Below are 288358 nucleotides of genomic sequence, written 5' to 3'. Positions count from 1 at the left end.
CAATAATAATAATAATCCACACTCAAACAAAACGGGTTTAATAAAATGTCTTGAGACTAAAATCTTGTGATCTCATAATTTTTAGCCATGTGAATAAATGTCTATAAATACAAATATAACATTTGAATCCCCCATAAAAGAAACGAAATACGCAGATTTAGCTCATACATAATGCATCTAAAAAATTCTTTATTTTTTGACCTACACAATTAATATGTTTAGCCCCTTTAAGGTGTACGTGTACAGTTGCGGTTATTTTCTTATTCGAGTACTAAGCCAAGTGCAGCGTGGGCCTATTCAATAAAGCAAACGCTATGTCCTGCAAGGTCACAATATTGTTATATTATAATTCTATTGAAATAGCTAATAAATGTTTCACTTGAAAGCAGGAGTGCAATAATTCAGATATAACATTATCCTATAATGTTACGTGCCTCAAGGTCCCCCATTGTATTATTAATACAAAAACCCGTTCCAATATAGAACATGATGACATAAAAGTCAAATGCCATTTCCTGGAGATTAAATTACTGCGAAAACAGGATTGACTAAGGTATGCAATATTAATAGGTACTATGTATATGAACCACCCGGAATTCTCCATGAATTCGATAACTTCTGTGTTAATTATTGATAGGTTTACATGTATACTATTACTAATCTATCAGTGGCCATGTTCTTAAAGGGACATACTCATTCTAAAAAAGAAAATAAACGTTATTAATTTTTGAAATATACTATATTAAAAAACCCGCAAAAAACACTACGAATCACCAAAGCACTAACCTATTTAAACATACATTATGCCAGAGCTAAATCTGCCTATTGCAAGTCTTTATTTAGGCTTCAGATGTTATACAAATTATTAATTAGACCTTTATTTAAATGACAAGCTCAAAATCAACTCTGTAGACCCTCGGGTGGCTTGGATACAGCTTGGATTTATTTAGTCGTCCATTTAACATTAAATCGAGAAATGGCCGACCAAGCTAACGTTTACCGTTAGTCACTGACGTCACTGCCGGAAACTGGGGTACCATAGCCATTGAGAATGTTACTTGATAATGGAGAATATGTGGGTGGGGTGGAGTTATCTTCTGTAAATCAAACGATCGGCAATTCTCGTAGACGGTGCAGACACAGTTGATGCCTATTTCTAGTCCAAACATCCAACAGTGACAACTGCGTTTAGAATAAAGTAATTTGACTGAAATTTTCAATATTTTCCTTTTTTATCATCTATTTTTGAATTAATATAGCAAGAATGGCCAACTCTTTATTAAACTCTTAAAAATACATTATGCAAGAGCTAAATCTGCCTATTGCAGGTCTTTCTTTAGGCCTGAAATGTTATCTAAATTATTAATTAGACATTAATTAACTTATCCAGACCATAATAAACTCTCGATGGCATCGCTAGCCTGCGATGTTTATTGGATTAGGTTCCGATATGCTGACGAACGCCAGTCAGTTATATAAAGGCATTACTCGTGTTTTCCTTTGGCGTTCGTCACTTCCGATTCAGGAAACCTGTATTACTCAGCTATCGTAGCAATGATCTCTGTGTTAAAATTATATTTGGAATGTGTTCAACCAGCTCTATCACGTATGTGATAATGACCGGCACCAATATTGTCCTTTAACGGTTGTGTTTAAAATTTGGTGTGAAACATTGAGGTCACAATTTTCAGAGCTCCGGGACCTTTAATCCCAGAGTTACCCCCACCCCTCATTTCTGAAAAAGTCTATAATGGATTTTCTTCAAATTTGGCCAGAAACATTGGGTTCATAAGGTTGAACCCTATTGATATTCAGCGCCCAACCTTTTGGTCCAAAAGTTACCCCATCCTTTCTGAAAACTTGTTAACGCGATAGTAGCTACAGTTTTCAATGTATTTATTTTCTAATTTGGTGTGAAACATTGGGATCAATAGAGGACAAGCCCTATCTCAGTATAAATGGGCCTTTAATATCGCCTGTTAAGGGCCGTTTATGTGCGAACGACTTCAGAGAGAGAGAGAGAGAAATGGGGTTTAACGTCCACTCGACACAAACTAGGTCATTTCGGGACTAACATGGTTTAATTTTATTTACATAATTCGCTTGCGCGTAGGGGTCTTTAGCAGTGGGAGGAAACCGGAGGACCCGGAGAAAACCCACGAGGTTGGACAGGCGACCCTACTCCTTGCCACGTACAACCGGGGATTCGAAACGCGAACGACTTCAACACGTATGTCTTCTGCACCTGGTTGGCTAATGAAATTCGTTACTTTTCTCTAGACGCAATCTCCGCTGTTTTCCGAGCGAACACAAATTACACCGCGCTGGCACATTGGTATAAATAGTAGTTAATCAAAATCGATCACCGCGTTTGTTCTCGGTATAAACGGTCTTTTACTTCTGAAAACCTATGCATACCAAAAGTCAAGATTTTTTGGACGTCAACTGGTTTGCATTACTTGTTTACCGATTGCTATGACACGCACATTCTACTTTCAGAAAGGACATATTTACGTCCTAATAATAGAACTTGACTTTGTTCAGACGAAGGCCAAACCACAATACGATTGATAATAATCTACTAATTTAATCGGGGTTTCCCCGAGAAAGCGAGAGAGGAGAGAAATAGGGTTTAACGTAACTTATGGAGAAAAGATAATATTTCCTAAGCATTGCCTTCGATATAAGATATATTCACATTATATTATTAACAATGAAATGAACAGTGTATATTATACAATTTGATCATGTTCAGGATAATTTCCTGGTTATTTAAAATGTCGAAGGATAAGTTTGACAAATTGGTATAAATTTAAGATTTCCTCCTCATTATTAAAGATACATTAGTTAAGAGTTTAATAAAGAGTTGCCCATTCTTGCTATAATAATTCAAAAATAGATGATAAAAAAAGAAAATATTGAAATTTCAGTCCAATTACTTTATTCTGAACGGAGTTTTCACTGTTGGAAGTATGGACTAGAAATAGGCATCAACTGTGTCCGCACCGTCTACGAGAATTACCGATCGTTTGATTGACAGACGATAACTCCTCCCAAATATTCTCGATTATCAAGTAACATTCTCAGTGGCTATATTGCCCTCGCTTGGTAGGCCTTTCAAAACTATTTTCCGATGGCGATGTCAGTGACTAACGGTAAACGTTAGCTTTGTCGGCCATTTCTTGATTTAATTTTAAATGGACGACTGTTTAAATCCAAGCTGTATCCAAGCCATCTGAGGGTCTACATGGTTGCTTTTGAGCTTGGCATGTTAAAAAGGTCTAATTAATAATTTGTATAACATCTGAAGCCTAAATAAAGACTTGCAATAGGCAGATTTAGCTCTTACATAATGTATGTTTAAATAAGTTCCACATTTTAACTTATGTTTAAATAAGTTGATGGTCTATTTACATATTTTGCAGCAGAGTATTTACTTTTTTAAAACATTTTTTTATATAATAACCTTTATTCAATGATACAAGCAGGACGGAGGGCCTGACAAGGACAGCTGTCTAGTCCTTCGGATGAGACGAAAAACGGAGGTCCCGCGTATACATTGGAATGCACGTAAAAGATCCCTTGACAGTTGGAATTCGATATAAGAGTAGGCGATAGTGTCGCTGCCCGGGCAAAATTTCCCTCATAGCACATTTCATTTCAATGATACAAAATCAACCACGGCATAATTTCGACGGTAAATCCCACAACTGCGTAATGGTACAACTCATACTTTGGTATAACTTGTGCGTATACAAACTGAATTAATCTGAAATATGTTCTTCTTTAAACACAGGTATCAATATCGTTTACTCACAAATATATGTCCGAGATAATACCGAGTTTACACAGTCATGCAATCCATAATATACGTCATGAAGGGGAAAACTCAGAGAATAGCGAATGAATGAAATGGGGTTTAGCTTCCTAGTTTTCTACATCAACCGGGCTCATGACGATTATCCAGGGAATAAGAGATAAATATTACCCTAATCGAGGGTTGATGTGAAATAAATGAAATGAAATGGGGTTTAACGTCCTATTTGCTCCGAACTGGGCTAATGAAGACGGGCATCCGCCATAACCCATGGCCGGAGGCCGTGGGTTATTTCACATATCGACCGAGGGTATTATGGTAATATTTGTCTTACACACCGACATCAATGTTAAATCTATCCTAATTGTTTTCACCTATAAGACAATGGTTTAGCCCATATCGGCCCTGTGAATGATATGACAAAATTAAGAAAACCTGTCGTCAGTTGCACGTGCATTACATTTTAGTAACCACGTGTTCACAAACGGGCATTCATTTTGTGCAGTGTTGTCAAACGATTCCGACGACGAACTCATCCGCGAAAGTCAGTTTGTAGAAAATATGGTTGAAAAAGATAACGTAGCTTCTGACAAAGAATTATTTAAAGCTAGTCAAAGTGAAGAATTTATGCAGAAAATATTTAACAAGGATTTAATGTATTCGGATATTTCGGATTGTGAGATACAAATGACGCTTTTCAATTTCGAGTGACAAGACGTCAGTGAATGTGCCAACAATGCCGTGCCCCTTACGCAGAAATCAGTGGGCTGTGAACTTTTTTAACAGTTGGTCAGTGTGGCGGAATAAAAAAACACGATAGTGAGCGAAAAATCCTGTGTTCGCTGGAAGGTATGAGTATAATAAGATTATTGCAAATAAAACTGATGTGAATATGCTACACAATCCAGAATTTGAGAGTTTTAGACAAGTTCTTGATGGTCAGATGAACAAACTTATTAACATGGGCCTGGTCAAGTTCGTCGTCCGAATCGTTTGACATCATTGTACAAAAAAGTGAATAAAATGTTAAAAAAAAAAAAAATTTGTGTCCTTTTTCATTGCAGAGTCCGTAAACCTGTTGTGGCGTCATCAGAGTGTTATATCGGATCACGTGGCTATGTGGGTAAGACGCTGGCTCGCTAGCCTGGAGGTCGTTTGTTCGATCCCTGCATTGGCCGAGAAAGTTCATCCAGACTTTCCGGCGTGGTTCCCCCATGTCAGGGATGCCAAATCACGATTTCAGCATGTGGACACTCTAGAGGTCACTATTTTTTTTTCAATTTTTACGAAATGCATCTTTATAACCCAAAGAAATTGGTTCCTTTCGATATTCGCGCATATCGGATCGTAACTTCCTGAATTATGGCCCCCGATTGTACGAAAAAACACGTTTTAGCTTGTGGTCCCTCTAGAGGTCATAATTATTATCTGATTAAAAAAAAACTTTCGAATATATCACCATTACACCGTAATGTCGGTGGAGTTCGATTTTTGTGGAATTCGGACCAAAACTGCCGGACAAAATGGTCGCTCCTTGTAAGCAAATAGTGTAAAAATATAGTATATCAAGGTTGTGGACCCTCTGGAGGTCATAATTTTGATCCGATTTTGATGAAACTTGAAATACATGTTTATAACCCAAAGATCTTGGTTCTTGCAATATTCGCACATATCGGATCGTAACTTCCTGAAATATGGTCCTTGATGGTACGAAAAATCACGTTTTTGGCTTGTGGTTCCCAATTTCTATCCAATTTAAAAGAAAAAAAAACCAAATGTTTAAATATATCACCGTTACACATCGATGAAGGTTGAGTTCGAATTTCGTAAAAATCTGACCGAAATGAAATTTAAAATATATCTTTGTATCCCAAATCTCAGTCCCTTTCGATATTCGCGCATTTCAGATCATAACTTCCTGGATTATTGCCCCTGATTGTACGAAAAATTGCTTGTTTCTTAGCTTATTTTCTGTCCATTTCTTGCAAAATGTGGGTGTATCTTGCCTGGCAACCACTAGTTATCATTTCTTGTTGTAACTGCTCAATATTTTGACACAAGACTTTATTTTTTGGACTGCATCTTCCCCTTTAATACAACCTATATAATGAGCACTTATTTTGGTTTTGTCAATTTGGATATTTATGTATGTTCTATTTTAAATATTTTAGAATTTGATACCCAAGGTTTTTAGTTTTCAGCTTGTGTCTATATAAATTGATCCATATACTGATTTTAATATATAGGATCAACACAGTTTGTACTTTCTCATATTTTATTAAATACAGATGAAAATCAAACAATCAATTGTCACTTAATAATTTTTACACGATTTAATTGAATTCTTATTTCTTTTATAATGTCTTTGTCTTCTTTGTCAAATCTTAAACACAAAACAGCTATGTAGCACTTTCATATACATAAATAAAGCACAATATTGCTAAATAATGATGGATGACATATATCACAGATTCTATGTATAACAATGAAATAATGAGTCTATCAAATTTAAAGTAGATGAGAAAACAATTACAGCTGTTTTCAAGAAAACTCTAATCACCAGGCAGCGGTTTCTTCAAACAGTTTATCAGCTTCTTTCACATCTTCTATAAAATATATAACAAGCAGTTAAAATCAAGTTTTGTAGTCAATATCAATATATCTAAAATTCTTGTTAAAGCTATATTATACACCAGCTTTTTTTCTAAAAGGAGCCAGTGGCTCAGTGAGTAATGTGTTGGCTAGCTGTAGGACCAGGGCCTGATCCCGGTGTTGGCTGATGAAAGATTCTCAGGATTTTCTGGCATGGTTTCTGCTTGTCATTGGAGCCAGACAGAGGGCCTGCCAAGGAATAAAATCTAGTGGTTCAGATGGTACGAAAAAGTAAAGTCCTGTGTATACATTGGATTGGAAGTGAAAGAGCTCTTGACAGTGAAATTCGAAATAGAAATAGGCTGTAGAGTCACTAATGGGCAAAATTTCCCTTATAGCATAATATATGGCAGATGCCTGTCTTTATTAACCTGAATGGAGCTGAAAAGTAGGATGATAAACCTCATTTCATTTCATTGCCTAATACTGTTCATTCACAATTTATCTAAAAATTAAAATAAGCTGATGCTTTATCGTTTAAAGTTTGAAATAAAATGAAATGGGGTTTAACGTCCTACTTTTCTGCTCCTATGCTGGGATAATGAAGATGGGCATACGCCATACAGTGTGCTATGAGGGAATTTTTGCCCGGGCAGCGGCACTATCGCCTACTCTTATATTGAATTCCAACTGTCAGGGGATCTTTTAGGTGCACGCCAATGTGAACACCAGACCTCAGTTTTTTGTCCCATCCAAATGACTAGACAGATGTCCTTGTCAGGCCCTCCGTCCTGCATCACTGACAAGGGGGAACCACGCCGGAAAATCTGGATGAACTTTCTCGGCCAATGCAGGCACTGAACACCCAACCTCCAGGCTAGGGAGCCAGCGTTTAAAGTTTACATATATAGAAAAAATATATATACTAAGCAGCAAAAGAAACGTCAGGTTGGTATGTTACTCTGAATAGACGCATTGCATAAAACTTGCCAAATGTTTTTATTGTATATTTGTGACCACTTCTCTAACTTTACCTGAGCAATAAGGCTCCTTCTCAAAGTATTTTTCGGATATGTGTGTGTGTGAAATAGCTTTATTTAACGCTCTCTTCCACCGAAGTGATATCGCAGACGAATTATAATGACTGTCTATATTGATCTGGGCGTTATCACTTAATTGCCTAATCAATCCAGCGTATTATCGACGATAATCTGGTTGAGTGGTAGTTATACACTCAGTAAACTATATCAATTTCGGAATTTTGAATATATTTTTCACCATGTCTTGATGTCCAATTGGGCATAATCCCGGTCGGACAATTTTGGGCGTTTGGAATAAAGATTCGGACAAGTCCGGAATATACGGGCAAAATCCCATCACTGAATTGAACCCAGGTAATGTTCTCAAAAACGCAACCTGACTTCTGAGATGGTAATGTGTTCTCCATGATTTTCATGTAACTTATGCTGCACATGCTCTTCACTGGGACCGGCCATATAAAATGCACCCCCATACCTGGTTGAATTATTCATATTACAACGTCAGCAGCATGCCATGACTCACGACAGCTCAGAGGAACCAGGGCCAAATTCCTAGAAAATTCTTAAGCACGTTCTGGTGCTTAGATTTAAGTAGACTTTGCATTTAAGTAAACTTACCTTATTTTGTGTTCCCGGAGAATTCTTAAGAACATTCTTGTGCTTAGATTTTAAGTAGACTTCATTGTAAGCACAAGAATATAATGTTATTATGCGTTCCAAGAAAAAAACTTAAACACAACTTCGTTCTTAAACATAGTCAATCTAAGCACATGTCCCAAGCAAGGTATACGGCTTGCTTACCAACTTTAAGTCTGTTTCCATTGCAAAAAGATTACTGACCGTAGAGTTATTCGACGGCATTTTATTTATTTGCCAATTAGTAAACAATAGGCTAGAAGTACAAACACACAGGCTACTTAAGATCAGGCGCTCTCACAATTATTCAGTTAGTTTGTATGTGTCTGGGGTTTTTTATCTTGTGGCACATTTTATATGTGTATAGGGGACATGTCAAATGCATCTAAATCCACCATATATAAATGACGTCAATGAAGCAGACCACAAATTTATGACGTAATTCGCATACCAAAGTTGTTTTTGTGACGTTAAAGAGCATCGTAGTCTCAGTTTATGGTAAACTTTACGAGTCAAAATGTGCTTAGACTTATACTTGTCTTGTGCTTACGTAAGAATGGTCTTGATAATTTTCTAGGGACGGTATTTTTATAAGTTTCTTACGTAAGAAAAAGTGAAGCATGACTTTGTGCTTACTTTAAGAATTTTCTAGGAACCGGGCCCCAGGCGCTTGGAAGACTCGACCCTGGCCAAACTGCACAAGCCGTTGCCAATCACTTCCAGGTCAATGTTCGAACCATCTACAGGCTTCAGCATCGCTTTCAGGCCACCAACACCACGGATGATCGAACTGGTAGACCAAGGGTTACCACAATGCGATAAGACCGCCATGTTGTGCGACAGCATGTGCAGAGTCCCTTCACACAGGCATCTAAGGCGGCATGTCAGACAGTGGGAACACACAGAGGACCCATCAGTACCTATACAGTGCACCGACATCTCACCAGAGAGAACATCCATTGCCGTAGACCTTACTGTGGATCGATCCTCACCCCTCACCATCGACGTGAACATCTACAGTTTGCCCAACAACACCAGAACTGGCGACACAGGCAATGGAGAACTGTTCTGTTCACAGATGAGAGTCAGTATTGCGTATCAACTGCAGATGGCAGGACCAGAATATGGCTGGAACGAGGCTCATGGGGAGTTCCAAGCATAATGGTTTGGGGTTGACTTTGCTTAAACCAGATCCCAAGCCATACCACATTTCGCACGTCATTGAAACGTTTTCCAGCATGACAACGCTCATGCACACCGCCAGAGTTACTTGGGACTTCCTACAGCAGAACGGTGTCAACATTATGCACTAGCCGGCCCTCAGTCCGGATTTAAACCCGTTTGAACATCATTGGGATAAAATTCAGAGGAGACTTAATAACGTCGTACCGAGACCAAACACAGCCAATGGATTGCGCCAGGCTTTTCTGAGAGTATGGTTCCAGGTGCCAGTGGCGTTCATCAATCGTCTGGTCCACTCCATGTATAGATTCTGCGCTGCTGTTATTGACACTTACGGTGCACACACCAGATACTGATGTATAGACTGTGTACAGACTCTAATCCTTCTCGTAATGTCTTGGAATTGTGATCAATTAATCACTAATGTGTCAACATATTGTTCACAAAAAATTGCTGCTTTGATCCATTTAGTAAGTAGTTTTCTAGAATGATTTGATTAAAGTGCCTCTCTGATTTTGAAATCGTATTGACGTTTATTTTGCTGTTTAGTATACTTTGTACCAGTATTTTATATAAATTGTTCAAAATATTCTCACCCTTTACATCAATTTGTGTATTGTGTGTAGAATCAACCATGGTAACATCTGTAGTACTAGTATTAGATGTATTAGAACTATCATCACCTTCTGATATAACATCAGGTTGTTTATACACGAAGGGTTGAGCTCTGAAATACATAGAAAACTACTTGCTCAATTCAAATGTGTAGCAAAGACTTGGTTTGTACACTCTGCAGGCACTAACTCTGAAAAACAGGAACTAATTTCTAGCATTTAGCATGTGGCTGCAATGTGTCAATGTACCACAGATGATACCAATTTTGTAAAAGTTGTGCTGGTCATGGTCCCATAAGTTGGTAAAATAGGGAAATTTGTTAACAACCGAAACACATAAATAATTCAACTGAGAAATTTCTTATTAGCAAAGGGCACAAGTAAAACAATGTGTGTTGATGTGTGTAACAAGTTTGATAAAGATATCTTGAGTGATTCTTGAGATATTCTCCAGAAATCAAATCTGGACAGAGCCTATTTCCATATCCCTCCCTTCATCTATGTTAGGCGTGGGATAGTAAGTTAGTTCATGACAACAGCAATGATATGCATATGAATGAGTTTTGTAGATAATAGCCTTTTCTATTGCCACAAAAAGTCCTGTGTGGTGGTAGTAGGCCTATATAATAATCACAATACAGTAGTAATATCACACGGTATAAATCTTAGTTAAATCAACAACAAGAGCATCGTTATAGCTGCAATATACGTCCACATTCCTGCTTTGATTCACATGGTACTTTTTAAAATAAAGAAGGCTAGGCATTGGGTTTGTTTTGCCAAATTTACAGACTAAATTTAACAAAACATGGGTGACATCGCCCCTGGGGGGCGGGACATGCACAAAAAAAATGGTTGCTATTCTTACGGTATAAGGAATAAATATGCCAAGTTCCAAGATGATCCATTCAGATTCAGAATTCCAGCCTGTAGACAAAAAGACAAAAATTGGGCTTGGCTCTGCGCCTGTGGGTTGGACATGGACCAACATAAACAGGTAAACCCTTTGATGGATCGTATTGAATTGGATTCAGATATGTTAATAATTGCAACCTGTAGATTATTTACAGACAAAATATTAACAAAAAGTGGTTGTGGCACCGCCCAAGGGGAGCGGACCATGTACCAAAATCAATAGTTGCTGTCCTTTGGCCAAGGAGGGTGGACCATGTACCAAAATCAATAGTTGCTGCCCTTGGGGTAAAAGGAATAAGTCTACAAAGTTCCAAGAAAATCCATTCAGAATTGTAGCCTTCAGATACTAAACACAAAACAATGGGGGTGGCTCTGCCCCGGGTTCGGGACATGCACCAAAATCAATAGTTGCCGCTCTTAGGCTATAAGGAATACAAATACCAAGTTTGAAGATGTTGAAGATGATACATTCAGATTTGCGGCCAGTATACCATAAACACAAAAATTGGGTGTGGCTCTGCCCGCTAAAAGTCAATAGTTGCCGTCCTTAATACTGTAGGTGACACAAAGACAAATTGTGCGTGGCTCTGTCCCAGGGGGTCGGGCATGCATATGAATGTGGACGTATAAAAAATATAAATTAATATCTTACGCAACATTCAGTGTTTTTTTCTTTTTAGAAGGAACATCATTATCTGTCTCATTATGTGAACGTTTTCTAACAGTAGATTTACTATGACTATTTTTGTTGTGCTTTTCTCCATCGGAAAAACTCAAGAAGTCTTTATATTTTTGAATGGTAAAATTAGACTTTTGTACATGTAAATCATCATATGCTGAAAACATAAAATATCAATTAATTAATTGATCAATATTTAAACCAACACATTTCTTAAAGGGGCATTAGCAGGGGCAGATCCAGGAATTTTTGCAGGGGGGGGGGGGCATGTTCCTGAGACAATGTATCCCCCCCCCTCCCGCTTGGTCTCTATCGTCATTTTGGGGTATATACATACACATTGATCTTTTTAAACAGAGAAATTCAACACCTCGTTTGACGTCAATTTTTGTTATGAATAAATACAATGACTTTGTGATTCAATTTCATGGATGCAAAGCATTAATTGTGATATCACATTATGTCTATATCATTATCTCGTGCTTTGAGTGCCCATCCTGTCCCAAATCTGACGATAAAGGTTAAAGCACACGGCCAAGAAATCTTTCTCATAAAAAGGTGTTGATTTACAAAAAAATTTATGTAGCTGAGCAGGGGGGGTTTGACCCCCAAACCCCCCTCTGGATCCGCCCCTGATTACGTAAGATCAGATAAAGAACTGACAGTTCTTGCTATAATAGTTAAAAAAATAGATAATAAAAACAAAATGCTGCAAATTTCAGCCAAATTGCTTCACTCTAAACCAAGATATTAACGATTCAATTTTTGGCTAGCCTTGATCATCATTACAAACGTTGGTTCTATAATTAACAAAGTCTCGATTATCAAAGTTATATTATCCATCACAAAATGTATTCAAATCCACTAAAGGTCACAGGCTAAAGAAAATCCAAGATGGCAACCAACAAAAATGGTCTGAGAGAGAGAGAAATAGAGTTTAACGTCCACTCGACACAAACTACGTCATTTCGGGACTAACAGATGGTTCAATTTTATTTCAATAAATCGCTTGCGCGTAGGGGTCTTTAGCAGTGGGAGGAAACCAGAGGTCCCAGGGGAAACCCACGAGGTTGGACAGGCAACCCTACTCCTTGTCACGTACAACCGGGGAATTGAAACCCCGCCAGTTGACTCAATGACAGGCCTTTATGGTACAGTGCGCACATGCTAACCATTCGGCCATCCACCCCCCAAAAATGGTCTGAAATTGACCTTAACAAACACTGTTGGCAAAATGATCCGTGTAATATATCACCGTTTAGGTTTTGTTGGTCAACCGACTCATTATGGACCTTTTCTGATTCATTTCACAAATGGTTGATCCAATATGGCCACCAAAATCCAAAATAGAAATTGGCAGGAAAAGCATTCTTTCAAGTTTCAATACCAATAGCAACATAGAAGTGTGATATGTCGTTTTAGGGGTTGACAAACCTGATTATGCCATTTCCAAGCTGGTAGAACTAATTTGAAAGGAGATAGCATACAAAAACTTCACGACTACAGACCTAAATGTGTAGTAATAACAACCATAAATTGTTCCAGACATCCATGAATCTTATCTTGCATATATTTAAGCTATCATAATACATTACAATGCACAATAAAATAATAATATATTCCGCAGTATGACTCCTAAATCTCAGAAAACATGTGCAAAGAGTCTGAATATTTTAGTCATCTATCGAACTATCAGATTAAGAATTATTGTTATTTTAAGAGATATCAACTGAGTTGTTTTAAACACTTAGACTTTGAGGCAAGAGTGGATTCTGGAGTCTAATGCAACATAATGTAGGTTTGATAGTTAGCTCTTTTGACCTAGTGGCATATGTGTGTGGTACACACTACAAATTGCATGCTTCCAAGTCACTGAATTATTTTGTTTTTCTAATAATAGTGAGCACATCAGAATTGGGGCATTCATAGTCTTTTAAAAGGGTATAGGCACTCAAGTCCCAACACATTTAAGGGTCAAATAGATTTTACTAATGCTTACCTGATTTTGAGTTTTCTTTTTTATAAAGTGCAACTAGAGCCGTGGTATCATCTAACCAGAAGATCTGTACATTACCTGTTATATATAGTGTAATATAAATAACATGCTTCAAATACTAAAGATGGGGGCTTGTCTGGCACCCTATACACCCACTAATACCAATGTCATTCATGCTAAATTTAAATCATTGTCAACAATTAAACAGAGCAAGTTTGAATAAATCTGTTCTAAGATTTTAAATTAAAAATGTGGATTAAAAAATAACTCTGCAATAGTACAAATGCTTTGGAAATTTATGATCCTAAATTTTGAAATTCAATACAATTCTTCTTGATACCCAAATGAACAATCATGTTCACAAGATTAACAGAAAAGATAACTCTGCACTAAGCGATTGAACTTTCAGATATGAAAATTTAATAGTGTTATTGCTTATGCCTAGTTATAAAATATTCCATCAAGAACTTTTTCCTGTATCATGTTCACAAACTTTTGCGACTTTGAACGTAAATAGGGAGACTGAAAATTGAGCTTGAGAAATTTTGATTTTCAATAAGGTTCTTTTCTACCACAAAATGAACAATCCTTTGAAATTTGAAAAAAAATAAGAAAAGAACATTCACAAGAAAAGTTGGATAGACTGACAGTTACTAAACACTCTTACATAATTGGCTCATAAAAAAAAAAGAAGTATAGTTATACTCATATAACTATATACGCATTGCCCGTCTTCATTAGTCCAGTTGGAGCAGGACAGTAGAACTTAAAACCCTATTTCATTTAAATCAGTGTTGGATTTCAGGTGCTCTATAAAGGCAATAAATGATATTAAATATTAATTACTGTACATACCATGAGCAGAAAAGAGATTTGAGATGTCATTAGATTTCCAGTCTTTAGGAAAGGTCATATGGAATACATGATCTCTATTGGCAGTTACTGAAAAAAACAAAACACTAGACTAGAAATTCACTGTAATTTTCATCTGATCGAACAAATTTATTGAAGAGTGAGACTGTTATTAAATATATTTCATATGTACAAAGTCTTCATGTAGCCTCTGCAGATCAGTAATTTGTTATATTAACTTACAATCTGCTCCATTAAGATTCATATAAGGTACTTCAAAATTCCTCATCAGAAATAATCTATAACATAAATAGATACAGAATGCAAAATATTTTATACAAACTTTAACTTATTGCTATTTATTTTTTAACTGTAAGGTTTAGGTTAGATAATCAAATCTAAAAAAAAACTAAGCTTTGTTGGCTTAACAGTATTAAATTAGACCCTGCTCAAACCCAATATGCATATTCCCAAAGTAATGGTAATGCAATTATCACACTTCTTAATAAATATGGTTGATTATTTTTATTGGTCTACCAGTTTGTTGGCCAACTGATCAAAATATTTAATTCAACTATTTCTGTTTTTACTTCAATCTGTAACCGTTAATACATGCATTGATTAAGTTTTACGGAAATGAATAGACTTAAACACAACTAACCACAAACACAACTTTACCACGGTAAATGTAACAATGATTAATGAGCCGATAAAGCTTGTTAGTGTTACCACTGCTTTAATTGAATGTTTAACAGTATTACATTTTAGGATACAGACATGTAAAACTTTTTAAGATGTATAATTAAGACGATGAAAAAAACTTACTTATTCATAAATGGTTCTACTAAAGGTGAAGAAGGTGAAACAAAATCTTTGGGTGGTTTCTGGAAACTACCTGTAATAATTAACAAATCATTTCGTGATATATCAATAACTTCATTCAATATCTCAAATACTGATCATTTATGGGGTATTTATTTATCCATTTAGGAGAATTATAAAGGGAAGTTAATAACTACAGCTATTAATAAGTTTATATTTTCTCATTTACCTAAGAAATTTTTCATACTAGCAAAACACAATCCTGTTACAAAGGCATCATAACCAGCTTCATGATATTTACTATTATCATTATAGTTGGTGTAACCTTTAGGAAACTCTAAAATATACATAAAATATCAGCATAAATCAACATCGTATAATTTATAAAAATAATTTCTGCATAATATTGGAAATAGACTTTAATATAATAACTAATATATATCATTCATTGTTTAATACACTTGAGGAATGGATTTTAATATTTACTCAATACTGTACTTTAGTTATTCTGAAATGCAAGACATAAATAATTTTTATGCCAAAGTAAAAATTACACTATTACAAATTCAAAAACAAATCTAAAATTGGGCACCCCAACCCATTTCTACCTTGTTATACAACTCCCTACCTCTGAGTATTCCAACTTTGAATTTATATGTAGCTCTATAACACTCTTACAGGTGTAACCTCGATAACTTTGCTAATATACTATCTCTTGTGGCAAGTATCCTAGTTATCTCAGAAATGAATACTAGCCTAACCCAATCAGTTTGAAGAGTTCAATACGAACAAAAATAGTCACAGATACTCAGGGATAACTTGGTCTTGATAGCCCTTTTTATTTCTTACATAATTTTTATGGTTACGATTACATGTTCAAGAATTTGCCCTATCAACACCATCCAACTGTCAAGGGATTTATTATGCACACTGTGTATCATTATTATACACTACCAGAGACAAGTTAAAATCTATAAAAAGATGAATAGAAAATATAATACATACCAACCTCTGCTAACTCAAATGGTTTAAAGGACAATGTTTTATGTAAATCACCCAGAACAGAAACTGGAATATGATCCTGAAAATAATTTAATATGCTAAACATTTCTTTACAACAATCTAGTATTATATTAACTTTAATTATAATGTGACTATAACAAAAGTGTAAAATAATTTCATTTTGAAATAGATATCAAGTGTTTTATTCATACCTTAAAAGGATGAGTTTGAGCCATTAACTTGGTATCAACTAATCTAAAAAAAAAATACAACAGAAAACAATAAATGACGCTAATTCTCAATAAAACAAACCAATAGTGAGGCTGACATCATGTGCTTCGATATTTTATAAAACGTTTTATAATTTGTTTATAAAACATATCAAACACCACTACTTACTTGGGAAAGATACATTTAGTCATAGACTTAAAATCTTCATATTCCTACAACAGAAAATACAAAGTTCACTATTTATCTGGTAAAATGATTATAGATGACAAGAGGTTTATGGTTCACACAGCACAAACTAGGTTATTTGGGACTTACATATGGTACATCTTTATTTGCATGGGTCTAAGGAGGAAACAGAAGAATTTGATCAAAATCACAATGTTATGCAGGTGTCCCCTAGTCCAGGGATGGAAACCATTGACTTATCTCGATGACAGACCATATGACCAAAAGTATATAGTATATATGCGACCACGAATCCCTCAAATTAAGTAAAGCTTCATTTGACCACAAATTGTTTGTGAACGGAATCTTTAGCAGCTGTAGTTAACTTGAGCAAACCCAGGGAGTTAGTCAGACAACCTACCCCATGTCAAAGCCTGAGATCGAAAATCCAGACTATTCAAATTGATGACAGCCTGTATGATCTCAAGTGAACACTACACCACTCAGCCACCAAAGTTAAAGGAGCAGTTGTATGGTGCTATACTCTTAATCGTAAAATGACAAACAGTATTATTTTGGTACGTAGAGATACCAATGTTTGATAAAATAGATCTTTAAGAATTCAGCAAATCAATGGTTTTCACAATTTCCTGATACCATTGAGTCAACTTAACATAGTCCAGTATGATTTAAGATTGTCGGTAACATTTATCTGAGGTGTGCACTTTATAATTTTGTGTGGATATCAAGGGTCAATATGGGCATGGAAAATTCAGTCTTCACTGGCTACTAAATGCTAAAAATTTACTAGCCAGAACCAAAATTTTAGTAGCCAGAAATTACAATGCTATTAACTGTAGTCTGTAACGTAAATCACTACTAGATATTACGCGTTGTTTTTTTTAATCTGTGTCTGAGAGGAATCTTCCTTTTTTTTAAAGAAAGAGCTTAAAAGATTTTGTTTTATTCATTTTATTAACATATAGGGAATAACTTTAATGTATGGGTTAGAAAAATGGGTCAACAACATGCGTAGTTGGACATTTTGTATACATTGCCGTAAGTTAGAACGATTTTCGGCACATGGTAAGAAAATATATGAATGTCGTAAATATTGTCGTTAAATTGGAGTTATTTCCCCTAGTAAGTTCCGGTTTTACGAAGCGCTGAATAAACAAATTCAATTTTGTAAAAAAAAACTTTGTAATTATTTTAAAACGAGAAAAAAATCTTACAGTCGCCAGCTGGCGACTCAAGAGAAAATTTTAACTAGCCAGAAAATATATTTGGTCGCCATGGCGAGTGATTTAGTCGCCATGTAGAGCCTTGGTGGATATGAAAAGTAAGATGTTAAATCCCATTTCATTTCCTACTTGACATTTCTAAATTCAATCGAAATATTTAATAGTTACTTGTCCTACAATATGAGAGAGAGAGAGAGAGAGAGAAATGGGGTTTAACATCCACTCGACACAAACTAGGTCATTTCAGGACTAACACATGGTTCAATTCCATTTCAATAATTTGCTTGTGCATGGGGGTCTTTAGCAGTGGGAGGAAACCGGAGGACCTGGAGAAAACTCACGAGGTTTGACAGGAGACCCTACTCCTTGTCACGTACATCCGGGGATTTGAAACCACACCAGTTGACTCAATGACAGACCTTATGATACAGCAAGCACGTGCTAACCATTCGGCCATCCACCCCCCCCCCTCCTACAATAGGGAAATATTTCATTTTTTACTCTTTAAAATAAACACAGATCATGTGGTCCGTTTTGCGTGTCATGGCAGTATCTGAGAACCAGAAAAAATTTCTTTCATATGACCTAACACTTGGAAAATTATATTCTTTCAGTTACTCATACATAATAAGCCAAAAAGACATATTGCAGTGACTCTATAAGTCCTTATGGCTTCTTTATAATAGAATATCTTACCTCGGGTAATGGAAAATGAAACTGATTTATAGTATGCATTACATCTAATAACATGTTATGTCCAACTAACAACTTTCCCTACAATAGGAGAAACTTTAGACATTATTTGTACAGTTTTATACAGAACAAGCACAAAATTTATCCAGGCAGGCTACAGAACATAAAATAAAGAAATCACTTCTGTTTTAGGTTTGCAATAGGCTCAGAGCCACCAAACTAAAATATTTTACAATATGTACATCAGTAAAAATCAAACAGTGTTCAGAACTTACTGATTGTGATATCATTCTTACTACTTTGGAAAACCCAACAGCATCATCTATTTCTGCCTATTAAAAATAAACAAAAAAACATCCATTTAACACAGACTAGTTTTTAAAAATATATAATCATGTGGAAAGCAAAGAAGGTAAGGTTAGTCTAGCCCTACTCCTTGTCATGTACAAGCAAGGAATTGAAGCCATAAAGGAAGCATTGATGGCAGAACTTGTGATCTAAAGTGCAGACATTACACATCTCAACTGCCCAACCACCTTCACATGCCTGATGGTCAAAAGGTTATAAAACAAAATATTTAATAGTTACCCTTTCTGCTGCCTGTTTAGCACCTTCTCTCATCTTCATTTCTTCTTCACCACTTATTTTTGTGACACATATATATCTATCTTTCTTCTCTCCTTTCTTAGCTTCTAGATGTACGGAACTAAACCTGTAAAAAATAAAATTAGTGGAAACCATGGGTTTTAAATCCTGTTATTACAATACATATCTTGTCCTCTTAAAATTACTCAAATTAGCTGATCCAAGATTATAAAGGCCTTAATGGATTTCATATTAATGATTTCCATAGTTATTATGTTAGTTTTAGGTGTTTAAACTTTAGGCCGCAGTTAATTGTCTGTTTCTCATGACCTGTGTTTGTGAAATATACATGCTACATGAGGTAATTATTAATTATTGAGCTGGAATCTAAAATTTTTGAGTTTAATCTTGTTTCTATTTCAGTAATAACTAATGTCGGTTACTTGGTCATCCATGATTTATTCACATTTTATCGATAAATAGGGATTTTAATGCGTCAATTAATCGTTTATATTTAAAGGCAAACAAATTATAGTTTTACAATCTTTACAGGACGAATTTGGGTCCTCACTAAATTTAACCCAATATTTATGGAAATGTGTAATTATTACGGATGAAAACGGACATGCAGGCGCGCCATGAGAAACAGACAATTAATTAACTGCGGCCTTAAACAGAGTTCTACCATAGTTCTAGATAGTAAATAAATCACCTACTTGTTTCTTACTGTTTGATAAATAAGTTTACGCTGAAAACCATTACATACAGGCAGATTTAATGATTCCTCTTCTGATTTCTCCATAAATATACTGATCTGATCTCTAAAAATGATAACAACTATATAATAGTACTAATTTTATCTGTAAAAACAAAAACAATTATATCTTATCTCAAAACAACCACATCTTACCTCTAAAAACAAGAACAACTATATATTATCTCTATAGACAAAAACAACTATTATATACAAATCTAATTTCTCAAAAAAAAAACAACTCTATAATAAAATTCTCATTGGAAATAAAAATGCAATAAATCTGAAAAATGCAAAAAATCCTCTAACAGTTTATAAAATGTATGTAGACCATTATACATGCTTATGTTCTGCAGGAAATAGGCTGATCATAAGAACTGTGACTAAACAATTAAGTGAGAGTCATTAACGTTAATTGCTTATGGTCAATGATAAGCATCATTTTCTATTTTAAAAGAGCATTGGCTTCATTTATTGATGTTAATTGCCATTAACAAAATTAGTTTATATTCTAAATCTTAAATGGTAATAGTTGAAAAATTAACCTGATGCAGTAATTACTTACACTATTCCATTAATGAAAGATTTCTGGTCATCAGGTATAGCAATCGGTCCTTTATTAGGGCCAATATCTTGACCATGTGGACTAGTAAATGCTGGCGATGAAAACTGAGCGTGTAGGAGATGTTTTTGTTCAATTGTTTCTTTTAATGCATTTTCTTGTGTTGGTGTTAAGTATGGTATGCCTGAAATATATCAATTAACTTTTTTGATAATTAAACTATAAGAAATTAGAATATGCACTACTAGTGTCTAAGGTATAATATTCATTAATACAACTTTATGGATGTACTATTTCTTATTCTATTACATGCAGTTTTCAATACTTTTATGGGTTATCTTTATCAAGCAATGTAAAAGTATTGAAACATTTCATGCAGTAAAATAAGAAGTAATAATTCCATGAAGTTGTGTTATTATGAATGACATACGAGTTCTTAAAATAAAAAGAAAAGAAGTTATTACCTTCGCAAAATACTTTATTAAAATCAAAACCTTGTGATACTAAAAAATCTATACTGGAACTCTGAAAGAAAATTAATAACTTTTGAAGCCTATGGTAAAAATCACAAAACAAAAATTGCATCAAATTCTGATAATTAATGAATCCTTAGATACAAGCACTTCCTTTCGTTTTAGTCATATTTACTAACCAACAATGAAATCAATGTGAAAACTGACTAGTAAGTCATATTAACTAACCAACAGTGAAATCATTGTGAAAACTGACCAGTAAGTCATATTTACTAACCAACAGTGAAATCAATGTGAAAACTGACCAGTAAGTCAATTTACTTGCCCAGAATTTTAAAGAATTTAACCATAATTAAAAACACAGTAAAGTAAGATTTGTAGTTTCTACGTGTAAAAGATATAAAATTGGGAATAATGCTAAATAATGTCACATTCTTGGGAAATAATATTTAGTAAATCCGAAAAAAACAAAATGCATCAAAAATTGATGATATGGAAAGATTTTGAAGTGTAACCGCTGGATACAAGGATATTGTTCTAAAGTTTTGGAATTTCATCTTCAATAATGTTTTAAATTTCAGCAAAAAATATATCATGACAATATTCCAAATTTAGAATGATAAATGTTTTAATAGACATAAAGTCTAATTCAACTCACTTGACACATAAATCTTCTGTCTGGAGCCTGGCGTGAATATGGTTTCGGGAATACATAAAAATTAAAGGGTTGGGCAATATGTCTTTGAAATAGAAAATATAATAAAGCATCAGTCAGTGTGAAGAATTCCTATTAGGTACTAGTACAAATGTAAACAAAGAGGGTGTTCCAATCTCCAACGACTATAGGGAAACAGCCGCACAGTTTCACTTAAGCCTGAAGATTTTGCAGAAGAAAAAAACTAGTAGCTATTAAACTAGTACTATTAAAGATACATTATGGGAGATAAGATAAAGAGATGGCATTTCTCGCTATAATGGTTAAAAACCAGATAGTGTAAAGGTAATTTGCTGAAAATTTCAGTCAAATTGATCCACTATGAGCCGAGAAAGAAGCAGGTAAAATTTTTGCATAGTCTCGGTCATCATTACTAAAATCATTAATATAAACAGCATAGTCTCGATTATCCACTTTTTCTGATTTAATTATCAACGGCCATTAGCGGCATATAGGAATCTAATCCAGTCAACATCGAAGGCTAGCCTTGAAATCAAGAGTTTATTATGGTCTGGATAAGTTAACTCATGTTTTATTGATAATTTAGATAACATTTCAGGCCTAAAGAAAGACTTGTAATAAGCAGATTTTGCTCTTGCATAATGCATGTTTAAGCATTTTTTTTTGAAAGTGTCAACAACACACATAACTCACTATTAAGTATTTTTTTTCAAATTGTTAATAACTCACATGCCACTGCCCAATTATTTGAACAGACCTGAATAACTCTTACCTAAGGAACCTCCATATTAATAATTGTCAAGCTCTTTCCGAGAATGAATTAATTATGTCTAGTCATTTGTACTTTTTTTAGCACGTTTTAATCCACTCCATTTGATTGATTAACATATAAGAAAAATAAAATAAATATCAACAGTAGATAATCACCTGACTCAGATTGTTAATACAATAACAGACTTCACTTATTGAAAATATAGTATACATGTACATTTATTTGATATTGGTTTTTAGGGGGGAGTGAACATTAAAATGAAAGTTATTATATCAATTTTTGTACTAGCTCACCTTTTCTTCTTATTGTCATATTTAAAAGTGCAGAGCCCAAACTGTAAAACGAGGAAATCTAAGGATCCCTTGAAATATAAATATATGTAAACTTTAAACTTAGAAAAGTATATATACAGTTAATTGAATTTTGTTATCCTGACCTCGATAATAAACTCAATGATCTGAGAAATAATATGTTAATCCTGTGGAATGTCTTCTATAATATACTATTCAAAAAAAGTAGGGGATATTTGATTTTTAAGTGTTATTAAAGTCACCTAATGAAACTGACGAAGAAACAAATGACAAAATGAAATGAAGTTCACATTCATCGATTTATTCCAAATGATCGTTAGACTAAGTAAGGCACAGACTGACCATTATAAGGGTAAAATGATACCCGGGGTCAAACAGCAAAGTTACCACAGCATCACAACCAAGTCAGTAACGGGTAAATCCTCCTCTGTTTGCCAAACAAGCATTGATCCGACGTGGCATACTCCTAATGCGACGTCTAAGGTCATTTTGATCCAGATTGTCCCATTCTTGTTGCAACGCAGCAGCAAGTTCTTGGACATTGGCAGGACGTTGTTGACGTTGACGTAACCTCTGTCCAAGCATGTCCCAGACATGCTCGATGGGGGAGAGGTCGGGACTCAGTGCTGGCCAAGGTAATGTGGTGATGTTCTGTTGTTGGAGGTAACCTGTAACGATCCTGGCCCTGTGACATCTTGCGTTGTCATCCTGGAAGATGAAACGGCGGCCATGACGTCGTGCGAACGGCACAACATGGACTGCCAAGATGTTGTCCCGGTAGTACTGGCCTGTAACACGCCCTGCAACAACATGTAAAGCCGTTCTTCCAGCAACAGTGATGCCTCCCCACACCATAACAGAACCACCCCCAAATCGATCATGTCTGATGACGTTAACGTCTTGGAAGCGCTCGTTTCGACGACGCCACACCCTCCTACGTCTGTCCAAAAAATCAACAGTGAACCTTGACTCATCTGAAAACATCACATTGCTCCAGCGTCGATTATCCCAGTGTTGACGATCCCTACACCAACGACGTCTTGCCTGAATGTGATGATCTCTCAAACAAGGGATCACGCGAGGACGTCGGGCGCGAAGGTGACCCCTATGCAGTCGATTCCGAATCGTCTGGCCACTCACTCTCACACCAGTGTCTGTTTGAAGACGAGCGCTGATCTGATTTGCTGTGATGACACGATTTCTCAAGGCCAAGGTACGGATAAATCGATCCTGGGCTTGAGTTGTCGCCCTTGGTCGACCTGAGCGTGGTCTGTCCTGTACAGATTGTGTATCACGGTATCTGGACCATAGCCTGCTTATGACAGACTGAGAAACATTCATCGTCCGCGCCACAACCGCCTGTGTTGTGCCGATCTGTAGCATGCCAAGGGCACGTAACCTTTCATTTTGGGTAAGCCGACGCATATCAAAATTTGTTTTCTGGTCACTAAAACAATTAAACTGATGTTTCCACCCTGGAATTCAATGCCACAGTGACTGTAACATTCAAAGTCAGAGTCGTGCAAATCTTGGGTTGGACCCCCATGATGATCCCAAGCATCACCTGCATTCCATGCGGTAGCTATTGGTGCGTTTGGGCGTCACATGTAACTGGAAATGTTTCTTCTGTTAGGTTCTATAGTGACTTTTTTCGTAGTCATTTGCATATTTTAGTATTATGCCCCCAAAATCAAATATCCCCTACTTTTTTTGAATAGTATACAATCAAAACTATCTGTTTTTGTGATTAACTTGATCACCAAGCTTTGTATGACTGTTGTTTAAAGATATATTATGGGAGATTTGATAAAGAGCTGGCAGTTCTCACTATGATAGTTAAGAACTAGATAATATAAAGGGAATTTGCTGAAAATTTCAGTCAAATTGATCCACTCTGAACCAAGAATTTAGCAATTTAATTTTAGGTCTAGCCTCGATCATCATTACTAAATAAAGTCGGTACGATAAAAAACAGTCTCGATTGTCCATTTTTTTATTTAATCATGAATGAGCATTGAGTAGCCGATCAGATTCTAATCCAGTAAATATCGTAGGCTAGCAATAAAATTGAGAGTTAATTATAGTCCGGATAAGTGAATTAATGTCTAATTAATAATTTTAGATAACAATTCAGGCCTAAAGAAAGACCTGCAATAGGCAGATTTAGCTCTTGCGTAATGTATGCTTAAATAAAGATAACATAGCCCTTTTTCAGCAATTGTGTCCGGATTGATAACAAACAACTAAATTTTCTGAATATCAAATATGATATAAGCTTAAAATATACATGTACAGTACATACTTCCAACATCTTAAAACTGCTGAAAGTGTTGTAAAACATGTAATTTTTGCAGTCAAGACTAAATTTTCAGTACTATTTTTATATACGATAAGTTTGACCAGGGGTCACTTTAAAGACCCCGTCTTTGGTAAAACAATATAGAATATAAACATATACCTTTCGTAGCTTGGTGTATCTCTCTTCAGGTGTGTCAAATGGAAGGGCATGACCATGCTTAGTGTCTTCTAATCCTACAATCACAAAATAATATAAATAATAATATTCTATTCACAAATTAAAACAATCAGAACAAAGTAAAAAATAATCAAAAGACACAAAATTAACGCGTATCCATTAACTGGTCTGACAAAAGAATTTAGGCCTAATGGGAATCTTTTTTAAACATAAATTAAATTACTAAACTAGCAAAATTACACAATATCATGTTAACATTGCTAAAAATATTCTATGCACATTCTCCTATGAACTGTTTATGTACGAAATATAATGTATACTCTTTAAAACTGTAATCAAACTAAGCATTACTGGAAGTATAACCTCCATTAAAAGCAATAATAACTGCCGCCACCTGTGTAAATAGCCATATTAACCCTTTAACAGCTACATATGTTTGTTTTATCAAAATTTCAAAAAACTGCCCTTAAAGTTAATTACAAATTTTTAGTATCGACTGTTCGTAGTATGCTACAATGTAGGTGTACAGTATAAAGAGTCAAATTAAGCAGTTATGTCAACTTTTATATTAGCGACTAAAAACTTATTTTGCAGAAGTCGGAAATCAGCCATTTCAGAGTTTCTGGGGAGCAATTCAAAGAAAATGACAGAACAATAGTAAATGATCGGTGTACTGTTCCCCATTTACTCCTAAATGTTTGAGAATACACTGGTATAACTACCTGTAAATTCAGCATCAAATGCAATGAAGCTTGCTTGTTTTATGGCATTGTTGATGTCATCCAAAAGCTCATTGAAATCTGAAATATATTCAAATAAACACAAAATCATTTCATAAAAATGTTTTTGGAAAGACCAACAAGCAACTACAGAATATGAATAATTGTTGGATCATTTTATCAATGTTATACGTGTAAAATGATATAGCAATTTTCTTGAGCTCAAAAGAGAAAGTGTCATTAAACATTTCTATTCATTGTCTTTTAACATTGTCATTGGTCCCGAATTAATGGAAGCCACACAAAATTAATGTACATAAAATTATATTAGACAATTTTTATCGCAATATGTGTGTTTTGTTTTGTTTTTGTTAGGGGGGGGGGGGAGGAGACAGGAATTCTCTCTGCTAGATCTAATTTTTAATCATCATTGAGGGTATAAGTGCAGGTACATGTAATGCATTTATTGAAATTAAAAGAAGTAATGTATCCAAGAATGATTTGTATCCCAGCAACTACAGTCAACGGCACATAATTTTAATGTGTTGAAATTGATCGGTGGGTTAATGATAGATAAGAGAACTCATCTCTCGACCCTGCGTGTCTCTAGATCAGAGATAGTACTATATAGTTTCAGATAACCTACTACTTCAAGTCAAACTGCCAATTCTTACTTCAAAACAACGATTGATATTGTTATTCATGACATTTCTGCCACATTCAACTACATGTACAATTAAGCATAAAACCACAAGCAGGGAACCTTTAAGGGTCGCGCTCTCGCGCAAGACAATGACCTATCCCATTTTGTTAACAACACTGCTTGATTAACTTTACTGACAATATTTGCAGATAAACAAAAGTTGTGTCATTAAATAAATTGGGCTGGGTACTGTATGTCCTTAAGGCTAAGCTGGATATGTCCTAATATTATAAAATTAACTTATTTTTAAGATGCTACATGTATTTATAAAGAAATTTAGTTTGCCAGGTGAAACTAAAGGCATCCAATCATAGCTAATACTATTAGTAATAATAAAAACAAACACATCCGTAGGCTACATCTCAACGTTTTTAGCAACGTTCTCCTAGCTAGATTAATGACAATATGGTACTTGCGCACTGGCGAGACGCAGTCGATGTCAGGTCTAATGTAGCTACGAGAACGTAGCTAAAAACGTTGAGATATACTGATGTGCTTGTTTTTAGCTACGATTGGGTGCCTTTAGTTCCAAGTGGCAAACTAAGTTTCTTTATTATGCATGTAACATCTTTAAAATAACAATATTCAATCGTCGTTTTGATGAAAAATATTGTCAATTTTGCTTACTGAGGCCCTATGTGATTTGTGTTGGGCTTTGCAACGTAGAACTATATAAGTATATAGCACCATCTCTTATCTCGAAAACACGGAGGGTCGAGAGATGAGGTTTGTTATCTAGGTCTAATGCACAACAAGAACTAACTATCGGAAACCACAATAAAGCATCGTGTTAGCTACTGATTTTCACTGCCATTGAAATTGGCAATTAATACTGTTTTCACTATTTTCAGTTTCACTTTGATGACTTTCTATCTTATTTTTTAAATTTTCAACCATAATCAGTCCAACTTTTTTCTAGTTTTATCAACTTTCTACTACTTTTTCTGCATCAGAACTTTTACAAGATGCCGAAAGTATATTGAGGTAATGTATTTAATATAAATTAATGAGAATATGTGAACTAAATGCACAAATTTGATATTTATTCTTCCCGCGTTATACTGACTTGTTCGTGTGACTTCCATCTTGGATTTTGTTTATCGCTTACAGCAATTCAAACAGGAAGTCGATTATTTTTTCACAAAATCTGATATAATTTTCAATTCTTATGATATTATGCTCTATAACTGTATATCAACTATTCAACCGGTTCATCTTCTGTGAAATAATAATTTGTAACCTTTCAAATTAATTTCAGTTTGTGATTGACATAAGGGAGCTGAAATGTAACGTAAACAAATTCATGGCCGCTGCAACAGTTTTCAGAATAAGGTTTCTGTTTCATTTTCCTCCCTTTCTCTGCCAAAAAATATTTACAATAACTTGTAATTATTGGTATTAAATGTTTTCAGGATTTAGGATTCCTACTGAGGGCAAATCTATATTTCGGTAACGAAAAGGAATGAATTACTAGTTTTGATAGGCCTACCGTTCTTTTTTTTTTTAGTATTATATTTCTGTCATTCGTCACAGTCAACAATGTCGCTTGACAATACTTGTCAATGACATTGACTGGCTTGTATTACCCACCAACTGTTGTGTGCAGGAAATGGCTTCTATACTCTAGCAATAATAATCTGTATAATTAATCTGAAATGAATGATTCAGTAATTCTTAAAGGAGCTAATTAAATACTAAAATAGCTCATATCTGGGACCTTTAGAAATTGACACAAATGTATACTGATTTACATTCTCAGTCGTTTCTGTTTCTAATCAGTTATGCTTGGCGAAATACATCAGAAGTCTCAATCGAGTGGCAATTTCTAGCATATGGTTGTTCCAGTCTACAACGATAGTATTTATTGTGCATCCTCTCCATCTCCAGATAATAATATGTCGTCACCGTTTGACATGACTTGTGGAATATGTGTCTAGGCCCTCATTCTTCGAGTCCCTTGTAACAAATGGTGCTGAAACTCATTCGTGTACCAATGGTAAAATGTTTATTTTGTCTTAAATATTGGATATCAGAAGACAATCTTTCCCCGGTAAGATCACAACATCAGTGTTGATTTAAATTGACAAATAATTTGTGTTTTCAATGGCGAGGACTTCGGATGATATTGAGTTAGAGACTTAGCTACTTTAAAGGCACAATACCAGTCTTGTTGTAACTGAATAATATGTCCCAATCTTTATTCTGGTCAACAAATTGTACTATTATACAATATTCCAATTAATTGATGATACAAATTTCATCTTAACACAAGCAATTTAAAGAATTGGAAAAATTCAACTAAATGATTTGAAAAGCCTGATGTAAAGCTTTTCAAATGTTACTTGGATTTAAAAATATTTTTGAACCCTCTGGACAAGTAAAATAGGATTTAATGGATAATTTACACAACAGGTAGAACACTAACACATCTAGTACTTAGAATAAGGCTATTTTTTATTTTGTTGAGCTGTCTAGCCAGCAAGAGTGTTATTGTCCCTTTAACAATGGCCTTGGAGTTTTTTAAGGGCTGGCCGATTCCCACCTAGAAACACCTTAAAACATTATGGTGCCTACAGTACATCGAAAACTAAATTACTTACCTTTCCAAAGATGTATTCTAGACACTTCTAATGACTTGTGGAGGGGCCTAATTAGAAGGATGACTATGTCAAACAAATATACCACATTTTGATCAGCTTACATTTCAATACATTTTGAGTAGGCCTATTCAAATTGGGATACAAAGATATATCACAAAAAATATCAATTGAAAAGAGGCATCAAGTGTTTGAAATGCATGGGACGTGATGTACAAATAGCAGACTGGAGCAATAGTTTGGATCTGGATTTCAAAAGTCGAAGCAATTGACTGGACATTTTATCTAGTGTTTTGACACATCGATCTTACTCATTGCACATGTAGCCTACATAACACTCTTCACTACAGATTCATCATTCGAACACCATGTATACTGTTATGTAGCCTAAGACACTGCTGACTGCATACATGTATGTTGAGAATAGCATCTGTATCAGAATTCTCAAAAAGCTTAGGATCTTTGAAGGCTCAGAAAAAACTTACAAAAAACAGGACTAGGGAGAGTGCTTTAACATTTGAGACTACACTCAAATTATTCTGTGTTCTCATATATGATATATACTGACATTAGACAGGATATATAGACAAAGTCTTGTATGTGTTGCAGAATGAATGGTGATGCATGCAGTGGGGCATATTCCTGAAGCAATGGCCTGAGAAATCCCTCTGTGGCCATTGCTGGATTGGCTTCTGATACCTGAGCTTTTGAGGGAGTGTGCCTATTCTTCCTGTTCAATCAAATCTATCCCAAGTACAGCAACATTGACAGCCCTTCTTTTAATCTGGGGTCTTCCCTAAAACTTTGCACAGTGATTTAAGGTATTTTAAATGGTGAAAGTCTTGTTCATCTCCATACAGTATTGTTTACATTGTTTACGTGTTGATAGCCTTGTTTGTCACGCAATTAGTTTTTCTGCAATATTTTGCTATGCACTGGTTAATTGGGCATGATAAAATCGTGAGTCATGACGTAACGTTATGTAAACATATTTTGTCCAATTTAGAGCTTTGTTAAGCGTAATGACATTGTAACGCAGTTAGCTATTGGTTGTTAAACAGAAATTTGCTTCCATTAAAGCAGTGTTTAGTGGGATTAGCTCTAATCAAACGAAACACTGCGGGGAGTATGGCAGTGGGGTTACTACCTCAGTTTTTGGAAACTATTTGGTGTTTTATGCACATGATAATAATATCTGAACTATAATTATCTGTTAAATTAAGATTAGGAAACCCAGATGGCAGGTTCTCAGCTCAACTGTAAGCTATTGATCAGTATATTGACAGATAAGACTACATCATAATCTATTATTCTTTTAAATTTTATAGTCAGTTTGGACTTTGCAGTTTTTATTGAGGATATAATTGTGTTATGTATATAAACTTGTAACTGCTCAAGATTATTGTTGATAATGGTCTTTTACAATACATTTGTCATTTACTGTCTCAATTATCCACACTAAAATAGACAGTCACTTGATTGATTACATATATTCAAATTTTATGTTTCTTTGATTGATTGAATGCAAAAACATTTTCTCAAATCGCATATTTCAGATAAGTGAAAATTGGTTTAGCTGCTGAATAGACCAAGTATTCCACAACAATTTTCAAAATGGAAGACAGTGATGCTTTGGCTGTAGATCAAAATGATGATAACCGTGATGAGTTTCAATGTAGTTGCTGTTTCAATCTTATGACACAACCAACCTCTCTAATGTGTGGTCATAACTTTTGTAGAGGATGCCTAGCAAGATGGTATCTATCATCAAAGAAACGAGAATGCCCTACTTGTCGACAAAAATGGCAGGGACACCCTCGAGTAAATATAACCTTAAGGTAATTTTACTTTTCTTAAATAGCTTAATTTTATTTTGACCCCTTTGAACAGAAGTGGGTCACTTAATAAGTGGATGTATAAAAAAACTAGTTTTATGGACTGAATAAATTTACAACTCTTCCATCTTCATCAGACTGGGTGGTGGAGAATAGTGGGATATTAAACCCTATTTCTTTCCAGTATAACAACTCTTGGTATAGTGGCCCTCCTTGTCTCATTTATTCAGAATCTCTTGCACTATGGATGATCAAGTAGTGGTATATTAAATTGAGTTTCAATCATCTGTTTTCTGTCACATTTTTCCTTAAATTTCTTTTAGTTTGAAACAAACTTTCTATTAAATGCAACTCATCTGATTTTATTTTTTAATCACTAAAGGAATATGATGACTAAAATGTTTAAGAAAGAAGTAGAAGAATTAGAAACCGAGTTAGATACCAATGAAGACACCAAGAGTAAATTAGATGAATTTGATCGTCAGTTAGACAGTAGAGAGGATGAAACTGATCCTAGAGCTTTTTGTACTGGTATTGTCTTGACATTAGCTGCTATTCTAGTAAGTATTAATTGTGGTAAATTTATAATAGTCTCCTCAAAATGGTGTTTTATTGTCATAGAAATAAACAATACTGTTGTGTATTTATAAAGGATTACTGGAGTCTGTGTATGATTAAAAAAAGAATCTTCTGTAAGCAGACATGCCCCACAAATATTGGGGAGAATCGTCAGTCCAATTAAGGAAGTAACGTCAAAAAAGAACTTTCCAAATTGTTTTATCTTGGAATTGATTTGCAGGACTTACATGTAATATATATTGAAGAGTAAAATAAATGTTTTGTAGCAAGTAAAATCTGCTCGGATCTACTTTATTTTTCATAGGATATTTTTGTTTTGAAAATAGAATAGCAAATTGAATATTTCAGTGAAGAATAATCTTTCAAAATTTTATTATTTTCACGGACTAGATATGATCCATGTATTGTACTGTATGTAGTTCTAAATGTAAAAGAAATGTACATGGAAAGTGAAATCTGGTATTAAGTGCACATACATACAATTTAAAGTCAATGTAATAGAATGTGATATATTAGCTTGTCGTTAGACTCTTGATTTGTTGTGTATATTTATTACTAGCTGTAGTTACTTCCCTTTGAACATCATTAATTTCACAAGCTTGTGTATTTCATCAATTCTGTAACATTGAAAATTAAAGAAAGAAAGCACAAAATTAATTTCTTCATGTCAAATTTTTTCTGAGGTTCTTAAATATATAGACCCAAATGAATAAACATAAATAGATGTGAAAAGACATTTGCATAAATTTATTTTGAATTCGAGTTGGACTTTGTGCTATTTTTCCTCTTCAATAGACAAAAGAAATATTAAAATTTGCCAATTTGCTGCATACACAGACTTGCTGGTTCAATCCTTTGAAATTCCAAACTTGGTAGTAGTAAAGTAACCGACATCAGCTTTCACTTGAACTTTAATTCCAATTCCAGGTATTTTGAATGCATTGTACTTGCTTTTATGATGGATGGACTATAGGAACCTTTCAATTTTAATATACAATGTCTCTTTAATATTTAGGTCATATATTTAGCATGGTTCTGGCGTAATAGTGATCAAGACCTTCTCATCAGAAAACCCTTATGGTCGTGGAAACCAAAAGATGTTAGTCAATGGTTAACAGAGTTATCGTGGGCAGACAAATATTCAGAATTTGTTTTAGAAGAAAAAATAGGTAATTGATATAAATTTTATTCTTTTTTATATACCCACAATTCTTGTGAACTCTCTAGCAGCTAAATTTGCATGGACTGTTCATTTGGTCAAATTATTTTCATCTCCAACTTGTCAACCAGTTTATGTATAAAATTTTTTACTGCGTGTGAATCCTATAGAGGACTGTATATGGCAAAACCCTGTTGTATTTCCAACAATTTTTTACTGAATCTCTATCCAGGCACATTTTGACATTATAAACTTGTGATCTCAATGGAATTGTTTAAAGTAGCTAAGTCTCTAACTCAATATCATCGAAAATTTTCCACATCGAAAACACAAATTATTTGTCAATTTAAATCAACATTGATGTTGTGGTCTTACCGGGAAAAGATGGGGTTCTGATATCTAATATTTAAGACAAAATAAACACTCTAGACATATTCCACAAGTCATGTCAAACGGCAACGCCATAATCTTATCTGGAGAGCATGTGCAATAAATATTATCGGTGTAGACTGGAATAACAAGACGCTAGAGATTGCCATTCGATTGAGACTTCTGGCGTATTTCGCCAATTATAACTGATTAGAAATTCTAGTAAAACAACGATTGAATGTAAATCAGTTTATATACATTCATATTACATTATTATATGCATTGCGTCTCATTTGTGTCAAATTCTAGGTCCCAAACATAAGTGATTTACCTCCTTTAATATTTAGTTGGATTGTTCATTTGGGAATTAAAGTGAACTCTTTTGAAATTCTTTATATCCAAATTTATGACAGAGTTTTAAAAAGTCATTGAGGCTTAAGGGGGAAAGATGTCAAATTTTAAAATATTCAGATCGTTAATTTCAAATGTATTTTGTAGTGCCCCTACGACTAGTCGGATAGCCGTAAACGGTTAGAACTGGACGGTTAAACGGTTCGAATTCAACGGTACGGTTATTCGGAGATGTCCCCCATTACATAGAGTTGTGTCTGATTATATTCCTCTTTATAACAAAACTTGCCCGTTGTCATTTTGTATTTGATGTTTGAAAATCTTAGAATGTAACAGTCGTCCTACGATGTCGACTGCTAAAAAATAATACTATTAATAGCACTCGTCGTAGTCATACGGCAAAGTCACGGACCTTGTTCTGACTTTTGCTACTGTTAATCAAATCTAAATACTTGTCGGCATTTCTAACTATATTCTACCTTAATATCCTTGAATTAAAAAATGTTTCAAATTAACCAAGTTAACCAGGTAAGTAAATAACTACGGCCTTAGATAGTTTAAATTTTCATTAAAGAATTGTACATGTCTGAAAAAATTCCTGAAATTTTTGCGCGCGTAGTGCCTTTCAGGCGAGTATAGCGTGCGCACGAGTAATGACTCGCACCTCCTGACAAGCTCTGTTTTATGTTTAAAATTGATACCATACGGTTAACGGTTACTAACCGGTTAATAGCTACGGCTAAGCGAATAACAAAAAGTCCTAACCGTAGGAGCACTAGTATTTTGGTAGAGTTATTTTTACGTTCGTATTTTTACTTTTAAGACTTTAGACTGGGATCATTGTGGATTTTATTTGTTGACATTGAATTTAGAACTAGCATGTGCATACTAATATTGGCCATAATAGCAATCTGATTAAAATACAGATCTATTTTTTTTTTGTATACTTTCGATGGCCTGAACTACATGAAGATCTGACCGCTTGTACTGGAAGGACACATCAGGGGTTGTATGAGCGGCTTTTGACTCTATGATGTCAGACATTAAACGAAATTTTGAACTATAAAAAAACGAAACGAAATAGGATCTGTGTTTTAATGAGATTGGCATAAAAGAATCCTACGTTCTATTGAAAGAAAATGTTATGTAAAAGTACCATGAATTAGTGCAATTTTCGTTCATTAGCCTTATTTGAACATTAATGAATAGCATGTTGAACTGTAAGCCTATACCTTTTTGAAATAGGTAGTTGGTTTCAAACTGAATATATTGTAAGCTACCTTTGAAATTTATTTATGGTTTCTTCGCAGTCAATTCTTCAAAGCAGAACTCATTTGAGGACCAATTCTTCTTTTTATTTTGTAGATGGTATGACGCTCATGGCGTTTGATGAAAAATCATTACAAGAAAAATTACATATAGATAATCCTCTACATTTAAAAGCTCTGTTATTAGCTATACATGGTATGACTGATACAGGCGTTAAATTTCCGACTAATCTATGGGAATATAAGGTTTGTAATGAGTTACACTAGGTACGAATACAGCTTCCTGCCATATATTTCAAATTCAGGGCTTAAAGATGCATTATGCAAGATTTAGAAAAAGAGCTGACCATTCTTGTCTATAATAGTTAAAAAATAGATAATGAAAGATCAATCTATTGAAAATTCCATTCAAATTACTTTATTCTGAGCATAGTAATGACTGTTTAGTTTATTATTGTAGCAATTTTAATTGATAATCAAGGCTATGTCTTGATGACTTGATTATCCATTTTATTGTTAAATTTAAATTTAAAACCTTGCAACTGTTTTAATCTACTTGTATTTAAATCTCAGCCATTCAATTGTCTAAAGTGTTGGTTATTGGCTCGTCATGTGAATAAATGTCTAATTAATATTTTATGTAACACTTGAAGCCAAAATAAAGACCGACAGACTTAGCTATTACATAATGCATCTGTAATTTAGTATGGAATCAGGCTTAATGTATCATTTATACAATACTTTTGAGACTATGGTAAGGCAAATTCTATTTCAGTAATTATGCAAGCAATTTGACAGAAATCATTTTGCTAGGCCACTAATTGTCGAGTTCTACTTCTCTACAAAATCGAACTGACAAGAGTTCTTTTATGTAACTAGATTTTAGATACCATGCTTTTATTGCAGATTTGTTGACAGATTCCAAAATTGACATTTATTTTTAAATCATGCAAAATAAATTATATGCCTTGTAAACATTACAATTCAATAAGAATGGCCATATGTTGCAGAAAGAGAGTCTGGATAAACTTGTTCACAAAAAAGTCATGTCATACTGTTGTGTTACAGTGACATTTATAGGTTTATATTTGGATAATGTTTCTTTTCCCTTAAAACATTTAGATTTTGTTATATGGTATATAAATAAATATTAAATTGGATTATATTTTCAGTCTATTTATCCTGGTAGAAGTTTATTTTTATTATATGGTCTAAAAGATTTTCCTCGTACCACATTATTATATTTATATCTCTATAAATATGAAGAAGTGTTTTTACCGTTTCTACATTACACTATACCTGCTGATGATAGTATATATATTAGTACAGAGGTAGGTTATTTGTTTCGACAGCAAATGTCTAATGTAAATATGCAGAGTTGATATTTCGATTTACATTTTAATGTTAAAAGCGTCTGAACATGATACAGTATAGAATGCTTGATAGAATTTTTTAAAAAACATTTTATATAGACAGATTATAAAACAAAAGACTACTACTCTTTATATGCCCACACATTGTAGTATGAGAGTATAATGCAGTTGCCATCCCGTCCATCGGTCCGACCACATTTGCTTGTCTGCTCTCTGGGGGCCGCAATTTTTTACGAATATTTTTCAATTTTTAGGATAATGGTTCTTATGAGTAGATAGCTGATGGGATTGAATTTGAGCGCAATCGCTATTATCGTTCTGGTGATATGGCCCTTAAATTTCAATTGGTAATTTGTTCTTCAACCAACCACTCATTCTTCTACAAGAATTATTGATGCATATATTTGAAAATTTTTAAAGAGCTTCTGTTTATCATATTTCAGCATAAAGAACCCTACTCATGGCAGCTCATAACCTTTATTATGTATGCTGTTGTTTTACCATATTGGTTAATAGGAAAGTTTTCCTGGGTCTACTGTGATGTTAACAGATGGACATCTTGGTTTGTTATGATGTCATGTTTTTTACTCTCCTATCTAGAAATATCAGTTTTAAAAGATTTTTTACAAGAACAAAATAAGTTAAGGTAAAGAAGCCAGTTATTCTAAAAGCAAAATTCCAATTTGTGTTTAACCCTTTCACAATGAGAAAAGCATATATATCTCACATTGTTTTACTGTTAAAATCATGTGTTCTTTTTGGTATGTTTGCAGTCAAAAGGGCATTTTACAAACACAAATTGTTTAAAATGTTAATATTTTATGTGCAACTTGAATGAATGAATTATTATCTAAACTAATATTTTATAAAAGAAATATTCATTTTTAATTGATAGTGTCTGATCTCAGCTTTTAATATTAAAGTAATGATGCATCGTTTTCATTTTTTGCTGAAATATAAAATTTCTCACAACTCAATTCTCGCTAATGTGTACTCAGATTTGTTATTTAACTTTTAAATAAGAAAACAAACTTAAAATGCTAACACTAAATGATATTCCGGCTTGGATTCAATCAAATATAAAAGAGGCCTAGCAATAAATTTTTGTTGATAACAAAATGTCCCCTCCATGGGCTTATTACATTGCGAACAGCTAGATTGGTGAAATTTCAATCCAACATATCTTTTTGGACTAATATTCCTATTAGAGATTCATCTTTTACAATATTGTAGATCGTAAGTGATTCCTTTAGTGCTAAAATGATGCATCAAGATTTTATTTTATTGGGTGATAAACACTTCCTGTTTTAAATGTTAATCCTGCATGGATTATTAGAATGTGAGATATGCCATGAATATTAAATATTTTCTTTATTTTTCATTTCAGTTCTTTAAGAGATTTATTTAAGAAGCATTTTAAGATGTTGGTATCAATAAGTATCTTTGTAGTTATATGGCCAGTTGTACCAAGACTTATATGTGATTTTTTCTTCTATGCAGCTTTGTATTTTTCACCAATTCAGTTAGCTATTCAAATTAAAAATAATTTTTTGAACTTAAGAGCTCATTAGAAAGGTTTGAATCTCTGAAAATAGTTCTCATTGGCTGTGTAATAACCAAAGAATTAACAATATTCTCATCATGGTTAAATGATCTTACACCCAGTCGGCCTTATGTAAATTATATATTTAATATATCATTTTGTTCACATGTAAACAAACGTCATTAAATATTTTATTTATTATAAGGAAGAAACAGGTTTTTAATATATTTGATTTAAAGGTACAGGTAGGCTTTGTTTTATTTTAAAAGTCAATGATAATACATGTATTGATTGAAACTTAATTTTTTTAAAAATGAAAAATAAATATCTTGGATGTCAATAATTTTATTGAGAGACTTTTTAAAGACATATCCCATTTTTGCATAAACATTCCAAGTCGAATTAACAAGCACAACCATTTATATATAAATATATCAATGTAATTAAATCATAATTATTTTATTTGATATCACCAAACTTTTAACAAAGTTGTTATTGCCTTCATCAGATCAATGTAAATCACTAAACATTTAAAATAATATATGATGAGGTGCTGTTAATCAGAAATATTTGGTATTATTTTTTAAAGAATTTCTCTATGTCTCTTCAGTTTCATTTTACTAAAGGATAGAAAATCCACAATTCAAGACATTTGGTTATATTTTGTGTAATCTTGCATATTAACTACATGTAGTTTGTTTTAATGTTATGGTTTAGATGTGATCACATGTGGAAGATGCTGCTGGTTTGTAAAAAAGAGTTATTTTCAATTGTATATTTTGTATATTTATAAACCTTTAGTATCCTTGATGCAACAGTCAAATTGTAATGCATTTCAGAACTTAGATGGTTGGGACCTCTTTCTAATGAGTTTTTTACAAACATATTTAGGGGTGGGTATGAGGCCGGTAAAATCTGAGATGGACTTTGGCCATTTACCCTTCTCTTCTGTCATGGAAAAGGAGTTTGATTACCTGCCTAACCTCATGAGTTTTCTGCAGGTCCTCCGATTTCGCCCCACTGCTAAAGACCCCAATGTGCAAGTGAATTATTGAAATTGTACCATATGTCATGGGAACTGTTAAGGGCAATGTTAATAAAATAGGTACAGATTATATTAGATTGTTTACAGCTCAACCGGAATATGTATAAAGAAGATAGATTGTTCACTATTTATCATAAATTTTAATTTGTTTTATGATGCTGTTAAAGTAATGAATATTTTATTCAATTTGTTTGTAATTTATGTGTCTTAATAATAAATTTTTTATTTAAAAATTATTAGAGTTTATCACATTTATAAACATTATTTTTACTTTTATACTTTAAAAACCTATATAAACATAATGGAGGGATTTTCATTACCTGGTAATGAAACTGCTTACACCAATTTCCCACATAGAAAGCTGAAAAAGATCACCATTGTTACAAATTTCTGTTATGATTGCTTGAGTATTGGCTTTCTCATTAACCAGGAAGTCTGATGTTCGATCCACGTGTTGACCGGGCAAGGGACAGCGTATAGCTGAAACGCCGCTGTCGGTGATGATCATTTCAATCAATCCGGACGACTATGGATAAACAATGAGTTGAATGCTGTAAAAGGTTAACGGGATTTAGTGTGGCTTGTTGCAGTGGTTGCCGATACTTTTCGGTTCATGAAATTGAAAATATCTTAGCGAAGCCCCCTTGAAATAAGCAACACCGTACTAATAAGATAAACACAAAGAACACCGACGCCATCATTGAAGATGAAATTGAATAAATATGTGATTAAATGTTTTTAGATGGTGAAATTTTTTATTGAATCTATATACCATTTGAGAAATGCTTAATCTAATTGTCCAAAAAACACGACTATATATTAACGGAGTTAATTGAAACAGTGGGTGGCCAATGTTAGAAACAAACACCGTAACCGTGTATGCTTGTTTTAGATTATATTCTGGATACGAGTTAGGGTTGGTAGTTTTTCACTAAATTAATTAAGAAAAAGGTGATAACGAGCTAATCAGAACAGATTAACAGAATTATTTTTTTGCGAAACTTCACCCATTTCTATGATTAATTTACACTATCACTGTGCTTACAACTCAAGAGAGTTTATCGTGAACCATCTTGTGTATGTTGTATAAATAAATCACCATAGGATGTTTTATCAAATAGTTTTAGTTACCTTAGTTATATTAACAAACATATAATACGATGGAATCAGACTAAAAAAAAATTGAGTTTCTGACACGAAAAGATAAGTTTTATTTTAGAAGTAGGTAAGATTGTGTTAAGATTAGAATTTGTAGAAGTTCGCGGGAAGAATTAACCCAATTAAAATGCTTACAGTTCCTTAAAAGAAAATCCCCGATTTCTGGAGAAAACAAATACGGTACCGGTAGAAATGAACGGGTTTATATCTATCAGTATTAGAAAAAATACAAGACCACACTCCTTTCCAGATGGGGGGGGGGGGTGGCCGAATGGTTAGCACGTGCGTGTTGTATCATACGGCCTGTCATTGAGTCAACTGGCGTGGTTTCGAATCCCCTGTTGTACGTGACAAGGAGTAGGGTCGCCTGTCCAAACCTCGTGGGTTTTCTCCGGGTCCTCCGGTTTCCTCCCACTGCTAAAGACCCCTACGCGCAAGCGAATTATTGAAATAAAATTAAACCATATGTTAGTCCCGAAATGAGCTAGTTTGTGTCGAGTGGACGTTAAACCCCATTTCCCTCTCTCTCTCTCTCCTTTTCAGTATCGAAATTGGGTGACTTCTAATAAAATAAATTTCGAGACCGAGTAATTGCACAGTACGGATCCAATGGCGATCATGAAACAGAATACATTCCCTAAAGGAATTAATGTATCAATAAAGAATACAACTCCGATCTGAGGTAATACTAATATTTGCCAATATGAGAAGAACCAGGAATCATTTCCAATTTATTACTGTTTTGTGGTATCATATAGATCGACAGTAGAGAACAAAAATTAAACAAAAGATCCAGAGAAAATATAATAATATGCGTTAAAGACTGTATTTAGGCGAGAAATCCCAACAATTTGACTACATAGTTTAGTACGTTTACAAGATTTCAGTGGCAGGGACACTAATTCTCTCTGAATATCGATACAGTTTCTACTTATGGTTAGGTAATCGATCGCAGCATGTTTAGAAAATCTAAAAAAAAGGGGTTTCGAAGAAAAAAACAATTGCTCCACGAAAAAAATACGCGCTTCGTTGAGATTTCTCCGTATTGATGATGCAAAGAAACCTTACACGAAATTTCAACACCTTCACTTGTCATTTCGATTAATCCGAGCAGATAATGTTCTTCATCGAACTCAGTCATGACATTCACACTAGCATATACACCAAGTGGGAACATTGTACATCAATCAAGAGTAGAGTTATAGCAATAGAATTGCCTATCTCTGCTTACACCAGGATTTCCCCATATGACTAGTCCCCATCAGTTTTGGTAGCTTTAGCAAGTTACAGAGCATTTAAACCAGAGGGTTAATGTTTGTTTCATACCTGTCTTACGTCGTTCGTATATAAGTATAAGATATTAACCTCCAGCACCTTTGATTTCAACCGAATACATGGCCAATTAACGACGTATTTGAACCTTTGCATTATATTTATAAAGATGATAAATATCACATATCTTGTTATTATTCCTGGAAGTAGCGGTGTTCTTTCAAGGTGGTCACCAGACCAGAAAATAACAGGAATATATTTACTCCCCATAGGTTACATATGAATCATATGGAAGACTTTGATGAAATATAAACTTAGCATTACCACCCCTTCTCTGCACTTAATCACCAGAAGAGCCAGGATATAATATTATGATATTGGTCCCAGGGCTGGAGTTATCTTCCTATCTGTTTAACACATTGGATAGATAATTTGTAACAAATGTTGGAAAAAAAGGAGTAATGGAACGGGTGGTGTTTACTTGACTGGTATAATTTTATAGTTTAGCATGGAGGTAATACCCAGTTACCTGTTATTCGAGGATCTTTGATTACCTATATATCCTGTATAGTCTCATTAAAACGTGACATTTACCTGGGCACGACCAGTAATGTTGTACATGTACGCATTTTATAATATAATAAATTAATCATTTCGACCAGAGTGTTTAACTGATCAATGAATCTGGTCTCACTCTTAATGAATGGATCATCTGGTATTTAGCAAGAAATACAAAAATGAAACAAAACGACCATTTTAGATTTTATCAGTCAAATGTTACCTCATTGTGTTACCAAGACTAATTTGAAAAACAGCCTATATCGAGAAAGAAATAATCGATTTAAAAAGCAGGAGATAGATGGCGTGTTGGGTTATTGATACCAAATTCTGACAGAAAATAAAAAAAATTCTAAAATTCAGTTAACATCGACGTTACGTCATTATGTCATTAAGATTTATCGTCCAAAAATGCAGCTGTTTAAAAGAATATACCGCAATATACAACAAAATCGATTAGAAATTTTTTTATTGGAATGCCGACAATATGTATTTGCATTCATTGTTTCCAGAGTTTGTGTGTTCTGTGCAAAATGTACTAATTGTAACAATATTGTAAAAAAGAAACTATATTTTCATCTTTTGACAGGGTAGGGATGGAGTGTGGTGGATTGGGGCGGTCACGTGGTCTAACGCGTGTGCTGTAGATCATAAGGTCTCTTATTGATATCCCATTCTTGTACGTCACAAAAAGTATAGGGTCGCCTTCCCAACCCGGTGTGTTTTTCTCCCACTGCTAAAGACCAAAAAAGAGTTGGGGGCCACGGTGGCTAAGTGGGTACGACGCTGGCTCGCTAGTCTGGAGGTCGCGGGTTCGCTCCCGGTGTTGGCCGAGAAAGTTCATCGAGATTTTCCGGCGTGGTTTCCCCTTGTCAGTGGTGCAGAACGGAGGGTCTGACAGGGACAGCTGTCTAAACATTCGGATGGTATGGAAAACCGAGGTCCTATGTACACATTGGAGTGCAAGTAAAAGATCCCCTGGCAGTTGGAATTCGATGTAAGAGTAGGCCGTAACGCCGCTGTCCGGGCAAAAATGTCCCTCATAGCACACGGTATGGCGTATGTCCGTCTTCATTAGCCAAGTCGAAGCCGAACAGTAGGACGTTAAACCTTATTTCATTTCATTTCATTTCCAAAAACAGTTGCCATTAATAATCTTCGGAGCGATATAAGAATCTGTCCACCAATTTATTTTTACACTATAAGCTTACAGCTTACCCGGGGAACTTTGACGTTCACTGAACCTGCAATACGGTTACAAACGTGTCTAAAACATACACACACGCGCACACACACACACACACGCCCCACCTCCACACACATTCTATTATGTAACAAACTATCTTGTTTACCTAATATAGATTTTTAAAATGATTTCTATAATATGTATTTGTCATGAAAAAATACTTCTTATTCCACAATCTGATTTTAAACCGCCCTGTAAAAGAAATGTTCTTGACATACTCGCCGAAACGCACTTTATTCCGAATTAAAACGAAACGAAAACATTCGGATTAGTGTCGGAATGGAACCACCACAGCTCTACCGTGTATAGATATAGATTACTATAGGTCTGGCTATCAAAATATTAATATGATAGATTATTTATGTTTATGTTTGTCTGTCTTAAACTATAATAAACGTATGTCAAAAGTCGCATGTTTTTTTTAATTGTTTATTGACTGTTTCTGTTTGCTTTGGGTATCAGCGATGCAACATTATCTGTTGAATACGACGTAAACATTCTAGTATAGTTCCAATGCATATTTAGGGTATTCATGCACCCAGTTACCAATATATGCACTCCACATCGAGTTAAAGACCATATTGATGATGTCGCTGGCCTAACAAGAACTAGCAATCTGATATCAATTGTAAACAATAGAAACACGAATAACAGTTAATTAAGAAATTTTACACTTACTGAGTGTTGTTGTGCTTAGTGCTTAACGTCCGATTCCACCGAGTGTGATATCGCAGACAAGTCTTATTTTCATTTTTTATTATCTTAGAGCACGCGAAGGGGTCTCTCCTGTGGGAGGAAACCTGAGTACCCGGAGTAAAACCACGAGGTTGAGAAGGCGCCCCTTTCTCCAAGTCACATACGCTCACACCAGGAATCGAAACCACAACCGCAAGCCACACACTGAAACATTGCCATTTTATACTCGGAACGCCATATTGATAGACCGGGTAGTATTGTTGACGTCAGTAACAAATTCTTTAAGTAAGAGCGCTCAAACGGGTGAACCTGGAATATTTCTAAATGTGGATCCGAGTTGCTGTCATTATTATCTATATTTTGGTCGAATATAAAAATAGGTGGGCCATCTCCTTTAAGGATACACTTTTTAGTTTTCAATATTTCTATGTTAGCTCAAGTCATTTTGCACTGCAAAAAAATGACGAATTTTGTCAGAACGTCCCGATATTTATACTTATTGCTAATGACATCCCCGCTGCATTCCGGCACGTGATATATAAGGAACTCTAATTGCATGCCATTATCGGGTTCCATGCTGTTCGGTGTTTTTGTTCTTCACATATTGGGGTTCCATTAATGTCGTAACAATTCACAGTAATGAGTACAATTACATGCGTCTGCACCAAATTCAATACTAATTATAACAACATGTTTACTAGTTTATTGGCGATATATTTTTACTGTTATATTTTAAAAGTATGAAAGTCGATATGTTTCCCTTCGCTCATTCTTGCCTCCGCGTTAATTAAATGCAAAGGCGAAACCGAGAAGCCACGGCGATTGTTTTTAATCTAGCAAAGTCGCTGCTTCGCTGTGATTTAATAGTGCCATGACAAGAAATAATCACTACGAAGCAAGGACCAAAAGAGGAAGTTAAATCACATCACGAAATCTTGCAATCTCTACTGGCCATTTGTCGCGGCTTCTTGGCAAGAAGGAGCGATGGGTACTTATCGGCTTCCATATCAACGTACAAATTTCATCACTGACTTTAATGATTCTTATGGGTAATAACAAAAGAAAGCAACTCTTACCACTTACCAAAGCATAAGCATTCCGATGTAATTTTAAAGAAAACCTGCGGTCGGTATTCTGGCTTCTTTTGAGTATAAGTGGGATTGTCTTTTTGCGCCAAGAAACTGCACTGAAGAGCTCTGCCAAAAATGTGATTTATCTGTGTATAGAGTGAATGCATATGGTTGCATGGACCTGCATAGCTGTGGTGTGCCACCAAATGAGTTAATTTGGGAGAATTTAATTTTGGAATTTAGCAGTATTTGGACCATTTTGTTTTTTTACTATATCTGTACATTCTGGTTCCACTGCCAGGGTCAAAAGGTCTCCAGTGTTCTATATGAAATTCTAAAATGTGGAAGACGTCCTCAATCAATTTGGCTGGATCTGTTCCGGTTGTAGACGTACTGCTAAGAGACTCCAAGACCAGCTAAATGTTATGCACTCTAGACCAGAGCGTATGGAAACACACATGACCGAACTCCATGACGAAAACATTGACATCTGTGCTCGCCTCGATAAAATCAAATGTAAAGAAACGACGTCTTTCTAGAACTTGAAGAACGTGGCCGCAGAGAAAACTCGTTGGTAATTTTCAATATGGCCGAATCACAGTCCACTGAAGTAAGTGAACGTGTAAAACACGGTGAGGTAGTTTTCTGCAAAGTGTGCACTGACACAACCAGATGTCGACAAGATTTACCGTATCAAGCCAAACAACGGCAAGCGCCCATACCCAAAGAAAGTTTGCCCCTAAGAAAAACAGACTGCCAATATTATTATCCTACAGAAAGGGTCAAAAACGCCAAAAGAGAACCAGACAGTCTCGGTTGCCCCCGACCTGACAATTGCACAAAGAGATCAAAGAACCAAATTAATACGAGAGAGAGACCAAAAGACAAGCCGAACTAGAGGTCGACGGAATAACAGACCAGAAATGGGTAATCTGTCAGAACAAACTAAGAAAAATCAAAACCTAGCATACCAGGAAGTGGTAAGCGGCCTAAATTGTATATACACTAACTTAAATGTTTTAAAAAACAAGAGTGATGAACTGCTTTGCAGAGTAAACTTACTCAACCCTGACAACCCTGGGAATTCACTCAAAAGTAGTCCCACATAGCCAATATACAAAAAGGGCAAAAAGAGTGACCATGGAAATTACCGTCCTGTAAGCCCGATTTCATGTCTTTGTAAATTGTTAGAACGCCCCATAACCAAGTCCTTACTGTCGCACATGGAAGACAACGAGTTGCTATCACCAGATCAGTTTGGTTTCAGAGGAAAAAAGGTTTTATTCGTGGCAACTACTTAACGTTCTCGAATGCTGGGCAGACATGCTTGAAGTAGGGCAACACACAGATTGCGCATTCTTTGACTCCAAGAAGGCTTTCGACATGGTACCACATAGAAGACTACTTGCAAAAATGAAGATGTATGGCATCAGCGGTAATGTCCTCACGTGGGTAAGAAACTATTTATCTAACCGTACACAACAAGTAGCAGTAAATGGTAGGTTTTCCCAACCTGCAACGGTATGCAGTGGTGTCCCTCAAGATAGTGTCATCGGCCCAATACTATTCTTAATATTTATTAACGATCTGCCTGCGTTAGCAGCAAACTTCGTAAAGTTATTCACAGACGACACAAAACTCTTTGGTGACGCAGACGTTCGAAGATTGGGCTATAGAATGGTGCATGAATTTCCACCCCGACAACTGTAAGGTGATGAGATTAGGTAAAGGTCACCACCAGTACGAGTATTCTATGCACAGTGAGGCGGATGTGGTGAAACTCGCTACCGTGAAAGAAGAAAAGGATCTCGGTGTGTTAGTCGATGTTCAACTTGCATTCCATTCACACATTCTTGAAACCACAAAGAAGGCAAACCAAAAAGTGGGAATGATCAAACGAGGGTTCAAGTATCTCGAAAAAAAACCCCACTTACCAAGCTTTTCAAATCCCTGGTCTTCCCCGGTTTAGAGAACTGCCATGCTGTATGGCGCCCCACACTCAATTGCGACCTACGTCGAATAGAGCAGGTTCAAAGACAATGCTCCCATACCCCGCGACGATTGATTGTTTGGGATTCGGGTCAGCCAGGTAGGCTATATTGGACCACATTGAAGTTGCTGTATTCACGGGCTGGAATAGCAGGAAAACGCGTTTGAGGCAGTTAAATTTTCTCCCAACGGTCCCGTCTTCGTGGACTGTAAACGATTGATTGCTTGATTGGAATTCGAGTCAGCCACCTTAATTAGGCCATATTAGACCACTTTGAAGTTGCTTTGTTCACGGGTTGGAATAGCAGGAAAACGCGTTTGCGGTCGTCAAATATTCCAAAATTTTCTTGAGGATTCCATACACCCCGCTCATTCGCCCCTCACAGAAGACTGGCGCCGCTGTCTGTAAACCCGAATTTTTTTCGGGCATTTCGGGTTCTGCCCCCTTAACTGTCAACAAGCCTATACGCCTGTAGGTAAAACAGACCAAGACACAACTCCTCCTGATCTTGATGGATATCAAGCGACAGCAGAGGCTTGCTCAAATTATTTCACCGAGAAGATACATATCATCCGAAGACAACTTGACGGCATGGAGTTTATATCATCAAGTACCCCCCCCCCCCCCGTAGTTGAGTTTTCAACTCTTACTGAGGCTGATATATTGCCTTTTCTAAAATGGTCAAAAACAACAACCTGTAAGCTTGATCCTGTCCCAACAACACTGATTTTTGATCATCTCGACCTTTTTCTGCCCTTTATTACACAATTAGTTAACCTGAGTATAACTGAAGCGAGAATGCCAACAATATTCAAAACAGCTCTCATTAAACCCTTGCTGAAGAAACCAGGTCTTAATACCGAGGAGTTAAAGAACTACCACCCAGTATCAAACCTTCCATTTTTTCCAAAGTTATAGAACGTGCAGTTTGTCTTCGTCTTTCAGAACATCTGTCACTACACAATCTTTTCGAGCCTTATCAGTCTGCTTATCGGCCATTCCATTGTACAGAATCTGCTCTTCTTCGTGTGTCCAATGATATACATACTGGTATTGACGGTGGCAATGCTGCTCTTTTGGTACTACTTGATTGAATGCAGCATTTGATACCATCAATCACAACAATCTAGTTTCGAGGCTAAAGATGACTATGGACTTGCTGGTACTGCATTGGATTGGTTATGGTCATATTTAAAGTATTGCAGTTCACGATTGTTTCTCTACTCACGTTGATTTAACCCGTGGAGTTCCCCAACGATCTGTATTGGGCCCGGTACTGTTCACCATTTACACTAAAGAATTGGGTTCACTTATTAGTGACCATGACCTTCAAATTATGTCCATTCTACGGACAATTGGATGCACCAGGAAGTATCATAATGCTGATTACTGCAATAGTTTATTGGCTGGTGCTCCCACATGTCTTGTTTGGAGACTCCAAAAGATCCAGAACACAGCGTCTAGAATAATATATCTTGCTCCTCGTTACAGTCACATAACATCAATTCCCAAAGAACTCCATTTTCTTCCTGTTGGTTACAGAATCAAATTTAAAATTCTGTGTTATACATTTCGATGTTTAAATGTTACTACCCCAAAATGCCCGAGTGATCTCTTAAAACCATATACTCCTGCAAGGACCTCTAGATAACAAACTCCTTGTAGTTCCTAAGCCTAAAACAGCCCGTTTTGGTCAAAGGACATTTTCCTACCCAGCCCTAACAGAGTGGAATGTTCTGCCACTGGAAAAGAAGAACTCTCCAGATATTGCTGTGTTTAGACCCAGACTTAAAACCGTTTTGGATCGTTTTTGGATTGCGCTTTGTGCATGCTCATGTATGGATATTGCACAATATAAATAGACTATTATTATTATTATTATTATTGAACGGTCATTAGTAACCGGGAAAAGTAAACTGTAGTAACAACAAACGTGGCGAGCTGCATGGCCAAGGCGATATTAATATATTGCATATGATATGTTTCAGAAAATGTACTTTTCCAATGTACACACCATGAGCTCTGAAAGGACCAGAGATATTTAGCATTTTATACCAGCATGACATCCAATCCTGTAAAAGAATATCTCCGCCCTTCTTTATGATTGATAAACTTTCAAGAAAGCTCTTAAAGAATTTAGTGGGGTTGGATGGTTGGATGGCCGAATGGTTAGCGCGTGCGCGTTGTATCATACGATCTGTCATTTCATTGAGTAAACTGGCGTGGTTTCGATTCCCCGGTTGTACAAGCCATGTTGGTCCCGAAATGACCTAGTTTGTGTCGAGTGGACCTCTATCTCTCTCTCTCTCTCTCAGAATTTATAAAAAGTCATTTTATGACAATAAGCAACCTAAAGCCCGAAATAGTTCTGACAATTCAGCACGTTTATCGTCACGATGATCTTATAACTGAAAATCATTATTTATTTGACTTTACCTGTATAAATCAATTCCACATATCAAATAAAATAAAAATTCTCTCGTTGTTTCATTTTTTTCTGAATCATGATTCAAAGAAAACGCCATTATTGTTACTAATAATAGCTGTGTTGGGCTGTCGCCAATCAATAGATAACTTCGTGATATGACAACACAATTTGCGCAATGTTCAGTAGATCTCGTGTTTAATGACGATCTGGAAACAGAGTTAACCTTCTTAACCTTTCATTATAACATTTGATAGAAATCGTGAATAAAAGCCAGGCTATCAGATCAGGATGTCATTATTTGTTGAATTTAGAATTTAACAGTATTAACAAAACATTATAAATCACGAGATTACATAAATCATGTCAAAGAGTGTGTAAATATATTTAACAATATTGTATTAGACTGATAAAAAACGTATTGCTGCCTCCATTGCAAAATTAATTCAGATATTAATCTCTGGAATTATGTTTTGGACATTTGATAAACATATTTCCCCTGTGTTGGTGATTTTCTCTTAATTATTACACCTACACGTTTACATAAAACATCACCAGACTTATGGATGAGTTACCTAGGTATTTTTGCCTATACCGTTTTTTTAGGACTTTGAATTTTGTCTAATGGTTTGGATTGTTCGTACTTGGTTTTATTTTATTTACACTAAATTTATAAATCCAAGATCGATTATATTATATCAAACAATCTCCAGTCGAAGACTCATTTCCTCCTGTTACATAAAAAAATGCATATAAGAGTTGAATAAAACTGAAATAGAAGAACACACCCCTCCCTTACACCCCCAATAAAAATAAAAATATGACCCGATCTCAAAATTAATCATATTTATGATATTGACTTTTAATAGTTTTTTGATTAGTTTTAGCAACATTTTAAACCAGGGATATATGAATTGATACATTCTGTTATCTCTGAAGAAAACTTATTCACTATTCAAAGTTATCACCGACAGATTCTTAATAGCCGATTATAAGAGAGGACAGATCGACCTATCACACAATACATTCAGTCTTTGATGAAATGGAAACATTAACCTTTAGGTTATAGGAATGGATATGGAATTGTCCCAGACATGTAAGTGTTTTCTGTAATAGGTGTCTTCAAGACAAAGATAACAGATCCATTGGAACTATGTCAATCTTTGTTCCATGGTTAAAGATGATATAAGGATTTGTGTTTGAGATGTTGGTGCAAGACAGTCTATAGGGAAATAGAAATAGACGACTGTTAATTGTTTAACCTAGTTGATTCATGGATACTGATTAAAGATAGTGCCTAACCAGTCACTACAGTAGACGACTAATATTAATATCTCGACAAACATAACAAGAGAGAATGTAATGCAGCTAACTTTGGTCAAACGTATCGTCACCACAATTTCTCCGGCAAGGGCATGGTATTTTAGAAGTGGCTACTCCAACGGCTTAAATTTTTGTAGATTATTTAAATGCTTACGCGAAATTCCTTATCCCACAGATAATTAGATTAAAACTCTGTATTTCTTGATTGAAATGAATTATTTAAAATGTTTTCACTATGGACATACCATCAAAATGTTACCTTTAATTAAAGATGCATTATGTTAGAGCTGACCGTTCTTGATATAATAGTTCCAAAATATAGATGATTAATATATTGAAAATTTAATTCGAATTACTTTATTCTAAACGAACTTATCACAATTTCAATCCGATGTTCTAGAGAGTTGATTATAGACTTGATATGTGAATAAATGTGTAAATAATTTATATGAAGCCAAAATAAAAACCTGCAAGGTAGATTTAGCTCTTACATAATGCATCTTTAAGTTTTTGGAAAGTTGCTTGGTGTAATGTAGCATCGTTTGGTAGCAATCTAAATCCAATATACAAAATCTTATTGGCAGCGTTAACTATTTCGGGATTAGAAAATACATTTTATGGATAATATCAGTTTATTTTTAATGGCCTCTGGTACCTTAAATTAGCTTTCTAGTTTGGGTTTCTTCAAGTTAAGAAAAGTACTCTACTAGATCTGTTTACTGATGGGCGAGAAGGGACATTAAGTTAGATTATCGTTGTTAATATTACTTCCTGGTAGAATCGATTATTAGATTGTCCATTATGTCTAATTCTTATTAAATGATAAACCGTTTTGTACTTATGTTATGGTATAACTTCCTTGTTCATCTCTTTTTATAAAAATTGATTTGTTCACTTGAAAAATGATTGGCAAGTAATAAAGTTGAAGTGATAAATATATTATGGAGAAAATAGATATATGTATATTATATGTGAGCTATGCGTATAGTGAAATGAAATGGGATTTAACGTCCTACTGTTCCGCTCCGACTGGGCTAATGATGACTTGTACATGTCTAGGGATTTAACTGTAGTAATATAATGACAGGAAATGCCATTGAGACCTTCTAAAACAACCTTGCTGTCCAGGCAAAATATCCTTCATAGGACACTACATGACGTGTGCCCGTCTCCATTAGCCCAGTACAGTTGGAACAGAAAAGTAGGATATTAAACCGCAATTCATTTCAGTTTATGTTGTATTATAACAATAGTTTTAGTTAGATTTTTCTATTTTCAAGTACATACATATTGCAATATTTATGTGTATGAAAATTCAGATCTACACTATAAACTTCCAAATTAATGAGTACATTGAATCTCGCTAATAGGATAAGAGGGTTATTTTGAATATACATGTATATGAGTGGTGGTTACAATTTTCGCCAAAGATGAAGATACATTATGTAAGATTTAGATAAAAAGCTAGTCGTTCTTGCTATAACAGTTCAAAAATAGATAATGAAAAATGGATATAGTGAAAATTCCAGAGAATTTCTATAGGAAAGATGCAAACCTCGGATTCGTCATTACTAGATTAAAAATCCATACCACCTAATATATACCAGTGTTACAAGAATTCGGTGCATATGTATTGTCTGCCCATTTGACTTTCATTGCACAAAAGTCACGTCTATTGTTTTCATCAAAAATGCTCAGTGATGGCCCTTCAGTCCGTAAACCGTATTAAGCAGAAGTCCTGCTTTTCGCTGCAGATTCTTTATATATTATTCATTATCTACTATTGAACTAGAAGTACACCGAATGCAAGAGGTATAACTAATTAACGTAATTTCTGCTTACCACCGGAGAGAAAGAATACGCGGATTGATTGCACCGATGTAATGACTGTCCTGTAACAATTCCCATTGTAGCCGAAACAATGCTTTTTAATTTTTAAAAATTGAGACAATCTGCCTAAGTGTTTCTCAAAGATTCATTTAACGTGAAGCTAAGTAGAACACGCAATTGACCATTTATCTGTGTGTGTGTGTGTGTGTGTGGGTGTGTGTGCGTGTGTGTGTGTGTGTGTGTGGGGGGGGGGGTGGATGGCTGAATGGTTAGCGTGCGTGCTGTATCATACAGTCTGTCATTGAGTCGACCGGCGTGGTTTCGAATCCCCGGTTATACGTGGCAAGGAGTAGGGTCGCCTGTCCAACCTCCGGTTTCCTCCCACTGCTAAAGACCCCTACGCGCAAGCGAATTATGTAAATAAAATTAAACCATATGTTAGTCCTGAAATGACCTAGTTTGTGTCGAGTGGACGTTAAACCCCATTTCTCTCTCTCTCTCTAACCATTTCTGTGTAGCTAATCTTTTGTTTTTTTTCTATTTCAACTGAGGGCAAGCTACCCAGAACCATTCTAAACCTCATATCCCAACATCTTTCTAGCTCACGGTTGAACGAAGTCGAGTTCCCAGCCTATTCAATAGAAGGTTTGACATAATACTATAATTTTTCGTTACTAACTTCCTCGATAAAAAAAACGCCCCCCCCCCCCAAAAAAAAAAAAAACACCGCCCAAAAAAAACCAAAAACAAACAAACAAAAAAACACCGCGAATACCACGTCTCGGGCTTTCCTCCTGAAATATCTGCAGGTGATAATCGAGTTGCAAAGTTAAAGGTTCGTTCAATGTCAAGGTTGCTGGAACTTTTTTCAGCAAGCCTCAGTTTTTCCGCAATGATTATGATATGAACAATTGCACATCTTAGTCAAAATCTTTATGCAAGTAAGATTGTTTTCTTTAGCTTTTCGAGAGTTTTTCAATTAAAAAAGATGTCAACGGCTGCAAACGTATGTATTCCTTTATGTGTCTGTAAGACAGCTGTTCAAGGGGGTACTCGATTGAACGTTCCGGAATTGAATTCCTTCAATTCCAAAACTAGTGACAATCGAGTGAAAAGGTGGATTTCGGGCTACAGCGCATGCATCGACCGAATAAGTATATATCTCAACCAACCGTGCAGCCGAAACCTTTTAATTACGTCACGATTCTATTCACAGCACCTCCGTTGTTGGGACTGACAGATCTGTGACAGAACTGAATTCTGCGTTACTCGATTGCAATTCTGTCAATTCGGGACGTTCTGGGCTGTGAATCAAGCATCCCCCTAATGTCTGTGGTAAAGGGAGATAACGTAGCAATCAAGCCCGGGGGAGAGTGGTGGCCGCAAGTACGCATTTCTCCAGGTTATTGCACGCAAGTAACAAGTAAAGAGGTCTGATTTTAACATAAAAGTGAGACTTCTAGAAGAAGAAAACCCTGCTAGGCTCTATACTGATCTCTGAGTTAAGAGACCCGCGGTTGTGAGGGTCGAGATTAGATAACCGAGCAGTCGATCTTTATTTCAAGTCCATCTCACGCCCGATGTATCTATGACAGATTAGGTAATTAGAAAAAAACGACAGCATAGAGTTTTATTTATACTCTTTCCTTGTGTCCCTTATCCATCAAATAATTCACTGCTATCAGTAATGACCAGTTCAAACAAGCGGTTGCTATGCAAGAAGGGATCACGTGGCTGAGTGGGTAAGACGCTGGCTTGCTAGTCTGGAGGTCGGGTGTTCGATCCCTGCATTGGCCGAGAAAGTTCATCCATATTTTCCGGCGTGGTTCTCCCTTGTCAGTGATGCAGGACGGAGGGGCTGACAAGGAAAGCTGTCTAGTCGTTCGGATGGGACGAAAAACCGAGGTCCCGTGTACACATTGGCGTGCACGTAAAAAATCCCTTGACAGTTGGAATTCGATATAAGAGTAGGCCGTAGTGCCACTGTCTGGGCAAAATTTCCCTCATAGCACACTGTATAGCGTATGCCCGTCTTCATTAGCCCAGTTCGGAGCAAAACAGTAGGCCGTTAAACCCTATTTCATTTCATTTCATTGCTATGCAAGATACACCCACATTTTGCAAGAAATGGATAGGGAAGAGGTAAAATCAATAGGGTTCATCCTCTCATTCGAGATCCTTTACATATTTGTTAAGTTTCATTAGAATAGGGCAACAATGGTAGCCCATCTGGAGGGCCTACAAGATCCATACATATTTTATAATTTTGCGTGAAAAGCTATAGCTCTAGAATGTAAGGTCTGATGCGTTCCAACGTTGAACTCATCCAATAACTTTTAATCCTTAACACATAGTTTAAGTTTCATCGTGAAAGGTCCATAAACTTCATTCATATTTCACATTTTGTGTAAAAGGCAGGAGCAGATGCGCACGAAAATTGAACTCACCCACAAACTAGTGATACTCGTTTTATGTTTCATCTAAAATTATGACCCCTAGAAGGTCCACAACCTGGCTATTACATGCTTTTTATTTACGTATAGGGGAATGACATTTGACGGGAAGTTTCGGTCTGATTTTCAGGAAATTCGTACTCAACTATAATTATGGTGTAACGGTGATATATTTGAACAGTTTTAAAAAATTGATAAAAATTGTGATCTCTAGAGGGCCCATAGGCTAAACCGTGATATTTCGTACAACCAGGGGTCATAATCCAGAAAGTTACGGTCCAATAGGCGCCAATATCGAAAGGAACCCAGATCTCTGGGATATAAATATATATTTTAAGTTTCATCAAAATTGTATAAAAAATTCGAACCGCTGGATGGTCCACAACCTGGATATTACGTTCAGATCTAAATATTAAGGCCGCAGGCAGATTTCCTCAAGGTCACGAGATGTAAACAAGGTTAGGACACGTTATTGTTGCCGATTATTGTGGGTTAGGGTATGGGCTAAGTTTTGGGTTAGGGTTTGCAAGTTCCATCAAAATCGGATAAAAATTGGGATCTCTAGAATGTCCACAGCCTTGGGATTATTATGCATATATTTATCAAGTTCAGCATCACAGGATTAAACCACCGTCGACTTTGTTTTCATGGAAAGGGAATTAGAAATGAAATAAAATTTCACTTCATTGCTGTATAATTCTGTTAACCAGAAATCGCCCAGAAAACGTGTCCGACGATCTAGACCCCCAAGAGCTTCCCTCCCCTAAAGACCTAAGATGGTACCCCCCCCCCCCCCCCGCCAAATCAAGAATTGCTTCCGCCTGCCCTGGCAATGGCTAGAAAGTTGTAAAACTCGCGGTTGAACGTTAACTACTTACAACAACATCCTCAGGAGGATTTGAAATGTTACCTAAAGTCAAACTTAAACGAAAATGCAAGCTCATAATTCCCTTTTAGTATGTCTCATACAATTATATCAAACTCGTCTTAGCTAAAGGCTAGTGTTCGCTGTGGATAAACCATTATAAAAGCTCGTTTACCGGTGCTAATAGATACAAATCTGCTGTCGGGGTTAAGTATCTGGATTAAATAATGGTTATCTTAATGTATGTAGTTTCCGAATTATAGCTTAGTTTTATATACATTCTAACTAACACACGCTTCATTTCAATGAGATGTGAATGTGATGTGGTCAACAGACAAGTCCAATTGTCGATATGATTCTTTTATTGATTCACTAGATTGCTCTTAGCATGAGTTAAGTTGATGTCTAACTTCTTTTTTCCCTGATTAAGTACTCCTCTAATCTTTTCTTCCGTTTTCTTTAACACCACTTCACATTTCTACGACAATTATCTCCGTCGAAAACATTTGTGTTCAAAATGGTGTAAATATAGAATCATAAGTGTCGGATAAAGACGAGTGGAAAAAGAAAGCGATGGTGTCAATCGTGCGAATACCAAACCGAGATGTCTGGCTTACCAGTTAACCAAATTTGTGTTTTATACGGTGCAGCGAATTTCTTTATGGTTTTGGCGCAAGAAGCTTTAAAGCTTCTTGTTTTGGCGTCATTTATATTTTTTGACTGAGTTAAACCTTGGATGTGAACTGGTACTGGTAGGGATCGGTTATATGATTTTGTTGAACTTTAGTTATTATTTATCTCTGGCTAGAACTTATACCAATTAAACCTTCTAGCCGATACACGCAGTGGCGGCGCCAGGGGGGGGGGGGGGGGTAAGGGGGGGCATTTGCCCCACACCATTAATCTGGTCTGCCCTCTGTTTGCCCCCCCCCCCCCAATAATTTTAGAAAATACGTTGTGATACGTTTCGGTAATCAATAATTTCTACGGTGAATAAATCCCACATCCCCACTCAGTCATAAACTTGCATGTTGTAGAGCATTTCCGACAGTCTATTTTTCAAAATTTTCTTGGCCAGGTCCCCAATGGACTCGCTACTTTGGCGTTCACAAGGGGAATTTGTTGAGGTTCGCATGTCCGTTCGTTTGACATTTTGTTCTCTAGTCGGATAAACTAGTGATCAGGCGACTGACGGTATCTGGTCAGATCTATTTATCTCGACGATCGGTGCCTGGGAATACTGTAAGACAACATTTCCGGGAGTCTATTTTTCAAAATTTTCTGGGGGAGGACTCCCTACTTTGACGCTCGTGAGTGGGCTTCGTCGTGATTCGCAAGTCCGTTCGTTTGACACTTTACCTCATCGATCAGTGCCTGAAATACTGCCAGGCTGCATTTCCGGCAACCTGTTTTTCAAAATTTTCTGGGGGAGACCCCCTTCCCCTAATTGAAGCTTGTGCCTTTGCCCCCTTAACCCTGGATACACGATTCTTTATGGATAAATGTCGTTTAAAAAAAATAACCATATATGATGTTCTTGGACTTTAAATAATATTTATCTCTGATAAGTCATCGCACAACCTGCTCTTTAAGATATATAGGAGATTACCTTTTCCTTGGTATTTATAGTATATAAAATAAAAAGGTTTCTATTATGTGTATTGGAGCTTTTTAGATCAAATTATCCTGAACATTCAATGTCAATAGGAATATTGTAAAATTGATTATGTCAATGCCCTACCACTACCGATTTAGTTTTAAGAAAAAACAAAACTAAAATGAGATGATAACCAGCTCTGGAGGCCCCCGCTATCATGAAGTACTGTTTGTATTACAGCGGATACACTGAAAGTTTTAACACAATTAATATCTATTTAATTCATTTATGGATTCAGGAAATGAAAATGACCAATTGATATTTATTATAGAAAAAATTCTAGTTCATTGCCTGCAAAAATAAATATTACGCAAATTATTATCTGTATCTCTGAAAAAGATACAAATATTTTTAACCTTATTCGCAACATACTTTCTAGTGGTGGTGAACAATCTTAACAGAACACAGGTTTTATGGTTCTGTTAATGTGTTTCCCAGTCGCTAAATGCCACTTCAAGATTGTGAACAATCTGGCAAAATATCACCATTTAACTTCAAGCAGTACTGAAGATACAGAGCAGGCACGGATCATTAACACATACCTTTGTGTTTCAAAGATGACCGTCAAGTTAGAGAATCCAACTTTGTTCGCAACACGCCTGGGTTGGTGAAAAATCATGCAAAGCATCACCGGTTAACTTCAAGAAGTATTCAACATACAGAACGGACAAACTTATCACTTCAGAGCGGCCCGCCAACAATATCAACATAATTAAAATCTTTACTTGCTCAACCTTCTAAACATATTTATTGAAAAATATATTTTCAATGAACAGATCAAATTAAATTGTAGACCCACACGGCTCACGTTAAATTAAACAAGTTATTACTATAGGTATGACTGATACGTTAAATTTAGCAGATTGCCAAAAAAAAAAAAAAAAAAAATCCCATTAAGATATTCTGTTTTTGGCAACAACTAGTGTTGTAGTTTGGACGTGTTTTTCAATCGCGGTTATGTATTTAAGATTGGAACTGTCACTATTTTTTCCCACCCTTGTCTGTTCGTCAACAATTCATGCACACGTTCTACAGGTCAGAGTTTTTTTGTTTCAAATTGACGGGGATTGTTCAACTATGCAACCATTTTTCAGAGTTACTACCCACGTGACAGAAAGCATGTAAAGCTTCTACGGGTCAAGAGTTTTGAATTGAATAGGGTTGTCTGGCTGGTCCTGCTCCTGTCGCCAAAACCTTCTCAACCCCGGACAGGCCAGTCTTTCTATTGAAAAGATGGTTAAATGAGAAATTAAAAATGAAACAAAGTATTAACTATAGACGCAATACTTATGGTGACTTAAACAGAAACGTGTAATCTAAATGACCTGATCCACACCCACTGCATAATACAATAATAAACGGTTGGATTTAATTGAATTCTTCTTCCTTTAAAAGACTATACAGTTGTTAGAACTAAAATTAATGTTTTTTTGAATGATTCTAGGTGAGTTTGGAACTACGTGTTTCCAGAAACACTACAATGTTGGCGCCAATCGTATTAATACCCCATGAAATATATTCAAAACAGCAAAACAATCTGCAAAGATGTTGTTTTTATTGTCAAATATCCATGAAACCTGATTAATCAGAAAACCCGTTTTAAAGCATTGCACGCTTTTATGATCAACTCTTAAACGTCAAAAGATCACACATGCTGACATTTAGAAATTATTCTAAATATTTATTTTCATGTCGATTAACATTAATCTGTAGAATCGAAAGTATAATTAGTTTATACCAGATTTGAAAGACGATTATAATTTGGTGTAGTAAAATGGGGATAAGTTGATTATTAACCTCCTGCCAGCTTTCCTTAATAGACTATCCAGACATATTTCACACATAGTTCTTACATAGACATATAAATTATCAAACATAAAGAACACTTTATTCAATTAAGATCGTATTTCTGGTTTTTTTTGTGCTTGGTCTTTAATATGAATCATACACATAATGCATGTATCATCTTTGTAAATCAATTAATAGACAGCCAAGCTCATTACAGATAACATTAATCTTTCGTTAATAGAAATTGATTACACTGGCTGGTTCAGAAAGAATTAAATGTTTCGAACGATAAACTATATCGGGCAATTTTTGTAACATATCCATATTTGGCTAATTATTTGTGCCAATCAGCTAATTAATAAGAGATATCAGAGGCCATAAATAACCAGATCTAGTCCTGGCAGGTTTGTCTCTCGATATCACTTTTGTGGAAGCAGACGTCAAAGAAGCAAACCACCAGACAGTCATTTCAAGTTTCCAACAGTGTCCACCTTAGTTAAAGCGAGCTGAGTGAATTGAGATAGACTGAACATGATGGCTTTGAGTTCATAAACTTATACTTGTAAACTTTGTATCCTGTTTTATATACAAACATATTGTATATTGGCACCATCTTATATTCTGCACCAACTTCAAATATTCTGAGTCAATAATTACAACAAACGTGAGTGAACTCCATAAATAGAGAGCTGCAACATTATACACACCAGTCATACCTTAACGATTATTGGCCAAAACAAAGAATGTGAGCAGGGCTAGTGTTACATGTCGGTTTAGGTAAGCTTGTGATTTAGCTTCCATAATGACCGACTATACTACAATGTACACTACATTTACTGAGACCCGCTTCTCATAAGTTTTTATATCAATGAAAAATTATATTTAACAAAATTTGTTACGTTTTTCTTCTAGACACCTTGAAAATTTAACTGGTAAAATGTTAGGCGTCAATTTTGATTTTCACCCAAGTCATTCTTTAACAAAATTTGTTTTTTCTAATTTCCATCCGAAACGGTTTACACCGCGGAGAAAACTTTATAGCGCGGAGAAAAGGTTTTTCATGTTTTTTTTTGATTTATCATAGTTTTCGCTGCGATTTCTCATATGAGGTAAATTTTAAGAAAAAGTATAAATCAACGTATGACACTAAAAAGACAGCGTAAGCCTCTAAAGCAACACAACACTATGTTGGCTTTAATTACGAAATAAAAGTAAATGTGTAAAAGTACAATTTATGGATAACTAAATTCCAGGGACCAGTTTCACGAAATTTTAACTAAGATAAAATCTAAATTTTAGTAAAATTTGGATTGTATCTTTAGTTAAGATTTTGAGAAACAGGGCCCTGGTCAATATCTGTAGAATAAATTAAATAGGGTAGTATAAACACAATCCAAGTAAAGAAAAAAAACCCCAACATAATCTCGAAATAAAACAGCATTTTTTTTTCACACTTCTGAATTTTATACACCGGAAGAAGCTATAGCCGTCTAAATCAAACTTTTTTCTTTCAAATTTATGTTTGTATAACTCCACATCACGACACTAGAGATATTTCTAGCAGACAAAGTCTCCTCTGAACCACAGGTTACACACAATAGACAAAGTATTAGCTTATTACAGTTCCCGGCATGGCGGCAAATGACAGTAAATTGGAATAAAGAAAATATTTTTTATGGACCACAATGGCTACCAGTAGAGAACAGTTTGGGGAAGTAATTTATATCATGGTTATTGAGTTATTTTGACGGCATTGTTCAAATATTCGCCAAATGTGAGAAAACGAAACACAAAGTTTATCTAAAATGTATCTAAATATCGCGGACGATAATATTTGTATTATTTAATTCAAGCTGTTACTTTTAGCGACAAATATCTTTTTGTACGCCCACACGCGTATATAATAGTCACCCTCTCCGTCTGTCCGTCAACAATTGGACGCGATAGAGGCTACAGTTAGAGTGAAGCATTGTGGTCATAAAGAAGACGATCCTTACCGATAGTTACTGTTCCGCCGCTTTCCTTCCCAGAGATATGCCCCCTTTTCCGAAAAGTTTGTGAGGCGATAGAGGCTATACATTTTAACTTGATGCAAAGCATTAGGTTCATAAGAGGACGAACTGTTTCGCGGCACTCCATATACCAGGTTTATGCCTCATTTTATGAAAACCTTGTGAACGCAATATAGGCTTTCAAATTCGGTGGGAAGCATTGGGGTCATAAATCGAACTGTTCAGCAACCTCCCGTTCCGAAGATCCGTACGAAAGTTATGCCCCCTTTTCTGAAAACATTCTGAATGCGATAAGGGCTATAGATTTTACCAGAGTTATTTCAAATATGGCGGTAACTTTTGGGGCTATGGGGTGATAAACCCTATTGACAATTTGTTTCGAAAACCATGTGAAATCGATCAAGACTATAGTTTTAACGGGTCTTTTTCAAATTTGAAGTCAAGCATTCGCGTTATAAGAAGACGAACTATTCCGTTCCTGAGTCGCCCCCCCTCCCTCGTTGCCCAAATCCTTGCGAGCGCGTTACAGGCTGCAGTGTTTTAATGGTTTCGTTTCAAATCTGGTGTGAAGCAACCAATGAGATGACAAATCCTATCGATATTCAACCTTACGCTCCTTTTATCTATGTATATATCACGTTTTGCTACTATTTGACTAAGGGGAGGGGCCATTTTTCAAAAAGTTTCTGTCCAATTTGCATGAAATTCGAACTTATATCGATCAGGGTCAATAATCCATGAAGTTACAGCCCGATACGTTCTAAAATTAAGAAAATACAGATAACCAACCACCAGCAAAATCTGCCAATGTTACAAATTTTGCTTGTGAACATCATTTCGGTGATTTATACGGTTCTTCAGCGAAGGTGACCTGGTGCTTCAATACACAATCACATTTTAGTTCCTGGGTTCCCAACCTCTGGGTCTTTTGGATCGCAAAGCACTTTTCGTAGGCTCGGGGTTGTTGCGGACTACTCTGAAACTTTTGAAAAAATACTGTTTTCATGAAAAGCATATAAATCTGATCTATAAACCTCTTGCCACATTGCCAATCACCTTTTTTCAGACTCTCATTACAACATTTTGATCTGGAAAGTGAAACTAGTTTTAGTGGATTTCCACTCTTTCTATATCGGGATGTGGATGATTTAAGGTATTTTGCTCTTCGAGGGGTCGCGATCAGTCCCGTGTTCACAAAGCATTCTCAGATTGAAATTAAGAATTTACTCAACAACAAATGGGCGAATCTAAAGCATTTACAATATTAAACAACTTCCGACAAAGGTTAATTTATAGCTAAACACTATTTAGGGATAGATTCTTTCGTGCATTTATTATCAATTTGAAATCCTCAGCTCTATGTTGAAATCTGAAAAGAAAACATGGAAAGCGAGCCTAACATATCTCAGTTTTGATGATTTTAATGATTTTATTAATGGCGTAAGATAGGTTAGAGTTAAGTGCCTATAAAAGAAAAAAATGTCGGCAACATTTCACTTAAAATATACCTGATTGGACGAAAAGTATAATTAATGTAGGTTACATTCAACGTAGGCCAAGAAAACATAGTTTTAAGCTTTTCCGGAATGCGCCTGTTAAATCATCATTACCACCCTCTATGTGTTCATTGATCTTTGGTATGGTAACTCTTAACCACATGGTTTAATCCCCCTTCATTCATAACGAAAACCTCGCTACGCGCCTACGCACACAAATTCTTGAAATGCGGAAAACAATAAAAGTGTGAAGGCAACTACGCTCTTAGTAAGCGCAAAAATTTGGACCCTTCTAACTTCGTATACACTAAGCCCCATACTCGCCAATGTTCCAGTGCGCTCAACCACGTTATAAGCACGCTCTATAATGCCACCTGACTCTCCTACCACGTGTTTGCTACTGTTAGGCTCTCGCTTTGATCGGCGGATTTTTGATATATAGGGTACAAGGAAGGTACGAAATCCCATCCTTCAGATCCAGCATAGCAGGTAAAAAGGAAGTATCAAGAAAGCTTAAAATAATAAAAATAAAAAAAATAGACCACGACTGCGCTACGAACTAAAAAATCCGTCTGAGAGCGGTCTGGCGAGAGCGAACAGCGTAGTGAACACATACCGAGAGCGTAGAAAGAGCGTAGGGCCTGCGCCAATGAATGTGACTTCTCCAAAAATCTATCACTGGTCTAGAACGCTCCCGCCACAACCTAACCATGCGCTCTCGAAGAAAGTTGTGCGCCACGTTTTGTATAACTATTGCTCATGGTGAGCGCACAGTAAGAGAGGTGCTTTACGAAACATTTAGGAGTGTAGCGCTGTCTGATTCGTCGCAGAAAGAGCGTAGCGAAACGAAACCATGGCGTTCAGCCTGCCCTGGTACGGTACTAATTCGCAGTTAACGCGTAGAGGGGTTGTGACATATCAAGCTATTCTCATTCCCCACGCTCTTACTATGATAACAAAGACCTTGTCACGTCCATGTAGCTCTCAGTTACGATTTGGCTGATTTTTACAATCGCAGCGTGATCGTGGTGTATTTGTGACTGGGTTATTAAGAAGTTTTTCTCGGGTAATTATCAGCTAAAAAGTTAAAATCTGACCTATTGTGGTTCCGTGGGTATTTAAAATGTTACGTATGAAATAATATAAAAAAATGAAATGAAGTGAAATGGGGTTTAACGTCCTACTGTTCGGCTCCTACTGGGCTAATGAAATGAAATGGGGTTTAACGTTCTACTGTTCTGCTCCTACACTGGGCTAATGAAGACGGGCATACGCCATGGAGTGTGCTATGAGGGAAATTTTGCCCGAACAACGGTCCTATGGCCTACTCTTATTTCGAATTATAACTGTTAAGGCTTCATTAACGTGCACGCTAATGTTTACACGGGAATTCGTTTTTTTCGTCCCATCCGTCTCACACCACTAATAAGGGGGAACAACGCCGGAAAATCACAATGAACACGGGACCTGCAGGTTAGCGAGCCAACGGCCTACTCGCTGAGCCACCGTGGCTCCTGCAAATAAATGTAAATGCAGAACGATAATGTCTCTTTCACGCGGGATTATAATATTATAATTATATATATATAATTACTGGCATCTTTGTAAAGCGGCGAATCTCTACTTTACAAATATGACCAAAATATTGCCGATGAATTCATTTTGAACGGATATAATCGAGTTTTAAAACCCCTTGTTGCTATACCTGGTACGAAGACAATAATAACATGACAACTGCAGTTCCTTTGTCTATGATTCTATCCCTTTTAGGCTTAGAACTTTCCAGCCAGCCCTCGTATATTCACCCTTAAGCCCTTAAAACGAATTCCAACACGAATCTGGATCTTTGTTTACCTATTTAAAAGAAAAACTGTCTATATCCTCTAGTTTCACTTTATATTCACAATATTGTAATTAGGTAATGGGTTAGCAAACATGAATATCGCAAGTAAAATACTTTAATGTCAACCCTATAGCACTGCCAGTAAAAAAATATTTGAAAGCGTTATTGTTATGAACGACAAATTAAAAGAACAAAAGTCGAGTATGTGGATATTTGGATAATAAAACAACAATAAAAACCAAAAGATCTCATTGTATTTATAAACAAAAGTACATCACTTGCAACATATTTCTTCCCCCCGGTACATAGATACACGTTGGTATTCAAAGACCAATCGAAATGTTGAGCTATTTTTCAATTTATTAACTAGTGTGTTGTCCTACCATTACAGACAATCCCAGAAGGTGGTCCAAATTGATGAGCAAATATCGAAATTTCCCACGCCAATAAGTGACATTACTTTACCCTTTCCGATATAAATATTAACATACATCTATACCCAGGAAATCTAGTACAGTTTTTAAAATCAAAGAGCGAATATAAACACCTCCTTTGACATCATCCTTTAGTAGCGGACACAATTGAATATGCCATTTCGTCTACAAAATAATCCACATGGAACGGTTACATGCTAAACAAAATTTCCAAACAACACATTTTCCAAATGATATTATGTCCCTACAGTGTAACGTATCAAAGGGTAGAAACAATTTGTAAAGAATCCATTAGATTATTTGAAAATCATCTGTAACAACAAGCATAATAACAGAATGCTCTCTGATCAAATCTTCTGGAAATTAATGAGCTAATGTTTTTTTGTTGCAATTTGTTGCAATTTGTGGCCAATAGGTCAAAAGGCCTGCCATGACACCGAGATTACTATCTACCACATGTGACATATCTACTAAACGTACATGGCGAGTATTTGCAGGGTCAGTTTGTCACTGTTTAAAGCTTATATGTTTAAATGTCAATTGGTCAATTTCAATCAATATTGCTGTGGAGATATGTATGGTTTAATGGTCGATAGCGAGACATTAAGTAATATATTGATACTGCACGAGGCGTAAGCCGAGTGTTGTTTCAATATATTACGCAATGTCTTTAGCTCGAGGCCATTAAACAACTTAAAATGCAAACACTATCCCGCACGCAAGTCCAATATTTCATCTAGTATAGATAATGTACGATTGGCAAGTTGCCCGTACATTATTAGAAATAATGATACGCCAACATCAAAGGATTACGTCACATCTGTATTTCAAAAGATCCTAATTATAATAAATTCCCATATTTAAGATACAGCATTTCATAATCAGTACAGTGTATTCTATGGTTTCGGGTGTCAATTTGTAATGGACAAAAATTATATTATATTAATATGTGCTTTTAGAACCATCTTCGTCTATTTCAAATAGAGCCATACGCCCTTTAAAGCTGTATTCTCCGTTATTTAGTTTCGATCACTGGTGCGGTTAGGGAGATGGGGTTGGGATTTGGGTCATGCCCTTGGGTTGTCAAAGGAATTGTCCCTACAAGATACACATATTAAAGGTGAACTCTTGAGTACAAAACTCCGATATTTGTTTTCAATTTGTAGAACAAACATGGCGACAGGTTTAAGAGGATAGACAGGCCACGCCCACATTAAACAGCAGATTATTTTTCCCACATGATTTTTTCAATCCGGTGCGATGGCATCAAACAGCTGGACCTCCTTCATTATGACAAATTGAGAAGATGACCCCCCCACCCCTTCTTCCCATGACAGCGATTTTAAAACTGTGTTTTAAAGTGACTCTTAGATAAACAAGAACTTTTTATTTTTAGTGTTTTTATCCATCTTCTATAATCCTTCATATGTAAAAAACTTAATTAAATCAACCTGTCCATAATATCATATCTTGTGTATTGGACGTTAAATTTGTAATAAACAACAACAACAGCGCCCACATCCAGTATATGCCTTGTCAAGTGTAAGTGTACGTGGGTTTTGACACGTGAAACATGTAAAAATGGTAGACGTTCAAATAAACTATTTATGGTGTTCCAAACCCCATTCAATTTGTGACACGAAACATGATCAACAGTGGCATGTACTTGTTTCCGGCAAAAAAAACGCTTTGCTGATAAATTGCGATTTGTGCAAATGAACATGTATGTATAATAATATTATGGCCTTGATTTTAGCTATGATATGAGTTTATTTGATGCACAAATTAAATTGTTTATGAAATATTGTAAGAGTAACAGGAAACGGCGCTATAAGGCCAAGGATAAACTCTGTGTCTAAAACACGTGATATGAAAGTTACCATTTCATATTTGGCATGAGTGACCAATGACATGATTAATTACATCATAACTAGCTAATGGCTGTGAATCTGAGAGTATATAATTAATAGAATATGCGTTCTAAGGTAGTCACCAGGAGAGACCGTTGAGGTTCAAGGGACACCGTCTGGTTTTATAATGCCCCCTTAAGTCGTAGAAGAGCCATATGCTGTATTGGGATCTGACAGTAAACTCGCAAAGAGCTGAGCCAAACCGGGTACGAGTCAAAAACCACCACCCGTTGAAGCAGTCCGTAACTACTAGTCACATGTAAATGGAAGATTTAGTTCTTACATAATGCATCTTTAATAGTAACAAATAAAATGGAGTTTTATGGCTATATTAATATTAGACGAAAGACATGACGGTTGTAACGAGACAAACGCAACCCCCACCTCCTCACCCAATACTACCACAAAAAAAACATGGAATCAAAATGATCCATAATTCCCAGATTCTAGTGTGTTTGTTACTGCATATATATTGTTTGATAGACGTCTTAATCTTGGTATTTTGTTCTGGAAGTTCATATATTATTTAGAATTACAAATAATTAGCGGGTGTGTCAAACCCTGCTGATTGCATTAAATTTATTGATTGTAGTTTACCCTGGTGAATTTTCTATTTAAATACAAGTAATTCTCTAGGGAAATAATTGGTAATATACAGTTAAAAACTAATTTTTGATCGAGAATAACCAGTTGCGGTAGGCAGGGAAAACAATGCTTTGTGGCTTCATCAATTTTAGGCCTATATGTATGTCAACGTGTCATTTTTACTTTATAGGGTTATATACTAAGCAGCAAAAGAAACGTCAGGTTGGTATGTTACTCTGAATCGACGCATTGCATAAAACTTGCAAAATGTTTTTATTGTTTATTTGTGACCACATCTCCAACTTTAGCTGAGCAATAAGGCTCCTTCCCTAACACAGAATTGAACCCAGGAAATGTTCTCAAAAACGCAACCTGACTTCTGAGATGGTAACGTGGTCTCCATGATGTGTTCTCCAGGGATTTCTCGGGCTATTTTTTCAGGAATATGACTATCTACAGGCTTCAGCAACGCTTTCGGGCCACCAACACCACGGGTGATCGCCCCCGAACTGGTAGACCAAGAGTTACCACAAGGTGACACGACCACCATGTTGTGCGACAACACGTGCAGAATCCCTTCACACAGGCATCTGAGACGGAACGTCAGACAGTGGGAACGCACGGAAGACCTATTAGTACCAATACAGTGCGCCGACGTCTCACCAGAGAGAACACCCATTGCCATGTACCGATCCTCACCCCTCGCCATCGACATGAACGTCTACAGTTTGCCCAACAACACCAGAAATGGCGACCCAGACAATGGAGAAATGTTCTGTTCACAGATGAGAGTCGGTATAGCGTATCAATTGGCGCGACCAGATGGCGCGACCAGAATATGGCGTCGACGTGGCCAGCGTTATTCTGACCCAATGTGTCATGGAACGAAACTCATGGGGAGGTCCAAGCATAATGGTTTGGGGTGGAATCGGCCTGAACCAGAGAGTAGGTCCTGTGGTGTTCCAAAATCTTGGTCCAGGGAGAGGAGGCGACATCACAACAGTACGCTACACCGATCAAGCTCTCAGACCCCACGTCATACCACATTTCGCACATCATGGAAACAACGTTTTCCAGCATGACAACGCCCGTGCCCATACCGCCAGAGTTACTCGGGACTTTCTACAGTCCTGTTATTGACACTCGCAGTTGACACACCAGATACTGATGTATAGACTGTGTACAGACTCTAAACCTTCTCGTAATGTCTTGGAATTGTGATGAATAAATCACTAATGTGTCAACATACTGTTCACAAAAAATTGCTTTGATCCATTTAGTAAGTCGTTTTCTAGAATGATTTGATTAAAGTTTCTCTCTGATTTTGAAATCGTTCTGACGTTTATTTTGCTGTTTAGTATATATTGACTCTTTCCAGCACTCGTGATGGTTCCTGTTTATTCTGTTTTGTAAAGCAACTCGTATGTCGTGAATTCCCACCTGAATAAAGTGATATGGCGCATTAATCATTATTACATTCTAATTCTATATATATAGATGTCTGCTAATACTGTTGTGCCTGTCGATATATCATCTATAAAACGCTTCCTAAAGTAATTTTATACACCGATGTATCTCAATGGTACCTATATTGTTTCGTTTGGGTTTAAGATTATTTGAATAAATTATTTAAGTAACCTTCGAATTATTTAGTTTTATTTCAAGAAGGAGTCACGTTGGCTAAGTGGGTAAGACGCTGGCCCGCTAGCCTGGAGGTCGGGTGTTCGATCCCTGCATTGGCTGAGAAAGTTCATCAAGATTGTCTGGAAAGTTCATCCCGATTTTCCGGAGTGGTTCAACCTTGTCATTGATGCAGGACGGAGGGCCTGACAAGGACAGCTGTCAAGTCGTTCGCATGGGATGAAAAACCAAGGTCCCGTGTACACATTGACGTGCACGTAGAAGATCCCTTGGCAGTTGGAATTCGATATAAGAGTAGGCCGTAGTGCCGCTGTCCGGGCAAATTTTCCCTCATAGCACACTGTATGGCGTATATAGCCCAATTCGGAGCAGAACAGTAGGACGTTAAACCCCATTTCATTTCATTTATTTCAAGAGGCAACCTTGTTTTGAACATGGTTAAATGTACAATCCTGTATCATCCCGCCTAATGCCCCTATTAGATCATCTATATACATAATATGCGACTGAACTGTTAAATTTTGCGGCTACATTTGCAGTTGGTGTAAACCGAATTCTTGTCCGTTTGATTATAGATTGCCTAGTACTAAACCTAGAATTTCAGTGGAGGGAAAAAGGGTAGGAGGGGCTTTAAAAAGTATCTCAAATAGTTGAAGCCCAATAATTGTCTATATATTGTATGAATGTTTGTACTATTTTAATACTGGATGTCTTAACCTTATTAAGCGCTATGTATTTGATCATTAAAGATACTCAAATATGGTCTTAAGTGGGATCGGTGTTTTGATAATATCATTTTATCTGTTTGGACTGTCAGTTTAGTAATCGCATCATCTAAATATCCCATTGATAGAAAATCTATTAAATAAACTACAATACCACAAATTCTTTATTATTTTTATTATTAATGTGTGCTTTTAAGATGTCCAAACTCTAAGAAGGTATGCGTGGAATACGCGATACACATTCGCATTTGAGGTTTTATTATTGATAGCTGTACTTTTGTCATGAAAGGTCCAGAAGATCGTCCATTCTCCACACAATATTAATCATATATATATTTATTAATTACTGGACTAGTAAAATGGAAATGAGTTATTATATTAGATAAATGGGCTAATTCGCCATGGAAATAAATTAATTCTATTTTGTTTCCTACATGCGGCTATGTGTATCTTTTTTATTCATGAAAGAAAATCGATTAAACAGCGATGTAGAAAATACACGAGTCCGTACATTTCAATAAAGATAGTTTACTTTCAAAAAGATATAGAGAATTGAAAATGCAACCACCGAAGCTTCAATAAATTATAATAATTCTGGATTTTATATGATGTCATAATTGATTTATTGAAGTCAATAGGCGTTTTATTTACTACTACTGAACGTTTTATACCCTGGTATTGGATTCACATAATGAATTCAGAGGTCTCTACTGATTATAAACTAAATATACCAAAAACTATGAATTTTATATATTTCTCTGTTTCTTATTAAACATTTTGTATGGAGCAATGGTCGATCCAAGGGATCTTTGCTTCGTTGACCCGACACGGGATAGGTTCCGTTTGAGTATAGTATAATGGGTTCCGGATAGTGTAAGCACACCCTACTGGGGCTCGAAATCTATTTTTAAAATTAGCACCAAATATATTGCTCCTACTTTGTATTATTTTTTGTACTATGTCCACAGTCACACAATCGTAAACAATGCATCGCTATAGCATGCATGCTATAATTCAGTGCACGTGAATATTATATGGCATATACACAGAGGAATGTCCTAAAATCCATGGTACTTGGGAAATTATTTAAATGTGGATAATTCTTGTAATGGTTGATTAAATTGGCGATTAAAAGAATTGCCTGTAATCGAGTCTGTCAGAAATGTGATTATTTTAAGAATAATTGTGCTATATAAATTGATTTGTATATATTTAAACATCAATAATAATTGATTGTATTATTTGTGTATAGTGCATCTTAGCCGGTCTGGGACTATAACAAGGACCACTTTCATTAATTTCATCACGAACCTTATTTTAAAATGCCCCATTCAAAGCATTTCAGTTTTTAACACCAGGGGTACTATTTGGTTTTCAAATGTCTAAATATATTGAACAGAGAGAGAGAGAGAGGGGGGGGGGAGTTATTTCGGGACTAAGATATGGTTCATTTTTTATTTCTTTAATTCACTTTAGCAGTGGGAGTAAACCGGAGGATATGGAAAAAACTCACGAGGCTGGAAAGGCGACCCTACTCCTTGTCACGTACAAGCGGGAATCGAAACCACGCCACTTGACTCAATGAAGGACTCAATGAAGGCCTTATGATGCAACGCGCACGCGCTAACCATTCGGCCACCCAATCCCCCATGTATTGAACAGGGTAGTGGTGTCCACAAATGGTAGTACAATGAAATCGGACAAAATCAGTTTGCTTAAAATATAATGTTGATAATGTTGCTGGGGCAGGGGCCTTTCCGCCTAGCTCCTTCCGCCTCCTCTTCCTTGAATTCTAACCATCAAGGGTTCTTGTGTGTTATCGACCCCGATTTTTCGTCCAATCCAAACGAATAGACGCGGTTCCTTGCTGATCAATCCCGAGGAACTATCTCGATTACCAAATTTGTGAACCAGTGCCTTACTCACTGAGCACCCTCCCTTTTATTGATACAGAATTGTCACCAAACATAAACAAAACGAATCAGACAACTCTAAATCTCACTGTAATCTGGTGAAATCGGATTGTCTAATTATTATCGTTTATACAACGCAGTTATTGGACTCGAACCTATATCTTATTACATCAAGAGAAATCATTAGCAACATCTTACACAAACGAAAAATTCGCCCAATGGTGGAGTGTATAATCATAAATCCCTACTTGCTTTTTCAATTCCTATACATTAAAGTGACTGAAAGTGACATTATTCAAAGTCAACCCGTTATTACACAGGACGGGAGATCGGTCTTAATAGTTTGCTTCGTGTCGCGTGATGAAGAAACACTCCAACTTATTGCTGCCGTTATTGACCATCAGATGAAAACAGTGTGTTCACCGTCTCATCTTGTTGTTTTGCCTAAAGTTATTGCATGGTTATAATATTCTTAATACATAGACACTTGAGGAAATATCACTTTCATACGATATCATATTATAAATGCCGAACTTGAGTCAGTAACGGCTTGCATCTATACATTGAGTGCAGGATATCTCCCATCTTATACCTTTATGAGGTAAGTTTTAGTTATGTTCATCAAAGACCAATTTGTATTATAAATAAATTATCTTGAGTTTAATGTGAACCCGTTGATTAAATACAGTAATAGTTAAAGTGGTGATACAGTTGTCGTGCCATAAATTCAGCGTGTCCTGGGAAGCCAAGCATTTCACCATTTATTTAAAAGTTAAAATATCCTACTCTTCGGCACCCATCGGACAAATGCATAAGGGCGTTCGCTACACCATGTGTTCTAAGGGAACTTTCCCCCGCGCAGCAATTGAATCCCATCTGTCAAGGGTTATTTTACGTGTAGGCCAATGCGTATACGGAATCTCGTTTTTTTGTTCCGTCCGAACGACTAGATGCTGTTCTTTGTCAGCCATCCTCTACCCATATTCACCACTGAAACCATGTCGGAAATAGATAGGTGTTTTCTTGTTTTCCCATTGTACTATACTAGGAAATTGGAATCATCATGATTTATGACCTTAAAACTTGGTACGTTTTGGCCAGATATAACATGTCAAGCCTACTTTTCTAACTGCTATATAAAAGGTTGGGTGACACTAAAACTCAAAATATAGATGTTTCAGTACACGCGGGTTGTTAATAAGCTGTTTAAAGGAGGAACTTATTAATTAATTTAAAAGCGCGTGATGTTTTGGCAAAACCCGTCGTTATTTTAATTGGACCCATGCACTTGCAAGCGCAAGTCTATCTTTCACGCTTCTTAAAATAACTGTCCTTTTTTCAATATGAGTTTATATATAATTGGATGGGCTCTATTTTATTTTTTAACTTCATTACTTAATTAATATATCTTACGTGTGCAATGTACAATTTAAACATAATGGAAAATAAGATACTGTTGGGCTTATGCTTTAATGCCAGTAGGCGTAGATGAATTCCAAATATTATTTTAGATAGTATAAAAATGATGGGAGTTGAATTTATTTCTAGTCCATGCTGTGCTGTGTTATAGTTGTATAACGTGTCATGTTGTTTTATAGCAGGGAAGAGGGGTGGGGCGGGAGAGGGGTTAGTACGTGCGGGCTGTATCATAAGATATGCCATTGAGTCAACTGTCGGTGTTTCGATTTCCCGGTTGTACGTTATAAGGAGTAGGATCGCCTGTCCAACTTCGTGAGTTTCCTCTCACTGCCAAAGACCCCTACGCGCAAGCGAATTATTGTGTCGAATGGACGTTAAACCCCATTTCTCTCTATCTGTTTTATAGCAAATTTAAATTATGTCATTGGATGACACTTTCGCCGCTGAAAGCACCATCATGGTCGACAACATTCTATCAACCAAATTAAAACCCGAAGTGTTCTCTAGATAGTAGTAATCTAAACGATTAAATAAAACAAACTGTGATAGATACCATCTTGTCCTGGATGTTCGTGGATAGAAACAAGTTAATCTCCAGTATCTAAATGATGTTAAAAAAAAAAAAAAAAAAAAAGATAACGCCATGATATTATTAAAAGCTAAATCTGTCAATAACATGTCTTGGCTTCAAATGTTAAATAAATTATTATTTAGAAATTTATTCGCATGACAAGCTTATAATCAACGCTCTAAATCATTGGATGGCGGAGATTTAAACGGATTTAAACGCGACCGCCATTTAATGATTTAATTTTAAAATTCTGAATCGAGGCTTCGATTAACAAGTACCGTTCCTTCGATAATAAAACATGCAACCCCTTGTCAAAACTTTTTGAACTATTATAGCAAGGACGACAAGCCCTTTATCTAAATCTTACATAATGAACGTTCCATCAGAATTTTTGGACCAATATGCTTTTTGATAAGACTGATCTTTATTGTCTAATGACCGAACGTCCATATTTGCCTTTTAGTCTGTAATATTATGTCTTAATTCAGATACTTGTGCTAAAAATACAGCATAAATAATGACGTTGCATAAATGGACAAATTTAAACAATTGTTGGATCAAGAATGCTTTCTTTACTAGCTAATGTAGTCTTAAAAGTCTGATTGAGAGTGGATTATATTTGGCTTTGATTTTGGCTTGTTGGGGTTGTAAAACTATATAACAGAATGCGAATTGCAGCAAAATTGGTGTTTTTAAGCGAGATTGGATATCTTAAAGTATTTAATAATTATGACAAAAATCGTATTTATACGACACATTAAAGCACGATGCTATGATTACAGTCCACATTATGGACATAATTCCTCAAGAAGAAGCAATAAAAACCGTAAAAAACATTGCACGAATCATAATTATACTTGTTTACAAATGGTGCATTAGACATAAATTTCCTTTTCAGTTTATTTATCAAGGTTATGTCTATAGATTGATCTGCTAAAATTAACAATATCGTACCAGCTGTTTTGGTTCACTCGTACTAGTAGACGTATTTACTGATATCATGGACAGCCAAATTACAGCTTGATGGGATGAGATAACTGGTCATTAATATACCATCAAACATCTGACCTTTGGTCGTGGTCATCTCAAGACCGTTATAGATTTACCAGTTGTTTTTATCTTTTTATCAACTTGTACTTAGCCATATCGCGATGTAGAACGTCATATGTGTGAATTAAATTGAGCTATTTGTAAACCTGTGTAAGTCCATCGCTGTATATAGATTTTGACACGAATGTATGCTTTAACCTTTCAAATAGTTTATCTTACAATATCAAAAACTGAAGGGTCATTGGATAAAATTTCCGAATAGCCTTGAGAAATCTGTTTTCAAATATAAGTATGACTCGGCAATCAGCATCTTGTAAACGAGAACGCAAGAGTGATAAAGGTAATGGACCCCCTATAGTAGTAGCTTATCTTGTGTTTTGTTTTTTTATAAACAATATTATATTCAGGATGTCGGAATGAGATTGGGGAACAAACTTAGCCTATGTAAAACCCCTCTCCCTAGATAATATACATACATAATATTAAAACAAAGGAACAAAATATACACAGTTAAAATGGCAAACACATACATAGATATATGTAAATACATATACGATGAGATGGATGGCAATGTACAATATATATTATAGGTTACATCATCACGTAAATTTAAAACTAATATTGAAAATTAAAAAATTAAAAATGTTAATGAGCAAGAATAAAATCTGTTTGACATGTAAATAAATATTGTTGTTTACATCGGTACAGTGGGTTGTGGACCCGAACAAGAGATAGTTAATGTTTTTATGATCGTATTGTAATTTGTCTATGGTTTCCTTTCGTGCATTTGAGTGTAAGGATCATTGCAAGAGGTAGTGATGAGGATCTTCAAAAATGTGACCACAGAGGCATGCGGGGCTGTCAGCAACGTGTCTGTGGTATTTTTGGCCCTGTAGGTCAGGACATCGGAGTCTAAGTTTACTATGGATTATCTGGAGTTTCCGCTGACCGTTGTAGTAAAAAGATGGAATTTTTATATCTGATTTGGAGAGATGGTCGGAGAATATTTTAAGAGTTCTTGAGTTTCTTGCAGGGGGGCTCTTTCGAATTTTTAAATCAGCAATGTTATTAATTTATATAAAAAAATCCCAACCAACTCCAGCCTTTGCACGTAGTAAAAATGCTATATTAAGATCATCTACAAAATTAATGAATCATACAAACCTCCGCATTTCTCAAGTACAACGTTTGAAAACTCTAATTCTTAAATTAGTAGTCATATATTACGTTCTTTTAAACAACTTTAAACTTAATAATATGAGGCGTGATCATCGAAATCCTAATTTCAAAATAATCAGTTTTGCCCTAATATACCACGTCATACCACATAAGGTGATTATAACGTAAGCTAATGTAATGGATACTCTTAATGAAATAATTTGACAATCTAATGAGATAATCACAAGGAAATTATGTTATTGGGTAATTTTCAACAGCGGAAATGCTAAAAGGTCGTAATTACGTGTGCTTTATGTTAATGTTTAATTAGTTTGTCAGATCAAACACTACAATGATGCTGGAAGTGGGAATAGAACCGTCAATATGGTGTTTCTCGACATTAATAGACTGTCAGAATCACTTTGTCTTAGGGTTTATATGTCTAGTAAAATTAATTAAGACCTAACATGACATTATTTATCTAACCAGTGTCTTAAGATGTTTCTTAACATTACCTATACTTTTATCTTCTTGATTAATTGACACATAATAATGTTATTATCGTATGTGATGACGTTCTTGTGGAGTTATTATGTTTCCCTATCTCTTGTTAAAAAGGGAAAAAGGGAACCACAGCGGCTCGGTTAGTAAGGCGTTGGCTCGCTAACCTGGAGGTCCCGTGTTCGATCCTGTGGTTGACCGAGAAAGTTCATCCGGATTTTCCGACATGGTTCCCCATTGTTAGTGGTGCAGGAACCAGGGCTTGACAATGGAAAACGTATAGTCGTTCGGATGGAACGGAAACTCACTGTCCCGTGTATTGGTGTCTACGTAAAAGAACACTTGACAGTTGGGCGTATTCCTGTCTTCATTAGCCGTAGGACGTTAAACCCTATTTCATTTCATTGCCTGTTAGGAAGCGTGTTGAAAGAAACTCCGATCATATCATCTGCTAACATTGTCGCATATTCTTCACAAACGTCGTTTACTTGTCATACTAAGTGGTCGTACAGAGCGGGAGCCCGGGGGGGGGGGGGGGTCAACCTGGCTGAAAAGTGTACCAATTTTCTCCTATATGGTATCAATTCAAGTATATCTGGTACCATTAGAATGTAAGTCGGCCGGGTTTCTGATGGTGGGTGTGGCTGTGAGGGTTGTGATTCTTGGCGCGAATTCTTGGGCTAGATTAGTTCCAACGTGTACCACACGAAAGTCGCACAACAGTGTACCATACAGGATCACAAAACCACTCTGACAAACATTTCTAGTAATTGCCAGACATTTGTAGTGGTGGAGCATCCCCAAGAAGAGTTATCTAATTTCCAGACCTCAGCTAGGTTAGATTAGCTGAAATCTGTACCACCTAAAACAGCTTTGGAGTTGTTCAGTACCACCACAGGAATCACGAATGACCACTGCCAGAAAGTTTTTGCGGTGGGTTACACTTTTCAGCTAGGTCGACCCCCCCCCCCCGCCACGGGCTCGTGGCTAACTTCAATTACGCCTTCCGGCCTGTGTCACAAATTGGTGGACTAATCGACTATCGGTCTCAAAATACCCTTTCCCCGCCTTTTAAACTTTTAAAAATTAATTTCTCCACAATCCACGGTACAAAAATGAACTTGATGGGTTTGACACATATACAATTGTTGTTTGGTCTTTTGGTCGTTCCAGATAATATTATAATACCAGCGACTAGATTGGATATTCTACGTTATATGGTATTGGAATAATGCTTTGAAAAAAAGAGCCATGATTGAATGAAAAAAGGGATTGGTATTTTGTTATCGTTATTTTCTTTATTGAATTCTAATATTTCAAATATTTGCTAAAATCGAATTGATTTGGATTCGCTTAGATGGTTATAACTATGTTTGTATTGTGCTGTTAGAAGGAATTCTTTTGAAATAAAATAAGGTTCCAAACGTTCGAATACTTTGATAACAAGGGCAGTACAGGCATTAGGAAATTCTTTTATAAAGTGTCGTTGTTTCGATGAATAAATAATCAAGAAAACGATAGATAATGTGTTTTAAATATAGATCGTTAAATCTCAATATTCCCTCGGTACCAACATTCATTCAATCATCGAGAAAGGAGAATGAAGTTGCTGGAGATTAGATATCATATTAAGATTATTTTATAGACGGTTGTTAAATGAAAGATTTACTTTATTATAGTTTGTTTTGTAAATGTTTGAAGGCATTATATGTATGAATAATTTAGATTTATTCATAAAATCAAAGGATCTATAGGACGATAACTGTCTAGCTATAAATTGATAGTTTGAGACTAAAATATGGTTTAAAGTCTCATCAACATTTTGAGACTAACATAAGATATTTTGTACTCGTTGGTTATCGTGCAATAAGAGGGGGTCGGCATTCAGTGACACCTACTTTTCTTTTCTTTGATTTCCAAGGGTCAAATGTTCTTTTACGTGCATTCTAATGTGTAAACAGATGCACATCGGGTTTTCATCTGATCAGATTGGCTAGGAACCGTTTCCTTGTCGTCACGTCTGACAAAAGGAGAGCGAGGTTCTTCAGTGTCCATGTCCACTGCGGGTTTCGAGCCTGGAGCTTCATACTCTTTCAACAATGGTAAAAAAATAATTATTTAAAATTATATATGCAATATTGATCTAAAATGGATGAGGTGCTCTTAGTCAAGAAGCATGATGGCTACCAATCATTTTCCCATTCAGCAAATTACTCAATACGTCATAATTATGTAATAAAAATCTTAATCGCGATTGGTCGGCCCGACTTGTTACAACATGGGGTTAAACATATACTACTAAGGAAATGGTATTTTTGCAATGGGATCTCCCTAAAGCACACCTATTTACCTCCTGACCCCCCACCCCCACCCCGTTATGTCTGCCAATTCTAGACACAAATTGTAAATTAAATCCTTTTCATTCTAGACCAAAAGACGGCATGATAATTACAAGGACTTATAGTCAAATAATAATAATATATTTATTTCGTACTAAATTGAGTACACAATAAACTTCGGGAAATAATCAACGGTCTTATTCCTTCTCTACTATAGATATATTTCCCCATTCCCATCGATGATCGTACTGAAATGACACATGTTTTTAAGTCTGATACAGAACCTAATTTAACTTGTATTGAACGTGTAATATGAAATATATACTTCTCACATGTCCAGGAAACTGGCCTCTGTCTGGACTGTGGGTATTAAGGGGGCGATAATTGCATACCCCTTACTAATACGTGACACTTGTGAGTAGTGGAGCGGATACGTCTCTGTAGGACGTGAATATTTCTTCTCTAAACTCTAATTATTGATAATTACCGTTGTGACCGAACTATTGCTCAATATCCAACCCTATACATCACAATATGGTTGATCTAACATCAAATCAGCTATTACTCACTGTGGTTATTACTTCTGATTTAGAAATTACAGACTTCTACCAACTTTGGAATGAACTTATCGATTATCATTGTATTTATCATTTAGCCAAGCACAGATCCATGATTTTTCTTGAAAGGCAAATTTTATCCTGCGATAGAAATAAAACCATGAAAATGTCCCATTTGCCATACTTACTGAACAGTTTTTAGTGTGAATGTTTTAAGCTATTTTTGTCTTGTTTGTCTTTCGAATTTTCAGATAAGAAGGGCATTTGTATTTTTTGTTTTGGTCATGTGGGTAGGGTGGAGGGAATGGATCCTTTGATGTTCTTCTTAATTTCAAATTTTGTTTGTGATCCGAAAAAGGAATATTGTCAATTCGGTAAAAAAACATTGCTACAATTCCTAATTCTTTAATGGATATTCCCTATCGCACAAAAAAATTCAATATTTGTTTCATCAAATTGTTATGCACACGAACATGGAAACTGTATTAAATTCCTGTTTTCTATTTTATTGCTACGTGTAGGTGAAAAAATCCTCTAATTTAATCTTGCGTTTATAGGCTTAGAATAGAAATGCATTAATTATTATATAATACGATTTTGCAAGACTTTAATGTATTTGTCCAATATTTTGAAAGCAATATTTTATAGTTATAAAATATACACATACTATATGTTAAATTAAATATTAATGGAAATCCTGCAAATGACCAAACACGTTGTTACGCAGTACACAGGACATGCTCTTAGCATCACACTATTTAGGTATCTACAGTTTTTTTTATCGGATGCTAGATGGTACATGCGATTCTGTTACAGGTGGCCAGTGCGTCTTTTTGACGACAACTACAAAACCTGTCCAGATCATTTTATATATTTCTTGGTGTTTGGTTTGTACAATCACGTCGGAAATACCCAAATTAAGGTGTATGAAAAAGCACTACGTCATTTTGGTTATTTTGTAGGATATTATTCAAAATTAGTTACATTTATTTTCTTGGCGAGACCATTTAAACACCATTTCATGACATAGCGCTATACTCTAACATATCTCTCTCTACTTAGAGAAGCCATTAGATTTTGAATAGCAGATTATGGCAACTGGGAACACATAGCATACGAAAGTATCGCGTGACTATATGTCGACATCGCCATATGATACAAATTAATTAATAATTTCTAACATAACTTTGTTGTTCTTTTGTATAACAGTAACAAATACAGGGGTATAACAACCATTGTGTGGCATTAGTAAAGTTGTTCCAGAAAAGGTACACCAAATCTGCATCGAACAATTAAAACGTAAATAAATAAGGTTAATAATTGCTTCTGTGTAACACATTTTTATTTATCGATATATGTGCTCGAGCCATGATAATGTATTCCTTCTGAAATTACCGTCTTCATTAGTCCGGTCGGTGCAGAAAAGTAGGACGTTGAGATTAAAATTTACAGACAGACCTTTAGGTGATTAATTGAATAACTTTGTTACCCTCTTCCTTAACACAATAATTGACCTTTGATTAAAATAACTGCAAGTTAGAATTTAATCTGTGAGACTGGATGTAGAATACCAAACACGTAGCGAACATGACATATTCAAGGTGAACATGACCTTGCTCTTTTCCAAATGTTATCGTGCTCTGCTATGAAATGATGGATTACCAGTGAATATTACGTTTATGATTACAATATCATACTGCTAAATTAAATGTCTACAACCACCATACGCCTAAATTTGTAACCGTTTGTAATCAAATAGTTATTCAAGGATATATTGTCTGTTTTTTGATATGGTCTTTAACTCTTAAAGGAACACTTTCGCGTTGGTGATCACTTGACTTCTTTTGACTAAACAGTTCAATCAGGCATAATAAGGTCAGATATTTTGAAAAAATGTATGACAAATCGGTTTGTCAGTGAAGGAATTAATTTTACGGGCTGAACACAGTTAAAGGATCTAAATCGCTATCCTTTGGCACCTAGAAATGAACACAAAATGGATCACAACGCAGCAAATAATAAAGTAATATGAATGTACATAAACACAGCAAATAATAAAGCAATATGAATGTATATAAACTGATTTACATTCAATCCTTTCTGTTTTGCTGTAATTTCGAATCAGTTCAAATTGAATGGCAGACTTTGCAACTGGTTATTCCATTTTACACCGGTAGTATTCTCCTATGGTATATGTTTAGCCTAGTTCATAGAGTCGCTCGGTTACAAATGGCGTTCGAAAGCGTGTGCCAATTATAAAATTTCCATTTTGTTTTAAATATTGGATATGAGAAGCCCATCTGTTCACGGTAAGACAACACCATCCATGTTGATTTAAATTGACCAATATGTGGTGTTTGCAATGCCGAAGACTACGGATGGTTAAAGACTTGCCCCCCCCCCCCTTAAGCTCATACAAATGCTTAACTCTAAGTAGGCCAGTGCACGGTTAGTCATGACGTATTTTAAATATGGTCATATATAAAATACATGTCAGTTTTACTCTAGACCAAATCGACCATAAAGATGACTTCGTTATGGGGCAAAGAGATAATATCCTTCTAATCCAAAGTTAGATTCGACCATTACCCAAGAAGTGTTCTTTCTTGGTAATTTCGTTGTTTTCAAATGTGCTAATTTTATCTTCAATAACGATACTTAAATAACTAACCAGACTTGCTTTGTACAAACTCTTGACACCTTATTCTCAATTCTTTCTAGATTGATTGTTCCTCGGAGGGATTTATCACACTAATAAACCCCGGGGAGTCCCTTTCTTTTTACAGCATCATGTCTACATGGTCATGGAAAGTAAATATTTGATGAGGATTAAGCTTATTTGACGGCAACTGACATTAAAAATAACATTCGTATTATTCTAGATATATGATAGTTGTAAGGTTCTTCTTAACAAAAATACACAGTCTGATCTCCCATGACAATTTAAAACAGAACCAATTCTGTCTGTTATCACAATTCTTTTTTATAACACGTGTTCACCACAGACAACAATCTTCTTGCCAAAAATACGCCCTGTTCATACAGATATTCAGTGGTAATCTGGTTTATCTGCTAATAGTATCTTTTGAATTGGACATGGACAATGTGAGTGACCTTTGTCACATGAATCTGACACAATTGCGGTAACATGCCAAGTAGTCTCATAGATACTAGATATATGAACTTATTCCGGTATCACATCCCCATTTAGTTAAATTAAATACTAGCTTTCTTTTCAATTCTTGTTTTTATTTTCGGTAGGGTTTTAGCAAGTTGGTGGCCTCCTGTCCTTTAACCCTTTTCACTGATCTTTTATAAAGAAGTTTTTGAATCTTCGGGTAGTGTAGAAAAACACTAATAAAAATCTTATTACATTGACTCCATGACAGATTCCTTCCAGAAAGAACTATTTCGGCACACATACATCTTCGGCAATTTTAGTCAAATATCACTGTCCAACTCATCTTGTTGTTCTTGTTATTCTCCTTCATGGTGACAACGCTCTTCGAAAAAAAAGTCTATAAAGTTCCGCCAATTCAAGTACGATCGACATGAAACTTGGTATGCGTGTTCCTTACGCAACTGCGCACCGACTTTGATTCCAAGATGGCGGCGATGATGTCAAGCTCGGTTCCTGGTCCATAGTACGTCCGTTTAGATGTTTACCTTGCTCCCGCCTATTATTTGCGTCACCAGACTAATTTCTTGATTATGTCGTTGACACGGCATATTTTGCGTCACCATAAGAAAACAGACTGAGAGCATAACACTTTAATATTATGATGCTCTTGTCTGAGACGAACTGGTAACTGACAGACCTATTAGGACCTACTTACATTCTAATACTGCTCTTCACTTGACGAGCAGAATTTTCCCACATTTTCCTGTTGGGGATTATAAAAACAAGACCTTATTCTCACTTTCATATTGTTAACGCAGACTTACGTTTACCCAAATATTCGTTGATAAAAGACAATTAATTGCAGACGTGTTCAAGAAAGAGTATATAAGTATACCCACACAATAATTGTGAAACCTATGTCAGATACGAAACCACCACCATATTATATCAGGTAGGCAGCTTGTTTTTGTCCACCTTCGTTGTTAATTTTAGTAAGTTTAATGTTTCATTTATTTAATCGACTGCTTTAGTTAACAAACAAACAACAGATACTTGAAAAAAATATATAACATCTGAAAGCCTTGAATTCAGATCCGAATAATTAATTCTAGTATTATCAAATCAGTAACCCGTAACTGTTTTATATATCGAGTCACGCATCACAACAAATATTGAAGTTGAGTTCGCAGCAATCTTTCTCGCGTGAGAACTTGTGGGATTGACCCACTAAGCAAACCCGAAATTTATAAAGAGAGCATAATACATGTTTGAATTTTTAGTAATGCTGCATGTATATGTATTAATGCAAACCTAACACATTTTAATGATTTTTGACAGTTATACCACAGGAATATTTTCACATTAGACTATCTACCTTCTAGAAGAAAAGGTCAGGTATATTACTGGCTATATGTAAAGTAAGACTGGTTATTGTTAAGCTTTAAAAAAAGATAAGTGTGAAACTACGGCGTGTGAACAAACACCTTAACATTCCATTATTCATCAAGTCTAATCGACTTGAATACGAAACAACGGTGAAGCTAGCCTTATAATTTGGCATTTGGTATTTAAAGAATCAACAGCTGAAGATTATTTCTTCGATGCTAAAAGTCAACGAGATTATAAAGCAGATCATATCAGTGACTATTGGTATTGAAAAATGAATCGTTATATAATTGCCACAATTACGCATTGACTGAAGAAACGGGTGAGACGTTACCGGCATTCGATTGACACGACATTGGCCTCTCGTGATTTTTTGTGTTCGCCATGTATCTATGTGCCAATTTTCTTTGAATTACCGACATCTACATCAGAGTGAAAGTCTATAGATATAAAGTCCGCCTCGTTTGCATTTGGTAATGAAGACCAGCTACGGTAATTTGAACAGCGTTTTTCACGAAAATAAAGTACTGTCGATACATCATTCATGACTTTCTAGATTGTGTCGTTTTAAATATGTAAATTTGAATATATAATTATGTAGCTACGTGAAGCTTAAAAACATATTCACCACACATATTACCTAAGAGGTATGTTGTAACACGTGTTCTTGAAAGAGTAACCTAACAGTATCTTGCGTCAAAATTGACCAGAGAATTTAATTCTCAGAAATTCTTCTTCGTATCACTAATCTTACCAAAGCAGAACAATGTATCAATATAAATTTGTTACACACCGGGTGTTGACTTTGTTAGTAGAGTTTCCATAGGATCCTACAATAACCCTAATGCCAATAAGGCGTATATATATTTTTAGAAAGTTAGTGCAATCGAATGTCTCTAGAAATAATTGTGGACGATGGTCAGAAGGTACGACAATAAACGACTACATTATAATATAAGAATAAGACAAAATATTTATTTACTAGATGATATGCCTAGATGAATAATAAACTGCACAGAAAACAAACAAAGTTACAGCTACAGTAAACCGAGTAGTTTGCAAAAGCCATTGTGTATTTTAATAGTTCTACTTGTTTGTTCAACATAAATATTTTAATTTGCTGGGAATATTGCAATCTATTCAATGTTGCTTCTTCATGTAAATTTTTTTCTTCTTTCTGCATGTGCTTTGCTGAATGTCAAGAGACTAATTTTCATCCTCTGTCTTGTATTACATACACGATATTTGATATATCTTACTTTTTGCATTCTTAATTTAAATGAGCTTATTCTCGGTCATGTTAGTGATTTATATTTTTTTTTAATAATCCAGGGGATTTTCATAATTTATAATAGTTTTAATATCTGAATATGTGCTTAGCTTAAAAGGCATGTGTGTTGTCTAAAAATATGCAATGATCAAATCTCTGTTCGGTGTTGAAGACCTGGAGATAGAAGTTAGAACTCTTTGAAGAGAGACCAAACAGATCGACACATCATGTTGTTTTTAGATTCAATTTTAGTTCTTTTATTTTTGTTAACTTTTTAAGTAGGCTCACATTCAATGATGTATTACTTGTAGGTCTTCCTGTAATCATTGTGTCAGCAAGGTTGCAGCTTTTTCAAAGGCTAAGGATCAATTTGTGTTTACTTTAGAACAACCCAAGTGATGTATTAGACAACTTTATGCACAATTTGAGTTATTTACATTTTTAAATAGCGATTTAAAAGCACGAATTCCAGCAAGTAATACATCAAATTTTTATCTTGATTAACAAAAAGCTCTAGGTCTAATCAACAATCACGATCTCTCATCCTCCAGTAGAAAAAACATGACAGGCAATGATAGACATGCTGTAGGTTTTTGCTACACGTGTTACTAATAGAAATCATTTTAATTTTAACGCGAGCAAACATTTTTAAAATCATGTCGTGAAAGTACAATAACATAGTTAAGAAATCACAAACAATCGATTTTTTCTGGAAATGTGTCATTGTTCATGTCGAGTGCAGAACCATTCAGTTATTTTTGTTCAAAACATAATTTAAACATACATAATGCAAGAGCTAAAGCTGCCTATGGTAGGTCTTTTTTTAGGCCTTAAATAAACTATTAAATTAGACATTTATTAACATGAAAAGACCATAATCAACTCTCGATGCCATCTGATGGGTACGATATTAAACAGATTTGTATAAGATCTGCGATTCAACGGCTGTTCATGATTAACCGTAAAAATGGATAATCGAGACTTTGTTTATTATTGTAACAACGGTAACAATGGTAATCGAGGCTATGGTGTTTTTGAAATTTGGTTTTCTTGGCTCAGTGTGAAGTAATTTGACTTAAATTTTCAGCATATTCATTTTGATTGTCTATTTTTTTTAACTGTCAGCTCTTTATCTAATCTTCCATAATGCCGCTTTCAACTTTTTTCTATTAGTTAACAACGGTTGCTTTTATTATAGTCATGTTCTAAAGCTTTGTTCCAAAAATACCTTTTCGCACAATGTTTGAACGAAGGATTATCTTTTTTTTCAAAAAGAAAATATATGTTATTTATTTTGAATAATATCAAAATCATTATTAGGAATACAACACCGAGTTGTTAGCTATGTGGAACCCACAAACGAGAAGTGGTGTCACTTAAAGCTAATTGGGGCAATTCTATGTAACCCCAAACATGTATAATTTGAGTAAATCCTGGTATTCGCCCACACAGAGCAAAGCTTTCTGCGCGAGCAAGAACAATGTACGACGCCTAAATTGAATATCAAACCGCTGATATCTCAACAAAGGATTAGCAGATTTGTTTCATATTTTGCACACTATCTGAATCGAACCAATTCGGTGTCACTGTATATAATCATATCAGTTTAAAGTTGAGTTAAAAATAGCAATTGTACAAGCATTGGAATATAACACATTAATTTCATCATTCTCAGCCACTTCATTTCAACACAGATTGTGTTTACTGTATGCGTGAATGCATATCGTTCACTTTGATACTGAAATAATAATTCAATAACACAGCTCTACAATATCAGACAGAATTCCTACTTAACCTAAATACTGGCTTTTAATTACCAACTGACGATAAATTCCGTATTTGTTAAATCATGGAGTTCTTAACTAACCGGGGCCAGTTAATAGGATATATGTGTATTGGTATGCAAAAAACCTTGACCCTAGACTGACCACCAAGCTTAATTCCTGGGTGTATATATCAAACTACACTCACTGATCTCGGGTATCAAAAAGCGGAATGGAATTAGCTTTGGGAACGTCTGTGTGTTTACTTCACAACAGAGAATTGAGACAACTTTTGATATCCTTGATTTCGTTTTGTTGTTGAGATATGATATGAAGCAGGGATAAAGTAGATTATCAGAAACATCGAACAAATGATCAAATTAACTGGAACAATAGAATATGGGGGATTTGTGGTCGATAAGGATTTATAACATTCATAAATCTGTGCAGGATTCCTTTGCAGATAGAACATGAACGTTGCTAATACTATTTCTACAACTGAGATTTTAGCAGATATTATTATTGAATATTTAATATCCGGTAAAGCAGCTAGTAACCAGCGCCCTGGGGTTAACTATTACCAAGCTGCTTCTGAAATCTAAGTCTAGAACCATCACTATAGTTTGATTTTACACACTAAGGGTGTTACAAATTATTCATTGAGGAGTTCAGCCTCATGAGTTACATTATTATATTGGTAAATTCCGACTTACTAAAGCAAACCATGGATTGATTATGTAGATGCTTAAAAGCTATGGTAGACGAGCCGTGCATGGATTGCTGAGTACACGATATGCATCGCATGCTACCATTATATATTGGTTTTACTAATTTTGAACTCTACTGGGTGTTATTGGCTTGTCTGATGGAATCATTACTGTAAACCACTATAAATAATGAAGAGTAATTTAATTACAACCCCTTCGATCAGTGATTAATTGCAGCTACAACTGACCAAAGATGACCCTTGGTCATTAAATGTGACAGAAAGTGTTGCCGGTTGAAGATCCGGAACTATTGAGCGTGTCAAACACTGTTTACGATCTACCATAGTTTGTAGGTAAATATGATTTTTACATGACTAATGATGACTATAGAACATAGTAATGATGTTTGAATGGGGATATAACACACTATATTAATGAGTATTATAATAGAGTAACGCTGTCATAATTCCATACTATATGACAGGCCAACGCGAGTTACTGGAATGAAGACAAGGTATTTATTATAATTATGCAGGTTTATCTCTTATCACATAAACTTTATTGGCGTTGGCATAATTACCTCCCTTAGCTGTTAATATCATTAACCTATTACGCTTCTCACAAAACAAACGATATAGAGAGTTGCAATTAAGCTGGCTAATATTCAGCTTTATTGTGTTTTTTCCATTGGCTATAATAATAATGTTAGGAATTTATTGATCTGAACTGTCCAAAACTTGTTTGAAATCCATAAGTGGAATAACTGTACATACCACTTACACACCCCTTAACATTACTTCCGCCTAAAATTCCTGAATATTCACCTAAATGTTGCAGAAAATGTAAACCGAAACCTGCTTCTCAATAAACAACATAGCAAAAAGAGAGAACGGCTATGAATAACAGGTACAATTGTTTATTGGTCAGCGAACATTCTTTTCTTTCTGACTTCTCTTGCATTCTAGCAATAATATGTTCGTAAAATTAAATAAAATAAAAATAATCGCAATCCTTTAGTTTTAGTTACTGTCTTTAATACAGAGGGGCACCTTAGGTCAGTGGGGTTGTAGTAGTAGATTTCTACTATGTGGAATATTCTTGGTGTTGACATTCTGCGTAGTTTCTTCTGTTTGAATGGGATTTTGTTTTGGCCACATAGTTAATTTATCACTAGCGTATATAAGAATTGTCTTTATTTTTTAGTGTGAAAAATTAAAGCAATAATATTCTATCAAATTGAAGTTATCATAGACGTATTCAGTGTAGCCCCTTCAATCCACTACTTTATATTTAGAGGTTTAAACATTGAAATGTATATATAAATTCAATTCATGTTCAGGAGGTTTAACATGAATATGTATACATTAATTCACTTCATGTTCAGTGGCTTATTAAACATGGAGATGGGTTAAATACAAGACTCCGTCTTCATTAGCCAAGTTTAGGAGCAGAACAGTAGGACGTTAAACCCCATTTCCTTTCATTTTTAAATACAAGACCATGCTCTTTTGATTGATACAGTGGCGCTAATTTTCTATCCGATGTCATGTATTTCCATGTATAGTCCAGACAGTGTCACGAATGGTGATTTCCCTGAATATTGTGATCCAGAAACGACTGTCTATCGTTCAGATCATCATTTGCTACTTAGAAATTTAACAAACGAGGGTATAAACAATTACATGGGGACGTTAAAACTATGAGGAATGTATTAATATGAAACGATTAAATCTATCCATTAACAACGTTATATCTTAACAAATCTTTGCTAAATGTAACGGAGTCTTTTGAAATTAAAGATACATTATGTAAGAGCTAAATCTGTCTATTGCAGATCTTTCTTTTGACCCCAGATAGTTATATAAATTATAAATTAGACAATTATTCACATGCCAAGCCCTTAATCGACTCTCTAGAACACCGAATGGTCGCGACTTTTAATGGATTGAAACACCATAACCATTTAATAATTCAATTTAAGATTGATAATAGTGACTTTAGTTATTATCGTAACAATGGTAGCAATGAAAACGTGAATTCCCTTCGCTCAGAATAATCTAATGTTGTGTACATTTCCTGGTGCATAGCTTACCTTGATCCATATGGACAAGTTAATAGTGAATAAAATCAGTTGATATTCAAATAGCTATAGATTAACAAGTTTTTCACAATGTATGGTAATACTAAAGCTTATCTGAAAACCTTGTCGAATTTATTTCCAGTTTACAATTCCTTGAATAGCTAGTTGTTCAGATAAGACCTTTTCAATTAAATATCACCATCTTGGAAAGTTTCATTTATAATGTAATTAAGAATTAAGTGCCAGGCCCCTACATGTATCTTGGAAAGGTAATGCAACTTACACTAGAGTAAGTTATTTTATTTATAATGTGAATGAGAATTAAGTGCCAGTGCCCCGCGTGTATCTTGGAAAGGTAATGCAATTTACACTATAGTAAGTTATTTAACTTATAATGTGATTAGGAATTAAGTGCCAGGGCCCTACATGTATCTTGGAAAGGTAATGCAACTTACACTATAGTAAGTTATTTAACTTATAATGTGATTGGGAATTAAGTGCCAGGGCTCCACATGTATCTTGGAAAGGTAATGCAACTTACACTATAGTAAGTTATTTAACTTATAATGTGAATGAGAATTAAGTGCCAGGGCCCCACGTGTATCTTGGAAAGGTAATGCAACTTAGACTATAAATATAGTAAGTTATTTAACTTATAATGTGATTGAGAATTAAGTGCCAGGGCACCACATGTATCTTGGAAAGGTAATGCAAATTACACTAAAGTATGTTTTTTGATTTATAATGTGAATGAGAATTAAGTGTCAGGGCCCCACGTGTATCTTGGAAAGGTAATGCATCTTACACAATAGTAAATATGATTACATTATTTGATTCATAATGTGATTGAGAATTAAGTGTCAAGGACGACAGCGTATCTATGTGTTGTTTAGTGCAATTTTAAATTACTGGTTAAGGTAAATCATTAAATCTTTAAATCTTGTTTTAATAGAATATTGATAAAACCCGTGAATATTTACAAATATTTTATTTTAGTTTTGAATCCATCAAAAACTTATTGGAATATATATATTTCAACACTATTTTTGATTTAATTTTGATGTAATTCAATTTAATATTCACATGCAAAAGACAAGCTTAGATAGACTAATATTTCTTTATAGTGTTTACATAGTACACAAATTCTTTGAACCTCGGCTATATGTTTTTAACCGACATGGATAGAAATGTTCAGATAGCCTATTGATATATTTTGTGTTGAGATTATTAGACATATGACTGAACATTAACATGGAATTAGCTTAGACATCATCTTACTTTCTATATCATTAATACCATGCATCGGTAATAGAAAGTCTTCAACCCAACGACAATAACATTAAAGGTAATGGGGAAATCAGGGCCCTTATTCACGAAAACTTAAAGTAAGATACAATCGAAATTTTAAGAAATACTGCAATTCGATTGGCTGACCAGTACAATCAATTTGCATATATCCAATGAAGTTGCAGTATTTCTTAAAATTTCGGTTGTAACTTAGTTTAAGTTTTCGTGAATAAGGGCCCAGTACTGTATGCAGTAAACGCGGGTCACTTTTGCATCAACATATAATATCGCTAATAGTTGTTGAAGATGCCATGTGCAGGACAGGGTATGCTTAATCTTCCCGGAACGCCTTATACGTTTTATCACTGGAGCATTGTCTTTAGTGTTACATGTAACAAACATATTTATTTATCTGACTATAAACTATTATATGGTTTCATAAATTATGACAATAATATTCCATTCAAGTTATCCTAAACTAGTTCTGTTGGGTCAGCCTGCTCCTCCGTTTTCCACCAAGTCTATCTCTTATTACTGTTTTTTTGTCAGTATGTGCTCAGATCTTAGCCGAAAAAGTCAAATATGTATCCAATACATTCCATATTGATGTATCGGTTGTCTGTATAAAGAAATTTCCCTCGAGACTAGTCGGTCACGCAAAAACTCAATCATAATAGGTATAAAAGACAATAACTTTATTTATGACAACACACATAACCCTATATATGATTATCATTAGCCCAGTTTAGGAGCAGAACAGTAGGACGTTAAACCCCATTTCATTTCATTTCCATTTCATTTCATAATACATTATATCCTGTATAGATTATGAGGATTTATTATGTTCCTTATCATGCAAGCAAGTTTAGTTTTCTTGTGCTAGTAGAGCGGTAAATAATATTGAGATATTAGCCACTATTCAAATATGGTACCATTCAGCCAATAAGTTAAAATATTAGTCACTATTCAGATAAGGTACCATTAAGCCAATAACTTAAAATATTAACCGCTATTCAGATATGGTACCATTCAACCAATAACTTAAAATATATCTGATATATAGACCCGTTTAATACAAATATGGTGATTGTATTCCTCAGCAAACTCAGATATAGAATAATTGTGAAATGAACATTAACATACGAGAAAATGTTGATAGTTTATTACGCACATTTCTGTCCAAGGTTATCTCAAATAATTATGTCGTTACCGTTTACCAAAGAGCTATGGTTCTGAAACTGAAGTTCAAATTCGAATTAGCTCAGCGATGAAAGGAATGCACACCTTTTCCAGAACACACATGAGCACCTTCTCATATATTTTGGAGATTGACGTGGCTGTAGATTTCAATTATCCAGTGAAACATAACACAAAACACACACCCTGAAATGTTAAAATAAATATCAGTGTTCTTGAAAATGACATAAAAATATAATACTGAATATTAGGTTGAATACAAGACTGTTAACTACGAATGAATATAAAACTGGTAATTACACAAACCTGTACACATCTCTTACATAGACATACGATATCATTCTCACGACCTCTCCTTATACAATGAAAGTGCATACATCAATTGGCATCATGTTCAGGAGGTTAAACATATAGATATATACATCAAATGTTTGGTTATGTAAATAATAACAATAGGATTCAAGCAAATTCAAGTTATCCATGACAAGGTCAGGTTACCCCTTCTTTCCTCGTCAAGGTTATATTCCCTTGTTACTAAATGTCAGTGTATCCTCCAGCAAATCCTTAAACTGAAACACAAAAAAGCAAAAATTCATTTCCTATTGATGTATCTGGTGCCTGTTTTAAAGCAATTATCCCACTTTTCCTCTAAACTAGCCTGTCACGCAAAAACTCGATCGTGATGTGTTTAAAAGACAATGGCATTATCTATGACAAAAAACATGGCCGTATACATGTTTATACTAGTTTTTAATGATTCATTCTGCTTCTTGCCATATAGGCAAAGTTGAGTTAGTCCAGTCAGTTTATGAAAAAAGGGGTTCAACCCTAAAAAATTGCAAGAAAAGGTTTTTTGGTGGTTTTTGGTAGTTGTCGGTATACCGGAAAGCCACAAATCTTGAGGGTAAAGTTTCGGGTTTTTAATTCATTTTCCCTTAAAAGGTACAACTTCAGACAAACTCAAAGTCGTCAATTTTTAAGAGAAACACATGAAACTGACCCCATGCATTAGGTCAATGATTCTCAACCAGTGTGCCGCTTTGCCGCCGCAAGATCTTCCTAAGTGTGCCGCGGAATTTTGAACGGCACACTAAGAAAAACCACATTATCCCAATTGAGTATTCACTGGTGTCTACTGATAAGTTCATATAGCTGTGTTTTTCTTTATTTAGTTTGAGTCTATGACTAGTCTCTGTCTACGGTTGTATGTCGTCTGACATGCCATGTTTTTATTTTGCAAAATTCAAATATTTTTCATATATATAATTAGCCAGGTATGCCGCCATTTTTTCATGCGTCACAAGGTGTGCCGTTGGCAAAGAAAGGTTGAGAACCACTGCATTAGGTTGTCAGGGTCAAACTTTTATATGCCATGGTTTTCATGCTCTCTTGAACCATTTTCGGGGATTTCTTTACTCCCACTCACAATGAATGCCAATAAGACACTAGTAGTCCGGTCGCCAAACGCAATATTTCTAGTGAACCTGGAAATTGTATACAAAGTTTATTAGCCTAGGATACCCTCTTTTAGAATCTGCCGGGTGAACGTCGGTCACCCTTTAGCGTTTTGAAAAATTCAAGATGGCGTCCAAGACGGCCGCCACATCAAATGATCCCCTATAGCTCCCATAGTATTTATTCTAGGATGACAATTTTGGTGTCTAACCGTATGTTTCTGGGGTCAAGGAATACACTGAAAACATTTATTATGTTGTGGGGGTGATGAGATGATAGTAAAATCAAACATGCCACACAATATGGCCCTTTAACTCGTTAGCGGCGGTTGGGGGCGATTATTTCACCGAACCAAACTATATTTAGAGACAAACTATATATTTATGGACATAGTGATAGGATAACACCACATACATCCCTATCAGGGGCTCCACAGAACAACACAGAATATATCTTCAAATGAAATAAGTCCCCCCAAAACATTAATTTACAGATTCATATACACTTATAGGGTCTTAAACCAAACATTTATCATTTTTGTGTACATTGTTTCGGCGAATATCAGCGATCTTGGATTTTAGGGACCAGTAACACTACTGGCTATATCTTCAAATGAACGAATGACCCCAAAGGCATTAATTTATATGTCCATTATACATTAATAGGGTCTTAATTAAAAACCCAACCGTTAGGCAAATGTCAGCCATCTTGGAGTTTGCCAGATTTTACCGCTTTAAGGAACCAGTGAACAACACAGAATATATCTTCAAATGAAATAAGTCCCCCCAAAACATTAATTTACAGATTCATATACACTTATAGGGTCTTAAACCAAACATTTATCATTTTTGTGTACATTGATTCGGCGAATATCAGCGATCTTGGATTTTAGGGACCAGTAACACTACTGGCTATATCTTCAAATGAACGAATGACCCCAAAGGCATTAATTTATTTGTCCATTATACATTAATAGGGTCTTAATTAAAAACCCAACCGTTAGGCAAATGTCAGCCATCTTGGATTTTGCCATATTTTACCGCTTTAAGGAACCAGTGAACAACACAGAATATATCTTCAAATGAAATAAGTCCCCCCCAAAACATTAATTTACAGATTCATATACACTACTGGCTATATCTTCAAATAAACGAATGACCCCAAAGGCATTAATTTATATGTTCATAATACATTTATAGGGTCTTAAACCAACAGTTTAGGGTTTTCTTGTACATTGATTAGGCAAATGTCGACCATCTTAGATTTTACCGCTTTCCGGTGCACAAAACTTTGTAAACTTTTGGGATTTTATAAAGTATACCTAAACAAATGCAAAAATGCATGAAAACGTTTTCTTGCAATTTGTTGGGGGTGAAATCATGTTTTCTTGTGCTAGAGCTGTAGTTGGTAAATTGTAAAGACTTTCCTCCTTTTGGAATTTCCAGTTATCATTGCGCAATTTGTCCATAGTATATTTTTTTTGTTTACGGATTAGGGCCGATTCCACTACTTATAATCATCAAAATATTTGCCATCATTCAACAAATTACATTGTTGATAATAGCTTGGTATGATTGACATTTCTGAATGGTGATTATATCATTTCTGGTCGTGATATAGAATAATTGTAAAATACAAAATATAGTATAACGGCGAATCCAGATCTACTGATCATATTTCTTTTCGTAATTTATAGTCCAAATTTGGTTTCAATAATCTTCACGACATAAGGAGTAGGGGCCTAAAAAACCCAACGAAATATTGCTCTGCATTTTAATCAGACCGAATACTGTTTTGTTAGGTTATGTTCTACCAAACAGTGTCACAGGGGACTTAGGTGTGTCGTAGTTACTCTTCCGCCAATGCGTTATGGTTATGTATGTATTATCTATGCGTTGATGCTTACTCTTTTCACAACAGTTGAGACTTTGACAGCCAAGATGTCCAACAAAGATAAAACAGGATTGACAATTTAAATTGTAAAAGAAATACCTCTCGCGACGGAATTTAACCAGAACACCACGTTTTATACATAAACAACGTCTCACACCGACAACCGATATCATTCTCAAGATCTCTCCCCAGACCGTAGATGTATGTATATCAATTCAGTTCTTGTTCAGAGGATTCAGAGGATTAAGCATAGAGATGGATGTACGGCGATGCTCTTTTGATTGATAAATTGAGGCTAACTTCCTAGCTGATGTCATCTACTTTCATATATAGTCCAGACAGTGTCACGAATGATGATTTCCCTTGATATTAGAATAAAAAGTGAAGAAGATCAATGTTCCACCTGTGATTGTCGTTCAGAAACTACTCTGTGCAAATCTTACGGTCTACCATTCAGCACATCGCATAACAGATTACGTCGGGCCTGTAAAAAAGAGTTAGCAATATATTAACATGAAATTACTAAATCCATCCAACAAAAATGTTTATGTCTTCACAATGTCTTTGCTAAATGTAATAGTGTCAATTGAAATCAATGAGGAATAGCTTACACCAATAAACAGTCGATAGCAAGCGAAAGTAGTTGATTGATATCCTTAGATTTGGGGCCACGGTGGCTCAGTGGGTAAGGCGCTGGCTCACTAACCGGATGGCCCGGCGTTAATTCCTGGTGTTGATTGAGAAAGTTCCCTGTGATTTTCCAGTGTTTCCCCCTTGTCAGTGGTACAGGACGCAGGCATTGACATGGAACAAACAAGACAAACCGAGACCCCGTATGCATGGCGTATGCCCGTCTTCATTAGCTCGGTTGGTAACACAGGCTATAAACTGGTAGTACCAAGCGTCATTATATAGTTTAACGCCTATAGAATATATATTATTACCAAAGCTTAATTATATACTTTAACGCCAATTAATTATTTAAAATATTTGTCGAATTTATTTCCAGTTTACAAGGTTGTCTTTGAAAAGCCAGTTATTCAGTTAAAACATTTTCAGTTCATTAAACTTCCGTCAGATCAAATCATCATGATCTTTAGAGAATTGGAAGGTTAATGCATCCTACACAGTCATGCTGGCTTTTGGACGGGTAAAACATGGTAAAACGAGCCAAAACTCTAAGGAATACATTTAGCAGTATTATCTCTTTTAAATCCACTTTACACTATGATATTATACTATTAAATCTTCACAAGAAATGAAACTAATGATATCCATACAGTTTATAAATATTTTCTCATACCGGATAGAAGACAAAATACCATATACGTGTAAACATATGGTGCTTTGTATTATGTCTCCGTGTTGTCCAATTCATAACTATTGACTGCAGTAAATTTTTTAAATTGTTCCAACAGGGATCCGGTGAAATATAATGTCTCGATGGTGTCCAATTGATGACTATTGACTCTTAATTTATTCAACGGTGGGATACAGTGCGTTGAATGAGTCATTGACTTATATTTACAAATCTATTACAAACATTAAAAGAAATGTTGATAGACACCTCCAGTATTCGAAGATAAGATAAAGTTTCATTTCCAATTCTTGTAAATCTTTCTCTAAGTATATGTAGAGATGGTGTTGAGTGGATTTTATTATATGCTAAGTTTGAAATAGCCACGTTTATTAAGTACACAATAATGCATGGATCAGCTTGCTTAACATAATAAACCCAATATCTCTAGTTCCTATACAGATATCTACCATCGGGTTTGGCTGAAGGTATATAATTCATTATCTGGAAGAATTGGACTGGGTAAAGCCAGTGCTCTTACATACGTCATCCTGCAAATGTACTATACACGATCGCGGCTACGGTAAATTGTTTTAGTTAATTAAAGGTTCATTCGTTACTCTATTCTTAATACTTGATTGTGTAAGCCCTTGGCCCTTACTATATTGTAATATTACTGATGGACCAGTGAGTAAAACTAAAGTAAAAGAGTTCACTTTTATGTTCCTTGAATTTGTATTGAATTTGAACAAATTTCTAATGACAATGCTTACTTCTATAAAGTAGTATAAATGTCATTTTTAATCTTTCAAAGGGATTGGTTTGAACTTGAGTAAGAAACATGATTTTAAGAAAACTTTGTGCCGTCTTTCATGTCTATTGAGAAACTTAGAGGTGGTGTATATTAGAAATCTTATTTTCACATTTTTGGAAAACTCGCCTTGAACTATCTACATTATTATATATAGAAATATATTACAGTGTTATAATCTTTATAACCTGCCAACCCTTACAATCAGTGAATACGATTAGATATTTGATTTAGAATGTGATTAGGAATAAAATGTATACGTGTGATGTTATTATAAAATTCAATTTACAAGGATAATCATTGAATTTTTTCTTTTCTCGGTTGATTTTTGTAGAAATTACAGAAAACATAATTTATATTTCAAAACATGTATATTTTATTATGACTGCACCAAGAAATGTACTACGTGACATAGCACATCTATTTCAATCCCTTTTATTTTAATTCAATTTAATATTTAAATTACAGATTTACACCTAAAAGACGAACTCGTTTAAACTAATAAAGAGTACTAAATGTTTTATGAATCTGGACATCATTTTTGTTTTACTTTACAATGTTCACGTAGTACAAAAATTCTTTGAACTAAGCTTTGGTGTTTAATTGGTTTGGATCTAAATGTTCAGATAACCTTTTTTGTGTAAAGAGACATATCACCAAGGATGGTTATTTATATTTTTGGACTGTCCATTTCTTCCAACATTAGTAGCATCAATATACCCCCACCCTCTCTCCTTAGTAGAACTTTTCTTTGAAAATGTGCATGGCTGTCAGAAAGTTTTAAAGGGAGATTTAAAGGAAATATGTATGGGTTGTTGACTAAAAGTCGAGCCAATTCGTCCAGAAGTCCAGCAAGCATTTGGGTATTACTCAATCTATTTGATAAAAATAAAATTTAAGACTTTTTCGCAATCAATCTGTTGGATATTCGATACACTCGATACCTTTCACTTTACTTACCTCTAGTAGTCAACAAACATTTACTTTACATACAGAATAAGATACGGGGCTGAGAAAGTCGCAAATGATTTTGATCTAGCTATGCTCGGCAATTACTCTCATTTTCTCAAACAGGTTTTCCGCTGATGATTACAAAGTTGTTACGGATAAGAATTATCGATGGAATTTCTCTTTATAGACTGAAGGAACTCGTTCACGTATTATATATTAACTCTAGCCAATTAACTTTATTAATACCAGTCGACTTGTATCACATCTTCTTTGATTGACAGAATTAATATTTTATATCCTTACAATCAAATTGCCTGTGAAATAATGAATGGCGAAAGGGTGGGTGAACATTTTCTTAAGCCGAGGAAAACTGTTCAAGATAATTTTATTTTGATCTTGGTACGTGATCTAGAATTTGAAATATTCATGTGTGTTATATTAAAGTTCCATATTATATCAGGGCGTTAATTAATATATAGTTTGTATTTGGATTGTTGGACCAGACTCTTCATTAATACAGCGCGGTCAAGCGCAGATGGCACAAGCATTACAAATTATAGTACACAAAGTCCTAACTCTAAATCCAGATACCAAAGTGAGCAAAGCTTATAGTGACGTGAACTTGCCCAAAATATACCCCCCCCCCCCAAAAAAAAAAACGCCCGTTTAAAGATTAGCCAATTCGACTATGTTTATTAAAGCAAAGATGTCATTTTGAGCACCTCTTTCCTCGCCCATCGCTTGGGAAGTAGGGCAAAACATGGACGTTACGGATAAAGATTTAAAAGACTTGAAACACTACAAAAACGACAGTATAAAATCTATTTGAAGGTGTCTTAGCTCCGATAGCACTTCAAATAGGAAACTAGAAATAATTGCTGTTCTAAAACAGAGAAATTTAGATATGCTAGCTTGGAAATCTTTTCTTTATTCCACTTATAAGCGTAAGAAACATTTAATGACAAGTTAAGTAAGCCATTGTCTGGCTATAGAGAAGCTGTTTCACTTTATGTGCTCTGCGTGCTCTGACACTGTTTTATAAAATAAGAATGCGGATCTTATATATTTGTAAATTCAATCACCGGTTTTCATGTGGACGTATTATGCCGTCGCCCCTGTCCGTGTTTATAACCAGAAGATCTTCATTCCTTCCGATATTCGCGCATATCAGATTGTAACTTCCTGAATTATGGCCCTTGATTGTACGAAAAATCGTGTTTTTAGATTGTGGTCCCTCTAGAGGTCACAATTTTTATCCGATTTGAAAAAAAACCGTTTGAATACATCACCGTTACACCCCGATGACAGTTGAGTGAGAATTTCATGAAAATCGGACCAAAACTGGTGGACAAAAAGGCCGCCCCTTGTATGCAAATAGTGTAAAAATATAGTATATTAAGGTTGTAGACCCTCTAGAGGCCACAATTTTGATCTGATTTTGACGAAACTTTAAATTTATGTTTATATCGCTAAGATCTTTCCTTTTGATAATCGCATATATCCGAACGTAACGTCCAGGATTATGGTCCCTGATTGTTCGAAAAATCGCATTTTTAGCTTGAAGTCACAATTTGTATTCAATTTTAAAAAAAGTTTAAATATATCACCGTTACGGATCAATTTCGTAAAAATCTGACCGAAACTGCCAGACAAAATGGCCGCTCCTTGTACGCAAATATTGTAAAAGTATGTAATACCAAGGTTGTGGACACTCTCGAACCGTAACTGCCTAGATTATGGCCCCTGGTTGTACGAAAAATCACGTGTTTAGTCTGTGGACCCTCTAGAGGTCACATTTTTTTAAATCCGATTTTAATATACGTTTAAATGTATCACGGTTACACCCTAATGTCGGTTAAGTTGAAATTTCGTGAAAATCGGGCCAAAACTGCCCGACGAAACGGACGCTCTTTGTACGCAAATTGTGTACAAGTATGTAATACGAGGTTGGGGACCCTCTGGAGGTCACAATTTTTGTCAGATTTTGATAAAACTTAAAATATATGTTTATATCCCAAAGATCTCAATCCCTTTCGATATTCGCGCATTTCAGACCATGGGGATGCTCGATTGAACCTCCGGGATTGAATTCTGTCAAACCCAGAAATAGTGACAATTGAGTGAAAATGGGATTTTGGCCTAGAACGCATGTGCTGACAGCATGAGAAAATATCTCAACCAACCATGATAGCTGAAACATATTCATTAGCTTTAATTATGGCACGATTCTACTCACACCACCTCCGATGTCGCGACTGACAGAACTGTGCCATGACTCAATTCCGCGTCATTCGATTGAAATTCCTTTAATTCGGAACTTTATTGACTGATAATCGAGCATCCCCCACAATTATGGCCCCTGATTGTACAAAAATCGAGGTTTTTTTTTAGCTTGTTCTTTATCCATCTCTTGCAAAATGTGGGCGTATCTTGCTTGGCAACCACTGGTTTAAGTCAAAAAGGTAAGTCATAAGGCACGTAAATTCTAGATTAAAATGCAGATACACGGAATAACGATTAGCTTAGAATCGCAAAGATTTTCCTGATCAGTGTATTTACATGTAGCTTCTTACAGAGGCATTATGAAAGAGCTTAATCTGCCTTGCTGGTCTTCTTCCGGCTTCAAACGTTAACATACATTTTATTCACATGACAAGTCATGACGAGATTGAATGAGTTACACCATCCACGCTATAATCGGTTAACTTTAAAATAACATGACTGACAATCGAGATTTCGTTTATTATGACAATGGTACTTGACAATCGACCATTTTCAGTATATTCATCATCCTTTTTTCGAACTATCATTATTACTATCCGTGTTACTGAAAAATACACGTAGTTTATGCCTCAATTACCAAATTAACTTGAAAATAATCTCCATTTTCAATGGAATGTCAGACTTGTCTCCTCTGGAATTGCCCTTCGCTGAATGGCGAGAAAAATCTTGATTTTATTTGTATGATCAATGAGTCAACACCGGTGTCATTCTTTATATTTGGGCATTTGGAAGACATTTAGAACCCAAGTAATTGTATTAGACACGCATTTCGCGACACCATTGTAATAAGATTCCAAAAGAATATATTCCCAACACATTGCAGGATATTGATTTAGGAGTTGCATAATCTACGACATTGCCAAGATTACTAAATAAAGTGATAAAATGTTTCCAAGCACGCCATTGTATATGGTTTTATAATAAATCACAAGGTTACAAGGTCAGGGTAAAGATCAAACATCTCGTTAAAAACTCATTCATGTTCGACCCAGTTACAAGGTGAAAATGCTCGTACGTTTAGGCCTGATCATGACACAACAGGTTTTTTTCTTGTTCAAATTTCTCACTTTATCTGTGGATTCTATAACTTTCATGATTTTTTAACTTGGTGGTCTATTCATTAGTTTTAGGGTTACGCCATAAAGATTTACAAATATACAAGATTGCCAAGAAACGTTTCGACCGACGACGACCCACAGCGTGATTTGCTTTCTGGCATCCTCTATTTCCATACACCTTTTTCATTTGTAACATTCAATCACATATCGCTCATATAAATTTAGACGGTACAGTTTATGAGCGGCGTGCAGGGGTTTGTTGGTACCCGGTTTCAACTATGTGATTGAATGCCCCTAAGTATTGGACCAGGTACTGAGAAATGTGGGAAAGGAGGGCATTTTGATAATTTAAAAAAACAGATGAAATAAACTTTTTACTCAAATTAAACATAAATCAGCCACATTTAAACACTGACCATGATCAACCTCAACGACTTGTGGAACTGCAGTGTAGCTTGTACAACGCAGTTAACAGCCATAATATCACATTTAAAAAAAAAAAATTCTAATATCAGTCCTTGATTGGATGCACCCTGAAATAGATACCCGGGGCTGTCGCCACCTGTACACCCCACCCTCTCTCTTCACGACACTGCAGTTTAATATGCTGTATTGACGCGAGACAATTACACGTATTTCACCGAATGGAACTCGATGCTCAGGGGGTTGTAGCAGTTCTTCTTCACACACATAAAGCAACAACGTTTGTTACAATGTTTGTTTACTTGTAATTCAATGTATTATATATATTCCAGATACTTAGAATACATTTAAGACCAGGAAGCCCCACCAAATGTTCCAAATTGACCCCCGCCATTGCCATAAAGCCAACTATACAACCTAATTACTCATATCCTGACATCTTTAGAACAGGCTGACATTAAAAAAAAAGCGCGCGAATATTTGGGATGCGGAATCGTTATTAAAATAAAATGCAACAGATAGAGTCTATGTTTCTTAGATAAAGCAATTCTGGACAGAAAAAAACCGTAATCCAAAAACAATGAGTGTCTGCAGATACTTGCTATGTGATGGGCAGATCTAAATTAGAAAATATTAACGAATAAAATGACGACGAGTTCGTCTGAGTGTAACACAATTTATAATATAGTTCAATGCCATCAAATTTATCTGTAGTCAAATACATTTGGTTAACTTCGGTGTCATGGACCTATTTATTATCGCTTTCATAATTACATAACTATTAACGCTTTCTGAGCGAGTAACAAATATACAATAAAGAAGAGATTTATACAGTAAATATAATGAATATTACTTCTTTTCGAATAAAACAAATATTAAAGAGTTTCGTTTGCTACTATGTAATAAAATATTTGAGTAAATATTAACTATTTGATTAATGATTTATCTCTATTTCAATGAACAAAAATAATTTCTTTTTCGGATTCCTGCTATTGTTTTCATAATACAGATTTATTTATTACTACTGTATATATAATAAAGGAGATCTTAAACGTGTGTAAATATTAATTACTATTTTAATAATTGTATTGATTTGTGTTATTGTTTTCATATTAACTGGTTTATATTAATTGACTAGTCAAACAGACCACCACGGTGGGTGTATGGTGTGTTCCAGGAATTAACCACACTCTTTCTGTATTGAAATTAATGAATGAATGACCGCAAGTATTGTAATCAATTAACTTGCAATATTAATTTTGCATTCCTTTCCATTTATGACCACCATGTGTTCCAGTCGTAAATTGTTTTTAGCATTAATTGTTGGGAACAGTATCTTTGATTACTAATATACAAATAAGTGGCACCCACAGCAGGCGTGGCCGATTAGATTAAAATGATCGCTTGGTGACCGCCATTTTGGATTCATGAATTGCGTTCGTGGCGTCATGCGAGTCATTCTGAAAGTTAGAAAGATATATCAATTTATCCTTTCTATGTACTGTATTTGCCTCAAAATAGAAACTTTAGATTTAACGGGTAAGTCCCTGTTGCGAATCATACGCCAAAATATGAGGAAATTACCGTACCTGAAAGTTTCATCTAAATCAAAATATTAAGTTATATAATAACCTGCCAGAGTCTACCGCTCGGTGGAATACAAAACATATAGGTATAGCATCTGCGTTATAAACGTGTTTAACAAGCCAATAAATGGGTGATTGGCAGTCAAGAAGTTCATCTCCAACTTAATCATATAGATGCACAGGACCAAGATACAGAATTAATCAAATTTGTTGACTTATGAAAAGGTCCACAAACTAAAATTTCAATTAGCCGAAAACGGAGCTGAATGATGTTACGGGAGAATGTAGCGATCTCAGTGAAATGAACTAGATTATATTATTTTATTTCCAGTTTTGGTCAAATTAGTTTCGTCGACGATGCACTCTGACGACAAAGCAAAAGCCGGTAGTCTATAGCTACGTACATTTACCGTTTACATTGCTAACCAATAATCGCTCTACATAGAAACATTACCCCCCCCCCCCCCCTTTGCATGTTACCTAGATGGAAACAAATACTGAAGGGTGTGGGGGCGATTATATTACATTTTGGTCCACCCGATATTTTCTTTGAGTAATTACGAATTACGATAAAAACGAACGGAGACACTAGCATTTTCTCGAGCGACCTAAATGTCCATCTTGAATAACACCCTACTACCATAGATGACAAATTTGAATTGTCATAATTGTCATATTGGTAATAATTAGCCTGCAATGCTCGATCACGGTTAAACCCGTTCTCAGAAAAGGGCACCGTTTACACCACGAACATTTAACCCTACCTTCCTCAGAACAATTCCGAGATAAAAACAGGATCCAGATTGGAATCCTTCTTAGAAAAGAACGCTAACATTTGATGCTTCGGCCTGTTTTTTTTACGGCAGAAACGTCAATTCTTCAAGAAAATGTCAAGTAAAACATTTCGATGCAGATAGAAGTCCAACTAGATTGCATAATCATTTATTCAAATGTGTTTATGTTTATTCAGTTTAGGCTCCACATTTTAAATTTTAAAATAGAAGATTTTATCCCAAATTCTAAAAATAACAATGTATGCAGAAATGGAGTAGAGTTCACTAATGTGATGATATGTTTATGGCTGTAAAATTAGAATTTCTGCCGCACGCCTTAAACTCTATTTAATTTAATCGAATCGGTGCGACATTTATGAGCACGGTGATCATAGACTTAATTTCATTTACACCTTTCAAAAATATGATAACCCATTTCGAGATGAATCACATTAATTCTTAAAAGCAAACTCGAATTTCCCATTTCAAAATTGAAACTTTTAAAACATCTACGAGAATAAATCATTTTGCGAACAAAATATGTCATAGCAACTTATTCTGAAAATTGGAAATGAAATTTGATTAAGATAAATTAGGAGCAATGGAGGCCTGGATGAGTTGTTATTATAATTACTAGAGGTTAAAATTTAAACTTAATATTCAAACATCATAAGTAAATGTAATCGTAATATTCAAGCATCATAAGTATATATAATTCTTGGCGACAAAATGGGTTATATTTTGAAATGTGAAAGAAAGTCGAATATCATTTTCTTAAAGTAAGGCGTTCTTAAGGTAATTTAGGCAATGTTCATTCAGGAGTTGATTGACGTTTCCGATTGTAAGTCAATAAGGATGGCGACGTGAAATCCATAAAAAGTAATGATATATAAAACCAATGAACAATAAATTTCTCCATCTATATTCACACAGATCTTTAAAATGTAGGTAAAACCTTACAAAAATTCCATACAAGTATATATTTGATCAGGTACAATTGAAATATGTACAAACAATTTATAAACTGCCAAAAATATAATGAAACGGGCGATAATGTTTCATAAGTAACAACTGTACAAAATTTCAAAACAGTCCATAAAGAACTTTTGACTTACGGACTGACACAAATGTAAATAATTTACATAAATATGAAATAGTAATCTCGTTGCCCTGTAAAACTGGTTTGTCCAGAGATAACAGGATATGACATCATTCTTTTTGTTATATCCGTTCCTAGGGTAGTTCGCTTACACTGGTATCTTTCAGGATGTCCAAAGAAATATGAAACCTCAATGTTTACCCTTTCTCAAAAAATAAAGTTAACTGCGATTTAAACCCCAAAAACTAAAGAACTGAAAAGAACAATTTAATCCTCTGACGGTTACTGAAGTATTGGTAATCTTCCAGACGTGCCAGTATATTGAATTACATTCGAACAAAATCTCTAAAAGCCAAAGGCCAATAAAAAAAAAATATTACCAACCTTTTGAAAGTCAACGAAATCCACGGGGATGGAGTGTGAATGTTATAAATGCCATAGACACGCTGATGAGTTGCAATAAGCAGGAACAGTTGTTCTAAATCGTTATTTTGTCAAGAATATATTACATTACGCGATGACACATTTGCTGTAAGAAACTTTCAGGAAGGCCGGATTATTTATGATTTTTTCGTATACAGTAAACAGTAATTGGATTTGTTTGGCAACAGGGATTTAAACCTCAACAAGATAAGAAATTCTAATGCGTTTTTTCTTTAACAAAAAAAAAAATTAGAAAACGTACTAATTTGTCGATCAGGAATAATGGAGTTTGAAACTGTTCTGTTGAATGTACGGGATACTATTCTTGTAAACTTGTTAGTTGTTTGGATATAAGCTCTAACATTTCTCCATATCAGCCATTTTACTTACTGGTTTAAAATGTGTTATGAAAAGATCTTAAAGATGAAGCCAAGTTTTCAGTGAGTCTCCGAAAAAATGTCCATTTATGAATGAAAACCAACAGCAAAAATGTGAAAAATGACCTATGAATCTTGTCGAAATATTTCTGCTCAGAATATTAAGCCTTATGGAAATGATGACCAAAATAAATCACAGGTATTTCAACGTTTGCTTACAATTTGGTTTTTCATTTAGGAAAATGATACTGGAAGACAACAACAACAACAAACACAATAAACCCGGACAAATAGCGGGAAGCTATCAGACCAATCCCGTCTGTGTTATAGACAATTGGACGCCGACATTTCTTTCAAAACACACTACAGAGCTTCTAGTGAGCTTCCACACAGAATTATCCAATTTTATTCAAAGAAATATACCTAGGATGTCCCCATTGAAGTGAGATTTGTTTCGGTGGAACATGGCCGGTTTGATTTAGGTAAACATAAAAATTATATTGGATTTTTTGTTAAGGATACATTATGGGAGATTAGATAAAGAGCTGGCAGTTCTCACTATGATAGTTAAAAACTAGATATTGTAAAGGGAATTTGCTGAAAATTTCAGTCAAATTGATCCACCCTGAACCGAGTATTAAGCGATTGAATTTTGGGCGTAGCCTCGATCGATCATCATTACTAAAGTCGGTAGGATAAAAAACATAGTCTCGATTATCCATTTTTTTTTTATCTAATCAGAAGCAGCAGATGCCATCGAGAATTGATTTTCGTCTGGATAAGTTAATTAATGTCTAATTAATAATTTAGATAACATTTCAGGCCTAAAGAAAGACCTGCAATTGACAGATTTAGCTCTTGCATAATGTATGTTTAAGTGATGAGTGAATCTTGGTCCAATTTAAATTATGTTCGAATAGAATACGTGGTCATAAATCATACGTAACCTAAGGCATTGGTCTTACAAACCACATGACGTTAATCGGTTCAGTTGCACGGATTGCCAACAATAATAATAAAAATATCATGACAAAGATGATTATCTGATCTGTTAAATTGTTTGCAATAAGAATACAGATACAGGGAAGATTATTTGGTAACGATTTTCGCTTCCTGTAAAATAATATAATAGTAATAATTATTTCTGTTTATGTGAGTGTATAAAAGACTACCAGGTTGATGGTGGGGAAGTTGATAACATGTTATAGGTAATTTGTCATTAGTAAGATAATAGGGTAGTTGATTAATTAGATTATTGACAAGTAATAATTGAAAAAGTGTATAAGGAGAGGTGCTGGTTCCACAGGCACATAGGTTTTAATGATGTTTACAGACAGTTATCATGCAACTGACTTAGCATTAACATGGTTATACACAGACAGTAATGGTCATGTGTACAACAATGCACGGTAATCTGGACTTTCCTGGTTATGTGAGTTTGATTATATGTATATTGTATTTTGTATTATAAATCGTTAATTACCACTTCGTGTGCGATATTATACACCATTGTCCAATACATGGGACATTGTGTTAGTTGAAACGTTATGCCAGCACATGTACACTTGATGATGACTTCTTGGCTACAGACAAATTGTCTGTAACTGTGGGTGTCGAGCGGGAGGCAGAGTAAGCTTATTCCTTCCGACACTGTTTATTTTCTTTTTGATATATTCCAATTTAGAAAGTCTATTTATTATAAATTGTCTAGATTTTGTGTTTTTGCTAATGTATTTATGAAAATTATATCATTACTCCTTTCTAGAACACTTGATGCCACGTATTACATATTTTAGGGGTTCTAATTTACGCTGTCTATCTGAAATCAAAGTACGAACTAGCGATCTATTTAATTATAACTATGCTTACTCTGTCTAGAACATTCAATACCCTTTATTTATTTGAGCCTTCACACAGCTAAGCAATTTACGATGTATTGTTTCTCATATAGCATTGCGGTTAAAAGTATGTGACCGAAATTTCCTGATATTTAAGAGGTGATTTGTAATCATGTCATGCCATACAACTCCCAGTGGTTCAACTATTAAAATTAAACACGTTTACTTTTTAATCTGAGTTCAATTACAAAGCACTACAGCTTAACGAGGTTCTATTCAGATCCAGGCGGTTGAACAGTTACACTGGGGAACGGAAAGTACACATCAATACACGAACCTGATTGTACAGCCCGCTTCTCGGTGATAACCTCCATCAAAAACTTGTTAGTATTGGGTAATAGGTTATCTAATAAAATATTTACTCTGAAAATAAAATGTCAGATGAAAAATGAAAAATCTGAGCATATTCTAATTACTGTTTTATTGAGATGGAGGAGCATAGAATAATCTGCGACGTTTGTGAAGCCGTAAATCATTGATGATATACTGGTATTATCACCAGAGTCCAATGATACGAAGATGGGGAAAAAGCTAGACCAATTAATTTCAGTTTGCAAGATGATACATTTTCCTCCATATTTCACATAATACATGCAGAAGCCCGACCCTGCAAGATGTTGCAAGGACGAAAACGTGGGCTTCTTAAATTTGGAAAGATTTGGAAAGAAGCCCGACTCTGCAAGATGTTGCAAGGACGAAAACGTGGGCTTCTTAAATTTGGAAAGATTTTTGTGGGAAATACATCCAAAATTGTTTATTTTCTTTAATTCCGTAGTGTGAGAAGTAGCTTTTTTTTCTGTGTAATCTAATAGTAAGTGCAGGAGGACCGCACTACACGTAAAGCAAATATCCACAAGATAAACCTGCGGACAAGACAGAAAATAGACATTGCGCCAAATAAACAATATCAAATCAAGTGAATGGATTATGTAAAACTGTCCTGGAAAGGATGTGGTGTAAGAACTTCAATCAAGGTGTACAGATCGATTGCAATGACACAAGAGTCCCAGTTCTGCACTCACAGATCAGGTGCGTGATATATAATTTTATTCTTAAAGCTGTATTGCTAGACCGGACTCCTATATATTGTTTGGCATGTTAACTTGGTGGTAAGCATGGGCGTCACACATGGGGGGGGGGGGGTCTAAATATACTTGCCCCCCCCCTAACATTTTTTTTTACATAGTAGGCCCAAACTCCTATTTATTTACAACAATTATTTGGATTAGTTAAGATTCTATAGCTGTATAAAACCTGAACATATCCCAATATGGTTTACATTGCTAAAATAAAACACAGAGAGAATCATCCTGGTAACATGTGTGAAGTGAAAAGTACCTGTGTTCCATAAAATTGTGTCTAGTTAGCCTGTCAGTAATATTTTGTTAATTTTTTTCTGCCACTTATCAGAATGAATCGCATGTAGGTACCCAAAAACATTATCGCTTAAACCAAATATTTATCGCCCGCTCAGCCAGCAACGTAACCATAATGCTTTTGCACGCGGTGTCTTGGTAGACAGCATGGCCACATGGTGTTTGTTTATATTTTTTAGGGGTTTTAAAAAATGGGTTAGGGTTAGGGTTGCGGACCCCCCAAATATATATTTCACGGCTACGCCTCTGGTGGTAAGTGTTCCTAAAGTGCATGAATACAATATCCTACTTGTGGCTAAACGGGTCGACAATTCCAGAAGAAGGGACGTAATGCAGCAACCAAAGTAACAATCCAACTTGTCTAACACGTTATCACCCTCGCGAACAACCCAATAACCAAGATAAACATCTATCATTTTAAACTATTTAAAGAGTTGTTGCCGAATTTTTAAAAAGTTTTCACCAGGTTTAGCAAAGAATATTATTATCTCGACTATTGTGCTTTATTTTAGATAACCGACCCAGGAGTGTATGTTTATGTAAAATGTCTCCTTGATCTGCCCCTCACAGAGCTGGAATAGATAAATTTAGAAATACACCTTATCCTACATCTTATTCCACTTTTATTTCAAACCAAATAACTTTAAAATGTTATCGTGTGAATACATTATCGGCTTCTGTTAATTCTTTTTTTTTGTTAAAACATTATTTATAGCTCTATAAATAATGTTACGCGAGATTCTACAGTTTCTGTAGAATATCTGTTATTTAAAATCTCCCGCGTGGAAAAAGCTAAAGTCTTGATTACCGTGATGTTCTCTTAAAAACCTGTATGTTGAATATTCCTCTCAAATTACAGATAATAAAAAATAAACATTGATTTTCAAACAGTAGACGAATGTACGCTGAAAAATTATTAAAATGTTTTAAAAACATTATGTAAACATAATTATGTGGAAAATGAATAAAATGTTTTAAAAACATTATGTAAACATACCTGTATATCTGAGACAATGTACCGTTATAAAGAATAATAAATTGTCTGTGTGCTAACCTTTTAATAATATGCGTAATGTGGATAACTTAATCTTTTTAGATTACGTTATGGTTCAGTTAACTTAAACGAGCTAAGTCGCTAATATTTGGGATCTAGGAATTGACACAAATGGGTCGCAACACATATAATAATGTAATTTGAATGTATATACATGTAAACTGATTTACATTCAATCGTTTCTGTTTTAACTGTAATATTCGGCGAAATACGCCAGAAGTCTCGATCGAATGGCAATCTCTAGTGTCTTGCTATTCCAGTCTACACCGATAGTATTTATTGCCCATGCTCTCCAGATAAATATATGACGTCACCGTTTGACATGACTTGTGGAATATGCCTAGCCTCGTTCCGCCAGTCCCTTGTTACAAATGACACCGAAACGCATTATGGTATACGATTCGTGTACCAATGTTAAATGTTTATTTTGTCTTAAATACTGGATATCCGAAGGCCATCTTTTCCCGGTAAGATCACAACATCAATGTTGATTTAAATTGACAAATAATTTGTGTTTTCAAGTCGAAGAATTTGCATGATATTGAGTTAGAGACTTAGCTACTTTAATTTGAATTATCTAAGCATGATGCTAAATCAAATTTGTATTTTATTAATGCAAAGATCAGCATCTTCTCTCCGTATTAAATAATTTCCTTTTTTACTACACCGATCCTACTGAAAAGAGGCGAGTCCCGATAACTGAATTGGTGTTCTTTAATATAAAAATAATTATAAACACTATCATGAGTTATACAGTGTTTGTTTCTTGAAGAGTTACAACTATCTAAGAACATTCTTGGGTTACATATTCAAAGTTTTCTTAAACATTGATCATTATGGTATTTCGAACGTCCTGGGTAAGTATTTTGCTTCTGTGTTTATAATATAAATTGAATTCATCTTGACGTTTCAGAACCTCCTGATTTAATATCAAATAATTTAAACTTTTGTGGCCCAGGCGTAGATTTATTCTTTATTTTAATTGCTCATTAGCAGAGAAGATTGGGAGAAACGTATTGTGTATTCTACTCCACGACCTTTTAATGGTGTGTTAACTAGTAGGATATTCTGAGATTTCAACTTTGCCAAAAATCGTAAAATTCTTTAAGTGCTTATTTATTAACAAATAATTGGCAAAAACTTTTAAAGAGATTTACTCGCTGTTTAAGTGTTTATTGTTTATGACTAATTTTCGAATAAAAAAAATGTATGGTGTATTTAGGATTGGTTTCCTCAATGTGTTTTTTTACTGCTACTTTTATTACCTTCAAAGCTAATATTGAGAATCTTCTTGTTGTTGACTTCTCTGACTATACGTTTAATCTTATATAGTACACTTTACTATTTTTATACGCCCATATTTTCATGTGGACTTATATTGTCATCGCCCCTGTCCGTCCGTCTGGACGTCCGTCCACAATTGTTTGTGGCCACTCTACAGGTCACAATTTTTATCCGATTTGAACGAAACTTGAAATATAGGTTTATCTCCCTAAGATCTCGATTCCTTTCGATAGTGGCGTGTATCGGACCGTAACTTCATGGATTATGGCCCCTGATTGTACGAAAAATCGTCCTTTTTTTATCTTGTGGACCCTATAGAGGTCACCATTTTTATCTGATTTTGTTGAAACTTGAAATGCATGTTTATAACCCACAGATCTTGGTTGGTTTCGATATTTGTGCATATCGGATAGTAACTTCCTGAATTATGACCCTTGATTGTACGAAAAATCGCGTTTTTGGCTTGTGGTCCCTCTAGAGGTCACAATTATTATCTGATTTAAAAAAAAAACTGTTCAAATATATTACCGTTACACCGTAATGTTGATTGAGTTCGAATATTGTGAAAATCGGACGAAAACTGCCAGACAAAATGGCCGACCCTCTACTCAATTAGTGTAAACATCTGGTATATCAAGGTTGTGGACCCTCTAGAGGTCACAATTTTGATTCGATTTGGATGAAACCTGAAATGCATATTTATAACCCAAAGATCTTGGTTGGTTTCGATATTTGTGCATATCGGATCGTAAGTTCCTGAATTATGGCCCCTGATTGTACACACAATTGTGTTAGCTTGTGGTCCCTCTAGACGTCACAATTATTATCTGATTTACAAAAACGTTCGAATACATCACCGTTACACCGTAATGTTGGTTGAGTTTGAATTTCGTGATAATCCGACCAAAACTGTCAAACAAAATGGGCGTCCCTCGTATGCGAAAAGTGTAAACATTTGGTATATCAAGGTTGTGGACCCTCTAGAGGTCACAATTTTGATCCGATTTTGATGAAACTTGAAATTCATGTTTATAACCCACAGATCTTGGTTCCTTCGGATCGTAACTTCCTGAATTATGGCCCTTGATTTTACGAAAAACCGCGTTTTGGGTTCGTGGTCCCTTTAGAGGTCACAATTTTTATCCGATTTAAACAAACGTGTTAGTATAACACTGTTACACCTTAATGATGGTTGAGTTTGAAATTCGTGGAAATCGGACCAAAACTGCCAGACAAAATGGCCACCTCTTGTACGAAAATAGTGTAAATAATATTATATGGTATATCAAGGTTGTGGACCCTCTAGAAGTCACAATTTTGATCCGATTTTGATGAAACTTGAAATATATCTTTATAACCCAAAGATCTTGGTTCCTTCCGATATCGGATTGTAACTTCCTGAATTATGGCCCTTGATTGTTCGAAAAATCGCTTTTTGTTAAGATTGTTCTCTATCCATCTCTTGTAAAATGTGGGCGTATCCTGAATGGCAGCCGCTGGTTTAACAATACATTAATTTTGTTGCGGCTATTTTCCCCGTAATGTATGACCTGTTTAGCCGTTGTGACGGGCGACGAGCATATACCTAATGTCAAGGTACGTATATAAGGGGGAGGGGGGGGGGGCGAATGTTTCCCACAGTAAGATATCACTTCGGTGGAAACGGACATTAAATAAAGCTATTTCACAAACACACACATAGTAAGTTTCCGTAGCTACCATAGTTTGATTCATTAAGAATTAGTTGTGGTACTTATTGCACTGTTACTTATTTGTATACCTGTTTTTTTTCCTCGTTTCTATTTGTATTTGCTGTGCAGACATTTTGTTACTTTTACTGTTAGGCAGTGATCACAGTTTGATAGAGAACATTTTGTTTTGTATACACAAAGCAATTTTCATGATGGAATAAATGAAACCAAATGACCAATAATTTTTCCTATAGCCTACTGTACATTATTTTATTCCTATATATATGCGGCGAGTTTAATATAATTATTCCATAATTTTTGAAACCCTAACCATGGCTTGAAGTATTATAGCGATGCCATTATTTTTGCAAATGAATATTTGTTACCTCAGAATCGGCCAGTTTTAAACATCAGCACTGTAATTGGAAAACAAAAAATCAGTTCAATAACGAGAGTTGCATTTGTTAGCCAGTACTGTTTTTGGATTCAAAGCAAAAACTAAAGGTTATTATGTTTCTATCAGCATGATGCCCAGAGGGAAATGTTGAATACATTGAGTTAAACGATGTACCTTGCATCTTCAGTGAATAATCATCCTTAATGATGCCTGACTGTAAATTTTGGGTTTGAGATAAGAAAAATCACGAAGTAAAATCTTGATAAAAATATATTTGTTTTACCATTGATATTAAAAATAGACAAACCAGCCATAAATAGTAGCAGTCTTACTTCATGTCTCTTGGCTTTTTGTTTTTGAAAAAGGTCAATGCAACCCCAAACAAAAAGACTGAATCGAATGAAATATGAGGTGAAATACTCAACTAGGTAAAGTCTGTATTTGATCGCTGGACCGGGTTTTAGTCATCAATCACAAAGGGAACGATTTTTGCATCTCCAGTAGGTCGTTAAACGAATTTCGTTACATAACACTTCCTCGTTTCTGTTGTGATCAGTTCAAATAATTATATTCTTTTATCGTCATTTGAAAGAGTTTTAATCACTTACAAACATACAATATTATGACAGACGAATCTCCCAAAAGAATATCTGTCCAAACCTCAAATTGGGGGATCACGTGGCTAAGTGGGTAAGACGCTGGCTCGCTAGCCTGGAGGTCGGGTGTTCGATCCCTGCATTGGCCGAGAAAGTTCATCCAGATTTTCCGGCGTTGTTTCCCCCCTTGTCAGTGATGCAGGGTGGAGGGCCTGACAAGGACAGCTATCTAGTCGTTCGGATGGGACGAAAAACTGAGGTCCCGTGTACACATTGGCGTGCACGTAAAAGATCCCTTGGCAGTTGGAATTCGATATAAGATTAGACCGTAGCGCCGCTGCCCGGGCAAAATTTCCCTCATAGCACACTGTATGGCGTATGCCCGTCTTCATTAGCCCAGGTTATGAGCAGAACAGTAGGACGTTAAACCCCATTTCATTTCATTTCATTTCCAAACCTCAAATTCAGAATTCGGCTGCACGTCTACTTACTGGAATTTGGAAAATGGCACATTTAAAATACTCTTGTTGACCTATACAAAGCCATTAAGAATTAGCCCGTCGTTTTCAGAGGTAGCAAACTGCAAATATCGTCACTAGGATTCTTTCTATCAGAAACCATCACCAAACCTTGTTCCCCGAGAAATGATCACGGATCTGGGGGTTGTGACCCGACTATAAATAACACTGCTCTATCCTACATTAAAAATGTCATCTTCACATGCATTCCAGCAAAATGTCTACGGTCTTCTTCAAAACAACTCTTAATAGTACCATCGACAGGTATAGAATGGCCAGACTTCCTTCCAGTACTCTGCAGCTCATTTGTGGAATTCACTACCACTGCATATAAAAGAATCAAAGCCCGTCTACATTTTCAAAACTAGACTGGAAACTAACCTGTATATACAACACTATGGTTGAAATGAAACCAAAATGTATGACTTTGCAAGTGCGCTATTCAAATTTGGATGTTATGTTATGTTATGTTATGTTTTTCCAGTATTTTTAAAGATATCAAGAATTGAATGGTTGTCAACATTTATTATCTTCTGCAGACGATATGACCAAAACATGTCAGCTCACCTATAATCTGGGCCAAAATATTTTGACGAGCCTCTTTTTAATCTAATTGAATCCAAGTCGGGAAATTATTTATCGGATTATGACCCTTATTGCTGCTCATGGTTTGACGTCGTGTGATGTGTTTCGCACTCTTTACTATTAGAAAGAATAATCATACCCTATCTCATACACAATACCCGCCACTATAATCGTAACAGAGCGATAGTCTAGACAAGGATTTCAGTATGCCCCACATTTGTATATATAGTAGCAATGGCTTGATTTGGGCTAATAACATTAAAAGTGTGGTGAATAAAGCTTTTGTGCTATACAAATCAAATGGAGAATCGTACTTTTATAATACCTAAATTCCCTTCCTGCAGAGTTACTATGAATAAAGAGATACTCTCCCGTGGTATTATTATAATTTAATATTTTAATAGTTGATAATAATTCAAAACGTTTTATGCCGCTAAAGAATTGTAACAATATATTCTGTGGACTTATTTGTTATAAAATGTATTCTTAGGATTAGAAGCACGACAAAACAAATTACTTATTCTTTTATTCCACAACACGAAATGGGAGGATAACATTTTAATTATGGCCATTTCGTTCGCTACAAAGGTAAATTACTTAATTCATGAATTCATTGTTTCAAATTCAAACTGTTTGAAACAGTTACTTTGTTTCATAATTATTCTTTTCTTCTCGCACACGCGAGGAATTATTGAAAAAACAAAACAAAACCATATATTAGTCCCGAAATGACCTAATTTGTAATACTGAGTGGACGTTAAACTCATTCCCCCCCCCTCTCTCTCTCTCTCTTCTACACTACTTATACCAAAACAGATTTTGAAAATACCAAACCCTATAATTATTGTATTATCCATCTTACATATTCATATTGGCTAGATATATTTAACATCAGCTGCCACACAATAAAACATGTATCAAACTTGTTTCTGAGAACAGCTTTACATCAGATAGATATTAGATTAGTCGGATCCTGTTTTGTTCTATAGAATTGATGTGTTTAGATATTGTAAAGAAATCATTTTTCTTGTATAGATGTGTGAAACAGAGATAATGATTTCAATTTAATTGATATTAAATGAGAAATGTATATGCTGAGACTATAGATATAGCTTTAACAGCCCTAGATACCATAAAGTATAGGTGCCAATGACTAGGATAACGGAACAAATACTTGTACTCAAGTCCGAAATATATCAGACGTGTTTTTGTATGATTGATTGCTTTTGTTCAATTGTAAAAACAGAATAGTTCTTTGTTAAAATATCTCCGAGTTAGAGTCTCAGACATGATTTTCGCATGTGAATCAATCTGTCTGTATATATAATCACCAAGGTAATGCATAAGTGTGCTTATCCTTATTCTCAGGGGTTATTATTTCGCATATCGCCTTGGGAACGAAATAATCAAGGCCGCGATTAAGAAATATATTAAAGAGGCATTATGTGAGAGTTAAATCTGCCTATTGCAGGTCTTTTTCTAGTTTTAAATGTTATATAAATTATTATTTAGACATTTATTCACATGGCAAGCCGGTATTGAGTAAATTAGACAATGTCCACCAGTTCTATGTTAAACGATAAATGGTGGCACTCAAATAGTACGTGCAGGAGGACCGCACTACACGTAAAACAAAAATCTACAAGATAAACCTGCGGACAAGACAGAAAATAGACATTGCACCAAAAAAAGAAATATCAAATCAAGTGAATGGATCCGGGGCCAACCGTAAGCGTCCACGGCGCTGTACAGTCCCTGGCCTGTTATGGTACAGGCTTCACTAAAAATGATTTACAAAAAAGACGTAACAGAAATAATGCGACCAATCCTGACAGTGGTCGTCTCTTAAATGGCGATAGTCTGTCAGTTGACGTCAGGTGTTAGAACGTCAAACAATTTAAACAATAAGGGCGATAATCCGGATAGAATCTCGGAAAACACTTAAATAATAAGTGTGGTGAGCAAAACAGGAGCAAAGCCCGACAACGAGAACATTCTGGAGTACGAAGGGCTAGAACTCTACTCTAATAGCGGACCGCACTACACACAAAACAAAAATCTACAAGATAAACCTACGGACAAGACAGAAAATAGACATTGCAAAAAAGAAACAAATATCAAATCAAGTGACGAATGATTTAAATATTGAAATTTATCGTGACATTGGTACTTGACTTTCGAGAATATGAACTGACAATCGGCGGACAAAATTTATGCATTGTTTTGTTCAAACTCCAAACATACTTCACTTAACTCAGAATAAAGTATAATTTGACTCACATTTTCAATAATATATTCATTATTTATTATCTATTCTTGAACTATTATAGCAAAAACAGTCAGTTCTTTATTAATGTTACATAATACATCTTTAAGACTTTTATTTCAACTGGAAATTACCAGCATTGTATTCCAATTAATATACTTTTAAGACAAGGTTTCTAGCGAAACAAACGCTAACTGTTGTACAACTATTACTAACGTTTGTTTATGGATGGGTGGAAGGCATATCGGGACTAAACTATTACTATTAATCCAAAGTAAACCAAAAAACGCTATTAGCTATGGTATCAGGTGTTCTAGAAAGAGTTAACAACAGACATGCCCCCAGTCACTACATACAGTCAAATGATGTAAAAGTTTTCGATATTCAGTATCGATACACCCTCTTATTGTATACCATACTAAGTCTTATTCTTTGAAGTACCTGGAATACAAATACTGTACCGTACCTTATAAAGGCAATGGAGTCATCAAAGGCAAAGATTCCACAAACAGTGGATTTTCTAAACGGAAAACTATCAATACTCTCTATAGACATATTTCGCGGTGAATCCCCGAATATGCCTTATCGTATTTATGATTGCCGTGCGATGTGAATTACATAAACCTTTAATAATCAATGACCATCATGTTATCGCTTAAATTAAATCGATGATGATAAAAGAGCTATCAAAAATGACAGTTTGTAAGATGAAATGCGATCGTCGACTTGTGTATTAAGAATATGGGGACACACGTAGATGACCAAAATAACTATTCACATTATTTCTAACATGCACGAAGAATCTATTCTAAATTGCTATTCTGAAGTTGAATTTACGTTTGATTAGCTACTCATATCTGTCGTATTCCCTCCTTATATCTGAAAGATTGTTCACTTGGAAGACGATGAGAGTATTATTACAGAAAAACATGTTTTCATTTAAGATATTAACAATTAATCAATTATGCCCCGTTGCCCCTTAAAATGACCTATAATATTGTTCTGCATTCGATCATATTCATCGTTATCATAATGTAAACGTATATTGTCACCTTCGTCTGTCGATAATTTCTTTTCAAACCTCTATAATTCAGAGTTTTACAGATTTATTTAAAACTCTCACGAATTTTCAGAACGTAAATCGCGGAGTTATCCTCCCGTTCACGTTCAAATAATAATATATGTAATCTTATGAACGCAATTTACTTCATACGTTTGAGTCATAAAAACATTTAAAACACGATAACAAACGAACTAAAAACAACTGTGGGATTTATAGAGATGATCCACCTAAGTATTAGAAGATCGATAATGATGATAGCTACGTATAATTACAGAGTACTTTTCTGACGACATTAATACCGCCAGACCTTTCAATGTGGCGTTCTTCATCTGATAAATGGCTAAGTTTTGAGTGAATCTGTCAAATATCGTCATGCTACGCTTCGAGATAATGTTGATCGTGAATCCTCTTTCAGGGGTACTTAACAAGGACGGGGACGCCATTAACCCTTTCTTTAACTATGCGTGGTATTAAAACGGGGGACTAATTTGATTGAAGAATTTAGTTCTCACATCTAACAGCAAATTAATTGTTAGTTATAAAATGGGGACTAATTTTGCTAAACAAAATCGTTCTCAGACATCAAATTTACGTTGACGAAGCATATCCTTGTTGTCTGTCTACATGATTATTAATAAACACAAATTAACGAAACAAACTGAACATAAAACGATCGAGCTGACTCCTTTCGCATGACTAAAAGCAAAGTAATTGTGGTTAATATTTGAAATCGGTGCAAGGAGTGGTTGAGCGAAAGCACTACTACATGATAACCAAATTGAATAATTAAAATGTAGAAACAACCGTTCTTCCTTAACATTAAATCTATGTTCAATATTTAATTATTCTTATGTCAAGACATAAACGCATTCTGTTATACAACCTTTCAAATCTTCTGATGCTCTTTCGTGACGATTTAATTACTGGGCGACGTAGGGGACCAGTGTTTTATGTGGACGTATCAATATTATCAGTCACAATCTAATTAATAGCTGCACGAAGAGAGGTGCGGAAAACCTATTAGCGGTATCACGACGCTGTCTAGAAATCAGGGAACACACTCTCTGTCTATCAAAGTGGACCATATGTTTTGGAACCCAAGGCTCTTCGCTCTGTACGTGTATAGAGCAAATATACCAAGAGAATGATTTGGATTAATCTACATTAATGGAATTTCATTAATAAGATATCCCTCTGATGAACCTTACTGGAGATTAAAGAATGTTGTTGTCATCTCACTTATTAGACGTATATTTTTAACGTTCTGTATCAGTAAAGCCTGGTCACATTGAAGCAAGATATAGTTCGTCATGTGGGGGCTGGGTAGCCGAATAGACTAACGCGTGCGCTTTAGGTCTGTCATTGAGTCAAGTGGCTCTGAACGGGTAACGAAACCCTTAGCAGATGTCAGTACATTCAAAAAAGTTCCATAACAATTAAGAAACAAACAGATTGTAAAAATATTAACATGCCCATAATCAACCATCTGGGCCATGGGATGGCTCAGATTTTAAGTAGATTAGAACATCGCGACCATTTTAACGATAAAATAAATAATCAACTTAAGCCTAGCTTATGTCGCCTACTACACGATAAAACTAACGGCGACTAATATCAACTGAGAGCTTATGTCGCTACGACTGAATTTATCCACGACTGGACGCAACCCCGAGCAATCAGTTGATCATAGTCGTAAGCGCGCTCACGTCGCCTGGCGCCAGTTGCAGAATCGGAGCCACAACTGATCACATGACTGACACGTGATAACCTTCGAAATGGCCCCATTCCACTTGTCCGCCATGTTTGTTACCGATCCCTGGGTACCACGTGACTAAATAATCGAAACGTATTGGCAACCAGTCGTAAGAGCGCTTTGCCAGTTTTGACGCGTCGTAGGACTACATAAGCAAGGCTTTAGTCTCGATTGCTAAGTACTGTTTGCTACGATAATACACAATATATATGGTATATTTTGTCAAAACTTCATGAACTCATAACTTCCCACAGAATAAAGTAATTTGAGTGAACTTTTCACTTTATTTATTTATTTTTCATTATATATTTGTGAACTATTATAGCAGGAATACCGAGCTCTCTATCTAATTCTTACAGATGCATATTTAAACTATGCAGGGAAAGAACGATGTCATCCCTTTACACACGATGCTGCCCTTTGCGTCAAATTTTATAAATTTCGTTTTGAAATACAAACCCCATTACTGTTGATCCGTTTTAGTTTCTAGTATATACTTCCATTACCTACAAAGTAATATTTTTAATTTTCTCCTTTATTTCCATATCCCCCCTCCCACCACCGAAATAGATTCGAATCAGATTTCACAAACTTTTTCTAAAGAACTATACGGTCAATGGTCTAAATAGTCGTACGAAACCTTTGCAGGCGATTAACCATTTCAGCCCATGGGTTTGTTCATCATTACCAATTACATAACCAAAAGTTTAAAAACCAAACTATTTCTCAATAGTTCCATTGCGTTTCGCGTTATAGCAGCACTCGATAAAGCATTCAATTTTTCATTCACTTATCTCACCCCGGCGAAATTTTTCGTGCACCACTGATAACCATTTTTTTACGAAATTTTTCTTAAGTAAACCTATGTCTATGCCCAGTAGTACTTCGAAGGAAACTTAAAATATTAAAATGCGTAACAATATCGGTACATGAAATAGAATATATCAATGCTTTGGTACATTCTTTAAAATCATTGAAGCATATGGAATAATTATTGTTTTGCTGTTGTGTAGGGATAGTGATGGCGTGCTTATCTTATGTGGTTGTTTTCTATATTTATATATGTATTGAACCAATTAACCATCTTAAGTTGATCATACTTCGAGAATATTTAAAACTGGGTTAGTTATTGCGTGTACCGAATCTCCTAGCATCGATTCAATTGGACTTGCTATAACGTCTGCTTCCACAATAATGATAAGGGTTATCGAATGAGACAGAGGGGTTCAAGTTAAATGAACACCCGAGCTCTTGCAAAGCCTCTAGAGCATCCACAGGCAACTATTCTGTCTAAATTTAAAGTCAATTGGATATTGACTTTAGCCTCTAGAGCGTCCTCAAGCAATAATTGTGGATGCCGGGGAGACGGGAGGACGGACAGACAAACAGAGAGGCGGGCAGAACGGGGCAACTACCATATACGTCTGTGTATAAATATAAATTTAATCGGATATTGACTTTAGTCTCTAGAGCATCCACAGGCAACTGTGGACGCCGTACGGACAGATGGACAGGCGGGGGCGACGACAATATACGACTGTGTATCAATTTAAAGTCAGTAGGATATTAACTTTACTTTAGCTACGCGGTCTCGGTGCAGCAATTGTGAATGCCGTATGGACGGATGGGCAGTCGGGACGACGACAACATACGTCTGTGTATAAATTTATTGTCAATCGGATATTAACTTTACTTCAGCTACGAGACCGCGTAGCTGAAGTAAAGTTAATATCCTATTGACTTTAAATTGATACACAGTCGTATATTGTCGTCGCCCCCGCCTGTCCATCTGTCCGTGCGGCGTCCACAGTTGCTACATTAACTGGAATACGATTTACAGTCATGATTTAACAGCCACAGAATAAACTAACCATATAAGGATGCGGAAAAAATAGCATGTGGGAATGGTATAGTAGTTAGAATAGACATCCAAAAAACAAATTAAAATTTTGTGTTTTTGTGTATTTGTTCCTTACTATTGGATCAGTTTTTGTAATCACATGGAAAGTCTTCTACGTGTATTTTTATATTAAAAAATACCAACTCAAGTCGATAATATAAAAGCGAACGAGGCTTTATCGATTGTTTTTTTTTTTTGTTTTTACTTTATCGACGAATGTTGATATTATTTGATAATAAAAAAAAGACGAGTAAATGATTTTCTTTTTCACCCAACCCTTTTCATCCTTTTGAATTGACCAATCAAATTAAGTAAAGCTATATCTCTTAGGAGATATCGCCCAGTAGAATGTTATTTGGGTGATTAATGTATTTATCTTTTGTATTAAAATACATTGTTTCTTGTTATTTCTAATACAGTGCACGCATGAAAATGCATGGTCTATTTTCCATAATCATTGGGTTAGTATGTTGGGGTGTTCCACTCGGCAAACCTCAGCAGATTCCACTACCCTATAACATCTAGCCTCGGCTGTATGACGAAGTCCGCCATTGGAACTACTTTCAAGTTCCTGGACACCTACGGCGTTGCCCATGACGACGCCTTTGAAGAATGTTTTATCATACAAATATTTCTGAAGCAGTTTATCCGATTTTCTTCAAACAAGTACAACTTTTCACAGAAAATTCTACACCCGCTTCGAACGACGCAATTTTGATAACTTCTTTTTAAAAGCGACACGTTTTCCTTATAAATGAACCGTTGCCGCATCGCAATTGTATAGGCGTAGGTACATATCACTTACCGTCATACAGTCAAGGCTAGATGTAGATTAACGGAATCTGCCGAGGTTTGCCGAGTGGGGGGTGTTCAACACCTATTTTTTCTCAAATGATCACCTGTGCCCGCGCTAAAAACACATAACAGATTGATCAGTAACTTGAAGATTCGAGTCACAACAAGGGGCCCAGTGTGTAAGTGTTTAAATCATCTGCAGGGGATATCGGTTATTGGGAATTTATCGATTCATCACATCTTTCTAAATACTGAACGTAACGGATCCATTTTGGGACGGGGATCCGTTTTAGACATTTAACTTTCATTGACAATATTATAGTTTGCAAGGAATTCAAAATTCCTTAATTGGCGGTCAATGGTTTTAAGTGGGTTTATCCGGCCCTGACTGAACCATTATTTTTTGTGAATGGAAAACTGTTTTTGGTGGGTGTTAATAATTATTCATATTTTGACTGTTGATTTCCTCTTTAAAAGTAAAGTGTTTGAACATGTCACAGCAGTCTCGTGGATCTTGCGTGAATAATTATGTATGTGTGGACTACTTAACTAACCATCCTTGAAAGCAACAGTAAAGACTTGAAAATGTCAATGAAACACAAGTCGGTAGTCTGGTACTCGACCTGTAATATTTATAATTCATAGATTTCTATAGCTACCTAGTGTTTTAATAATCACACTAATTCCAATCGACATGTAAACAATGATAACAAGCTGGGGGAAGAGAGGCTGTGATGCCGACCGAAAGCACGTGTGGAAACAACTACTCGTATAGTCTAAGAAAATTATCGCAGTGTCTTGATATGAAAACCAACCACCACTGTTTTACTTTACAGGCACTGCTGACTGGTAATCAACTTAAGTCTTGATTGATATCTCGTCTAATATAAAAAGTTCAACTTGTTTGGGGTTATAGGCGTACCAGAGTTTGTTCTCAGTCGTCGCAGTTGTTCGTTAGTTTAATGTTAAAGCTAATCATGTGCTGTGGACTATTATCCAGTGTTCTGCTTGTACTTACTGTTGGTAAGTAAACATTTTATATTCAATATTTTCACCATTTTATAATTAATATTTTCGCCATTTTATAATCAATATTTTCACCATTTTAAATATTTTTGATTTATTAACAATAGTGTTTATTTTTTCTTTGTGCGCAGTAGTTGGAAAACGCATTGATCCTGTTATGATAGATCATATGATTTTATTTGTAATGTTCTTTAAAGTTGTTAGGTTATTAGCTTAATGATTTTATTTGTTATGTTTTTAAGGTTGTTAGGTTATTAGCATAACAATGATTTTATTTGTTATGTTCTTAAAGTTGTTAGGTTATTAGCTTAATAATGATTTTATTAGTAATGAACTTAACAATTAGCTTAACATTTAAATATTGCATTTCATCAGAACACATATATACATCGTTACATACAAACAATATGTATTAAATACAAACAAACACACAAAAGAAGTGGGATTGGGGTAAATAAGTTAAATAAATAACACAACCACCAGAAGATTTTACCATGTCATTATATTATTAACAAATTGTCTCAAGGAAAACATTAAATTTATGTCTTCTACTCTACTTTGGAATTAAACAGTAATTTGTGGATACATTTTATATTTGCCAAGAGTCGATAATAAGTTGAAATTAAGATCTTTGATTGTTGGGTGATTATATCGATTGTGAAGTAATTAGGGTTAATAGCTGTTTTCATTAAGTTATTCTTTTGTCAAGAGTTCACATATTTTGACCCTTTATCTCTTTTAAATGTTCAATGTATTTCTATATTGAATTAAGCGTATAAGTCCAGCCGTTGTCTATTTCTATATTGAATCAAATCCAGGGCTATAAGAAAAATTCCATAGTAGATGAACTGTAGACATATACCTTATGATATATCCCCTTGTCTTATGCCATAATCTCTATTAAATCTATAACAGTCAGTATGGCCTGCTGGTTTTTATCTACCAGAGAAAGTTATAAAATTCACCTAACAACAGAACACAACTTAATTGAGATTTGAAAAGATAATTTCTTTCCAAAATATTTGGAGGGATATGTATAGGATATTAACCTACCCGAGGTTGATATGGCAGAGAACGCGCGGGCGAAGCCCAAGCGTTCTCTACCATATCAATCCGAGGGAGAGTAGGTTTATATCCGACATATACAACGCCATTTCACCCTTAAATTTAATGGGCTCTTCCATTAAAAGGCAACAACGATTGGATAATTGCTCGATAGTTTCCGCCAAATAGCGAAAATTACCGAAGTAATCACGTGCAATTACGTGCATGTTTTTGTTTATACGTCGCCATTTTGGACTATTGAATTGAAAGCAAAAACAAAATGGATAGTGAAATGGGGTTTAACGTCCTACTGTTCTGCTCCGAACTGGGCTAATGAAGACGGCATACGCCATACAGTGTGCTATGAGGGAAATTTTGCCCGGACAGCGACACTACGGCCTACTCTTATATCGAATTCCAACTGTCAAGGGATCTTTTACGTGCACGCCAATGTGTACACGGGACCTCGGTTTTTCGTCCCATCCAAAATGGATAGTAATACGAAGTCAGACGAATAATCAATCCTTTTTAGCCAACAAATTGACGATGGAATAGATGTGAATGCAAATATCGACGAGGATCTATCCAAAGCCTGCAGAAAATTTGGATCAAAAGGCATTCTTTTCCAAGAATTCTGACAGTAAACCATGATTGAAGGTTTTCGGTATGTTCAGAGAAGGATTTGACCGACTGTTTTAAGTGGACTGTACCCAAAAATACTTTACAAAGGAACTCTTGGGCGATAAATACTTTCAAGTCTTGTAGTGTGTGGAGAAATAATCGCAATGTGGACGAAAAGAAAATTCTGAAAGATGTCTTAGACATGGATAACCGATCTAAATACATGTATGTCGATAAGTACGCCGTCTATTTCGGTCCTGAATGTTAGAAACTGTACCATAACAAATTTTAATTGTCAAAAGAATAAAAAAATATTTCTGTGTTTTTTTTGTATTATTTCGATCATCTACGTCATCAGCGGTTGATATGAGCCGAATATGTTGACCTGAGATGACGTCATTAGCGGATGATATGAAATATCAACCTGTCATGTCATCAGCGGTTGATATGAACGAATATATCAACCTATGATGATGTCATGACAGGTTGTTATGAGATATAACTGCTATGGACATCAAAGTAAAAACTACCGCCAGTTGTATATAGATACATAAATAGTAGTACGTTATGGTTGCTTTAAGATAGTGCCCCTCAAAATATTGCGTTGACACGATAAATCTAAATCATTGAATTAAAGATACATTATGGGAGATAAGATAAAAAGATGGCAGTTCTCGCTATAATAGTTAAAAACTAGATAGTGTAAAGGTAATTTGCTGAAAATTTCAGTCAAATTGATCCACTATGAGCCGAGAAAGAAGCGGGTGAAATTTTTGCATAGTCTCGGCCATCATTACTAAAATCATTAATATAAACAGCATAGTCTCGATTATCCACTTTTTCTGATTTAATTATCAACGGCCGTTAGCGGCATATAGGAATCTAATCCAGCTAACATCGAAGGCTAGCCTTGACATCGAGAGTTTATTATGGTCTGGATAAGTTAATTAATATAATGTCTAATTGATAATTTAGATAACATTTCAGGCCTAAAGAAAGACTTGTAATAAGCAGATTTTGCTCTTGCATAATGCATGTTTAATTGACTCTATCCCCATTCCAATGGAAGACTGCAATTCGCCATGTTCAAGTTGATAAGGCGCATGTTAAGAAAATTCAGATTCACCATCCTTAAATTAATATGCGATGCTTCATCAAAGTGATGCTTTGATCTTAAACTAGAACTAATTTGGTAAATACGAAAGAGAAGCAAACAAGACATACGTTGGGTGTTTAAGGAAGTATTTTGATTTATCTGATATTTTTAAAAAAAAATAAATTAACTTTTTATGATATGGCAAATACCTACCCCTCCAAATATAAAATAGCATACATGTACATTGATATTGTTGTGGGGAACCAGTGACGGGCTTGTCCACATGCATATTCTAAGTACCATCTTAAGCTACTGTTTTCATTTCACTCGTAGTTTGTTGAACTTCACTGAAGTTTCAAAATTAAAAATACATCACACGCCCCCCTCTTAGACAACCACGTGTTTGATCTTTTTTTAGATCTAATGAGCAGTCGAACGTAAATATTTTGCATTTCCTCGGAAATAACCTACACATCTTTTATAAGAGCTCGATATAGAACTGTTTTTAATATGAATTAGATAGATAGCTAATGCGGTGAGAAAAATGAGTTCCCATCCGTTGATGAAAAGGGTTAGATCATTGGTCTAGAACGTCTGTGTTATTCTAGAATCCACAAAGGTGCTATGTTATTGTTTTAAACATGCGCCTGAGAGAACTAGTCGTTTAGATATAGAAAGATCAATTACAGTCATAATAATCTTATGAAAAATAACACATATAGCATGTCTGTAGTTCCAGATCAATGGACCGATGTTTTTATATAAAAAAGAATCATTATTTTCTATTTACTTAAGATAAAGATACAACAATACACCGATTTTATTATTTTTTTCTCTTGGAAATGACTTTATAATTAGGTGACGTCTATTAACCGGGGCAATTTCTGAGAGAAAGATAACTTGTCTAGACTTTTATACATTTCTCTGAAATTGGATGAAATGGGATTTAACGTCCTACTTTTCTGCAATAATCAAGCTAATGCACACGGACAGTGTATACCTGCTATGAGATACATTTTGCTCTGACAGCGGCGCTGTGGCCTACTCTTATTTCGAAATCAATTAACTGTTAACGGTTATTTTACATGCACGCCATTGTGTACAGCGGGTCCCGGGTTTTCGTACCATCCGAAAGATTAGACACTGCACCACTGACCAGGGGTAACTACGCCTCAAATTTCCGAGGAACTTTCTCGGCCAACGCCTCGATTGTCATTAATATCGTTGTAACGATAATAAACAAAGTCTCGATTATTCATTTTTACGGTAACCGCATCAGTCACAAACTATATTTGAATCTACTAAATATATCACAGTCATCCGATGTCATCGGGAGTTGATTATGTTCTTGGTAAGTTAATTAAAGTCTAATTCATAGTTTAAATATCTTTTCAGGCAGATTTAGCTCTTGCATAATACATGTTTAAATATAGCTTTTGTGTCATTTCTCTAATATTAATTTTGTGTGTTAATAAACTGTACTTTTATTTCAATATAAAGTCATGACAACAACGGCACAGATTATGTACAGAGTCTAGACTAATCCAACTTTTAACACAATTAATATATTTCCACAAGTATAGAACGTAAAGAGACTTCATGTTGCTATACCTTCGGAGTATATTTTCACAGCACTTCCAGACTTAATATTCCAATTTTTCCACTATTTTTAACAACTTCATCGTAGTTTTACTCTATACAGAGCAAGATCGGGACACGGTGGTGCTGATGGCGGGGGGGGGGGGGAGTTAGGTGATCGCATTTTCAAACGGAGTAATACACATAACCGCGATAACTGACTTAGTTGGCGATTGTGAGCAGATAATTTATACCTTAGCAGAATGGTCATTGCACACAAAACCATAGAATTATCAATCAACACAATGACGTCTCAGATCCTGGTAGTATTCTTAGGAAACTTTAATACACCATAATTCATTTCGGCTTTTGGACTACAAACCAAGGTCATTGCTCCATATAGCTATAGTATAAACAGTAAAGTTGTCATGTACAGGGCATGGCATAGATTATCTTTATCATGAATATCAGAAATTCGCATAGTAAGTTGTACTTTTGTGTTTTATCGTTTTCTAGGTTAGGTTGCCCCTGCCATTTAATTCTATCACCATAAAATCAGTAATTAAATTACTAAGCTAATGGACGCCACTATCTTTACCGGCAAACCAAAATACAGAGATTAGATGGTGTTTTTTTTATCTGCGCTACATCAACTACTATATATATATATACATGAAGCCGATAGATTTCTTTTCAGTTATATTTTGTATGCGATATCACTTATCGTGGAAGCAGACGTCAAACAATTGGCACCTCGATATTGGTAAGGTGTTCAAACTAAATCTCACCACTGATTTTGGGGCGAACATTCAAATAAATGAAATGAAAATAAATAGGGTTTAACGTCCTACTGTTTTGCTCCTAAACTGGGCTAATGAAGACGGGCATTCGCCATACAGTGTGATATGAGGGAAATTTTGCCCGGGGCAGCGGCGCTACGGCCTACTCTTATATCGAATTCCAACTGCCAAGGGATCTTTTACGTGCACGCCAATTTGTACACGGGACCTCGGTTTTTCGTCCCATCCGAACGATTAGACAGCTGTCCTTGTCAGGCCCTCCGTCTTGCATCACTGACATGGGGAAACCACGCCGGAAAATCTGGATGAACTTTCTCGGCCAATGCAGGGATCGAACACCCGACCTTCAGGCTACGAGCCAGCGTCTTAACCACTTAGCCACGTGATCCCCCGAACATCCTATTAAAAATATTACAAGGGGGAGGGGTTAGTTGTGGTATTGGTCTGATACCTGGGCATTTTCTGTTAGTATTAGGATAAATATGTCCTCTTTCAATTTTGAGTATTTTTTCTGAATGCGTTCTTGAGCAGTTGCCCTTGAATGCTGTTATCGTTCATCAAAGTTTTGTACTATACTCAATTATTCGGAATAGTTACTAATAAGTTCAAGATTATCCAAACCTAAAAATGAAGATTAATCACAAGCAGCAGCCCCAAACGTCCAGAGGTGGTCGTATATTGCTGTTACACCAGACAGTCATTTGTTTGTTATCACACGTCGGATTTATTGGACGCCCGCTTCCATGGAGAATATTGTAGCTATAAAAGCACAACCGATGAACATGCACCTTCACCGAAGCTGTAAACGTCATTAGAGGTTGAACGTTCGAGGAAGTAAGTTCAACTTTTATTAGAGTCCATTCCTGGCTGTATAGGGCACAAAGGATAAGCTATAAGGCGCCTTAAATCCAATTCAATCCACTTCATGCTCATATACGAGCAGAGATTGGTTAGACACTACAGGCTATGTGTTAAGTGTTTTACCAATATGACCTGTGTCATTAATACAATGGATCGATATAGGGACTGCTTGTTTATTTATTTCTAAATATATAACCAAACTACTGTAATGTGAAGTCTGGGCTAATGGGATAGTGTGCATGATGTGCAGAGATACAGTTAATAATAATATGAGATATTTAAAGATACATTAGTTACAAGTTTTATAAAGAGTTGGCCATTCTTGCTATAATAATTAAAAAAAAAAGATGGTAAAAAAAGAAAATGTTGAAAATTTCAGTCAGATTACTTTGTTCTGAACGGAATTATCACTGTTGGAAGTTTGGACAAGAAATAGGCATCAATTGTGTCTGAACCGTCTATGAGAATTGGCGATCGTTTGGATGACAGACAATAACTCCACCCACATATTCTCAATTATCAAGTAACATGCTCAATGGCTATGGTAGCCTCGCTTGACAGGCCTTTCCTCACCAGTTTCCGGTAGTGACAATAAGACATCAGCGACTAACGGTAAACGTTAGCTTGGACCGCCATTTATTGATTTAATTTTAAATGGACGACTGTTTAAATCCAAACTGTATCCAAGCCATTCGTGGGTCTACATAGTTGATTTTGAGCTTGTTATGTAAATAAAGGTCTAATTAATAATTTCTATAACATCTGAAGCCTAAATAAAGACTTGCAATAGGCAGATTTAGCTTTTAAGTAACTAAAATGAATGTTTCGTTCTATTACTAGATGATTTTGGTAACACAATTATGGATCAACAAGAATATGAAATAAAAAGAATTCTTAAAAAACTGACAGCGCTCAAATTTAAGTCCATGTTCGCTGTTATTTGTTTTTATGGAGATTTTCGTTATCACTATTATATAAAATATTTAAATAAATAATGTTTCATCATTTTAATTTACCGGATATTTGCTTATGAACGTTAATAGATAATAACAGTTATTTTATTTAACGCTTGGCTTATATATCCCGGTGGCAAATTTCTATTTTAGTTTGATGCATTACCAAGTCAGCCATTCACATGATATAACCCCATTTGCACAACAGTGAATATCCGTCAGTTTTTCAGATCTATTCTAATCTGTTTTAGTCTTCAACGATTAAGCTGCCCCAGGGGGATATATCAACATTCCATTGCAATTAATATGGGGCTTTTGTTGTGTATGAATGCCAGCTATTTTTTTGTGCATCTCCGCATCTATTCACTTCTCTGAAATTGACAGATCACATTAAAAAGTTTACATGTAAATCTGCATGGATAATAAAAACACTGTACAAAGATATTGTTGAATTAAACTAAGCTCTTATAAATACCTTGGATAATTACTCTTATATCACCGGCACGTGTTGCTAAGATTTTTTTCCTCTTCTTGCTGGTTGATGACACAAACGTTGATGGATTTGTAAGATAAATGATGTTATAAGTAATTTGTCTTTCACAATACATTTTCATCATTATTTATTTAGATCTGTGATCATTAGTTTTATATCACTGATTTTGAAGCATCCTACTGTATGTTAATATGGTTCTAGTGTATACTGGGTTTATTGTTTAGATTTCGTTAATTGGAAAAGTTTAAAAGATAAAAAAGTAGTTTAGCCAAATGTCCCCAAAAAGTTCTAATGACTGACAAATATAGTAGTCAATATATTGTCTTCAGAACAAATTGTCCTGTTTAGTAATATTTAGTAAACCACGATGGATATACCGAGTTCGATCCCGGTGTTGGACGATAATATTCCTCTGGGTATTTTTTTTAAATAATTTACTTTTAACGGTAATATGGGACCGAGGACCTGGCAAGGAACAGCGTCTAGTCGTTCAGTTGTGTAGAAAACCCGAGGTACCGAGTAAAAGATGCCGTACACGTATAAGAAATCTTGCTTAGGTGGTGCTTATTGAGATCGGCCTCACATTGGGGTACTTTTGGAGTACACCAAGCTTAAAGGGGTTTAATTAACACATTTCCCCCCTCATAAGAGGCTTATTTAGTATCAACCCACACATGCTCTTGCTAATATCGCGTTAGGAATATTTTAATAACAGTTTGACAAACCTACATCAAATAAAAGAATAATTTATGGATTGGTAGAACTCTCATGAAATTAGTTTTGTAATTTTAGACAAATAGAGACCAACTTGATAATTCCTTTCGAAGTTAATATGTTTTTCCATTAGCATCGCAATATTACTCTTCATCGGACAATTATATCGAAAAAGAAAATCCGAAATTTTTCGTTTGTTTCAAAATAGGTTAACTTTTAATGAGAGTATGTGATCTCTGGAAGAAAATTGAATATCAAATTATTGCGTGGCTCTTTTTCAATATAAACCATATTGAACGGTTGATACCTCGTGATTAAAAGAAGTTATATTTCAATTCGTTGATATTTTACCCGACATCTTACAAGTTTTTGCAAAGTGTCGCGTTCCTATGTGTTTACGGTAAGCAACAAAATGGAAAGACATCGTTCTCTGATATATATATTAAGCCACAGATCTGACTTGACCGGAAGTGCTGGCTAGACAACTGAAATGTGGTTTTTGGCATTACTGTAGGCTGGACATTTACCAAAACAAGAATATTAGCAATAACCCACGTAGACCATAACATCAAGTCCAGTCCTTGTTCGATCTGTAGTGGACCCGGTCTGCTGGAAACAATCACATTTATAGCGTTGTCTACAACAAAAGTGCTTCGACGCGCTGTGCATACAAGTATTTGAGCGATAACAATATTTAAGATAAAATGATTTTAAAAGATGAATGATAATACAAAGGGCTATACTATATATACCAAAAAACACCGGAAAACACCGAGGAACAGCGGAAAACAACAGGAAAACTACCGGAAAACGCCGGAAAACTACCGGAAAACACCCAAAATAGGTAACCCGGAGAAGGGCTATACTATAAACCGGAAACTAACCCTAACCCTAACCCTAACCCAGGCACACAGAGGACCAGGCTCCGGGTTACCTATATAGGGTGCTAGTCTCCGTGTTACCTATTTAGGGTATTTTCCGGTATTTAGGGTGTTTTCCTGTATTTAGTGTGTTTTCCGGTATTTAGTGTTTTCCGATGTTTTCCGGTATTCAGTATAACATGGTGTTTTCTGGTAGTTTTCCGGTAGTTTTCCGGTGTTTTTCGGTGTTTTCCGGTATATAGTAATGTCGATACAAACATCGAGAAAATAATAAACATGTACATACAGTGATAAGTATATGAATAATAGTTAAAAGCCTGTATTTCAAATTGTTATCTTCTTAAGATATCTATAGCTCGGTTGCTGCTCCATCATTTTTGTAGTTTATGTACTACCAGAAATGTTGCCATAGCATACAAGTTTCAATTCACATGGTGTTAATAAAAGAGGATCTGAGACAATTCTAAAAAAAATACTCTACCATTGATAAGTTTAAAGGATAAAAGAAGAATCTTAAAATTAATACAAAAGCTAGTATAAATGTTTATTTTGTAGGGATAATGTAATAGGTCTATAGCAGCTGAATTTATGAATTCTGTGCAAGCAGGAAATTACAAATATCGTAGGCGTGAAGATAAAAGAGAACTTGTAAATGATTTTACCGATATTTCCTAGATTAAAATATCATAGTTTGGATACATCAGTAATATGAGATTCCATACCTAAACATATAGTTGCCAAACATTACTCGTTTCAATGATTTTATTAACTTTTAATTTGTATTATCTGTAAATATCTTTAAGAACAATAAGACTACCATTCCTTCTTGTTTTTCCGACCACTATAAATTTCACTGTTGAACCAAACTAAGCCACAGAAAATTCTTATATGTCAGTCTCATTAAAACGCATATCCTACTTCGTTCCGTTTTTTATAGTTCAAAATGTCGTATAAAAATAGAAACGAAGTATAGACCTGAATGTGGATAGTTGGTGAAGATGTTCTTGATAATTATTTAGTGACACATAAGCCCAGTCAGTGTCGAACAGTAGGGCATTAAACCCCATTTTATTTAATTTCATTTATTTAGCCCCTCTGAACTCATTCCTACAAAAAATTTGGTTCAGGTACAAGGTGTAATTTTGTGTGTAAGATCGTTTTACCCTTTACCGTTATTTTTACATATATAATTGACAGCTGAAACCAGACTTTAGCTGCAGGTGGCCCAGTGATGTTCACTGCACTTTACACTCTAAGACACTCGCTTAACCCCACAGTATCAATATTTGTATTAGCTGACTTGCAGAATAAACTGTTTTTGTTATTCAACCTCTTTAATCGTTTAGTTGATCTCCCACATTTAAACTGGGATAAGAATACGTAAGTTAGCAAGTATGTGTGTGTGGTTATAGCCATCTATTAACATACAGACGAGATAATTTGGATACTTAAATGCAACTTCTTATGTATAGTATGAATGTGCCGGATATGTGGCAGTGAGTAGGACACATGCGTGCTAATCTTCATAGATGGTCCAAGAACGGAGCGACCAAATTTTATAGATCTAAAAGCTGCATTTTCAACAGTAATGTCGTCTTTCGAATCCCCACTCCATAACAATAACGGAAGACCCCCATAAGTAAGACCAAAGCATAACCGGTTCCATGTGTTCGGATTGTTTATTTATCATTCTGTTATTATTAAGGCTCTCTCCTGGTCAGTGGTGCATTATGGATTGGAATTTAGTCGTTCGGATGGGACAACAAACGTTGTCTTGCACGTTAAAAAAACACCTGACAGTTGCTGTCCGGGCAAAATTTCGGTTCAGAAAAGTGGGGCGTTAAACACCACCTTATTTCATTTATGAAGACTTGCATTGCATGGAGTTAGTTATGGGCAAAATGTCACAATAGAGAAATTAGCCCCAGCCGCTTTAATTTGCCCTGACAGTGATCGAAGATTGGTTTGTTCAATGAGTGATCTAACATTTAAAGCGCATTATACAAGGGCATAGTTTTATTGTTTAGTATATACGTGCAGGGAAGAATACCATATGCGTTATTAAGAAATGTCGAGATTGTTGTGTCTGGGAATATTTATTGACTGTTTTTCAAAACGGATCAATATTCTACAGCGCAAAAAATTAAAAAAAAAAGAAAAAAAAGAAAGACAACTACGAGTTCTTTGCACTAATTATATGAACGAATCATTTATCGAAAATTAATTTCTTAATAGATGTCGTTACAGCCATTGCGAGGACAATGCAATCACTCAAAATCCCAATGATGATTATTGCTTTAAAAAAACAACCCAACAAAACATCGATGTATTGTCCATTTTCTCTTGAAATCTGGCACAATTATTGAAGCATATAATACTCGTGAACAAAATTCAATACTGCATCTCTCTGGTGACTTAACACACCGACTATAAATGTAAATACACGTATATCAAAAAGATAGAATATGACTTTATTCTCACCCCAAAAAAAGAATATTAAAAATATGGTTGGTTGGAGTTGGTAATATATTTTGACATGCAATGTTTAGTAAAGACATCGAGTGTTTTGAAGCCATAAGGACGGAATCGGTTTAATCTCTGATTTTTTGACATTCTCCGAAAGAAGAGTTAGATTTATTTCATTAGGTTTTCCACGTGGCAGAAACTTTCACATGGCTGCCTCGTTAAATGATGCCCTGAAACATCCGTGGTACTAAATCAATACCATGTCTACTGCCAGCATACCTATAGCGCCTATTGCCACGTACCATTTGAAGTCAAGCGACAAATAACTATTTTACTGGCCAATTATAGAACTCAACTTTTATCAAATATTTTTTTCTAAACTTATCCGTTTCTAAATCCCACTTATGTTAACACTTTAGACAAATAATAACAGATTTTCGTTATCCCAAGTTATACCGCATCTTAAGATCGATAAGCTTGCTAAATCCAACATGAAATTTATATGTCAACATCTTCGTGCCACGTTTTAGCTTTCTGCAATCACGGCCATCTAGTCGAGTTTATATCACGCTGCAGGTCGTTAACTTTAAGATCTTGACCATTTTCATTATATCATATCTGCACTGTTGACTGATTGCTCTCTTTGGCCGGACTTTTAGTTCTAAGGTTTAACTCGGCCATTCAGACGATGGTTCTTCCTGCTAGTCTGGCGGCAAAAACAACATTTCGTAGTTTCCTTGTGTTAAACAAGCAATTACAAAGTTAGCTGTTAGCGATAATAGTTCTACGTTTCAGACTTTAATACTAGGCATTTAGATATACGTATTATGTGGGCGAGACTTGCCATTTATAGTTCCATTTATGGCATCATTCTTTGAAATAAATATAATAAGTCAAGGAGAATTCTATAGAACTGTAATACACAGATTACATATATGAGATAAAGACCTTTTGTAATCTAATAACGGATAAAAGTCGAAGAATATGTCACAGGTAACCGTAGAATTTTAAAAAGAAATAGACATCTGTGTTCCTCTTGAAATATGCCATCAAACCTATGAATCAGAAAATGTGCCATTATAAACGTCTTTTTTTATACTCCAGCCTATACATTAAATCTTATATGAAATGTAACGTCTGTGCTTCAATAGACAATTTATTTATACTGGTCATTTGGAAGAAATTGGAACCAGGCGGCTTCATTTTTTTCCAACCCAATGCTACTGAATCTTAAACTGTTTCTAACCCGGTAATAAAATAATGATTTAAACGTCCTGGAGGCAAACATTTCCACATAAAATATCAATCTATTTACGTCTGCTATTTAATAAGCAGGGTTTAGCTGAAAATTGTCTGACTACTATTCTTGTCTGTAAAGTATCTTCCGGTCAAATAAAACATCGCGAACGTCTAGGGTTCGTATGACGCCACTTCATTTGAATATTAGAGGTCAAATTTAAACAGGTAAGATTTAGATTAAGAGCTGACTGTTCTTGCTAGAATACTTTAAATATAGATAATGAAACATTATATTGAAAAATTTCATTCAAATTTCTTTATTTTGAGCGACGTTATCAGTTTTTGAAGTTTCAGCATAGCTAATTTATTATCGTAGTAACCAATTCCCGATTTTCCATTTTTAAATTAAATTATTAAATGGAGCCGTTTTCAATCCATTTAACTCCCAGCCATCTGATGTTCTAGTGAGTTGATTATAGGCTTGTCATGTGAATAAATGTCTAAATAATAGTTTATATAAGACCGGCAAGTCACATTAGGGGCTAGCAGTATAAAAAACAAACAGAAATAAATCAAACCTCTGCGTGTACTAACAACTATTTGGGTGACCGACTAGACCATTTCAATGTCAGGCGCACGGGCTCTATATGGTCAGTGGGAACCGTGATTGTTAAATCCTTGTTTTTCATTGCCTGCCCCGGAATAACAACATTTGTTTGCGAGTCTTAAGTCCTAACCACACCACCGCGCTTCAACTTTTGGACAATAGTGACAGTCAAGGATTGTTACGAATTTAATTTTTGTTTCTTTGTTTGATTTTTAAAATTATTGTTCTCATTGTCGTCATACTTCAGCTGAACTTAAGTGACAGTACTGATGTTTTTTTTTTAAACTTTTGACCCATTAACTCTAGCTCAGTGATTAGAGCGTTGGCTCACTAACCTAGAGGTCTCACTCCTGGTGTTGAGCGAGAAAGTTCCTCGGATTTTTCGGCATGGTTTGCCCTTGTCAGTGGTGCAGGACGAAGGGCCTGGCGTGGACAGTGTCTAGTCATTCTGATTTGACGAAAAACAGAGTTCCCGTGTAAAGAACACGTGATAGTTGGAATTCGAAAAAGAGAGTAGGCCGTAGAACGACTGCCCGGCTAAACCCATTTCATTTAATTTATAATTAGTGTGCGGAAAAGTGACAATATTATGTGTGCAAGATATTTGTACAAATGTAAACTTGGAAATTCTTTCAAGATAATTTTGGTACAGCCAAAATCGATTCTACATAACTACCAGAAGACAGCTAGAATTGCACCTATTTATGAGTTATCCCCCTTCTATTGAGATTTCATTAAGAAACCATTATTGGCACTTTCTTCCCACAGCGAATTATCTTCAGACTAGTTTAATGTCTTTGGTTGGATGTGGAAAAAACGCTTACCGGGAGCCCATTACGTGTGAATATATCGTAGTCCTTGAATCGCATTCTTCGCTTGTATCATAAAAGAATAAAAGAAAAGTTTGTATATACGATTCATTGATCGTATGTATTAATACGAGTAGACTGCGAAGTTTAAAATAACAATTATTATTGGTCTTATAGCCCTAATAATAACTCGTTGTCCAAATTATGAAGGATGCATTCTAACATATATTGAGAACACTGTTAACGTACAATAGCCAGAGAAGAAAACAAACAACACAGAGTCACCACGAACCATATATTTATTTTTAAATATATATATATTTATATGTGGAGGGGGGGACTGGGGAAACTGTATTTTATTTATTTTTACGGGATTGACTTCTTTTAATTTTACACTTGTTTATTAATGTAGTATAAGAAATCGGATTATATTTCAGCACTGTACACTGTGCAGGTGGATATGATGATATTTCTAAACACTGCTCACATGTGCCCCATTTAATTAATACAATTTATTATGAAATGGATATGTATATCCATACAGTATGGTGATTGGATTTCACATTTTATGGTCTGTTGGCGACGTGAAGCTTTCTATATCAAAGTACCTGGTTTCTGCGTTGCAGTTCCCTTAAGACTAATTAACAGCTTGTTATGAATAGCGATCTGTTATATATTCTGTTGGCGTCTACCTGAACAAGTGAACAGTGATATTACCAGAAGTTAAAGGCATTTGGATAAAAACAGGTATCGAATGTGGCGTCAATAGGATCTGCTTAGACTATAAATTGAATTGGTTTTAATTAATTGGCGTTATTTGTATGCTCTGATGGGCTATATGTGACAGGAACAATACAAGACTCCCGCTGTTCCTGGAACTCAACAGAAGTCAGATCTGTTAACATGATTATTCTCCTCGGCGCTAGGATACCGAGAATTCCACGTTTTGGCCATTGTGTGTAGTCACAACGTAGACAAAAATGGGCCCTTTTCCCAACATTATAGAACGATCAACTGTTCTTACATGGAAATGATATCAATTTATTTTCTTAATCCATCTCTGATCCACATACTGATTTTACTGATGGTTTAATAATAAAGATGAAACATTCACGTGTTTTCAATTATTTTTTTCACACTGTGGCAGGAACAGGCGCTAATCTAATAATCAAATTACACGATTTTGAATTGGAATCATGATGTACAGATAAAATTTAATTAGCGAGTTTATCACGTTGATTACAATAGGAAAGGTCAAAGTATATTAAATTATTGTTAACCTTTTGTATGCTGTCTATATAGCTTGACTGCTTCAAACCGTAATTTAAAACGAAATCTCATCAAATTTAAGGCAATCTGTAAGACATTGCTGGCTATTTCAAGATTGAGGCTAAATGTGAGGCATTTCAACCAGAAAAATTGGATTTAGCTGGTAGAAACTGAGTACAAACTGTGGAAAATAATCTTTTTTTTCCATTTTTCTAAAATATCATATATAATTTGTATATCAAGAACCTTATTTAGTTACTACTCTAGACGAGGGATGTTAAAACTTTAAGAAGTACATCAATCTTCTTACCGCACAAGTTCTTCGCAAATACAATACGTGTAGTAAAACAATGTCATATATTGTTTTTGCATCTTTAAAAGAAAAATGCTCTTGAGAACCAGGACAAAAGATACACGCAATTCTTTGTGACATGACGCAGGAAAGGTGTCCTAAGCAACAGTTGGATTTCCCTCTGTAAATGTCTCACATTCTAGTTATATGCTCACAAGTGTTTACCTGTAGACTGAATACAAATATTTCGGACGTGCTAGGTATTAGTATAACTTTTATTCTAGTATTTATTGGCTTATACGTTACATCAATGATTGATATATAGTCAACATTGGCTTTTATAGAATTAAGATTGTGTTATAAAGAAAGCAGTGGTATAAATGTAATTTTAAATAGTGATCTAAATTCTGAAGCCTTTCGTTATGAATCCGACAATAATAATTTAAGGCAAATCTGGAGGGGTCATATATCACCCCCTAATGTCTGATCTTTACAAAAACTGAAAAGTAGGATGTTTAAACCCATTTAATTTAATTTCATGGAAGAGTTCGAATAGCTTTAATTTACTATGTTGAAGAGTTTTACTAGCTTACTATGTTGTAGAGTTCTACTAGCTTACTATGTTGAAGAGTTCTAATATCTTTACTATGTTACTATGTTGAAGAGTTCTAATATCTTTACTATGTTGAAGAGGTCCAATATCTTTACTATGTTGATACATTCTATATAGCTTTACTATGTTAAAGAGGTCTAATAGCTTTACTATGTTAAAAGTTCTAATAGCTTTACTATGTTAAAGAGTTCTAATAGCTTACTATGTTAAAGGGTTCTAATAGCCTACTATGTTGAAAGGTTCTAATAGCTTTACTATGTTAAAAGTTTTAATAGCTTACTATGTTGACGAGTTCTAATAGCTTACTATGTTGACGGGTTCTAATAGCTTTACTATGTTGAAGAGTTCTTATAGTTTACTATCTTAACGAGTTCTAATGACTTTACTATGTTGAAGAGTTCTCATAGCTTACTTTGTTAAAGAGTTCTAATAGCTTTACTATGTTGAAAAGTTCGATCAGCTCTAAAAGCTTACTATGTTGAAGAGTACGGACAGCATTATACTATGTTGAAAAGTTCTAACAGTCTACTATGTTGACCAATGAAACTTAGCTTTGATAAGTTCGCAGTTAAAATTTATTATGTACACTTTTCCCTAATCCGATCAAATAAATCGCATAATAATTTCTATGTTTAATACAATGAAACAAATGGGTTTATTCATTCAGGCAAGTGTTATCTATCGCAGGAGTCAAGTATATAATATGCATAGTGGAGATACTTACATCTTTTTTCAAACATGTCGGAACAACTTCCATGAATTTCTGTAAAATAATCAGAAAAAATAAAATAATTATCAAACTAACTTTTCTTACTATATATTCCACATTTTAATTAAAAAAAGAGAGTTGGATTCGAGTAACAATATTATCCAGATTTAAAAAAAAAACATTTTATAATTATGGACTTATCGTTAACATTAATGTTAAAACAACTTACCTCAAATATAGAAGGTGGCGGATGTTCATATCTTGTAGATGGCAGATTCGGTATAAAATTATTAAAGCCCATCAAAATAAAGTAAGAATACTGAAATAACTTTTCACAGTCTGTATCAGCACTTAAATCATAAAGTAGTGAACACCTGTCACAAAAACAAAAAGACAATAACGTAGCCTTTAAACGGTTCTGTGCTGAACGTTGATTAAGGCATTTGCCCCCCCCCCCCACATACACACCCAACACACATACACACATAAATCAGGTCTGCCCTCTGTGATTTCTTACCAAACCCACCCCGCTGTAAAACTACTATAAACAATAACATGTGAACCACTTAAATCATAAAGTAGTGAACACCTGCCACAAAAACAAAAAGACAATAACGTAGCCTTTAAACGGTTCTGTGCTGAACGTTGATTAAGGCATTTGCCCCCCCCCCCCACATACACACCCAACACACATACACACATAAATCAGGTCTGCCCTCTGTGATTTCTTACCAAACCCACCCCGCTGTAAACCTACTATAAACAATAACATGTGAACCACTTGAGAAGTGCTTTTTACGATCCTCAAAGTTTTTGGGTATAGGTTCAACGCGGCGAGAATATTCATTCACTTTGATACACTCACTCCGTTCGTTTGACACCCCCTCTATGTTCGGGTAAGCTGCTGATTTGGCGACTATCTGGTCAGCTCTATTTATCTCCACGGCCAGTGTCTGAAATACTTCCGGGCTTTATTTCCAGCAGTCCGTCTCTAAAATTATTGTGGCGAAAATATTCATTCACTTTAAGGGGCAATTTTAATCGCTTATGTAAAATTGAAAGTAGTTTCGTACTTTATCACCTCTTGTATCTAACATGCAGAGTCGGTTACAAATTCTATGACCCCTAGATGTCGTGGAGCCAAGTTAAAAATTTTCTCAGAACTTTTGCCAGGAATTTAGAATATGTTTAAAGGAGCTAATAATATTCTAAATTTAAAACACAAATTAGAATCCAATATTGATCCATTTCAATCCATATTGATGTTGTTATGTTGCCGTGAAAATGTTGGATCCTAATATCCAATATTTATGACACAATAAACATTTTAAAATCAGTACACGCGTCGTGTACCCTATCTTTTCGGGCACAAAAGGAATGAACGAAGAAAAATAATATCCTAAATTACAATGGCAATTTCACAAATGATAAAATAATAATAAAAAACGTGAAGAATGGGCTAATTAGGTGTAAACGATTGTCCTTCAATTTCACCGAACATAATTGATTAATTACAATTTAAAAAAAAAGAAATTGAATATAAATCAGATTATGTACACTAATAGTACATTAATATGTGCTTTTAAAACCATTCCGAAGAAAAGAGCCATACGCCCTTTAATCATAGTAAAATTTAAAAAAATTTAAGTTATACTTTGATGAGCTATTATAATATAAATACCTACCCATTGCTTGGAAACATTTGCCCTTCGTCCATTTTGTGTCTCCAATAGCTGCTTCTTTACGAGGTATCAGCATCTTGTCAGTTTTTGGATTGTTTCCAATTTTAATATATAAGTTGGCTACATTCGTGAATTCATGAATAGACAATTATAAATCTGTACTTAGTTCCGAACAAAGTTAACATAAAATATGACTGCAACACAGAACTATCATTAAGTCAACAAAATTTGTTTGCTATATGTTCTAGAAAGAATAAGCAACCCATTTTAGTCTGTGGGCTTTTTGAATGTGAAATGTATCAAAGTTAACTTATGGATCAACAAAGTAAGCAGTAATATAATTGTAGCTATTTTCTTGTATAAACGGTGGGCTGATTCCAGTGAAGGGGTAGTCAGTTTGAACCTAAGCGTTAGAAAAAATGTACTGGCCCCAAGTTCACAAAGCATTCTCAGACTTAAGTTGAGAATTTACTCAACTTGCAATCACTGCTTATGAGAAATATCCAGAGACACAAAACTTTGCACATAGTTTCTTATTGATGTATTTGATACATTGAGAGAGAGAGAAATGGGGTTTAACGTCCACTCGACACAAACTAGGTCATTTCGGGACTAACATATGGTTTAATTTTATTTACATAATTCGCTTGCGCGTAGGGGTCTTTAGCAGTGGGAGGAAACCGGAGGACCCGGAGAAAACCCACGAGGTTGGACAGTCGACCCTACTCCTTGCCACGTACAACAGGGGATTCGAAACCACGCCAGTCGACTCAATGACAGACTTTATGATACAGCGCGCGCGCGCACGCTAACCATTCAGCCATCCAACCCCCCTTGATACATTGAAATAACACAAGTTTTATGAAGGGCTATATATATTAGTTAATATAATGCGAACAATTTTGAGTAAATTTTTAACTTAAGTCTGAGAATGTTTTGTGAACTCAGGGCCAGGCTGTTAACTTGTCAATGTTAGGATTGAATTTATATTTAACTTGAGTAACATACTGTAGAATTATGTCGAAGCAAAATAAAATATTTACCCCAGCTTCTACCCCAGTTTTCTGCCCGTCTGCTACCTTAAAGTTAAAAGTAAACGTACTGACTAAGATGTGGTATGTAAGAGCTGGCCGTTCTTGCTATAATAGCTCAAACATAGATAATGAAAATTGAATATATTTAAAACTATGAGTGTTTGTTATCGTTGCAAGTCTCGATGATCTATTTCATCTAATCAACTGATATTCAGAGCCACGCGATGACACAGAGAGTTGATTATGGGCTTGTCATGTTAATAAATGTTTATTGATAATTTATATAACATTTGAAGCGAGAAAAAGATAATATATTACCATTATCTTGAGTAACACAGAATTACGAGGAAGCAAAATAAAATATTCACCCCTGCTTGTAGTCTAACGATGTAACCGTTTTTATCGAACAATACAATAACGGCGTGATCTTTGTCTTTAATATATCGGTTACCTCTGAACTTATCTGATGAAACAACTTAATTAATGTATGTGGTGACCACTGTTTGCGTTAGCAGGAGTTGAGAAACCAGCTTAGAAAACCGAAAAACCGATACGAGTACTATTATCCATTAGCATGGGGAATACTGGACTGCAATGTTGTAATACATACCAGCATTAGAAGAAAAGAAAAAGTCACCGTTAGCAACTGTCGTGGCCAAAACAACTTATATACGGATTTCTAAAGTCTTCACTGTGAACTTTTAGATTTAGAAATGAGTTTACCTATTAGGGAAAATGTCTGTTCAGTCAATACCACCGAAATGATTACAGATATGTTAATGCCATACAAAACCATGGCATATGCGTAATAACAATGGCGATAGATTATGTAGCACATAGTAACGCTGATTTAAAAAAAAAGTCACAAAGAACAAATTTTGAATTGAAGGGTGGATGTTTGTTTCTCTATCAGTCTTATTTTGGTTGAAGTCGACTTCCCGGGTAGTTGCCAATTGAAGAATAAGGTCTTTACTAAATCTTTAGAAATTAGGAAGAAGAGCCTATTGTGTAGTCGATATCGATAACACGATTTAAGAGTTTAGCAGCGGCCCCAGGACAGAACCTTGGGTTGCTCCAGAACGATACGTATATGCGAGAATTTAAAACAACTAACTGTCGTGTTACTTACATATTTTTTTATTAGTTTTAATAAATCTCTCCGTATGCCAAGTATCATGAGGCCTGTCATTGAGTCAACTGGCGTTGTTTCGAATCCCTAGTTGTACGTGACAAGGAGTAGGGTTGCCTGTCCAACCTCGTGGGTTTTCTCCGGGTCCTCCGGTTTCCTCCCACTGTTAAAGACCCCTACGAGTAAGCGAATTATTGAAATAAAATTAAACCATATGTTAGTCCCGAAATGACCTAGTCTGTGTCGAGTGGACGTTAAACCCCATTTCTCTCTCTCCCGTATGCCAATATAGTTAAGCTTGTGAAGGAATTCGACGTCGGCATGAAACATTTTAATTTCGAAACCCTCATATTTTCCCCTACAAATTGATACATACCAGTAAATATTCATAGCTAGATTCAACTATCATTTATTCGAAACCCAGATTGTGAAGAAATAAAAACAATATGTTCAAATGATAAATAGTATTTTTCGAAAATTTCCCCAAGTGAAATGAACATTACTTGTTAGCAATCAGCAAATTTATAAATCGCGGATTTTTACAATAAAAGGATTGATTTATCGATACATCACTCCACAGCTGATGTTATGGGTCGGGTTTTGCTGTATGTCAACCCATATGATGCGGGACGGTAGGCATAATGTCTCATTCCATGCATGCACCAAGAAATAAACGTGACTTGCTTCAGGAACTGAATGTTCAACGAAGTCCAAATATTGATATCTAGTAAATAATTCAAATAATTTATCTGTATTATTTTATAGTAATACGGGTATTAAAGGTTTGATTTACTGCTATTGTCTGTAAACTTGACAACGATAGCTTCGATTAGAGTTCACCAGTCTATCCCTATAAAAATAGTTTCGATATAATCTATGATGCTGTTCTTAAATACATTAGTTTATTTCACTCTATAAACGTATTAATAAGTGTACTTATAATTATTTTCATTGTAGACGGAAATAAAAACCTTTCATACTTTTCTGCACCAAGTGGGCTAATGAAGACTGACACATACGTTTCAGCCTACTATTCCTCGAAATCCAACTGCCAAGGGTTCTTTTACGCGCACGCCTATGTATACACGGGACCTCGGGGTAACCATCCTGGGGAATTCTAAAGAAGTTTTATGGTCAACTTTCTCATATTAAAGCCCCGATCTTCTAGTTATAAGTTAGCCACCGTGGCTCCCATAGGTGTTAAAAGTGACCGATGGAGTACTAGCGAATCTGTAGGAATACAATCGCACAATTATAAAGTTCATGATACCTGTATCAAGATCTGTGAACAACATGTGAGCCGAAACGGGTTCCAACAAATATTTACTGTTTCCAACCTATGGGAACAGCCAACAAAAACTACAATTCGATATGGCTATATTCGCATGCAGGTCTGATAAACACATGTATTGGGAAATGTTTGTGTACCCTCGTAAAGTGACATTTTCGGCAACATTTTGTGCCGAACAGTCATTTTCCAAAAATGTCGACTCGTACACATTAGTTTTCAGATGGGAAGGCTTTGGTTTTGGTGGATACCTTGTACAAGAACCTAACCTCCATTTTTCCTCCCGGTTTAGAATGCAGTAACCATTCTTTGCTGTGACTGCTGTGGTGTTACCGCGTGTATATTTCTAGTAAAGCCGTTAACTCTAACCATACTAAAAGAACACAGAAAATTGTTTCAGCAGAATTTCAGGCTTGGCGGAGTCGTGTAAATATGAATGGTGCACAGAATTCAATTAACTGAACACAATATCATACATATTCTTCAAATATATGCTTATTGGATAGTAACGTCCGCAACCTGGTGTATCTGGTTTGAAATACACTGAACGACATGTGATCTGTGTATCTCCATATTATAAGCATGTGCATATTGTATATTTGTTAATACATGACGTATTCAACCTTTTTGTTATATTATGACCCATCTACATGTACTTAAATTAATCTTTTAACTGATTTGTATATTTATTTTTTTTCTCAATTGTAAATTTTTGTGGTGTGTTATTTAATTTATTAGCTATTTCTTTTGTATTATATTTTCTACGAAGGGCAGGATGTTAGAAAGGCTATTATAGCCTAATCTGCAACCCTTCTTAAATAAAGTCATTATTATTATTAACATTATTATTATCATTATTATTATTATTATTAAATCTCGTGAATAACGAACCACATGCTAACTTCACGTCGCTTGACGTCACTTCCAATACTGAATGTAACGCCAGATCAGGAGGATAACCCAAGAGAAAGACGATATCATGATCTCATAAATACACCACACATCAATATTCTCTCAAACACAAAAATTTAATTCGACAGAATGGGGAAGTTAAAAATAATAATTTCATTATGCAGACAATGAGTATAAAATGTGGCTAAATGTTTTTAGGGTCAGCAAAACCCCAATAGCACTGTGGAAGACGCAACCAAATTATTCCAAAGATGACACTTGAACACCGAGAATGTGCCATTGCTCTTTTTCAAGAGGCCATGAGTACTTATGCTAATGTGAGTGGTCCACAGGGGTTGATCAGTATTAACCCCGTTCGTGGCCGACTACGCCCTGTGGGACAGCATCTCCGATGACTCCACGTTGGATCAATTCTGGCTGTTTTTTACCCGTTAATGTCTACGTTTTACTGTCGTTAATGTTGTTAATGTACGCGAGAACGCCTAACGGTGAAATCCAGAGTAAATCTGGACTCATCTGAGAATATTACACGCGCCCATCGACGATTACCCCAATTTCTACACTGCCTACACCATTGACGCCTGTTTGCCATGTGCTGGCGAGTTAATGGGGGTACAACACGCGGTCGTCGCGCATGCAAATGGGCTGCGTGTAGCCGATTTCTAATCATTTGGGGTGTAACTCGAATTCCTGTAACTTGGTACAAGTTTACAGAAAGCTGATTTGCCGTCTGTTCTCGATTTCGCAGGACCTGTGTACGAATGTATCGCTCCTGGGCTTGTGTAGTGGCTCTAGGACGACCTGAACGAGGTCTATCATCAACATTGTGTGTTTGTTGGTACCGGTTCCACAGTCTGCTGATCACAGAATGTGACACATTAAGCATATTGGCTACTGCTCTCTGTGTAGAACCCATCTGAAGCATGTCAATAGCACGTAGACGTTCATCATGTTGAAGACGTATCATTGCAAATTAAACGTAACACAATAAAGCAAAGATACGCTAAACAGTAAATCTTATACAAGAACCGATAGAAAAGGAAACATGGATAGGATAAACCATCACGCGGCAGTTTTCATCAACCCTTCCTTGAAGTGTCAAATTTGACAACGAACCCCTCACACATGTATGGCGCCATTGCGTGTCGCACATGCAGCTCAGTGGTTCTCTTGGGGCGATAAGTTCTTCATCTGTGAACATACTCTCAAAGCATGTCAAGTGTCCATGACTATTTATCATATCACAACCTGCATAGGTATTTGCATTTCAATATATACTTTTTTTGAAGAGTATATATATGTTGGTTGAATTAGGGAAGCGACGACGTCTACTACATTATTTCTGATAATAACTTCTACCTTGATCACTTTACACAATCTTGTGTAAGTTCTACGACAAAAGTTATCACCCTTTCTCCTTGACATTTATTGCTTTTCTTCACTTCTTGAAATACACACTTTTAGAACAGATATGAATCTTCATTAGCCCAGTTGGAGCAGAACAGTGGGATGTTAAGCCCCACTTCATTTCATTTCATTGAAAAGTTGTTTCGGTTGGTTGACATTGAATGTATAGATATTGTAAATGAAGCTTTCTATACACACATTTAATATCGATGAACATCTATAAGCCCCAGATTTTACCTGGGATCAAGTAAACCACCTAGACTTTGTCAACCAATAATTTGATTATTTTATCGTCGGGCCATTTTGCCTGTTGGTAATTAGACTGGTTTCCAGATATCTGAATATTGCTACAAAATATCAGAAAGAATTAAATAATGCCGTTTCCAACGACTGGGAATTTAGCGATTATATCCCATCTCAAACACCTCATGTTATCTGTTTGAACCAGCGGTGGCATTGTGTGCTAATCGTCTTAAGGGGTAACCGTGTTTAGTAGAACAACAGATAGATGGTCATTAGATCTACTGATTCATTAAAGACCTGTAACTGGGCTCGTGCGGTACGGTGTCTTTCTGGAAGATGTTGCTTCCCACAGCACACTTTTTTTTACACATATTACGGTGACATATTGGTGACATTTTTTCATGAAATCATTTACATTTTGGATATGATTTCTAGAAAATTTATATCTATAATATTTATTTCCTTGTCGATAACGTTTTGCAATACTTTGGAGCGCTATTGACAAAACATTCCTTTCGGTAATCAGTACTAGCAGTCTCGAGTTAGTGCCTTACTTGGAGATCTACCTATAAAGTTATATATTTATAATCATGACTTACTATGGGTCTTAGTAGTTCATTTATGTACTATTTGTATATAACCCATTTGCCATCAGTGAAAGGTGCGGATCTAGGATTTTTGGAAGGAGTGGAGGATCTTAAGATAAGTATGACGGTCATGGCTAATTGGACCAAAAGCCGTTTGGGACCACACTCTTGGCTTATTGGGGTCACTAGAATACTGTTTGTGATCAAGTGATATAATAGGTTATAACCTGAGATTTTAGACATTAAACTAATAAATGGATTTGTCTAGACTGTGGTGACTATAATCAAAGCCTTTATGTATGTTAATTTAAGTTGAATTTCAACAGACCATATAGCAATCCGGTAGCATATTGCAACATGTACCGTACCATATTATTTATGGAAATAAAAAGCAATTAAAGTATAGAGCTTGTTCAGAAAATTAACTCGACCAAAAAATAAATTTACTCAAATCAAACAGTCATGATTATCACACGATTTTTTTGACAGTCACAGATATTGGTTATTTTGATATCTGGGTGTTTATTTGATTAGCATAGTTATTAAGTAAACAATAAAGGTGTGATTTAACTTAGGTTACTCTATATTACTGTATATTAACACCTAATCTCCATCGATAAAACAGTGATTGTTCAGGCCATATTATAATCTCATCATTTTCATCTTTCCCGATTTGTTAAATATATGCGTACATATTTTAAATACTTTTGCCATTGACATAATGACCCAATTCAGACTCAGATATGATAAATTCCATTCGACACAAACCACGTCATTTCGTAGCTATATGGTTCACTTCTATTTCCGTAATTCGCTTGCGCGTCGAGATCTATCTATAGCAGTAGGAGGAAACCGGAGGACCAGGAGAAAACCCACGAGGTTGGACAGATGACTTTTGCACTTACTATCCGTTACGATTTCAGTATAAATGATTAAAAAAAAAATAACACCATTCAGAATTACTTTTTCAGTGTAGCACCTACTTCATTTGAGACATGACACATACAGGTTTCAAAAATTCTTTAAAAAAAGCACCTCTCAAAGAACCAGACATACTTTATTAATAACCTACATAAAAGCGTATCCTTATTGTCCTAGAATCTACAATGTTATTCTTTTCTTTTGAATATAAAACCCATCCCCGCTTTGTTTTATTTGATACAATGATTATGTTTATTATTACTATGGTTACGGATCTCAATATTTGTCTATCTTTAAATTGTCTTTAAAGAAGTGACCGTGGCCATAATTTAATTCAGAGACTGAAGTATGATTTGATTTTTATTCATCTTCATAAATAACAATAAAATTGGAAGTCAGACGTGGACAGAGTTTATGAAGGCCAGAAATAAATACTTCATCGTTCATTATGACTTCACACTCGATTCACGTTTTCGTCTTTCTGAACTATCTTTAACACAAATTTTAGACAGTTTCCGTTAACCTGGTTTTCGTGTAATTGCACATACAAATGTCCAGCTGCCTTCGAAATATTCCAGAAATGATTTTTTTTACGGACTGATGTGTTCGGCTGTACCCGGAAATCAAAATGGTTTATATCTTGCTAAGCAGATTGTATCTGGTCGAGTTCGATGTCGCATATTTGCTTCGTGAGGTTTTTAAAACAACTGCACCCACCAGACTCAAGCCTTTAAATTATATACAGTTACTGGTATACGCGTCTTAATTTGTGTTGTTTTTATGACATTCAGTTTCATATGTGACCCACATGGGGCTATACTATATACCGGAAAACACCGGAAAACTACCGGAAAACACCATGTTATACTGAATACCGGAAAACACCGAAGAACACTAAATACCGGAAAACACACTAAATATCGGAAAACAACCTAAATAGGTAACCCGGAGAAGGGCTATACTATAAACCGGAAACTAACCCTAACCCTAACCCAGGCACACAGAGGACCAGGCTCCGGGTTACCTATTTAAGGTGCCAGTCTCCGGGTTACCTATTTAGGGTATTTTCCGGTATTTAGTGTGTTTTCCGGTATTTAGTGTTTTTCCGGTGTTTTCCGGTATTCGGTATAACATGGTGTTTTCCGGTAGTTTTCCGGTATATAGTATTTTTGCCCACATGGTAGGATTGTGAACATCATTCGAATTTCTAAGGTTGCTCCCAGTTTTCCACCATGATTTTGAAATTGGGTCCGTACGTACACACTAATTCATGAGCAACATTTATAACGTTACAGCCCAACAGTTCAATATTCTGTAATATTAATCATTATAATCGTTAAAGCACAATCAGTTCAATATTCTGTAATATTAATCATTCTAATGGACAACTCTAAACTCTACATAGGTACTTTAAAAAGAATTCCCATTGTGCTGAAGTGTTTGTCAAAGTTCCTTCATTGTTTAAAAAAATGAGTTAATCTTTTGTTGTCTCAAGATAGCGAACAAGAGCACGTTATCAACTGTCTTTTATAAAAATGTCAGTTTTGTTTGTTCTTGTTTAAAGTATTTTTATAACAAGCAGTCTTTCTATTGTTTCATACTTCCTGAAAAATAAAACTGGACTCATTTAAACTATTATAATTATAAAAAATTTAAAACTATCAAATTTAATTTCGAACTCACCATAACTGGTATTATCTTTCCGGGAAAAGGCAAAACCATTATTGCCATATCTTGTAATAAAATGTAATTTCCACAATAACTTTTCGTTATTTTGTTATGTTTGACATTGTGAATGTCTAAAATCAGTCCCATCATAGGGTCCATGGTACAGGCTTTTGTAAATACACAGAGGAAGTCAATAAAGAACAGCCTTCTTTTAATTAGATAGAAAAAAAACGCGTGAAATTGGGTAATTTGTTTTACCTGGATTCATCAAATCATCCATTGAATAACAAAAGGCAGTCTGTCGTTAGCTTGGACTGCCAAGGAGTCTCACTCATATATACATGTATATCTTTACATAACCACCAACCGATACGAGACACAACCCTTTAGATATAATTTAAACGATTAACTTATATCATCTAGTATAATCTAGCCCGGGGCTGACTTTAATCAGTTCCAAAGACAGAGTTATTTTAAATATATTTACCTAAATTGATATTACATGAAATGAACGGGAAAAGCTTTTATCTATCTCATGCTAGAAAATCACCAGCCACATAATATCAAAGAACAGTTATTACTGTACAGAAATTGTTTGTCTCAATATTATTATCTTAAAAAAAAATATAGTTTCAACATAATTCAGGGATGTTTTCACCTGTCTGTTCATAATGGATTCTAAATTAATCTGGTGTATACGCATAGTTTTTCAGTCTTATTACAAGATAGTGCTAGTTTGAAACATTGCAAATTGAATAACCTTTGGAAGATTGAATACCCAGCGGAGAAATGATAACTCTCTAAATTTATAGTCCTTATATACATGAACATATTTTTATTGTTATTGATGAAACATTAAACTTCATCAAAGTTTTCGTAAATCGTTTATTATACGACATAATAAAGAAATAGCCATTAGTAAATTAGTATCTTCAATAATCATTCTTCGAGATATTTTCTATCAACCAATTAGTCAGATTTCTTTAAAATATTCCAATACGAATTTTGATCGAATAGGTTTAGTGGGAATTTAAATGTCTTGGCAACCCTGTCGTGGTTAAAGACGAGAAGATTACGGCACCATTAAACATTTAAGTTAATCAATGAACTTGATAGGTGGATCGCCTTCCATAAGCTCTCTAAAAAAACTTCTAATATAAACATTTTCAATCGAACTGCGTCTAAATTTAATAAAAGGGTGGAAATAAAACTGTAGCCTGCATAATATCTTTCCGCTAATTCAATTTAGCTCGTAATTTGCGATTCTGTTGAGCGAGAGATGTGATTCCCTTTAGGTAATAATCGCCAGTTGAAGATGACCCTAGCTAATAGCAACCAAGATCTTGCCGTTACAAGAAGACACTAATAACAGCGATTTTTACAGATACATTTTCTTTACTTAGCATTATAAACAATAGCAATGTTGAAGCAATGTTTACAGTACGTGACCGACAGTCTATAAGGATTGAGTACTTTGTTTTAAAGAACAATTTCGTATAGGATAATCCTTAATAAAAAATTACCATGTCCCAGTTTCTGCTGCGGAGGAACCGTCCAGATAACCAAGGGCAACGCCAGTTATACATTATCTTCTAAGTATGGCCCCTTCGATTGTCATCTAATTGATACTGTAAGAGTACTCGGGGTAAATGCGAACATGTCCGATTGCTAATAATTGACACTACCCAGACACATCTGATCATGGAATCAGATTTGACAGTAGACCGCGTGTTTATTCTAGATCTATTAAGTCATGGTATGATGTATTGTGTTTTTACGACGCCAGACCAATGTACAGGAATTGGTACTGCTATGACATAAAATTATTCCAACGCAAAGCTTGATTGCAGATATGGTCTCATCTCTGTATTTATAAGCAACCATAAAACAACGTGAATTTCCAAGAATAGTATAAAAGCTATTAATTTTCAAATCTTAAATTAAAACCCAATTCACAATATGACGCCGCGTTAATTATTAAACTTAGAGCAATCTGTACATCAGTTTTCAACCCTTCAAATTAAATTAACACCAATACACAACATGACGCCGCGTGGATTATTAAACCTAGTACAAGCTGTACATCAGTTTTCGACATTACAATTAAATTAAATTCCTAACTCAAAACACAATTCACATCTCCACCCATAACACTACGTGCAATACTCCAAAAACATTCAATTTATGTAATTGAACCCCCTATTAATATGAGCCACCTTGGCTTAGTGGGTATGGCACTCGCTCACTAACCGGGAGGTCCTGGGTTCGAGCCCGCTGTTCATCCAGGAAATTCCATGGGATTTTCTAGGGTGGTTTACTCTAGTCGATTGGACATGACGAAAAACCCAGATCCCGTGTATAAACTGGCGTGCACGTACAAGAACCCTACTAGCTGAACGTTAAACTCCATGTCATTCATTCCTTCACAGATACAGCCTCCCCCACCCACAAGCAATAACCGTGCCTAATACCGAACTTATCGATAGACTCGTCGAGTTCTTTGTTCAATATGAGATACCTTAGAAAGATGACGTTAATACTTTTGTTTGGGCTATATTTTCAATTAAACAGTTTATTCTATTTTTATTGTTCTATTATTTTTGAGGATGTGGCAAAACGAAGCAAGCTTTTTCCAAAACATAAGCTCTTTCAAGAAACTTTCACTAAATATCTAATATTAAATTTTTCATAATTCAAAGATTGAAAGGCGCGCTAAAAGCAGTTGTAGGTGATTTATATTTTCATTATCCAAATAAATGCCGTTTATTCACCAAGGGCGTCTTGTATAAAAAAGACCTTACGAAATTATGATGCGATATCAAATTGTACATTAAGTAACTGGATTTCGGAGCACAGAATTTGTAAAGAAGATCGATAGAAACGATAACAATTACTGTGGAATGCTGAGGGGTTCGGAAGCTACTCCCTATGGCTCTACAAATGGAGAACATTTGTGCATTAAAATGGTGTCCCAGCAATTAAGCTGTCTCAGCTTCCTTGCGTGGATTTCGTTACAGAACGTGAAATAATTCAAATTGTATCATTCAAGAATTCCTCCATTTTCCGCAAGATTCATAGTGTTTTTATGGATGCTGGTGATAATTGTTATTATGACAAGACATATATCATTCTGGTGACAGGTTCGTGTGAAAGAAAATAATGACAAGTTAAGATGGAGGTGTAAACGTAGAGATAGTAATGTTTATAATCACTCCTCAAGGGAAGTCATTAACCAGCAAAAGATAGATTGTTTCAACACCATCGACTCTCACAAGTCACAGTATTAGATAAATGTTCCATCAAGAATTCTCAAATATTTCGCACATTTAGTTGCTGTGCTCTAAGACCATTTAAAAATCATCTTCTAATCCTAATGAGCAAAGAATGGCGATGTCATTAGATTGAATCTTATCCTATCTAAGACATGTTGGTAATGGTCGTCTAGCATGTTTTGCTAATAACTTATTGCATGCCATTTTTCACGTCTATCTCATTTGGTGAAAACTAGGCTAATACTACTGATTCATTAGTTTAAAGGCAAGTCCCAGACGTTTAAATATAAACTGTTATTCACTTTGTTGATTTCACTTGGATGCGTCTAGTTTTGAAAAAAAAACATCCTACAAAAAGTTTCTAATAGAAAAAGTTTATTTCACTTTGGTTATTTTACTTGGACATATCTAGTCTTGTAATAAATCCTTCTATAAGTACTCGGGGAGGTCAGATAGCTAACACTTAATTTGGTTGTTCCTTAGGATCAATCATACTATATATTTCATTTGTATTTCAATTATGTGATATTGATAAACTGGGCTTTTGTTAAACTGGGCAATTTCAGGTCGAAAAGGCTCGTGTCCGTGATAAATCTGGAGAGAGATACACACGGGTTAAAAGAATGCACTAGGTGGTTAACTGTGGATGAAACATTCTCAGAACCACTGATTAGGGATGTGTTATAGTTTTAAAAGTCCCCCACCTCCAAAGTACATTACAAAGTTTAATAGAACATGTTTTAGAAAATGCAATTCACTCCATGAGCAGGTTGTCTCACAAAGAATTGACCCACAATACAAAAGGAAAATGTCCTCAAAGGTTTATACCAATATATTCACACCATTTACATGTATACCATTTCATAGACTTATGTCAAAAATTGATGAAATTGTTATCATAGCATGATTTGTTATGATATTTGATTGACGACACCATCCATTGGGGCATGTACATGCTTAATTTCAAAAAGTGATTTGAAAAGGGCGACTTTATGTGGAATAACAGTGTAGGATTATAATTAGAACATTAAGAACAAATAACAATCCCATGCTGGTAATATCGCATTCTATATACTCAAATAAAAGCAAAATATGAAAAGACAGTGTAAGGAATGTATCAAGTGGCATTTTAAATACCGTGGATAAATCTCTGAACGAAGAAAACGGAAACATTGACGAAGAACTTATAAATAAAATATATATTTGATAATACGTACATTAAGAATAATTGACAAACTCATACTGGTCATATCCTATATACTTCGATAAAAGAAAAATAATCAAAGACAGTGTACAAAATCTATCATGAAGTGACAAGCATAACGAGTTTTCATCATTTCAAATACCCTGATGACATCTCTAGGAAAAATTGAAAGCTTAAGATATTAAATGAAATATGTATTTCATAAGTACAAAAACATTAAAGGAGGCAAGTCGCTAACTCAATATCATCCACAGTCTTGACTTATTGATCAATTTAAATCAACATTGATGTTGTTATCTTACCCTGAAAAGATGGGCTTTAGATATCCAATATTTAAGACAAAGTGACCCCCCCCCCCCAAAAAAAAGGGCTAAAGAATCGCGTGCTAGAATGCTTTCGAGCGCCATTTGTAATGAAGCGACCCGATGAACGAGGCTAAACATACCCCACAGTAGAATACTACCGGGTAGACTGGCACTCTTCGCGTATTTTGCCGAACATAACTGATTAGAAATTACAGTAAAAGCAGAAATGATTGAATGTAAATCAGTTTATATGCATTCATATTACATTAGTATATGCGTTGCGACCCATTTGTGTCCATTTCCAGGTGGCAAAGAATAGCAGTTTAGCTCCATTAAGAATATAAAAAAAAACCATGCTGCTCATATCGTACTATATATACTTAAACAAAAGCAAAAGATTCAGACAATGTAACAAGTCAGTCGGGAAGTGCCAAGTTTTCAGTGTTTTAAATGCCCCCCAAAAAACAACAAAACAAAACAAAACAAAACACGGAAGCTTAACATAGAACTATAAATCAAATATATATTACCATAGAAATGGGAAGACAGTTAGCCCATCTGATACAGAACAATAAATATTAACCGAGCATTTACCTTTAAATCGAGCCCTCCATATAACAGCTAGCTCCATTTGTAGGCCTACAACGTATAGTGTTGTGTTGATGAACATCTAGTGTGTTATTAAGCTTGATTTGTATGAGGACTGTATACACACTACGATATTTATTACCTAGGGTCAATAGCTCTATAGATTACTGCTGTCTAATATAGAAGAAAATATGTAGAAATGATTGGTGATTAGAACGGGTGTTTCATTTCGATTAAAAGTTTACTCTTTACACAGTACCGAACCCTGGTTGTATTGAACTGCTCGATAAATTATGGGATTTTAGATACTAAATATAGAATGAAAAATATATGTGACTTGAATTTTGTGATCATAGATTCATTCTCAGTAGGCTACAAGTAATTCCCAGGGTATCATTCACCTTTGTCATGAACGTAATTAAACTATGTCTTAACAATTGGATAGTTTCATTAAGACAGGAAACCGGAAGTAAAGGTTATAAAAGACGTTCCCTTGTGGATATTAAGACGAACGTCTTTGTATTTCTTTGAGAATGATACATGTAATCATGGCAACACGATGTATGTAATTTTAATGAGAAAACGGACCACTGTCTGGTAATCATAGCTCGCAGGGTCTTTTTAATTCAATTTTACTTCAGAAGCTAGCATTTCATTTTGTGTTGTGACTAGTTTAAAATTTGAAGCCAATATAAATATTCTTGCCAAGATATGTCACGTATATCAATATAGTTCTCACGAACCACAGATCTGGCTTTGTGAAGCTTTATTGTCGCACGCCGAAGATAAAGATATCTTTTTGAAATGTTGTACAAATGTCACATATCGCCGTGGTGCCTTTTCCTAAATTAGAAATTTCTCGGATCTAACAGCTTTTGTGTTGCCACCGAAAGAAATATGAGTTAGTTTTTGGTATTCAAAATCATTAACCAATCAAGGTATCCTTCTGAAACTGTGTACACATATCAACATATTTCTCAGTGGAATAACTCGAGTGTTTTAAGTGAAAAGAATAAAAAAAATTGTACTTAGTAATAGTAACTAGTACTGTGTTGCTGATTACCAATAACACGTAGATTGTAAATATCCGTATCTCTGAAACATGTCTAAGGTCACGGGATTTTGATGGCTGAGTCTTGTTAGATTATATAATTAGCTGAATCATCTCATATATATATATATATATATATATATATATATATATATATATATATAAATATACGACTTGGAAATCATGTCAGTCATATTTCTGGAAATTGGGACTATTGATTGTGATCCAGTTTTTTATATTATAGTCTTATCCCAAATGACGGACCTTTATTAGTATTTTAATTATGAGTCGTTATCATCATATCTAAAATATGACGTTTCTAATTTGGTTCAGTCTGGCCACGAGTCATCTCCAGTTGAATGCTGTCTTGTAGATATATCTTTACCAGTAATACTTTTAATGCAATTTCTGACCAATTTACAGCCAAACTGAATTTCAAGACGAACAGTAAAGAATGAAATAGAATAAATTTAATCAAAACGCCTAATGTGTTTAATTAGATGTATGTTGGTTTAATTTCCTGTGAATAAAGATGGGACAAGAAATTTTTTACCATTTTAGGTTGGGATAAGTAACTCAAAACAAACGTCGAGATTACATGTTAATTGAGTTGTACAGGAAGCAATAACTAGATATCCATCTACCTTTTAAGTGAAACCTCAGTTAATTGTGATAATTATGACAATCCCTGAACACTAACTGTGATTGTCCTGTCCTATACCATTGCTTCGCCCACCATCAATAAGATATATAATTAACAACCATAATCGCTGTCCGAAACCACTTAAGAATTAGTAAAGCTTAATGTCAAGAGCGTAGAAATATATTTCAGAAAGAAGTCTCACATTATCTAACTTCCTGTCCAATGATTGAGCTTTCGCAGTGATAGGATCATATAATGTATGGCGGTCAACAGTGATATCTATGTGATAAGACAGTTTGTCTTTAGCACAATAAATAGAACGATTAAAACAAGACACTGACATCTCTTTGATTTAAGTGTTTTTTCTTTATAACAATCGTTTTGTAATGGGATCGGTTTTCTCCAAACTGTCAAATCTTTTCTGCTTTAAAACTCAAGGTATTTAAGACTTACGAATTATGGCCACGATTATTATTCATAAAGGAGGAATCCCCAAGGGAGATAAAACATTCATTTAAAAGCGGAATCTAATGATTCTTGATCGACATGCCTTAGATCTGTTTCATAAGACAAATGTTATTTTATCACCGTATTGACAACCTATTTTAATATGGCTGTTACAGTAATATCTGAAAGATAGAAATCTAAAATCAATTGGACATTAAATAATGAGAAATACAGAGAGATGGCGAGGCATGCTCGTTCGTGTAATTTTACCAATGAATCTCTTTACGGTTCTTAGCGGAGGTAGAATTGTTGGAGAGAGTAGATTTATCCTAAACACGCCCTAGCAATATCGTACATGCATTTACAAAAGATTGCATTATTAATGTCACACTGTATTGCTTTTTTTTATAGTATAATCCCATGATGGCGTTGATAATCTTTCTAAAAGAAATCATATTTTTAGTATCGACTTTGCAAACTTAAGCTCTGAATATTTTACATGGTGGCATTAATTTGATTTTTCATATCTTTTAATGAATAAATAATAATTTAATAAACAAAATTATTGTTTTGTCATCTATCGAACATTACAGTTTAAACTGAACAAACGAAGGGCGCTGCACGGGAAAGGTTGCTATACTGGACATAAATTGGTAAAATACAACACAAGTTTTTGTTGCTGGTTATACACAAATTTCAGAAATTTCAACACAGGTTTCAGAAATTTCAACACAAGTTTCAAAAATTTCAATACAAGTGATGTGTAGATTTTCACACAAGTTTCAATACAAGTTTGTGTTGTTTGATAAAGTTTAACACAAGTTCTGTGTTGTTTCGACATTTAACACAAGTTTGTGTTTTTTCAACATTAGTTTGTGTTGTTTCAACACAAGTTTATTTTTCAGTGTACACGATGCACAGTTGTAAGCTCCGAATATTTAACATGGTGGAAATAGGTTCACCCAAATCTAGCTCAGAAATTTATCTGGCCAAAATGATGTCTTATCTTTTTCAGTAAAAAAGCTGATCAAAAGGTCATGTGATAATAAGTCCTCTAACACCCTTAATTTGTTAAGATGCTAAAGTAAAATGTTAGTTTAACTGGTTCACGTAACTCATTTAACTAATGACTTGCATTGCTCACGTGTGACAAGGACTTTTTAAATGAAATGAAATGAAATGAAATGAAATGGGGTTTAACGTCCTACTGTTCTGCTCCGACGGGCATACGCCATACAGTGTGCTATGGGGGAAATTTTGCTCGGACAGCGGCGCTCTTATATCGAATTCCAACTGCCAAAGGTTCTTTACGTGCACGGGACCTCGTCTTTTCGTCCCATCTGAACGACTATACGTTGTCCTTTGCCAGGCCGCCTGTCCTACACCACATAAACTTTCTCGACCAACGCAGGGATCGAACACATGACCTCCAGGCTAGCGAGCCAACGTCTTACTCACTGAGCCACTTGAATATCAATATTGTCTAAAAACAACTGAAATGTTTGAAATAACCTTGAGATATGTTTTTGTTTGTATTTTATTTTGTGCGGTCCATCCGCAGCGGGTTGGTAGGCAAACACCAACAAGCTTGCTTCTTTTTCATCTACAACGAATTAAGAATACTAAATGGTTAATCTTGCCTTATCCATCACAACATCAAAAACCGTGACCACAAGCCTCGATGTGCTAACTATCGAATCAACTATGAAGACTTTCTGAGTATTAAAATCTTAATAAACAAACAATTTCATAGTCCATTTCAAAAAGCAATTTTCAATGATTTTTTAAATGATATTAGTAAAGAGAATTCATGATATTTTGTATTTTAAGAGAGCTGTGTCTTCAGCTGCATTGTATGCATTGAAGCAATAATTTAAATAACCTCGTGTGAAGCAATATGTGCATTAATAAATGATATTGTGAACGTATTTTTATTAGGCAACTGGTTTTCCAGCCTTGAATATCGGTGTTATTGGATTTATATTGATTGTACCTCTTAAAACATTTCTTTATTATGAGTATTAAGACGCTTGGTATTGTATTTTACTTGGAATACAGCAATACAGCTGCTTTACCGCTGAATGGTATAGGTATAATAAATGAAGTGATAGTATGGGCATCCGAAACTAACATACTTATACGTTTTTCCTTGGTAAGACAACCTTTGTCAATTAATTAGGATTAATAGCTTTTAGACCTAGAATTCGACATTTATACCATTCTCGATTCACATGAGAATTACTTCATATCAAGTGCTTTAGTATGACCTTTAGCAACCAATTCGTAGAAATTAGGTAGCGAGTATCTTAAATGAAAACCACGCTCATTTAGGCAATGATCATCCGTGCCAAATTACCAAATTATTGAATGTCACCGAGCACAATGTACTGAAAAGTTATGTGAAAACTACTACACTACGAGAAAGCAAGTAAGTTCTCTTTGTCAAATTTCGTGGTCCCAAAGGAGGGCTATTAATTTGGATGAAAATGACCCGGGAACAACAGTCTAGATATCAAGAGAGAAAACCGATAATAACTTTTGATCAGAAAATAAAATCATAAATCTGCTTGGACAAAGGATTTACCGTCTTATTTCAGACTCTTGACTTCGATTTATGGTTCGGGCGAATTCCTCGGAGTTTTGAACTCATTTTGAAATGACATTATCGGGAAATCAGCCTGTCGTCCTCCGTCATTGGATATATTATACTTCACTTCTAATGGTTACTAATATCATGTAGTTTTTCTTATCTTCTGACTATAACGGATATTACTAGATTCTAGACCTTCTGATATAGCCCCCCCCCCCAATTACAGAAAAAGCCTATGTTGTTAGTCCACTTCGCCTTAATAACGTTTCTTTTATGGTGGTCTGAATATGGTTTACGAAAACAATAATTATATAATAATTTGGTTTGGTAGTACATTTTTTTTATTTTCGTAAATGATAGTAAATTAGTTAGAGAGCGATTACTTAGGGACAATTATGTTTGGTCTGTATACAAAATCTTTAATTCCTTAAACAAACTGGATTCCCTATGGTCCTTAAAATCCAACTATTAAGACGAGGAAATCCCAGCTAGGGTGTTGATCTACACAGGGGAAAGTTGGTTAAATTATTAAATTATTCAATATAGTGTATTGAATCAAACAGAATAATCAGGTATATAATCGTATAAAAGGGTTTGAATATACATTTTCTGCCATTTTTTTGTAAATATTCACGATTTTTAGGCGGAAGGTTAAGAGGATAGTTAGGTTGAAATGTAGGGCGGACAGTTTCATGGGTACTTGTATGCTACTTCCAGTTTCTGTTTCTCATCTCAAGTTTTCCATGGTGAACCTCATACCTGCTTTTGATCAAGAGGTTGCCACATTTTGCCCCATCCGTGGTAGAAAGCGTTAAATCCCACGAAAATTTATAAAAAATTAGAGTCGGTCCAAGAGACAAGAATTAAGATTAAAGTTAATGGGGAAATTTATGGTGATCTGTGGCCTTATGTTAGATAGGGGGTCGTCAGGTTTATCAAGTCCCAGGAGCTTAGTGAGTAAGACGCTGCCTTGCTAACCTGGAGGTGCAGGGTGGAGAGCCTGACAAGGACAGCTGTCTAGTCGTTCGTATGGGACGAAAAACCGAGGTCCCGTGTACACATTGGCGTGCATGTAAAAGATCCCTTGGCAGTTGGAATTCGATATAAGAGTAGGCCGTAGCGCCGCTATCCGGGGAATCCATCATAGCACACTATGTATTAAGCCCGTCTTCATTAGCCCAGTCAGAGCAGAACAGTAGGACGTTAAACCCCAATTCATTTCATTATTTCATTTAATTTCATTTATCAAGTTCCTGACACATGTAAAAGGTCATTAGTTGCATGAGTTACGCGAACCAGTTAAGTAATCATCTGCGAACGGGTTAATATTTTGAGCTAAAACATTAATACAAGATATTTTGAGCTACTTCTTCACATTTGGTAGTATTTATATTTAAACTCCACTTCGATGAACATTTTGCCTGTTGAATCCGAGATTTCTCCTTTAAAGAGAAGATCAAATCGGACTGTGTTTAGTGTTTAATTTGTATTCAACAGTTTGGTCGGTAACTAAATAAAAGCATTGGCAATGGATACCCTTTCTTAAACTCGTGGGATTCTATGAATATCGTCAATTACCATTTCGGGGAAAATATTAATACAATTTGAAGTGTAGCATTAGTCGCGTTTTTCAAACACCACAGAAACAAAATTTTGTTTGGGTACACTTGCTCTGGTTTGGGGACAAAATAAAATAATTCGTTTCAGCAAAATATCTTTTAAAACACTTTATAAGTTACAAATCAAGTTCAACCGGCAAATCATGAGCACTATCCAGGACCGGATTATGGTGTGTGTGTGTGGGTGTGTGTGTATGTGTATCTGGGTGTGTGTGGCCGGGGGGGGGGGGATCCAGGGGTCCAATATTAAAAGGCCCCTTATTAGTTCTAAACAAAATTTGTTTTCCATGAACAAATGTTATACGTTATGGTTAAATTTAACAAGGAGGAATAAAATTTTCGCAGCTACGGTAAGGCATCCAAGGAGTATGCTGGGACAACAACAAGAATATACCCTCTTTCCATTGTCAATGCAAGGGACCAGGAACATTTTAGTCACGGACCCCATGCAAGCTTAACCCGGCCTTGACTCATTTTGTTTTTGATAGTTTTTTGATTAACTATCGTGGCCATGTGTTTGTTACTATTGTTTAGGTAGTGTGGCCACTTGCACGTATTGCTTACACAACTCGAACCTCAATGTTTTTGCTAATTTTCTCAATTTAAAATCACAGAACAAGTCATATCTTTTAACACGTAAACCCGAGTATTAATTAACTTCAGAGTTTAAAAGTATAAAAAATATAATTGCTACGTGATCCATGCGCTATATTTTGAAGTCTCGGATGATTCCAATGCAGGGCCACACGGTGAAATGCGGAAGTAAACGTCATTTTGTTTAAAATAAACTATATTTCTAATATTATTTGAGTAATTATCAACAGTAGGGCCATGAATGATCTAAACAAAGTGTACATTATCAACAATCCTTGAAATCGAACGTTAAGAATATTGTATTTTATCTATTCACAATGGCAAATATGTAGATTTAGTAGTAATATTCGGCTTGATTACTTTGGGGGTGTAAAACAGCTTCGAGCTATTCTGGCTAATCACAGGGATTTCAACTGCGTTCATATCATTTTGAAATAAATTCTTAATTAAAGCGACCATGCAGATATGTCTGAGTCTGGAATAACCGGTTGCGGCTTATCAAAGAAAGCTAAGTGGCTGCCATATAACCATTGTACGTTTAATAAAAGCAGACCAAAATTTCTCTCATGGGGAAGATTCTTTTAATCAAATCTGGAAATGAGTCTTTAATTGCCTATCATGAAACGGTGTACGATTTAATTGCTCACTGGTCTACTGTATGTGACTATCGAACCGGGTTAAGCTTTCTAAATTCTCGCTTAAAAGTCAAGTTGATAGATAAACGTGCTGAAGGTTTACTTTATGTGACATCCAATCGTTTCTTAATTCTCACCACGTTCTCGAAAACCGTCAGCGAGAAACAATGGTCACCAACAAACACAAAAACCTTTTCTTATCCTTCCAGTTAGTTAGAGATGCCTTTCAGACTCTCGAGTCAACTGAGCCCAAGACAACATTTTAGCCAATAAAGGCGAACTGTAAAACGTAATGGGATTTGTAGCGAGCACAGTGAGAGTAATTTGAAAAATCTCTGTAATTACCGCGAGTCAGTAAGGTTTTAACGATATACAACCCTTGCTACCGGTCCAGGGCTTCTATAAATAAAGACACATGGAGATAAAACACAGGAAAGTGTATAGATGCGTATTGTTCTCTGTAACTTAACGTATAGGACACCTCAAATCCATTACTTTTCTGTCTTTATAATTGGCAGTTCATTTGTGACCATTAACAAATGGACCGAAAATATCGACACATTATATAGTTTTTATAAAACGCTAATCTGAAATTCTTTGACGTGACAAATCACTTATTGGTCTTGTTAATATGAGCGGGCGATTAGGAGACCATTTGTCGAACCCCGTGCAATAATGTTCGCTTAGTTCAAGCTAATAATGAGTACCGATAACGCTATAATGTTCTAGTTTTCTCGTCTTCCATCAACATAAACTCATTCAGGACGATGCTAAGCCGTAGTTAATAGCCCGAACTAATAACCAAACCATCACAGACCTGAACAACTATCATTTTTTCGTCTCTATTTTACACGGACAATGATGGTAATTAGTGAGCGTGAAGGATGGGCCCACGGGTTCAGCATGACTTGTATTATTGTTGTCCAAAATAAAGCAAATTTACAACAACTGTATATGTAGATATGTCTATACACAATCCGTTCTTTATATCCTGCATTACATTTTGTTTAAATATAATATTAGCTCTTTGAATTCGGGTACTCTAAATTGCAGAGGGGAGAGAAAGAGTGTCTTTAAATCGAGGTACTGTAAGTTACAGCGGGGGAGGAGGGGTTGGGGTGGTGGTGGTGGTGGGTGGGTGTGGGGGCTTTTTGCAAAACAGTCATTGCTGCTATAACACGAGCTGGTTTGGGTCCAGCTTTCAAAAGTAAAGGCTTTTGGGGATATCATTGTACCTTTTGTTACAATGATATTGTACCTCTTACCCGTGAGGAATAGAGTTAGTATAGCTGTTTACACATTTCCTTCACTTTGGTTCACAGGTTTAACGAGCACGGGGCTACCGTATCGTCTTTTAAATACAGTCTAACATCCACACTTTCATTGCTGTCAATAGCAACGTATTAAATTTTAAACTGTTTTGACTTATCTCAGCTTGTGGCATTTGCTTTGATTGCTTTGTTTATGATTGAAGTACAGAGAAAACGTTAAGTTTGTCAATAATAAGCATATTGAGCAGTTGAATGTGCCTTGAGTAACTATTACGGTCTCTAAATGCATCCTTTTATATCAGGAAGTTTCCTTCAAGGCGCCATGGTGACCAGAGATAAATCTTATCGACATCTTTACCTACGAAACCTCACATTAATGGAATATAGCACAATATGGTAATTATCATTTCTATAGTTACGTGTGCAATATCAGGTGAATTTGGTCTACTTTTTAGTCGTACACGGATGCCAATTTGTATCATGATAGACCTCAGATTTTCGTTCTATTCAAACGACGAGGTACACTTTCCTTGTCATGCAGCCATGTGGGCGGCACCACCGATAAGCCAGAACCGGGCACCTGTAATAGTGTTCGAATAACCAGGTCTACAAACTAATAGTAGTATGGTAAATCAGGATAGGTAACGCCTATGGTTGGTGTTTAATTGGCTTAACTTTTCTGGACGGATACCCAGTGAAATCCTGGATCTCGCCTTTAAAATATTCTAATATCTGAACTAACCTAGCAAGTTTATTGTTTTAGACAAATATATTGATCATATTCTGTCGACCATGTCCTAACTTATACTGAGCTAAAATAATCGAAGTCCATAAACTATTTAAAGCGACTGTAAAAAAAAATATATATTTATGTGAACTTTATTGTAAGAAATCAGAAAGTTTAATTCGCGTTTTAATACACTCACTCGGTGCAATTTAAGAGAGTTAGAAACGTTATCTCATATATGTCACTTGAACGAATATCCGGTTATTCTTTGGATTTATGGTTCTGGCCTTTCTCACGGTGTAAGGAACTGCTATAAAATACCTAAAAATATATCAAGGTGGCCCAGAGGACGAATCGTCATCATTATATATGTTGAGCTTATTTATATCATTACCTGATCAGCCGATAGCCCGGATGTAAATTATACCTGCAACACCGCTGGTATCACACAGATTCTAAAGCCAAGCAACAGGGGCTACAAAACAGAATGGTTTAACCTTTGAAAAGCAAAGTATTGTGCTCAGTAACTTATTGATCCTCCTGTCACGAGAAAATGGTAGGTCCACTAATCATTGATTGGTGTCTATACGAGTCCATCTACTTACAAATCACCAAACCCTTAAAACAAACTCTGCAACCCGATATTGATTGGTCTTAAAACCAGAATTAAAATAATAATAGTCAGACCTTGATATATAATCCTAATGTAAATTCAGAAACTACAAAAATCATTCCCAATAATTGCTTTCTGAACAGAAGCAACCCCCTTTCAAGGCTGACAGAAACATGCTTTTCTCATCTTCCATACATGACCACAAATTAGACTAATGATATTAGCACCCAAATCCAAGAAATAGCAGGGCTTTAGCGTCTAAGTACCAACTTGTGAGTAAATTGTTTATTAGATCGATTGTCGTAAAATCTAGATACCGTGCTTTAACAGTAATAAACTCGTGCCTGTCAATAGATCCGCAAATTATATTAACAGCACCGAAGTACCGGGTGGAGTGAGTTTGATTTCTTCCTCAGTGATGAGCGTTTAAATTAAAACCAAAATTCATTTTAAAATTCTTAAGAGAATTTTTTTTATATTTACGAATTTGCTAGACGAAAAGTCTTCAAGTAGTCTTTTTATATAACTAAACTATATCTCTTTTACATATTTTATCAAATTATGATATAATTTTCTCAATATTTAGAATATATCAGCCATTTACATGCATTAGTAATTTTAGATATTTAATCTCACGTTCAGCTGTCAGATAATTTGATTTTATTTTCAAACGCTGTGAATATTGAAATTATTAATTTGTAAACATGACATAATTTGAAAAAGTTCCACAAGTTAAAACCATATTTTGATAAGTTGGTTCAAATGGATATTTATCACTAACATCTATTATATATTCATGAAGTCATGATACTGGATGTGCGCGATCTAGTTGTCTTGTATTGGTAGGACTGTAGAATCAATAGGCGCGGTGTTTATACCTACGTTCAGTTGGTAGCTATGCTATATCATAGAACTGTGTATCGGATTCACACAACTTTTCAATACTTACAATGGAGCTAAAGGCAGTAATTTACTTGGTGATAACAACCTCAGTTGTTTCTGCTGCTGTTAAATATTCTCGAGGTAAGACATTAATAAAACACGTATCTTATATTTAAACAATTCAATTTTAAACACAGTTTGAAAAGTGTATGATTTAGATAGCATAATTTAACAAAAATAAACTAGCTTTATTATTTTAACACCTAATAATATTTCTGGGAAAAAAGTTTCACTTTGAGATTCAGATAACAAGTATCTGCTTTTACAGATACTGTTGCTACAAATTTTTGGAGCGAAGAATTATGATTAGTTCATAGTTGATGCGATATATTGTAAGCTGGATTTAAAACAAATTAGACATCGACAATATGTAAAGTAACCATTTTCACCATAAAAAATCAACGTAAAATACTTGTCCTTAAAATGTGTGATTGTCTCGCAAAATTAAATATTTGAATTATAACTAAATATATCTAAAAATCATTTCTAACAAGTGTATCTATAAAATCACACCTTATGGAGGGCAATGAAATGTTATTATTGGAGATATTACATCACCTGAATGGTTTCATCTTTGTGACTTCACAAGGGATCTTTGGCCCTCTGGTAGCATGTTAATGTAAGAGATTGAGAACACGATTTACGTTCATGGGAAATGGATTATTTGACTCCGCTTTTACCGAGGTGATATCGCCGACAAAGAATATTAGTACTTAATATTTACAAAAGGTGATATTCATGACTCGTTTTAACAGCTCTTCAATGTCTTAAATAGCATTGGGATTGTGTAGTCAATAAAAGTTCACAGATCATGTGGATCATTTGATCTAAATAGCCTCGCCAGGAACATTTGGCTTATTTAGAAGTCTCGGCTTGGACAGAATGTGTATTTATAAGCCATGTCACAGACGGACCAATTACCTAACTTTCTAATCTTAGCTTGATGTTCAGCGCTCAAGTCTTAATCGCTAATCAATCACTGCCTCAAAACAATTAATCGCATCTTACTACAGTAAAGTTTCTACGATTTCAAGCACGGAAGAGATGTTCTGAGGCTCAGATTGTCAATTATCTCCGGGAATATCTTGTTTCTTAAAACTGATCGTTCTACAAGTAATTGAGTCAACAATTCATGACATGTGGCCCAACATTCGTTGAATAATAATGTATATGAAAGACGTATATAAGCTTAAACGGTCTACTTCCGCGTTTTAAAAATACTAGAAACCTGTTTATAGAATTAACTGAAATTCTCAAATTAAAAGTGTCAGAAACCGATTTGTTAATGGAATTTACTGTAATTCTCAAAACTGTAAAACCTAAATATCAAATTTTTGTTATGACTATTCCTAATATCTATTCTACTGCATTACAGTCATCTAAACATATTTAATTTCATGATGACCTATTATGTACCATGGTGGTTTGGATGGCCGAATGGTTATCATAAGATCTGTCATTGAGTCGAGTGGACGTTACCCCCCCCCACCCGCTCTCATTTCCCTGCATAATTATAGATATGCCGCTTGAACCTTTCTATCTTTAAATGAAAGTTATTCTTAAACATGATGTCGGCGTTCTTAAAATTTCTGCAACCCAAAATAAATGTTGAATTGATTGACGAACTCCAGTCAATATATACTGTCGTGTACGATCATCATAAACTTTAATTTTAGCTATATCGAAAGACCAGGGCCACTACATTAGGCCCATGCAACACATTTATGTTGCCTAAATGCAATACATGAATCGGATAGTTCTCTAGCTTGACAATCGCAAGTGGTTTGATAATAGCGTCATTCAACAGATTGAAGTACATAGTTTTTTTGTTTTTTTTTTTTTTTGAACAAATTGCTAATGTTTTCGTGTTTCGAGTTGATTCCCTTATTTGTTGGTTTTCATTTTAAGTGAAGCCTGTATCACTGTTAGCCTGTAATTGTATATCCCTCCACCAGGATTCAGACCACATTCATTTGATTGGTTTAAACTAAACAGTATTTATTTAACATAATTAAATTATATGGATTCGGAAACAAGCTATAAAGCTTATATAAATCTGTCTCCAAATGGTAATAAAAAATTATAATAATTAACATAAGAATAATGATGTAAGGATAGGTATAATATCGTGTCATCACACCTGTTAATACAATCACTGTGTCATCATTATCTTCATCCCATCCTCATCTTAGCAGCTGCCAAGACGCAAAGTCTACTCAGTGATACTAGTGTCCTAGTGGTTACTATTTCGTCCGACCATTCCTACTTGCTGTTAGGTAGGGATATTTGGTAACTTGCTATTAGGAGGGGTAATCGGACGAGCTAGTAACCAGTATTGTCATCTAACATCTACATAGTGGAAGATCGGGAGAGGTGTAATGATTTGATAGTACTTCTATCATTTACATATATTCTCGGCTAAAACACAGTATTTGTCCAGTTTTCAATTTTTTGATGTTATACACAGTTTGGAAACAACCTAGGGAATTTACGGTCCATTTCTTATATTCAACATTTTCAATAATGACCTCTCCTAAAGACCACCAAAGTCAATATGTATGTTCGTTGTTGAGTTACGGCAATAAACATGCCCCCAAAATAGCCATTTCGCGTTATGCTGTCTCACTTCAATAAATTGTATTTGAAGCTCAAATTAATATATTTTCTGTGACATTTTTGGAAAGGATATAAATGCATGCTTATAGAACATTTCCTATAATACATTTTGGTAGTTGAATTAAAGAAATAGACATTGTATGACTGAATTACAAAAACATGTGTTTCTGTCAAATTTTAAGAATCGCAGTGGACATGTGCATGAAAAACACTGAAAACTTACAATAAAAATGCCATCTTCAGTAATATTATACTTTTCAATGAATGTTCAATATTAAAATCTAAAATATTTTTTTATTTATTTGAATCTGAATTTGATTTTTTTCACCTTTTAAAGGTTACGAACATTACACTATAGTGACCATACAATGACCCAAACTTAAAAATCTTCACAAAAGTGTACATGTATTTGTAACAGCTCCTGAAGCGAAAAAAGAGTATAAATTTTCATAACCAAAATATTGAACTATTGATACTTAGAATTGCAAGGCAATTCATTTTTGTAGTCTGATGAGACGCTTTTGTCACAAATACTGTGTTTTAGCCGCCTGGTTACCGTGTGGTATGGCTTCAATTTATGCGCAAAAGGCATGTTTAAATGTCCATACATATCCTTTCTACGGCATATCAGTCTTGGTATACTGTCTGGACATCAGTATATAGAATACAGACTGAGAGACAGCCTGTATATATTTGTTATATTGGTTCTAACAAAACTTACGTTGATTTGGGGTATTATAACAACATTTGAACAACCCCTTTCCTCGCTTAACCGCAGGGGCTGGGTTTTAAAAGATTTCAAACTTTGTCTAGTTGCATGCAAGTCTTCAACGATTTTCCTTTAAGTATTTGTAATTACTGTAGTAGAAGGCAATTTAAACTTAATTAACTGTATAAACTACTTCAGCTGGCATTGTTGTTTATTTTTCAATAGGTTATATTGATTTAGAAGCTTGCAATCATTACCTATGTTATAGTCCTATGATATTTGTATTTTATTGATTATATGGATTTATACAATCTTGACTCCAATGTCTTCATGTTTTAACCGAACAAGTTCGATTTTCCCTTCTTTATGGATTGAGTCTTTTGAAAATTTTAAATCAATAAAAGGAAACAAACGTAAAACTATATCACTCGTGGTTTGTTTATTCTTAATGAATAAGTTGTTTAATTGCTAGTGTTTAACGATTTGTGGAATGGAATTATTTTTAGTTAAATGTAGCTTCTGGTGAGATTCAACACTAATGTGCACCAGAGCATGCTCAGGGAAAAGCTACAACTGGCATGGCACCAAAAATCGGTACTCAAATGGGAGAACTGATGATCCGAGACATTATTTTTCTACAAATATCGGTACTTTGGCAGTAATATAAGGATTTATCACCCAATAATACATTCTACAGTAGATATCGCCTCGTTTTTTGTTACTTTATCAACTTGTGTTGATATTTTTTGATATCAAAAAAGACCGGTAGGAGATTTTATTTATCACCCAATCCCTTCTTACATGCACAAATAGATATTGTTTGGCATGTCAAAATATTTTATACCATCTCTATACAGAAGTTAAATTTGTATTATCCACGATTTAAATCTATGGTATTTTTTATAGTGATTTCAAGGCTAGTTAGCCATGTGAAAACGCCCCAATGAGTACTACTCTGTTTCTTGTCTTTTTGAGCTCTGTTTTCCTTCATATTTATTAAACCAATTTAAACAAGTAAAGTAAATATTCTATGATCCACCAAAAAGGCATCAATTCTTAAATTAAATAGTTTGGTCATTTCCGTGCTAATAAGACAGTAGAAGAGCTAAGACAAATGTATTTGTTTTAATAAACATTTTAAACAGGATTAGATACTATATGCAACAGTGTCCAAAATTGCCGAATTTATTGTTGTCTCTCCAACTTCGTGGGTTTTCTCCGGGTCCTCCGGTTTCCCCCTACTGCTAAAGCCCCTTACGCGCAAGCGAATTGTTGAAATAAAATTGAACCATGTGTTAGTCCCGAATTGACCTAGTTTGTGTCGAGTGGACGTTAAAACCCCATTTCTCTCTCTTTATTGTTGTCTCTTTTAATGTTTTAAAATGTACTTTTATATGATAGCAGAGAAGTAAACAATCTAACATTGATAGCTAATTAGAAATGCTCATATTTAGATAATTTAAATCTAATATAAATAAGGATGTTAAGAGTATTCCCAAAGACTGTGCCCAGACTTCAAAGGAAAGAAGTGTACATTTTGTTTACACGATCAACGAAATTTTAGTCTCAATGTCTGGATTGGATGGTTTGGACAACAAATCAGACCCCGTCCCTCTCCCCCACCTAGACATTTGTTGGTACTTCGCGGTAAGATATGTTTTACAGTTTTATATTTATATAACAATGCGAATGATACGAAAAATCAAAGTGGACAAGTTTGGATATAAACACGAACACTAACATTCTCCTTATTAAATTATATTGATTCAATTTAGTGATGTAAAAACACAAACTTGCATGTACTAAGTTCATGTGATTGTAATGAAATTACGAATTGTCTTTAGCATGTAAGCCGGGACTAAGAATCTTCTTGACGTTTACTGAGTTGGGTAATACTTTCTTTGAGGATGCCATTATATTTGTCGCGTTTGATTGAGAATGGTGTCTGGTTTTTCTCTACAAATAAATAATCGTGAGTACGTGTAGTATTATTGTTACCACGTATTTTGAGCCAATATCTGTATCATCTTAACTATTCTTATACTATATAGTGTATTTCGTTTATACATTGCGTTCACTCAAATACCTATATATAAATGAAATTAAATGAAATGGGGTTTAACGTCCTACTTTTTTGCTACGACCGAGATAATGAAAACGGATGTACGCCGTACAGTATGATATGAGTGAAATTTTACCTGCAAGCTGAATATTCCTGAGGAACTTTCCAGGACATCCCTGGGATCGTATCCAGGACTCCTGGTTAGTGAGCCAGCTCCTTAATCGCCGAGACGACCTGAGTAAGTAACTCAGTTACGTACATTGACTTGAAATTGCTACAGTGTAAATTGAAACAGTGATTGGTAGGTCAGTGTACTAGGTTTCCTTACAGGTGACAACGCGGTAGGTTTAAAACAACATCAACTCGTTACAATCGGCCCACACTGTAATAGTGTTTTAATCTTTAAAGGACTTGTTGCCATATCTGAAACGCGACGACAGATATCACTTCGGTGGAAGCGGACGTTAAATAAAGCTATTTCACGACGTTAATCACATCTATTGCTTTTGTTCGTTTATTATATTCATCTATCGCCATGTCAGTTTTAATTACAACATTTATTTTAATCCTTTTATCTGATTTTCCTTAAATGTAGCAAATTTGTAAATTGATGAGTATCACTAGTGTAGTAATATCGTTGTTGCGACATTATTTTTAAATTTATAGACAAGGAATAGAGATATAAGATGGTTTAAACAACATTTGTATCTTTACAAATTATTCTCTATTGTCAGTATATTAGCTATGGTATGAGTTTATTTATAACACAAATTAATTGTTTATGAAATAGCGTGAGAATAACAGGAAATAGGGTATAACTTCAAGGATAAATTGTGTCAAAAAACATGTGACTGGAAATTTACCTATTGCGTCATTTGGTTTAGTTTGACCAATCACATGATTAATTACATCATAATTAGCCAATAGAATAATAAATGTGTGTTAATCTGGGAATATATAATTAATAGAATGTGCGTTCTAGGGTAGACAACCATGTGGTTCTCGTAGGGAGAAGATGTAGGAATTTCCATCAGCAGACACGCCGCATGAGAGCGGATTAGAGAGAATGTCTTTATTCTACTATGCATTGTACCATATGTAATCAGCTATGATATATAAAATATAAAAAAAAACGAACTGTTGCATTGTTGTTCCTGGTAAGACAAACGTCTTAAGAAAACAGTAAGAAGTAAATACACAGCGTGAAGCAGAAGCAAAGACAGCTAGAGACAAATTCTAGACGATCACAAAGCTACTAAGATATGTAGTAAGAAAAGATGCATGGGTCGTACGTAGGATGTGGCGACCGGAATCAATGGCCCGCTCTCCACGTCTGACAGAAGACCCATGGTGCTACACTAAGGACCCCTTACTAAGTGGGTATATATTAAAGAATTGAAGAATATTTCGAAGTCTGTTTTATCCGAAGATTAGAATTTACACCTCTAAATTACTGCTAAAGACTTGCTTCAAACGCGAGTATATTGGATGTCTTTGTTTTTAGCTTTGTGGATGCCTTTGTCATTGCAAAACCTCTTTCTCCATACAAGCATTTGGCTGCTTCTTGGAAACAAATTGTACTATTAAACAACACTGAATTGAAATTTTAACTATACTTGTCAAATAGCGATTTTGTGGACCACCACCGCATTTTGCTGACCACCATTATTCGGTACCATTTACACTATGTTTGAAATAGCTTTCTTCATAAATTTGGCCTCAACATTTCAGAAACGAATATCATTATTTGAGAAAAGATGTAACTACTAATAGTCTCATATCATTACAATAGCCTTGATTTTCTTGTGTCATTCTGATCAGATCAAATTTACACTCGGTGCTCTATTTTGCAGGCATTGTTTTAGTGAATTTTAAATGATACATTTAATTAATTAGTCCATTAGTAAATGGTTGCAAGGTACCCTTTAAATAACTCAAAAGAGAAGAGCATGAAAAGGCTCATTATTAATGTTCATTCACTTCATGGATATCAGTCATGCAATCGTAATGCAGAAAGTCTTTAAACAACGCACAGAATTATTGGATGATGTTCCATCCTCAGGAGACACCTTGTGCATTTAATTTTAAATGTCTATTATTTCTTTCAAGTATTATTTGTTATCAGTGTAGCATATTGATGAGTGACACGCTAGTCTATTGACAGGTCTTGTCTATTTAGGGATACAAAACAATAATTATTAACATACTTTGTAGAGCTAAATGGTAGCTTAAAGTAGCTAAGCCTTTAACTCAATATCATCCAAAGTCTTCCACATTAAAAACAAATATTATTTGTCAATTTAAATCAACATTGATGTTATGATCTTACCGAGAAAAGGTGGGCTTCTGATATCAAATATTTAAGACAAAATAAACATTTTACCATTGGTACACGAATCGTGTGCCATAATGCGTTTCAGCGCCATTTGTAATAAGGGACTCGATGAACGAGGCTAGACATATTCCGCAAGTCATGTCAAACGGTGACGTCATATTCTTATCTGGAGAGCATCCGCAATAAATACTATCGATGTAGCCTGGAATAACCAGACGCAAGAAGTTGTCATTCGGTTGAGACTTCTGACGTATTTCGCCGAACATAACTGATTTGAAAGTAGACTAAAAACGGAAACGATTGAATGTAAATCAGTTTATATACATTCATATTACATCATTATATGCGTTTCGACCCATTTTTGTCAATTTCTAAGTACCAAATATTAGCGATTTAGCTCCTTTAAATTATACATTTTCTAAAACTTGCCTCGTTGTTAATGGCAGATCTTCAAATATTACGTTTCATGTTGTGATCTTCTGTGTTTTTATATTTAGACTATTCATTGCGATGTCAGACGTTTATCCGGTGGGTTTAAACGGAATCTCGTAATTCAACATCTTTTTACGATTTGCATACATAAATGGTTTAGAAACATCCGCCGAATATCAGTTCTATTTGAATACATTAAAGTAACGCATATTGTCTAGCTATCTAGATTAATGCTTATGAAACAGGATATGTCCGCCCCGATGTTTTTAAAGCCTGTTGCGTTATATTCATTTTTGACGGATGATTCGAACTTCTTTTCTTATTTTTCATATTGTATTTCTGAATGCTATTAGACCCTTTTATTACCAAGGATACCATTTACAGTTACATCTTAATATTGGTATTATAACCAACACTTAGATTTATGCCACGAGAACTTCAAATCATAGCTCTATCGGAAAGAGCAAACTTGTAATAAAGGTGTCGCTTGGCTAATAAAATCTTGATGAATTTCAGGGAAAATGGGCACTAATAATATCAGATTGGCTTACACATATGGAATAATATTTCACAGGTTAATCAAATATTGTTCAACCCACGTCAGCGTTTTTGAGGAAGAAGCCGTTAATAATCACTACTATAACTTTATTGACTCCAAAGGTTAATACGATGTGCAACGTTATTTACGTTCTTTTCTTGAGGCTTCATGAACGTAATTGCTCTGGTATTTTCTTAGACACGTTACAAGGGACGAACGGTGCTGATTTAAGATGTATGACCGTCACGTTGAAAACTTCAAAGAGTTGTTAAACATGATTTTATCCATGAACGAGTCAACAAATATGCATGTAGTATCAGCCCTTTCTTTATTGCCAGGAACTACATCTTCAGGATGGCTAAACATGGATCTTTGTTTCTGTATTTTCTCATAATCGACTAGTGCGATTATCTTTTACATAGGTACAGAATTGTCCCTGTTTACATGCTCTCTTTTTGGCGGCAAGACTGAAACAACGAGTCCGATGCTAACATAAAATGATTTGTAGCGCCCCCGCCCCCACACCGTCTCTCTCTCTCTCTCTCTCTCTCTCTCTCTCTCTCCCCAACGTTTGAATGATATTTTTATTGACGACTTGGATGTCCATTATCTGTCAGGTTTTTGTGTATATACATGATATTAAGGCTGAAGGATCAGGAAGTAAACAGACATGAATTATGGTGGTCGCCTACTAAAATGGCTGCGCAGCCTATAGACCAGACCATGTAACCTCGAAATGGTCAGATAATTGTGACATGTTGGGCTGTTTGCTGTTATAAATATTAAGATCATCGCATTTTTCAATAAAATATTATAGGCTAAGAAATGTCATGGATTTAAACTTGAAGTAAATGCAGTCCTTATGGCAAAATCGGGAGTTGTCTTTGTTGAGTTGATCGATGTTCATTGGTTGATTTTACTTGTTACCAACATGGCCTTCCTTATAATATTCCGATTTGCACAAGCTCTTTCAATTTAAAAAGATGAACATTGGTGGGTTGGTATTTTCTTTTGACCGTGTGCTATTGAGAAGACCGCTGGGTAACGGACTAGGCGAGTCGTCATGAAGAAACCGATGGACATTGGTCAAAGCTTCGGGGGTTGATGAATGGACATGGACGAGGTAAGGATATCAGATGATGCTGAGTAGTCCTAATTAGTCTGACCAGCATAATTATAATAATCATACATTCATTACCATTGAACAGTATATGAAAGATTTATAAACCACCCGTCGCCAACCAAAACCTAAAATAAACAATATAACAAAGATTGCTGCCGAGTTCCTGGATTTACTATAAACATTTAGAACCAAAGAATTTATACATAAAACATCTTAAATAAATACGGCAAGGTCTTAACTAGTTTGAATAACAGAAAACTATTGATTTGAGGAGACAAAGGAAGAGAGATAAATCGGGGTTCAAATTCCACTCCACACAAACAAGGTCATTTCGGGACTAACATATGATTCAATTTTATTTAAATAATTCGCTTCCGCGTAGGTGTCTTTAGCAGTGGCAGGGATCCGAAGGAGCCGGAGAAACCCCACGAGGTTGGACAGGCTACCCTAAGCCCTGCCACGTACAAGCGGTGAATCGAAACCCCGCCACTAGACTCAATGACAAACCTTATGATCCAACGTCCATGCGTTAAACCATCCCCACCCCTTGACTAGACAAAGAACTTCTTTTATACCTGTTTGAAGGAAAATATTAATGTAACCCAAAAGCGTTACATAATATGCCGTACATCAATCTGTTAAATTCTTTACTTTACAATACCTTGGAACAAATGAATGACATCTTATTGATAGAACTGGATTAAGTTTTTGTTTCTCTAAATAAAACGGAGATTGGTTCAAGAGTGAATTTTACAGAAAGAGACCTATGTGAATCTGTCTATAGTTTTTAGAAAACGATTCGAAAATTTGTTTTCGTTCAGTTTTTTGTTTTTACATTTTCCAATAACAATATGAATTTTTAATTGAGGAAAATGTATTATTGATTTTACTCCGATACAGGCAGCCACGGGGGCTTAGACGCTTGGATGGGACGAAAACCGAGGTCCTGTGTACACACTGCTGTGCACGTTGTTTCTTATTGCCATGATTTAACTGGTGCTTATACCACGTCTATTTAATCATCTTAATGGAGGTCCTGATCTTGAAATCTGTAAATGAAAATTATTGATATTAATTTATTGGCACGACTAAAAACCATACTTATATCGCTTTGTGGGATTCTTTTTAAAGACCATTTTCTTTTGCAGTGTATTTAATATAATTATCCGTCTAATTAAGTAAAATTCAATCAATTATGATTACATTGGATATTAAAGATGGGAAGCTGTAAATATATTATTTTACAGACTAATTTATAACACGCAAGAATTTCTTTTGATAGAAAAATAATAATTTGGACCTGCTTCAATGCTGTGTGGTCAATTTCACAAATTAATGGCACAATGCGATAAATAATGTGAAGTCCCTCGAGCTATATCGGAAAATGTTTTCGGTCTTTACACGGTTCGAATAAGAGCGGCTATATTACTGCAACAAATTTAGAAGTAATTCTGAATTGTAATATCTCTTCATTTTACTTATTACACACTGAGGTGCCGGGTTTAATCCAGGTGTTGGCCAAGAAAGTTCCTCCGGATTTTTCACTAAATCCTATGGATAGATCGAAAAACCGAGATCCTGTGTAAAAGAACCCTTAGCAGTTGGAATTTGACGAAGAGTAGGACGCCAATGTAGGACACTTGACGGCACGCGCCCGTCTTCTTTAGCCTAGTTGGTGCAGAAATGTTTGATGTTAAACACAATTTCATTTCTTGTATAAACTAAATATTATTTCCAACAAGTTCTGAAATCAACATCTGCACAATGTAGATCGTTTACAGGGATTCTGTGATGGGGAAGCACTTTCGACAGGTCTAATCTATATGGCAGAACTGAACAATCTTAGCAAGGTTTAAATGAAATGTAATGGGGTTTAACGACCTACTTTTCTTCTCTGGCTGTGCTAATGAAGACGGCTTACGCCATATAGTGTGCTTTGGGGAAAATTTTGCTCGGACAGCTTGCTTTTATATTGAATTCCAACTATCTTTTATCGTTTTTCGTCCAGCAAGGTTTAAACTAAAATCTAAAAAATTTGACATAAGTACTAGATATTTATGGCGGTCGAAGGTTTTTGAAATTTTTGTTATGGAGTGGAGTGGACGTTAGTGACGACAAAATATAAAATGTAGGCGTATAAAAACAAAAACGTGGTCTGCGTGGGAAGTTTTAATTCCCGCCATATTGACATGTCATGGATATTCACTAATATTATTGCATGTCAATTGTCAACCATATTAGAAGAAGGTACATGTTAGACGCCAAATTGTTTTGTTTAATAACACAATAACATTCATGTCATTATACAGTCAGACATAATAATTTGTGATAAATTATCTCATTCTAATGGAATTTCAACAGGTTTTAATTAAAGATACATTATGTAGGATTTAGATAAAGAACTAACCATTCCTGTTGTAATCTTTCGATAATAGACAATGCAAACTGAATATATTGAAGATTTCATCCAAATTACTCTATTGTGAGCGAATATTAGTCTTTGAAGGTTTGGCAAGATGCGTGCATTAAATGCAACCACCATACTGGTTGTCCGAAGCTAAGCCTCGCCTCTCCATTTATAAAGTAAATCAAAATATGACTGAACTGTTTTAATCTACTTAATATCGAGAGTTGATTATCGTCTTGTCATGTTAATAAATGTATAATTAATAGTTTATAACATTTCAGAGCCAAACGAAAGGCCTACAATAAGCAGATTTAGCTCTTGCATAATGCATGTTTAAAACTTACATCATGGATTTCACGACATCGGGATTTATATAAGTGTCAGTGAATATCTTAAAAAATGCAGGAATATTATCTAAATAATAATAAGTAGTTGCAGACTATCCCACATTTTCCTTGGGTGCAATGGTAGACCTTATGAACTAAAGCGTATGCGTTAGACGAGCCAATTACCCTACCCACCGACGTAAAAGTGGATGTAAAGTTGTCACAATACGAACAGAACACAACTAACTTCTTTGATTGGCATTTTAGTAATTGAACATACAATCTTAAAGTTACACGATTACTGAATTTATTACTATGTAGTAGTATTCACATACTTAAAGGAGAAAAATAGAAATAGTCCCTACGTTTCTGAATTTATTAGTTTGTAGAAGACAAGTAGTAGTAGTATTCACATACTTAAAGGGAGAGAGAGAGAGAGAGAGAAATGAGGGTTTAACGTCCACGCGACACAAACCAGGCCATTTCGGGACTAACATATGGTTTAATTTTATTTCAATAATTCGCTTGCACGTAGGGGTCTTTAGCAGTGGGAAGAAACCGGAGGACCCGGAGAAAACCCACGAGGTTGGGCAGGCGACCCTACCCCTTGTCACGTACAACCGGGGATTCGAAAACACGCCAGTTGACTCAATGGCAGGTCTTATGATACAGCGCGCACGTGTTAACCATTCGGCCATCCCCCCCCCCCATACTTAAAGGAGATAGAAATAGTCCCTACATTGTCTTGTCTTTTTCTCCCCTTATGTGCGGCAACTAGTTACATGTTTTTAGTATGCTTCTTCAAGATTGTGTATCTCAAAATGTTGGCGGTCAACCTCATACAAATTTTAGTGCAAAGACCTGACCATTTGTTCCTCTGTCTGTAGTGAAAAGCAATCGGCCCAACGAAAATTTTGGGAAAAGTTGGAGTTGGGCTAAGCGGCCAGAATTAACATTGAAGTCAATGGAGAAATTAATGGTGGTCTGCCTCCTTTTGCGTTCGCCACTTCCCTTTCTTGAAAGCTTCATAACGCATCTATCGTAGCAATGATATCTGTGTTAAAATTATATTTGGAACGTGTTTAACCAGTTCTATCACTGACAACAATATTGTCCTTTAATATACGAATAATAAATGACTTATAAGATGGTGACAGTTCGTTGGGTTTTTTTTGTGAAAAATATCATATCCATGTTAAGGCCATATTTTTATGCGCTTCTTCAGGAAAACAGCTTTACACATAAATCGTTATTCCACAATTTCTTAAGATGTGGAATCGAAACATCCGTAAACGTTTACAAATCAAATACTTTATTTATTTGTGTATACATAGAAATGATCAATACTTTTACACTGCTATAAATAATAACTATTATATGGATTGACAGTTTGAGTACAATAACCCCGTTAGCAATGTGGTAATACTTTCCTTATTATTTAAGATACGATTTGTCGAGAATCTATTGCAACTATAGTTTGTTTTTAAAGATGTTACGATGTACAGTCAGGAAATAGATTAATTCTGAATGAGTGAAAGGTTACAAAGATCATTTTGTCAGAAGTGTGATCTTTTTAAAACTACGCCATACAGTGTGCTACGAGGGAGATTTTTGTCAGGATAGCAACTGCATTCCAATTGTCAAGGGTTATTTTACAAGTACACGGACCTTGGTATTACGTCCCATCCAAACGACTAGACACTTTTCCTTTCCATGCCTCCCTTCCTGCACCACTGACATGGAGAAACCACGCTGGAGAATATCGGGGAACTTTCTCGGCTAACACTGGAATCGAACCTCGGACCTTACTCACTAAACCACCGTGACCACGTTCTGAAATGGCAATATAGCTCCATATTCTGTTCCGATATCTTATACAAAGCGATCTTTAAAACTTGTATAGTCACGAAGTTGCTGTTTTGAAAATCGGGAGCCGCGGTGACTCAGTGATTAAAACTGTGATTTTCCGGCGTGGTTTCCCCTTGTCAGTGGTGCAGGACGGAGGATCTTGCAAGGGACAGCGTATAGTCGTTCGGGTGAGACGAATTAAACCCGAGGCCCCGTTATTTTTTTACGGAATGAATCAAACCTGTTAATTCAGCATGGAAGACAATATCCTAACCCTGTACGACTATCTGAAGCTCTTTTTTTACAGATATACAATCTTTCACTGGGCGAAAAGTTCACGCTATCCCCACACACTTTGCTAAATTAATGGCGAAAGTGATCGCTGTGATTATTAAGTCACTCATAAAATTGAACAATGGAATTCCTTAAATGAGTTACTGGTATAGCAGTCTGGGACATGTATTTCATCCGGTGGAAAAAAAAATAAAATAAAAAAACAGATGTGCTTGATCACGACTCTCGTATAATCTGCTTAATGTTCCGGTACATTATTGGCTTTATGTTTTTAAAGATAATTCCCAAGATACATTTAGGTTATTTTCACAATGTAAAATACATCCTATTATAAACATTAAGGGATACATGATTCGACAAAAACATGATATAGCAATAAAAGATCAATAAAATATAGGAATGAATGCCAGAAAATTATATCCCTATAATTACCTGTTTTTTGTGGCTTAACATTTGGAAAGGGGTGGATTTTTCTCTTTGGGATATCATTAGATTTATACAGTTAGTAAAAATCGATTATCGTGACTTAACAGAATACTAGAATAGCAGGATCTAAATTCAGTTAACTACCTTCAGGGAGTTTCTTGCCTAGTGGATCCATTTGCGTTTAGTTCCAAAAGTGTGCAGTGGTGTCGTGCACAAAGAATAGTATGTTTACACTTTATAGAATACCTGATACCACTGATAACACATTTTGTTGTATTTACGATTTAAAAAGAAAATAGGGGCTGATGACTGCTGGGTGGCTAATGACCTTTTTTTTTATTGAGTATTAAGTATTTAAACGACTAGTTTGGCGGCATTTGGCCCCAATGTTATTTTCTATTGTTTAACGCGTCAGAGGCTATCAATTTCTAAAATACATAAATGTTGATGATGTCGTTCACGAGGCAAGGTATACTTGAAACCAGCCCTGATTTTAGGGCTTGGCATAGCTAAAATAAATGGTGGCTATACCTTGGTGTGAAAATCTACATTGTGGCGTTATTTATCCAATCGAATGCACATGGCTATATTTTAAGTAAATAAACAGCCGCACGAAGGAGTTTTAAACTGAGTTTGACTAAAATTACTCCTTTGAATTTAGTATAATTCTGTCACGACAGAGGAAGTTATATTATTAATGTCTCTGATATTATCCATTAATATGTGGTGTTGTAGGACAACAGAGAGTTAATTAGCAAAATATTTACATACACTTATCAAATGATATATAATGGGTAACAATGTTTTCCTGAATCATCAGTTCCAGACATCATTAGCTGGGGAATGTCGCTTAGGTCTTTAACAAGAAGCTAAAAGTAATCAAGGCAACGACTGTAGCGAGAAATGACTTTCAACGATCTGTCACACGATAAATTATCACCTAAACACTATCACCATGTTTCTGATCCTACTCCAAATTCTGATTTCTTTTTTATTCATCGCCGTCTCAGAAAAGTATAAACTTGCATAAGTTGATTTACGACGTATCACCGTAGGATTATAGTCCGGGATATTCAGACGACCCTAACCCAAATGGACATTTCTCCACTACAGACAATTACATACTTTCCCTTGAGTCAACTGTCTAATAGAAAAACGCGAAGCGTAGTATTACACAGGCTAATGGTCAGCTAAATGAGCCCTGTAAGTTCAGATAGTTGAATCAGTTAAATATATGACCTGATACAGATGTAATATGAGAAGTACTAATTCCACAGCATATGTAATATTTACTTACAGACAGACTACATTACTCCCTTTTCTTCAAGAAACACCTATTGATGAGGTTGTTAAAGCTTGCGAAATTATTCATCTGTGTTAAAACATAATAATTCTACAATTCAGAGTCTGATTATGATATCATACAGATAGCCCAGGGAGATTTCCTAAGACCAATTTAAGGATAATTGGTTTCAAAAACAAATGTCTGGATTTGAAAGAATATTGATAAGAAAAATTTGTATTAGGTGTATAAAGATTTATTATTTGGTCTAGAATTCAAAATAAATTATTATGGTCTATTAGATTATATACGCGTGTACAAGTTTATTCCCCTTTTACCCAGTCCTCGTGAATCCTACAAAGTGATGAGGTTATATGACTGGCATTCTTCGATAAAGCTTCCACAGAAGAACCAACCCGAAAATGTCCACGAAACGTCCTAGGGACTTCGCCGGGGCAAAATACCCCACACCCTCCTTTCCAGCTGACATAAAAATAAGCTTTTTTTAAGGAAAAGATCGAAAATTTCGTTGTAATGTTATTTTGGCACACAGAAGCGCTAGGTAAAATACATTTTATGATCTTAGGATATATACGTACACGCTCATTGTGGTGGTATTATTATGGAATACACCCCATGCCAATTTGTAAATTACAAATACCATTAGGAGATACTTATTATGGAATACATCGCATGTATATGTGTATATTATGTTCACATATGATATCTCCTCGCCGCAGCTTTCTGAAACAAATTGATTTCGTTTCAAGAAAGGAATATCTTTGAGTCACGTCAGACTTGACAGGAAAATGTGAAAATAACGTTATAAATGCATTCTGCTTAATGCGATGTTTGAAATAACTTCATTTAATACCATTTCGTTTTCCGTCGTTTCAAAATTGTTTCTTTCAGTTTTAAAAGAATATTGAACGGTAGAATTAGGCTAGGAAATTGTCTCCACGACACAGCAAAAGAATAATTCACATATTGCAAATAGAAAAGAATTCAATAAATGAAATTCTTCTTGTATTTGATGTGTTGAATTTAAGAAGAAAGGAAAATTTATGTTGAAAAATTGATATTTTTAGTGTTTGATATCTAACTCAATAAAACGAATAATTTGTGGATCGTGTGCTTTGATTTACGCTATTAAAATTCTGTCGTAAAAAATAATATTTAATCAGAGACCATTCATGGGATGATGACGGTTTGGCATCGCTGTGAACACGCAGAACTAACTCGATTACATTTTTCTGCTTAGTGATGGAGCTGAAGTTAAATTGACGTCTTAAAGGCGAAAGTTCACTAGTCATCTGGCAAGGTAATACATCTGAAATTTCGATCACATTACATTTTTGAAATCTTTGCAAGCTATGCTCTTGATTTTGATTCAGATTGTATGTAAATCAGTCTTTTTAAACGTTTTGACAATTTGAGTTACATAGAAACGCGCATGGTATACAGGATAGTTTGGTTAGTTAATGACACCAATTCTTTATAAAAATAGTCTTGGCTAAACTGTTACCTTGCCAACCCAGACAATTATTTTATCAAATAAAATAATGCACGCGGTAAAATGTCCATCATTATAGCACATTGCATGACGTATGCCCGTCTTCATGAGAAAAAACGGTGCAAAAAAAAAAGTAGGAAGTTAAACCCCATTTCATTTCATGTATAAATAGACTCTCGGTGGAAAATGTTGGCCTTATTTAAATGGATATTGAAGTTGTTATTCGTTTGACCTTTCTCGTTTTGTTATCCATTGCTCAAAGTGTTAGTCGGAAGCAAATTATGAAAAGATCTCCTAAAAAGATATGTCAAGGGTATAAGTTTTTCTGTGAAGTGTTTTGTATTCCTAATATAGAAACCATATCGTTTTGGTATTGATTTTGCCCGGATGTGTTTTTCGCAATCTCTTTAAGAGTCATTCATGTAAAACTCGTAATGTTCCGACAAATCGCCATGAAGACTAACTGGAATAAATTAATGGGTTGCGGAATGAAAATTGTACCCCTTTACTACTATTTTACTCAGTCTTTTGTAAAATTGCTGATTTAAATGCATGACGCATTTTGAACACTCAATAAGTAAGCATCCCCTGTATTGTGGCATCTTGTTAAAGCTGCGACGCATAAATTCCTTCAAATCAATGTCAGTGAACTGGTCATGAAAAAACAACAGATTCAACCGTTAATGAGCATGAGTATATATATATACCTCAATAATCTATAGATGGTTTGGTTTTGTTACGCTATAACTCACAGCGCTCAGTGATCTTTCGAGCCTTTTATTATATAAAACGCCTTTGCGTTCGGAAGATGCATATATAACAAATCAGTAAATATTGGTTAGCTGTGTGAACCACCTCAAATGAACAGTGCCACCGGCGGTTTTAGAAAGTGTAAGCCAATCTGGCACTACTTACAGAAATGGGTAGCTTAGACGTAGAATTCTGAAGCCGAAAACAGTAGCGGGATCACTTGCTCACACGTAATTCTGCTTAAAACTCAGATCCTATTTCGTTTCTTTTCTTATATTTCAAATTTCCGTTCATTTGTTTTACCCTGCACTGTGATTTTAAAGATTTTTGGAAATAAACCTCGTTCTGTTTCATGTCGGGGATTAGTCAATGAAATGTCTCATTGAGTGTTATTCGATGCGCGTATGAAGTGTGCATAACACTGGTTAAAGTTTAGTAGAACCCTGTTTTTAAAATGAATTGCGTGGACTATTTATTATATTTTAAAAGGGACGCTTCGTTAATCCCCCCCCCCCATAATCCCACCAAAAATAAATAAATATTTACTGTAAACGGCCATACCGGTGGCTCCATTTGCAGGAAAAATATGGCGACGTCTTGGGGGACATAAAAGCACTAAAATTTTTTTACTACCTGTAGTTTGTTTTAAACTCTATTATCGTATCTAATGTCCCAGTTCTTATTATTAGAACAAGGGATAGATAATACCATGACTAAATGTGATTGTCTTTCATATATACGGGATTGAAATATAATATAGTTGAAGAATGGACACTATTAATTCACCGCTACTTATAAAGTACCGGTGGACTCTTTAGATTTGAAAAATAGTCAATACTGCCTGTAATTGGAACCGGGTTATTAATGAGCCTTTCCGACCTTGAACCGAGATATATTTAATCATTTGGGATGTTTGTTGTGATAATCAAAGTCTCAAATAAATGATGAAATCGACAAAATTACAAATTGGCATCAAACTAGTTACTGACCATCAAACTGCTCATCGACAAAGTAGTTTCCGATGGTCTGTTAAATGATCGTTACTGATAAAGTTTAGAGAGAGATCGATGCTTTATGCTAACTTGATGTTACCAAAGTCTTGCTTAATGTCTTCGGCATGATTGAAAGGATCAGATAGGCCGTGACTGGTGATTGTACGTATGATCATTTATTACTAAAATTCTTCAGTTTGTCATATTTGTCCTGTTGACCTTTTGTCACTAACGTATGTATGAAAACAAGAAAACTATGTATTTGAAATGTCAATAGCGATATGTTTGATATAAAATTTATAGATATGTAGCTTCCAGTTGTATGCTCAAGAGGACTAGGTACGCATTATACCCTATGTATATATTATTTTTAAAAAATATAGATTATTGAAAAGGTCATGCAATGTCTGCAAGTTGCTTTCCACATAATAGCAGATAAACGGTTATAAGCAACCGTATCTATATCTTTTCCGTATGTTTATTGCTGACTGGTGTAGATTGTCATCGGCCTAGGTAAAAATTCTTCTTTACTGTAAGATATTTATTATTGTCTCGCTAAAACGTTGTTTCCAGGGACACGAACTCAAATCCGAGTTGAGTAGTTATGTTTCTAACTTACATTCCATATTTAAATGAAGTAGATTAATTGGGCAGCTGCTAAGAAAAGTGGTGCTGTCCCACTATTATGCTAAATTATAATTTTGTTAGTGACGGGCGTTTGGGCTCATGGGTAAACGCTGGTCAGCATGCACTTGCTTCATAGCTACCGTGAATAGTTATTTTTTCCATATGGGCCCCAAATATATTAACAGTAATGTATTTTTTAATCTTTATCTTCCGGCTTTTGGACTCTTTCTGTGATTTACATTTTATTACCCCCGGTCGTAGGTCACAGAACATTCTGTGAGTTCTTACCTCCTTTGAGAGGTTATTTCCCTGCAAGACACATAGTTTTGCAACATAATATTTACCTTACTCTGTCCAACCGTGTACCCAATTAAAATTCAGTAAACTGTCTTATAAGTGACACGCGGATTCGATAATAAGAATGAGGATCTATCATGCAACCGTTTGGTTTGAGAGGTCTGGCTTTCTGACTACTGTACAATTTCACCACTTAAAAGATGTATTTATACGTACTAGTAAATATATACAAAATGTGTTCACTGTGAGCTGGGACTTGCTTAGTCGCAACTTATGTATAATGCAATGAAGAATTCTTTCATCATGTTATCGCGTTGTTCCTACATACAACAGGGAATATTTTCACTGTAGTCAGGTGATGAGTTCTCTATAAATGTTTCAGTATGTTTGCTCTTTACTTAAGATCATCTCTCACATATTACATTCAGACGCTTTACAATATGTAATGAACAACCGATACCTAAGAAAGCCAGTGCAAAAAGGAAAATAAATCGGAATTTCTTCAGGACACTAAATATTTTTCAACATTATCTCAAAGTGTTGATCTCATTTTGTTAGCAAATGATAATTGTCTTTCACGACATCTGTACAAGGACAAATTTCATGTGTTCCTCTTTTTGAAATACTCATCACTTGTAAATACTCATCACCTAAAATTGTAATTGTAGGCGATATCGCGTCGGTGGAAGCGGACGTTAAATAAAGCTATTTGACACACACGTTTAATATACACAACGGTGACGACTAAATGATTGGAATTAGAACAAAATAGACACTGGGCTGTGCAAATATAACCCTAAAACACCCCCTAGTAAAACCTCCAATAATAATTGAATTTTCACTTAATGTTTCTCTTTTTTTCAACACTTGATATATCATTAAATTTGAGTTCGCATAGCTAACAATTTTGGGTGTATTGTCGCATTATTCTGCTTTAGTCCATTCCTTCATTTCAGTTTGCGTAATAGGTTTTCTCCTGGATCAAAAACAAACATTATTATTTGTAAGATCTGCCCTGTCTTTAGGAAAAGGGAACACATAACATTAGCTACGCTATGAAAATCAGAAGCCAACAGCGTGACAAACGAGAGATTGAACAGATAGTTTGGACAGATAGATGGTACAATTTTGTAGTGAATATCCATATAACGCAGTGACCTAAGTTATTTTGAGTTTGTATTCTCATGTTATACACTAGTCCTGTCATGTTTAGATCAATCTATTTGTGTTGTCACTAGAGAATTATTGTCCAACATAATTCAATAAGACTTGATCTACGTGGATAAAATTTATAATTCGTTGTCGGACAACTTTAATTGGGTGTGTGTGTGTGTGGAGGGGGGGGGGGCAAATAGGGAAATCCTTAGAAAACACAACAGATTAGGCACGCTATCTAATTCCTAAGCATGTATTTGGCCGGAATCAAAACCATATACTTGACAGACCTTATGATGTAAAGCGCACACGTTAAGCCACTCGGCCACCTACCTATGAACAATTATGTTAACCGTTAGCAAATCTAGCGATCATTTCCGAACGGTTCCGTATTTTGGTTTGAAATTAGCAGACAAGGTATATGGTCACAGTCGTCACATTTTGGTGTTTTTTTTATATACTTAGACACAACTTTTTACTGTGTCCTGTGATCTGGGAAGACTACTTTAATGTTGTTGATGCCAATGACGGCACTTTAATGCTCATCAATATCATTTCTATTGAAATCATATAGCCATTGGTGTGTTCATTTAATTAAATGCCAACCCTATGTGAAAAATGCAATTTCCGTTTTAATTCAATCGTAATAGCACAATACCGTAATGGACGTCTTTTTTTTGTAATTGACAATACGGTGTCTTATTACAAAATGTGGCTGCAACAGCTTATGATTAATTAATTAAACATATAGAAAAGTTATTAATTTCGCATATAACGCAACACCAATTCTTGCATGTCTTGACCAATATGGTTTTAAAAAACGAGAAACTGGAATACTTATAAAGGTTTGAAGGTACGTGTATGGAATTTATCAGGCGTAGATAGAAATCAATTTTGTTTGATTTTATATGTTTTAGAAACAAAACACCTAAATGAATTATTGACTGAATGATAGATTAACACAACTTCATAATGGTGGACTAGTATTGTTGTTAACTCATACTATAAGCCCCGTGGAGATGCTTGCGAAATCACATTGTAATGGCATTATTAGCCCACCAGTTTCAAAAGTCGTTGCATACCTTGAGTTGAATACCAGGATAACATGATTTCCGCATGGTGTAAAAGCTCTGTTTGTGGTCAAAATCCTACATTGTCCGGTCTAACCATAGAACGAAATCACTGACTTTTTTCAGTAAAATTTCTTACCTTATCTCTACAAACATGTTCTAACAAGACAGGACAGAAAGATCGTCTTAATAGATTATTCTGTCAAAGAGATGTGGATGGTTAAAACAAATTGAGGTCTGCTATCGTAACCACCCACAGGTGGTTTATCACAGCTTTCAAGTGACATCCTATCTACGTATGATCTAAATAGGGAAACGGATTATGTATATTAACCTTCGGCTTGTTTTCAAAGTCATATTTGTCATTATTTACAAATATGAATTGGTGATTATTGAATAGTGTATGGAATTTTCAATATATTCATTTTTTAAGCTGTTATATAGCAAGAACGGACAGCTCTTTATCTAAATTTTACATGATACATTTTTAATATTTAAACAACACCCAAATATCAATATCAGTGTCACACGCTTTCCATAAATAGAGCCGTTTAACCTTATATCTTATGTAAGATACAGTGTGAGTTTTCTGGGAATAATGAACCTTTCGCGGGTTTCAATATTGGCTTTTATTTTGAAAAAATGTGATGTTTATCAGTGCATGAATTTTAATGAAAAACTGTGGAATGCCATATTTCTTTACTCACTTGTGTTTGGAAACTACAATTAATTACATATAAAATAGACAATCTTATTTATTGCATTGCTGCTGCTGTGTGTTTTATTATTGCAATTCTAGGTTTTTGTTAATTAAATATTAATATCCGGTCTTTTCATAACAGTCGGGTTGAAGGAAGAGACCTGTTGCTTTATCTGTTGGTTAATCTCACGAAATCCGATTAACACATTCGAGATCACAATGCAGCTTCGATCATTTTCTGTGGTCTATGAATAGCGAGTATTGTAAATTTCATTGAAATACCCCTTAATAACACCACGAAAAGTTGAAGGGTCATTGGTGTTCCTATTTTATATGTATTTCAATGAGATTAATTAAATTTCAGGTAGGAAGTTCGAGGTAAGGATACCTGTATTATTGTTATTATTTATATTCACAGGTTCCGTGAACATGTCCAGTGAAAAGATGCTCATCAGGACATTATTGGAGGAATATGCTGAACGAGGGAAAATGGGGAGACCTGTAGCTCAACAGAATGATACCTTGGTAATTAGTTATGGGCTAAGTTTAATCCAGATTCTAGATCTTGATGAGAGGAACCAGGTTTTATCTACCAATGTTTGGGCCACTTATGTAAGTATAACCTATTAGTGCATTAGTTGATAAGGTGGACCAGTTATATACGCGAATACAAAGAACCAAGTTGTGGTGATCACGAGTTTAAAAAAATAAGTAGTTGATTAGGGTATCGTGTACTTTGCATCGGAGTGCATCAATAACGATTTGTGTACGCAAAAGTAGTAAATGATCCTTTTCACAGTAAAAACTACTATCTATTAATCTGGATTTTTAAAATGTCAATTTGTATATTATGCTGGTTAGATCTGATGATGAGTTTTTTTTTTAGTGGCGTGAAAAAACAAAAGAAAATAAGTCTGACTGAAGTGTAAAATCATTAAAGGGGAGGACCAGTGATTTTGAACAGTATGAGTGAATTTAAAAATAAACAACTTATGATTTCATGTTTATAATATCCCAATAAACAGTCACCGTTCTCAGATTTTCTGTCAAACGACGATATGTGAACAAAATATCGCCAAATCTGTATGCTTACTATAGAAACCAGCGAACATGTTGAACCAATTACATCACTTCCGGTTTTAAAAAAAGAACGGTTTTGCTTGTGTTACAACGGGGATTTTTTTTCGGAATATATGTTTAAAATTTATGGAAATCTTGATGAAAATCGTTGGTTTTCCCCTTTAATCTTTGGGTAATTTATTCAGATTAGAATAATAGAACATGTCTGAATTTAAAACAAACTCAAATTTGTAATTTTATCTAAAATGTTAGATTCTTGTGATACAATGGAAATAGGCTGTAAGTAAGATATAGATAGACGTTTCAGCGATTGATTTTATAGCCTCATCTCGTCAGACAGAAAACGTACGCGTTGTAGACAGCCATTTGAATCCCAAGACGGCAATGTGCCCAGACAATACTGCTTGGGTTGATTGAAAGGCTTCTATACTGAGTGTGTTGTGCAACATATGTCCATATATTTTGTAATTATTGAAACCACTAGATCGACGAAGAGGTAGACAAAAAGTTTCAAAGTCATTGATTTCTGTGTTTTAATGTCAGAACGATCTTTTTAAGACATGCGATTTTTTTTATAATTGAGTTAGAGGTTGAACAGAGAAGGGAAATTGGCAGTTAGAAAAACAAACAAACACGCATAAGATTTTAAACAATTTAAGAAGTTTCTCGTTGTGCTGAAAATTCCTTTTATTTGTCATTTGTGCACATGTTCCATTAAGTTACAGTTTCCATTATTTCTCCATGAACGTGACACAGGACCAATTTACTTCTTCAAAAAGCAATTACAACAAGTGAAATGCGTCAGCAAGTATTGGTTAAGATGATTTTTGTTGGTATTTTTTTGTCTTATGTTAAAGAACCATTTGGAAAACAATGCTATACTTTGTTACTGATGTCTCAAGTCTTTTTTTTTATTAAAAAATTATCCCACTTTATTCTTTTTTTTTCAAAATCTGGTACTGGTTAATTGATTAGGTCGCGAATTTCAAGCTTTCCTTTGTTCTTTTAAGCTATCTTTCGGATGAGACGGAAAACCGAGGTCCCGTGTTTTCATTGGAATGCACGTAAAAGATCCCTTGGCAGTTGGAATTCGATATAAGAGTAGGCGATAGTGCCGCTGCCCGGGCAAAATTTCCCTCACTGTATGGCGTATGCCCGTCTTCATTAGCCCTGTATAGGAGCAGAACAGTAGGACGTTAAACCCTATTTCATTTCATTTCTTTTAAGCTAGGAAATTGAATATTGACGGAAAAAATTCAAACTTACCATAAATGCAGGGGAAAAAATCCATCTGAATGTAATTTCCATAATGTAACAAAATACCAGCGACCGTTTTGACACAAATTGAATTCATTACAACACATAAATAATATCAACCATTGTATATAATTTGAAAATAACGCATTAATCCTAAAAAATAGCCCGACACATCGGTCTTTTAAAATGTTATATTTTATCTCATTTTCAGTTAATTTCACATTTAAAAAATAATATATACTTCCTTGTGTAGGTGGTAGAAATATTTTATAATCTTGATAGTTATGAGTCAAAGATTTATTACTTAGAAATCAGACATTGTTTTTACACACCCACATTGAAATGTGGTATTATATTGTCGTCACCCTACCCTTCTGGTGGTTCGCGCGTCCAATTCCTGCGTAAATTATCTTTCTAAATTCCTGATGTATACCATTTCTCATTTAAGGAGCTCACATAATTAATTTTGACAGCAGGCTATATGGTTTACGACCCCTTGCATTTCTTAAAAAATATACATAGAATTCGACATACGGATTTTTGGCTTTATTTTATATTGATTTTAAATTTATCAATTAGATTTTTTTTCCTTTGAAGTGTTAATTATTTTATCAGATAATTAAACTACAAAGGAAAAAAGTGTTTGTATCACGAAAAATACCAAGACACATTTTAAAAACCATGACATTTTCAACGGAACTAATTTGCAGCAAGAAATGGAACCTGCCAGGAAAAAGTAACATTCTGAATTCTGAACAAACTACAATTTGCAAAGAAATGGAATTAACATTGACTATTGAAGTAACTAATTAGAACGCGTCTTCTTTCATTCTGAAATGGAACCTGCCAGGAAAAAGTAACATTCTGAATTCTGAACAAACTACAATTTGCAAAGAAATGGAATTAACATTGACTATTGAAGTAACTAATTAGAACGCGTCTTCTTTCATACTGAAAACATTATTTTCTGATTTGTTCATCGGGTATGTGGGCGACTTTTAACCTAGTAGTACAATAATGTCGTCACTCAGTCAGTTAGTCCATTCATAATTGTATATGAAGATTTATTGTGAAAATTTTAATATACCCTAATTTTTTTTTAGTCAGTCTAAAGAATATCGTTAACGAATACGGCATAGCTTGCAGAAGAATTGACGTTTTAAACAGAATTCATCGAAACTTATAGAAATTATTCTTTACATCCAAACTATATGTCGCCTAAGGGGTCGTATATTGCGGTCAGTACTAAAAATCGGCATCTAGTTTGTGGAGCAATCTTGAACACATTAAGAAAACGTGGTAAACAGTGCTATTATGAATATTTGGAGCCTGTTTTGAAATCAATATCCCGAAAATTAAACCACTGTAAGTTTGGTTGTATCGTAACTACGCAACGTAGTATAGTTTGTGATTTGCTGAGAGAGCAAAAAGTCGTTAGAATGGAAGCACTATATGGCCTGACATTTTCCAAGACAAGAAGATAAATGAAATAAGTAAAACACTACTATTGTATTAGTGAATGGGTTTAGTAATGTACATGTAATGTAATTAAGGTTTAAGCTATATAAAAAACTGCAAATTAATACCAAATCATTAACAATACATGTAATCATTAATAATACATGCCACTGTACCCACCTCCACCGCCTTCTCGGAACTGAAACAAGTTTTTCAGTTTTATACTCCGCATGTTCCTATTATTAACAACAATACATGGAATTGTATCCGACTCCCCCGCCTTCTCGACATTAAAACTATTTTTGCAGTTTTATACCCCCGCGTGTTAATGTGGTCGTATATCATAGTCTCCCCGGTTCCCAGTCCGTCCTCACTTTAATGTTCTCTGTCAACAGTAATGTTCTTGACCGATAGTCAGAGATATCTAGGGATTTTAAATAGATGCAGTTTCAGAGTTTTTGTCCGTGACTGATTGACTGTTGATGAATGATCAAAGTACATTACCGTACTCTTACTCTCTCCAGGGTACATATTGTCGTCACCTCGTCCGTCGGTCTGTCCACAATTGTTGGTGGGCACCCTGGTTATCGTCCGATTGAATATACATTTATGCACATTGTTTACGGTATGTGACGAAGAATCATATTGATTTTCAACGATAACTGCCACAGTTGTGGCCCTTGCTTACTTACAAAATCTTGTGGATGCTCTGGATTTCTATTCCAATGACCAGGAAATAAAAAATTGGGTTGTATCTGACAAAAACTTAGACATTACTGAACTAGTACTTGGCATGTTGAACTCTATGTCAGACATGTCTATATTTTATTGATAATTACTGCCTGGGTTATGGCTTTGGACAATTTGAAAAATCTTGTTGACACTCAAGAGATTGACTTGAAATTTGGGCAGACGTGGGCGTAACTTTTCATGACAAACTATAGGTTTTTTCAGTTTGTATTCACTATCAATGGATCAACTACATGACTATACCTAAAAGGGACATTAAAAAAGAAGTACGACAATATACATGTACTCCTGCAATGCCATATTTGTGTTCAGAGATTTAAATCCGACTCCTTTCGTTCCTAATTTATATGATTTAGGACAGTACAGGGATTACTTTTCAAATTATGCTTAAAGCAATTTGTATTTCAGAACTGGAATGATATGTATCTTAAGTGGGATGCGGATAATTACAGTGGTATTCATACAATCAGAGTACCAACAGAAGATATATGGATGCCAGATATTAAACTTTATAATTAGTGAGTAAATATTTTGCGATTGACTAATTGACACTAACTGTCAATAAAAGGATAACTTGTACCAAGTGGCTTCTCAAATCCAAACAACCATTGTTCTGCGTGCTCTTTCTAAAACACCTGGTAGAAATCCCATGTTTTAGAACGTTCCCACAGCTTGAGCTATAAGCTTTTCTATATTATATGTACTGAATGAGACAATCATCTTTCTGGTAATTTTTCTAAGATGTGCGTAACATTCTGGTTCGAATCAGATCGCAACGGAGCATTAGAGTTTGTTTTCGTGGTGTATCGTATACGCAGTCATTGTAAATAATTCGATTCGGTACGGATTCGACCTACTTTGATTCATTTTGGAACGAAAACCTCTAATATTGTAATTGTCGATATCGTTAGATACCAAATACATTACTCGTTGATGGATATAGACATCTATTTAACTTAAGTGTACTGATTTGAAGTTAAACAGCGGACATCTAAAATATGGAAAACAATTTTATCTTCTCAAATGTCAGTAACTAATCCTCCTACAAACTCGGTGTATAATTTTGAAATTAATAAGATTAATTGTGTCATTGTCTAGTTCTGTTTGATCGACTGATTACCCTATAATTGGATTTAATTTATAAAAATTGGAAGATAATACTCCGTTTCTGGATATTTAAGACTGAAAATAGAAAGATAAGGTTAGGTACTGATGCCCTCTTAGGGTATTGTTAATGTCAGATTTGAGAAAATTCCGGTTACCTTCCGAGATGATGCCTTAAAGGAAAAGATATTATCTTGACAATATTTAAACAGATTCCAGATATTTTTGCCTGATACGATGTCAAAAGAATGATTTTGTTTTCGGTTTTCTTATTCTTTATATATTATCGATATTAAATGTCATTTTCCCAGATCTCTATGACTCATGGAATGATCGCATATCAGAGGAACATAATCGCACACAGCCTCCGCTGATATGTGATCAGTCCACGTTAACCGGAAAATGGAATATTTGTTGTCTTAGACGTTTTTTTTATAAGCTGCTTTCAGACCTGACGATGTAAGGTCATGAAGCAGTCGCACAAAATTTGAGCCTTGAGTACCAGATTCTTTCAATTCCCATGCCTTGCCTCCTTTCATCTATTTTATTTAAAGGCGGCGGTGAGGGTGGGTGGGGGTGGGGAGAGGGACTATTTGTATCACAAGATCTTTGTGTCATGCTATGTGAGTGAACTGCCTACGACAATAATTACCCCCCACGCCCCACGCCCCACACCCCACACCCCACGCCCCACACACCCCAATCTCACCAATTCCCCAGATAATACAGATATTGAAAACTCTGATATCAGTTCTCACCAGGACTGTCCAAGCAGCTGTTCCGGGCATTTTAAGAAATATATTAAAGGAGCTAATTTGCTAATATCTGGGACCTAGAAATTGACACAATTGGGTTTCAATGCATATAATAATGTACTATGAATGTATATGTTTTTACTCTAATTTCAAATCATTTATGTTAGTATTTATTGCGCCTGCTCTCCAGATAAGAATATTCTAAAAACAGGAAGAAGCTTCGGCTCTCCTATCTGCGATATCACTTTTGTGGAAGCAGACGTTAAAGCACCAGGTAGTAGTAGTAGTAGATATGAATATAGCGTCACCGTTTGACATGACTTGTGGAATATGTCTAGCCTCGTTCTTCGAGACCCTTGTTACAAATGGCACTGAAACGCATTAACGTGTACCAATGGTAAAATGTTTATTTTGTATTAAATATTGGATATCAGAAGACCATCTTTTCCCGGTAAGATCACAACATCAATGTTGATTTAAACTGACAAATAATTCGTGTTTTCAATATCGATGGCTTTGGATGATATTGAGTTAAGAAACTTAGCTACTTTAATACCAGTTCAAACTCCTATATAGCTTACTGGTAATGGGGGATCTAATGATATTATAACAATTTTTTTTATTACAGCGCTGATACCAGGTTAGAAGAGAAAAGAGAAGCCTTGGCTGTATTATCTAGTGATGGTACTGTGGTGTGGATACCACAAGCTGTGTTTAAAAGTTCTTGTTCAATTGATATCAGACATTTTCCTTTTGACGTCCAAACCTGTAAACTTAAGTTCGGATCTTGGACTTACGATGGATCTAAGTTGGACTTACTGTTTATGTACAATCTGACTGGATTTGAGATGACGGATTATATCGATAGTAATGAGTGGGAAATAAAGGAGTCCAGTGCTAAGAAAACTACAAAATATTATCCCTGTTGTCCTGAACCATACGTTGATCTGACATTTACTCTGAAAATCAAACGTAAAGTTGCCTTCTATAGTTATATTCTTATATTGCCTTGTCTTCTGCTTTCATCTCTAACATTGGTACTCTTTTGGCTTCCCCCTGAATCTCCCGCCAAAATGCAACTTGGTAAGTATTTTACAGATGAATCTTTAGGGTGGCCCGATAAGTAAAGCGCTGGATAACTAAACAGGGTTCCTGAGATCGATTCCGGTATTGACCGAGAGTTGTTTCCCATTGTCAATGGTGCAGGACAGGGGACCTGGAAAAGAAAATCGTCTAGTTTTTCAGATAGGGCGTAAACCGAGGTCTCATATATATATATATATTTGGCAGCACGTTAAATATTCCCAGAGAGTTGGAAATTGAAATACGTGTAGGTGGTAGGGCACAGCGTAGGGTATACCCATCTTTACTAGCCCCGTTGGTCCAGAAACGTAAGGTGATCGATCAACTCCATGTCATTTAAATAGACAGTCGTGTTTAAAATAGGTTAGTCTTTGTCAAATGAATTTGTAACACATTTTGCTGATAAGATGTGATAAACTTTTATCGCAAGACTATGTATTATTTGGAGTCCAGTACTTGGGAGCATTGTGTCAATTATATCATAATAGGAAGATTAGACAGTTAAACGATTTGTAAATGACTGCCATTGGCATAGTAAATAGTTGCTCAAATATTGAGTTTTAATTGTTCCACCACTCTGATTTTTATTTTGGAAAAGATTTTGACCGACACACAAATTCATTCAAACCCAATAATAACGCCCAAACTGTCTTATATTAACCGTGTATTCTATGTACATATTTTTTTTATTTCTTGTAAACAGGTATGAATATATTTGTGGCGTTTTTTGTGCTGTTATTACTATTAGCTGAATCTACGCCACCTGCGGCTTCTTCCATACCTTTAATTGGTAAATCATTTATCTTATATTATCAACCTCTGTAGGTTTAAGTAGACGTAAATCAATGTCTGGTACTTAATTCGTGTGAGTTCCTGAAAAATAGTTTAGCGGGGTCTCTATACGTACGGACGCGCGAGTTTTGTCAAATTGGCACAATTTCCAGGGGTAGTTCTTCTATATCAGGGAAATATAAATTAATTACTTAATTATCGATAAGAAGATACCAATTCTGGTTTTTAGTTTAATATAAGTGCTGTTCACTAGCTGCATAGAAAGTTGGATTTTTTGATTAATGATATATTTGCGTTTATTTGATTATTAAATTTTGAATTATATTTTAAAAGCATTTTTTAATTATCTTTCCTCTCTCATCTATATATTTTTAAAGCATCCCGTTCTTACACTAGCTACATATATAAATATTCATGGATATTGCCAATAATATAAATACATCCCTGGAGAGTTAAAACTACATGACTCGAAATATTAATTCGATAATTATTATTTTAAAATCATGTACCGACTTTGTAGGGAACTTTATAACACATAACACAGTGTCATTCATATTTATTTTGCCAATCGTTATGCAAAGTCTGTTGAAAGGGATTAGCGCGTTGTTAATGTTTGGGTACGAAAACGTACAGTTAGTAAGTAATTATTCTTCAGCAAAGGTGTATTTACAAACCAGTTATTTCTGGAATATTTATATATAAGTAAATCGATTTGTTAATTGAACTTTAAGTGGCTTTTAACGGGGCAACTGTTATTCTTTCTTTTATTTTAATTTCTTCGTGCATTCTAATTTATTTTAAGAACCACATTTTTGGCTTACTTAAGCATTTATGCCTTTTATTCATCCATATAAAAATTGGCGGTATAGTGTTATTACCCCTGTTTCTTTTTTGTCGGTCCTTCCGTTCCCGTCCTTACTATCTTGTGAGCGCTATATGCTTAGCAGCTACATTCTGATTCTTTTATAGGTAACGTGAGCAAACAAGAAAGGGGTTTCTAGGGCAGCGGCATTGGAAAGCATTTTAAGTTCAAGTATAGAGAGCCCTCACCTCAAGAATTTTTAATGTCCAAAATATTCATAACTCTGCATTTATGTGATTAGAAAACGTTGAAAATCAACAACCCTCTTCGCATACATACATAAATACATGCATGCATGCATGCATGCATGCATGCATGCATGCATACATACATACATACATACATACAAGACAATCGAATGGTTCACCAGCATTTTTAAATTAAACAAAAACAAACTTAAATTGTCAAAAACAGGATTCTTCGTCTCGTGAACATAAACCCATTATATAAATACCTATGTTAGTCGACTGATAACTGTACATGCTATACGCTTTAAAATACTTATACCATTTTGTACACTGACTACGTTGAGTAAATGTCATTTTAGCATTCTATATTAGACAATGATATTATCTAAAAAAGAGCGTCAAGATTTTGAAATTGCCCAATCTAATCAACTGATACCATTCTCGGCCATATTGAATTAGTCTGTAGAAGGAAGTCACTTTGCTCCATATCATGTGTTCTTTCAGCTATCACTAGGTCTGTCATTGAGTCAAGAGACGTGGTTTCGATTCCTCACTTGAATGTGACAAGGAGTAGGGTTGCCTGTCCAACCTCGTGGGTTTTCTCCGGGTGCTCTGGTTTCTCCCCACTGCTTAAGACCCTACGCGCAAGCGAATTATGTTATCACCCCCCCCCTCTCTCTCTCTCTCTCTCTCTCTCTCTCTCTCAGCTAATTGTCTTTCGTCTTCCAACAACTTCAATTACATATTCACAACTGACTTCAGACAGGAACGTATACTAATAATTTTCTTTTTTTTCCAGGTGCATATTATTGCTTGAATATGATCTTGATAACACTGTCTACTCTGTTGTCCGTAGTCGTTGTTAACATGTATTTCCGTGGTTCTAGAACTAGAGTACCAAGAATTTTTAAATCCGTAAGTATTAATCAAGTTTTTTGTCTATGAGCTCACACGTTCCTCCCCTCGGATATAACTGTAATCGAAAAATTGTTATGCGTTGTTATTTTTGCGGCATATACCGAACAATTTCACTCAGATTTCTGTGGAATTGGTGTGTAATGTATATAATCAAACTGGCTTCAAGGGCTTACCACTTTTATGTGTAACTTTTATGTTTACTTGAAGTCTAATCGAAACCGATCATTTTCTGTAATATATATATTTTAACTTTATAAGATGTAGCCCGAGTTTTATGAAAATATAAGAGCTTTAAATTTATATTAGATCGTAACATTTGTGTTCAATTTATTTGAATTAAAACGACCCTGCCTCTTTGACCTGGGTCAAAAATAAAATTGTCGGTTTCATTTAAACCCCATGTCTCACTCTTGTTAATTTATATAGTTTTAAATCAGACAGGTCAATCTGTTTGTTATTGCAACACGAAAGCAGAATTACTGTGTTATGACCAATGATAGTGCTGTCTGATTTTCATAGGTTTCCTCCCACTGCTAAAGACCCCCTTTTGAAATAAAATTGAACCGCCATGTGCTAGTCCCGAAATGACCTAGTTACATTAAAAGTGTGGTGAATAAATGAGATAAAACAAATCCAAGATCGTTGTCGTTCTCAAGCTTTTGTACTATACAAATCAAATGGAGAATCGTACTTTTATAGTACCTAAATTCCCGTCCTGCAGAGTTTCTATTAATAAAGAGATATTCTCCCGTGGTATGATTATAATTTAATATTTTAATAGTTGATAATAATTCAAAACGTTTTATGCCGCTAAAGAATTGTAACAATATATTCTGTGGACTTATTTGTTATAAAATGTATTCTTGGGATTAGAAACACGACAAAACAAATTACTTATCATTTTATTCCACAACACGAAATGGGAGGATAACATTTTAATTGTGCCATTTCGTTCGCTACAAAGGTAAATTAGTTAATTAATGAATCCATTGTTTCAAATTCAAACTGTTTGACACAGCTACTTTGTTTCATAATTATTCTTTTCTTCTCGCCCACGCGAGGAATTATTGAAAAAAACAAACAAAAACACACCATATGTTAGTCCCGAAATGACCTAATTTATGCCGAGTGGACGTTAAACTCATGTCTTTCGCTGTGTGTGTGTGTCTCTCTCTCTGTTTTTAATAGCTCCAGAATAATCCTTAGCAAGTATTACAATTCTTATCTAGTGTCTGTAATCGCAACTTTGACTACCATATTATGGCCGTTATTCGGCAACAAACTTATACCGTCGCCAAATTTATAGCCGATTCTAGAAGTCATTTATTAACTTCTACTTTATATAAAGAACTCTGGTTCCCCTTTAGAGATTACTACACGGGTAGAACTTATCCCAATTTTTTGAACATACATACTAACGTAATTATCGTTTATTTATCAATGTCATCATCGAATACAAAATAAGCAGCTGCATTAAATTTCTTGTAAATTTCTGGTTACTATAAAATTATTTCCGTCTCAAGGGCGGAAACATTTTGTACGAGTGGATAACTCTCGCGACCAATATTTTAAAGTTGAGTTATCTCCCTTGTCATTTCGGGACTAACATATTGTCAATATTATTTCAATAACTCTCTTGCGCTTAGCAGTTTTTAGCAATTATCGTTAATGTGCCTTTCATATTATATAATTTGGCGTTTAAATGGATAATGTTAACAGGCATATTATAGTACCTTTTGTGACACCTTGTTTGTATTTTGGGAACATTACCTGTGGTCTCATTAGACCAATCGTTAATGACGAATTGGGGCTGCCTTGGGTTTAGATTTAAACTGTTGAAATGGTGGCGCAGAGAAAAACTATATACGATGCCCAGCGCTAAAATTGTGCCCCCACCCACACCCCACAAACCTCCCCCAGTTAACAAATCGGAAAATATCACTGAAACCAAAATATGACGACCAGCGCTAAAATTAATTAAATATGTTTTGATTTCAGTGTATGATGGAAGTCTTTGCTCGAGTTTTTTGTATGAGAAATCAACTTGTGGATGAAAATTTAGAAAAAAATACAAATGCCTTTGTCGCTTATAACAACAAAGACAAGAACAAACATTCTGAGTTTAAGTACGACAGGGTGGGGTGCTTTGAAATGCAAACTGAAGAATCGTGGCGAGTGTTAACGAACGGAACACCTCAGGTACTCAACACTGATCCCGAGAATCCATTCGAGCGCCCCTTCAGCACCTTGCCACGCGCTATCTCTAATCTTGAAAAGGAGATTAAAGACATTAAGGATTATCTTAAAGTGATTGTGGACAAATCTCAGGATAAGGAAGCGAAAGAGAAAGCCGCCAGAGAGTGGAAGAACGTTGCCCTGGTGCTTGATCGTTTGTTTTTCTTTCTGTACTTAATTGCGATGATGGCCTCCGCATTCACAATATTTGAAACAACGCTCATGCAAGAGACTTAAATCAAGATGCATTCGCTTAGTGAAAGGGAATCTGAAATATGAAAAAAGGGATAATGTACTTTAAAATGCGATTATACATAATTTATTATAAACGGTAAAAACTGGTTAAGTTTAGTAAATTGTATATACATAATTACTGATCAAATTACTCGAGTGTCAATACATAGTGAAATATATAGTTAAAACAAACACTTTTTTTGTGTATGACAAAGTTTACATTGAAGGTGAAATATTGGACTTATGGGAATGCTTATTGGAAGGATATGAAGTAACAAGGACGTGTAAAAATCAGAGAATTGGTAAAGAATCGAATCATCCAATCTGACTGATGAAAATGAACAATTTCGCCTTTGCTTGTGCGGTGTTGATATTCTGACTAGGAGTGAAGCGCGCGGAATATTATAGTGGGATAACAAACTCCCAAACTCAAATTATTCAATTCGAATTGAATACTGTGTATATTTCTATTTTTATGAGATTTAGATTAGAGTTGCTGTTGTGTTATTATATAGTTAAATGTCGACATGCTTTATTTAATTATATTTCTCTAATTACTATATTAATAAATTAAAGACCCACAAGTCAGACACGAAACGTGTATATTTTAAATCATCTTTACACAGTATCTATATTATATTATCTGCTAGTAGTTTATAGTCCTTTTCAAAACGTCCCATATCCCTCTTTAAGAAAAAGAACCAAGCATGACACCGTCGCCACCATCTTGGAATTGGGGAGTCCATCAATGATGCACAGATACAAACTTGGAACGTTATATATCCTTTAGTAGAGTGTTGTCCCCAACAACAAGAACAACACGTCGAATGGATCGTAATATGACTGGGTACTGGGCACGGGCATATACATCATGATAGAAGAAACTTACGAAGAACGTACAGTTTCGCTAAAAAAAAAGTGCAGATGATAATCAAGACACACCGATTTATGAAGGATTATTCAGATCTAGACGGGTTTAAGTAGTCTAAATATCGGCCTGGATCCATTTCGCGAAACATACGTAAAGTGACATTTTAGCAATTGATCACAAACCACAAGTTGGGAATATGCCCCAAATTTCACCAGAATGGCGTTTTCTAATAAATTTCCATAAAATATCTAAGAAACCTGAAAGTTCATCGGGATTTTCCGACGTGGTTTCCCCTTGTCAGTGGTGCAGGACGGAGAGCCAGACAAGGACAGCTGTCTAGTCGTTCGGATGGGACAAAAAACCGAGGTCCGGTGTGTGCATTGGCATGCACGTAAAAGATCCCTTGACAGTTGGAATTCGATATAAGAGTAGGCCATACTGCCGCTGCCCGGGCAAAATTTCCCTCATAGTACAATGTATGGCGTATGCCCGTCTTCATTAGCCCAGTCGGAGCAGAACAGTAGGACGTTAAACCCCATTTCATTTCATTTCACGAAATGAGTGGATTCAAAGGACGGATGTGGATACGAGATTATGTTTTTGAAAGGACTATTAATGTAATCAGTGTCTTTTGTTTATATACCAGTATATATAACGTATTATATAGATGTCATGTTTGTTGTTTTTAGACGCATATATATATATATATATCGATATTATATAAGCCTTATATTTAGAAAAATATACCGATTGTGTTTTTGTATAAATTTCACCAGATATTTTATTTTTTCTATAGCCGGAGATCTGCAGCATTCGTTGTTATAGATGATCATATCAGATTTGATTATACCACAGTATACAAAGATTACAGCTACGAAGTTAACATCCTTGCCTGCCCTGTGACTTTTCGACAAATATGCTCATTATGGTAGGGTTGGGACAAAATTTAGTACGGACAATCAAAATCAAAGGCAATATGGGCATGTGTCAAAGTGACTGACGTTCCCGAAGAAAAGTAGAATGAAGTGTTGCGGGACGACACTAACCACCAGATAACAGATCGTAGTCCGCAAATGTTACTAAATGAAAGGAAACTGGTTGTAAAGCCCTACTTTTCTGCGACAGTAACGTTTGCCATTTTAATTATTTTCTGTTGTGTGTAAAACATACCTATTTCAAGATTCGGGACATATTCCATAAACTTTAAAACTTTTAAAAATACATTTATCATTGTCCTCTGGTAGTAAATTGTAATACTTTAAAAAGTATATATACGTTTTTATCATTATCTTCTGGTTCTAATAAATTTTAACACTTTAAAAAATATACATGTACAAGGTTTATTATTGTATTCTGGTCATAAATTCAGGTGTTCAACCAAGGCTATAGACGAAGGGTTAGTGCACAGAACAACCGTTTTAGTCAGAACCAGGTTAAATCATCTTAATGTAACGATGTGCAATATGAAATTTTCGCTAAAATTTGAAATTTCTCATGACTAAATATCCACTCAAATATGTACTCCGATTGATTATTTAATATTTAATTAAGAAAATATAATCAAAACACCAACGTTAGATAATGCACCGTCTTAGATTCAATCGGATTTTAAAAGGGCCTACCAATAAATTTTCGCGGACAATAAAATGGCGGCGGGCTTATTACACGGCGAAGCAGCATAGCTCGATAGAATTTAAATTCAACATATCTTTGTAAATACTGAACGGAATTGAGCCACGGACTGATATTCCTATTAGAGATTTATTTTGCAGTGTTCAAGTGGTTCCAGTAGCCCTAAAATGGCACAGCAGGACTTTAATGCCATAGCGTGACAACCCTGTACAATAAGTATTCAAATTATGTAAGTTTTCAACTTTAGCGCCACCTACCCAACCCTAAATATTTCAGAATAATCAAGTCTACCATTTTAGAATTTAAGCCTAATGCTTTGTCATTGCATTTTATTAAATCGCCACTAGTTCAGACATAATCATCTTAAGTTGTTGATTATAGTTTATATAGATTTATATACTATTTAATAATAAGCCACAGTATTGTTTTTTCTTCTTAATCCTATTCAGATATTTTCCTATAATGGAATTGTAAGAAAGGATAAAAAAGCTTAAAACGCACAAAGCAAAATGAAAAATCCCCTGTAATCACCTTTTACTTAGATGAGGCTTTTCAAGCAATTTGTCCCAGGACACATTCCCTTTTATGTAAGCAGCTTAAAATAATTTTAATATGAAGAAAAGATACTATGGACACCGACATAAACAGATCAATAAAAGTGACACCTTTTTTTTATTTAGATCATCTTCAAAAATCAGAATTCGTCAGCAATTGTAACTAATTAATTGTTGTCAATACTACTCTTTATTCGCGTAAACCTGGAGCTATATTATGATGCTTTATATATATAAACCCATGGAATGGATAATCGAAAAAAAAAAATTCACAACTGCATTTCATAATTGAAAACTTAGAGAGGATTTTTATATATAATCTGACTTTATAATAATAATTATTGCGTGTGATTTCGTTGTTTTAATTTGCATGTTTATATATGTGTGTAAATGTTTATAACTAATAATAATCAGTCAGAAATTCACCAAAGTCAATTGTTCAGAATTAGGGAATGTTTTCATACCATCGACCGTGGTTTCGTTTGGATCAATCATGGCACGGATTGTTGAGATCCAAGTGCCAGTGAAAGTATAGCATAGAGACCAACAACAACCAGCACTTATTGTTCGTTTTCTCGTATATTAAAATATTTTCTGGATCTTGCCATAGGTTTCCTAGTTTATCAGCCAATAATTGCATAGGTAATATCGCTCTTTGGCAGTTAGCGATATCCACTGCCGTATCTCCTGAGAGATATCGCTTCAACTTACTTTTGAAAAAATACTATGATTGATATCCAACATCGTTTTGTTTAAGAATAATATTCGATGATAAATGAAATGTCAAATCAAATCAAGTATATTAACAGCCCTCGAAACAAACATCGACTTATGTTGATATATTTGATGGGTGATTCTCCCTATATATCTAGTAGTTTAAATAGTTATACCTGTACATCACACCTGTCACTTATAGTCCTGTACTCTATAATAGTACATGTAGTAACTGTATTACAACCTTATTGTAAAATATCTCAAGACCCGAATTAACAAAATAAAGGCGTTTTCCAATGGTCTTTGTTTATTCATTCTTTAGGACTGGATATCCTCAGTGCTTACCACACAATCACTGAACTTAAGCGAATCTGTCGTGGACTTGCTATCAGATGAACCATAACTGTAACATTGTTATCAGTTGTAATCAATAAGAAAGGCAAAATCGAACAAAGGACATCTATTGCTGTTATGGCGATTTCAGAATTGATATGTGAAAAATCAATCTACATCTACTTTTATATCGTTGGATGAATTGCGCAATAACCAGAAATGTGATTTCTAACGGCACGCCCCTAATATGAAAGGGGAGTTGGGTGGCCGAATGGTCAGATCGTAAGGTCTGACATTGAGTCAAGTGATGTGGTTCCGATTCCCTGCTTGTACGTGACAAGGAGTACGATTGCCTGTCCAACCCCGTGGCCTTTCTCTGGGTCCTCCGGTTTCCTCCCACCACCAAAGATTCCTACGCGCAACGAATTATTGAAATAAAATTGAATCATATGTTAGTCGCAAAATGGCCTAGTTTGTATCGAGTTGAGGTTAAACCCCATTTCTTTCCCCATCTCTCCCCCTACTAGGGAGGTCATTAAATTATAGATCATATTTTATCAACTTAAGTAAGATTTTTTTTTTTTCACCATATGCAATTACATTATATTAGGCAGATTAAGATGTAATTCCAGTGGAATTCGGGTGGGTCCCATAACAAGATTAAATCACTGACTGGGACGAAGATATAAATCGATAAATCTTAAAATAATTTTAGGCGGTCACTTCAATCTTTGCTTGTTATAAATTTTTTACTGTAGATATATATATCTTTGTTTCAGATACGTATGCATATGGTACAAATTATCTTATAAAGAACTCTTTATAGACGAAAGCGATACGGTTTTGATTTGTCTTGGGGAAACAATTCTAGTTAAAAACAATTATTCTAGGGGAGTAGAATTACAGGAACTAGATAAAAACGCTGTGGAAAGTGGAGGCCATTATTTAATTTAGACATAAATACGTTTAGTTACTTGTCTTTACTTAGTACTATGTCGCAATATCACCATCGCCATCGGGCATAAGTGTCCGGGATTACCAGACCCACTGGGGTTCTTAATCACTTAAAACAGTAGACTCTGTCTGCTTTCTTATCCTCTTAGCAAGCTACATTAACGTACTTTTACATGAAGCTTTTCGATAGCCATAGTTTAAAAATATAGTTTAAGGTGTTATATGAAAAAATAAAATAACAAATTTGCACATAATGTCCATGTAAACGAAAGCACGGGTGCTAACCTCCACGTACAAAATTGGAATATTTGTTTAACGACTACAGTAGCCACGTGGACATAATCAGGAACAAGTCCGAAAAAAAACCAACCAAAACACACAAAGAAAGAAAAATTGCAGTTCTTGTTTTCAGTTTTTATAAAATCGAAAATTGGTATCTTTAAAAGGTGGGGTATGCCTATTAGGTTCATGTAAACACGCACGTCTATATCTACCGGTGAAATACGTTATTAAACAAATGACTATATATATATAAGTTTTTAAGTGTAGGAATTTGGCGCCTGAAGCTCTCACATTTCTTTATGTTTAAATGCGCTTTAGTATTCCCAAAGAGTTTATGCAAATATATAAATCATTTCAAAATCGAATTTCATTTTGAGGGAATCTATCAGCCTCACTGTTGGTTTGTTAAATCTTAAAGCGCTAACACGATGGCGAAGGTTTAAAGTCAGCGTACGTAATATGAAATTGAATGTCACTTAACGTGGTACAGATTGTGCATGCCTATAGTAAAAGAATACACATCACGTATTTTTGTATATCATTTTTTGAGCAGTGGTATACTCCTTTGTTTTGTTGGGTGGGGGTGGAGAGGAGTGGGGGTGGGGACATAACCCATGCACGGTAGATCATAAGTTCTGTCATTGACTTATGTGGCATGGTTTCGATCCCCGCTTGTACTGTTAGAGAGAGGGGTTGCCTGTTCAATCTCGTGGGTTTTCGCCGGGTCTTCCGGTTTACCCCCACTGCTAAAGACCTTTACGCAAAAGCGGATTGTTGGACTAAATTTGAACTATATGGTAGTCCAGTAGTGACCTATATATAGTATGTGTCGAGTGTTTGCCTTTGGATATACAGGGTTGCCTATAGTTAGCGAGCGACAAATTGAAAATCAGATGTTTCGGATGAACGCAAGAGTCTTTCATTGAGAATACTGATTTGTAAATTGCCGTTAACAGTTCAGAAATACAAATCTATGTCAATAGGAGACCACTCATTGCCTTTTTTCCTCTGTTATTATCAAATACGCATAGATTAACTATAGAGAGCTATTTAGATACTGGTGATAGTGAAAATCAGCGTAAATAACAAACTTTTACGATAATTACTAAAGAAATGAATAGATCATTTATCGAAAAGTACTAAAACTATATTAGCTTAGGTTCCTCAATCGATACATCACACACTGCAAGGGACAAATAAATTTGTACGGTGATTCTCGCCCTGATTGTCGTACGTGAATCACTGCTGCCAATTACTGGAACTAAATTGGAAGCAAAATGGTCAAGACTCAATAAACATACCCGAGATACGTTTCCAGGAATCGCAGAACGTGCCGAATTGTATTCTTAGCCAAACATAGGTCGCAAACACAATAAACAGATCGCAAACAGTAAAGATTAGCTAGAGCTCCCACGGTAGTTTATTTAGTTCATCTATTACAAAAATAGCCATTGAGCTAGAGAACAACTACTGTTTTTTTTATTGAGTAGTTTTGTAAAATTTAAACAAGTGCATTATTCGGTCTTAACTTTTAAATATTCAATTTTAGTATTTGTTTTAATCAATATAACAGAAGTGTACCAGTTTCTTCACCATGTCCGGTTCGGGATTTAACTTCTTAGCGAGAGCCCATGCCTTTGCTTCGCCCACATTCATTTTGTAAGGGGGATAATTAAAGGAGGCAAGTCGCTAACTCAGTATCATCCACAGTCTTCGACATATTGGTCAATTTAAATTCAACATTGTTGTTGTTATATCACCTTGAAAATATGGTGCTCTTGATATCCAATATTTAAGACAAAATGAAAATGTTAACTTGTCACACGAATCGAGGACCAAAATGCTTTCGTCGCCATTTGTAATGAAGGGGCGCTCGAAGAACGAGGCTAAACATATCCCACAGGAAAATACCAATGGCGTCATGGGAGAATACTAACGGCGTAGACTGGAATAACCAGACGCCAGAGACTGCCATTCAATTTGGACCTTTCGCGTATATCGCCGAACATAATTGATTAGAAATCACAGCAAAGCAGAAACAATTGAATGTAATTTAGTTTATATACATTCATATTACATTATAATAAGCGTTGCGAACCATTTAAATAAGTGCCCATTCCTAGTTGCCAAAGAACCGCGATTTAGCTCCTTCAGGGTATATCTGTCCTCCCCCACTCATTTGACCTAAATTAAGCAAAGTAACAAGAGTCTCTCTGATCGGTCCATTAACGACATTTGCACTTTATTCAGCTCTTGTCCTAGGTCTCTTTCTTCAAATACCAAACCTTAAAATAGAATAGTATTGTTTATTATCTAATATCATAAATTCAACATGAGATACCATTAGATTCCCAAGCACTTGCCTTAAATGATTGGAGCTAAAATGCTTTGCTGGTATTTGACAAACACTAATCAGTAGAGACGGTATATTGCTCAATTCACATTTTATGTCAAAACACGCACCATCAGTTGCTTTTAGTAGCAATGTCATGTACTTTATTATAGCGGTGTATTCTAGTTACCCTAATTGTAACTAAGAGCATAAAGTGATTTCGCCGTGCGTTAGAATAAGGATGTTTCCCCCACAATTTGAATGGCAGTCTCGGCGCATCCAACACAATTTTCGAATGACTATGAAGTAATGCTTCCATGGTTTTATGAGTTGTGGATTTTATCTCGATATAAATACAACCCCACAGATCAGATAGGAGTGGCCATGACATTACAAGAATTCGTGAATATACCTCGTCTTTGTTTTATTTGTTGATTTTATCTCGATATAATTACAGGAAACAACGCTACAATTTAGTTCATTTGTTTTATTTACAAAGAAATACATCGTATCGAATAATTAAACGCTAAATGCATCAGATTAAATTATTTTCATTAAATGTTTCGAAAACGTGAAGAAAGCTGTAGTTGAACCTTTTCAAAAGGAATATTTTATTATTCCACGCGTTTTTTTACAAAGAGGAAATGTGATAAACATGGTGATCTGAACTCTAAGTTAGGCACTACCCTATGGATTGTACACCTCAGCGAATCTGATTACGCATTAACACTAATTTGTTAGATTAAATTGTACATCACGCCATCTTCCCTCTTATCGAAGCTCGCAATTGATGGATACAATATCAAGAACAGTGTCAGGTTTAGCCCCAGGTGACGCAGGCATACAAAAGAAAGTAAAAAAAATAAAAAAATACGCTTAAAATACAAACGTACCAGGAAACTTTCAAAGTGATTCGATGCCAAGAAAAAGTTGATTCTGTTCTGTTACAATCAATAATTTGTTGCTTAAGAAATCTTTTATCTCCGATAATTTCATTCTTTCATTCATTCTGTAAGGCTAATTAAAGGAATAGGCGGTCTTGCTTGTCAATGATTGAAAAGGAGCAGTTCATCAGTAGAAATGTAAAGCTGAAAAAGTAATATTAGTAACAACTATCAGATTTATAACCAGGCGCCTTCCAAAGGTAAAATAATACCGGTAATTACTAAGCGTCAGTTAGCACTGTGTTTTATTAAAGTTCACTAACTTCAATAGATTAATAACATAAGTATAAAAGATACCCAAAAGAAAACGGAGGAAAAGTTATATTTGAAGAAAAATGATTTCCTGGTCGACATTTTTTTAATTCTCGCCATTTTAACAGGCACTACCTTTTGCTGGATTTTCGTTGGGTTGAACGATTTTTACCACAGATCGTCCAACATGTGGCAACGCCTTGCTCAACAGCACGAATGAGGTTCACTATGCAAATCTTGAAATACACAAACCCGATGTAGCATACTAGTAAAACCGTAACTATCAGTCATACATTTCAACACAACTAAACCTCTAACACTGTTATCCTTCCGTCCATAAAGCATGAATATTCCTGACATAGTTAATATACATTCTAAAATCCTTACAAAGTTCAACAACACTAGCCATGCAAAGAGGTGAGAAGAAAGGAGAGAAAGAATATATATAGAAAGAACCACACCATGGAATTAATGGTGTTCTGTTTTCAGATCCAAGCAAAGGGAGATAACACTTATTATTTTAGTACTACAAATAAAAGGAGGTAGTCCACAAATAAATTTTACAAATTGTAGTTCGTCTATTTATAGCAATCCCCCACCCTTCCTTTACATGGCCATTTGGCCTAGAATGGAAGAAGAGGGTTGAATCAACATTTTCTGCCCGATTTTGGTAAATATTCATGTTTGTGTATCTCAAAATTGCAGTAGGCCACCTCATACAAAAACTAGAGCAAACATGACCATTTGTTGCTCTGTCTATAGTGAAAAGCGTTCAGGCCAGCGAAAATTTGGGGAAAAGAATTTAATGGCGGCCTGCTTTGCATATTCTCTTCAAAACTGTTCCCTAAAAGACATCGACATATAAAGTCCAATTCTATTTTTGTTTGGTTTATTTAGTTAGACGGTGTATACTCTTCACAAAAAGTATACAGGTTGTGATATTACAAATAGTCATGGATACTTGAATGCTTTGAGAGTATGTTCACAGATGAAGAACTTATCGCCCCAACAGAACCACTGAGCTGCATGTGCGACACGCAATAGCGCCATACACGTGGGAGGGGTTCATTGTTAAATTTGACACTTCAAGGATGGGTTGATGAAAACTGCCGCTTGCTGGTTTATCATATCCATGTTTGGTTTCCGATCGGTTCTTGCATAAGATTTACTGTTTAGACTATCTTTGCTTTATCGTGTTACATTTAATTTGATCGGGAGACGTGTTCGTCGACGTCAACGTCAACCGACAACACTGCAAGAATTGCCCGTGGCATTGCAAGAGGAGTGGGTCAGATGGCCCCAAATCGCGATGAGACGGTTGATTAGGAGCATGCCACGACGAATTGCTGAATGCCTGAGGATTGGTGGAGCAATTACTCATTATTAAGACAAAAATCAAAAACGTCCATTTTCACTTTTGACAGTTTATCTCTTTGCGAGTGAAATTGGATCGTCAGATAAGCCGCCCATATGAACTGTTTATGTCCATGTGTAGTTAATTGGCCTGTTATTAACATACACTGGTTACCTCTAATAAAAACAGCAGTGCATTTCCGGAGTTTTGTATTGTTTCTGAATATCCCCTACTTTTTTTGAAGAGTATATAAAAGAACTCTTTAAAACAGTTGAAACCGAAATTGGGGACTCCTGCAATCGATGAAATAGTTAGTCCACTTTGTATAAACAATGGCGAATTTAACAAAATATCCCCAGATCCTTATACATTTACGAGGAAAATACGCTTTTCCTGGTTTAGTGCTAATTGTGTTGTTAGGACACTGATTGTAATTTTTAACTGTTGAGGTTGTGCTCAGGATGGATTGCCACTGATCTTTTTCGTTTAATATATCGTCTTATTTATTTTTGCTAATATAAGGTGCTAATGGATTTATAATGTGCTAATTTATTTAGAAATATGTGTGAAACGCTTTTCCTACCACAGTGATTAATCTTGATTTATCTATCGAATTTCGCAGCTAGACGTGGAATTTAGATATAATTTTTTGCACATACCAATTGTTTTTACACAGATATTTTTTCATTGTCTGTTCCCCTTCTCGGGGCCAAGCTAATTTATTTTACACACATATGCATATCATAGATACTTAAAAAGCCAAAGTTCATACAGAATGGTGTCAAATGGTAATAAGAAAATGATGTGTACATGTCTCTCATAAATGATCCTTATAAGCAACATATGTGCCGAATTTGTAATAACTTCATTAAATGGTTTAGAAAAGCATGTCGAAAACGTCTAAATTGGCACAGCCCCACCATTATGGACCCAAGCTAATATATTTAAACACATTTTGAACAAATAAGATTAAGAATGATTATTTCTCTCATAACTACTAAATGTCTACTAAATGGTGTTGAAATGTTTAAGGCAAGAAGTTGAAAACGGATAAACCCACTCTTATGCCACCTGCCTAGATTGAACAAATCTGAATAAACCCCACCATCTAACATACATACCAAATACGGCTGAAAGTGGTTTGGTAGAAATCGAAATGTGTAAAATTGTCCGTTAAGATACACCCGTCCCACCTCTAGCCTATGTGGCTGATTTTAATCCGAATTCTCCAATAAGTTAAAACTTCATTTGAGAATTCTGAATAAGCAACATCCATCCAAAATACCAACGTTGTTTAAAGATGGGTTCCCAGAAAAGTATTTATCGGGTGGTTATTTCCAATAAAAGTATGGCAATTTTTGGTATATATGGAAAGTAGAGATATCCAATCTTACTAGAAAAATACTGGATTCGCCGAAAAACATTCATGGAGCGTATACGGGACAAAAATGTAAGGATTCCCCTAATCAACTTCCCGACGATTAGGAACTTCTGCACGCGTGATGTCAAAGGTCACAAGCGAACAATGAGCGCTTGATGTACAAGTTGATAAACTTTATGAAGAGTTAGACGTACAATACTTTCTGAGATAAAAATGACGGAAAAAGACGCGGGTAGTGGATAATCCGAGAATTTAATTAGGATTCGATATTTGTAATAAATAGTTTGCGATTAAATACATAATCGTCTTATGTATGCAATGAATTCTCCTCTGACTCCCAAGACGTGACGTAAACCTGACCTGGTTTGATTGAATTTTAATAGCAGGGCATTCCTTCGCAATTACAATGTTTGAGAAGGATTTGAAGCATAATTATGAAAAATTAATTAGTTTGAATATGTTTTTGGTCCATATATACCATTAAATCACCCAGTTTGTACGCGGGAACCCATCTTTAAGAGAAGTTGAAAATGTGTCAAAAGTGTAAATATTCCCCTTTATGCTGTCAAAAAGTGTAAACATCCCACATTATGATGTTCCACCACACCCCATATGGACTTATGAATTTCATTTAAACAGAATGAGCTTTATAAATATGTTAACGGACCAGCAGTGTAACATTACGTCAGTGAGATAATAATAAATAACGGGTAAATAAAAGCGTCTAGTCATTCAAAATGTACCGAACGTAAAGATCCACTAGTAAGTAAAATATAAGAGTCGCATTAATACCACACTGCATGGTACATGCCCGTCTCTTTATTAACTAAATTAGTGCAAATAAGAGGTTAAAATTTCGTTATTTTCATAATACCTCTGTGATTCCCATCATCAATTGGTTTCATGGCAACTAAACAGGCTTATTTATGTCATTTTATAGTTGTGGTGGAACCTGACACGGATTGGGGTATGCTTACGCCTTTCGGAGACACCTGGTCCTGTATTATTATCTTTTTATTATTTCAGAAATCTATTTACTATTATCCAAATTTAGAGATTTTGCGGTTTCTTTTTTTTGACTCAGATCTGTTAACCGATAAATTTCAAGGCATAGACGTATTATCTTTTCTGATGGAAATCCATTAGCAGGAAAAGCTAAAAGTTTCCGAAAATGTAAAAACTTGCGTCTTTAATGTATACGGGACCATTGTGGTCAAGTAACTTGATTCTTACACCACAAAAACCATATCTATAAGAAATCAACCAAGAACGTCGAAAGTGGATCCTGTAAGTTCCATGTCAACGTCATTGTGTGGGCCAGTTAACTTTAAGCTGCTTTGTGGCCACCCCTAAAGTGGCCACCCCTTATGTAATAATGGCTTACAATTTCAAATATTTTAAAACATAAATACAATTACCATTCTAGCAACGCGAGCGTTGGTTGAAATGCATATTTTTTCTCTTAAACATACATTATGCAAGATCCATATCTGCCAATTGAAGGTCTTTCTTTAGGCCCGAAATGATATCTAAATTATTATTTAGACATTAATTAACTTATAGAGAGTATAATCAACTTTCGATGTCATCGCTAGCCTGCGATAGTTATTGGATTATAGTCCGATCTGCTGCTCAACGCTCATTAATGATTAAATCAAAAAAATGGATAATCGAGACTATTTTTTTATCGTACCAACTTTAGACTAGGCCCAAAATTCAATCGCTCAATTCTCGATTCAGAGTGGATCAATTTGACTGGAATTTTCAGCAAATTCCCTTTACATTATGTAGTTTTTAACTATTATATTGAGAACTTCCAGCTTTTTATCTAATCTCCTATAATATATCTTTGTATGCCTAGCCCATACAAAACCATCAGTAAAGCCCCCCCCCCCCGTCAGACCAAAGCACGACCTAACAATTTGAGTCGTAAAGCTGGAGAAGGTCTTCCTAGATCGCAAAGGTAGCCGTCAGATCTTGTAGTCCAGGTCGTGCTTGGATCTGTTGGTCCTGGAGACTGGTGGAAACAAGTTCATCAAATTTGTACTGCGATAATACGCGACCTGCTAGAAATTATGAGTCGCTTTGGATCGCCAAAGGATATGAAACTACATGCCTATTTCTGATCATTTTATACTATTCTGCAGAGGTCGTGATGGATCTGGACATGGTCTGTACAGTATCAGGAAGCGAGATGGTCGTGTTGTGGTCGTGATTAGATCGAGTAGGTCTATCAAGGTCTTGTTGGACCTGGACTGGAGCGAGTTTGTGGTAGGATGTAGATCGAGTTGACATGTACCCGGGGATGATACGCTTCTCTTACGATCCAACCTGACCACAACCGCAACACGGTGTACACGACTCCGGCACGATCAGCTCACCACAACATTGACACGCTTCTCGTCAGACAAGGAACAGATCTGGCTTTCTCAGGCTCCCAACTCGACCCAAGCTCGACCTGGACCGTCACGGTCACTCGTCGGGAAGAGATTGAGTTTATGCTTTTCAGCAAGACCTGCTCCATTTTCACCAAGACCTGAGAAGCCTAACTCGACCCAAGCTCGACCTGGACCGTCACGGTCACTCGTCTGGAAGAGATTGAGTTTATGCTTTTCAGCAAGACCTGCTCCATTTTCACCAAGACCTGAGAAGCCTAAATGTGTAAAATTGCTCCGTTAAAATGCACCCACCCCCACCCATTGGCTGATCAACTTCATTTGAAAAAACGGAATAAACACCACCCAAGAAACATACCTACTAAACTAGATAGAAATAAGATGAAAATGTGTAGATTTGTCGTAGGCCCCCTACAGTCAGTATAGAAATATAATCACTTCCAATCCAAATCCTGTCTTACCGGTTCCAGCTCGCTATTTAATAATTATACAAATGATATTTGACAGCTAACTCGTGAATTTATTACCCCCTCCCTTACATATATATATATATATATATGTATATGTGTGTGTGTATATATATATATATATATATATATATATATATATATATATATATATATATATATATATATATATCTCACTCTCCTTCCCGTAATAATTATTTAGCTACGGAATAAAATAAAAATCCCCAGGCTATTCACGCCAACTCTCATACAAAACGGGCCGATTCGAGATTTCCAAAAAGCGTTTGTCTCCCTTTCATTGAGAAACATTCTAGCACATTGACTACATGTACTTCCATTTTGTACTTAAATCTTTTAAAGAAAATAAATGCGTAAAACACAGAATGTGCTCAACGCATTACCGCCTTTTTTGGTTATTCTTATGTAGTAAATATCAACAAATGTACATATGTACAACATTTTTTGAAACTCCCCGGCGCCCTTATTCCTTAAGAAGTTGGAAACGAATTGGGGCTTAACGTCCTATTTTTCTGTATCAATCGGGAAAATGAAGTCAAGTCTTCGTCCCCATGGAAATGGTGCAGCGGCTTTTGTGCCTATTCTTTTTCGAATTCCAACTGCCAGTGGTTTTCGTTTAAGTGCACGCCAATGTGTACATTCGAAAGACTTGAAATTTAAGTCATCCAGCCAGCGTCGTAGATAAAATAGTAAATTAACTATAATATAATAAAATTCATATTATAGGTTTTGTTAGAAACATATAAATTACTACCGAATGTCAACTATTTTACAAGCAACTATAAATTGAAAGTCCTTAGTTTACAGCACATGTATTTACTGCAATAACCAGATGCCAAAGATTGCCATTCAATTTGGACTCTTCGCGTATTTCGCCCAACATACCTGATTAGAAATTACAGTAAATTACATTATTATATGCGTTGCGACCCAATTGTGTCCATTTCTAGGTGCCAAAGAATAGGGATTTAGCTCATTTTATTTTAAAACGAGTAAACCAGTGCTACTATACACAAGGTATATTGAATAGATAGCCATACGGTCGCTTTGTTACACAAACCATTTCACGTTAATGTATCGATATACAGTTAAATGTATTTGATTCGCATAGCTAAGCCTTATTGCACTTGACTGAACAAAAGCTTACAATAATAATTCATACTCTAAAAGCATTTGTTGAAATCCAATATAGCCATATTAATATTGCGTTTTCAGTTGTCAAAAAACAAACTTACTGTTGACAATTGACGCGCGCCTTTCACCCAAGGGATTGCAGGTTGTCAGTGGTATTTTCTGTTATTATAATATTCAACATTGTAGATAATATGATTTGTTATATGAAAAAACTGCAGATTTTTTTTAATTCGCCCATATCTAAATATTGGAAACATTTTCCATGTTAGTTTTTGATTAAGTATAGCTGATATTGACACTGAAACATTTTAATTCCAAATTGTATATATGACACACAGCAGTATTTTTTTTTTTTTTTTAGAACATTTATGTTGTTACTTAAAGGAGCTAAATCTCTATTCTTTGGGAACTAGAAATGGACACAAATGGGTCGCACCGCATATTATAATGTAATATGAATGTATATAAACTGATTTACATTCAATCGTTTCTGTTTTTACTGTATAATTTCTAATGAGTTACGTTTGCGAAATACGCGAAGAGTCCAAACTGAATGGCAGTCTTTGGCGTCTGGTTATTCTAGTCAACACCGCTAGTATTCATTGCTCATACGGATTGACTTGTGGGATATGTTTAGCCTCGTTCATGGAGTAGCTTCATTACAAATGGCGCTCAAAAGCATTCTGGCACGCGATTCGTCTGTCAATTTCATTGTTTTTTGTTTTGTCTTAAATATTGGATACCAGAAGCCCATCTTTTCACGGTAAGACAACACCATCAAAGTCGATTTAAATTGACCAATAAGTCGTGTTTGCACTGCCGAAGACTGTGGATGATATTGAGTTAGAGATGTGTCTCCTTTAAAAGTGTGGGGGGGGGGGGGTGGATGGCTGAATGGTTAGCGTGCGTGCGCTGTATCATACAGTCTGTCATTGAGTCGACTGGCGTGGTTTCGAATCCCCGGTTGTACGTGACAAGGAGTAGGGTCGCTTGTCCAACCTCGTGGGTTTTCTCCGGGTCCTCCGGTTCCCTCCCAATGCTAAAGACACCTACGCGCAAGCGAATTATTGAAATAAAATTAAACCATGTGTTAGTCCCGAAATGACCTAGTTTGTGTCGAGTGGACGTTAAACCCCATTTCTCTCACGCTCCCTTTAAAAGTGCAACGAAACAGTTGTTTAAATATAAAGGAGCACTGAATATCGATAGGTTATCGCAAAATGGGGAATATCTCTGGTACGGAATATCGATAGGGTCCATTCTCTCCTGACCACAATGGTTCACCCCAAAATTGAAAAAGATACCTAAAAACTGAAGCCTCTAAACCTGCAGCCAATTGTTGACGGACAGGCCGACAGACTGACAGGCTGACGACTATATACGCCAAAAACTACGTATATATAAAAAAAACCCATATCAACATACTAATGTACATGTACGTTAACTGAATTAACGGTGACTCATAAAAATCCCAGGGGGATCACGTGGCTAAGTGGGTAAGACGCTAACTCGCTAGCCTGGAGGTCGGGTGTTCGATCCCTGCATTGGCTGAGAAAGTTCATCCAGATTTTCCGGCGTGGTTCTCCCTTGTCAATGATGCAGGACGGAGGGGCTGGCAAGGAAAGCTGTCTAGTCGTTCGGATGGGACGAAAAACCGAGGTCCCGTGTACACATTGGCGTGCACGTAAAAGATCCCTTGGCAGTTGGAATTCGATATAAGAGTGGGCCGTAGTGCCGCTGTCCGGGCAAAATTTCCCTCATAGCACACTGTATGGTGTATGCCCGTCTTCATTAGCCCAGGTTAGGAGCAGAACAGTAGGACGTTAAAACCCATTTCATTTCATTTCATTTCATAAAAATCCCGGGCAATTCTTTCCACGACTTATTGAATTCTCTGGATGCTCTAAACCACTTTGCAATATCAATTTGCGTGATTATTATTTTGACTAATTCAATTTAATATCTAATACTAGAACACCTTATTAATTATTCTAGATTCAACAATACTACTTCACACTGGACGTTGACAAAGCTAATGAATGAGATTTGCTCTTCCTTGCGTTGTCGTTGTATATAATATAGGGAATGGTTAATGAAGTTTAGGAGCTCCTCATGTAATAAACTATGCGTGTTTTATCTTTTGAGCAAGGATGGGGAGGGAGTAACATTCATCAAGGTAACAATATTTACTGCACTTTTGTGTCCATAATTTACTGATATACTAGATTCTTACAAGAGTATGTTGAGGCAGTAAAGGGGTTTTGGTCTTGTAAAATTGTTCTGTAATTAGATACAGAGAAGACACTATATTGCTTTGCGTCATAGAATAATATGCCTGACAAACTAGATAACTGTATTAATCGTTCAAATCGGGATACATTTAGCACAAAAAATGCATAGGTGTCCGTTTAGGGTCATTTATTGAGAAAACCACGTTATCCACTTGAATTTTCAAAATTAACGCCATTTTCCAAGATGGCTGCATTTTTCGGTTTTTCTTTCACAGAATTTTACCCACTGACTGATAGCGAGGATTTTTATACGTTCTATATACGTACGTCGTTTTTTATGTCCGTCGTCTATTATATCGTGATTTCGGATTAACTGGATTGTGGTGCACATCGGACGACAACTTCTCGGGTTATTGCCCCTGTCTTTAACGCATAACTTGAAATATGTACTATGTTTGTGGACTCATGAGACCACAAGCCTCTAAAGTCCGATTCTAAGGATCAAAAGATCATGAAGAATTTCGATTTTGGTCTGCATCAGATCGTAATACCTCCGTCAGACCGGGGTGGCGTCTTATTTACTGCGACGCTACGGCGACGGAAAATGGTCACAGAGCGCGCCAAGATCGCTATAAGCGCGGTGGAAACACCAGATATCGTACTGTGGTCTCCATGGTCGCCAATGATCGCCGAATCACGGCGTTTGTTTTAAGCATGTTCAAAACAAACGCCAAGGTTCTGCAATCTGACCTGGAAAGCTGCAAGAACGCGACTTTTTTCAAGTTTGTATTTTTTGGGGACATTTTCTCGCGTTGTGTTTACGTTTGCTTGCAACCATGTGCATTTTCTGGTCGCTGGACTGTCGCAGCAGTGCACTAAAGACGAAGCCCCGGTCTGACGGGGGCATAACTGCTTAGTTATGGATTGTACACATTAGGGCCCACAGTTTTTGTACGATTCAGATGAAAATTAAAGTATAGGACAATTTAATGATATTTCATTGCCCGAATGTCGTCCATCTTGGCTAATGGTTTTTTTTAAAAAGAGTAGTTCCCAATAAGTATGAGTGCCTATTGTGATACCTGTATCCACATTTGGACGATTCCCCTAATCGTCAAACATGCTATCGGGGCCCTAATTCACGAAAACTTAAACTAAGATACATTCGAAATTTTAAGAAATACTGCAATTCGATTGGCTGACCAATATGCAAATTGGATATATGCAAATTGATTTTACTGTACATTAACAGGATGCGGAAACTTTCTACATTCACAATTCCATTGACAGACTGAAAATACAAACAGGTCACAGAGGTACCAACAACACAAGAACATTTATTTTAGTTTCCAGAAAATCGATCGAAGCAGAAGATGGTCAAAACATCCAAGATCCGAACGGTTTCATCCTGATAACCTTTTTAAGTCTTAATTCCATTTACCAAGCAATGATGGCTCCTGAAACCAATACTTATGTAATTATCGGGGTCTTAATGATATTACGAGTACAAAACCCGTCTCAGAAAGCTAGCTGGGTCAAAGACAATTTGGAAACAAATGCCTGGAAATGAATGATTTTGTGAAGACTCTTTAATCTGTAAGATTTTATTAGTGGATTAAATGAATGGGTCATCATTGTTTATTTGAAGTGGAAGGATACGTGTCAATGATATCCGGGTAGCTTCCAACAAGAATAGTGAACAGCTAAATGGCTAAAAGGGTAAAGATAAGTTGTTGAAAACAAAGATAAATATACTTATCTCTGAGGTAAATTCAATTCTGCTTGTATAGAGTCATTTGGAAGCCAAGGTGGCTCAGTGAGTCTACCACTGACTCAGTAGCCAGGAAGTGCAGGGTTTGATCCCGATGTTGACCGAGAAATTCACTTGTCGGATGGGACGTGCACATGGTGACGTGAACGTAAAAAGGACCTTGACAGTTCAGAAATAAAGTCTCTCGATTTATCTGGTGACTTGTGTCATCCATGGGCAAAGTAAGCGGTATAAACGATTGTTGAAAAAATATATTATATCACAAGATCGGTGTAACTGATGTGATGAGCGTAACCTTATGTAGATATCCATCTCTACCAATCAATACACCAGATTTAATCAAATGATCACCCATTTTTCACAAGGATTAAAAGGAAATTCTTTGTAATGAAATGAGATGCTCGACTTTAATCAAGATGACGTAATTATGTAACGGGATGAGATGTATACACTTGTTCTTCAAATCACCATTCATCAAGTTCCACCGTCTTCCGCTAAATTGAGAATACGTGTTGGATGTCAGTTTTCGTCGTAATTTTGTATTTCTGTACACTTTCGTAAAGTATGGATAAAGTTATAAGCAAAGTCAGTAATATGTAGGTATTTGCTTAAGGGCAATGTACAGAAATCAGATTCGATCTATAATTTGGCAAAGATGTTTCCCTTAAAATGGGTTTCCGAAATCGTGAAAAAATGGCGTACTAGTGTTGTGCATTGTCAATATACTAGTTCGTAGTTAGGCGGCGAAATAAGCCATTGCCTGCTTGGTCCATGCGTAAAAAGCCCGCGCATGGACCAAGCAGGCGGGGGCACAGTCAGAAGATTCCTGTCAAAAGTGTTGTCATAGTTATATTCAATGACATCGTTCAGTGTAACTTTTTCTTTACCCGCAATTTCCCAAATAGTATGCCATTTGCTAATACCATACCTAAAAAGACAAGAACGGCAAAATTTAAGACTTTTATTCTCACAATCAGTAATGGTTTTATAATGTCAAAAACATACCACTGTACAAAGAAGAATTCAAAATGTGTTGATGTTCCAGTACAACCGATAAAAGACCTGCCATATTAGATAACGAAATTGTCTGAGCATGTTGTAATATACTGTTCTGTCAATATCATACATCTGACGCGTATCTGGCATCATGCATCTTAATTATCCTGGTCAATGGTCATCACCGTTGCCAGGAAAGCCGGTGATCAGTATACTATACTGCCCATGGGCGCAAAAAGGGGTAGGGAATGTCTGCAGATCAATCGTCTCGATTATACTGACTTAATCGGTTTCAAATATTTATAGTATGTCCTACATACGAACGTTGTGGCTGATGTGTACTCACAATTAAATAGACGAATTTAGTTTCTGTATGTTGGGTAACTTTACGTCGTTTTGTTTACCTTCAAAGATCACAACAAATTGCAGCGATTTCATTGGCTGATAAGTCCGTCAGCAGTTATTTGCCAGTTGTCGTCGCTGAATCCGCTACAAAATAAAATCCTAAATTAAGAACATATTTTGATTATCTGTTTTGCAGGTTTTTCGCGTGCATGAGCCCATTTCGGCAACTTGGATACTTTATTGAATTTTTAAAAATAGTATTGGCCACAAGACCGATGGGCGGAACAAAAAGTCATAATAATCTGAAACAGCTTCTGGTTTGTAACTAAGATAACTTCGATGTTCACTTTAACAAATACAATCGTTGTTGGGATTTGTTCCTGTTTGCTTACTACACTTTATTATTTATTGTTTTTAGGGTTTTCTGAGACTCTATCCGGATTATCGCCCTTATTGTTAAAATTGTTTGACGTTCAAACATGACGTCAACTGGCAGACTATCGTCATCCAAGAGACGACAACCGTCAATGCCGGTCGCATTATTTCTGTTATGTCTTTCTTGTAAATCTTTGTTTTTTCATTTTGAGTAAAACCTGTATGATGACAGACCCGGGACTGTACAGCGCAACCACCGGATCCATTCTCTTGATTTGATATTTGTTGTTTATTTCTTGCAATGTCTATGTATTCTGTCTTATCTGCAGGTTCATCTTTTCGGTTTTGTTTTGCGCGTAGTTTGGTCCTCCTGCACTTTCTATTATAATATCGGTTCGCTATCAAATAATACCTTTCATTTGTCAGTCTGCCAGTAATTAAACGTATCCTTCAGCCTTTTAAACCAAATACTTTATAGTGATATTCTGCCAATCATAGACCACATTTTTTTCTTTTTTTCTTTTAAAGCCAGTCTCATTAGCCCATTATTTAACGATAAGACGAATATATCTTTCAGTAGTACTAAAAGTTGTCAATGTCAATTCATCGCCTAACATATAGTCCTCACATTGGACTTATTCAATCATTTCTCCTCCAAAACAAGAAATGACACCAATTTAAATAGCATTAAAGTGTAAGTCTTTCAGTACACCATTTGAATAAAAGTAATCAGTCGTTATCTTTATCCTCATTTTAAAACTAATTACTCTAAACCGTAAAAGATAAGGATGATCTAAACGTACTAATTAGAACTTCTCAAACTTTTTTTATTTGCTGTAGTGAAGAAACTTCCAGCACTGAATTTTAGTTTTTGCTTGATTTGACATAGTACCTACTTCTTCTTCGTTGTACTAGTATTTTCAAGTGTGTAAACTTTCAGTGTAATTAAGAGTAATTAAAATCGGGTATTACAAATTAATGAAACAATCCGTTAAGCTGCACGCTATATCAAAGACTGGTGTGTGGTAATTACAGCCCACTTTGAAATATACTGTCGATAGGAAAAATAAATTCACCTGTTTCTTTACATCACCATCAAACGATTCCTTGAACACGAAGAGTCAATTTGTCAGTTAGAATGCGCCAGGGTACCAATTTTTTCAGTATATTTTCAGTAACTAAGCACAGATTTGTCGTTTTTTCTTCTATCGAAGTTTAGCTGGTAATATAATTAACAACGCCTGCCGAGAAAACATTTCAATGATAAACTCTCAAAGTCATTTATTTATATAGTTTACATACCACGTACACTGTGTATATGTTTTCAAGTATAAAAATGCTTTATAGGTAGTTTTATATCAGGATATATTTGTAAAATTTAAGGATTTTGAAATTAATCAGGGAAATGAATTGGAGTTTAACGTCCAACTTTTCTGCCCTGACTGAAATAGGATTAAAAAGACGGGTGTACTGCATACAATGTGCTATGAAGATAATTATTATTACAATAAGGATGCTAGTACCTATGTTTCTCTCTCAGATCTATCTAGGTAAAATATCGCCATTGGTTGAAAAGAACCAGGTTTGATAAATTGATAAATTCTGTAGATTGGTACTAGATCTGAACACATGACGTCACTTTTGTCAGGTCATTGACCTACCTATATGACAAAAGTGGGAGCTTGTTCTATCCACGTTGTTAATTTATTTGCCAAATTAGACTGAGAAACGGGCCAATACATGCCACGAAACTGTAAAAACCCATTTATTTTTGTCTGGTTTGACTAAGAGGGTTCATCTAATAATGTATTTTTTTTCTTTCAAAGATCAGTACTCTTCGGTTAAGTTGATCGATGATAATTATTTTTGTGTTTTCTCAACGTGGTGTTTTGGTGTCGAAATGAATATAGTCAGTAGACAGAAGATAAAACTAGGTCCACACGGACACATACATTTTTGGTGAACTCCTTAAATTGAGTGGCTACACCGACCTTCACAAACCTTCACATAAAGAGTGGAGATGGGGTTAAACGCCTATTAGACACAAACTTGGTCATCTCGGGACTAACATATCGTACAATTGTATTTCAATAATACGCATTCGAGTAGGGGTCTTTAGCAGTAGGAGGAAATCAGGGTGGCCAGGATAAAACCCACTAAGTTGTTCAGACTACCCTACTCATTGTTACGTACAGACTTGGGATCGAAACCATGCCACTTGACTCAATGACAGATCTTGTGATCTAAAACGCACGTGTCAAAGCACTCGCCCCGCCCCCCATACATGGAATACGGAAAGGTTATCGTATATTAGTCTTAATATTTTGTAAATCTGGTGTTGGTTAGTCATTGACCTCTGCGTATTGTAATAATTAATTCGTTTGAATTCCACATCCCAGACTTTGTGGCTAGTTTGAATCACTATGACATCAAACTCCGTTAAAGTAATCTTTCTTTTGTTTGTATAGTGTCATGATGGGATTCTCAATGACTTTCATATTTCTTGTAATAATATGCAAGCTACTATTTACAGGGTTTACTTTAAAAGCAGGTGGTAAAAGAACGCACAGCCACATAAAATGATAGTATGCCATATCATTTAGGTAGGTTCGTGTAAAAACCTTTGTTTATTTACTAACATTTGGCTATGTTTGTAGTTTGTATGGTAATAACAGTAGACTTATTGGCATTATTGGGATTGGTAGATACTTATATCTGGTAGGTTAGGATCAAATATCTGTTCCTGGTACTACCCATACCCTATTTAACCATAACCTATTTACCCATATCATTTTTAACCATATCCTATTTACCCATATCCTATCTAACCATATCGTGTTTAGCCATATCCTATTTAACTATGTCCTATTTACCCATATCCTATCTAACCATATCCTATCCAACCATACCTTATTTACCCATATCCTATCTAATCATATCCTATTTACCCATATCCCATTTACCAATATCCTATTTACCTATACCATATTTTACCATACCCTATTTACCAATATTCTATTTACCCCATCCTATTTACCAATATCCTATTTATTTATATCCTATTTACCCATATAATATTTAACCATATCCTATTGAACCATATCCTATTCCATACCCTTTTTAACCATACCTTATTTAACTATATCCGTTTTACCTATATACTATTTACCCATATTCTATTTACCCATATCCTATTTAGCCATACCGTATTTATTATTCATGTCTGATTTACTATTCTTCAAACGATCACACATGGGTAACGACTTCATTATTAAGTATACATTTAACAGATACTGGTCGTCACCAAATGGGGGTCAGGCAGAAATTCCTGACCTTTCAAGTGAGCTTTCCACTCGTCAGATTTAGCAGCTGACAAGGCATGTATTTCTGCTCATACGGATTAAACGGAAAAACGAGATCAATATTAGTGTGCACGTAAAATAACCCTACACACATGACAGTGGTAAATAAAACGGCATGTTAGCCTTAATTTGACCTAATGACATTAATTAAAGGAGCAGTAAGTCTTTAGTTTGGATGAACTGTTGAATTGTTTTGATCGGGTGGTGTTACTTTAGTTTGGATGAACTGTTGAATTGTTTTGATCTGGGGGTATTACTTTAGTTTGGATGAACTGTTAAATGGTTTTGATCTGGGGGTGTTACTTTAGATTGGATGAACTGTTGAATGGTTTTGATCTGGGGGTGTTACTTTAATAAGTCTATCTGCTTACATGTTATAGTTTCAATTTTTACTTCAACTGTCGACTGCAAGGTTTTATTTCCTCACTGACCTAATCTACGTATGGAATTCATTAATGAAGCAAATTTTAAGATGCCAAAATTTTATTTAAAGAGTAATTTTGATTTTTAAGCTAAATAATAATATAAGATTTGTTTTGGAACAACCGCTGTCGTTGACATTACGAATACATTACAGACGTTTAATGTCCGACATAACTTACATTAGAATTCATCACATTTTCTTTGGATTGAACTCCTTTTATCACAAATGGTGCTTCATGTGGCAACGTCTTGCTCAAATCCATATACGAGGTTCACATTTGAAATCTTGAGATACACAAACTGGAAATACCATACTAGTAAACTACCCCCATCCTTACATTTCAAACTATGTTTTTAAGATATGTACTCAACAATGTAAATAATGTTCAGAAATATCGTAGGTCTGACTCTTATCGGCTGTGTATGGAGGCATCGTTCTAGGGTTAATAATATAGACTGTACATATATTTCGAATTGACGGGCTTTTGTTAGAAAAAATCTAGGACATGATTATGATGTGATACTCCATTCACTTATAACTTTTATGACCATTTATTATATATTATGAATTATTCTATCTAGTGGATAATGTCTGTTTTTTTGGCCGTCATACAAGTTCGAAATCGACGTATTAAGTCTAACAAAAAACAATTTTGATTTATAAATTACTTGGTCGGGGTCTGAATTCAGCTCACCGTCTCCACTTTATGGATTACAAATCTTAAAACTACACACCAGACAATCTTTATAAAAAAAATATTTATATTAAATTTTCATCCATCATAATAAAATTTAGATGACTGATGGGAAGTAAATAAAGATAAAAAATAGTTTGATAATTTTTAAAGAGGCATTATTTCGAATAATATATTTAAAATAACTCTAGACTCTAGACTCTCCTAATTATAGAAAATCCTAATATTGGCCTCCTTAGAGGATAATGGTTTTTACGAGTGCCTGCTAAACGCCGTAATAAATATCTGTACAAATTTTGCATGCAAACTGATTTCAGTACACCCCTTAATATTTTACTAATCGATGATGCTTTTGATCATCATTATTTACTGACTTAATAGGTAAAAGTATTCTTTTTCAATATGTTTTAGAATGTCTGCGATACCACTATTGTTGAAGCATACGCTAAACAATCAACACCGGTCAGTCATTTGTTCTTGTGATTCAGGTTGTTGATGCAGCTCCACTGCACTTTCATTTCTAAGTATTAGTTTAATGTCTTCAATAAAGAATACTAAAACTCCGGAACCATTAATTAAGGAAACAAAAAGTCCCCAAATAAAGTGTCTTCTTTATTAAAGAGAGTTACCTCAACACGTTTTTTAAGAACTTGTTAATCGGAGTTAATTGAATTGAGGATATTTACCACCATTGACTGACAAATGGGTGAAGTGGACTTACAGCCTAATCATTTCTTTCCTAACATTAGTCACAATTTTCAGAATCAATATGTTTGGTGCAACACCGAGTAAAAGAGAGAGAGAAAATATTCAAGTCACACGACAAGTATGCTTTATTGGCAAAACTATTAATAATATTAGACTGCCTGTCTCTTGAGCTGTTTATTTTTGACTCACTATTTAGCAATAATTCATAAGTTATCATTTTTAGATTGAAAACAATCGGCACCACCAGGCCGCTGCAATCAGATACAAATGATAAAATAATTGAAAGACCAACAGCAGTATGCTTCATGAAAGGCGTGTAATAAATCTATCGATTAAATACAATTGGTTAGCTGAATTATGTTTTTGTAGAACACAAAATAGATACATTTTCATCATTAATATATCTTTACTGTAATAAATCTTACAAGATAGGCTATTGATTTCAGTCTATATATTATTAGCCAAGTGAATTATTGTGTATGTGTTTTATGCCAGTTAGAGAAAGGGAGGTGGATTCACTTGGCCTAACACTGACTGCCAATCATTGTACTGAGCCGATCGGAGCTGTAATATCAAAATAGATTGCTGCATGCGTGAGAAAATCTAATCAAGTTGCCCAGACGAAGATAAAGTCTGTTTCTATTCCCTCCTCTTGCCTTACACCAAGTGGAATGGAGATGTGAAATAACCAGGTAAGTTTGTTATTAAGATATAGTTTTAATTTTCTAGCAGTTCCACTGTTTCGTATTTAATGGTTATTGTAAAGAAGACGTTGTAATGCATGGCCTACTTGCTTCGTTATTGATGGTGTGTGCTTCTCACTGATAGGTAATAGCGTATATATGTTACACGCTTCTTGTATGTAATATGGTAATGGATAGATATGTGTATATATACCAATATGCCACCAAGGTTGTAATTACTAATGCATTACCATGTCCTTGTATAGAAAATTGCAAGACATGCAGAGACCACAACTGTGTTCATAATTAATTACTTAGTAGTATATAGCACCCGTTGCATTGAGTTATCGTCCCACGTGGTGTGTGTTAATAAGTATGTTTCATTGTACTATGGTCCGGTATTCCACCTTTCTCTTATAAAAATGTACACGTAATGTATACAGAGACAAACACAACAAGGCGGATGCTCAATCGGAAGTAGGGACGGAAGGGGAATTTCGGGGTTTATTTCTAAGTTCTACTCACTGGCTGACAAATCAATCAAGCCGCTGATTTCATGCCAGAATTGTTCATATTGAAGAATTTTGGAAGATTGCCTCTCGTGAAATCTCATTAGCAACATTTCCTGTTTGCCGCATTGTAACATGGACCACAGCCATTAAAGTTCCGGAATTTAATAAAGGTAACCGGTTTGATAATATAATAGCTACCACACAGCATGTATTACATGAACACATACGACTTAGAAATTAGGTTTATTTACTTAGTAGTATATAGTACCCGTTGTATTGAGTTATCGCCCCACGTTGTGTATGTTAATAAGTATGTTTTATTGTACTATGGTCCGGAATTCCACCTTTCTCTTATAAAAATGTACACGAAATGTATACAGAGACAACACATCAAGGCGGATAACCAAACGGAAGTAGGGACAGAAGGGGAATTTCGGGGTTTATTGCTAAGTTCTACTCACTGATTTCAGGACAGAATTGTTCTGTAATGAGGTGTATCTCCTCGTGACACAGAATTAAACCAATGCATCGAAAATTTCAAATGATATAATACTATGAAAACAGTATTCCCGATGAAATGTGGGAAGGTGAGGTCGTGTATACTTTACAAAGATTCAAATCATTGTTACGAGTTCATTTTCGTTTAATCGTAGTGTCAAATAACTAAACAATAAAGAGATTATTGCGCTGAAATTATCCAGATGTACGTATATCCCAAGCCAGTTGAATCAATAAGTTAAACACGGCGAAACTAGGTATTCAAATTTGACATATTTCAAATGATAACGACTTTCCTTCACCGTCCTTTGGGTAGATAAATCCCGTGAGATTTTTTTAACCTTTAGACTTGTTAAGATCAATTATTGTAAATAAAGAAGTCTCAGAAGTAGGATGTCTATTGTGGGTTACATACATAGTAAGTACTTGTATAAATACAAATATAGCTTATAAACACCATAAGCTGATATTTTAAACATGACAAAATTGAATTACCAACGTACTATTTGTATTTAATTATTGTAATCCCTAAGCAGTGCCAAACTCAAAAAGAGTGTAGCAGTTAGAAATGCTGCATTGGGCTATATTTCCATCAAAGCAGATGGAGTAAGATGGGGGGAGAGGACCTTATTGTTCAAAGCTACAATATATTTCCAAAGACAGGATTATGACACCATGCATTATTATTCTTGACTTATTTTTTGTCTAATTTATGGAATTATTTAATCAAACAAAATGTAGGTGTAGAAGAGAGTTATTTATAGCGAAAACGTACATTACAAACCTGAAACCATCATGCATTTTTAATAGGATGCAGATTGCACGATGCTAATATATCTCTCACTTTTTGGCATAGCTCAATAAACGTTTGGTTGAAATTAAAGGTGTGAACATGTGACGGCCCCTTGTGTTCATATTAACTAAATTATACCTGATAACCATTCATATATTTATCAGTGGAAGTTGGATTGTAAGGGGAATTCCCATAAAGTGATTATTTACTGTACTCAGCTCATCTCGACATGCTTATTGGAATGTTTATGTAAATATACTGTAACGTAAATTATTTATCATCGATATGACATAGTTAAGTCTTTTCAATAATGGGGTCACTTCCAATCCCGCTTTAATGAAATAACATAATGACACATTTTGCTGTCTTTCTACATCGAATCCCGAATATACAATGATGGAGAAATATTTAGCGACATTAATTGGGATATGTTAATGTTTATTGAGATCTGTTGTGCTCTATTCATATTTGCTGGCTATATTTATGTTTATAGTGAAAGATGTATATTTGTTGTCTAGATCGATATATGGTGAGTTAGATTTCAATTTATATTTGTGGGTTATATTTATATTTTTGGGCTAGATTTAGATTTATATTAAATGTTGGTCCAGATTTAGATTTATAATTGTTGGCTATATTTATATTTGTTGGGCTAGATTTAGATTTATATTAAATGTTGGGCTAGATTTAGATTTATATTTGTTGGCTATATTTATGTTTGTTGGACTATGGTTAGATTTCGATTGATATTAACTGTTGGGCAATGGTTAGATTTCGATTGATATTAATTGTTGGGCTAGATTTCGATTTATATATGTTGGGCTATGTTTATATTTGTTGGCTATATTTATATTTGCAAGACTAGATTTAGATTTAAATGTGTTGGCTATATTTATATTTGTTTGGCTAAATTAAGATTTATATTTGTTGAGCTAAATCTAGATTTATATTCGTTAAGCTAGATTTAGGTTTGAATATTTGCTACTGGAGAATATTTATCTTTATTTATATGTATATTTTCAAAAGTTTAATTGTATTTTAGAAACATGGCGTACATAATGTAGACATATCTTTGTTAAATTATTGAACAAATTAGAGTTTACACAAGAAATGTGCATTGGGTGTACATATACGTACAACAAAATGAAAAATTAGAACTGAGCACTTAGAAAATAATAACTAAGAATTCTTAACAATGAACTGGCATGTCCCCTACACTTTAGGCCCTATCAAACAAGTAATAAAATGAAGTATTTAGGTGTCAAAATATATAATTATGCTAAAGTTAATTATAAAGTATATATATTTTTTTCAATTCTCAATGAATTGTTGCAAATTGGTAATTCATTTAATGAAAGTGATTCCATTTACTTTATGACCCAGTCACTCTTGAGTAAGACCCATTAAATCGATTTGGTTACTGCCATTGTTTGAAAGTTCTACACCTTCAATCTTCCAATGTCGTAACCCCAATACCCAATGCAGTTAAATCTCTGTTCGATTGGCATATTTATGATTTTCTGCCAATTGGTTTTGACCCACACGATACATCAAGCCAGTTCTTTACCAAGGAAATACCAGTGTTTCTAAGAAACTTTCAAGTACAGTAATACCTTTAATTTCAAGTTTCCCTAAGACGTAAAACAAAACAAAAAACAGCGTGAGCTTCAAATCCTTAAGAAAATGAGCATCATCGATCAAGCAATGTATTTATAGCACACTGACATAATTAAAGTGTAAAGAATCGTGTGCCTGTTTTTACCCCTTCGCATTCTAAAGCGCCAATACTTTTTCCAATTGCAAGAACGATGCAAAAATAAGTTAGTTAATGTGAATTTTGTATTCGATATTTTAAAATTAGAAAAAAGTATCACGCATGTTTACGATGAAAGGGAATGAGTTGTCTTAATTGAACTATGGCGGGGTATCAGGTTCAAAATGCGATCTGCAGTAGAAAGTAGAAAATAAAAAGCAAAAGAGAAAATCCTTATCCAAAATGGACATTTTCGTGTGGGAAACACATACCGCTCGTGCTTTTTTAACCTAATACGTCCACCTTTTCAACTTAAAGTCGTAAATATTCTACTTTCAACAACCTAATTTCTACTTTCAACAACAGAATATCTACTTTCAATAATCAACTTTTGACATTCGACTTTCAACTTCCGATTTTCTACTCAAGATTTTCTGCTCGAGATTTTCTCCATGCATTTTACGGAAATAAATTTGATCACGTGACTATTTCTGCATGTCATTAAAATACGGTATCTATAGGATCGTTTATTTTTACGGGAAAATACCGTATTTTAATGACATGCAGTAAACGGGACGCAGAATGGAATGTTGCTCGACAAAATAACAGTAACCTTTTCCCATACAGTCATTATTTTAAACTAGTACAAAATTGACGAAAAAGCATATCCCTGCGTTAAAATTATGCATGGCTCTGAATTCCGACAGGAAACTTCCTTGCGGCGAGTTCTAAAAAAAATGATAACGTGCCGAGCGTGTACAATGTGCCTGTAAAGGGCCAATAACTAGAAATATATCGACAGTATACCCCCATATAAAATGTTAGCTTGTATGTAAATCATCCTTACCATTTCTGCTTCGCAAAGCAAAGAACTAACTAAAAACCGTTAATTATCCGTAAAGCGAACTACCGTTCAATCTTTGATATTTAAACCCTTAAGACGCGCGCATGCCCGATATCTTTTCACAAATTTCTAGTCACCGTCGTGGTCGTTGTGGATGGTATGTAGTGAACGAGAATTCCCCTTCTGATACACACACACATTTTCCCCACTGTCTGCAACACAGTTTATACAAAATTAAACATGGTGCCTGCCTTCAAAATCTCAAACAGTCATCTCCATTAAAATCAGCGTGTATTTAGAAATAGATTTTATCAATTTTTATAGTTGGTCGGATATGTCTGTCTGTAATGTACATATAACCGACGAAAGGCCCGGACAGTCTATCCAGCTGTATAATTCACCACAGACCAATGATTATTCGCCCGCAAAAAACCCTTGGTGTGCACGAACTTTTAAGAATAATTTAAATTTAACACGTTCAAATGAGACTATTTAAAAGGTACTTACTTATTTGACCACGCTTTAAATATACGCAATAACAATATTAATTAATAGCGTTACTGCCAGAATTCAGTTAGGTATGAATGAATGAAGTGGGGTTTATCGTCCTACTTTTCTGCACCCACCGGTCCAGAGGGCATACACCATACAGTGTGCTATGATGGAAATTTTGCTCGGACGACTAGACGCCTTTCCTTATCAGGCTCCTTAATCCTGTACCACAGACAAGGGGAAATCACGGCGACTACCTAGTTACTAAAGACATCGACTTTTAATTTATTATTTAGGAAGTAAGATTCAGGATAGAAATATGTGCCCCGGGCAACAATTATCTAAGTGACAGGTAGTTAATTGGATTTTCTTTTTATTTTAAAGACTGTCTTGTAGCTGGAGGGTATTTCTATAATATGAAAACTGAAAGGAATTACTCTATGTATTAGATAAGTGTCCTTTTTGTCTTGACATCCATTTATAATTAGAATTGAATGAATGAAATGGAGTAAACCCCCCGAACTTTTCTGCAGCAATCATTCATACTTCATATGATGTGCTATGAAGGAAATTATGCCCTAATTAGAACTTTAAAACGATAATTTCATATTTTTAAGTTATATTTTTAAAATGTATTAAAATAAAGCCTTAAAATAGCTGGTGTCTATAAACAGTCCTACCTTGTTAAAAAATAATCCTATTAAACCTATAATTCACTATTGCCAGTTGAGAAATTGGCAAAAATATCATTTTCAACTTGAAATTCAAACGTTTGAAGATAGCTAGTCCATGGGGGAATAGAAAAACAGGGAGGTAATTGTGTTATTATTTCCGGGGTGAATGATTTTTAAGTGTGAGAATGATACCTATGATCGTATAATAGTGAGTTGACAACCTATTGAGCCAAAGACATAGCAATAATTATGTTTTGACTTTCTTAGAAAATATGAAATTCTCGCTTTAATGAATGAAATGGAGCGAAACTCTTAACTTTTCTAAACCAACCAAGCATACGTCATACGATGTGCTATGGGGGAAATATGCTCTTATTAGAACTGAATGAATGAAATTGAGTGAAACAGCTAACCTTTCTGCACCAACGAGGCATACGTCATAGGAAGTGCTGTGAGGGAAATTATGCCTTAACTGTGGCGTTTTCACCCTTTCGTCACCGAATTCCAACTGTCGATGGTTCTTTTATGATTTTCAGCTTTTTATGCTTCCGAAATACTAGACATTTTCCCTCAACAAGCCCTTCGTCAAGGGTAAACCAAGCTAAAAAAACCGAAGAAATTCTCTGCCAACACTGGGATTGAACCTTAGATATCCTGGTTAATGTGCCATTGCCACGCTGATACAGCCGTTGTGGCTTCTAATTAGAAGGAAATACATGTAAGTTTGTATTGATATTAAGGCAGTAACGCTTCATTCAATAGTTTTTCAGTCATTTTACATGTGTTTGAATTTGAAGAACGAGACATTATTTCAATGTTTCTATCGGTATTGTTTTGTAACTACACGTAAATATATATAAATGCATTATTGGGTTGCTGTCGTTAACATGGGATCCCAGTCACTTTTCGATATATAAGACAAATTTTACAAATTAAGTGATTTAATCACCTTTAAATCTTTCTGACAAGATGCAGATATTTAGACATTTCTATTCATTTCTATTTCTCTTTTTTTTTCACACTAAAATATACAAATCAATATAACAATATCAACTATAAATCTATCAGCATGTAATCAGTGAAATTAAAAAGCAACCCATCAAAACAGATTTGCGAAGTATATAGGTGGCGCTGGCTTGTTTTGACCTTACACCGTTTGTGTCGTTTGCGGGGGATGTCGAATGTTCATCATATTATGTTTAAAACATTTTGGAACAGTTAAAAAGATCCAACAATCACAATATTGTAGTTTGCATGGGATTCAAAAATTCATCAACTGACGTCCAGATACTGTATTTAAGTCTGCATTCTCGAGTGATATCGCAGAAAATAACTTTCTGATATGTGTGCGAAATAACTTTATTTAACGCCCGCTTTCACCGAAATGATAACGCCAACCTTTATCCGGGACCACCCGATTATTACTTGGTAATATTATCTGGACAATTCTGTATTAGGACCTCCAAGTATTATTACCTCCGTTTTGTCTTTCGTTTTATGGGCTTTTTGTTTTGTCTTTAGGATTTATTGTGTATTTCCATTTATTCTGTAGCATATGATAAAACATCGAGTTGTCGATAAATTCTGGGTTGGGTCTACTGTAATTACTCTGATATCTTGTTGCTTATCTTCTAGAACCATATTTAATTTACACTAACGATAAAATAAGATGAAGCCTACTCAAGTTATATGATGATTAATCACAATTTAATATGTACACTGACAATCTGATTGTTGTGGTCAATCATTCACAAATATCGCTCACTTATATTTCCATCGGAAAATCCATATTTCATCGCTTCCTATTACGAATGGAACACAATTTGGTAATTGAAGTGTTTCCCCTTGTGAGTGATGCTGGACTAGGGGCCTGGCAACAGTGGTCAGTGAAAGCAAAAGAACCACTGACAGTTGGAATTCAATTTCTGTCCTGGCAGAACTTCCCTTGTATGTGTAAATACGTGTAAAATTTAGGAAATTCTGTGTAAATCTTCTGCCGGAACATTTTACGTTTTATCGTGGACTTTTCCGTAATTGAAGAAAGCGTGTCTTCACGGACAACTGTCCGTGTAAATTTGCTGTTTATTTTTATCCTAAGAAGGGTTTGTGTCTAAAAAGTTGTGTTAAATTCCATTTATTCCAACTTTATTTTATATTTTTCAAGTATATACTAATACTGCTTTTATGCGCCCGCTGTGTATTATTATTTGCTACAAGGGCTGGCGGAAAAGGTTTTCTACATACCCTTTCGATGTGTACACACTTAAGCCAACGATGTTACAATGCCTGGATTTTCTCCAGCCACTCTAAAAAAGCGGTTCACGACCAGCTAGATCCTTTTTCATTTCTAGAAAAAAGTGGATGTCAGATTGGGGCAAGATCGGGCCAAAATATTATCAGGATCTGCTTCAAAATGGCGCAGATTCTCACGGGACGTCAGGAATCTGAAACGTTTCTGATCAAGTGTCAAGAGCTTTTGCACCCATTTTGCAGAAACTTCTGTCATTCCCAATTCGTTGGCGATAATATGCTCAACCCTCTCATGAGAGATACCCACAATACTGGCAATATGTTAAGTGGTCAATAATCGACCAGCCGTCACCTTGTCATGGACCAGGATAATGTTTTCGTGAATAGTTGCTGTTGATGACTTTCCATGACGCTAGTCATCGTCAAGGCTCTCTCTGCCACGCTTAAATTCCACAGCCCTGTGGAAAGGAGGGGGGGGGGGGCATCATCCCGTAAAGCCGATACCATATCAGCATACATCTGTGTTAGGGTTAGTCCTTTCATTTGCAGGTACTTGATGACTGTCCTATAGCCGGTTTTGTCCATTTCTGGCGATTCCAATGATTGTAGGTTCCCAAGATGGTCTGATACGAAGACAAAAATGACAATACAGTTGCACTTCTTATGTCAATGATTCATTCAATGATTGTACTTTGTTGGTGGCAAAAGTCTGTTTCAACCGAATTGAACTCTCCTTGTCAGGCTTAGAACTTTTCAGCCAGTCCTAGTAGGGCTGCCTTGCTTATAATACAAATTCAGAGAATCATATATAGTTTTTCTGTATAAATTAGCCTCATAATATTTGTTTTACTGTATTAGCTTGATAGCGTTGAGAGAATACTCTTCGAAACGCCGACCAAATAAATAAGTAGCTGTTTTTCCATAAGTATGTGTTATAGTTTATAGTATACCCAATAAAATATCCCCCTAGATTTGGTGGCATACAAATCTTGCCAGATATTTAAAATATCAAAAGGTTAGTTGTTTTTAAAAAATCCACATTTTGATTAGATTATGAAATGTGTAGGTTTATAGTTTACAGTTTTTTAGATTTTCTCGTCAAATATGACCCTTTCATTTAGACCGTCATCTGGAAAATTATTTTGAAATTCTGGACTGCATATTGATATTTTGCTTATTGTTCGGATTTAAAAAGACACAAGCGTTGTCGTTAAGGTCGGACGAGATAGTTTAACTTGTCGTTTGAGAATGTTTCGCTGTCTTGTAACCGATTGGGTTTAGGCCGTAATTATGGCATCGACAATCGATGTGCGCACAGTTTTCGTATTTCTTTTCTACTGCTCCACGAATTTCAATACAGTGTATAGTATATTGTGGGTATTCGCGAATTCTTATTGTAAACCACTAGATGGATTCTAACTAAATTTAATAGATACTTGGCTTGGGTGTTGACCTTTATATACCTTAGCCGATGTGTGTGTCAAATAAGAATGCCTGGCTCTTGTTTTAAAACAAAAAGGGTAAACTCCCTTCAACCAAAGAATCAACTGTTAGTAAAAAAATAAGCATATTTACAGTTCTAATATATCTAATGTTTTTAATGGAACAATAAAGAAACAATGGCAATAATCATAATAATAACCTGTTATATGACAAAGAAACATCGAAAGTTTAATGCGAAGTGATTTTTATAGGTAGTTTCAAATTAATTTCTGCATGACAGAATCGTTATTTATAACATTTTACATTCCCTTCTTTATAAATCAAATCTATTTTTTTCTATGAAATTTGACCACACACTTTAACCACCAATTAAATATATATAAATTATATAAAGCATATATTATCTGCTTTAAAACGTCTCATATAACTTGTATGTGCATTATAAATTAATCAAAAACACATTATTAAATAATCAAGGTGCCTGTGGAGATATTTATTACACTGCTTGTTGGAAGTCTGGTCGTTGATGATTTCTGTAATCATGCATGCTGGTAAACCTTTAATCTGAATTCGATGCAAGACTATACCGGTCTTCGGTTTCTACAATCCCAACCCAGACTACTGTACTGTGCTGCGTGTTGTCTGATTGAGATATCTAACATAGGACAGGGAATGATTAGTATCTCTGGAACACCTGATACCTGATTGCACAGTCCAGCTAACTGTATTTACTGTACTTGTGTCTATTTCCATTTTAATCATCCTCTAGATTTATGTTCATGTGGCCGATTAGTGATATCAAGCACACCAACCTCATGTACGACAACTGTCAATGTGTATGGTTATCTGCTATAATGTTTCTACTGATGAATCTATTAACAAAATATGCTACAGGTTGTCTTTGTATCGAATATCAATGCATCATCCAATACGGATTGGGTGTTTTTATCTATAACTTGAAAACATTTGGATTCAGAACTTTTCGATACATTGCACTTCCAGAATTTAATAGACAATGTGCTTCTGTGCCAGTTTTTAAATCTAGTTACTGGATACTACTATTTGCCCAGAAATGCCAGTGAACAATATTCTTCTCTTCTTAATTCATTTATCTGATATCCTGGTTGGTAAAAAAACTGACATCTAGTAAATTGCAATTTGATTATATATAATTATACCTATCTATGTCAAAATAATTCCAGAGCATTAAGTATGTACTAGGAGTTTTTTCTATCTTCATTTAAAGATCAAATTGAAAGTTGACTATGGAATTAAATCGAAACAAGCAAATTAGGCTGAGTGTAAAATTTGAAACAAATCTGTGAATCCGATGCTTGGGAGTCCTTGTTGAAGCAAATTGACTAAAACTCACACAGTATACCTTGCTATTAGTAGTTCAGTGATTGGCTTCAGATAATACGGAGACTTGTTTTTAAAATTTGAGATTTCAGCGCCGCGTTTTAGCAGAACGCTCAACGTATCCCTTTCACCTCTCTTGTAACATGTATAGGCGGCCGGTGGACAAAACCATATCATGAAAATATAGAAATCTGCGCTGAGTATGAAAACACATTCGTCCACTCTCCCCTCCTTGTTAGTTTTAATGAATTATTTGACAGTCAGTTTCTATAATCAATGCACGTCCAAAACTCTTCGCTAAACCGCCTTCAAATAGAACAGAGCCATATTAGATTGAATAAAATACTCATATTGATATGCCGGGAACGTTTCATTGTTTAGTTTAGTTCTTTATTCCCTTAGGCCAAAGACCCATTGGGTAAAATACATATACAACAATACACACATAACATACATACAATGAAAATATATACAGAATGTACAATGAGAGTATGTTTATTATAACCTACAAAAAGGGTTAGAGAGGTGATTATATTTTAATGATAAGTTCAAATTTCCTTTTATTGGCTTGAAATAGAAACCGACCCAGATTATCTAATTCTGTGATGTTCTTAGCGGCTAGAAGTTTTTTAGTTTATATAATATTGCTTCGTATCTGGGACAAATAAGAATAAAATCATACTCGTCCTCGACATCTAGTTTATTGTACAAATAAATAATCTATCTTTACATACCTGCCTTTCTCGATATTTAAATTGTGGCTAAAAAATCTTATTCTTGTTATTTCATGTATGTACTTCTTATTTATTGATTTAGTTGGACAAAACTGGAGTGTAAACATGACATTTTGACGATTCAATAATTTTTTCATGGCATTCTTGTTTAAAGTTTTATTACAGACAATGTGCGTTTAGAATTTTCAAAACCATTATTTTCTCAAATATTTCCTAATCCAAGCCTAAATAATTCTTTTTTTTAACATCATCTATCCAGTTACCAATGTTGTAACATTGTCTAAGAACTATATTGTCCGTGTTAATTAACTTTAACCAATATTTGAATATTTGAATTTTTCTTACTATATAAAGAGGATATCTAACTAATTCATAGTATACCATAACGGTACTAGTACTATTTCGTGTTTGAAGAAGTCTATTGCAAAAATTCAGATGCACCTTTTCGACATCCTCAGCTTTATGAAAACCCCAAACTTCCGACCCATAACACAAAATACTATTCACGTAGGTATCGAAAACTGACGGTGTTACGGTGTTAAAATAGGTTTCAATGCATACTTTAAAACGGAAAATAGTAGGGCTTTTTTTGCGTTTTTATAAATTTACCATTAAAATTCAACAATACTCCTAGGTAGTTAAATGAGTCAACAACTTCAAGATTTTGATTATAGAATGACCAGGCCCGGAGTTCACAAAGCATTCCCAGACTTAACTTAAGAAATTACTCAAAATTATTCGCCTTATTTCAACTAAAATATAGCTCTTTATAAAACTTTTGTTGTTGTAATGTATCAAATACATCAATAAGAAACTATCTGCAAAGTATTGCGTTTCTGGATCAAAGCTATTTCTCATAAACAGTGATTGAAAGTTGAGTAAATTCTTAACTTAAGTCTGGGAATGCTTGACCAGTTCTCTTTTTCGTCAATTTTTCCACCATTTTTAAAAAGCACCATTTTAGTTTTAGAAATGTTTACAAATAAGTCCCATTTTTGTGTATAAGTACACAGAGAGTTTAACAAATTTTGCAGCCCCCTCTAGGTTTTCTGAGGACAAAACCTTGTCACCAGCATACATAATCCTAAAAATATTTGGACAATCGTCTGCTAGTAGATGAGATTCACAATCATGCAGATACATTGAAAATAGGACAGGGGAGAGAACCAGATCCTCTGGAAGAGACCATTTTGACACTGAAATATATCTGATAAGCCATTTTCGAATTTAACACAGCACTTAACTTTTTCATATAGAGATCTAACTACCTTAAGAAAATTACCCCCATTCATTGTTGTATAAGCCTATGTCATAAGTTGTATCTATTGACAAAATCGAAAACCTTACTGTAATCCACAAAACAGCAGTATAGACGTTTTTTTATGTTTTATGGTTCGATTAATATGTGCTTGGAGAACAAAATTGCATCTACCGTACTACTTATATGAGCTTCTCCATATTAATTTCTAGTAATAGCTTAACTGCTCAATGAATAGAAAAAAGAAAACCCGATAAATTACGATAATTATGGTTATATTACACAGCATTAATATAGGAACTTCTGATTAGATGGTATATTACGAGACCCCAAGGAACAATACAAAATGATATAATCATTAATTAGCAAAATGACCGTTGCTCTATTTAAAACCACCATAGCCTCTAGATGAAAGCGATTTAATAAATCATTCATTACTAAAATAGGAAGTATAGAGTAAGTCAAACTTCCCTGATCTTAAATAATATGGTATGTTGGTGGCAACTATCATCCAAATTTTATTTAGTTAGTCTTTATCCTTTCTGTTCTTTTGTGAATTTGTTATCGGAATATAGACGTGATGGTTGTCGCGCATGCGACATGGTATGCTCACCCCTTTCAAAATCCCTTTCAAACCTCGCCTGTATTTCGAAGAAACACTTTTATGGGGTTTTGTTTTAGATTAAGTGTCGGGACTGACCGTGGGGAACGTGGTATCCGAGCAGTAAGACGACCGAACTCTCGACATGAATGTCCTGTTATGATTCCAGTAGTCATTCGGATAGTAGAAACCCGAGATTCATCCATTGTATAAGTTTTCGTCCACGTAAAAAAAAGTCCTGAATTTTTCGATTGTATAATCCAGTTAAAGATGGCAGTAACATTTTAGGAACATTATTCTTTACTTCATTCATGTCCGAATACATCACTTGGAAACTGTGTTGAGGAATGGGTCAGACAGGTTATTAGCAATGATTAATTGTCCATCAAGAGGTCAGATTAGCCAGACTAGTGTTAATATGGTAATTATCCATTCGTACTGGTATATGGGTAAAAAGATACGTGTAGCAACAATAGATGGCGGTTTCATTGTTTCATATACATTAGAAAAGAGATTTTTGTCTAGGAAGCGATTTCCAATTTCCTAATAAGAAGTGCTATTTTCAGATTATTTTTCACTAAATCATCCCCCTATGTTCTGGCAAGTTAATATTCATTGTAAATGTAATCTGTACGTGTAATTCATCTAAGCAAACAATATAAAACTGTCACTTGCATGTTTTCCTTTTGGGATTTTGGCGAATGTTTTTGTGAATGGTGGCAACAGGGGGATGTAGACAAAATGTTTAATGTACAGTTAGTAATAATCTACAAATATTTCTATAATAGACTGCTATTTCTATCCCTCCTTCCTTAGTATACAAGTGATGTTGCTATGGTGATTGCACATTATACCTTACCGAATATTAGTCGAATAGACAATTCGGAAAGGTGACGCCCTTATCATTTTTATACGCCCACAATTTTATGTGGACGTATATTGTCGTCGCCCGTTTCCGAGAAAATGGCTTCTCCTCGTACGCAAATAGTGTAAAAGTATGGTATATCAAGGTTGTGGGCACTCAAGAAGTCACAATTTTTATCCGAGTTTGATGAAACTTGAAATGTATTTTGATAACCCAACGATCCTATCAATATTCACGCATATCGGACCGTAACTTCCTGGATCCTGGATTATGGACACTGACCCCGAAACATCACGTGATTAGCATGTGGTTCTTCTAGAGGTCACAATTTTTATCCGATTTTAAAAGTCGTTTAAATATATCATCGTTGCACCATAATGATGGTTGAGTTCGAATTTCGTGAAAATCGGCTCCTGATAGTACGAAAAATCGCGTTTTAGCTTGTGGTCCCCCTAGGGGTTACAATTTTTATCTGAGTTCAAAAACCGTTTAGGAGTATCACCGTTACACCATAATAATGGTTGAGTTCGAAACTCCTCGTACGCAAATACTGTGTAAAAGTATGTAATACCAAGGTGGTGGAAGTCACAATTTTATCCGATTTTGATGAAACTTAAAATATGTGTTTATATCCAAAAGATCTAGTTTCATTTCGATATTCGTGCATTTAAGACCGTAACTTCCTGGATTATGGCACCTGACTGTACAAAAAGTTGCATTATTTTTAGCTCGTTCTCTGTCCATCTCTTACAAAATGTGGTTGTTTCTTGCATAGCAACCGCTTGTTTAATTCTTTAGCTGTTTTAACCGATAGTCTTGGAGCACTTTTCTTCACTAATTACTTTATTCGACCAACCGCTTTGTGTATTGATTTTATAAGCAAAATAGAAATGTATGATGAATTTCGACTTATTCGATACGTATCACGGTATGTTTTTTGTGTGCTCGTTGCACTGAATTTAGAAATTGGCTTCGCCCCTGATCCGTATATGTAATCATTAAGATATCATTAAATGAGCGCCGATACTTAACTGCTGTATTTTTTAAGATTGTCTGTCCTGTAAATTGAAAGCTAGTCTATATTCTCATTTGACCATTTTTTAAAGCATATTAAATTTATGATACCAGAAATGTTCTACTTTCTATTAATAATTGGTAAACGTCAATCACCCAGCCTTAAAAATTACTTACTAGAGCTAAATTTCAAACTATATACTAGTATTGTTACGATTCCTCCTTCCAAATGTCATGATACGATACCTACTTCCATATGTCATGATACAATACCTACCTCCAAATGTCATGATACAATACCTACTTCCAAATGTCATGACAGTTCATTTTTTTCCTCGCGATTTTCCAGTGTGGTTTGCCTTTGTCAGCGGTGCAGGAAGGAGGGACTAGCTAGGAGAGTGTCTAGTCGTTCGGATGGAACGGAAAACCGAGGTCCTGTGTACACGCTGGAGTGTACGTTAAGGAACTCTTGACAATTGGAATTAGATATAAGAGTAGTACGTACAGGGAATGGCGTATATATATATATATAGTCTATGATTTGATGTATATTATCATATAAAGACTAAAACATTATAGTCTAAATGTCGGCCAATTAGCTCTATAATTGTATTATGTTGAATTTTATCTAGTGCATATCTAGTTGCGTTACTAAATTTCATTGAAACACCTGACTAAACACAATACAAACTTTATGCAATAAAGACCACACTCAAGCGTAGACACGCACAGACAAAATATACATTTGTTCAAATATATTATCTTTACATATAATATTTGTTGTATTGGAAGGCCTTTCTCATGTAATCTGGAAAAACCGAGTAAGTCAGATTTTGATGAAAATTGAGTTAGACCCATTTGGACTCAGTATATAAGTTTTTCTCCTTCACTGAAAAGACTTCTAAAAATCCAAAATAAAATTTGTATTATATTCTGTAGCTTATTCCTGAAACAAAACAGTTTTCCTTTGTTTTCTCAAAGTTGCATTCAACAGACTTACTACGTGTTTTTCTGATTACAGGAGCATTGGACAACAACGGAGGGCCTTTGGCCAACAAGGGGCTATAAATAAATTGTTGAATCTTGTATCAATCCGTTTATATAAATCAGAATTGATTTTAAATAAAGGCGACAAAACACATTATAATCAGAACAAGTCTTAAACTGTATACCTAGTTGGCATTGACAAGCATTGACTAGAACGATTACATAGTTATGTGTTCAATAATTCAATTTGTATGTCTAGTCATCAACACGACTCTAAATATATAATTCAGTTTAATCACTCAGTCTTATAGAGATTGATGGTCCGGATTCCAGTGACGGGTTTTCAAACGACTCAAGCGGACAATGTTCTCTTTTTATATCAATAGATTAGATACCGCCAAGTTATACTTGAAAAGAGATTGGTTACTTCTTTACAGAGAAACACAATAGAAAGCAACCGTCTATCCATACTGATGCTAATAATTATAGTTTCCATAGACTTCATCAAAGACACCATTGTTATCGCCCGCAGCTTTGCTTCTTATTAAATGACCCATCATACTATTAATTCTTATATTTACAATTTTTTTCCATCGGTATTTATGCAGTTAAGCTATCTTGGAATAAAATTAATGGTTCGTCTTCCGTTATATCAGATATTATGCCAACTTGATTTAATACCGGTACTACATAAGTATAATTGAAATGTTGACAAGGAGGAACTATCTTACACTGGATAAGCTAATAATAAAACCCCACAGACAAGAATAAATGTATGATAGATAGATATGTCATGTAAGTAATATCTAATATCAAGAATTAAGGAAGCTAGTAAGATCCCATGCATGTCTCAACAAACCATATATTTTGACCGCCCCATACAAATATAATTAAATCATTTGCAGTGATTTGTCTCGATGTTTTACATGCACTTTAGACATCTTTTAATAGTTTGTCTGATTAAGAAGGGCCTATCTATTTAAAGCATGAGTCGGGTGATTCCTTAATACATTTCTACCTTACTTCATGCAGCGTTTATGGCATAGACGTCATTACTTTTACCTGGGAGGTTAAACTTTACATTCCATTACTTATCACTGAAAGGGTTTACAACCATTTAGATACGTCTGAGTTCGCAGTTTATCATTTAAAGTGCAGTTCTCTATCAACTTCTCACCTGTTAATTATACAATATGATAAATATGTCGTGTCGAATTCATATTACCATTGCCAAAAACCTCTATGTGCAAAGATAAGTCATGGATAGTCAATTATGATTATTGCAAGAAAGCGTATTGAAAGAAAATCAGAGATTATTACAAAATGAAATTTTGCTTGGACCCTTAAAAAGACATGTAATATTATTTCAGACTCTGGTACAATTTTCTTCTAAGACTCAGTGTTTCAGACGGGCGTAATATTTGAGGGTAATTTCTTGTCTTAGATGGGGTGTAATATAGCAAATCATATGTAGATAGAAAGTCCAGAATTAACTTAAGTCGTTCACAATACAGGCATCATGACATGGTAATAAGTTATTTCTGATCTGTGTTAAGGCATCAGATATGTCTAAACTCAACATTCGTCACAAAAAAAAAAATAAATAAATAAAAATACAGGCGTTATAAGGATTAAAAAAAGATAGGACCCTTTCATGGTTCCAAAGTGAATCTTATAATCCATCTTTTATTATCCACAAAAGTAAACGGTGTGACTTTTAATAAAAGTTTAACCATGTAAAGCCCTCTATAGAATAGTTCTCGATAAAAATGAGTCCCTGAAGACCAAACAGTCAGGAATCCTTGACTAATGAATAAAGAGTGTAGTCGCACCTCGACGTTTCTTCATGGTGCCATTAAACTTGTATGGAATCGGGACAAGCGATAATCAAAACCATCTTCAGCTGTTGTATATAGACATAGTTAGCGTGTTGCAGAACAACGTGAACTTGTCTAAGATTGCTTACAGGTGTTCAATGGGTTCCATAGATAGATATCACATTTTACACGGCGTTGACAAGGTGAGTTCTTATACTTTAAAGATAGCAAGCAAGTTGAAACCCGCGTTTGGTTCAACAATACGTGGAGTATGAAAACTCCGAAAATCAGTTAAAAAATGATGATTTTATTGAATGTTCTCTATAAGGTTTATTTAAGGGAAATCGTTCAGTGACATTTGGGAATTCAGTTACTTATACTGACATTTAACGATATGTTTTCCCTAGAATAATTAGGTCATTTGTATTTATGGACACTGTTCTCGCACATGGCATGGTAATCGCGCCTTCTCTCCACTCGTTATCTTATTTTATCAGAGTTAGGTGTCATTGGCGCCAGAGTATATGGCTCTATTCTTTGGAATTTTAAAATAGACTAAAATAGACAATTAATGTAACATGAAGGTATAAAGTGATTTGTATTCAGTTTTTAAAATAAATATTATAACTTCAAATGTATTATGTACGGTGAAATACGTTTTTTTTATTACTATTTTGTCGTTTGTGAATAATCCAGTTCTAATTACTTCCGCATAGTTATGTAGGATATTTACAAATGGCACCCGAAACCACAGAATACATGACTCCTGTTCTGATTATTGTGTCTTAAATATTGGATATTAGGATTTCATATTTTCACGGCAAGATAACAATATCAATATTGGTTGAAATGGACCAATATTGAATTCTAATTCGTGTTGAAAGGTCGAAGATTATTGATAATATTGAGTTAGAGTTTTAGCTCCTTTAATGTTTTATTATATACATGTGCTTAAATATATCTTTGATTCATTTAATCTGGAGACGAATTCCTAATAACTATTTTCTCCTGGGTAAACTTCCTATTTACCACTGGATGTGGTAAGTGATGGTATAGATAAATGGCTTGCATGCACGTGTATATTATTTCAAGAGAGAGGGATCATTTCGTTCGGGACTAACACATGGTTCATTTTTTTATTTCAATAATTCGCTTGCGCGTAGGGGTCTTTACCCACAAGGCTGGACAAGCGGACCTACACCTCCTTGTCACGTACAGGCGTCGGGGAATAAAAACCACCCCGCTTGACTCAATGACAGACCCTGTGATCTAACGCGTCTTCATTAGCCCAGTCGGAGCAGAGCAGTAGAACGTTAAACCCATTTCATTTCTAACACGCATGCGTTAAACCACTCAGCCACCCAGCCCACCAGAAAAGCAAGACACTTATCCTCGTTCATTTCATTTCAATTAATTTTCTAGGCTGATGTATTGTTTTCGATATCCAATGATTAAAGAATTAGTTTTTGTTTTGAGGTAAATGGATGTGTTTGTTGGAAATAGACAAACCAATAAACGTTTATCTTATAAATTCTCAAGCTACCTGCCAGATCAAATGCTTATAAATTTAGCCAAGGTGTGTGTCTTAATATAAATAGAAAATGGTAGCACGCCTCTTCGTTAGCGTTTGAAATCTCTAGGCTATAAAGAATGGTAGGCCTACTGTCTGTACTGGTATGTTATCACATGCCACTAGAGTCAAATGCAAAACAGATTTCAGGGACCATCTGTCGATTTATTTCGCTGTTTATTACATTGAACATGAGCAAATTATTTTCTTGACGTAGCCTATTAGGCAAATATTTATATTACAAAGCAAGCCCAGGTCTAATAGTTTATTGTAAATATAGCGCGATTGTTGTTAGTTTTACTTCATAATAAATCCAGTGGCGTTTTCATTCAGAGGCGTTTTAAGTAATGCATATGAAGTATTGTAGAAATCTGACGTGCATAGCCGGTAAATGTTTTGATTTTTTGAGCGTAAGTATCTTGAACAAATTACTCTTTAGAACATTTGTTTTTGTATTACGACCTCATAGAAAGAATACTAAGAATAGTTGTTTATTCCCCAGAAATAAAGCTAACATTCTTTTTAAAACAAAGAAGAAATAATAAGTCATTTGGTTTCATTTCATTTTGTCTTATAAACTAATATGTTAGATATATATTTGAAGGCGTTAGAATTTTATTTTGAAAAGTGTGGAGGCATTTCTAATGTGTACTACTGTATTGTTAAAACTATTGTCGATTTTATAATTCAAAAGTGTATTTGTATAATACTGACTTTGTGTGTCACGTGTTTTCAAAACTTGACTTTCATTTTAATAATTTTTTGATTGTATATCTATTTTGAATATTAAATGTTGAAGACTGAGGTTATTCATGATTGGCGACTTGCGTGATGTAATTTCCTTTAATGCTGCAGGTGATGTAATTATCCAGGCCTCTATTTTCAAATAAAATTCTGTTAAAACCATTACTATTACCTGTTTATGGGTTTCAGACATTCCACGAGAATCAAATCATGAAAAAGAACTGGTCCTTTATCTCTTTAACACGTGATTTTATGCCAATTAATCTTCCTTAGAATGGCAGTATTGAATTTTTCAGGTAACTGTTGGATCTAAACCATGAAGGACACTATGGATATAGTGATGTTAATTAGTGCTCGCACGATAACCCTAATTAAGCAATAATTAGTTAGAGAAAGAATCCTTTAATTTTCTATACTCTTCTGTTACTAATACTTGATGATATATAATGTATATAACGTTCAATCAGTAGATGCTATATAAGTATAAAATCCGATCTATTCGATTGTTTGAAATTACTAAACAAACACTTAAATGGATTAAATGAAACTTCTATTGCAAGAAAATTTTTTTTAAAATCCCTTCATCTGCCAAATTCAAATATTTGTTGAGGACACTAAAATTTAAATTTTAAAACGCAGAATTTCGTTTTCATTTTATTGACACCTGAGTAGAACGGCGTAATAAGAACGGTGTAAATAAGTGTAATTTTCATTATCACCTTGTCGAAACTAATCACACCCTGGCATATTTTATCTTGGCTTAAATATGAATATCTATTTTAAACACAGCTTCAATATTAGAAATAGATTATGACAGTATCTGATAAATAGAGAGAATGAATACGATCATTAAGACTAATATTAGTCGATACAGTATGTTTAAAAAACTAGACTATTTATGTAACATTTACCTACTGGTATAATAAATATCCTCACCGGGGTGGATGTAACCACATATTTGATTGGAAGACCATAAATAAATCAACAAGTCAAAAGGTTACAGGGGTTGAGATAGAACAGATTGGGTTTGTCTGGTTTATCTTGAGGAATTAAAAGAACAAAAAAAAGTCATTATGTAGACTATATAAAGTTTGACCGATTGTTCTTATATTCTTTCAGACATGAGTTACCGGAGAGAGTGAGAAGACAATAACAGTGAGAGGAAGGAAATATGGGCTCGTGGTTGATGCAAGCAGCCATATTTATCATATCAGGAAATGTTATTGATGGTAAGCATCGTTTTATTATCTCGTATCCAAGAACTAATAGAGCCATCATGGGACTTGTAATCTGCTACAGAGGAATTTCTCAAGTCTTAAGGGACTTAAATCGTTGACAGTTTTTATAAAAATTGGAAATATATTATACAATTTCCAATGATATTATCTCCCAGAGAAGCTTAACGAAATAGTTTTTTTCTGTATTTATGAATATATAACCATGAGAACTATATTGATTTTGTAATAGTCCTGGCCTTCGTATAATTATATTACTAGTATATTTTACCAACTGCTCAAGGTACTTATTAATTAGTCGACTTTAATTTAGAAAATTTTAAAGATATCTACAACATGGTCAATAAAACAATGATTAAAGTTGATGTCTTAAAAAATAAATACAGGTTTTCACCTAACCCAGAAGCGATGGTGCAGATTTTACCTGTTATTTTGGGCATCCAGCTGTGAGAAAACTATTTTAAGGAGGCGGAAAATGTGTATTTCATATCATGCTGTTGTTATTTTATGTGCGAAAATATGTTAATAGAAGTAGCTGGCAACTTTGATTAAAGTAGTTAAGCAGTGGAGTATCCGTTTCACCAGAATCGTTTTAAAAGATTCACCGTGGGCTGTTACGTCTATACAATAATTGATATAGAAAACTATTAGCATAAATATTATAACAATACAAACAGTAGACAAACCAGTGTTTGGTACTTATATTAACTTTTAAGACATCACCACATCGCTTAGAGAATATCTGCCGAGTGTTTCCGTTATGTTTTTCATTTTTGTAAACAAAACTTTCATAATAAATTAACTTTGTATTCGGTGTATTAAATATAACTAGCCTCCAAACATATACCTTATCACAGAACCTATATAGTTAAGAAACAGTGGATCTGTGACTGTCCCATTTTTGAAATAAAAAACCTTTAAAAATGACAAATTTGTGTCTTACAGTATACGTTTATTTGGTTTTATCTTATTCTGATATATCGTAGGGTCTTCACATTTCTATATTATAGTTTGTATTTTTTTACACTTATAGCGTACCTTCTCATGTAATATACTCTTCCAAAAAAGTAGGGGATATTGAAATGCAAATACCTATGCAGGTTGCGATATGGTAAATAGTCACGGACACTTGACATGCTTTGAGAGTATGTTCACAGATGAAGAACTTATCGCCCCAACAGAACCACTGAGCTGCACATGCGACACGCAATAGCGCCATACACGTGTGTTTGTGTGTGTGTGTGTGTGTGGGGGGGGGGGGTCATTGTCAAATTTTACACTTCAAGGAAGGGTTGAGGAAAACTGCCGCGTGCTGGTTTATCCTATCCATGTTTGCTTTCCTATCGGTTCTTGCATAAGATTTACTGTTTAGCGAATCTTTGCTTTAGTGTGTTAGGCTTAATTTGATCGGGAGACGTGTTCGTCGACATCAACGTCAACCGTCAACACTGCAAAAATTGGCCGTGGCACTGCAAGAGGAGTGGGTCAGATTGCCCCAAATCGTGATTGGACGGTTGATTAGGAGCATGCTACGACGCATTGCTGAATGTCTGGGGATCGGTGGAGCAATTACTCATTATTAAAACAAAAATAAAAAAACGTCCATTTTCACTCCTGACAGTGTATCTCTTTGCGAGTGAAATGTTCATGTGTAGGCAATTGGCCTGTTATTAACATACACTGGTTACCTCTAATAAAAACAGGAGTGCATTTCCGCAGTTTTGTATTGTTTCTGAATATCCCCTACTTTTTTTGAAGAGTATATATGTAAGAACCGTGGCGGCGGAGACTGACTGCTCACGCAACCAGCTCACTCCACTGTCAAATAAAAAGAAAAAAAAAGGAAACAATCGACAAGAATAGAGCACAAAACAAAAAAGCCAAGACAATTATCCATTATTTTTTAGTCTTCATAATTTAAAGTGGTTTGATTTTTTTCTGACAAAGTGGCTATTACATTTTTTTAGCTCTTGAGTGCGACGTCAGTGTCTGTGCATACACGAATATTATTCACGGCATCGTTAAATTAATTCAGATATTTGAATGGGATAAAAAGACATCAATATTTCGTGATCAAATACAACCATACTTAAAATGGGACACCTTCTCTTGATTTAGGTAAATAAAAGATCATTTTATTCGTTGGTCGATTTGCATAGGAAGATGGCAGTTCAAAACCTACCTATCAGATAAAGCCAGTGCTGAGATAACCGATTATGTGTTAAAGCCAATGTGGAGATAAAACCGGTTTGTGTTAAATCCACTGTTGAGATAAAATCGGTTGTGTTTTAAATCCAATATTAAGATAAAACCGATTGTGTGTTAATTATTACCAATGTTGATACAACAACCGATTGTGTGTTAAAACCAGTACTGGGGTATAGCCGATCGCGTATTAAGACCAGTGCTGAGATAAAACTGACTGTGTGTTAAATCCAATATTGAGATAAAACCGACTGTGGGTTAAAGCCCATGTTGATATAAAACCGATTGTGTGATAAAGTCAATGTTGAGATAAAAATCGATTGTGTGTTAAATCCAATATTGAGATAAAACCGAGGGTGTGTCAAATCCAATATTGAGATAAAACCGATCGTGTATTAAAGCCAATGTTAATATAAGATAACACCGAGTGTGTGTTACTTCCAATATTAAGATGAAGCTGATTGTGTGTTAAAGCCAATATCGAGATAAAAACCAAGCTATTTCAGACACAGTAAACCACCAAACTTCGTCTCAATATTTCGAAACTGTATAGAGCTCGTCGCATCGCTATAATCAAAATAACTTTTCAACTTAACCCAGTTTATCTCCTTTAAACATTTTTGATCAACAGTCATTAATCCAGTTTATAGAATGTGTATACAGGAATTCAAATTGTATGCAACCTATTTTATTCGTGGCGTGATATCCATGTCTGACCCCATTTAATTCCCCGAAGCAGAAACGAAAAACGCCATTGAAGTTGTTTTTATTAAACATGTAAAGTTATACAATGCTACGAATGGTTTATGGAAACTGTAAAATAATTGCTTGAGTCTAGTCGACATAGCAGTCACAATGTCAAATTGACAAAGAAAATATGAAACTAATATCAGCTATAAAGAAATTCAATACAGCCACGGAAGACTTTGTTCCACGCTAAAGTCGTTATTACGTTTTTCCCCACTCTTACCCCGTGTTGGCCTAATAATTACTTTAGAGATACAAGCAATCATTATTTTGGTTACATTTTAAATTCTGACATATATTTGATGTATTTTATAAAAGCGAATCTTTTATTGTTAAATATTAAGTTACGTGGATAATAAATGAAAAGATGAATCTTGTTTTTGTTAAGATTTTTATAATCTTGGAAAATCACAGAATTACAATGTGTTTGGCAATCTTGGTACAGATGTTTAATTGTTAATAAGCGCCAAAATGGATATGGAATTTACATTAAAACTTTTCTGCAATATTCAATAAAATTTGTCCTTAAAAATATGATTTGATTCGCTCCTCCTCAATAGATAATGGTAGATATTTTGTAAAGGAATTGAGTCGAAGAATTTGGGATGAAATACACGACAGTGCAAATCTTTACTGTACATATCGAATCTTGTCTTTCACTATTCATTTAAATTCATAGTTCTTATTTGAAGATTATCGGTTCGTTGTAAACATTTTCAATTCCTTCTCTCAAATCGCTTAGTGGATATCCAACAAATTTGGTGTGTGCCTTGGAGATTCGCTGGTGCTTATTCAAACATGATTCGAAGAGACAATGTTGACCTTCAGATTCATAGTTATATCGTTTTACTGGTGCCTATTTAAATGTCCCCAAGTTACTGGGTCCACATCATGATATATGTATTCCCTACAACATCTCTGGGAGAGTGAGAAATGGGTTTTGCCGACCACTCAACACAAAATAGGTTTTCAGAACTAACATCTGCTGCATTTCATTAAAATAATTCGCTTGCAGAGGAAACGGCTAGGGGTAAAACTGGGGGAAACGATGATAACTTTCCAGGTTAGGAAGGCGACCATACTCCTTGTCACATACAATCTACATGTAGGGATCGAACTCCTTCATTTCAGAGATAGTATACCTTATGATCGACATCACTCGCGTTTGATCACCATCCTCACCCATTCCAAACTGATTGTTCGCTGTAACGATGGTCGATTATCTGTCCTTGTTTACATGGCGTTTTAGCAATTGGCGGAATATAGCGCATCATTTCTTTTCAGATGCACATAGAGACTAGAACTCCGAAGGAGTACTGACGTGTCTCGATACGTCAGGTCACGCTTTGTCACGTCAGCAATCAAGTTACACCATGAATTATTCCAATACCTATATAAGTGGAAAAACCTGTCATTTCAAGTTCTTCATCAAACCGAACCTTTTGATATTAACTGTTAGTTGACACCAGGGTCATCATTTAAACAAAGTTCAAGGTCATTGAAAGGTTAGGTCACCAGATAGAAGGTCAAAAGTAGAACAAAATTCAAAGTGAAACCGGAATTAAACGAAATCGAAATTGAAAAATCGGCTCCCTAAGAATTGTTGCAATTTGGAGTAGGTTCAAAACAAAAAAAAAAAAAACGTTTTCGAAAATCGGAATCCAAATTGCGAAAGAATATCGATTTAAAGTTTTTTTTGTGTAAAATCCAATATGGCGACAAAACGGTTGAAAATACTACGTGTTTCGACCGTAAAAATGGAGAGCAAATAGACCAATAATATAAAAAAATTCCGCGTGATAATGTTCATGTTCCGGAAAAATCGGAAGACCTCGGTAATTTCCGGAAGATTCCGAAAGCCGTCTCAAAATTTTTTAATACGCCATTTTAAAGGCATCGACATGTTCCTTATTCCTACCAAGTTTCAACTTGATACCCCAAAAAGTGACGGAGATACGCCATCATGAATGTCGGAAAAATGATGAAGAAAACTTTCGCAAATCTTTGATGCTAAAACTAATAGAGCGAACTTCCGAATTTCGAAAAACCGCCATTCAGAGCCCATATGAGATTCGTCCAAAGAACCAAAAATGAAAAATCGAAGAAGATCCGTTAAGAAATAACCGAGATATGAGCAACCGTAAAGTACTTCCTGTTTGTCAAAAGTAACCCAATTTATATTTAATAAATAAATGATGAAGAAAACTTTCGCAAATCTTTGATGCTAAAACTAATAGAGCGAACTTCCGAATTTCGAAAAACCGTCAGTCAGAGCCCATATGAGATTCGTCCAAAGAACCAAAAATGAAAAATCGAAGAAGATCCGTTAAGAAATAACCGAGGTATGAGCAATCGTAAAGTACTTCCTGTTTGTCAAAAGTAACCCAATTTATATTTAATAAATAAATCCACGGAGGCCAACAAGATCTACGTTGGCAGTTTTGGCTGCAAACTCTGACTACCCCCCCCCCCCCCCCAAAAAAACCATTAACAAAACTAAAGTAAAAAAAAAAAAAAAATAAAATAAAAAAAACAAACCCCAAAAAAACCAACCCACTTACGTGTTTCGACCGTAAAAACGGAGGGCAAAGTAGACCGATAATATAAAAATTCCGCGTGATAATACAATGGATTAATATTTATGAACATCTTCCCTATATCACTACATACAGTGAAGCAATTTCCCTTTCATTAAACCCGATATACTCCACGCCATTCCTGTATTATGTTATCAATCATAAGAAACAAATTTTCTTACTTCATCAAAATCTAATAGATTCCAGAATGTCAGAGTGTGAGTATTCAGAGGTTTATTGAATTGGTTATTATATAGATAGCAAGTATAGTTTTAAAGCTTGACATGTGTCAGGCATGTGTGTCTGATACCATTTCTTATTTTATAAAAATAATTTATACCTGTTCTGAAAGTTCCTTGATATCGAGAAGGATTGCGTTTAGGTGAAGTAGGCCTACTAGCTATTTTGAGAAGCACATGTCTTCTAATTATGACCAGCGAAAGGATCCATGGATGAGTGTTAATAGGCTATAGGTGCCGGGGTGCTCTAACACTCGCGTTTCATTTCATAATCCAAGGTCTATCATTGTGTCAAGTGGCGTGGTGTGACTTCCGGTTTTTCCTTCCACTGCTAAAGACCTCCTTATATACTCGAGCGAATCAATGAAACAAAAGCGATAGTCACGAAATACCTATATGATACATCTCTCCATCTCGGTTTTTCCAAAAGCTTAATTATAAAATAATTGTATTGTACATATTATGCCCATCTTCATTAGCCCCGTTGGTGCAGAAAAGTAAGACGTTTAATCTTAAACAGATTTTCCATATTGTGTATGTTCCCGGCTTTTCTGCATCAACGAAGTACATAGCGTAATAATATAATGTATTAATGGAAAGTATTGATGTTTATAACATATAAAACTACATAATGTAATGATATAATGTATTAAATATTAAATAGTATTGATGTTTATAATATATAAGAGTTCATACTGTAATGATATAATGTATTAAATATTGAATTGTATTGATGTTTATATGAGTAATTATGTCTAGATCTCCAATGACATTTAACATACCGGTTATATTTATTTACACCATCGCTGCACTGAAGACAGCTTTCAGATTAAAATTGGTATACTAATCTCAACATATTTTTATGTAGATCTCCTTCGGGTCACATTAAATTCATGACGTACCATTTTTTTTAAAATCTGTTTTATTTTTATTGGATCTTGCTCTGATTTAATTTTATATTTCTAAACAGAGCATTAAGATTTTTCGCACGTAATACCTCCGCCGTGGTTTGCCCATGTCAGTTGTGCACGACGGAAGATCTGTCAAGGATCATTGGCTAGTTGTTCGGATAGGATAAAAAAAAACGAGGTCCTGTGTACACTTTGGCGTGAATGACCTTTGATAGTTGGAATTCGAAATAAGAGTAGGACCAAAGCACACCGCATGGGGTATGCCCGTCTTCATTAGCCCAGCAGAAAAGCGGGATGTTAAACCATTGTATTTCAGTTCATTTCGTAATACATTATAATTTACCCTCTTCCATATTTTTGAAAATATCTTTGAATCTACTATATGACGTCTAACTAATTGTGCCCGATATATACGATTGGTCGTCATCTTGTCCTACAAAACTTCTTTGTGAAATCAATACAATCTTTGACATTCCTCTCTATATGCAAAGGGGGTTTATTTAAGCCTAATACGGTATATCTGTAGTAATCCCCATCTTCCTTCACCTTATATTTAAGGAAATTTATTGTAAGTTTTACGGTGTAATCCCGTTTTTAGTTGATGGTGGAAAGTTATTTTTGTAGACTCTGTCACATCTACTGACTAGTTGAAACCGCGATGAATAAAATTGATTAACTGAGGCTTAGTTTGTGTTTGAGGGAAAGGTATCTTTCTTCTAAAGTAAGCTACAAATAATCTCTTTGATTAATTTGTCTACTGTCTACCCAAATCCCCCTGTTTACTACTATGGCAACACGTAATGAAATTAGCTATAGAAAATGTCAAAATGGTAAAAATGTCGTTTAAAAATAAAACGGCGATCATTATCATAGAAATTGACGGAAAAATTCATATTATAATGTGTCGATATTTCAACAATATAATGAGTAAGTGCGTTAACACTTGAGATGATGACATAATATTTGGATACCTCCCCATCTTACTGTATTTCTTTTAACATTTCTTCTATCGATTGAATTGTTTTCCTTAAAAACATATATTTGGTTAAATTTTTTTTTTTTTGCATTTAACATTTAGCTCATAAGGAGAATTTTATAATCTAATTGTAGTTCTTCATGAAATGGCTAATGTTCTTCTTTGGGCATTAGGCACAAACACAATAGACCAATGCTTTGGAAAAAAAAAACGTTAGCATACTGAATGTTTTATCCTTTCAGCTGCATCGAAAGGAAGTGTTTTACCATTATCCAATGAAGACAGACTGGTGAAAGAGATTTTACACGCTTATAAAAGGCGTGGTAAATATGGAAGACCGGTGAAGAAATATAACGATACTCTGAAAGTGTCTTTTAGTATACAGTTAACCCAGATAATGGATCTAGATGAACAGAATCAGATTCTAAGTTTGAATATATGGGATGAATATGTAAGTACTGTATATTATAGAACATAGTGTTAACTTATTTGTTATGTGAAGTCGCGGTGTTAGGTGTAAGCAATGGGCGCTGAGACAACTGATTTTGGACGAGGAACAAGATCCTGTAGGGGCACAAACCCCCACTATTTATATTGTTGGAGTACCTTGAGGGTTCTCTTCCCCAGGCACACGGAAATTTTTGGGGTGTGAGACATGCTAGAGTCGATCTGTACCATATTTGTAGGGAGTTGGGGGATGGGTTGCTGTAGTTTACATTGTTAAACGTTATGGAAAGATACGTGATTTATAAATACCTGTTCGCAAAGGGCAATCGCATTTCATAAAACGTACTGTATAGTTAAAAAGTTTTATAAAAAGCAGGTTATGGTTTGAGAGTTCGATATGACAGAGTACATTTGTGACAGTTATATAAAAGAATTCATAATCCTGAAACATGCCTGAATGATTTTAAATTAAGTTCTAATTAATTGTTCAAGTTAGGGTTCAGTAGGTACTAAAAAGGGATTAACCCTTTAGAAGTCTTCACCAATCGATAAAAAATGCAATTATCGATTTGCCCTGATTTTATTATTTTTTTAAAGCAATATTTATTCACAGAAACTGGATTGGAGAACAGGCAGACTCCCTCTCCATAAAATACAAACATAAAATATATTGAAAACATATACTGATTTTATTATCTCGATGCATCAGGGGTTTGAAGGTTGAATGAAAAGTTTCCGATAGATCTGCCAACCAATCGCTGAGATATACATGTTTTGAGATTCATTACGTTTGGTACACGTAGCTTTTTATTCTGGGTTTTAAGTTTAGCGGAAGGCCTTGCAAAATGCGTTGTGCTAAGTGTAATCGGGTGAGCCTACGGTTAAAATGAATATGACGTTATATAAAATAAATTTCATTTACCCCCTTGTTATAAAAGATTAATATTTCTTTAATATGGGAAATCGGATTTTAATATCGCAATCAGTCTTGAATTCTGGCAGCAGCAGCAGCAGGTTTTTGTTGTTAAAAGGATTGCACTAGTGAGAATGATAAAGACACATGTATACGGTTGGCCATGTCTGTCAAAATATGCAGAATTCAAAATGCTGCATTGTGTTTTTGACTGTGGAAGCTATTATATTATATATAACCATATCACCGTGAAGAGTTCACTAAATGTCTTAAATGAGAGAGAGAGAGAGAGAGAGAGAGAGGGGGAGAAAGAGAGAGAGAGAGAGAGAGAGAGAGAGGGGGGGGTTACGTCCAATCGACACAAACTAGGCCATTTCGAGACTAACATATGGTCCAATTTTATTTCAATAATTCGCTTGTGCGTAAGGGTCTTTGTCAGTGGGATGAAACCGGAGGACCCGGAGAAAACCCAGGATATTGGACAGGCGTCCCTACTTCTTGTCACGTACAACCGGGGAATCGAAACCAGGCTAGTTGGCTCAATGACAGACCTTATGATACAGCGAGCATGTGCTAACCATTCGGCCATTCACCCCCCACCCCGTCTTACATGCAGTACTCATGGCATATTCCGAGACCCCCCCAACACACACACACACACACACACACACACACACACCCCTACCCACATCCAGCTGCCATTAAAGGGCATACTTCCAAATCTACTGTCCGTCATATATTATCATTACTTGACCTTTACCTTTACCTTTACAGAATAATAAAAATTAACCGTTTTAATTGTAGATTATTACCAGTAGCCCTTTTATTTAAATATAATATGATTGGTTTATATTATTTCATATCAAGAAAGACCGAACGCCAAACAAATATCAGATAAAATGGTAATAATGATCTCATATTGCACAGATAATGGATAGAGCACGTGTAACTGTCAATTGAATAGAAAGAATGAATGAAAATAAGACGTTAAGACAATTCTATCGATTCTATGTACATAACTGGGATGAACATTAAGTCCTTGTGGATATAACGCTGTCTATCTGTCAATTTCTGTCTGAACTCGCAAGGCCGTATCATTCATTGCGATATGTATCATATCAAGTTGTAAGTTAGACTGCATGGCTAATGTCCCCTTTCGTGTTTTTAATAAAATACTTGATGTTCGACACACTTGGGTGGATTGATTAAGATAAACAAACGAGATGCCATGTTGACGTATGCTATTCACTATTCAATAGAACTACAATCTTCTTTTTTTATATTGTCTACTTTCGGTTCTTTATGGTACCACACACTATGATAGTCTGTGCGGTTATGAATGGCTTTCTAGTGTATAGGGTATGTGCTACTGTTAAATCCTCAATTCATTTGATTTATGTGGACGAACTTCACCATTAATGGTCCATGTACTTAATTCATTGATCAGAATTTAAAATTTATGGATTCTACCGCAATAATTCTTTTTTATGCAATAATTGAAAACAACCCAAAATGTGTTGAGAGCTTTACAATTATTTTATCGGTTTGTTGATTTTTACTCCTTTTATTTGACTTGAAATTCCTTTGGTATCGCCAAAAAGTCTACCGTTTGCTTTAAACTCTTACATAAAAGAAAAAGTGTTTTGATATCTCTGTTTTATCACAGCACATCGTTCGCTTGGAAAACACAGCAGTTACAAATAGGTACAAAACCTGTTCAAATGAAGCCAAATAAAAAATTTCTGATTTGATTCGGTATCACAAAACGCTCAGAAGTTGTCGGCAAGTAGCTTACTTAAGTTTCTTTACCAACTTGTAAAATCAATATAAGAAAACACCACCGACGGCCTGCTAAAAGCTTTAAAAGTTTGGCTCCAAACTCTCCTCAAATATTATTAAAAGAAAATTACAGAGCCAATTTCTTACACTTCTGTTCTTGTTCAACACTCGAAGCTGACAGACGGCAATTTTAAAGTAAGTAATGGTTTCCATGCGAGTGATGGAGAACAGTACAACTCTCAGTGGTGTCGCAAAATAGGCAACTAACGTCTTCGCGTTCTTCTCGCTCTGAAATTGAATTTCTATATTCAACAGAGAATATTCGATTAAATTCAGTGAGCATGACATAAAACTTACATCCAGTTAGTCAAATAACCACAACAGTATAAGGTGCTATAGAAATAAGCCAGAAATAAACATTATGGGTGGTTACCGAACTCAATCATCTATTGCAGACTCTCGGAAAGTTAAAGTAACATTATCAGGCGAGAGCGTGAAGTCCACTAAACACTAACCAGGTCATTTCGGGATTAACATAGTTTTTTTATATTTTGTTCCAATAATTAGCTTCTCCGCATAAGTTAAGAAAACCCGAGAAAACCACCGAGGTTAGGAAGTGTTACGTGAATATATATTCGAATATATTGATAGCAAAATGGGCCAAGTCTAAATATGAACTAACTAGAAGAATGGCAGGCTTCGCTCGGGGGTCATAACCCCGAAACACCGGAAGTGGTAGACTAACGCTACCTGGCCTATGTTACTCCCCGGTCCGAGCTACCCCTATACCCCAAATTTCAGACTCTCGGCAGACCTAGTGTAGCCGCCAACCCCGAACAGACAGACAAACAGACAGACAGACAAACGACAGTCACAAATATTAGTATAGATAGATAGATTAGTCTATGGACAAAAAGATGATAATCGTGGAAATAGTCATTAATTTCAAAATGGCAGACCTGTGTAATTGTATGGGGATCAAAATCTGAACGAGAAATCGCCCAGTTGCTTCTATTAAGCAGGAGTCCGTCGTAAGTAAAATAAGTTTTTAATGCGTAACAAATTTAATAACAGAACCTTTATGCAACTTAATTATGACGTTTATACAGAAAAATTCAATATTGAAAGTTTGAGATGGTTTAAGAACTATAACCAATTAATTTTAGTTAACATTCATACATAATCGATTTAATAGACGTAAATGCATTCATATTGGAAATGTCAATGTCTTTTTTAAGATTAGTATCTATTTGCTAAAATAAAAAAGAAATGCATTTTAAAGAAACATTTAGACAGTCGAAAATATAAGCAACCCCCGGGAATATATATTTGTTGTCGAACATTATACATTGTAATATAAATCTATGTCAACAATTTCTTTTAGAAGCAATTCTCTCGAATGCTATTTCCATTATGTGGTATGCGGGGCCTTTTCTCCAGATAATAATCCAAGAGGTTATTCTCTAGGTATGATAATACATCCAGTTAAATTTAAGGGTTATTCTCTCGGCATGTCATTCTCTAGGTATGATAATTCCATCATGATGTATACGGGGTCCTTTTTTCTGACATAATAATCCAATTAAATTTAGTAGGGGTTATTGTCTCGGTATAACTTCATATGAGGTATGCGCGGTCTTTATACTGTCTTATAAAGCTATAACGGTAAATCTCTTTGATCGTTGGGGTATATTTTATCCCTGGAATAACTTGAAAGTTTTTTTCTTCCAGGGTAGGTTTTTTTCCCATAAGAACACATGATATAAGGTTTTTCTTACTGGAATTCTGGGACGTAATGTAAACATAGACGGTTTATAAGCAAGATAAAGTTCTCGACTTCGGTTATGCAGGGGAAGAAAGACTTCAGAAAAAACCCTCGACAGAAAAACCTCGGCCTTTTCTTTTTCTCGGGTTATTTTCTTTAATCTTTCTTTCCCCAGCATAACCGAAGTCTCGTGCTTTATCCTACACATATTAATCCAATTAAATTTAGTAGCGGTTATTGTCCCGGTATAATAATAACTTCAGATGAGGTATGCGTGGTCTTTATTCTGCATAAAGATCCAGTTAAATTTAGAGGTTATTCTCTTGGTATAACTTCATACGAGGTATGCGGGGTCTTTATCCTGCTTCATAATCCGGTTAACTTTAGAGGTTATTCTCTCGGTATCATTACTTCATATGAGATATACCTGTTTTTGTATTCTGCACAATTTAGGGGTTATTCGCTCGGTATGATAACTTTATATGAAGTATGCGGGGTCTATATCCTGCTTAATAATCCGGCTAAATTTAGAGGTTATTTTCTCGGTATGATTATTTCATATGGTATGCCTTGTTTTTATTCTGCATAATAATCTGGTTAAATCTAAAGGTTATACCTGGTAAAATATAGTCTTTACTAATGTACAACCAAAATCCAATGTGTACAGTTTTTGCATTTTGAGACGTGGCTTATGCGAGATGTAACACTCGTCGAGGTTAAAATGTAAAATCAGGTAAAAATAAATTTGGCATTAAACAAAGACTTTACATCGTATTTTCCGCCTTGGGTTTTACTTTTCTAGCATTATAGTATAGACTCGAGGGTGGGGTGGGGGTTCTGTGTACATCTCCCTTTTACAGCTGAAAAATACACTATTTTGCCAAATTTTCCTCCAAAACAACTTTCAGTTTGAAAGTAACTCAAAATCCAAACAACTATCATACATCGAATTTTGTAGATAAAGCAACCAAAATTGGTCAAAAGTTTCTTTAAATCGACTTCCAATAATTCCACGCATCATAATCAAGATTGAGGGTATTGTATAGTCACCGTGGGGTCAAATGTCGACAAAAGTTACCCTTATCACCCAAAAGTAGTATTAACCTTAATTGGCTAAACTGGTCTAGCATTGAATGTAAGTGTGATATAACGTTTGTTTTGGTGTATATGTATGGGTTTTTGATAGCAAGCTATCTTCAACTATATTCAACCCATTTTAACTTGACAAAAGTAAGTGATGTATTATGTCTAATAGAAATGAAATGAAATGGGGTTTAACGTCCTACTGTTCAGGTTTTTTTTAAATAGCAAGCTATTTAGTGGGACCATATTCAACCCATTTTAGCTTGACAAAGTAAGTGTTGCATTATGTCTAATAGTAATAGAAATGACATGAAATGGGGTTTAAGTTCTGTTCGGCTCCGACTTGGATAATGAAGACGGTATGTCTAATAGAGTTTTTGTATGGATCTTTGGTTTTTCAGTCATGACATATCACTGCTTTATCAGTGTATTGTCCACTTTTACCCATCTAGTTGGTTAATTAACATAAATTCAAGATAGCAGCCCGAAGAGCAGTGAAATTTACTAGAAATGGTAAGTCGCAACCAAGCGTGTCTCCTCTACAGCCGACCTTATATTTTCCCCAACCAACTGTCTCCTCCCAAACAAGCCGGGATCCCCCCCATCCACCGAACCAACCGTATTTCCTCCCAAACCAACCGTATCCCCTCCAATCAACCGTATCCACTCCCCAACCGATTGTATCCCCCTCCCCAACCGACTGTTTCTCTCCCAAACAAACCATATTTCCTCCCACCGACCTTATTGCCTTCATAACCGTCCATTTATCCTCACAAACCAACTATCACCTCCGAAGTAAACCCTATTTCCTCCCACACCAACCATATTTCCTCCCAAACCAACTGTATCTCCTCCACAACCGACCTTATATCCTCCCCAACCAACTGTCTGCTCCCAAACATACCCTAATAACTCCCAAACCATCCGTATATTCTCTCCAACCGACCTTATTTGCTCTCCAGCAGACCGTATCTCCTCTCAAACCGACCGTATCTCCTCCCAAACAACCATATTTCCTCCCAAACCAACCTTATCTCCTTCACAACCCGGCATGAAGAGACAATGATAGTGGGACCACAACCCCCAGGTCCGTGACCATTTATCGGGGAATAAGGTTTGGCGATTTTTTCTGTTAGAAGGGACTCTAGTGAAGATACTTGTAGTTTACTACCTTTGAAATTTACGGGCTATCTCCAGGAGAACCGAAAATCCAAGATAGAGGTCAACAAATGGTCTGAAACTGATGGTCGGAAGTGCTCTCGGAGGGGTGCTGTAATATTGACGAACAATGTATATCTATTTTTTTATGGTCGAAAATTTTTTCCAAGGGGGGGTGGGGGGGGGGCATAACTTTTTGTAGATGGAGCGCTATTGGTTTTCAGTATCGCTAGATTTTTTAGAACAAGGGAAGGGCAGCACGAACGAGGGTCCGATGTTTTCATTACGGCAATGGGAATATGATGACATTAGAGTGGGCATTTCCATGAGTATTTGAAGTAATCCTTTCAAAATCTTTTGAGGGCACTTTTTCAGATGAGAGGGAACTTTTTCAGAAGGAAGGACACACACACACACACCCCTATACCCTGATAGGAAATCTCATCAAATTCGAGTTTTATCAATGATTTCCAGTTTTTTTCGCTTTTGCATTCATGAAGTCAGGGTGATGCCGGGTTCATTATTTGCCCCTACCGCCCCTACCGCCCATTCTAGTATAGGGCCTATGTAAAATCAGATGAAATAAACCTTTTACAACAAAGGTAACAGGAATAATTTCAAATTATAAAAAAAACTTAATTTTGATTTCTCTCTTTGATTGGATTTCCTATGAAATGGATGCCTGGCAACCAACCTACCAAATTTTGTTGAAACCCTTTAAAGAGTTCACTGGGGGTCCAAAATTAGCTCAACCCACGTGCTTTTGTACCAAAAACTATGGGATCGAGCAATTTAATCAGACAAGATCACAACAACCGCAAGCTAAGTAACATTCATGCCACTATTTATCAAAATTCCTCAACAATTTAATTTAGACTAAATCTGAACTTTATCATCTTAAGGGGATGGAGATATTCATTCAGCCATTATGAAAAAGGCGCTATAAAAATATATATTACATATGTCATTTCGCCAATACTGTTTGTCAAGGTCATTTTCAGACCATTTTGGCCTCCATCGTGGATTTTCGGCTCTACCGGGGGGTAGAATACTACAGATACCTTCACTAGGGTCCCGTCTATCAGAAACCATCGCCAAACCTTGTTCGCCGATAAATGGTCACTAATCTGGGGGTTGTGAACCGACTAGAACGTAGGTTTTCAAACATGAATTTCAGCAGTACAATAATGGACCAGTATTGATTTTAAAAAATTAAATAACCTTGTAAATAATTGATGTTAAACCGCCTTATGCAATATCTTAGTTATATTTTTTCAGACAGGTTCATGGGTCTGATGATCAGTTAAGTAAATATAAATGTCTGTTATTTAAAGGATTTCGTATCAGTATGTCTGGTCTGTCACACGATAAAAGAAAAGAAATCAGAAAAATAACAATGTAAAACTACGGGGATTATTTTAGTTCTATGAAAGATTCTCTGTTTAATGTATTGAACTTTCTTAGACTAATGGGTGACAACGAGAACTGGGCTAAGTAGATATTTTGCAAGATTCAACTTTCTTAGACTAATCCAGTGACAGTTCTGCTATTATCCTTTTCTGGAAGTGGGTTACTATGGCCCAGGCATCTGGTGCACGGACTAGTCCAATCAAATAGAATGACGTTGACGTAAAACGGTACTCATACGGAACACTTACCCAAAAATGGTAATTGCCCCGCCCTAATAGCCGACGTATTTAAACTTGTAATATAAATTAAACAGCGCCATCAAATTTCCTTTAGACATCGTAGAGCGATCCTAAAGGAACGTTAAGCCGCCTCGGGCTTCTAGCCGGGATTCAGACATCATTGGCGTTCTTAAAGGCCGGGATCCCAACATCATGCGGGGTTCTTAGAAGGCATACCCACAGCCTCCTCGGATTAGAAGCTGGGACAGAGATGACATGAAGTGTTGAGGGACATACCTTTAGTCGCCTTGGCTTAGAGACCGAGGGAGATCATCATGTAACGCCACAAAACACAGGATAAGTGACAGGGAACTTATATTTAGCTTATATTTAATGTCATAGCTGTATGTGTAGTTTCCTGTATATGACCTTTGTATTACGGATGTTATAAAGTTATATAAACACAGTTGTAACAACACAGTGTTCCAGAGTTATTGATCGTTGAAGTTTTATACACAACGTGAAAGTCCTGATTATACATTTGTCACTATAGTGTCACAACCCGTTTTCTGGAGATCCGTGACTAGGATAGTGTCGCATCTAATTTCGTTTTGGTACCGCGACTCGGGATAGTGTCATAGAGGGTATTTAATTCAATTCCACTTTACTGGTGCGGTCTCGTCTTGCCCGACAAAGACAAGCATCTAGTCGTTAGGGTGGGATAACAAACTGGTCTTATGTAGTGTATTTACCTTGATTTACAGTTCAATTAAAAAGATCAGCTCTTCAGTCAGCTTATAGGGGATTGGGGTGGCCTTGTCATCAAGAGTATCACGCTTCGAGCTCTATCTGGCCGGACACCTCTGGCTTAAAAGTGTGGTTTCGATCACTAGTGTGAGTGTATGTGGCTTGGGGATAAGGGCAGCTTCTGAACCTCTGGGGTTTACTCCGGGTACATCACAGGAAAGACACGTACCATAAATGTACTAAAATGAGACTACTTGTCTGTAATAAACACTACAAAAGAAAAAGTCGGTGTATAAAAGGGCACCAGGCGGCACATCGGCCATTCTAGATTTGTTATTAACCCTTTGAACCCGAAGGACCAAATGTCCTGTCGTGATATTGTAGTGCCTAGAATATGAGCGGCTGGTTTTCCGAAGACAGCCTTTGGTTGTTTACGACCAGACACCCAGGGACTGGCTTCACAAGGTGGAATATTAGAGATAAACGAAGAAAGCAAACTGTTGTGCCCTCAATTGTAACTTATCATTCCTTGTAAATTTCATTGCCCTTCGGGCTGTCATCTTGAATTTATGTTAATTAATCAAGTTCGATAGGTAAAAGCGGACAAAGCAGTGATATGTCAGGACTGAAAAACCCAAAGATCCATACAAAAAACTCTATAAGAGATAATACAACACTTACTTTGTCTCTGTCCTTCTTGACGGATGTGAATTTTGGAGTGTTATTTAGAAATTATGCAAATTGGGTCAATTTAAAAGACACACTTACACTTACATTCAATGTTGGACCAATTAAGGTTAATACTAATTTTGGGGGAAAGGGGTATCTTTTGTTGACATTTGACCCCACGGTCACTATACAATACCCTTAATCATGAATATTATGCATGGAATTATTAAATTTCTCTATAAGGAAACTTCTGACCAATTTTGGTTGCTTTATCTACACAATTCGATCAGTGAGAGCTGGTCAGATTTTGAGCTACCTTTAAACTGAAATTGATTGCTAAATAGTGTATTTTTAGGCTGAAAATGATAGTTTATGGCACTGAGCCATGTTTAAAACATGTTATTTATGTCTAAACATGATAAGTAAATGTTCCATTTAAATCAAATGCTGCCAACTCCAAGAAAACTGAATTTTGCTATTTTGACCGATTGGCGTCAAGTCATCATCATTAATTTGGCTGTGCAGGAAAAATGTACTTGGTCGGGGAGTGTTATCCAGATTTTCAGAATATATAGAACAGGAAAATCCAAAGTTTCGCTGTAAAAAAGAAATATATACAGGACCCCCCCCCCCCACCGCCCCCAGTCAGCACTATTACCCCGAAGTCGAATTTCTATTGTACTGCAATGTGGTCTAACTAAGAATATAAAACTACTCTAACAATGTTTAAATATATTTTAGTGGTGGAAAGATAGCCATATATATTGGAATGTTTCTGATTATGGTGGAGTAGAAAGTGTTAGAATTCCATGGGATAAAATCTGGTTGCCTGACATCAAACTATACAATTAGTAAGTATTGTCATATTTTAAAGATTCGGAGCAGATGATTCGTTAATTTTTATTTGAGTATACACCGTTGTGTCAAATCGAATCAGTTTGCTGTTGACTTTCCGAGCAATTATCTCACAAACTAACGATACATTCCTGGTTACGCCTGAACCTATCTGGTTTTGTTTGTAGATGACTTCAACAACTTCTTTTTCTCTCAAAATATGGCTGCCAAAGGCTGTAAACACTGTTAAGCACCATGCAATGATTTTCATTAAGTCGACCTTCTTTGTGTTAGTTTAGGTTAGCTTTTAGTGCAAGCCGTAAACGTCTTGTGATGCACGCCGTTTTTGTTCGGCATCGATGCGTTATCATTAAGCAATGGTTATATGCGCCACCGTATACAATATTCGGACATGTGGGAAGCATATACCTCTATATGGAAAGGAATATGAAAGTTAGTGTGTAGAATATAGCCATGGCCATTGTAAACCTACCATCTTGTTTGTTTGTTTCTATCTTCTTAAACCATAATATAAGAAAATAAACGAAATTTCATGGAATTAATATTCCTCATTGCCCGAAAATAGACCCCCACATGACACGAAATATCATAACTAACTGCTGACTGAATAACGAGTGTTATGGTATATATTTCTGCTTTTGAATACATTTAATTAAGAAATATAAGTAAATTATACTAATTAAGTTAGAGCACTAAGTTATACACGAATATAAACAACAAGATGACGACATTGTATTTGACCAAAATAAACGAGACTAAACAACAAGATGACGAAACTGTATTCGACCAAAATGTTTGAGTCTAAACAATAATATTACGACATCGTATAGACCAATGTGATGATTCAAATATTCAGTATAGTTAATAGAGAATTCGATTAAAGGAAATGCACAAAATGTATAACGCAAACACCAATTGGTTTGGTAATAATTATGATATACCTTTATTATAAAACACATCAAGATGAAGCCTAACTTGCATAGATGTCTTCATAATCGGCTTATCACTCGTTACAATTATATATCTTGATTTATCTTGTATTTATTGAAACTGATCACGACAGATTACAGGTTAAATTAACACCCAAGACAATTATTCTTAAGTAATTTGCACGGAGAGACAGACGTAAATGAGAGACTCACCTAGCTTAGTTTGGAGATAGGGGAGTGATTAAGAAATTTTAGCGCCTCCATTCCCTTGATTAAAAGCACAAACGTGCCTTTTGAGATACAGTCAGGTCTAAATATTAGAGCCAGCTACAAATTTCGTCAAGGTCGCGAGATGTAAATCGAATTAAGGCACGTGATTATTGCCGAGTTTGTTGGTTAGGGTAAGGGGTAGGGTTGGGGTTAGCGCTAGCACTGTTTACACCTCGTGACCTTTTACCAATTATTTAGACCTAAAGTATGCTGTTAGGGACCATTGATAAAAACGTTCCAAAGGAGTTTCTCTTGAGGTAATTAAATTCGAAATGTGTCAAATGTGGTCTTTTTCAAAGTTAAGTTAAAGATTTCGTAAAATATTGGACCCTTTTCTTGTCCTAATTAGCATTTTCTGAATATCCGCAGCTTATTGTACATATATTTTGTTCTAGAATTACTGTAGTTCCTCCCCAACACTAATTATTATTAAGTTTGATAAAGAAAACATCTGGTAACTCCAGCCGTTGCCATTTGTTTATATTTTATTCGTTATCTGATATTTCAAAAATGCACAATCTGAAATACAAATACTTAACAAATTAAGATGCGCTTGAGACGTTATGAGGGGGACGTACTAATCACTTTTTATGTACAAATGAAATGGGGTTTAGCGACTTACGTTCTTGTATCAACCAGGCTAATAAAGACGGTAATATGCATTACAGTACACAGTGGGGAAAATTGTGCCCTGTCAGCGATGCTACGGCCTATCTTACTTTGATGTCCAAATGACAGAGGGTCTTTAACATGTCTCATGGGATCTCGGTTTTACACCCCATAGGGAATATTACGTTGCGAAAAGCAGCTATTATGCGTGCACATGGTTTTGATGATAAACAGTGACTGACAATAAAATCACCCTAATGATGTCATATCCGGTGTCTTAATTTTCAATTTAAAGTCAACATTTTTTTCATTTCGGCTTGTGCATTTTCGAAACTATTTAATATTAGATAACTACGACTGTAGTTCTCCTTTGATACCCTAAATTAACAACTCGTTATGCTCTGAGTAGATATTTGTTAGCTTTCAGGGGCCGTATGCATGAGCAGAGCACTTGAACTCAAATATTTTAAAGGTGCGGGCTCTTCAATGCCTGGGCTTTAACATTTGTACTAGAATTTTAACAAATTCAGCCAATTTATGGGCTTCATCCATGGTTCAAGTTTTCGTGAATATAGTCCTAGGAAAATGTATCAATTAAAAGGGCATTAGGCAAGATTAGATAAAGAGCTGACAGTTCTCGCTATAATAGTTAAAAAATAGATAATGAAAACAAAATACGCTCAAAATTTCTATCAAATTGCTTCACTCTGAACCGAGATTATTAGCCATTGAATTTTAGGCTAGTCTCGGTCGTCATTACTGACGCTGGTATGATAACAATGAAAGTCTCGATTATCCATTTATACGTTGAATTATCCATCACTAAATGTATTCAAATCCAGTAAATATCCCAGGCTAACGATAACATCGAGAGTTGATGATGATGTGGATAAGTTAATTAATGTCCAGTTAATAAATTAGATAACATTTCAGACCTAAAGAAAACCCTGCAATAGGCAGATTTAGCTCTTGAATAATGCATTTTTAATACCTTTTATAATGCGACTTTCTTTTATTATTCTTTTTTGTTTAACAGTGCTGACTTACGACTTGAAGAACAAAGAAAACCACTATGTGTATTTCGTAATGATGGGATGATACAGTGGATGCCTCAAGTGGTCTACCGTAGTTCCTGTCCTATTGATGTTTACTACTTTCCTTTTGATATACAGAATTGTACATTAAAATTTGGTTCATGGACTTATAATGGTGATAGAATGGACGTGGACTTTTATGAAAATAAAAACTATATAGATTTAACTGAATATGTACCGAGTAATGCTTGGACAATCATAGACGTACCGGGAAAAAGAAACGTTCACATTTACAGCTGTTGTCCTGAACCCTACGTCGATCTAACGTACGACCTTGTATTCCAAAGAAAAGCTACCTTGTATAATTATATTCTTATATTGCCCTGTGTGCTGTTGACGTCTATTACCCTAGTGCTGTTCTGGATTCCACCAGAATCACCAGCTAAGATGCAACTTGGTAAGCATTTATTGAAAGAGTTTTTTGTTTTAGAATTTGACGCTGTCTGGGCACAGTGTGTGGCGTAAGTCCGCCTTCATTAACCCAGTCGGTGTATGTAGTAACGCAGGACGTTAAAACCCATTTCATTGTGCTTTATAGACCAGATATTTACAGCATCAGGGGCGTTTGGAGAAATTCACTAGGATGAACGAACGTTCTTAGGATAGCACATTATCAGAATTAGCAATACATGTATTTAAATTAAGATAAAATGTTTATGGTGAATAAGCGTTATTAGTGAAATACAATCTCCAACTTGTTTTAAATACGTAAACAGAGAATCGGAAGTTCCCTCTTCCAATCTAGCTCCCCAAAAATGTCTTTGTAAAAGATTTCCTTTGTCTACAAAAATGAAGAAAACCAAACTAATAAATAAACTCCCCAAAGACAACATAGCAAATTCAACCTTTTCAACATTATAAATTATTGGCTTGTATTTTTAAATAACATGCACTAAATTGCAAAAACTCAAATCTAAGGGGGATTTCGATTGTAAATAAAATAACACGTTGGCGGACGTTATGTAACCATGCAATTAAAATATGCAGATCAAGCATTAAACTCAGTAAATATCTAAAAATCTTTTCTGTGGGATCGATTATCGGTTGGCGCATCATTGGTTTTATGTAAACGCCATTAAGTTTTGAATACAGATTGCGGAGAAATCGGGTCTATAGCCTATTAAGTATTGAATGGCTTATCTATTCGTGAATAGCATGTCATGTCCCAATGAGATTTTGTTAAGATTCTGATCAAGTTGTACAGTCATGGTCTCTTAAGAACTGTTGATGTCTGTTTAGCGGAAATAGTCTGAATGACCAGCATAACATTTCTCTCGTAATTAGCCAAGAATTTACTTAAATTGTAAACGCCAATCCAAGACAATCTATAATAGAAATTCTTAACAATTCTTTTATATTGGCATAATATATACATCTATATGGTCAACTTCGTGACTATATTTTAAAGGGCAATCTAATTAAATTTAATTGTTAACTTTTCCCCGTTTGTTCCGGTTACAAATCCATTAACATCTTAAGATACGTTCAAGAACTTGACGACAGCTAACGATACATTCGACTTGATTGGTAGGTTGGTATAGTGTAGAACAATCAGGATCTGCTGAATTGTGATTTGATCCTATAAAGATACAGCCTGAAATCAATGGCGACTGAAAAGTCTTTCAATTCGGCCGTTAAATATTTAACTTTTTTTTATTTTCAGGTTTAACAGAATTTATTGCATTCTTTGTGTTATTAAAAATTCTAGAAAAGAATTTACCACCTGGTTCTTCCGTGATGCCTTTACTAGGTAATGTTAAACATATAACATGGACCTGAACTCCAGGATAAATAATAACCATATTGGTTTTATGGATACAGTATCTACTGTCAAAACTAATATCCTATAGAAAAATATATAAAAAATGTATAGATATATATTTATATGCTATAATCAAATTTGAAATATTATGGGACATTGACAAAGCACAGACAGAGCAAACTGTACACGAGTACAACACGGGCACGGTAATTCTGTTTTAAACTAAATAAACAAATAATAAAAAAGATATAACGAAAATAAACAAGAAACATATTAAACTGTCTACCCGATTAATTTTGAAGTAGCTGTCTCGTATGTATCAATCACGGTTTACTCTGGTAACTAAAAAAAACATATGGCTTGTGTATAGCAAGTAAAATCTCACACTTCGGGCTGTTGCGGTCGAATATTCGAATGAGTAAAGTGGCATATAGTTTCGAATGACCGAGTTTATGTCGAATGGACTTTAACCCTATTCTCCTTCTCTTTTAACATCTTACACACCTCAATACCCCACTAAAGGTATTGAACCAAACATGACACCCTTACTGACATTAAGTAAAAGAGGGTTTCTATTGCGTGCCTATATTTCAAATGCAAATACCTCCGATATCTTTATTGAAAACTTTGAACAATTGTATTGCGTGACATTAATTTGTTGGGTGTAAATTTCTCCTTTTTTTCTTTGCAAACAAAGGCATAAATGAATGGCCTTCTGCTAAGCTGTCACTATTTGAAGAAATCTGTTCTTTGAGATTACGATATTTCCATTTATTTTTCGTTCCCGAAGGAGAGAATGAAGAGAGAGAAATGATTTCGCTTCTGATCTCTACTGTTTTTGTTTTTATTTGGTCTTTGTCGTCTATATTTTAGAAACAGTTTCGATTTACTGCAATCGAATAATGAAACGTCTTGTTCTTCATTTTTTGGTTATATTTGGCATACAAAATTTTACTCGAAATACAAAGATTTGAAAACATAGTTTTATCTGTTCAAATAGTGTGTTGATTTCAAATTCATCTTTTGAAGAAATTTTTGTTACATGGAATTGGAATGCATAGGTGTGCAATGAGGGCACAAGTGGTATAACCACCTCGCCATTCAGTTCAGAGGATTTTAAAATTATAGCTGTTAACTTGGTAGTAAAAGCTGCCCCACGGTCCACAATCTGGTGTGTATGTGGATTGGTGTTTAATAAGGAAGACTAGAGTAGAAAACATGTAAATAATTTGCGTTATGTTGATCAAGATAAAATAAATCTCGGTAAAGTTCGTTTAAAGTTGTTCCCCTTTCTAATACTTCTCTGTACTATGCCTATATATGAGTATTGGGGGCATACAATCAAGTAGATGACCCCGGGCATCACCACACCCCGGCCCGTCATTGTTTAATATCAAATGCATACAAGGACTAATTTGCCTGTGAGCTAGTAAGTATAAGTGCACTAATGACCCCCCCCCCCACACACACACACACAAAGAAATGTGGATTATCGTCTGGTTGAATTTTTGTTCTGGTTTTAAAGCTGCCCAGTTTATCGAAAGGGCGTTTGCATTAAGAAATTATATTACAATAACTAGATTTTAAAAGAAAATTAATTCATGAGATAAGAAAACTGCCTTGTACCAACCCCCACCCACTCCCAGTCTGTCTGTGATTTTGATTTTACCTACGATTACACTGGAATTACAACAAACTCCAAAAATACGAAGAAAAGTGCAAGAAGATAAAAAGTCGGTTGAAATACGCTGTTGCACAAATGTAGAAGTATTTTATTCACCGGGGAGCGTTAAGAATGCTAAACTGAACTAAAGTATAAAGTGATGCATATTCAAGCATTTATTCACAGCGTGCTATTCGCTGGAGGCAATCATTTACTGATAATCGGGTTACAGTGATACTGCCGAGTTCTCATTAATTTCACACTATGTATGTTAACTTATCTCTATCAAAGATATAGAAAATACATTTTTTTCTTATATTACTAATCACCTTGATCTATCCATCAAAATCTGACTGTCTGGCCATGGATCAGCACAAATTCTTGTTTCTTATGGTCATTTTGCTCTTTGTGAAATCTTTTGAGGCTGAAACTATTTTGGGTAATCTTGTGCTTGGGTGCCACCGCAGACATATCTCTCTTATGGTCATTTTGCTCTTTGTGAAATCTTTTGAGACTGAAACTATTTTGGGTAATCTTGTGCTTGGGTGCCACCGCAGACATATCTCTCCCCCGTACATCTCGGAGAATATTCGAATCCATACATGCATACCTATCCACGATTTCAGAATCCCTTGCCAAGATAACATACTGGTTGGTTAGTTTAAGGATATGTTATTACTAAAAGGATCGAACGAAAGTTATAGAAACTTACAAAAGCTGTCTTTTCTTAATAAGTACATAAATCTGTTCAAGGTAACAAAGAAATAGAAAAGAAATTATCTCAAGTTTAACATAAATGATAATCAAAAAATAACACTTGAGAACTTTCAATGGGTACAAGCATTCTGAAATACTTAATCTAATATTTCTGCCCGGCGAATTCTGTTTAGCACGGCAACCGAGCGATTATGCCGTGCGCTCAATGAATCTTTGACTTATTCTATATTGAAAATATAAGTTACAATGTTGTTAATGAACCCAAATAAATGATAGTAGTTTACCTGCTGTAAGTCAAAGTCTATTCGAAGACCTTTGAATATCAGTTAATGCTTGTATTGTTTGCTAGGCTGTTGTTAATTTATTAAATATGAATTATGCATATTTCAGGTACCTATTACTGTCTTAATATGACAATTATAACGTTATCATCTTTTCTCAACGTCATGGTTGTGAATTTAAATCATTATGGGGCAACTCGAAGTCATTGTCCTGAACCTATCAGATCTGTGAGTAAACATTTATTAATTATAGTTATTGATTAGTCTTGGCCGAATGACAGACGTCCGGACGACAGAACGAAGCAGAACGAAGTAAATGTTTCGAAATATCGTTCATTGAAAAAGAGCCGAACTTATATTTTAACGAATACAAGAAATGTGAAGGTCACTTTATGTTCTTAGCCCAAACTGATGTAGTTTTATATGCCGTTACTTTGGCAATTGTTTTTGTTTGTTGTTATAAAGGGTTTATTTTAATGGGTGGTGTCCCGTTAGTTATGTAATGTGTCTGGTCAGTAGGTAATGTTAAAGTTGTGAAAATACTTGTGCTGTTCCAGGCGTTTATTTTCGTTCCGTCTTATATAAATTTTAAACATATGACACAATGAATTAATCTTATTTTGCAGCTTCTTTTTAATTTTGTGGCCAAAGTATTATTTATGGACTCATTAGTCAGTCCGCTACGCAACATAAAACCTTTTGCCGAAGGCCCGGCTGGAAGTAGCCGTGTGGAAACACCTCCTGATAAATGGAACCCGGATCCAATGGCGTCTACAGAGATGTTAGTCCATCTACAAAAAGATTTGGCTAGAAGCGGTGGACCGTTATTCTCTATAGATAAGCAACTCTGTGAACTAAGAGATTTCATCAAGCAAAATCGTAAGCGTTTGAGCGAGCGTGACCGCAAAGAGGCCATGATGAAGGAATGGAAAGCCGTAGCCCTGATTTTAGATCGTATTTTCTTTGTTATATATTTGATTATTATAGTGGGTTCTTTAAGTTATACCATCCCTGTCCTAACTTCTGTTAGTAATTATAATGCTACATCATTATTAGTAGCTGGGGGTAAACCAGGTTAAATTTGTTGATAACAAAACAGCTTTTTATACCCTTTTATTATTTTTTATTATTTAGCGGAATATAAACTAATTATTGAATGCTTCTTGAGGATGTTGAAATCGTAGATATGATCTTGTGTTCTGATATCTGGATGACATTCAGGAAATTGTTGGTTTTTTTTTAGAGATTTCAGGTCAATACTACTTCCATTTTATCTGAGATCTGTTCTTCGTTTCGTCTATTTTCACATTTATGAAGAATGTCATAAACATAAAAAAAAATATATGAAACGAAAGGAAGAATATCTTAAGTTTTTTTTTTACATATTTATAGAAAATACATTTTATTTTCAAAGTTTAATATATCGTTTCTAATATTACACTACTTTCGTGACCCTTTTTGTCTTAGTCCTTATCTTTGAATCCATGTCATGTCGGTAGTTTTGAAACATAGTTTTCTGAAACATTGACGAAATTAAGCTGATTATTATTGGTAATAACAATGAGAGTAAAAGCGATGAACTCTTTGGAGGGGTGTATTATATCTTTCTTATAAAATGCTGAACATATTTTAATTTTAAAATAAATGTATTTAAAAAATTTTGTCTATAAAATTATTGTTGTTTTATTATTTCATCTCTCTATAATGTGAACACCCTCTAGGAATGGTATATAATATTATTTACCTTTATTTACATTAGTTATTCAGTAAATGTTGTTTACATATACACCCAATGATTATTTGTCGGCTACAAATGATTAAAACTGCTGATTTTCAAACTCAGTGTATCTATAAAGTGATTGGTAATCGATTGTCTATTCTGTATAATTAATAATCGATTGTATATTCTGTATAATTATTTATGAATATCATAAATAATCGATTGTATATTCTGTATAATTATGTATGAATATAATAAATAATCGATTGTATATTCTGTATAATTATGTGTGAATATCATAATAAATAATCGATCGATGTACAAATTATCGTGTTTGTGCCAGGTATGTTTAATTACATTTCATCTAATATTGTAAAAATACTATTTGTTGGATTTTACCGAACTGTTAATGACACAGACCGTAACTTAGAGCTGGAGACCATATAACGTAAGTTGATCAAAGACGACAGAATACAACGGTATTTCTTTTATCGTAATATATCAGATTATAAAGTATATGGATAACACGAAATAATGGTATGTTCGATCATCTTTAATGAATGCATAACGAAATCTAGTAAACTTATTATTATTACTACTTTCCTTATACTGGGGATTTCACTGACAAGGAACATAATTCTGAACATTCAAAGTATTTGTAGAAATACGGTGATTCGTACACATTTGATCCATCGCAATTGTCGATCTAGTGTCAAACAATCACTCGTGGAAACAGACAAATGATCATGAGCACCATAGTACGCCTTGCATATAAAATTTATTGCCCGAGACTGTCTCTCCATTGGCTATAAGTATATGTAACATGTAGAACACCTGATACCATTTTTCATTTTCTAGAACACTTCATAATACTTTTTATTTTAAAAATTCACATAGCTTACAAACACAATTTATTAGCGCACATGAGATAGTTATAACTGTGATATAATACATTCATTTTTTTTTAATTACACGAATAATAATGTCTTATATCTTGTTCACGATAATTACGAGTTTTAGCCTTGAAGATATTACTCATAATATATTTTCTTGCCCGGTCAAAATTTCGCTCATGACACACTTCATACCGTTTGCCGGTTTGTATTAGTTCGGTTGCTGCAGAAAAACAGAACGGTACATTCCGTTTCATTTCATTTTATTTCACTTCTAGTATCGGGATATTGTAAGAGTTTGCGTATATAAAATATAGTCTGTAATATGACGTGGACGCCGAACCTAACACTGCATTTGCACTTCGTTATTTGGTGAGCATATTTTTAATGAAATAAAATAAGTAACCGTTTATTTGTATAGATATTGTGCAAAGCAGTATTAATACTGATGTATGAAACGAAACACAAGGAAATTCTTTTGATAATACTTTGTGATATTAACGTTTTATTATTTATTTGTGTATATAAGATTATTTTTATAAACCTTGATTATACTGAACAACTTTTCTGATTTAAATAAGCATATATATTGGATTTCGAAATATGAATATTAATGCATCGGTACCTTCAAACTTTATTAATGACTCCTTTTGTTGATCAATTTAATTATATATCAGACATAAATCGATGAAATTCAAAATATTTGATTAAATCTAGAAATGTAGTGTTGTTTCATATTATTTAATGTAAAATATAGAATTCTTTTCACTGTATATATAACCACCACATTAAACCACCAGTTATTTATCTAGAATTGTTTGGATTAAGATGTATATACAGATTAAATAAATTGATTAAAAACATTTCACGTTTTTCTGTCCTTTTTTTCTTTAATAAAGATAATTAAAGGGAGATAATTATCTAACCTTCAGATCAAAGTTATTTTAATACATGCCGCAGGTACAGACTTTCATCATCGTCATCGTAAGACACGCTTCCATTAGTTCTCGTGTACATGTGGGATACATTGATTACCGTTCGTGTTATGGTGATGATAAATGTTAAATTTATCTGTTGGTTCTGACGCATGGTATTTTGAAGGTGCGAGTTCCTGTAATTGAGGGTCAAAATCAAATACACTTTTTTTTAAAGCCATGTATTTCAAAATTATACGAAATTGCTATTTTGTTTCTATGCTAGCTATGAATTGAAATGTATCGCTATCTTATAAAGGTAATTTTGAAAAGGGAGTTGACGTGGAAATTATCCACCCTATGGAACGAGACAGATATCTATGCCCGTAAATCCATAATATTCAGCAGACCTATCCTATAATAGACACACAACAACATGGAGTGATGCTCTATGTAATTGTAGCACCGGCGTTTGCGTTTGTAATACGCAGCCCAAATTTATAAAGCGTAACTAATACATTACTACAATAGTAGGTTTATAATAATATTATAAACATACATTTACATTCTAGTATTCAATAATTAGCTAGAGCAGTAATTTTACTGTTAACACATGCTACCTCAATGAACCAAGGGGTAATAAGCTTCCGTGACCTCAGCATAAATTAAAATCTGTAATCAGTTATATGTTCAAAGACATAACAAGGATGAGCTTCCTTTCTTTCTTTCAGTTCATCCGATTCTTTATGCTTGCCATTAGGCGAAAGACCGAAGGAAATTATCGTTCAAGTTCGTTGCAACAACCTCTGTGGGAGATTTTAATTTTTTAAATTACACGTCTCTTTGTACTAATTTAAAAAAACAGATCTCCACACATTCAGCATGTGCCAGTATTTAATAATTATTTTTTAAAAATGGAATTCTTTTTAACCTAATCACCTAAAAAATAAACATTACACGCGTAGGAATACGCGCTATGATCAATGCCGAGTGCCATTTTGGCCAATCAAAATAAAGAAAACTTCTATCCCCGATCCTTCAATCATGGCGTACATAGTCAACAAGGAGACATTTTTCTGGCATTCTGACCAGAAAAATGAAGTGCCTTATTCATCCGAACGCAACACAGCCCTGCAAGTTACTGGTTTTTAACGACAACACCTGGAGGCATTGTGTGGAATATTCAAAACAGTGGCAGACTTTGGATGGAGAAGAAAAATTTAAAAAACATTGCAATCACGTATCGAGATGTGTTCGAACTCGAAGGTATATGTGTTTGTATGTTATTATTAGTTATTTTCTTATTATTATTTTCTTAGTCTTAGTATTTAAATTTTTTCTAGGCTGTGAGTGTTGTTAAGAAATATATAAAGTACTTGTTCACAATACATGGTATCACGCAAACCAGTGGTGGGCAAACTTTCAAGTTTTAAAACAAAACCGAAGCCTAAACTGGTGAAGGGCAAAACATTTTTATGAAACATAACTAACAAATTACATTAGTCATTAATTACAATGTCAAGGGTTGTGAAATATCATTTTCAATAAAGTAATATTAGAAATATGGAGTACAGCACATAATATTTAAAATTACATTCTTATTAGAATCATTTAGTCAGGTTCCATGGAACTTTGTCAAATTTATATTCCGTCGGTGATTGGTCTAAAACAAAACCTGCCGTCTTGTGGGAGCATAGTTTGGAATAGCCTTTACAGAAAAATCAAAGGCAATTAGTCTAAGCCGTGAAAAGATCTGCAAAGATTATTGATCCTACAGGCGGAAATGCTATTGCATTGCTCAAAAAAAATTTAGATGTAGGGATCTAGTGGGCCGGTTAATTGGGCTTCGTAGTTTTAGGCGATATATTCTAGTATAAATATCATGCAAGAATTATAGTTTAGAAATTAATATTCACCCAGGAAGTCTGAGCTAAGTTACTATATTACTGGTAATATATTGTTAATTGAGCAAAGATAATTTAATCTATGACACAATTGTATTAATTGTAGATGTTCGTGTAAAGTTGCTGCTCTTTCCTGTACAGATCTATGTGGATGTAAAGACTGTCAAAATTCCACACCTACACCCACAGAGATGGCTATGGATGATAAATATGATGATCATGATGATGAAGAAGAATGTTGAATGTAAAAACTATATATAAAATAAATAAATATATATATTTTCATTATTACATCAACAAATATCTGTTATAAAAGTATTATTATTTTTTCCTTTTCTTTAAAATGATTTTCTATCCAAATTCTTTGTACACCTTTAACCTGGCATTACTAAAATTAAAGCAATATATGGGAGCATGGATTTTATCCTCAGTTGAATGCTACATTCTCACATAGTTTATAACTCTTACATCAGGGATTTTTTTTGTGTCTGCCCCTTATGATCGGCTGAAGTTTAGTGATTTTTTTTTCTCTTGATTTCTGATATTTTTAAAATCAAGTTATTCCATCAAATTATAATTTTGTTTTATTTTATAGTAAAACTAATGTTTTAAATCTGTATCATTAGTCGAGTTTAAATTTTGAACAGTTTTACAATTCAAGTAATCTTTGTTAATATTGAACCTATCATTGAACTCCTATAACATATATTAACCATAACAAATTCATTATGCATATTTTGTACACTTTAGTCCATGAATGATTTAGTATAATTATAAAATCAACATGTTTTATTAAATTTTAAAATGACTTTGTATATATGTTTTTACATACCTATTGTATGCTGATTCAAGCCTATAAATTCATATCTTATCAACAGAGCTTGTACATACTGTTTTTTCCATATTCATTTTCATTAAAATCAGAACTTTTGTCAATTAAAGTCATTACAGTAATATTTAATGTTTAATTTTTGAACTACATGTATTGAAAATCTTAACTATTTCTTTATATATCAGACATGTGCAGCATACATATTTATTTTAGTCTATTATGGTACATTTCTTTATCAGTTGTTTGATGTTAATTATCAATGAATTAGTGTATGTGTAGTGTGTACATGTGTGTGTGAGTGTATGTAATATATACTATTCAAAAAAAGTAGGGGATATTTGATTTTTAAGTGTTATTAAAGTCACCTAATGAAACTGACGAAGAAACAAATGACAAAATGAAATGAAGTACACATTCATTGATTTATTCCAAATGATCGTTAGACTAAGTAAGGCACAGACTGACCATTATAAGGGTAAAATGATACCCGGGGTCAAACAGCAAAGTTACCACAGCATCACAACCAAGTCAGTAACGGGTAAATCCTCCTCTGTTTGCCAAACAAGCATTGATCCGACGTGGCATACTCCTAATGAGACGTCTAAGGTCATTTTGGTCCAGATTGTCCCATTCCTGTTGCAACGCAGCAGCAAGTTCTTGGACATTGGCAGGACGTTGTTGACGTTGACGTAACCTCTGTCCAAGCATGTCCCAGACATGCTCGATGGGGGAGAGGTCGGGACTCAGTGCTGGCCAAGGTAATGTGGTGATGTTCTGTTGTTGGAGGTAACCTGTAACGATCCTGGCCCTGTGACATCTTGCGTTGTCATCCTGGAAGATGAAACGGCGGCCATGACGTCGTGCGAACGGCACAACATGGACTGCCAAGATGTTGTCCCGGTAGTACTGGCCTGTAACACGCCCTGCAACAACATGTAAAGCCGTTCTTCCAGCAACAGTGATGCCTCCCCACACCATAACAGAACCACCCCCAAATCGATCATGTCTGATGACGTTAACGTCTTGGAAGCGCTCGTTTCGACGACGCCACATCCTCCTACGTCTGTCCAAAAAATCAACAGTGAACCTTGACTCATCTGAAAGCATCACATTGCTCCAGCGTCGATTATCCCAGTGTTGACGATCCCTACACCAACAACGTCTTGCCTGAATGTGATGATCTCTCAAACAAGGGATCACGCGAGGACGTCGGGCGCGAAGGTGACCCCTATGCAGTCGATTCCGAATCGTCTGGCCACTCACTCTCACACCAGTGTCTGTTTGAAGACAAGCGCTGATCTGATTTGCTGTGATGACACGATTTCTCAAGGCCAAGGTACGGATAAATCGATCCTGGGCTTGAGTTGTCGCCCTTGGTCGACCTGAGCGTGGTCTGTCCTGTACAGATTGTGTATCACGGTATCTGGACCATAGCCTGCTTATGACAGACTGAGAAACATTCATCGTCCGCGCCACAGCCGCCTGTGTTGTGCCGATCTGTAGCATGCCAAGGGCACGTAACCTTTCATTTTGGGTAAGCCGACGCATATCAAAATTTGTTTTCTGGTCACTAAAACAATTAAACTGATGTTTCCACCCTGGAATTCAATGTCACAATGACTGTAACATTCAAAGTCAGAGTCGTGCAAATCTTGGGTTGGACCCCCATGATGATCCCAAGCATCACCTGCATTCCATGCGGTAGCTATTGGTGCGTTTGGGCGTCACATGTAACTGGAAATGTTTCTTCTGTTAGGTTCTATAGTGACTTTTTTCGTAGTCATTTGCATATTTTAGTATTATGCCCCCAAAATCAAATATCCCCTACTTTTTTTGAATAGTATATATATATGTGTGTATATTTATGTATTTGATTTATTATTGTAATTTCATTATGTTGTGATTGTAATATTTATATCTGTTTGTATTTTTTTTGGGAGAGTGGGGTTGCCTGCTCTATAATCCAATTATCTTTAATAAATAAAGTTAAAAAAAATAATTTATTTTTAAAACTCCCATAGATTTTAAATTAGGGGAATGGACAAACAAGGGACATTTTAGCCAGTTATTAGAACACAACCTGTATTATACCTATGCATTAATTTCAAAGAGTCATAATTTAGCAAACACAAATAACTGTCCACAAAACATCAGTTAATTGTTATTACATTGCCAAACCTTATTAGGGGTGCCTTTGGTACGGATGTGGTCGGGCTTTAGGACTTTCCGT

The 288358-nt window shown here is 35.2% G+C and overlaps 4 protein-coding genes and 2 long non-coding RNA genes across 22 annotated transcripts; 3 read left to right on the top strand and 3 right to left on the bottom strand.

Moving 5' to 3' along the window:
* Nucleotides 1-6080: 6080 nt before the first annotated feature.
* On the bottom strand, nt 6081-28067 carry LOC126812378 (poly(A)-specific ribonuclease PARN). 5 transcript variants are annotated; one of them, XM_050538744.2, is made up of 22 exons: nt 27578-27651; nt 25812-25889; nt 25072-25145; nt 22596-22663; nt 21513-21594; nt 20846-20906; nt 20385-20565; nt 19782-19886; nt 19069-19192; nt 18756-18812; nt 18484-18561; nt 16547-16590; nt 16360-16402; nt 16151-16226; nt 15375-15482; nt 15149-15218; nt 14567-14622; nt 14327-14413; nt 13475-13549; nt 11449-11632; nt 9864-9994; nt 6081-6423 (listed from the first exon to the last, which is right to left on the bottom strand). In XM_050538744.2, exons 1-22 carry the CDS (start codon nt 27594-27596, stop codon nt 6374-6376), a joined length of 1851 nt encoding a protein of 616 aa, XP_050394701.1. In that variant the 5' UTR covers nt 27597-27651; the 3' UTR covers nt 6081-6373. The 5 variants fall into 5 exon arrangements, with proteins under 5 accessions (XP_050394701.1, XP_050394703.1, XP_050394702.1 ...); XM_050538746.2 differs by lacking the exons at nt 22596-22663; nt 27578-27651 and adding an exon at nt 28001-28067; XM_050538745.2 differs by lacking the exon at nt 22596-22663 and having other exon boundaries at nt 27578-27614.
* On the top strand, nt 27760-38866 carry LOC126812383 (bifunctional apoptosis regulator). Of its 3 annotated transcripts, none has more exons than XM_050538759.1 (8): nt 27760-27843; nt 30665-30946; nt 31326-31503; nt 32538-32691; nt 34767-34915; nt 35842-36000; nt 36486-36688; nt 37430-38866. In XM_050538759.1, exons 2-8 carry the CDS (start codon nt 30723-30725, stop codon nt 37611-37613), a joined length of 1251 nt encoding a protein of 416 aa, XP_050394716.1. In that variant the 5' UTR covers nt 27760-27843; nt 30665-30722; the 3' UTR covers nt 37614-38866. The 3 variants fall into 3 exon arrangements, with proteins under 3 accessions (XP_050394716.1, XP_050394718.1, XP_050394717.1); XM_050538761.1 differs by lacking the exon at nt 27760-27843 and adding an exon at nt 28189-28561; XM_050538760.2 differs by lacking the exon at nt 27760-27843 and adding an exon at nt 28799-29929.
* A 33055-nt stretch (nt 38867-71921) lies between these two features.
* On the top strand, nt 71922-206018 carry LOC126812380 (neuronal acetylcholine receptor subunit beta-3). Of its 4 annotated transcripts, none has more exons than XM_050538751.2 (8): nt 71922-72121; nt 124368-124554; nt 192895-193088; nt 197430-197539; nt 199509-199963; nt 200667-200753; nt 202605-202720; nt 204722-206018. In XM_050538751.2, the coding sequence occupies exons 2-8, from the start codon at nt 124494-124496 to the stop codon at nt 205193-205195; spliced, it is 1497 nt and encodes a 498-aa protein (XP_050394708.1). In that variant the 5' UTR covers nt 71922-72121; nt 124368-124493; the 3' UTR covers nt 205196-206018. The 4 variants fall into 4 exon arrangements, with proteins under 4 accessions (XP_050394708.1, XP_050394709.1, XP_050394710.1 ...); XM_050538752.1 differs by lacking the exon at nt 71922-72121 and adding an exon at nt 86227-87715; XM_050538753.2 differs by lacking the exon at nt 71922-72121 and adding an exon at nt 123524-123710.
* On the bottom strand, nt 90936-106010 carry LOC126812385 (uncharacterized). 3 transcript variants are annotated; one of them, XR_007675911.1, is made up of 3 exons: nt 105940-106010; nt 95374-95758; nt 90936-92112 (listed from the first exon to the last, which is right to left on the bottom strand). It is a non-coding gene; the product is annotated as an uncharacterized LOC126812385 (long non-coding RNA). The 3 variants fall into 3 exon arrangements; XR_007675909.1 differs by lacking the exon at nt 105940-106010 and adding an exon at nt 98343-98461 and having other exon boundaries at nt 95678-95758; XR_008786030.1 differs by lacking the exon at nt 105940-106010 and adding an exon at nt 95886-95976 and having other exon boundaries at nt 95678-95758.
* Nucleotides 206019-212032: 6014 nt separating the features above from the next.
* LOC126812384 (uncharacterized) lies at nt 212033-214502 on the bottom strand. 3 transcript variants are annotated; one of them, XR_007675908.2, is made up of 3 exons: nt 214448-214502; nt 213758-213952; nt 212033-212817 (listed from the first exon to the last, which is right to left on the bottom strand). It is a non-coding gene; the product is annotated as an uncharacterized LOC126812384 (long non-coding RNA). The 3 variants fall into 3 exon arrangements; XR_007675906.2 differs by having other exon boundaries at nt 214196-214474; XR_007675907.2 differs by having other exon boundaries at nt 214313-214474.
* A 17740-nt stretch (nt 214503-232242) lies between these two features.
* LOC126812381 (neuronal acetylcholine receptor subunit alpha-10) lies at nt 232243-283341 on the top strand. Of its 4 annotated transcripts, none has more exons than XM_050538755.2 (8): nt 232243-232408; nt 253727-253836; nt 261739-261947; nt 272427-272536; nt 275385-275839; nt 277106-277192; nt 279975-280093; nt 280492-283341. In XM_050538755.2, the coding sequence occupies exons 2-8, from the start codon at nt 253779-253781 to the stop codon at nt 280942-280944; spliced, it is 1491 nt and encodes a 496-aa protein (XP_050394712.1). In that variant the 5' UTR covers nt 232243-232408; nt 253727-253778; the 3' UTR covers nt 280945-283341. The 4 variants fall into 4 exon arrangements, with proteins under 4 accessions (XP_050394712.1, XP_050394714.1, XP_050394713.1 ...); XM_050538757.1 differs by lacking the exon at nt 232243-232408 and adding an exon at nt 232978-233081; XM_050538756.1 differs by lacking the exon at nt 232243-232408 and adding an exon at nt 252148-252273.
* Nucleotides 283342-288358: the final 5017 nt, after the last annotated feature.

Source organism: Patella vulgata, chromosome 2 (genome assembly GCF_932274485.2).
Source record: "Patella vulgata chromosome 2, xgPatVulg1.2, whole genome shotgun sequence".
Lineage (NCBI taxonomy): Eukaryota > Metazoa > Mollusca > Gastropoda > Patellidae > Patella > Patella vulgata.
Note: the sequence above shows the minus strand (reverse complement) of the source record. Positions and strands in the feature narration are given on the sequence as shown.

Coding starts and splice junctions, on each gene's coding strand:
- LOC126812381 (XM_050538755.2), top strand. CDS start 253,779: ATGGGCTCGTGGTTGATGCAAGCAGCCATATTTATCATATCAGGAAAT. Junction 253,837..261,738: donor ATCAGGAAATGTTATTGATG/GTAAGCATCGTT, acceptor TTATCCTTTCAG/CTGCATCGAAAGGAAGTGTT. Junction 275,840..277,105: donor ACCAGCTAAGATGCAACTTG/GTAAGCATTTAT, acceptor TTTTATTTTCAG/GTTTAACAGAATTTATTGCA.
- LOC126812378 (XM_050538744.2), bottom strand. Junction 25,146..25,811: donor ATTTGATGCTGAATTTACAG/GTAGTTATACCA, acceptor TTGTGATTGTAG/GATTAGAAGACACTAAGCAT. Junction 15,219..15,374: donor TAGTATGAAAAATTTCTTAG/GTAAATGAGAAA, acceptor TAATTATTACAG/GTAGTTTCCAGAAACCACCC.
- LOC126812383 (XM_050538759.1), top strand. CDS start 30,723: ATGGAAGACAGTGATGCTTTGGCTGTAGATCAAAATGATGATAACCGT. Junction 30,947..31,325: donor CGAGTAAATATAACCTTAAG/GTAATTTTACTT, acceptor TAATCACTAAAG/GAATATGATGACTAAAATGT. Junction 31,504..32,537: donor TGACATTAGCTGCTATTCTA/GTAAGTATTAAT, acceptor TTTAATATTTAG/GTCATATATTTAGCATGGTT.
- LOC126812380 (XM_050538750.1), top strand. CDS start 168,983: ATGGAGCTAAAGGCAGTAATTTACTTGGTGATAACAACCTCAGTTGTT. Junction 199,964..200,666: donor TCCCGCCAAAATGCAACTTG/GTAAGTATTTTA, acceptor TCTTGTAAACAG/GTATGAATATATTTGTGGCG. Junction 202,721..204,721: donor TACCAAGAATTTTTAAATCC/GTAAGTATTAAT, acceptor TTTTGATTTCAG/TGTATGATGGAAGTCTTTGC.